Source organism: Erythrolamprus reginae, chromosome 2, assembly GCF_031021105.1.
Source record: "Erythrolamprus reginae isolate rEryReg1 chromosome 2, rEryReg1.hap1, whole genome shotgun sequence".
In the NCBI taxonomy this organism is placed as follows: domain Eukaryota; kingdom Metazoa; phylum Chordata; class Lepidosauria; order Squamata; family Dipsadidae; genus Erythrolamprus; species Erythrolamprus reginae.
In genome coordinates this window covers 172,142,995-172,402,157 of record NC_091951.1, presented here as the reverse complement: position 1 = coordinate 172,402,157, position 259,163 = coordinate 172,142,995, and the positions used below count along the sequence as shown (strand labels likewise).

The window sequence follows — 259,163 nt, the reverse complement described above, 5'->3', positions numbered from 1 at the left end:
TGCCCAGAGTGAAGCGAGTGTTTCTTTTCTCTGGGTACTGGCAGAGGTTTATTCCCTCTCCAAGCAGCCAGAGAAAGGAAAATGCTTTGTTCACTCTGGACTGCCAAAGCCTCCTTAAGCGCCACCGAAAGGGTCCTCTGACAGCCCAGAAAGGCCCAAGATGGCCGGGATTAAAGGGAATGGCAGGAAACTGGCTGGGCCTTCATGCCATTCTCAAATTTCCTGGGAAATTTTTCCAGGCTTGGGTTCTTAAGTACAAAATGGTTCTTAAGAAGAGGCAAAAAAAGAACACCCGGTTCTTATCTAGAAAAGTTCTTAAGTAGAGGCGTTCTTAAGTACATGTACCACTGTATTTCCATTTAGGCCAGGGGTCTCAAACTCGCAGCTCGCAGGCCAACTGTGGCCCTTGGGACAATAGTTTACGGCCCCCACCTCAATATCAAAGTTTAATGTTAGTGCGGCCTGAGTTTGATACAAATGGCACTTTTCAGTGTTGTGTGCAGAGCTGAATCAACCTACCAAATACAGTAATGTACATTATTAAGTGAATCTATTTTACATTTTTTACCAAGATTATTAAGTTTCATCCATTGATTTTGCTTGTCAGGTGTCCCTAGGAAGATTCAAATGGCAATTGTGACTGGGTTACTGCAATGTGTTTGTGTATACGCACACACACCGATTGAAAAGTGCCCAAATTTTGATCAGGTGACCATAGGGACACACCAGTAGTTTTAAGTGTGAGGGCCAGTCACAAATCACATTTTTTCAGCACTATTGTTACTTTTGAACAGTTGTAAATTGTTTTAAGTTGACCACATATTTCTAATGGGAATTCATCAAAAGGTTCTAGCGCTTTAGTTCAGCTGCTATTAGTAGTGTGCTGAATTCAAAGCATTAAATGTAATTGCTTAAAAACTTGATAATTAGTCTGCTCAATTGTTCATGCTTCTTTCTTTTCTAGTTTAGTATCTACATAGAGATATTGCCCTTTCATCATTTTCCTATAGTTTCAGTTGTTCATAGTGAAAATCAATTGTAGAGAATGTTGGCCGGAGTAAGGATGGGAGCTCACCCCCATTGTGTGGCACTCGGGTCTTGAACCCAAGCTGCTAGCTTTCTAGCTGACAAGATCAACATTTTAACTGCTGAACCACCACCACTGCCCCACTTTAAAGAGTGGTGATCAGCTATTTCTAAGATCAATTTTTCTGTGTTAGATATAAATCGGCAAATATATGTATATCTCTGTTCATACATTTACTAAACTCTTATGTTCCATGATGAGCTGGTGCAATGTTCAGCAGAGTGTTTCTGGGGAATAAAACTGTTACGCCCTGAAGGCTTATTCTGTGTATTGCTTCTCCGCTATCTTGTTTTGGTACTAAAGGTAACAAACATAAGCACCTTCTTCAGTATTTAAACAGTGAATAAAATAAGTGATTTAATTTTTGGCTCCTAACTTTCTGTACCTGAAGTTTCAATCGGACACTTGCAAAGAATTTGGGTCCTAGCACAACAGAAACAAGGCTCATTTTTTTCCCTGTTGGTGTATTTACTAATATTAGCCAAAAACATTTAAAATGTAACTGATTCATTCTGCATCCCATTCTACAACTTTTGAGTCTCGCCTCTATTCGTGTGTACAAATACTTGAAAATTCCTGGATATGAGGCCAATGACACCATCAATACTTTTAGGAATGTAGGATTTATAAAATAAATTTATAAAATTTGATTGCAAAAATCTCCTTAGCTTTCTACAGCATATTTTTAAGCGGTTTAAATATTTTATCTTCTATTTTGCCATTATCTCCTGATGTAGTATCTCTGAAGATCAACAGAGAAAAGACCCAAAGTTATTTTTTATTTTAAAGGCAGCTGGACTTCCTAATTTAAATCAGAAAGTCCAGCTGCCTTTAAAATGAAAAACACCTTTTGAGCAACCATGACCAGGATGAATGAGAAGCTCCAGATAAAAGATTTCACCACAACTGGATAGGGTACAATAAAGTCAAATCTTTATTAAAAAGTCATAATACAAAGTATCTTGAGGTAAATACATACAAGTGCATACAAAACAATTCCATGCTAACTCCGCCTCCAAGTATTGCCATCTCGTATGAATACTGTCTGAAAAAAGAATCCAATTTTTCAGAATTCTTATGGCTCTAAAATACTGATTTCTTTTGAACATTTTTGCTGCTTGTATCAAGTTAAAGGTAAGATTTTGGGTAGCTTTCCTGTTTCACAGCTATTTTTCTAAAAAAAAACAGCCTTATCCAAGGGAAGGATAAGAACTACAACTGAGACATCTGGATAGCATGATTTACATTTTTGGTCTTCTAAAAGTAGAACATTTGGACTATGTCTTCCATTCCGTTTGTCACCAGATGTAGAAAAAAAAGTTACTGATTTTAGAACATTGTAAAGGCATTTTGTATGGTATACATGAGATTGCAAATGTCCTGTGGCAAGAGGAAACTGCATACATCTGCATACCTTTGCAAATCCCAGTTTATGTATAGCATTCTAAAAAGAAGGGGGAGCTTCCAACCTACTACAGTATAATATAATGAACATACAAAGCTAAAGGTGAACTGAAGTATCTCATTCCTTTTTGAGGGGAAGGGGAACCTGATAGGTTTTCACAGAGATCAATAATGAAAATTTTAAAAATGTATGGATTATCTGGTTTGCATTTGATATTCTTACATTATTATCCTTTCCCAGTCTATGTTCACATGAAATAAGGCAAGGTGATGGTTTATGTACTGTAGAAGGAAAGAATTTTGGTATGGCTTGATTTTAAACTGATGAGGGACAGGGGTAGGATTGTATATTCCTTAAATCCCAGCTTTTTACAGGATATATTGAGATTGGGGGGAGGTGGGCTAACCATTTTTATTTAGATTCTGCTCCACAGAGTTAGCCATCAGCCTTCCCCAAAATCCTGCCTCCAGAAATATTGGGACTTCCACCCCATAAATTCTGATAACCAACAGGAAATGAAGCTAGGAAACATCAGATTGCAATAGACCACAAGATACGGTTACATATTCCTTATGTTACATATTCCTGAGCCAAAAAATCTACTACCCATTAATCAGATATTAATACTGGGTGACAACTTTTACTCTGTGCTAAAACCAGAGTAACTCCTAGCTGGCAATCCCACCACATAAGAAGGGAAGAAAGGAATTTTGCTCTTCTTTTTAATCAGCGGTTCCTTTCTTTGCTTATTTATCAGATGGGGTATGGCAGCTAGGGACTGCAGCGAAAGCCTTTGGGCCTGAGATCGAAGACTTAAAAGTTTAAGAAAGAAACTGGCTGCAAATCTTGCTTAACGGGATACGCCAATTGCAAGGAAATAGGAGTATCCCGTGGCAAGCTGCCAAGACTGGATTCCCATTTTGGGAGGTGGGCATGCTGGCCATTTAATCACACAAAGGAGATCCCAAAAAGAGGGAATTCACTTACCCAAGGTCAAAACAGCAAAATGGTGATTAACCGCAGAGTCTGAGAGCAAGAAAGCTTCAGCTGTTACTCTGCTTAAAGTTAGTACCTGGCTCGTCTACTAACTTGGTTAAGTCAACTAAATTCTAAAAAGCATGGGGGGAAAAAGTTGCCAAAGAGTTCTCTACAAGGCATTCTTTTCTATATGGTACCTCCTCGTTTTCAAGTTGGCTTGCATATCCTGTTGGCCCGACCCCACTTTCTATAAAATTTACCTGAACGCAAGTCTAGGTAAAGAAAGGCATGGAAAACATAATTTACTTACTCTAGGCTCCGTACAATTTGTTCAGGAAAGGTTGAAAACCATGATGGGGAACACCACAGGTGGCCTTCATCAGCCGAGTTCAGCTCCACCACACATATGCGTGCACCTCTAGCCAGCCAGCTGATCATCGGATCTGCCGCGCATGCGTGGAGGTGAGTCATGTGTGTTGGGGCTGTGTGCGCTTGTGGCATGTGGAGGAGAGCACATAGGGGCAAGTAGCATGTGGTGGGCCTGCACATACATGCACAGGGGGCAGGAGCAAATGCAGGGGCAGGGCGCATGCAGGGCCCGCGCTTGCCTATGAGTGAGCAAGGTGCATATGGGGTGCATGCCTGCGGGAGCAAGGTTCATGCATAGGGGCACACATCGCATTTTGTGGGTTTGGGTGCGCCTGCATTAGGCGCTCGGTCTGGAAAAAGTTAGCCATCAGTGGACTAAAACATTTGCACCCTAAATACTTCTTTGGACTGTGTGATATCATCTTGGAAAAGGCACAAGCTGTAGAAGGCCCTGCAACGAGCACAGAGGAGCGGGGGAAATGCCGCTGAAGTTAACAAATACCATGGATGAAATTTTCCCTTCCACGTGTGCAATATTGCTCAACAGAAGCATCAAACTAAGGCACGTCGGTATCGTATGCTCGCCAAAACAAAGGTTGCGGCTCAGATTTCTTCTGCAGTAAATAGCAAGGCACTGAAGGATAAAAATAATGTAGGGGCCAAAAAGGTCTTATTGCCCAGTGGACAGAAAGCTTTTCACAGGAGCAGGTTGAGGTACAGCATTTCAGTACCGAACTCTGGTGAAGAGGAAAGCATACATACAATTTTGGTCCATTAACCCTGAGCCAAAGAATAACACAAGGCAAACTCATAACCAAGCATTACTAGCAGGACCACAGTATAACAGAATCATCTCTACCTTTTTCTTCCAAAACCAGTCCCTCTCTTGCTGATCTCCAGAGGTGGACCACAACTCCTATAATCCCCCTTTCATTAAGTCCTTGACTAGAGATTGTAGAAGATCATGTCCAGTCCCTCTGGAGAACATCCAAACAAGAGAGCTGTTCTAAAAATAATAATAATACTCAAAACACATGATGTCGATAGCAAACACAACAGCTTACATAACTTTTCCAGGTTACTCAGCATTTCACCAATATTTTAGGTGAATCCAGTAGAGAAGACAGAGTTCAAGTAATGTTTATCTCACAGAAAAGTGGCATCAAAGCAGCTCACTGAACCGAGAGCAGTACATCAAAGACATACAGATTTAACAGCCTGGATGAGCAAAAATAATTGTGTCAATGGAGTCCAAATCCTTTCAATGATGCCACCTAAAGACAACTACTTCTCAGTCTAAGAGTTAGAACACCAACACTTTCCAGCCGGGATAGGAGAAGGAGCATCCAAAATACAGAGAGTCACAGCATTCATCAAGTACCCAGTCAAAGACCACTTCCCTGTTGTTGGAACTAATTGTCACTCTGAATTTGAAGTTCCCTCCATTATTATTGCAGGGCCCTAAATTCACAGTTTCCATGTCGAAGGTTACAGCTGACCCTGAAGTCACTGCCGGCAACTGGTTGGTCATCTCTTTTCCATTGACAAAAACAGCTCCTGCAATAGATAAGAAGTGCTGGTGAGCCTACCCAGTCACAGAAGAGTTTTCCCATTTCCCATAGAAATCTTCAGAAAACTTCTGAGCTTTCTGAATTCACCTTCTGTAAGCTATGCTGGCTGGAGAATTCTGGGAATTGAAGTCCACAGGTCTTAAAGCTGCCAAGTTTGAAGACCTCTGCAGTAGCAGAACATTCTCATCAGTTGGACTCCTTACCAAAAAGTTATTAATAGTTAAACCTCCCAAGAAAGGCCATTTTATAAAAGTGCCTATTGCCCCCAAAATAGTTAGGACTCCCACACTATTCCACCGTGTCTGACACACACATCAGTAGCACTCATTTGCCATACTAGCAGCAAGAAAAAAAGGGGAAATTATTTTCTCAGTTCACAATTATTATTTACAAGTGGTATAGCAAATCTTTAAAAAAAATTGTTGTAAAGGTTGCCTAATTGTTTGGGGTCAAGGGCTACACTCTCAGTTCAGAAGCTTAATGACATAAAACCTAGAATTTAGTGGTCTTCATGCGTTTATGATGATGTTAAGAGGAAATCGTGTTATCGAAGAACATGATGGATGGACACCATCAAAGCTGACGCCAGCCAGAGCATAGAAAAACTCCAAGAAATTTTATTTTATTTATTTATTTTATTACTTAGATTTGTATGCCGCCCCTCTCCGAAGACTCGGGGCGGCTCACAACATGTAGAAACAAATCATAAGCAATCAGGCAAATTTAAAATATTTAAATATTTAAAAACCCCATATACTAACAGTCATACACACAGACATACCATGCATAAATTAAACGTGCCCAGGGGGAGATGTTTCAGTTCCCCCATGCCTGACGGCAAAGGTGGGTTTTAAGGAGTTTACGGAAGGCAGGAAGAGTAGGGGCAGTTCTAATCTCCGGGGGGAGTTGGTTCCAGAGGGCCGGGGCCGCCACAGAGAAGGCTCTTCCCCTGGGGCCCGCCAACCGACATTGTTTAGTTGACGGGACCCGGAGAAGGCCCACTCTGTGGGACCTAATCGGTCGCTGGGATTCGTGCGGCAGGAGGCGGTCTCGGAGATATTCTGGTCCGATGCCATGAAGGGCTTTAAAGGTCATAACCAACACTTTGAATTGTGACCGGAAATTGATCGGCAGCCAATGCAGACTGCGGAGTGATGGTGAAACATGGGCATACCTAGGTAGGCCCATGACTGCTCTCGCAGCTGCATTTTGCACGATCTGAAGTTTCCGAACACTTTTCAAAGGTAGCCCCATGTAGAGAGCATTACAGTAGTCGAACCTCGAGGTGATGAGGGCATGAGTGACTGTGAGCAATGAGTCCCGGTCCAGATAGGGCCGCAACTGGTGCACCAGGCGAACCTGGGCAAACGCCCCCCTCGCCACAGCTGAAAGATGTTGTTCTAATGTGAGCTGTGGATCGAGGAGGACGCCCAAGTTGCGGACCCTCTCTGAGGGGGTCAACAATTCCCCCCCCAGGGTGATGGACGGACAGATGGGATTGTCCTTGGGAGGCAGAACCCACAGCCACTCCGTCTTATCCGGGTTGAGCTTGAGTCTGTTGACACCCATCCAGGCCCCAACAGCCTCCAGGCACCGGCACATCACTTCCACCGCTTCGTTGACTGGGCATGGGGTGGAGATGTAAAGCTGTGCAAAATAGTGCAAGGTCAGAAGATATAGAGATTCTATGTATAGTTTGCCCAGTTGTACAGTGGCAGATAGGAAAGCATTCCAAAGGGTAAATATCATTGTTCAGAGAATCATTGGTTGCCCTCTTTGGAAGAGCTTCCAAAACATTCTTAAAGATCCATCTCATCTTGCACACTCTTCTTTTTGAACTATTACCATCTGGCAGACGGTACAGGATAATAAAAACAAGGAAAAATAGAGCAATAACCATATTGAATTCTACGGTATAGTGCAATATCAGGTTTTCAATTCCAGAATGTAAAAGATGTATGCTTGTGTTTTTATTTGTATAGTTATAATGTACACTGGAGATGGCATTTAATTTCGTTGTACCATGTGCAATGGCAATAAATTAAAGTAAACTTTGCTGGCAGACCTGGGACCATTGAGCACTGGCATCCTGCTCTGTCCGATGATATGAGTGTATGATTGTGATACAATGAATGTTGATGCCTGTTTTTAATAATCTTGGGGTTTTAGAATCAGATTTTATGTTTGGGCTTCTTATATGTTGCATTTTGTATTTATTCTTGTTTTGTAAGCCACCCTGAGTCTACAGAGAATGGGGGCATAGAAATCCAAACAAACAAATAAATGAATAAATAAACAAACTAAACTACCTGGTCAAACATGAGTTGGAAATTAAAAGCCTGTTACAACATGGACATCCATGTCTTGATATACCTCTTTCCCAAGATACTGCTTTTTTGCACACCTTCCTTGGGAAATCACATTTATTACTTTCCATCACCTATTTAGGATTCCTCCGTGCCATACCACAATCATTCTGTATACAGTAGGTCTTAAAACAACAATGCACTAGGACACAGTGAAGATTGCAAGTGAGAAGGTTGGCCAAATCAGATCTTTTTGCAACTCACCATTGGTACTAATGCACACAGCTCTATCCCGTTGCAAAGAATCATAGCCATTCAGCTGCTCAACACAAACGCCAATACTATCTTTCCTGTCCTGCTGGCCAACTGTTTCAATTCTGTGAAAAGAAAGAAGGGAGAAAAAACAGTTATATTTAGGAAAAAAATGTTAATATAAACCACGTCCTTGATTAATGCAATGTAATTCAGCTCTCTCCCATCTGGTGTTTCTCAATATATACGGAAATCCAAAGCCTACCATCCCAAAATATGTCGGTATTCAACGCTCACAACGCTTACCAGCTTTGGGAAAGCTACTCTAGTAGATGAGATCATTTCAATTTGCCTCAATTTATCTTTCTTAAATATTGAAAATTTCTAGGATTGGGAAAACCTGCCACCCTCATGTTTTGCATATGGGAAGGCCTTCATTGGATCAGTGGCCTCTAGCTAAAATGATACAAGAGCAAATGATAATGAAAATCTCTGCCAGTTATGCTGCATAACATACCTGATGCTCTGAATAATATAGCTAGATGAACGATCTAATCTATTATCTAGCTATTTGCCATACAGTTATTTTTTCCTATCATATTGAGAGAAGTAACATTCTGCCCGTCAGCATTAATTAAGAGATGTTTGCCACCGTGTCACAGTTTGTTGCTTTTCCTTCTCAATAGAACTGTTTTTTATCTTTAAATCATTCCTTTGAAAAACAGTTCAGTTTTCTCTACAGGGTACCACTTTCAGACTAAACACTCCTCCATTTATTTATTTATGAACAGGTGTCCCACTTTTTCATTATTTAAACAAGCTCAAAGTGTGCAATAGGGTTGATATTCCTGGAGGGGTCTGTAATATGGTAAATAATTTAGCTTTACTAGATAAATGGTCAAAGCAATGGAAACTGTAGTTTAATGTTTCCAAATGTAAAATAATGCACTTGGGGAAAAGGAATCCTCAATCTGAGTATTGCATTGGCAGTTCTGTGTTAGCAAAAACTTCAGAAGAGAAGGATTTAGGGGTAGTGATTTCTGACAGTCTCAAAATGGGTGAGCAGTGTGGTCGGGCGGTAGGAAAAGCAAGTAGGATGCTTGGCTGCATAGCTAGAGGTATAACAAGCAGGAAGAGGGAGATTGTGATCCCCTTATATAGAGTGCTGGTGAGACCACATTTGGAGTACTGTGTTCAGTTCTGGAGACCTCACCTACAAAAAGATATTGACAAAATTGAACGGGTCCAAAGACGAGCTACAAGAATGGTGGAAGGTCTTAAGTATAAAACATATCAGGAAAGACTTAATGAACTCAATCTGTATAGTCTGGAGGACAGAAGGAAAAGGGGGGACATGATCGAAACATTTAAATACGTTAAAGGGTTAAATAAGGTTCAGGAGGGAAGCGTTTTTAATAGGAAAGTGAACACAAGAACAAGGGGACACAATCTGAAGTTAGTTGGGGGAAAGATCAAAGGCAACATGAGAAAATATTATTTTACTGAAAGAGTAGTAGATCCTTGGAACAAACTTCCAGCAGACATGGTTGGTAAATCCATAGTAACTGAATTTAAACATGCCTGGGAAAAACATATATCCATTGTAAGATAAAATACAGGAAATAGTATAAGGGCAGACTAGATGGACCATGAGGTCTTTTTCTGCCGTCAGTCTTCTATGTTTCTATGTAGTTTTCATTAGCATTTATTGTCAGAATCTCCAGAACAGATAATGCGTTCAGATGTTATATTTAATAATGTTAGCCGTCGGAAGTATCTAGAAAACTGCTATGTGAGAAGAAATTTCAAACAAATTGATGTCATGGCATGGCCTAAACGGCAGAATATACACAACTTAACACAAGGAAAAACAGGAAAGGCTATCTTTCAAGTTTCATTTAACCATTTGGAATCTATGGTTATGACTACGAGGAAATCCTGAGACATAGTCCTTAATTTATGGTCGCAATTGAGCCCAAAATTTCTACTGCTAAGCAAGAGAGTTATCAAGTGAGTTTTGCCCCATCTTACGATCTTTCTGGCCACTGTTGTTAAGCGAATCACTGCAGCTGTTAAGTGAGTAACACGGTTGTTTGGTAAATTTGGCTTCCCCATTGACTTTGCCTAGCAGAAGTTTGCAAAAGGTGATCACATAGCCCCAGGATTCTGTAACCGTCATAAATACATGTCAGTTGCCCAGCATCCACATTTTGATCACAACTATAAGGATATCTCAACAATTATGTGAAAAACAATCATAAGAGGCCCTGTAACTTGAAATGGTCACTAACTGAATTGTTGTAAGTCGGATAAGGGGAGTGGCCAAGGCCGCGATGCTACAGAGTTCCCCGCACTCTGCTGGGGACCCTGATATCTACGCAGTCAAGAGACCTGGTTCAGTCAGAACTGGATTAGAACCACCCTGTAGGGGTAGGGGAAAAGAGAAGCACCTGCTGGTAAGTTAGGGGCAGCAAACCTCCAGGGATCGAGCTCTGTTCTCTCGGACTGCAGGAACGAAAAATGATGTTGTGTTGTCCTAGCTGCGGCAGCCACAAACAGCAGGATTAAATTAGAAAGAATGGAGTCAACTGGGAAGAGGATTCTAAAGCTAAGTGTTGGAGAGTGTGAAGAAAACAGAAGCTGGTGAGTGATTTTGACGAAAGAAAATATTAGAAAAGTACTTTAACAGTTAAAGGGGGGGGGGAGGAGACAGGAAATTAAAGAATGGCTACATAGCAAATGGAGACCATGGAGTAAAAAAAACTTTAAAAGAACTGTAAGTAATACCTAAGGAGTGAGGAGCTTTGCTTTAAAAAAGCTGGTGGAGATACAAGAAATATAGAAAATAATAACTCGAAGAGAATATCTTGGAAATTAGAACTGAATCAAAAAACTGAAAAGGTAGGGAAGGAAGATCTAATACAGAATGGCATCTATTAGGCAGATAATCAGGAAGACTGTGAATTAGCAGCTGGACGGAATAAGATACTGACTTTGAATGATTGATAAAATGTACTACTACTATGCATTTTATTTTAATATTTTAAGGCATATGCATATTAATTTGTATGTGATGTAGAAGAGAAAAATAAAAAAAATGGGGGGGGAAAGAATTGTTGTAAGTCGAGGGCTACCTGTATTAAGTAGCAATCATAAAATGTGAGATAATCTTGTTTTCTAAGAAAAGGAAGTCAAACAGAAAAAGGAGCAAGAACTAAAAATTTATTCCCTCTTTTTCAAGTTACAAGGGAATATTATCTGCCCTGTATGACATAAGAAATCTAAAAGTAATGAACCTTTAAGTGGCCTGCTTCTCCTGGCCAATATATTTGTATAAGTGTAATTAGGTGCTCCCCTCCCCACATTAAAATATTCTTATCTTAATATTTAAAAGAGGCAGGATAGAATATTTCTCCCAAAAGAGAAGAGGAGAAAAATCTTAACAAAGGAAGAAAGCAAGAAGAAGCTAAGCTTTAGGAATTGAGATTTTGTATCCATTCAGAAAGTCTGGCCCAATCTGTTCATAAACAGAGACTCCAAATAAGCAACACAAGAAGGCAAGCCAAAACTGACAAGATTAGCTCAAACAAAACACCTAGTATTTCCATTTCCCCTTTTGCCTATAGAGCCAGCCATGACCTGTACATGACCCCATGGGAATCTGGCCACAGCCATTAAAATACTGAAGGATATATTCCTGCACAGGAACAAGCATCTCAATCACAAAGCCCGAAAGAATGTAAAAAACCCCACCTACTCTCAAGCCCATTTTGTCAATCATCTCAGAAACATGCTGCTCTTGCTGAAGTTTCTGGCTACCAAATAAACAAAGACCTTCTTTTCTGCATCCTGCCCCCATTTTATTTCCAGTGTCTTTCTCCTGGACCAGATTTTTCTTCCAACGTGTGTGTGTGAATCTAGGTTTATTTTAGAAGCCATAGAAACATAGAAACATAGAAGACTGACAGCAGAAAAAGACCTCATGGTCCATCTAGTCTGCCCTTATACTATTTCCTGTATTTCATCTTACAATGGATATATGTTTATCCCAGGCATGTTTAAATTCAGTTACTGTGGATTTACCAACCACGTCTGCTGGAAGTTTGTTCCAAGGATCTACCACTCTTTCAGTGAAATAATATTTTCTCACGTTGCTTTTGATCTTTCCCCCAACTAACTTCAGATTGTGACCCCTTGTTCTTGTGTTCACTTTCCTATTAAAAACACTTCCCTCCTGAACCTTATTTAACCCTTTGACATATTTAGATGTTTCGATCATGTCCTCCCTTTTCCTTCTGTCCTCCAGACTATACAGATTGAGTTCATGAAGTCTTTCCTGATACGTTTTAGGCTTAAGACCTTCCACCATTCTTGTAGCCCGTCTTTGGACCCATTCAATTTTGTCAATATCTTTTTGTAGCTGAGGTCTCCAGAACTGAACACAGTATTCCAAATGTGGTCTCACCAGCGCTCTATATAAGGGGAACACAATCTCCCTCTTCCTGCTTGTTATACCTCTAGCTATGCAGCCAAGCATCCTACTTGCTTTTCCTACCGCCCAACCACACTGCTCACCCATTTTGAGACTGTCAGAAATCACTACCCCTAAATCCTTCTCTTCTGAAGTTTTTGCTAACACAGAACTGCCAATGCAATACTCAGATTGAGGATTCCTTTTCCCCATCACATTTATATAACAGTTTGTGCTTAAAACGAAGCAGATACAGCACATGTGCCAGCAAAAACTTAAGCACACTTATTTCAGAAACAGGGAAACGTTTTGAAAAAACACACCTCCCCATGTTTTTAAGGAGTAGAGGTTGGGCAGCAATGAGTTAATTCTTCCCCTCAATTTTGAGTAGACTTCAAAACAGGAACCATATTGTCCTGCTGGTATTTTGGCCAGTATTTAGTATTCTTCAGGAAGAGACTCAGCTGAAGGCTAAGGTTACAAAATAGGAGGGGGGAGGGAGGAGGAATCTCTTACATCTGGAAACAATCCATAAGAGGTTACTTGTAAAAAAAGAAAAAAAGAAAAAGCTGAGATTTACAATCTCCAGTTGTTTCGTCCTTAATTATACGTTGCTTGCTGGTACATTTTTCAAAAAGGCTGTTTTTTAAATTAAGCTGTTTTAACCATGGACTTCAATATAGTATGGTGTGGAAATTTTGCTTTTTGTCATGTTCCCCCCTTTTGATGTTACATTTAGTTCTTATTACAACTCTAGCTGGTAAGAACATAAGAAATCCATTGTGAGAACAAACCTCTAGGCGAGCGTTTCATGTCCAAAAGGAGCTGATTAGATGTCTCTGGGAGGTATCCAAGCAGAGCATGAAACTAATGGTTACCAACTGTGACCCTGGCATCTTTATTAGATGGATGACTGCAGTTCATGGAAATGCCATTTGGTATATGGATTAACTTAATGCTCCAATCCAGCAATTTCTTGCAGATATAGAAGCTCAAAATAGAATGTTTTGCAAGTTTACAAGCAAGCCCAGACCCTGGATAAAACGGCAATGGGAAAGCAAACCATATATATGTATATGCGTTAGTTATTTATTGAAGTTAGATATTGCTTGTTTCCCAGCAACACAGGTACCTTACACAGTATTCGGAAGGAGGAAGGGAACTCCAGACTTGTCTGAAGTTGAACCACGATTTAATGCACTCTCTGAAATACAGAATACAACATCCTATACGAAGCTGAGTTTGAACAGGACACATAGGCTGGGAATGTCACAATCTTCTGTTCGATGCTGTCCAGATATGCAGGCAAGGACTGTCCCAACCCTTTTTTCTTTTTTTTTTTGGGGGGGGGGGGGATGAAGAGACTAAAATGACAACTCTTAATGGGCTGATCAAGTACATCACAAAAGTTGGACTAGGCTTCAAGCGCACAGCACTGCACAGAAAGTATGCAGCTGTCCTTTGGGGATGGTTGCATAGCCATTCTTTTCATACATCACCAAATGTTAACATTTCCCGCTTCAATGTGTCTTGCCTCCCTCCTGCCTCCCAGCAGGAAGTCAGAGCCAATCAGAAAGCAAGGCGTTCACTTCCACATAACACGCAGCCCTCTGCAACCTCCACTTACCCATCAACTCCTTCGGAGGATAGCTATATGGCAGTGGCTATGGGCAGTTGGGGCCCACTAAATCAGCCCTTAAACATTTCTTTCTTATTGAAATGTCAAAGCAGTTACAACACGCTTCATCGTTTCGATTATTTACTGAGCCGCGCTACAGATCATTTATCCCATTTTCAAAGTTTAAGAATTATTTTGTATGATTTGTGTGAACTTTCTTAATCAAAAGAACTTCCATTACTAGAAATAAAAAACAAACCCAAATATCAAAACAGATATGTGCATCTTTCTTTCAGGAATCTGCATTTACAGTATAGCCATGATGTACAGTACTTCAAAAAATTAAGTAAAATCAATTTCTCTCTCTCTCTCACACACACACACACACACACACACACACTATCGTGCAGCACAAATAACTAGAGCCACAAAGGAAGAGTTCAAGCTAACTCTTCTATTGTATTCTGTCTATAATATAGGAATCTCCCCAGAAATTGTCTTCCCTTGGGAACAGATAAGGTTTCATAGAGGTTGGAATAGGGCAGCCCTGGATCTCTTGTGGTTGCAAAATGATTAAAGACTAACTCCCCACTTGATTCCTCCTGCTTGCCTGGCTGGGCATTTTCCAACATCTATACAGAAAATGTTGTTGATGTCTTGTAGAAACAAACTATATAAACCAATCAAAACCAAATCATCCAATACGAATATGTCCAATAGTCAAAGAAAGCCTTAATAATCCCAACTCAAGCTTTGAAAGACAAAACCTTAGGCTAAAAGGTTAGGATTCCTCCAACCTTTTAAAATGGCAGTTTAAAGTGTTTTCCAGTTTCTAAAAGCAATTGAAGAGCCTTCTCTGTGGGGGGCCCTGCCCTCTTGAATCAGCTCCCCCCCCCAGAGATTCACACTGCTTCCACTCTCCTCGCCTTCCATAAAAGTTTAAAGACCTATCTGTGCCACCAGGCTTGGGGCCATTAGAACCTAGTCCCCTGGCCGACGAGTGTAGTACCCTGTTTCCCTGAAAATAAATCACCCCCGAAAGTAAGACATAGGAGAGGTTTCGTAGAATTGCCTAATATAAGTCACCCGCAAAAGTAAGACATAGGAGAGGTTTTGTAGCATTGCCTAATATAAGGCATCCCCCAAAAGTAAGACGTAGGAGACGTTCCATTTCGCAGCATTCCCGAACAGAACATATATAACATTGCTGTCCATAAATTGCATCCCAAAACGCTGCATCAATCAGATTTAAAACACATCCAACACTGCAGTAGTACATAATGGTACGGTAGTAGTAAGAAATTCTTGATAGGATTCACAGTTTGTCTGGTTATGCTGGTTTATGATGACAACTACTGTACAGTATATAATAAATGTTCATTTTTTTTGTACAGCAATAAATGTGAATTCTTCTTTATTGAAAAAAAATAAGACATCCACTGAAAATAAGACGTAGCACATCTTCGGGAGCAAAAATTAATATAAGACGCTGTCTTATATTCGGGGAAACAGGGTATGTCTTGTTGTGTGAATGGGAATGAATGAATTTAAATGTTATTAGAGATTTAAAAAGTTTTTAGTTATATTAATTGGATTTTTTTAGATATCTATATTGCATATTGTTTTGATATGTTGTGAGCCGCCCCGAGTCCTTGGAGAGGGGCGACATACAAGTCCAATAAATAAATAAAATAAAATAAATTCCCCTTATATCATTACAAAGGAGGTTCAATTGATTGATCCTTCTCTTCCAATAAGGCCCACAAAAAACCCCCAAAATGGCTGCCTCGATTCCTGCTATATGCTTAGGTTATGACAAAATCTGCCATTTTCCACAACTCTCTTGCATTTCCCTTTGATATCCCCCCCCCCCCGGCCTCACCAAATTTTGAAATGAAAATCTGACCCGTTGGCTTCCCTAGAGAATTTCCTTCTTCAGCTGAGTATTGAGTTGACTGTTTCTCTGGAGTTTGACAAAGGCTATTGCTTCCTTTGTTTTCATAGACACATCCTGTCAACCCCAGCACAAAAGAAGAGCGGAGCAGCCCTTGAGGAGAAAGATAATCAGGTCCACAGGGACAAAAAGGAGGAGGAGGAGGAGGAGAAAGCCTGGCCAGGGAAATCTAGAGAATTCAAGGACGGACATTCCTCTTTGCTGGAAAACAAAGTTTGAGTTTTGGGGCAAAGCCCAAGGCCAAGGAACAGAGAACGCCAACATTTAAGACCAAAGGATGGATCAGCTTGGAACAATCTGGCTCCCTAAACCTAAACGTCCAGTAACCGAAGCCTATCTTTGCTCCACAAAGAAACAGGAAATGCACTTCACTTGAAGTAGGATTGTTTTGATTTCAAGTGATTAAAGGCTCCCCCAAAAGTAGAAGGGCCCACCTAGGATGGGAGAAACTGGTCACCCTCCAGATGCTGCTGGACTCCCAGTGGCTGTTGGATGGCTGCTAGGACTTGTAACTCAGCCAAAGCTGGAAATGTACTGGTTTTCCAGTCTATTTGAAAGACAAGGAGTCCAATTCATATGACTCAGAAAGCCAGCTCATTTTCTCCCAAAAAAGAGAAAGCGTTACTGTATCTGAGTGGTCAAACAGTTCACTCGTACTGCAGCTGTGGCATATTGATCACTATGTTTACCTCCATTTTAAAATAAGAAATCCAGCATTTTGTAGGTAGTTTCTTTGAAGTGGAAAAATAAATTTAATCAAGGTATCCGGTAGATTTTTTTAAAAAAATTAGCTTTAAAAAGTCATCCAGTTTTATATGCCCTGGATGGAAGGACCTGGATACCTCTAAGCCAGGAGTTTTCAAATCTGGTAACCTTTGACATTTGTGGACTCAATTCTTCAGCCAGCCATGCCATGCTGGCATGGAGCACTCCAGACACCCCGTTTTGGGGCTTGTAGGCCTCCTGGGCTACTCCAGAGACTCTGTTTTGGGCCTGGAAGGCCTCCTGGACCACTCCAGAGGCCCCATTTTGGGCCTGGAAGGCCTCCTGAGCCACTCCGGAGACTATGTTTTGGGCCTGGAAAACCTCCTGGGCCAATCAGGAGGCCCCATTTTGGGCCTGGAAGGCTTCCTGGGCCACTCCAGAGGCTGTTTTGGGCCTAAAAGGCCTCCTCGGCCAATCAGGAGGCCAAATATGGTGGGGGAAGGGGGATGTCCTGCCTATGCCCTAATTTTGCTAGCAGAGGCACTTCAGGCTGGTCCTTTGCTATTTCCAGATCAGCCCTGCAGGCCTGATCTAGGCATCCTGCAGGCTGAATGCGGCCCACAGGTCTTGAGTTTGACACCCCTGGTCTAGCTCAACAAAGGAAGGGATCAAAGGAGGAGCCACGGTGGCGCAGTGCTTAAGAATGCGGTACTGCAGAATACTTCTGCAAGCTGCCTGTAATTCGGCAGTTCAAATCTCACCAGGTTCAAGGCTGAATCAGCCTTCCATCCTTCTGAGGTGGGTAAAATGAGGACCCAGATTGTTGGGAGTGATAGGTTGATTCTTTAAACCGTTTAGAGAGGGCTATAAAAGCACTGTGAAGCGGTATATGAGTCTAAATGCTATTGCTATCAATGCCATCAAATTCAGTTTGGGAAGATACAACCCGATGGATCGATGGATCCTTCTTTTCTTACCGGAATGTCAGCGTCTGACCACAACAATAAGTTGGAGCCTTGGAATACAGCACTCCACCCGCTTGCGAATCGTTTCGAAGGGCTATGTTCCTTCGGCTGCTCAAGCTGTAGCCCTCAACACCTGGAGTCCATTCTAAGGGAAGAAGAACCAACAGTAATGCAGAGGCCGAAGCCTAGTTTGGATAAACTACAAAATGTAACATTACTCCACAGGCACAGCCTTTTCAGAAAACATTGTGTGCTCTCCGCAAAAGTTGAGGTGGTCCTCAACTTACAACAGTTCATTTAGCGACCGTTCAAACTTACAACGGCACTGTGCCTTATGACCGTTTTTCACACTTAGGACCTTTGCAGCATCCCCATGGTTACGTGATTTGCATCTGGATGATTGACAACTGATTTACATTTATGAGGGTACAGGGCCCCAGAGTTGTGTGTGATCACCTTTTGTGACCTTCTGACAAGCATAGTCAGTGGGGGAAACCAGATTCTTACTAATTTAAGAACTGCATGGATTCCTTTCACAAACGAGGGTGAGAAAAGTCGTAAAAATGGAGCAAAGTTGCTTAACAAATTTCTCACTTAACAATGTACATTTTGGGCTCAACTGTAGTGGTCAAGACAGCAGTCCTCAACTTACAGTTATTCGTTTAGTGACCACTCAAAGTTACAATATCACTGAAAACAGTGACCTATGATGGTTTTTCATCCTTACTACCATTGCAGGATCCCCGTCAGTATTGGGTTGCTACCGGTACGGATAAGGATGTCACACCATTAGTGAAAATTTAGCTGCATGAACAGCTTTGGGTGACTGGCGTGCATGCGGGTGCACTCCAGCAAGATCTTGCTTCTGTACATGTGCAGGAAGAAAAATCTCGCGAGAGGACGAACATGACGTGAGATTTCGGTGTTTTTTTTCTTCCGCACGTGCGCAGAAGCAAAAAACCACCGAAATTTCATGGTGCGCACATCCCCTCGTGAGATTTTGCATGCACAGAAGCAAGATCTCGTGCCAGTCACCCAAAGATGTGCATGCTGCGCAACGGTAGCACAGGTAGCGGCAACCCCCATCTGATCCCCATGGTCATGTGATCAACATTCAGACACTTGAGAACTGGCATCATTTATTTATTTATTTATTTATTTATTTATTTATTTATTTATTACTTGGATTTGTATGCCGCCCCTCTCCGAAGACTCGGGGCGGCTCACAACATGTAAAAGACAAATCATAAGTAATCAACAATTTAAAATTTTAAAGATTTAAAAAACCCCACAAACTAACAGACTCACACACAAGCATACCATATATAAATTCAACGTGCCCAAGGGGGGGGGGATGTTTCAATTCCCCCATGCCTGACGGCAAAGGTGGGTTTTAAGAAGTTTGCGGAAGGCAGGAAGAGTAGGGGCAGTTCTAATCTCCGGGGGGAGTTGGTTCCAGAGGGCCGGTGCCGCCACAGAGAAGGCTCTTCCCCTGGGGCCCGCCAACCGACATTGCTTAGTTGACGGGACCCGGAGAAGGCCCACTCTGTGGGACCTAATTGGTCGCTGGGATTCGTGCGGCAGGAGGCGGTCTCGGAGATATTCTGGTCCAGTGCCATGAAGGGCTTTAAAGGTCATAACCAACACTTTGAATTGTGACCGGAAACTGATCGGCAGCCAGTGCAGACTGCGGAGTGATGGTGAAACATGGGCATACCTGGGTAAGCCCATGACTGCTCTCGCAGCTGCATTCTGCACGATCTGGAGTTTCCGAACACTTTTCAAAGGTAGCCCCATGTAGAGAGCATTACAGTAGTAATTTAACTTATTTAAATGTTTCGATCATGTCCCCCCTTTCCCTTCTGTCCTCTGATTTCATTGTGCTCTGAATTTAAAAATACACCAATATTCCACAAAGTTAAACATTTGTGTGGCAACCTTGTTTATTCCTTTCCCTAATAGTATCAAACTGAATATAAACCTCACAGCTTATGGATTGTAATTTTAGTAATATGGATGATGCATAATTGATAGACTGGATTTTATCATGGATGTTATCTGTTATTTATCATTTTATCCTACAACTTTTGATTGTGTATTCACTAAGTGTTTTTACTTGTTTTGGTCTATGACTGTAATAATAAATTTGGTTTGGTGTAATAAACAGCCTTGGCATCAAACAAGGGTCCCTGACTATGAAAAGTGACCATACAGAGCAAACTACATGATAGCAATAGGCTAGATTTACAGGGCAGGGAAAGAAGACGAAGCAAGAGCGAAATATGTTTTATTGCAGAATAAAATGATGAAATGCATACCATGAGGCACCAACGTGGAACACCCAGTCTGAGGAACACTCCACGGGCTCCATTCCTGGCGGCCGTCTCCCCGCGCGCAAACCTTGAACTGATAATCAACGTTGGGGTCAATGTGTAACACCGTGAATTCTGTGTCTGAACCAACATACACATCTTCAAAATGGCAGGTGGTGCTCTTGCGATACTGAAGCCTGTAGTCTTGCGGGATGAAGTCCTCATCAACCTAAGCAAAGATAAATTACATTATCGCATATTTTAAAACTCTTCCTTCTTTTAAACATTGGTTTTAAACTAACTTGTGCTCTGAAAGGCGAAGGCTCGAAGCCCCCCAGTATTTGGGGATTAGGAGCACACTGTGGGAATTATCAGGGAGTGCAATAGACACAATTGCAGAGTTACTGTTGTGGGGTGAGTGGCTAGACACAAAATATATTTCTCAGTCTTACACCAGCCAGATATGCCAAAATCCTGAGAATTCCAATCCCAACATATCTGGAAAAGTGATATAAATATAAAGAGGCAGGAACAATCCCATGGAATCCATTTCACAATGTGCCAGCTATTAAATTAGGAACATTTTTTAAAAAAAAGCTATCTCAAGCAGAAATCAATAAGCCAAATAATAACCACTATCCATTGTATTATCTATCTATCTATCTATCTATCTATCTATCTATCTATCTATCTATCTATCTATCTATCTATCTATTAAATTTGTATGCCGCCCCTCTCCGCAGACTATCTGCATGCTGTTCTCAAGGAAAAGGTTTTCATGTGATGGTAAATATCCCAAATCTCTACCGCCTATAGTCCTCAACTTACAACAGTTCACTTAATGACCCTTCACAGTTACAGCACTGAAAAAAGTGACTCATGACCATTTGCACACTTACAACAACATCCCCATTGTCATGCGATCAAAATTCAAATGCTTGGCAACTGGTTCATGTTTATGACATTTGCAGTGTCCCAGGGTCATGTGATCACATTTTGCAACCTTTGCACAACCAAAGTCTATGGGGAAGCAAGTTAACAAACCTTGTTGCTTAACTTAACAAATGCAGTGATTCACTTAATAAACGTGACAAGAAAGGTGGTGAAATGGGACAAAATTCACTTAACAGTTGTATCACTTAGCAACATAAATTTTGGGCTGAAATGAGGTCGTAAGTAGAGGGCTACCTGTAGTGTGTTTCTGCCTATCGCAAAATCATCACCAGGCTATTGGGTGCACAACGCAGAAGAAAAAGCTTAGGTCAGTGCTGGTGAACCAAAAAAGGGTGCTGAAAGTGTCTGTGCGTGCGCTATTGCACATGCTTGAGTGCTCACACCCATAATTCAATGCTACCCCACCACCATGCATGTGGGACTGATCTCTCCCCGCTCCCCCATTTCCCGACTTTCGGTGGCCCTGGTAGGTCTGTTTTTTGCCCTCTCCCGCCTCCCAGAGGCCCTCCAGAGGCCAAAAGCGCCCTCCCAGAGCCTCCAGGTGAACCAAAAATTACACACATGTGCTGGAGCTGAACTACAGCAACAGTACACATGTCAGCAGATACAGCTCCGCGTGCCATAGGTTCGCCATCACTGGCCTAGGTGGTATCTGATGCTGAAAAGGCTGTTAACTCACCTTGCACCACCGTACTAAGATACCTCCAGGCTTTTCGATCAGTTCTTCTATTTGTATCGGAGGTCGAGATGCTACTGTTCCATGGCTGAAGATGTAGCTTTTCATTATTGTAAAAAAGGAGTCATCCCATTGAGCAGATAAGCTAGCCACATCAACCAGCGATGGCACTTCGGGTAAACTAAAGAGAGAAAAATCATCAATATACATAGCAGGTAAGTTTTCATTTAACAGTAAGTCTGTTTTCATTCAGAACCTTTAACAATGTTTGGAACTCTTGATTTATTTATTTTTTTTAAATGTCTTAGTTTAATTTCTCCAGCCACTCCAATCCATATGTTACCTTCTTTATTTTTATCACAAAAAGAAGCACATCAAAACAGGTATTAAACATTAGGGCTATGGATTTCTGTTCACAGAGGATGAAGGCAGGGTTCTGGTGTTGCCTCTTCTGTACCCATAGCTCTGCACCTCGTGTTTTCCAAATAGAAAAATATAAACTTGAAAGGTGGTGAAGATGGAGTGTAAGAAACTCTGGATTGATTAAGTTTCTCACCAAGGAAATATTCAGAAAATTCATTGGGCTGGTTTAATTAATGTCTGTCCCACCGTGAAGAAATTCCCCCCCCCCCTAAAATAATAATTTACTTTAGTTAAATTTATTGTCATGGCACTTGGTACAATGAAATTAAATGTCATATCCAGTGTACATTATAACTGTAAAAATAAAAACACAAACATACATCCTTTACATTCTGTATTATTGAAAACCCAATATTGCACTATACCAGTGATGGCGAACCTATGGCACGGGTGCCACAGGTGGCACACAGAGCCATATCTGCTGCACGTGAGCCATTACCCTAGCTCAGCTCCAACATGCATGTGCTTGCCAGCCAGCTGATTTTTGGCTTGCCTGGAGGGTCTGGGAGGGAATTTTAAGCTTCTGGAGAGTCTCCCGGGGGGGGGGGGGGGAGCATTTTTGCCTCTGGAACCAGAGAAGGCTGAAAACGGGCCCATCGGGCCCACCAGAGTTTGGGAAATGGGTTGTTTTGGGCCTCCAGGGGAGCAGGGGAGGCCGTTTTTGCCATCCCCAGGCATTGAATTATGGGTGTGGGCACTCACGCATGCATGATAGCACATGCACATAGGTTTTTGGCACACGAAGAAAAAAAGGTTCACCATCACTGCACTATACCATAGAATTCAATATGTTTACTCCCCTGGGATAGAAGCTGTTTTTCAGCCTATTTGTCCTTCTTTTTATTATTCCGTACCATCAGCCAGATGGTAATAGTTCAACACACACACCCCTCATCTCCAGGATGAGATGGATGTTTAAGAATGTTTTGAACTTTTTTAAAGCAGTGGGAGCTATAAAGTTCTTCCAAAGAGGGGAGAGGGTAACCAATGATCCTCTAGGCAATGACATTAACCCTCTGGAGTGCTGTCCTATCTGCCACTGTGCCACTGGGAAACTATAGATAAGTGAAGCAAGTTAAAATACTCTAAGGTCACCGGCAGTTTTTCATTCAGTTGTTGTTTTCTGAGAAGTCTCAGGTAGTATAATTTCTGCTGGGCCCTTTTGACCAGTGCTGCAAGGTGAGGGCATTATAATAATCTCACTATCCAAAGCATCCTAGTTGTCTTGGTTACCACCCTTTTGAAAGGAAAGCTTTTCAATTTAAGTCAATCGCCTTTTGAATAGTTGCCAGATAACGCTATCTGAAGGTTAGAAGTTGCTATTGTAAGCATCCATTCTGCTACCTGAATAGATCAGGTAGTCTAAACTGTACCTTAGAAACAGCAATTCTGCGTCATTCTCATAAACTACCCTAAGTGGGCCTCTACAACCCAAGGTTACTTCTGTCAGCCACCGACTGTGAAAATCCAGCCCCAGTGCACCAGTGTGCCTTCCGTCCCCTGTCCAATTGTCTCTCCTTATCTCATTTATCTTTTCTTCCTTTCAAATTTGTCCACCTATACTTTTATATCTTTTCTTCTATTCGTTTCTTTAGTTATATTACTACACATCTATTCTCCTCAATGTGTATTATGTATTGGACTAAATAAATAAATAAATAAATAAAATCTGTGGCTCTTACCTGTCCAGCTGAATATGCAAAGCCTTTTTTGTAAAACTGCACAGCTTGTCGTTGTTGTCCCTTGTAATTCCACAAATGGCATTTTCACCTGTAATGCAATAGCAGGAGATTATTACTAAGAAGGGCGTCACAGCCAAGGACAATTGTTCCACAGATTTCTGTGGCATTCACTTCTCCTCTGCAGACATTTCACCCGAAATGTATATTATGGCCACCTCAACAGCACACGAGGTCCAAACGCTATGGATCATTAGATAAATTCTGACCACAGTGGAGAAATTTCTTGACAGAACAAACAACTAGTGGAACGCCTTGCCTTTAGAAGTGGTGAGTGAACTGGAGGCTTTTAAGAAGATATTGGACATTGAACGGTGTAGGACAGGGATGTCAAACTCAATTTCATTGAGGGACGCATCAGGGTTGTGTTTGATTTTGGGGGACTGGGGTGAGTGTGGCCAGGGTGGGCATGACCCTCTTGATGTCACCCATGTCGGGGGCACCTGTGGCAGCCTGGGTGCTCTGCCACTGAAAACGGGCTTCCGAGTTCCGTTTTCTGCTGTGACGGCCTCCTGCAACCTTCTGCCAGCGAAAATGGTGCTTGGGAGGGCTGAGTGCATCCCTTGCCACTCTATTTTCAGCTGCAATGGCCTCCTGCAACCCTCTGCCAGCCAAAAGGAAACTCAGGCAGGCCATGTACAGCCCCCCCAAGCTCCATTTTTGCTTGGCATTGTAGGTCAATCCTTCACTGTTTCCAGGGTGGCCTGGAATTAACTTAACGGACATGTTGCTAACTTAACAACTTCAGTGATTCACTTAATAGCTGTGACATGAAATGTCATAAAATGGGGCAAAACTCTTTAACAAATGTTTTGCTTAGCAACAAAAATTGGGGGCTCAACTGTGCTCGTAAGTCGAGGACGATCGGTTTGATATATTGACTTATCCAAAAGGTGATGCCTATGGTTTCCTTATTTGAATTAAAGTGAGAATTACGGTTAATTAAAGGCTGCTTGGTTGTCTGGATTACATTGCGAAAGAAAAAGGGCATGGTGAAAGCAAAACAAAAACCAAGGAACTCCAAAATACTTTTGTTCCCGAGTACGGATTGTTAAATAAAGCTGTAACAATTCAACTGAAGTCGCACATACATTGACACATCTATTTTAGAAAGGTCCCCTTTAAACTCTGATGTGTCTGAGTTCCTACAGAAAAGGCAGGATATAAACTGCTCCTCTGTTTTACTCTCAACCTCCTTTGGTATTTGAAAGGCTTTCGTGTCACATGTGTCATTTGTGGTAAGGAGATCCTTTCAAGGATAACACCACTGATATAATGGGTTGAAAACAATCCATTTTAAAGTAAATAAACAAACAACCATCTTCGCTTTTACAGAAAACACAATTTAAGAAGGATGGTTGTTATGTTTTAGATTTATTAATGGTTCAATTCCTACAAAACAATTAAAGTATTCAGACGAAAAGAGAGGTGAGGTATAAGTCAATAAACAAACACAATGGGTAAAATCCATCTTCCAATGGAGGAGAATATATGAAGTTCAGGGTTGAGCTATGGAGTCCCGAGAGCACCTAAGACTTCACAAAATCAGTCTTTTTTGCCCATACAAAAACTTCCAGTGTTTATTTGATCATCTAGGACCAGAAAACCACCACTAAGCTTCACTGAGTTCATTCTTGGACAAGAAGAAGCAAATATTTAGCAGATTTGATGTTGCAGTTCTAATTTTAAGTATCTTCAATCAAATCATTTCACCATTACCAAATTGCAAGATTGAAGAAAAAGCAACATGCTAGTTCTCATCTCTGCAATAGCATTGCTATGCAAGATATGTGATTCAATCTCCTTACACTCAGTATTCCCTACCCTTCGCCCCTGAGGTTAGGTGAAGGAAGAAATGAACAGGAAAATGCTGACTAGGATGGCATCACAGCTTGTTTAATTAAGTATCGTTGTGGTCTTGCAGAAGAAGGCCCAGGAACAGCTATGACAAGCAGTTGCAAGACTGCTGACAGCTCTGAGTTACATATTCCATCCTTGTCTCAGTTCTGTTAATTCAGGTTCTTGCAATCTTATTCAACAGCCAAAACAATTCAATAGACATCTTTAATTTGTTTGGGGGATTAAGATATCCCAGCTCCGAATTCCAAATATATTGATAGCTGTGATAATTTCCTGCACGTCTAGCAAGTTGGTCTGAAACTTACTTCACTGAATTAAAATGAATATATTGGTAGAAGAGTAGGGATTCACCCATTACGTGATGCTATAATAGGATTTAGACTTTATATTGCTTCACAGTGCTTTACCACATTCTCTGAGCAGTTTACAATGTCAGCATATTGCCCCCAACAATCTGGGTCCTCATTTTACCGACCTTGGAAGGATGAAAGGCTCAGTCAACCTTAAGCCCCAACAGGATCGAACTCCTGTCTGTCGGCAGAGTTAGCTTGCTATACTGCGTTCTAACCACTGCACCAACAAAGTTCAGTAAAAGGCTTTATTGAGATTTTATTTATTTAAACCAAAATACTATAGCCTGTAAAACCTCAATGTGTATACATATTCTCAGACATTACGTTTTTACAACAAACCAATGTAAACCAGCCAATGTGTATATAGATGGGAACAGAAAAGACGGGGAGATGCATCAAGAGCTCTTAATCAACAATAGAAACATCACCTGCAATTTATTCCTGTTCAATGGCTCATGAATGTGTTTTAAATGCATGTTCATTCTATGCATAATTACCATTTAGTTTAGTTTAGTTTTATTAGATTTGTATATCGCCCCTCTCCAAAGACTCGGGGCGGCTCACAACAACAGCAATACAATATACAAAGTACAAATCCAATATAAATTAAAAGCAATTTAAAACCCCTAAATATTAAAAAACGATCATTACTACACAATCATACCATTCTCATATATTAGTCAGAAAAAGGTGGTGCTGAGGGGACAAGATAGTTATTCCCCCCATGCCTGGCGACATAGATAGGTCTTCAACATCTTGCGGAAGGCGGGAAGAGTAGGGGCAGTTCGAATCTCTGAGGGGAGTTGATTCCAGAGAGCCGGGGCTGCCACAGAGAAGGCTCTTCCCCTGGGTCCCGCCAAACGGCATTGTTTAGTCGACGGGACCCAGAGAAGGCCAACTCTGTGGGACCTGATTGGCCGCTGGGATTCGTGCAGCAGAAGGCGGTCCCAGAGGTATTCTGGTCTGATGCCATATAGGGCTTTATAGGTCATTACCAGAATTGTGACTGGAAACTGATCGGCAACCAGTGCAGGCTGCGGAGTGTTGGCGAAACATGGGCAGATCTTGGAAGCCCCACAATAGCTTGTTTGATTTATGCTCTGCTTTTCCTACAAAAACTCAAATTGGCAAACACAGTGGTACCTCTACTTACGAACTTAATTCGCTCCATGATCAGGTTCTTAAGTAGAAAATTTTGTAAGAAGAAGCAATTTTTCCCATAGGAATCAATGTAAAAGCAAATAATGCATGCTACTGGGGAAACCACAGGAAACCACCCTGTTTCCTCCCAGGAGATTCCTAGAGGGGCCCCATGGAAGCTTCTCCCCACCTTTTCCGGCCCTGTTTCCTCCCGGGAGATTCCTAGAAAGACCCCACAGAGGCTTCTCCCTGCCTTTTCTGGTTACAGTTTCAGAGGCTCGGGTTTGTAAGTGGAAAATGGTTCTTGAGAACAGGCAAAAAAATCTTGAACAACCGGTTCTTATCTAGAAAAGTTTGTAAGTAGAAGCGTTCTTAGGTAGAGGTACCACTGTATAAGCCATCTTGTTTTCCAAGTAAGTCTTAACCATATCTCTTCACATGTAGAAGTGTTATGCAGATAGGATTAATTTAGACTTCTAGGCACACATGAAATATTTTTGGCAGACAGATGTAACTATTAAATACTATAGTTTCAGGGACCATTAGGTTGATAGAAATCCTCTATGGTCCCCAAAGAAACTGTTTTAAAAACAGATTCTCCTACCTTCCTGGACAAGTTCATTGGCTGTCCCAACTCCTTGTTCTATGAGCTTCTGGCACTCATCCAAGGGCTTGATACTTTCCTGCTCTATGTTGTCTACTTCCTGGAGCAAGGAGGCCAACCTTTCATCCAGCAACTTCTTCAAGGTGCCTTTTAAGTCACTGAAATGTTGTTCCAGCACTTCCCGGGTTTGTGCAGCACTGTTTTGGATCTGAAAGGAGACAAAGAAATCCTTAAGGCCTTGAAGGGGAATGGCTCAAAGAAGGTTCTTCCCACACTGAATTTGCTAGCAAGAAGGCTTCTCGGCCTGCTTGGTCTGTGTCAATCAACCACTGAATGTCAGGTGAATTAAAACGTATCTTCGACGGAATGAGTTTGCTTCACCAAACCATGGCCCCATAAAGTACTGAACTGAAGAAAATCAGGTCCATTCAAAAAATCAGCAGCCTCACAAAAGTCTAAATTCTTTTTACTGTTTCCTCTCACTGCCTCCTTGTTTATCACATTAAAATATTCACGATTATAGCAGTAAGCTTTTCATAGGAAATCTCTTTAACAGCCCTGCTCTAAGCCATCCTTTTCAAGTAATAAAGTTTGGATTCACATTTTAAGCTAGAACCAAATGAACCACTTTTCAGGTACGCGTGGTGCGTGAATTCAGCCATAAAATTAAGGTCCTTTGGATGTATGCAATTTGCTCTAGCCAAAATATATTTGGGACTGCCAAATATGCCAAATTTTAATTTGCATAGTTTTAATATTCTAATGACTTTTTATCTTTTTATATCTGTAAACCACCCAGAATTGCCTTATAGGGGAGATGGGCAGCATACAAATTTAATAAATCTCTCAAATTTGAAACAGAATAAACACAAAGGAAGAAATAGTTGGGCATGATACATCCTCATCCATTCCACACAGGACCAATTGCATCCCCCAAATTTTCTCTGCTAGAGTCATGTGTCATAGCAGGTAATTTTAGCATTCCAGATGTTGTTGAACATTGCAACTCCCAACATTTATTTATTTATTTAACTAGATTTGTATGCTGCCCCTCTCCGAAGACTCGGGGCGGCTCACAACAATAATAAAAGCAACATCCTTCAACACCGGCTAGGGTTGTTTTAAGACACAGTTTAACAACTTCTGCAGTGCTATGTTTTAAGCCAGGAGTCTCCAAATATGGCAATTTCAAGACTTAGGGACTTCAAATCCCAGAATTCCCCAGCCAACAAGTTTCTTAAAATTTCAAAGTTTGGCGACCTCCGCTTTAAGCTATAAATCAGTTTATAAATCAGGACAGCTGTGACCTGCATCGCAAAACCCTCTCCGAATAAATCACATTTTACCCTGGCATGAGGCCCGATTCGAGATGTTTCTTTTCTCAATATAAACTCAAGTAGAAACCAGATAATGCAGATTAGCTGGCAGCAGGAAATGAATCCCAAGAAGAATTCTTTAATTTCAAACCATGTATTTTTGAAGTAATTTTTCACTGTTGTTTGGAAAACATCTTCCAGAAAGTATTTTTACCCTGGAGTCAGTGCCAGGTCCCCACATGCTTCTTTATATCCAGTCTACCAAAGCCATGTTCTCATGACATATAAACCACAGGAATGAGTTATTATGCATAGCTCATTGACCAGAGTTAGCCTTGAACTCAGTACAGCTGCAACTTCAGGTGAAATCAGAACTGAAACCTCCAAGAAAGCAATGCCTTGGAAGTCCAGCTTCTGCAAATCCTAAAAAGGAGCCATTTTAAAATTCATATTAACCTTCAAGTCTAATTAATGGATCACACTCAGCTGGGAACAGGGAGCGAAAGATGGTGGTCCAGTATCAGCCTTCAATTCTTTTTCTGTGGTGTAGCATTTGATGCCAAAACAATCTTAAAAAGTAAGGGGACAGAGAGTTCATAGTGTAAGACTAAGCTGAAGCTACCATACCTAAAGATGAACCAGACACAGAAGCAGAGTGTACGCCAGGAATCAAGATGAAGGTAAAAAGCGGTTAGATAAGAAGGAACAAATCCATTAAGGAAACAAAGGAAAAATATCACCTGAACCAGACCAAAGAAATTGGGCCTGAGCATGAAGGGAAACCCGCTCCCCAAATCCCATCAACAGCTACCAGACTTGAAAATCAAGGCAAGTGGAGCTGCCAATCTTGAGAATCAACCAAGTGAGCACTTTTGGGGGGATAAAAGGCATCCTGAAGCCAACCCACTCTTAGAGTCATCTCTGGAATCTGGATCCCAGCTTGGTGGCTAATACCCTTCTGGCTAATACCTAGTTGAGAAGGACACAGGTAAGTGTATATGTATGCATGGCAGAAAGAGCAAATGTACATTGCAACCAGTCAAAGTTTTGATGTTATTTTAAATTCACTAGATCTTCTTATATTAAAAAAGGATGTTTGATTTATTTATTAATAACTTACTGCTTACTATTAATAAGATGATAGGCTGATAAGTCAATAAGCTGTTTATTATTTAAGAATAGTTTACATTTTGATAGTGATTTATTAATAATTTACTACTTACTTTTAATAAGATGATGGACTGATAAGTCAATAAGCTGATTATTTTGACCGTAGGAGCCAATTAAATAGATCATAGTAAATGAAGCATTATTAATATTGTTAAAATACCTCTTGGTTATCTTTCGTACTAACTAATAGAATTGCTAATTAATATTATATTGCTGACTCGACTTTACCCGGTCTTGCTTCTCTACTTCTCCACACTTTGAGAACACTCAGGGTTAAATTGAAAGTGATTTGAGTGTGGCTGTTGACCCCGCGAGTGTGTGAGTGAATGACCCTAAACCAAACCTAGGAGTATGTGTAACAATAACACATATTATCTGAAAACGAGTCAGTTTTAATTCCTTTCCTCCCCACAGCCATTTATCTATGGACCTGATATAACTTAGTGAGAAAAGGCCATAATGCAGAAAGAAAATAGATTAAGCTGTTTTTCTTACCATTTGGAACTTCGGCAGCAGGTTGTGTTGCTATCACAAAATGCCTACAAGGATGAATGATTCCAACTGCAAAGTTTTCTCCCCATTGAACTGTTCTGGACACATTAACTAGAATGTTCTACATTACAGCATCTTGACTTATGGTTGTCATTTTATCTGAGCAGTCATCCATCATTCCCCTCAACCTCAAAGAATGCTAGAGTAGGAGGGTCCAACCTTGGCAACTTTAAAACTTGTGGACTTCAACTCCCAGAATTTTCCTGCCAACTATCCTATTGTGGCTGGGGAATTCTGGGACTTGAAGTCCATAAGTATTAAGTATTAGGTCAAGAGGTGGATTTGGGTTACCAAACATGGAACTATATTACCACGCCTCAATTGCAAATTTACTGAAAGAATGGATAACACTTAAAAATTCTAGAATATTAACACTCAAAGGTTATGACCTTCAATCCGGGTGGCACAAGTTTTTGATGGCAGACACAGGTAAAATTCCAACATACTTCAGATCACACTACATTCGAAAAACCTTAATTAACACCTGGCACTTTATTTAAAAAAAACCATTACCTCTGTATCCCAAAATGGATATCCCCAACAGAAGCAATTATATACCCGAATGCATTAACCCCTGACAAAATTATAACATACGACCAACTGTTAAACGAAAATAATGATCTAATCTCTAAACAAAAACTCATGGAAAAAAGTATTGAAGTGGATTGGTTACACTACCTACAAATTAAATCAAAATATAATGAAGATAAGAACAAATTAGGCTTTCAAAAAAACAATCTTCTTGACATGATAATTTTTGGTCCACAAAAAAAACAAATATCAAATACTGTATATACAATATCCTCCTTCAACACGATACTGTTGAAGAAATAGTTAAAGGAACTATGATAGCGTGGTCACAAAATTTTGGGTACACAATTTATTTAAATGAATGGGAAAAAATATAGACTGTTAACTATAAACTAATGATGGCAACTTCATATAAGGAAAATCATTACAAAATGTTCTACAGATGGCACTTGCCACCTGCTAGACTTGCGAAAATGTATCCAGACCTATCACCACTATGTTGGAAGTGCAGGGAAAAACCAGGTACATACTACCACATCTGGTGGAAATGTGAAGCCACCCAAAAATATTGGTATAAAATCAAAACTATGCTAGAACAAATTACTTCCCAGATCATCCATGCAAAACCCAAACTATTTTTATTAGGAATCATAAGACAAAACTTTAGTAAAGAAAACAGATATATTATAATTCACATTATTACAGCCGCAAGGATTTTATATGCACAATTCTGGAAACAAGAAAAAAACCCAACCGTTCTATCACTTTTGATTAAAATAATGGAATGTGCAGAAATGTCCAAGCTAACAATGGAACTGCAAAACAGGGATGAGACAGATTTCTACAAAGCATGGGACAAATGGTACCTCTGGTTAAAAAAAAGGAATTACTTAAAAATTATTCATCAAGAAAAGTATCCAACAAAAACAACTTGAAAAACTAGCAACCTACATCACAAATCATAACATCAAATTGAAACGACAAACTGTAAACATCGATTGACACGAACCGAACTTTAAATTACAAAGAAAACAAACCCTTAAACCACTGATACGTATTGGCACTAATAATTACATCAAAAATATATGGATAAAACTTTAGGGAAATTTACACCACCTATGTGCTCAAACCACAGGCCCCAAAGCATGAAAGCCCCAGTTCTAACGCTGGCCTTCTCTTCTTACCACTCCCCTCCAATTTCCTATCCTCCTTCCCCTTATATCTCTTTTCCCTTCTTCCCCAACCCCCTACCTTTCTTCTTTTCTCCCTCTCCTACGTGTACTACATACCGGTAAGTAAATTGTAAATGTTAGAATGTATATTATATATATCCCTTTTGCTTTTCTGTACCCTGTTTTAATAATAAAAATTTAAAAAAAAGTATTAAAGTAGCCAAGGTTGGACATCCCTGGCCTAAGAAGATCTATGTGGGGTTCTGGATAATAGGGGGGGAGGACACACTGGGTTGTACATAAGTGTCCTTTAACCTGGAAAGTTTTCATGTATCTAATTTTTTTTAAAATTGAAGAAACCTAAAACAAAATCAGAGAGTGTACAGAAGTACAAAGATGGGGTATGTTGGCACCATAAGGTTTAGTCCAATTCTTAAAATTCTGATTAGAAGGAAATAATCATGAATTATTACAAGAAGGAAAAGGCTTATCATAATGAAAAGCTGAGCAAAACCAGACGGAAGCGGCTCCTTGATCTCTTTAAGTACCAACAAACAACCCAGGATACATTACATTGGTCGTTATGCAAAACTGACTTCCTCCTTATGTCACACTTGTAGGATTTTGTAGTCCCTCTGCACTTAGTTTTGTTCTTTCAAGTCTCCATGACTCAAAGAAGGAAGTACTGTAGATGCCTCTGTACGTTAAAAAAAAAAAGAAACCAAAGCCGCAGAGATGGCAGGAAAGATGAAATCATTAAGTTCTCATTTTTTTTAAAAGTTATTTGATGTCTTGAATGTGAGACTATGAAATGGGTGCTGGGCAGGGTGGATATTAGAACCCTGGAGAACCATTAGAACTAGAACACTGGTGACTTATGGTAGATCTCGATAACATGAATATGATTATTCACACTGTGGTGGATAAATAGAGCAACACATAGAAAAAGCTATAGTGGTATGGACATGCATAATAGTGGCATGCTGTGGGAGTGGGAGAGAAAAATATAGCTAGGTTTCCTTTCTAATTTCTATCAATCCCTGTCCCATTGCTGCAAAACATCAGCAGAAGACATTATGGAGCAAGTTGTGATTGGAGCAAGTATGAGGATGTAGGAATTAGTTGCAATGAACTGGGCTACAATGCAGAGATAGGACCAAAGTTAATGGAGAAAGAGCAACCAAAGTTATGCTAACAACTGATAAGAATCTTATTGATCTACAACAACAACAACATCATCCAAAAATACATGTTCAGATATATATTCTTCATAGGGGGCATGGTGGTCTCTTCATAGGTGACAAGATTATGATTAAAAACAGATTGCCAATTGGCATCATAGATGAAACTCTTTGTAAGCAACCAAAATTGAGACGGGTCACATTTATAAACATTCTAACAACCTCAAATTCATTCATATTTTTCAACTTCCACTGACTGCAAGTGATTAGCACTTAATTACAAAATTTTAAAAAACATCCTGACATGTCACACAATTGATTAAAACTATTCTTAATTATTAACGGAGGATACACATGAAGTACCAGTGGGGGTTTTTTGTGGGTTTTTGCATTTAATGCTAAGACAAAATATACTGCTCAAAAAAAATAAAGGGAACACTCAAAGAACACATCCTATATCTGAATGAATGAAATATTCTCATTTAATACTTTGTTCTGTACAAAGTTGAATGTGCACAACAGCATGTGAAATTGATTGTCAACCAGTGTTGCTTCCTAAGTGGACAGTTTGATTTCACAGAAGTTTGATTTACTTGGAGTTATATTGTGTTGTTTAAGTGTTCCCTTTATTTTTTTGAGCAACCTTATATGTTCAGCCTTTAAACTGAAAATACAGAATTTCAACTAGCCTCAACTCCAACCTTGATCAATCAGTTGGTAGAATTATAGAAGATAAAAGTCCTATGACTCAAGACTGACTCCTGGCGATTTCATAAATGCATCTATCTAATTTTCTGGAAGTAGTACAGAAATTATTTGTTTCCAATGTCCTCTGATTTTAACTTCTGACCTATCTGTAGCCTTGAAATTCCTGAGTAGTTTTCCATCCAAGGAGAAACCAGTCTGATGGAAAATATGACACTCATTTTTCTTCTGTTCAAATTAGGAGGATATGCTCACACCATACTGAAATGTAAATAGAGCCTTATTATTGAAATGTAGACAGGGATATATAGGTGGTTCTCAACTTATGACCACAACTGAGCTCCAAACGTCTGTTGCTAACCAGGGCAGTTAAGTTACTTTTGCTTCATTTAAAACCTTTCTTGCCACAGTTGTTAAGTGAATGGCTACTGTTATTCAGCTAATAACACTGTTAAGTGAATCTGGTTTCCTCTATTGGCAGTGCTTGCCAGAAGTTTGCAAAAGGTGATCATATGACCTTGGGACACTGCAACTGTCATAAACACCACACAGTTGCCAAATATCTGGATTTTGATCACATGACTATGGGGATGCTGTAATGGTTGTAAGTGAAAAACAGTCATGTCACTTTTGTCAGTGCCCTTATAACTTTGAATGGTATTAAATGAAGTGTAATATACACTGCGCAAAAAAATAAAGGGAACACTTAAACAACAGAATATAACTCCAAGTAAATCAAACTTCTGTAAAATCAAACTGTCCACTTAGGAAGCAACACTGATTGACAATCAATTTCACATGCTGTTGTGCAAATGAAATATTTGTGCAAATGAAATAGTTGTGCAAATGAAATATTCAATGAGAATATTTCATTCATTCAGATCTAGCATGTGTTTTCCTTTATTTTTTTTGAGCAGTGTATACCGTATGTCTATATGCATAATTTTGTATTTATTTATTTTGTCATGTTTATGTAGTATATGTTGGAGGTGGAGGCTCTTTGAGAGCTATATGCAATGAAATTTCATTTTAATGTGTGCCGAGTAGCGTACAAAGTGACAATAAAGTGATTCTGAGTATAAATTACTATAAGAAACTTTTACAGTGACAGGAAGCAGATGGGGAATGCCATAAAGGTTAAGGCTATCTGCAGGTACCATATGCATTCTGATACTGAGCTTGAAATAAAAGTAACTGCCCTTCTATAATAGTGATGCCGAACCTATGGTACACGTGCCACAGGTGGCACATAGAAACATAGAAGATTGACAGCAGAAAAAGACCTCATGGTCCATCTAGTCTGCCCTTATTCCTGTGTTTTATCTTAGGATGGATATATGTTTATCCCAGGCATGTTTAAATTCAGTTACTGTGGATTTACCAACCACCTCTGCTGGAAGTTTGTTCCAAGGATCTACTACTCTTTCAGTAAAATAATATTTTCTCATGTTGCTTTTGATCTTTCCCCCAACTAACTTCAGATTGTGTCCCCTTGTTCTTGTGTTCACTTTCCTATTAAAACACTTCCCTCCTGAACCTTATTTAACCCTTTAATATATTTAAATGTTTCGATCATGTCCCCCCTTTTCCTTCTGTCCTCCAGACTATACAGATTGAGTTCATTAAGTCTTTCCTGATACGTTTTATGCTTAGGACCTTCCACCATTCTTGTAGCCTGTCTTTGGACCTGTTCAATTTTGTCAATATCTTTTTGTAGGTGAGGTCTCCAGAACAGAACATAATATTCCAAATGTGGTCTCACCAGCGCTCTATATAAGGGGATCACAATCTCCCTCTTCCTGCTTGTTATACCTCTAGCTATGCAGCCAAGCATCCTACTTGCTTTTCCTACCGCCCGACCATACTGCTCACCCATTTTGAGACTGTCAGAAACCACTACCCCTAAATCCTTCTCTTCTGAAGTTTTTACTAGCACAGAACTGCCAATACAATACTCAGGAGTATTGGAGGCATATCTGAGAGAACGGGAGCAGTTGCCCTACACCAGCCCCGACATGCATGTGCATGCTGGCCAGCTGATTTTTGGCCCTTTTTTTGGCCCTTTTTGCTCTCCACAGGCTTCAGGAATGCCTCCTGAAACCTGGGGACTGTGAAAAATGGCCCAACCAGATGTTCACTTGTTTGCTCACCCCAAGCCTCCTTTTAGCTGTCAGAGGTCTTCAGGAATTTCTTCAGCTTTGGACAGTTGCAATCAGGCCTCCTACACCTCAGCTCAATTTTTCTGCAGCCGTGAAGGCTTTCCTGAAGGGCTCTGCAGACGATAACAGAACTCCGGATCGATCCATATCTCTGTTATCGGCCACAGAGCCCTTGAGGAAAGCCTTGCTGCAGAAGAAATGGGCCAAGATGTGCGAGGTCTGGCTGCAACTATCTGAAGGTAAATAGTAGGGCAGCTCCACTTCCAATTCGTTTCCGAACCTGAATGGGATATGTACTTGAATCTCTCTGGTCCTAGTGTTGACCCATGAACCAAACAATTATTCAGTTTACAGAGTACTGTATTGAATAAGCTTAAATCGGTTGAGTTCATATACAACGTTCTTAGCCATAAATGACAGTTTAAAAACTCACGGAGCAGGGTTCACATAACCTTTTCCATAGGTTAGATTAAAAAGTTTGGAAAGAGATGGTCAACCTAATAACAGACAGATTTTCGAAAAGAAGATCATTGGGCTGAAACTCATGCCATGTAAAATGTCTGTGATTAAAACAACATGTAATTGAAAGAAATGTAAAACTTGCACTTTAGTGATTGAAAAATGTGTGTGTGTGTGTGTGGTTTGTGTGTGTGTTTCCCAGACAACTCATATGCAATTTGGGTTTTTAGTGGAATACAAACTATAATATGAGTCAGCAGTGTGATGCAATTATTTTTTTTAAAGCATTATGTAGTCCTAGAAGCACTGGTTGAGGAAATAATAATTCCACTGTGTTCCATGTTAATTAGGCTGCATTTAGAACACTGGGCACAACATTTAAGGACAGCGAGAGCTGGAATGCATTCAAAGTAAAGAGATCAAGCTGCTGAGTGCCTGGAAAAGCTCTAAGGGAAACAATGGAAATAGCTAAATATATTTATTTCATAAATGAGAAGAAGATGGGGGGAAATTGTAGCAATTTATAAAAATCAAAAGATCATCACAAAAGACAGAGCTGAGTCAAAAAAGAAGCTGTGGTGGGTATAAAAAGTATAGGAAAGCAGATTTCAGTTCTCTCAAATAAGAGGTGGGTCAACCTATTTTCCAAAGCCGCTGAAGGGAAGACAAGAAACAACAGATGGAAACTAATCCAAGAGAGGCCCAACCTGGTCCCTTCCAACTCTGAAGACCTCCATGGAATATGCTATCCTCTTCAACTTCCCTATTCCATTCCATTCAATTATAAATGCATGCGTGCACATGCATGCAGAAGATCATGATGTGAACCGGTGGTGAAAGTAAGTGGAACCCACCCTTGCACCTCCGCAGTTGGTATCATCAAAATATGGAGACTGGTATCTTACATGGAAAATGGATAATTTGAGCAAAGAAATATTATACATATTTTCATAGTTCAAAACCAATCATAAGTAACACAACAATATAGGCCAGTGATGGCGAACCTATGGCGCGGGTGCCACAGGTGGCACACAGAGCCAAATCTGCTGGCACGAAAGCTGTTGCCCTAGATTAGCTCCAATGTGCGTATTTGTGCCAGCCAGCTGATTTTTGGCTCGCACAGAGGCTCTGGGAGGGCGTTTTTGGCTTCCAGAGAGCCTCCAGGGGGATGGGGGAGGGCATTTTTACCCTCGCTCAAGGGAAACCTTTGGAGCCTGGGGATGGGGCGAAACACAAGCCTACTGGGCCCAGTAGAAGTTGGGAAACAGGCCATTTCCAGCTTCCGGAGGGCCTCCGGGGGGCAGGGGAAGCTGTTTTTGCCCTCCCTAGGCATTGAATTGTGGGCATGGGCACTTGCGCATGCACAATAGTGCACACCAAATCTCTTTCGGCACCTGAGGAAAAAAAGGTTCGCCATCACTGATATAGGCTAACCCTTGACCATTGTTGGGTTCCTTAGTACTGCCACAATGCGCACAGGTAGTATAAATACTGATGTGCACGCAGCCCCAGGTGACCAGCGGATGCATGCGACCCAGCGAGATTTTGCTTCTGGACATACGCAGGAAGCAATGTGTGAGGCTTCGGAAATTTTTGGCGTCCACGCATACATGGGAGGAAAAAATTGCTAAAAACTCATGTGCGTGTGAATTGTCTCACGTGATTTTGCTTCCTGCGCATGCGCAGAAGCAAAACCTCGCTGGAATGCGAGAGCTGCTGCTGGCTGGGGAACAGAGTTCCCATCAGGGAGGATTCCAAACAGGGCTGCACATTCGGAGTTTCTCTGGCTGGTGCATGGCAGTGCTGAGGTGGGGGGGGGGGATGGAGAGAGCTGCTGCCACCCGTTCTAGGGCTGGCAGCAACTCTCTCCATTCCCCTCCACCTCGGCTCTGAACGCACGGCCATGCCCTCGCCCCATCCGGGTCCCTCTACGTATCCATCTCCGCTGAACTACCCGTGTTCACCCACCCAAAAGGAGTCCGCCCTCCGATCTCTTCCGAGCACCCGCTCTTTCCTGCACGAGGGTATGTGGAGAGTGAAAAGCGCTTCCCCTCTACTTGCATTCTGTTACCAGCTCTGGACGACCCCCCCACCCAAAACCAACAAGACACTGCTAACTGAGTCCGGGGGTGGGGGTGAAGAGCAGTATTAAGCATGCAGACAGAGGGGAAGAGCTTTTCACGCTCCCAGCTCATTTGCTGCAGAAAGTGGGTGCTTGGAAGTTCTTGGAGGGCGGGCTCCTTTTGGGTGGGTGATCAATGTCGGGTCACATAATTATTTTATTATTATTTTATTTTATTTATTTATTTATTTATTTTATCTATTTTATTTACTTTATTTACTTTATTTATTTATGTATTTATTTTTATTTATTCATTCATTCATTCATTCGATTTCTTTTATGCCGCCCTTCTCCTTGGACCCAGGATGGCTTACAACATGTTAGCAATAGCACTTTTTAACAGAGCCAGCATATTTGCCCCCACAATCCGGGTCCTCCTTTTACCCACCTCGGAAGGATGGAAGGCTGAGTCAACCTTGAGCCAGTGATGAGATCTGAACCACTGACCTGCAGATCTAGCAGTCAGCTTCAGTGGCCTGCAGTACTGCACTCTACCCAATTCAGCGTGGAAGCTACCTAGGGACCCATTTGGAGGGACATGGGTAGGGTAAGTCCTGCCTAATTCGGCTGCGTTTTTTTTCCTTTCCAGACAAAGCAAGCAGTCCATGTGGCAAGAGCTGCTGAAGTTTGTGCAGAGTTGCTTAGCGCCTGGCAGTGGCAGTTCTCACACTGCCGCTTCCCTGGCAGCTGCGGTAAGTGGTAAGAGGTGCGCTTGGCCAGGAATGCTCTCTTAGAAGAAGTCCAAAGCACCAACATTTGCCAGCACGTACGACCACCCTAGAAGCTTCCTGGAGCGCAAGGCTGACAGGAGGATGAGGAGCCGCTGCGTTCGCGTTAGCAAAGTTTGGTGCAGGACACTTTCCAAGCCCAAAACTGGCTAGGTGGCACATGTGTAAGAATAGAATAGAATAGAACAGAGTTTTATTGGCCAAGTGTGATTGGTTACACAAGGAATTTGTCTTGGTGCATATGCTCTCAGCGTACATAAAATAAAAAGATACATTTGTCAAGAATCATGTGGTACAACACTTAATGATTGTCATAGGAATAAGCAATGAAGAAACAATCAATATTAATAAAAATCTTAGCATACAAGCAACAAGTTACAGTCATACAGTCCTAAGTGGGAGGAAAAGGATGATAGAAATGATGAGAAAAACTAGTAGAAATAGAAGTGCAGATTTAGTAAAAAGTCTGACAGTGTTGAAGGAATTATTTGTTTAAATGGCGTTCAGGAAAAAACTGTTCTTGTGTCTAGTTGTCTTAGTGTGCAGTGCTCTGTAGTGACGATTTGAGGGTAGGAGTTGAAACAGTTTGTGTCCAGGATGCGAGAGGTCAGTAAGTGGTGCATATGTGGGAAAATGCACATGCGCAGGGAGTCATGCATGCATGTATAGGTGGGACATGCATTGCATTAGGATAGTAGTAGTTTGTATAAACATAAGTAAAAAGTTAATGATAAAAGAGGACAATAGGCACAGTTGAGTGCTTATTCACGCCCCTTACAGACCTCTTAGAAATGGGGTGAAGTTTGGGGAAGAAACCACAAAGTCAGGTAATGCATTCCAGGCATTGATCACTCTATTGCTGAAGTCGTATTTTCTGCAGTCGGGTTTAGAACAGTTTATATTTCGTTTGAATCTATTACGTGTTTGTATCGCAGCGGTTGAAGGTGAAGTAGTCACTAACAGGAGGGATATTTTGGTGGATGATTTTATGAACCACATTTAGATCAAATCGGGGGCGACTAAGTTGTAAATTGTCTAATCCTAATATTGTGGGTGCCGGCACGCGCCATGTGTTATCGAGGGCGGGCGCGTGCACACACACACACACTTTTGGCCCGCAACCAGAAAAAGGTTTGCCATGCCCACTTTATCTACTTCGCTAAAGGGGGGACGCCTTGCCATTCTGGACATCTTTTTGCAAAGGGAGCTGCCGCGCTTTGCAAACTCAAAACAGGGAGGCCGCTATTTCCAGCTCAGATGAGACCGATGCCTGCCTACGAAGAGCGTACATTCCTCTGGTTCCCCCCCCCCCCACATCCGCTCTCCTCCACACACCCATCGCCGCAAGACAGGGCTCTCTCTCCAGGCGAGCGCCGGCTGAATCACGCCCCGCATCTCGTTACCTGCTGGCGAGCCAGGTGCAGTCCTTTGAGGCGCTGCTGCAGTTCCCGGCGGTAGGTACGCGCCGCCTCGATGCTCTCGTGCGCTTCCTGCAACAACGCCTCCGGCTCCGGCTCCATTTCCACCTCCGAGGGATAACCCACCACCGCCAGTCAGCAGCCAGAGCGGCAGGCCCTCCGCTCAAGCCGAGCCCACTATTGGCAGTAGCTTCACAACCGGAAGCGAAGAACATCCGGGCATTTCAATCGTGTGCAAGAGACAGGAACGGGGGCGGGGCCTCCGAGGTTTCCCGCTCGTGCTGTGAATCCCGTCTTTTAATATACAGTACAATAGATATACTGTTTTAATATACTGTATAATATTATATACTATATATATAATAAATATATTATTTTTCGGAATTCTCACCGACTCCAATTACTTGGCTCGGAAGAATGAAAGAAGATTAAAACTCAGAGCTGTTTTCTTGACTGGTTTTAACCGAAGCGACGTGGTTAATTATATCAAAAAGGACTTTAACACCCACCCACCCCCAAATTATGATAGATGAGCAGATGCGTGTTAAAAAGTATACGGTCGTCATTCCCAGAAGCTATTTCAGGAGTCAGTTATTTAACTTAATAGATGCTGTTCCTCACTGGGACTTGCACCATCCACCAACCCATTTATAGAGGCAATCGTGTTGTAGTACCATGGGGAAGGATGCTAGGGACAATATAAATCACTAGCTTCTTATAATTTCTGTAAATAGAAATCTATGAATAGCTTTTTCAGCTAGCCAACATGATTCCCAAGTGATAAATTGTGTGCTGTGAGGTCCTGATCTGAACTATGCTGGTTCATACTCTAGTTACATGCTATTGAAGAGATGAAACAAAAAATGTTTAAAAGTTCGTATATTTTTGTAGTTATTTACCAAGCGCATCTATTTATTTATTTAGTTAGTTAGTTAGTTATTTAGTTATTTATTTATTTATTTAATTGGATTTGTATACCAGCCCTCTCCAAGGACTTGGGGTGGCTCACAACATATACAAAGAGACAGTAGTAAAATCAATCAAATTAATATACATAAAAACAATCTTTAAAAATCTAACTTTAAAAACTTCCATTAACATTCATTCAACATAATGCAGCATAATACAACAAATAGAAAATACATATAAGAAAAGGGAAAGGGTACTTGACGAACTATATATTCAAAGTGTTGGTTATGACCTATAAAGCCCTTCATGGCACCGGACCAGAATATCTTCGGGACCGCCTCCTGCCGCACGAATCCCAGCGACCGGTTAGGTCCCACAGAGTTGGCCTTCTCCGGGTCCCGTCGACTAAACAATGTCGTCTGGCGGGACCCAGGGGAAGAGCCTTCTCTGTGGGGGCCCCGACCCTCTGGAACCAGCTCCCCCCTGAGATTAGGATTGCCCCCACCCTCCCTGCCTTTCGTAAACTCCTTAAGACCCACCTTTGCCGTCAGGCATGGGGGAACTAAAACACCTCCCCCTTGCCCATGTTGTTTGTTGATTGATTGACTGTGTGCCTGTTTTTTATATATACTGTTTTTTATGAGATTATTAATTTCAATTGGAACTGGATGGGTGGGCATTGGATTTGGTATTGTGTACTGTACTGTTTTTTATTATTGTTGTGAGCCGCCCCGAGTTTGCGGAGAGGGGCGGCATATAAATCCAATAAACCTAACCTAACCTAACCTTACTATATATATTGATCTTTCCTTTTTTCTATTTATTTTTTCCAATTTCCATCTAAATTTAAGTTATTTTTTAAACCTCTCTCATATTCATTAACACTTAATTTTGGTTCTCCTTTTTTCCATCCAGTTATATAATTTGTCCCAGGTTTCAAAATAGTCTATATCCAATTTGCCCTTCATCTAAAGTACATTAAAGTAATCAATAGAATAGAATAGAATTCTTTATTGGCCAAGTGTGATTGGACACACAAGGAATTTGTTTTTGGTCCATATGCTCTCAGTGTACATAAAAGAAAAGATACATTTGTATAGAATAGAATAGAATAGAATAGAATATATTGGCCAAGGGTGATTGGACACTCAAGGAATTTGTCTTGGTGCAACTAAGGTAAGGGAGGTAAGGAAAATTGCTAGGAAGATTTAGTAAACTGGCCTACATAGAGCCTTCATGGAATACTAGTTCACTATCCTTCAGATATTCTTCCAATGCCCTTTTTCTTCTTCAACTATTTGGTGTACTTGCAATATTCCATGCCCACCTATGTTTCTTGATAAATAGAATCTGTCAACATTGCTATGTAGATGAAGAATAGAAAAGAGACATGGCAAAGGCTAAGTGCAGGAAAGATTTGGAAACCAGCCTTAAACAAAAAAAACATATCAGAATAATCACCATATCAATCTTTCAAGTAAGTGTGATTCCACCAACCAATCAAATCACTAAAACAGTCACCCAATCTATTTGCTACATTCAAACCAAATCTCCACCCCCAACACTATATATAAGGAAGAAATGGCAGTTACAAACATTCCATATTTACAGCAACACGAAGCTTAAAACTTCAGCCTGATGATGGTGAATGTGATTTCACCGAAACATCGCATAGACATGCAAAATATTACACAGGGCAAAACCCGAACTCAGAACAATCTACATACATATACCCGTGAAAATCTACGAAAACAAATATATATATATATAATGTTTTTAGCTGGAATTTTTTAAAATCAAGGGAGACTAGGATGGTCCCATTTCGGCCTTGTTCTGGCCTCATCAGCTAGCCACACCCTTTCCTTTACTGGGATTTGATCTGGTGAACTCTGCCTTGTAAAGCAGAGAACTAGCAGTTAGAGCTATCAGATCAGAACCCTTCCAGCTCTGTACCAGGGAGGGGGTATATGTTTTTTTATGTCGGATCACCCTGGTATATTTTTAAGGAACGTCACAGCTCCTTTTTTGCCTCTAGGCCCAACCCAGGACCACTACAAGGCAGTTAATATATTTTATAGCCGACAACTATATTCTGTATGTGTTAAATGTTTTTAGCTGGAATTTTTTAAAATTAAGGGAGACTAGGATGGTCCCATTTCGGCCTTGTTCTGGCCTCATCAGCTAGCCACACCCTTTCCTTTACTGGGATTCGATCTGGTGAACTCTGCCTTGTAAAGCAGAGAACTAGCAGTTAGAGCTATCAGATCAGAACCCTTCCAGCTCTGTACCAGGGAGGGGGTATATGTATACACACATACACATACACATACACATACATACATATACATACATACACACATATATACATACATACATACATATATACATATACATATATATACAGCATTGAGAAGACGGCAAAAGCCAGCAAATGCCATCTCTGCAAAACAGTGAAGAAACAGTGGACCAATAAGTTAGTTGTTACAAGAATATGGCACACATTACAAACAATGGCATAAGATAGTAGCAACAATGGTACTTTGGAATAATGTTAAAAAATGCCACTTGACAAAGTGCTCTGGGACTTCAGAAATCTAACAGACAAGCACTTGCCAAATAATACCCCTGAATTAACAAGTGTTGATAAGAGAGACAAAAATGTCTGGATAGTGGACATTGCAATATTTAGAGACAGAATACAAAACAATGTACAGTAGTCCCTCGCTATACCGCGCTTCACCTACTGCAGCTTCACTTCATCGCGGGTTTTCAAGAAATATTAATGAGAAAAATCATTCACGGATCTTCACTGGTTCGCGGGTTTCTGAGGAAGTCGATCGGCAGATTTAAACAGCCCGCGGAACTCAATCGGCAGGGTTTTTTAAAAAAAAAATATCTAAAATTTTAAATACTGTATTTAAATACTGTATCTAAAATAAATACTGTGTGGGAAGGGTTGATAAACACTTAAAACAATGAAAACTTACCAAACAATTACAATATAAATACTTAAATAAGTACTATCAGTCGATAAATTCCCCATCGCGGATTTCACCTATCGCGGTCGGGTCTGGAACGTAACACCAGCGATAGGTGAGGGGCTACTGTATGTGGGGGGGGGACCCCATAAAAACATAAAGACTTGCAAGCAAAAAAGCCAAAATAATACAGTATTACTAATAATTGCTGTGCCGTGGAAGCAATCCCAAAACAACTGGAGCACTACTTTAACACTATTGGCATTGACAAAATCACTAGCAGTCAATTACAGAAGGCATTTTTACTTGGAACAGCTTACATCCTGCAACAATACCTCTAATACCATCTGCCTATCCCTGGCCTTTGGGAAGGGCTTGATAGGTGATAAAAATACCAAATCCAGTCTAAACATCTAACTGTGCAACCAATTGTAATAACAAGTAGCTGAACTGGAGAAGATTACAAAATATCAAGATCTAAAAATCAATGTTGAAAGATTACGATATAAAATGCCTGTGGTAGTCTCAGTGGTTAGTACGCTGAGCACCATACCAAAGTCTTAAACAGCATTTAGAAAATCTGTCAATTAGAAAAGGTATTCAGGTTGAATTTATCTATCTACTATGCTGATACTAAATCCTAAATTCATGGTAATAAGTTGATGTGTATTGTGGGAAGTACACCCCAGAGGACAGTGCCAGAAACCTCACAATACCAGAAACCTCAGAATAAAGTGCCAAAAGACTCAAGCCAGCTCTTCCCCTTTTCAGAAAACCAAGAAGAAGCAGCTGAAAAGAAAATGACTGTGGTAATGACTGTTACAGAAGTAGGAAAAGTAACAGAAATACTTAGATAAGGAGAATCAGGCCAAAAATAAAGTCTCCAAGGTAAACCAAAACTTGTTCTTCCTGACAGGATTAACCCTTAGGACAATTAACCCAGAAAAACAGGAAAACAAAACCCAGGGCAATCAGAAATGCAACAAAACCCATCAAGTTGCAGGGGCTTCAAGGGGGGATTAAACATAAAAGTGAGATTCATATTCCCAAACTACTTGCAACCCAGGTAAGATAGATCTGTGTCACTTTTTGCTTCTTCCTAAAATAATTCCACTTTCTGGCAGCTGGCTTCTTCATCCATTTCTTCTCAGCCTCTGTGGTGTGTCCCAGCTGGGAACCAACAGGGCAAATTTCTTCCAGCAGTATGAAGGCCAACACCAGCTAAAGAACAGGCAGCTGTGATTTGACATTGTTGCACATTTAATAATAATAAATTTACTATCAGTCAATTGCAAAAGGCAGCTTTACTTGGAACAGCTTATATCCTGCGATCATACTTCTAACACCATCAAACATCTGCCTATGCCAGGTCTTTGGGAAAGGTAGGATAGGTGGGAAAAATTAAATCTGAACATCTGGCTGACTGCAATAAAGGTCCCTCCTCTGATTCTTATACATAACTGACATATTATGGTCTGAAGTCACCCAGTTTCTGTGGCTGAGAATGAACCTGTCTCCACCGCTATTACCCTATGCTGTTTTTAATGCACGCCTGTATTGAATTCAGTGAAATAATACAATTTCACAGCAGTTTTGAAATCTCTGAGGGCCATACCAAGGCTCTGGAAGCTTTTCAGGAACATTTACAAGAGTTTACATTAGTTTTTCTACATAATAAAAAAATGGGTTTCTCTCTAGAAATTTATCCTAATTGAAAACAATGAATTAGAATTAAATTTTCTAGTGGAATTCTTTACCGGCCAAATGTGAGTAGCCGCACAAGGAATTTGTCATTTCTGTGCATAAGCTCTCAGGGTACATACAACTGTATGCAGTCCTTGTAACAATACATTCATCCAACACTTAGTGATAGTTGTGGATACTAATAAGCAATCAGCATAAATACTAGGATACTAATATAAATTTAATTAGCATTCTAGTAGATAGAATTCCTTTTTGGCCAAGTGTGATTGGACACAGAAGAAATTTGTCTTCGGTGCACAGTTTTCCCCCGAACGCCATCACTCTACACTGTCAGACTTTCTACTATATCTGCACTTCTATTCTACTTTTTTTCCTCATCATTCCTATCACCCATTTCCTCCCATGTTGACTGTATGACTGTAACTTGTTCCTTATATCCTAAGATTTTTATTAATATTGCTTCTTCATTGCTTATTTGACCCCTATGACAATCATTAAGTGTCGTACCACATGATTCTTGACAAATGTATATTTTATTTTATGTACGCTGAGAGCATATGCACCAAGACAAATTCCTTGTGTGTCCAATCACACTTGGCCAATAAAAATCTATCTATAAGCTCCAAGTGTACATAAAGGAAAAGATGCATTTGTCAAGAATCGTAAGGTACAACACTTAATGATTGTCCTACTGTATGAATGATTTGTTTGAATTAAATGAAATAAAACAATGAATTAAAAGCAACGGGAGAATACAGTGCAAACAAGCGTAGTGCAATGCACCCACTTCTAACATTGTTAGTGAAAGAACTAAGTAACGGCCACCAGGAGACGAATTCAGCTCAAAAGGGCCTTAAACTACTTCAGGCCCGAAAACAAAGCAGTCTCTTCTCCCCGCCCACCCTACCTCCCAACAAAGCCGCGAGGAGCGTTCCTCTCATTGGCTTACTGGTTCACGTGACCTAGATGACAGCAACGCGCGGGTCTCGGGCCCAGCTCTCCTGTCACGTGCTTCCCGAGAGCGCACGTCCCTCCCCCTCCCAGCGTCGCGGCGCTCCAAATCCCTCCCACTCCCCCCCCCGCCAATCCCGCCCGCCTCTCGCGCGGTCTTTTCTGGTTTGCCCGATTGTATTTCTCGCGCGGGAATTTCCGATTCGGTTGTTCTTCCCGCTGAATGGCGGATAGGAGCCGGCGGGGGCGAGGGCGGCTTGCTTGCAGGGAAGATGGCCGTGTTCGCGGCCGCTACTGCTTCGCCGACTGACGGGGCTGCTCAGGTAAAGCGCTAAGGAAGAGCGAGGGAAGACTCCGATCTCCCTGCTTCGGCTGGCCCGAGCGCGGAAGGGAAAGAAGGTTGGGGTGCAGAAATCTCTTTGTATGGTAAAACCGGCTTTAATCTTTAGACACCTTCTTGCCTCCCCCTTAATATATACATGCAACATCTGGATTTTAATGGGTTCTATTCTACTCCGTTCTTTAAGTACATATGATTTTTAAGGGGTTATTAATGTATTTTATCTTAATAATTAATAATAATTTATTAGACTTGTATGCCGCCCCTCTCCGAAGACTCTGGTTTTTTATTGTTATTATATTTTTTATTGTTTCTAGTTATTGTAATTATTGTGAGCCGCCCAGAGTCCTATTGGAATTGGGCGGCATATAAATGTCACAAATAAATAAATAAATAAATAGGTGCGGAATGAAATTCTCTTTTTTTCTTATTTTTAGCCTGTGGATTTCATGTTGTCTCCTTTAGCAAAGACACACTTGGGTTTTTGCGATCCCTCCCAAAACTCAATGATCTTTGGCAGCTGAGCTTGGGACATTGCAGTTTAGAGAGGAAATGTCAAACTCTACTGTTTTTCTGCTAGCTTTCTAGGGCAGTGTTTCCCAACCGTGGCAACTTAAAGATATCTGGACTTCAACTCCCAGAATTCCCCAGCCAACGAATGCTGGCTGAGGAATTCTGGGAGTTGAAGTCCAGATATCTTCAAGTTGCCAAGGTTGGGAAACACTGTTCTAGGGAACTCTTTCTGCATTATTGTCTTTGGAGATTCTCTAGTCATCTGAGTCATGGTTGTCCCAAAGGTGCATCCCCCCCCCCCCAAGAAGCAACTGGACTTTCTGGTCTTTCTGCATCTGTCATTCCCAACCAGGAGGGCTCAAGAAGGGCCATGGGTGGTGGCTTTGTGGAATTCAAAGATTGTAGTTCCTCTTTTTTAGATTTTTAATATTGGACAAGAAATACCCTACAAAGTTAAACTAGTTTACAGTTGTCACAGTTTCTTCACAAAGCATATTTTTTATTCCTATATCTTCTCTTCTATTCTTTCTTAGATATATTTTACTATGAGTACATGTATATTCTCTATTATCATCATTGTGTATTTTACTATGTGTATACCCACTAAAACCCTCATTGTGTATTGGACAAAATCAATCAATAAAATAAATAAGCATAGAAATTGTATTCAGGCTTATCTGATGCTTGGTAATGATAGAATATAATGGAATGGAATTCTTTATTGGCCAAGTGTGATTGGACACTCAAGAAATTTGTCTTTGGTGCATATGCTGTCAGGGTACATAAAAGAAAAGATGTATTGATTGATTGATTGATTGATTGATTGGATTTATATGCCACCCCTCTCCGAGGACAAGGGGTGGATTATAACATATAAAAAAGAAAACAATACAATATAGTAGCCTAAATCCAATTAATTTAAAACTAAATACTGTATAATCCCCAATTTTATTAAAAAAACAACCGTACCCACTTAGACAACAACCATATTCTTTGTCAGACTCATGAGGTACAACACTTAATGATTGTCATAGGGGTCAAATAAACAATCAGGAAGCAGTATTAATAAAAATCTTAAGGATACAAGCAACAAGTCACAGTCACATAGTCATTTGTTGGAGGAGATAAGTGATAGGAAGTTGGAGGAGATAGGTGATAGAAAAGACTAATAGTAATGGAGCCTTAGTGTTATTTTGACAGTGTTGAGGGATTTATTTGTTTAGCGGAGTAGTGGCGTTTGGGGGGGAAACTGTACCCACTTAGACAACAACCATATTCTTTGTCAGACTCATGAGGTACAACACTTAATGATTGTCATAGGGGTCAAATAAACAATCAGGAAGCAGTATTAATAAAAATCTTAAGGATACAAGCAACAAGTCACAGTCACATAGTCATTTGTTGGAGGAGATAGGTGATAGGTGTTGGAGGAGATAGGTGATAGAAAAGACTAATAGTAATGGAGCTGGGAACTACAGGGATTCATTCAACAATGGCAAAAAAGGTCAGCGAATCATAAATCACTTAATAATTGCCGTGCTTAGCAATGGGAAACCTGATACCAATCGTCATTGTAAGTCGAGGACTGCCTGTACTTATTTATCTTTTGTATTACAGCAGATTGCTTTCCTAATTCTTTTTCAGGAGTTAAGAAGAACAAAGTAGCCATGCTTATTTAAACAAAAGTACAGTATAGATATGAGCCACTGCATCTGTCATTCCAGCTGTAATAAACAATCAGGAAGCAGTATTAATAAAAATCTTAAGGATACAAGCAACAAGTCACAGTCACATAGTCCAGGGGTCGACAAAGTTGTTCAGAATCTAGGAGCCAGCCAAAAAATTTAGGAGCCAGAATTTTTTTTAAGCAAACTTGGTTTTTAATTTAACAAAAAAAACATTACAAACGTTATAAACAACATTTTACTTTTAAAGATAATAAATATTATATTTTGATATTTTAGATTTTAGGCAACATTCTAGTGTTTTTCACTTTGCGTTTTGTGGCCATGAACATGCCTTGTGATTTTAGAGCTGAAGTACCAGTGGTCCACAGCCTTGGCAGGATCAAACGCCTTCACAGATGGCCCATTCATGGTGATCATAAACAAGTCACTTAAACTTTCTTCTTGCATCCTTGATCTGAATTTATTTTTGACCATGTTCATCAAACTAAATCCTCTTTCACAACATGAGGTTGAGACAGGGAGCACCGCTACAATCGACAACAGGTTTCCCAGAACTGGAAATCTCTCGGTGTTGGAGAGTGCCAAATCCAGAAGCTCACACAGTTTCTTTCCTTTTCCAAGGACCTTAAACTCATACCACTCATTGAGGAGTGAGTGAATGCATTGGTCATCACTTTCAGGTGGAGATAGCTGTTTACGAAAATGATGAGCCAATGCAGTAATCTCAACCACACCGTAGTCTTGCAATGTTGTTCCTGCTGGCCAGGCAAAGGTGTCAAACACTGCGGTGGATCTTTCAATATTTATATCACTTAGAAATCGCACTGTCAAGTATTTAACTGCATGATTAATTAAATTAGCTTTTTCCTGCTGAATTGATGCAGCTACAGTGTTGCTCAGTCCATGTAGCTGTACATTTTGAAACAGTCCTTGAAGAGATGTTCCTGAGACAAATCTGGCCTCATGTTGTTTTGGTGCATCTCTAAGTGAATTGATTGTTGAAATTGTGCTTTTCACATGCAACTCAATTGTGCTTAAAAAAAGCTCTTCCCATTGAAATATAAGTGACAAGTTTTTAAGAATTTCCAGATAGTCCAGTAGAAAATGGAGCATGTGAACAAATTTAAAATCTGTGAGCTTTCTCAGTAAACCATGGGCAGCTGCAGAGGCACTGTCTTTTTCCGCAGCCACACTTTCTAGGTGGATTGTCACGCATTTCCAGTCTTTGACAAGTGCAGACAGAGCACCGACTTTGCTTGCTACCCATCTGACATTATGCAAGTATTGGAATTTCAGAATTGTAAGCTGCAGGTTTTCTGCTACTTGCTTCAGCTGTCGCATTCTCTTAGGTGAGTATTGATAAAATTGGTAGAGTTTCTTTAAAATAGAGTCAAGGTCATCAATTAATTTAGCTTGTTTTACTGAACTTAATACACTTAAGTTCAATCGGTGTGCAACACAGTGAATGCCAATTAAATGACTGATGTTTTGGCGTATTTTCTGCACCAAGCCATTTTCGGTCCCAATCATGCTGGCAGCACCATCTGTACCAATGGCAATCAAGTGACTTGAAGAAAGCCAGCCTACAAGACCAAGTGTTCTAAGTTCTTCTGTGAGCGCTTCTAAATATCCATCTGCAGTAGCCATTTCAAGAGGAGAAACAGAAAGAAATACTTCTTTGACCCTGTTGTCCTTGATGTACCTGACATACAGAATCAGTTGTTCAACCCCTGCTTTGTCAGTTGAGCCATCTAGCATCAAGCTGACATATTTTGCCTCTTTGAGCTCACTGATTAGGTTTTTCCTGATTATTTCTGCAATATGGGAAATTAATTCTTTGCATCTTTTATCGTTTGCATATTCCTGTCGCACAGCACTCCCTAATTTCTCCGTCAACTCTAGCAACCCTTCAAAATCTGTGAAAGGTCTGTTGTTTTTGGCAATATAATAGGCCACATTAAATAGAATGGTCATATGTTTAAACATGTCTTCATCCATTTTCCTTATACAAGCAGCCAATGGAGTAGCTTCTGGAGCCAATGCTGCATGTGTAGCCTCCACACAATTTAGATGCTGGAGAGACTTTGCGTGCTTTTTGAAGGTTTCAAGTTTAAAGGGTCCTGAAAATCCTTTTACGATCCTAGATGCTTGGTCAGCAATGCCAGGGAAGGAAGCACAAATCTCGCATATAGCTATACCAGTTGTATGGTCAAATTTAAGCCATGCGAGTTCTTTACACCACTCTTGCCTAAATCTCCTGGGTCCAGCAGTTTGACAACGGCTTGTTGATGGGGACTCCTCTGCTGGTGGGTCTTCTCTTGTTTCTTCAGTTACCTGTTGCCCGGCACTTTCTACCTGTTGCACTGCGCTTTCAAGAGAGGTCTTTGTAAAGAACTGTGTCATTTTCAGTTGCTTTTCATTTTCTGGTATTCTCTCTGTTGCTCTGCGCTTCATTTTTTTCCTGAACCCAGAAAAGAAAAAAAAATGTGCACTTTGCTCTGCTATGCCAATTATAACTTACACATGAACTCTTTACCCTTCTTTGTCCGAGTGGACGAGGCAGTACTCCGGCTTCGTTCTCCTGGCGGCACCCGACTTTGTTCTTCCAGCAGCACTCCGCAGTCCGCCATATAGTACTGGTAATGGGATACACTGTGAATATACTGCCATATAGTAACCATATAATTACAGCATATACTGTGTATATACTGCTATACCCTACTTACAAAAAGATTTAGCAATGTAGGAAACTCCATTCAGTGGTGGTCCAGCAGGATAGGGTCTCTCAGCACTTCTAGAGAAGATTAAAAATCAATCTGCCTTATTATCCATGTATTTTATTTTCTAACCATAAGAAGTTTCAAATCCTTTTTTGTAGGAACAACACTTTTCTAAATCAATGAAACAACATACTCACCTACTCAGCGGTGAGCTGCGATGTCCAGCGACGTCTTGCAAGATTCCCTGCACGTCCTGGTTCAGCTCCGGGAGGTGAATGAATGAACTGCCTGCGATGCGCGCTCACAGAAGCCGCGCATGCGCAGTAGGGTGCAGAGGCTGCGGTCGCAATCTTTCCGGCGCTTATCTGCTCTGGAAAGATGACGTCAGTGCAGGGGGCAGGGAACAGCTGCGGTCATGCGCGCTAGGCGCGCATGACCGTTCCACACAGTGCTTAAAGGGAACCTGTCACCTGCAAAAATCATGTTAAAGTGGGTGCAGTAGCGTGTTAGTGATGCGCTATGCATCACTAACACGCTAGTCCTAGGAAAATCCGTGCAGTAGATCCCCCCAAAACAGTACTGCGGCCTCATTGAACGCGGCCGGGGAGGGGGGATGGTGGGGCACACACTGTATGTACATATAGACCCCCTCACACACGGCGTCTCCCCGGGGAGCACGGCCTTTGTATGTACTTACACAGGTAGCGGGAGATGAGAACGGGCCCCCGGCCACAGCGATCCTTCCCCCGTAACCCAACTCTCCCTGTCCAGTCCCGGAGCATAAGGGGGGCGGAGCAAAGTGGGGAAGGCGGCCTGAGCGATACTGTCCCTGCTTCCTCCGATTGGATGACTCCGTGCAGGAGGTGGGATTGGATTGAGAGTAATATTTTTTCTTCTCAACTCCTCAAGCACCAGGCAACATTTTCTAGGCGCCAGACAACATTTTCTAGGCGCCACTGGCGACCAGGCGCCTGGGTTTGTCGATCCCAGACATAGTCATTTGTTGGAGGAGATAGGTGATAGGTGTTGGAGGAGATAGGTGATAGAAAAGACTAATAGTAATTGAGCCTTAGTGTTATTTTGACAGTGTTGAGGGATTTATTTGTTTAGCGGAGTAGTGGCGTTTGGGGGGGGAAACTGTTCTTGTGTCGAATTGTCTTGGTGTGCAATGCTCTGTAGCAAAGTTTTGAGGGTAGGAGTTGAAAGAATTTGTGTCCAGGATGTGAGGGGTCAGTAAATATTTCCACAGTCTCTTTTTGACTTGTGCAGTACAGTGATCCCCCGTTTATTGCGTCCCCAACCATTGCGAACAGGGTACTTCGCTATTTTTCAACCCGGAAGTCAAAAATACCATCTACGCATGCGTGCCGGGCACGCATGCGTAGATGGCAGCGGCTTCCCTGGGTCTTCCCCCTCTTGCTGGCGTCAGCGAGGAGTTTCCCCACCGCCCACGCAAACTCCTCGCTGCCGCTCGCCCGCCCTTCGCCTGCCCACGCCGTTCGCTCCCCCCTCTTGCTGTCGGGAGGGCGAGAAGCCCTCCCCAGCACCCGCTCGCCCGCCCTTCGCCCTGGCGGAGAAATTCCAGCCCCCACCTGGTCCCGCCCGCGGCTCGGCTTCCCTGGCTGCTGCTCCGGTCGCCCGATCGTCTCCTGTCTCCCGTGCCGATGTTCCCTGCCAAGCCTGGCTCGGATTCCCTGGCTGCTTGGCGGGGGGGGGGGGGGGGGCTCGGCCGAAAGGAGCTGGAGACGCAGAGCTGAACACACCCCTTCATCCCCAAAGGCCGGCCTTTTTGTCTGGGAGGGAAGATGACGTGCCGGTGGCACAGGGGCGAGGGGCGGGAGGCAAATCGCTGCGTCTCCAGCCCCTTTTGGCCGAGCCCCCCCCCCCCTCCGGCCAAGCAGCAAGGGAAGCCGAACTGGGCTTGGCGGGGAACATCGGCACGGGAGGCAGCTTCTGCCGGACATGGGCAATGGGCGGGACAGAGAAGCGGGGAGAATCAGGAGGCTCATTTGGCAGCTGGGGGCTGCCTGGCTTTGTTGTTTTGGCTGCAGCGGGTGCCAGGCAGCCTCCAGCCGCCAAAGGAACCTCCTGATTCTTCCCGCTTCTCTGTCCCGCCCATTGCCCGTGTCCGGCAGAAGCTGCTGCCTTATTGCTCTTTGCCGGCGGGATGCAAAGTGCTGGGGTGGGAGGGTGTCCTGACAGCCCCCCCACCCATATGCTTCGCCTCCCGCCGGGCAAGAGCGCTCGGGTGGCAACTTCTTCTAGATACGGGCGATGTCCACGCTCTCTCTCGGCGCTTTCGAGCCGAGTCCGTGAGCGAGTTCGCTCCCGGACTCGGCTCGAAGGCGGCGAGAGACAGCGCCAAGGAACGGGCCTGTCCACGCTGTCTCTCGGCGCTTTCGAGCCGAGTCCGTGAGCGAGTTCGCTCCCGGACTCGGCTCGAAAGCGCCGAGAGACAGCGCCAAGGAACGGGCCTGTCCACGCTGTCTCTCGGCGCTTTCGAGCCGAGTCCGTGAGCGAGTTCGCTCCCGGACTCAGCACGAAAGCCCCGAGAGACAGCGCCAAGGAACGGGCCTGTCCACGCTGTCTCTCGGCGCTTTCCAGCTGAGTCGGGGAGCGAGTTCGCTCCCGGACTCAGCACGAAAGCCCCGAGAGACAGCGCCAAGGAACGGGCCTGTCCACGCTGTCTCTCGGCGCTTTCCAGCTGAGTCGGGGAGCGAGTTCGCTCCCGGACTCAGCACGAAAGCCCCGAGAGACAGCGCCAAGGAACGGGCCTGTCCACGCTGTCTCTCGGCGCTTTCCAGCTGAGTCGGGGAGCGAGTTCGCTCCCGGACTCGGCACGAAAGCCCCGAGAGACAGCGCCAAGGAACGGGCCTGTCCACGCTGTCTCTCGGCGCTTTCCAGCTGAGTCGGGGAGCGAGTTCGCTCCCGGACTCGGCACGAAAGCCCCGAGAGACAGCGCCAAGGAACGGGCCTGTCCACGCTGTCTCTCGGCGCTTTCCAGCTGAGTCGGGGAGCGAGTTCGCTCCCGGACTCGGCACGAAAGCCCCGAGAGACAGCGCCAAGGAACGGGCCTGTCCACGCTGTCTCTCGGCGCTTTCCAGCTGAGTCGGGGAGCGAGTTCGCTCCCGGACTCAGCACGAAAGCGCCGAGAGACAGCGCCCCCCGGACCCCCAACCCGGGTTTGGGGGGCTGCTAGGAAGCCCCCCATGCCGGCGGCAAACAGCCGCGCCGCCCCCAATCTTCGGCTCCTCGCTAGCGCTGTGGGAGTAAAAACACCGTCTGCACATGCGCAGACGGTGTTTTTACTTCCGCATCGCTACTTCGCGAAAACCCGCTCGTTGCGGGGGCTCCTGGAACGGAACCCTCGCAACGAGCGGGGGATCACTGGTATACTGATCCTCAATGGAAGGCATGTTGGCAGCAGTAATTGTTTTTTTCTGCATTATTCATTCATTCCGCAGTATTGATTCCAGTAGAACCTTGTACTGTATTTCCTAAAATAAAGGTAAAGGTTCCCCTTGCACATACATGCTAGTCATTCCTATTTAAGGGCATTTTCTTGGCCTGCTTCATTGATTTTATTTTATTTAAGTCAACCTTGGCCATCAATGCAATGACAGATGTAGTGGCTCATATCTATACTGTACTTTTGTTTAAATAAGCATGGCTACTTTGTTCTTCTTAACTCCTGAAAAAGGAATTAGGAAAGCAATCTGCTGTAATACAAAAGATAAATAAGTACAGGCAGTCCTCGACTTACAATGACGATTGGTATCAGGTTTCCCATTGCTAAGCACGGCAATTATTAAGTGATTTATGATTCGCTGACCTTTTTTGCCATTGTTGAATGAATCCCTGTAGTTCCCAGCTTCTCCCACTGGCTTTGCTTGTCAGGTATCAGCTGGGAAGGTCACCAGCAACTGGTGTAAATACATGCCAATTGCCAAATACTCAAATTTTGATCATGACTCTGTAGATGCTGTGACAGTAGTAAATGTGGGGACCAGCTGTAAGTCACTTTTTTCAGTGCTGTTGTAAATTTGAAAGAGTCACTAAACCAGTGTTTCCCAACCTTGGCCACTTGAAGATATCTGGACTTCAACTCCCAGAATTCCCCAGCCAGCGAATGCTGGCTGGGGAATTCTGGGAATTGAAGTCCAGATATCTTCAAGTGGCCAAGGTTGGGAAACAGTGCGCTAAACAAAAGTCAAGGATTATTTATACTATATATCTGTTCAGCTTTCTCTTGATTTTTGTGCACTGGTGTTAATAACTCAGCTGGAAGTTGGTCTAAGTTCTCTAAATTAAAGCCTGGATTTGTTGTCTGTTAAGAAGAAGACATGTCTGAAATAAATAATGTGTGTTTTTAAGTTTATTTATTATTATTTATTTATTTATTTCATTTGACTTCTATGCCGCCCAATCCCATAGGACTCAGGGTGGCTCATGATAATAATATAAACACAAAAACAATAAAAGGAAGTCAAATATTCAAACTAAAACTATAAAACCCTGATTAAAAACTCATAATTAAACAATGTGCATGCATACCAGTCATACGATTTGATAATTGTTAATTCATGGCCCCCAGGCCTGCCGGCAAAGCCAGGTCTTTGTGGCCTTACGGAAGGCCAGTAGGGTGGGTGCAATACAGACATCTGGGGCAGGGGAGAAGTTGATTCCTTATTTGTTTGTTTGTTTATTTATTTATTTAGTCAAACAATTATAGGGTGGTAATTTGTACAAATAAAACATTTGATAAGTCATCATAAAAGGTAACGATAAAAGACAATAGGGCAGGGACGGTAGGCACGAAGGTGCGCTTATGCATGTCCCTTACAGACCTCTTAGAAAGGGGGAGAGGTCGATTGTAGATAGTCTAAGGTTAAAGGTAGAAACCACAGAGTCAGGTAGTGCATTCCAAGCATTGATTACTCTGTTGCTGAAGTCGTATTTTTTGCAGTCTAGTTTGGAGCGGTTGACATTTAGTTTAAATCGATTTCATGCTCGTGTGTTGTTGCGGTTGAAGGTGAAGTAGTCATTAACAGGTAGACCGTTTTGGTATATGATTTTATGAACTACAGTGGTACCTCGAGATACGAGTTTAATTCGTTCCGGACCTGGGCTCTGAAGTCGAGCAGCTCTTATCTCGAACGACTTTTCCCCATAGGAATTAATGTAAATAATTTTAATTGGTTCCAGCCCTCAAAAAACTCACAAAGTTAGTCTAAATTATGCAGAAAGACATGTTTTTAATGAAGAAATGTACATGTACATATAAATGAATAATGAAGTTTCTTTCACTTAACTTGTAAACTTTCTTAAACTTTTAAATTTACATATGTTCAACTTCTCTGCCACCCAATCCTGTAGGACAGAGGTCCCCAACCCTTTTTGCACCAGGGACCGGCTTTAAGCGATCAAGAGAGGAATGGGTGAATGAATGGACGGAGGGTGGGAAGGAAGGAAGGAAAGAGGGAAGGGACAGGAACAGAGGAAGGAAGCAAGGAAACTTATGAAAGGGGAGAGTAAGAGAGGAATGAGTGAAGGGAGGGAGGGAGGGAAGAAGGTGGGAAAGAGAAAGAAAAGAAGAAATAGAGGAAGGGAAGGTAAAAGAGAGAAAGAAAAAGAGCAAGAAAGAAAGCTGCAAGCCCCCCCCCCCCCGAGCCCCCCAGGCCGGCTGCAACCTTTTAAAACACGCGCGCCGCTTCGCAGCTGTCTCCTGAAGCCGAACGCGGAAGTTAGCGTTTGGCTTCAGGAGACAGCTCCTTGGCGCTTGTATCTCGAATTTGGGCTTGTAAGTAGAACAAAAATATCTCTCCCCTCCCAGCTCTTATCTCGAGTTGCTCTTAAGTAGAGCAGCTCTTATGTCGGGGTTCCACTGTATAGTTAAGTCGGAACGGAGACGACAAAGTTGTATATTGTCTAATCGAAGAATTTCAAGTCTGGCGGAGTAAGGTGTTTTGTTGTGAGAAGAGGAGTGAAGAATTCTTCTTGTGAAATATTTCTGGACTCTCTCAATTGTGTTGATGTCAGATATACAATGTGGGTTCCATACAGGTGAGCTGTATTCTAGGACTGGCCTGACAAATGTTTTGTAAAGCTCTTGTTAGCAGTTCAATATTACCAGAGAAGAAGCTGCGAAGGATTAGGTTAGCAACTCTTAAAGCCATAGAGCGGCAGAAAGATGTTATGTTTGCTGTCCCCGAATGTTTTAAAACAACATGCGCAACACTGAAAAATAATGTCATGCGTTTATGAGTGATATATTGAAAAAACTTTAAAAAATAATTCCAAAGTGAATATCTCCTTGATAAGATATTCATTTTATTGTACTTATACCTATGCTCTTTCTTTACAGTCATGTACAAAACGGAAGGAAGACAACTTTTCCATTAAAGCAATTACCAACTATTTTTCGCCATTGGGGAAAAATGTTGAGAGTGTATTGTCACCCCCAAAGTCTAATAATATAAAGGATTATTTTAAAAAAACTTTTATAAATGAGAATGCTCCTTCACCTCTCCCGGAGCAGGAAAGCAAAGCAAGCTCAATATCACTGGAAAGTTCTTCAGAGCTTCCATCAAAACTTAAGCGAAGAAGAAAACGGAATAACTTAAATAATAAATTAAAAACTGATAAAACACTTGAGCCAGAGCCTTTGGTGGAATTAAATAAGGATAATGATAAAGAGACGGCCAATCCACAAAAAGAGAACTGTAAGGCTAGTCACAATGATATTGTGTTCATTAACCTCACAAATGGGGAGCAGACATTAAATGTTTGTAGTGAAGGCTATGTCAGTAAAGTTAGCTATAAGAACGAGGAAAGAAAAACTAAAATAGAAGGAAATGTAGTAAAAAGCAAATCAAAAAAATTAAAAAGAAAAAAGCCTAAGAATGACATAGATTTGTTTGAAAATTCTATCACTGAGACACAGACAAAGGATTCACATAAAGAAACTAATAAACAAATTGCGTCTGTCACTAAATCAGAAAATAAAACTGTAGAGCTTCCTCTGGATCCTGAGGCTAGAGCACAAATGACACCATACAATACTGTCAATGTATCATTTGAAGACTTCTTAAAAAGCCAAGGAGAAAGCTTCGAACAGAGTCCAAGAAAACAGACACCTGATGATTATGTTGCCTCTGACAAAACAGATGTTGATCAAGATACTCAAGAGTTACCATTTAAGAAAGTGACAGTCCTCGCCCAAATTCATTCTGTCCCTCCAAAATCTCTCCGGTCCAAGAAAATCGCCTCTATTTTTATAAACCAAAAAAGCAAATCCAAAGTAAAAAAGAGTCCCGCTTCCTCAGAAGTGGAATATATTGAACAGGTGACTCAAAAAAGAAAGTCAAATGTGGTGATTACGGAGGAGGAGTTAGAACTGGCAGTATTAGAAAGTGCAGGTTCAGAGACTCTGAAATCAAAATGCACTGCAGAAGAACGATACCAGTTTATGAAAGCTTTTAGGCAACCAGGAGCAGATGTAGTAAAAAATGGAGCTAAAAGGGGACCTAGTAAGCAGAAAGAAATTGAAGAAAAACCATCGAGCCACAAAGTAGAAGGGGAAGAATGTGATGATGAATCTAACCCCAAACCTGCAAATAATGCATTGATAGCTTATGGTAGTGGCGCTGCCCATGACATTGTCGAAAAATGTGATCACACCAAAATAAGAAATAAATCCAAAAAGCGGAAGGGCATAGAGGAAGCAAAAGAGGAGGATTTCAATATTAATGATAACCAGAACAAAAATGCTCGTGGCCCAATTAATAGGACAACACCAATTGAGAAAGAATTTTCTCAAAAAGGTATGGGATTGAAAAGACATCGTCGGCAAAAGAGAAGCCAGAGCACCCCGGAAAAAGCCATGGTTCCACAGGCTATCACTCAAAATCCACCAGATGCTTTCCCTCTGCAGACCTCTACTCCTAAAACAGACCGATCCTTTAAAACTGACTTGTATACGGCTGAAGTCATAACTGAGCCCTTTGATTCAAACAGCCCAATAAGGTAAGGTTATTTTTATATATTTTGAGTGTAAAAGTAATGATTGTTACATAATTTTGTCTGGAAATAGAAACTTATCAGGGTTTCAAAACTTTCTAAAGTTTCATTTTTTTTAAAAAAAAAAGTTTAACATTATGGGGTCGGGTTTTTTGTTTGTTTATACAGGATGAGGTTCACCCGAATTAATACCTCAGACAGATTTACGCAGCAGAATGTAAAGGTATGATAAATCTGAATGAAAGTAGCCCTTGAAGAAACATTGTAAAAAATTTAAGGTCAGATAGCTGGATTTAAAGTGTGAAAATGATCTTTGAATGACGTATGGCATTGGGCCAGAATACATCTGGAACCGCCTTATATCGCACGAATCCCAGCGGCCGATAAGGTCCCACAGAGTTGGCCTTCTCCGGGTCCCGTCGACCAAACAATGTTGTTTGGTGGGCCCCAGGGGAAGAGCCTTCTCTGTGGCGACCCCGGCCCTCTGGAATCAACTCCCCCCAGATATTAGAACGGCCCCCACCCTCCTTGTCTTTCGCAAATTACTCAAGACCCACCTTTGTTGCCAGACATGGGGGAGTTAGGATATTCCTTCCCCATGGCCATTACAAGTTATGTATGGTATGTTTGTGTGTATGTTTGGTTTTTATAATAAGGGTTTTTAGTTGTTTTATTAAATTGGATTGTTACATGTTGGTTTTTTTATCATTGTTGTTAGCTGCCCCGAGTCTGCGGAGAGGGGCGGCATACAAATCCAATAAATACTGTAAATACAAATAAATAAATGAAAATTAAGCCTCTTAAGGCCATGAAAAATGTAAGGTTTGCACAGGCCTATTTTCACACTTCATGGAAAATATATACACTTAAGCTAGGGTTGCCACTCTTATGATCATGTAATTTAAATTTTCAGTTACCTGCATTATCTTGTGGTCAAATAAAATATTTAGATAATGATTGGGCACAGTAGCGAAATCAAATTTGAGGCATTTACTGATCTTGCTGTATTTAGAGATTTTGCAAATGAGTATGCTGGCTCATACTGGCACCTTCAGTAGAATGCTTGGAATATACTTGGTTGATTGATTGATTGATTGGTTTGGTTTGGTTTGGTTTGATTTGATTTGATTTGTATGCCACCCCTCTCCGTACTTGTATCCGTACTTGTATCCGAGTCTCCGGAGAGGGGCGGCATACAAATCCAATCAATCAATAAATCAGTCAATCAATCAATAAATAAATATGTGTGCATTGTACATATTTGTTATATCTCGCTGATTATTTTCCTAATTTACACCATATCAGAGGTCTACTTAATATGTGGTATTAATACTGTTCATTATGTTCAGAGGTATCTTATAGGAAGGGAAAACATGGTTTGGAAAGGGTGCATGTATTTCAGCTCACAGTTATTTTTCATTTTTGTGGTAGATGAATTCAACTTCTAGAAATATTTTCAAAGCAAAGAAATTGGTTGAGAAAGCAAAGGTTGTACGACATAATCGAATATCAAGAACCATGGAAGAAACATCCGATATATCTTTAAGGCGTTCTTCTAGACAACAGGCTCTTGCTGAAAAGAAACATTCAAGAAAAATAGAAGTAAGTCTGTTGACATCACTGATTTATGCAGTTCTAATTTTGCTGTTGAGATTAACTGGAATGTTTCCTGTTGAGTTTGAAATAACTTAATAAACTTGCTTTATTTTACATGTTCATTTTACATTCATTTTAAAGTTTAATTATAGCAAAAAATGCAATAGAAACTTTATAACCAGCCCAAGTGTTTTCTAAATTATAATGGGTAGATTTGGACAGCACAATAACATGAAAACATGCCATATATCCCCTGCCCTTTTTATTGTGTTACTGTAAATCTTGATACAATACATTATTTCAATACAGTATTCTTGCATTCTTAATATTCTATTATTTAACTACCTTAGAACAGTGTTTCCCAACCTTGGCAACTTGAAGATATTTGGACTTCAACTCCCAGAATTCCCCAGCCAGCATTTGCTGGCTGGGGAATTCTGGGAGTTGAAGTCCAAATATCTTCAAGTTGCCAAGGTTGGGAAACACCGCCTTAGAACATTTAACTTGGAGAAGAAGAAAGTAAACTGGATATTCTATCAATATTAGTTACAGTTTAGGACAGTGATGGCGAACCTTTTTTTCCTCAGGTGCCGAAAGAGCATGCATGTGAGCTATTGCGCATGCGCAAGTGCCCACACCCGTAATTCAATGCCAGGGGAGGGCAAAAAAAGCTTCCCCCATGGTCTGGAGGCCCTCTGGAGGCTGGAAACAGCCTGTTTCCCAACTTCCCTCAAGCCAGGGGAGGGTAAAAACACCCTCCCCCATCCCCCAAGAGGCTCTGGAAGCCAAAAATGCCCTCCCAGAGCCTCTGTGTGAGGCAAAAATCAGCTGGCTGGCACACATATGTTGCAGCTGAGCTAGGGCAACAGCTCGTGCGCCTGATATGGCTCCACGTGCCACCTGTGGCACCCGTGCCGTAGGTTCACCATCACTCATGTAGGATCTTAATGTTACCAGCATTATGATTATTTAGCTTTTTTATTCAGATATAATATTGGAAATAAGGAGAAGGAGGAAGAACACCTATTAAGATGTTTGTTCTGTAAGGAAAGTTTAGATTTTAAGCTTATTCTTAGATGTTTGCTCTTACTTAGTGGCTTCTTTCCATAAGTGGCAGTTAGAAACCAGCTGTCCATTGTTTTTGACTTAATGTGTCATTTGCAGGGGCCTTCTTTATTCCTCTAACCAGGGAGCATTCCTTTCTTTTATTGTAGATTTGTTATGGGGCTAGCATCTATTACTTATGCCTAGAACTGCTTGAAGAGGACATAATAAAAGCAAGCCACATTAAGGAAGGAACTGATGGATGTATGCCGATATGTTCATGATAAACCATGCTTGTAATGATTTGCCACATTTATTTATATATGCCAGGGTGTCACGGTGGTTAGAATGCAGTATTGCAAGTTAATTCAGTTCACTGCCAGGAGTTTGAGCCTGACCAGGCTCAAGGTTGGCTCAGCCTTCCATCCTTCCAAGGTTGGTAAAATGAGGATCCAGATTGTTGGGGGAAATATTCTGACTCTGTAAACCACTTAGAGACAGCTGTAAAGAACTGTAGAGCAGTATATTGGCCATGGAGTATTATGTTCCCTGAGCTCCAAGGACTTACTAACATTGCATGAAATATAAAGGCATATTAATTTACCCGATAATTTATGCATTTAGGGTTAGGAAATTTTGACAAGTTATTGGGAAAAAAGCAAGAGAGCAAGAGAAAAAGCAAGAGAAAAAAGCTAATTGATGAAGTATACACCTACACACCACCAACAGGCAATCAAAGATTCCTCCAATATTTGAGTAATAATAATAATTTGTTAATATTTATTTGTTTTTATGCAGAACTCCCACGCTCTGGATTCAGGCACTGTTTCAGATTACATAGAAATTCCCAAAAAACTCAAAAGTGTAAATGATGTATTGGGGAAAAAGACCAAATTTGGGAAGGCAACTAAGAAGTCAAATGGTAATAAATGTTACTTATTTACAATATGTTTAGTGGCTACATAGAGACCAGCAGAGATCTGTGATCATAAACCCAGTCCCTTTGTAATTGTGCAAACAACAGGCATAAATTTTTCTGGTTAGGATAGGAACAACCATGAAAGACAGGAAAGTGTTTTTTAATAAACAATGTTTTGTCAATTTAGCCTGATCCAGTGGAAGCTAATATATAATAAATGACCGCTTTATCACTAATATTTCTCACTTTTAAACATGGAAGTTAAGTTGTCAAAAATTGTGGTGAAAAGAAAATATAAAGGCGGTAATGAATCACCACATCTTAATACATTTGGGCCAGATTTTAAAAAAGAAAAATTAGAGGAATCTTTGTCATTCTGTTAGATTGTACAATAGTAAAATAGAGCCGGGGTGGCGCAGCAGGTAGAGTGCTATACTGCAGGCCACAGAAGCTGACTGTAGATCTGCAGGTCAGTGGTTCAAATCTCATCACCGGCTCAGGGTTGACTCAGCCTTCCATCCTTCCAAGGTGGGTAAAATGAGGACCCGGATTGTGGGGGCAATAGGCTGGCTCTGTTAAAAAGTGCTATTGCTAACATGTTGTAAGCCGCCCTGAGTCTAAGGAGAAGGGGGGCGTAAAAATTGAATGAATGAATGAACAAATAAATAAATAAATAGTGCCTGGAAAGATTCATAAAAATGAATGATTTGTGAAGAAGTTTTTATTTCTCTTATGTTGTTTCATTACTAGAGTAAGACTAAAATGTTGACATTACATAATTTTATACTAATTTAGCAATATGGTTTTTTTTTAAAGGGAAGGAGAAAATGTCTTTGGTAGTTAGGAAAAAACATAAAAAATCTACAGATGAAGCCGTTATTTTGATCAACTCCAGGTGAGTCCATTATCACTGCATGGAATGATGATATAACTATGGGAGTTACTCTATCTTTAAATTAAATTGGAAAATTGCATTTTGCTAGTATTTATCTGTTGAGCAAGAAGTCTCTTGGTTCAAAAATTTGTAACTTCAGTTACTGCTCAGAGAGACATTTGATAGAAGCATGTTTCCAAATCATGTTTAACTTGGAAAAAGGATGTGTTGGTATGGTATGCAAAAACTGATCAGGTGACCTGCAAGTCATAAATTTGAGTCAGTTGTCAACCATCTGACCTTTGATCATGTGACCATGGGGAATGCTCCAATAGTTAAAATGGGCACAAGTCACCTTTTTAAAGTGTCTTTAACTGGTCTGAACCGGTTTGGTCTGGTCTGAACCGGTTTGGTCTGGTCTGAACTGGTTGGAACTGGTCTGGTCTGGTCTGAACCAGTCGGAACTGGTCTAAACCGGTTTGGTCTGGTGTGAACTGGTCTGAACTGGTCTGAACCGGTTTGGTCTGAACCAGTCGGAATTGGTCTGAAACCGGTTTGGTCTGGTCTGAACTGGTCTGAACCGGTTTGGTCTGGTCTGAAACCGGTTTGGTCTGGTCTGAACCGGTTTGGTCTGGTCTGAACCGGTTGGAACCGGTTTGGTCTGGTCTGAACTGGTCGGAACCGGTCTGGTCTGGTCTGAACCGGTCGGAACTGGTCTGAACCGGTTTGGTCTGGTCTGAACTGGTTGGAACCGGTTTGGTCTGGTCTGAACTGGTTGGAACTGGTCTGGTCTGGTCTGAACCAGTCGGAACTGGTCTGAACCGGTTTGGTCTGGTCGGAACCGGTTTGGTCTGGTCGGAACTGGTCTGAACCTGTTTGGTCTGGTCTGAACCGGTTTCGTCTGGTCTGAACTGGTTGGAACCGGTTTGGTCTGGTCTGAACTGGTCTGAACCGGTTTGGTCTGGTCTGAACTGGTTGGAACCGGTTTGGTCAGACCAGATCAAACCGACCAGTTCAGACCAGACCAAACCGGTTCCAACCAGTTCAGACCAGACCAAACCGACCAGTTCAGACCAGACCAAACCGGTTCCAACCAGTTCAGACCAGACCAAACCGGTTCAGGCCAGTTCAGACTAGACCAAACCGGTTCACACCAGTTCAAACCAGACCAAACCGGTTCAGACCAGTTCAGACCAGACCAAACCGGTTCAGACCAGTTCAGACCAGACTAAACCGGTTCAGATCAGTTCAGACCAGACCAAACCGGTTCCAACCAGGTCAGACTGGTCTGGTCTGAACTGGTTGGAACCGGTTTGGTCTGGTCTGAACTGGTCTGAACCGGTTTGGTCTGGTCTGAACTGGTCTGAACCGGTTTGGTCTGGTCTGAATCGGTTTGGTCTGGTCTGAACTGGTTGGAACCGGTTTGGTTTGGTCTGGTCTGAACTGGTCTGAACCGGTTTGGTCTATTCCTTCCCCCTAGGCTTCTACAATTTATGCATGGTACGTTTGTATGTATGATTGGTTTTAAAATAAGGGTTTTTAGCTACTTTAGTATTGGATTGTCGCATGTTGTTTTTACCACTGTTGTTAGCCGCCTCGAGTCTATGGAGAGGGGCGGCATACAAATCCAATGAAATGAAATGAAATGAAATTGGATAAGTTGAACGGTAAATTGCCCATTCATCTCTGAAAACCCTGGCCTGTAAGCCCATAGCTCCATTTAAATTGGTCTCCCATTCTTGCAGAAAACAAGTAATTTAATTAATTCGACTTCTATGCCGTCCACTCCCAAATGGGATTCAGGGCGGCTTACAACAGTAAATAGTGCAAACAATAAACAAAGTCAAAAATTAGTAATAAGAACAGTAAAAACCCAATAAATCGTAATGAACTATCCAATCAAACCCACATATATGCAGAACCAGTTACAAATCGGACATGATAAGATGTTATATTCATGATCCCCAGGCTTGCTGGCAAAACCAGGTAGATCAACAAACTGCAGATTTCTCAGAAAATGATCTAACAGTATTTATTTATTTATTTATTTATTTGTTGGACTTGTATGCCGCCCCTCTCCGAAGACTCGGGGCGGCTCACAACATGTAAAAACAGTCACAACAATCCAATTAATTAAAATTTAACGATTTAAGAAAAGAAACCCCATATGATAACAGACACACACACAAGCATACCATGCATAAATTGACGTGCCCAGGGGAGATGTTTAGTTTCCCCATGCCTGACGACAAAGGTGGGTTTTGAGGAGTTTTCGGAAGGCAGGAAGAGCAGGGGCAGTTCTAATCTCTGGGGGGAGCTGGTTCCAGAGAGCCGGTGCCGCCACAGAGAAGGCTCTTCCCCTGGGACCCGCCAACCGGCATTGTTTGGTTGACGGGACCCGGAGAAGGCCCACTCTGTGGGACCTAATCGGTCGCTGGGATTCGTGCGGCAGGAGGCGGTCTCGGAGATATTCTGGTCCGATGCCATGAAGGGCTTTAAAGGTCATAACCAACACTTTGAATTGTGACCGGAAATTGATCGGCAGCCAATGCAGACTGCGGAGTGTTGGTGAAACATGGGCGTACCTAGGTAAGCCCATGACTGCTCTCGCAGCTGCATTCTGCACGATCTGAAGTTTCCGAACACTTTTCAAAGGTAGCCCCATGTAGAGAGCATTACAGTAGTCGAACCTCGAGGTGATGAGGGCATGAGTGACTGTGAGCAATGAGTCCCGGTCCAGATAGGGCCGCAACTGGTGCACCAGGCGAACCTGGGCAAACGCCCCCCTCGCCACAGCTGAGAGATGGTTTTCTAATGTGAGCTGTGGATCGAGGAGGACGCCCAAGTTGCGGACCCTCTCTGAGGGGGTCAATAATTCCCCCCCCAGGGTGATGGACGGACAGATGGGATTGTCCTTGGGAGGCAGAACCCACAGCCACTCCGTCTTATCCGGGTTGAGTTTGAGTCTGTTGACACCCATCCAGGCCCCGACAGCCTCCAGGCACCGGCACATCACTTCCACCGCTTCATTGACTGGGCATGGGGTGGAGATGTAAAGCTGGGTATCATCGGCATATTGATGATACCTCACCCCATGTCCTTGGATGATCTCTCCCAGCGGTTTCATGTAGATGTTAAATAGCAAGGGGGAGAGGACCGACCCCTGAGGCACTCCACAGGGGAGAGACCTCGGAGCCGACCTCTGACCCCCCACTAACACCGACTGCGACCGGCCAGAGAGGTAGGAGGAGAACCACTGAAGAACAGTGCCTCCCACCCCCAACCCCTGCAACCGGCGCAGAAGGATACCATGGTCGATGGTATCGAAAGCCGCTGAGAGATCGAGGAGCACCAGGACAGAGGATAAACCCCTGTCCCGGGCCCGCCAGAGATCATCCATCAACACGACCAAAGCGGTTTCCGTGCTGTAACCGGGCCTGAAGCCTGACTGTCGGGGACCTAGATAATCAGCTTCTTCCAAGGACCGTTGGAGCTGGAGCGCTACCACCTTCTCGACAACCTTCCCCATAAAGGGAAGGTTGGAGACTGGACGATAGTTGTTAAGTACGGCTGGGTCCAGGGAGGGCCTCTTGAGGAGGGGGCGCACAAGCGCTTCCTGACAGTAGTGTCCTTTTTCTTTAAATAATGATCCATCTATTTCAACATGCGTCAAGAATATTTTTTTAATATGCAACTGCCAAAGTGTATTAAGATTTAGAAGAGTAGTCCCCAACATTTCCAGCTTTGTGAACTGGGAGGACTTTGCACACTTGCCTGCTGCCTGGTTTTCAAGGGGCCACGGTCCAGCACCAGACTGCGGACCAAGGGTTGAGGATCTCTGAATTAGAATACCAGGGGCACCCCCATGGGAGTTATGAAACTCATAGCTTATCCATATTTGGCACCCAATTCATGGTGATTGAAGTCTCCCAGGTTTAAAAGTCCAAAGCCTCCCAGGTCTGGAAACCTAAATAGTCCGATAGGGTATTTCAGAAAGAACAGGTATCAGACAGCAGGCTGGTCAAAATGACACAGTTGAAAGGGACCTTCGAGGTCATCTCATTGAATCCTCTGCTCAAGCAGGAGATCCTAAACAATTCCAGACAAGTGGCTGACCATAGGATACTGGAGACAGTTGTAAATGCAGGTGCATTGGTAAGCACCTGAAATGCGAACACATGACCGGCGTTTGGTCCATCACAACTTCAGTCATAAGTACCCTTTGAGGATATTGTTATAATTTTGAATGGTCACTAAAGGAGCAATTATAAATTGAGGACTAACTCAATTTACCAATGGCCTACTTGATAAACATGAGGACTACTTGGCTTCATGTTTGCCTTGCAAACAGGGAACATTTGAAACTCCCTTTTGGTTATACATTGCAGGTTGGGGAGGTCATTTTTTTGCTTTCAAAAAAGCCTTTTTTCCCCTTTGATCTCATTGAATATTCTTAGTAAGCTGCTTCAGGTCTTTTCAAAAAGCAAAGTAGTAACCAGTTGCTGTGTACTGAAGTTATTTTTGGTTGTCATTTTCCTTAGTGGAGATGAATCTGAAAATTCGCAAGATTGTACAGAGTTCAAAGCAAAACGTGAATTTTTAATGAGCGGTTTGCCAGAATCTTTAAAGAAAAAGATTGCTAAAAAAGCAGCGATGTTGGAGGCATATTCTGCAGCTCATTCCTGTTTTCAAAAAGTGATCCATATTCAGCAGAAGGACGATGGTGAGTGCTGATCTTTTGAAGTTTCTGTAATAAATATTAAGTTATTGAGTGTTTTCATTTTAAGGATGGTTTATTGACACATTTAGTACATTAAATATTCTTATTTGATTATATATATATATATATATATTATATATTGATTATATAGAGCCGGGGTGGTGCAGCAGGTAGACTGCTGTACTGCAGGCCACTGAAGCTGACTGTAGATCTGTAGGTCAGTGGTTCAAATCTCATCACCGGCTCAAGGTTGACTCAGCCTTCCATCCTTCCGAGGTGGGTAAAATGAGGACTTGGATTGTTGACAGCAATATGCTGGCTCTGTTAAAAAGTGCTATTGCTAACATGTTGTAAGCCGCCCTAAGTCTAGGAGAAGGGCAGCATAAAAATTGAATAAATAAATAAATAAATAAATAAATAAATAAATAAATAAATGAATAAATGAATGAATGAATATTTTTGTGCGTGTTTATGGAAGGATTAACAGCAGAATCTTAGTACTTTGAAGGAATAAGACTCCAGATATTAAGGAAAGATAGCCAAAGAAGAGACTAGAAATATAAAAGTACTATGTGTGTAGTAATGTTGCATCTGTGTCATTGGGCAAGTCAACCAATGAGTTTTCGCTTAGAGAACGTAATAGTCATGTGTTTATTTTGTGGTTAAGTTCATTTCATTAGAGTGAGTCTTTTTATACAATATTGATTTATGCAGTATCGTGTCTAGCTTTCTCCCGAGACACTTGTTAATTATCAACAAATGTGTTGCAAAGGATTGAATATTGTCCCATCATTCAATTTTCCTATACTTCCTTTTCATGAATAACTTTCTAAAATTTGTTAATTGAATTTTTATTCTTTTGCAGGATGCTTGATGTGGAGATTAGCACCACCGTCTTGTCCCTTCTTTACTAAACTTAAGGACATAAATTCTGAAGTAACTGATGTTAGAAAACATACTCTTTCACTGGGTGAACTCTCAGTTTTAACTACGCAACTTAATAGCAATGATTCTGCAGTTGTGGTGGTTAGTAATTTATGATCGTTTTATAACCATTTTGAGTAAACATTGTGACACTTAAACACAAAATAGAGAACCAGAATTTTCATTGCTGTTTGCAAATTACATGCTGGTGCCACTGTCTGATTACTCCCACTTTGCTTCTCCCAGGGGTGAGAACAGTTTTCATAACCATAGGAATTCAGCAATAAAGTTTAATGACCTTTGATTTTCCAGGAAGCATAAGATAAGTTAGTCCCCGTCGTTAGGTTCTTACTTGATATAATTTATTTATTTTACATTTTAGAAATGTCTTAATAGGGTTTAAGGGAGTTTTGGTAGCAGTATATATGTGATTTTACTGACATAAAAGAACAATATTATACAGAATGGTTTACATATTTACTTAATTAAGATAAAATAACCTTCATGTCATTTATCTGTATACACAACAGCACACATTAAAATGAAATTCCAATGCCCCACTCACAAAAGAAGGAATGCCATCCACTGAACAATGTCACCACCCCAAAGATACCAACAATAATATTATAACAGCAGCAGCATCAAAAATTTAATTTATACATTGCCTAACTGCAGTATTTTGGGCAGCTTACAATTGCTAAAATATTTAAAAACAAAGAACAGTATAAAAAAAAAAAGAACAGCATAAGACCAAAGCTATAAAAAAAAAATATGGAGGAAGGAAAATATCAGTCATTTCTCTCCAAAGGATTACATTTAATCCAGAATTATTAATCAAAATTCACAGGAATCATGACATAAAATTGTGTATGAATAATGCACGTGAACAAATTGTGTGTGATAATTTTAAATATTGAAGTGAATTTTATTACAACATAGTTTCTAGAGAATATTGTGTCCTTATCAAGCAATTGTTAATTACCAGAAATATTCAGTATGCAAGTAATATATGTTTTCTTTTATTTGCAGCCATCTGGGTGGCGACCGGTACTTTCCAAAATGCAGAGGGATGTTTTGTTGGAAGAGATTCAATATTTCAATGCTCAGTTTCCAGTGAAACTAATTTTTGATCTGCTTTTGAAAAAACAAGCTCCTCCTGAAAACAACAAACAAGGTTGGCAGTATGTCTAACTAAAGTTATTGTGTAGATAATGCAAAATCTATTGGTTTACTGAGAAGTAAAATCATTGAAGGAAATATATTTTCCAGAAAAATGATATTAGTATGCCCTGAAGAATTCACCTAATTCGGAATAGATTCATTTTGAAAGCACAGGTAGCTGAAAGAGAATGCTAGAATATGCACAGAACTATACAATATTTATGACTATAGTCCTATATATTGGATATATTAAATACTGATGCTAGGGACGCACAGAGATATAACATCTGGGGTTTTTTTCCTCCCTATAACCAGTAAATAAATTTGAATCCGTTAATTCTGAAGCAATCACAGTTGAAGTGCAGAAAGAAGGCAAAAGGAAACGAAAATCTGAAGATCGCAAATGCAAAAGAAAGAACCGGAAGGAAAAATCAGAGGTTGAATTCTCAAAAAGGTCTTCCCAGATACCAGGTACGAAACCGACTGGTGCAGAAAATAGCCTCCTAATAGATATTGATATATTGAAAGAATCTGAGATGAGAATAACAGAAGATTCTCAGTCTGGACCTAAAAACCCCTGTCTTTCTAGTTGTGAGCTGCTCCGAGTCTTTGGAGATGAGCGGCATACAAATCTAATTATTATTATTATTAATATTAATAATAATAATAATAATAATAATAATAATAATAAAATGTCTTTATTCTGAATGCTTTATGATAGAGGCATCAAAGAAAAGTCCTGCATCTGGCCTGCGGGGTGCTTAAATCTGGCCCGCGTGGCCACCCTGGAAACACTGAAAGACCCGCCCATTGTGCCTCTGCCAACAAAAATGGAGCTCACGGCCCTCCCAGGCTCCATTTTCAGCCGCAGGCCCCTGCCAAGCTCCATTTTCACTGGTAGAGGGCTGCAGGAGGTCGTCATGGCCGAAAATGGGAGGGGGAGAGAGGGCTAGCGAAACAAACTAATGGGGATGCTGCAGTGGTCATAAGAGTTTTAAAAAACGGTCCTACGTCACTAAAAGAATGGTTGTAAATCGAGGACTAGCTTCATTATTGAATAAGCTTCATTATTGAATAGATTGATTAGACCGAAATTGAATAATGCACTGCATGCTCCAGAGAATTGTAATGGGAAAGTATAAAATGAACAGTAAACTGTTGAACATTGATAATTAAGCATCAATTCCGAGACATTCCTTCTGCTACAGCAGTATAATGTTGAATCCATGATGCTGCCACTTTAATTATTTTATTTTGTTATAAATCTTAAGCAATTTTAAATTGCGGTATCTCAGTTAATCTATGCTTTCAATAATTTATGAATGTAGATTAATCAAACTTGTCCTTTTCTCTGAAAACCTCTTGTTAATTTTCTCAATTTCTTATTGAAAGAAGCAAATTGCTATCCGTATCATGGATCTGGTTTGTTTAAAGCGATCATTAAAATTAACTGCAGTTTTAGATTCAGATTATTAAACTTCAGTTAATTGAAGACAGAACAAAACCTCAAACAGTGTTGCTTGGTGTAATGAACCGGGGTGGCGCAGGAGGTAGAATGCTGTACTGCAGGCCACTGAAGCTGACTGTAGATCTGAAGGTCAGCGGTTCAAATCTCATCACCGGCTCAAGGTTGACTCAGCCTTCCATCCTTCCGAGGTGGGTAAAATGAGAACCCGGATTGTGCTGGCTCTGTTAAAAAGTGCTATTGCTAACATGTTGTAAGCCGCCCTGAGTCTAAGGAGAAGGGCGGCATAAAAATTGAATAAATAAATAAATAAATGTCAGAAAGCACGTACTTGTTACAGCAACAATATATTAACTTCAGCGATTAGAATTCAAACCTTTATTTGAGCTAGATAACTTCTAGGTTTTGATGTAATAAACGCCTGAGGCATCTTAAAAAGAATAACTTTATTTTCTCATCTACAGATTTTGCAAGTGAAGATACGCTATGGACTGAAAAATACCAGCCACAACACTCCAGTGAACTTATAGGCAACATCGAAGCAATTAAAAAGCTACATAGGTCAGAAACAACTTTTTAAAAATATATATATAAATGATTGTCAGTCCTTCGAGGTGGTCCAGAGAAGAAACCAATATCACGAGTACTAACACTAGTTTTACTTTCTGTGGCCATAATTGTCAATAATTTGTCAAACTCTTGCAAGTCTGACAGTCCATCTCTCTCCACTTGCCTTTCCTTTTCGAGGAGAGGATCCTCTTGAGACTCTGCCATTCTTCCATTTCTTCTTTGGACAGAAGTTGGTATTCAGAGCATTGTCCTGGCTATGCTTCTTTCTCCTCCCGCCTCAAGGATAGTCTCCCAAGCAATTACAATTGTTGTTATACCTGTTCTCTCACTGCGTTATCTATCTATCTATCTATCTATCTATCTATCTATCTATCTATCTATCTATCTATCTATCTATCTATCTATCTATCTATCTATCTATCTTATCTATCCATCCATCCATCCATCCATCCATCCATCTATCTATCTATCTATCTATCTCCATCACCCATACACTCATTTAGCAACATAAAGGGTTTGTCATATGAATATATAAGTGGTCTTCAACTTACGACCACAATTGAGCCCAAAATTTATGTTGCCAAGTGAAAAATTTAAGAACTGAATTTTGCTCCATTTTACGACTTTTCTGTCCCCGCCAAAAACATTAAAACAGCACCGAGTTTGCATGTACTTATTTAATGCAAACACCACTCCTAATAAACTTTTTAACAGTGACTATGCACACACCAATCTACAAGCACTCCTTTTTGGCAAGCCATCAGCTACTCAATAACCTTCATTAATATCAGTTCAAACAGTTTTAAAGCCAAGAGGAGCAATTAGGTCTTGATCTCTTACATAGCTTCAGAGAGTTGTCAAAATGAGACAGAACTAGAGGTCGTACTTGATAACCGAAACAGCAGCAGAGGAAACAAAGCAGAAGTCTTTCAGACCAGGAGCAAACTATGATCAGACGGGTTTCACAAATGTTGTTCTCTGCAGCTTGTTAGCTGCCTCTGATGTATTTAAGGAGACTAGGGGAGTGGCCCGTTAGCCTCCAATCTTGCTCCCAAGGAGACCTCCTCTAGAGTAACGGTTCCTGTCTCTTAGCAGCTCTGCGGGCTCTGGCATCAAGAAGAGCAGAAGACTCTTCTCCCTCATCGCTGCTGGAGGTTCCAAAGACCTCTGGCACCGAGTCCTTGCCATCCTCCCCACTATCTGATTCGGGTGCCAGCTGCACAGACCGCTGGTGCACCACCACGTCAGTCTCCTCTTGAGCAGGATCCGCTATCACCTGCACAGGCTGCTGGCAGGCCACAAAATTTTCTTGCCACATTTGTTAAGTCAATCCCTGCAGTTGTCTAAATTAATAACATGTCTGTTAAATGAATCTGGTTTCCCCATTGGCTTTGCTTGTCAGAAGTTTGTACAAATTGCACACTTCCAGGGGAAAGAGAAGGGTAAATGCTGGCATGGATGCCAGAAAAAAGGAATTTTTATGCATATGATCTGGGAATGTGCAGAAATACAGAAATTCTGGAAGGTAGTCCAGAATGAAATTAATAAAATGTTAAACATCAACTGGATAATTACAAAAGAAACAGCTATCTTAATTAAATATAGGGAACTAGGAGAATCTAAAGAAATTAAAACTGTAGCATTGGAAAGTGATCAAGCGGTGATAGTATTAGGATGGAAAGACTACAAAATGGACACTACAGAATTGGTACTGGTACATGGTGGATCACATACACTTTGAAATTATGGAAATAAGATTAAATAATTTTGATGAGAATAAACTAGAGAAGCTGATGGTGCGATGGAACAAGGTAAAAGATTATATGTTAAGTAGAATCTGTGATGTAAATACGAAAAATAAATTACAATCACTCTTTTAGTAAAAATCATTCAAGATAGAGCCAAGGATCAATAGACAAATAACTTAAAAGTCTTTGAATCCTCCTATAGGGGTGGTGGGGGTGACGGGGTGTGTGTGTTGTTTGGTGATGGGCACATGCACTGTGCACTGTTATATGTTTGTTTTTTGTAAACCTATAAAATCAATAAAATTTATTTTTTTTAAAAAAAAGAAGTTTGCAAAAAGAAATCCTATGACCCTGGGACACTACAAATGTCATCAATACGAGTCAGGTGCCCAAAGCTCTGAATTTTGATCAGTTGAACACGGGGATGCTGCAGTGGTCATAAGGGTGGCAAATGGTCATAAGTCAAATTTTCCAGTGCTGCTGTAACTTTGAATGGTCCCTAAACAAACTTTCGTATGTTGAAGACTACCTGTATTATTGCTAGTGATAATGTAGTGTTTTCTTTATTTTTATTAGGTGGCTTTGTGAATGGAAAAGAAAAGCCAGTTGGGAAGAAAAGAGAACACAAAGGGAAAAGAAGAATGGCAGCAAGGATGGTAAATTGGAATCTTTCCCCATTGTTTAAAACAAAATGTATCGAGCTTACTATAATGGTTAATGTGAGCAATGAGCCGGGGTGGCGCAGCAGGTAGAGTGCTGTACTGCAGGCCACTGAAGCTGACTTGTAGATCTGAAGGTCAGCAGTTCAAATCTCATCCTTCCATCCTTGCGAGGGGGGTAAAATGAAGACCCGGATTGTGGGGGCAATAGCCTAGCTCTGTTTTAAAAAGTGCTATTGCTAACATGTTGTAAGCCTCCCTGAGTCTAAGGAGAAGGGCGGCATAAAAATCGAATGAATGAATAAATGAATAAATAAATGAATAAATAAATAAATAAATGTCAAGGGCCGAGTAGGGGTATGCGCTTCGTGTAAAAGATTAATGATTACTTTGATCTATGCTTTGGTTTGTTTGTTTTTTTCTCTCCTACCTTTTGTTTTTCTCATGGAATGCCATTATCCATATTCATTTAATTTTAGATCATATGGATAAGGAGTCCAAAAATTAAAAATCGGTTCAGGTTTACATGCGCAAGTTTTAAAGGCTGGTTTTATTCTGTAACTGAACAGATTCCTCGGAGCATCTGGACTTCATAGACGACACATCGGTCAGCGATGAAGAGAACACTTTGTGCAACACCATGTTGCTCATTGGACCCCCGGGGATAGGGAAGACGGCAGCCGTCTACGCTTGTGCACAAGAGCTCGGCTTCAAGGTCTGTGCTCGTGGTAAATAGAATGGAGGTGAAGTTATTGTGTTATGAACTTATCTGTTCTTTACCATTACCTTGCAGATATTTGAAGTGAACGCTTCTTGCCAGCGCAGCGGGAGGCAGATTCTCTCACAATTAAAAGAAGCCACTCAGTCTCACCAGGTGAACAAACAAGGGGTACATGCTCACAAGCCGTGCTTCTTTAACCATTACAGCAGCACTAAATCTCCAAGTAAGATATTTCTTCTTCTTTTTTTGCACAGTCATTAAAAAGAAAAGGATGGGGCAATTACAATTGTCATTTGACATAGTGTAAAATAACTTTACATTATAGATGTATATTTACAGAGGGATAATTTCAATCTTACCTGATCAATTACCTTTTATCTCTGTTGCATACACGGTCTTATCAGCATCTAAAGAGCACTGCCTGAACTTTCCCTGTAATCATAATCTACCAGCACTTTATGGTTAAAGGGTGTTTCCTTTACCTGTTTGGGCTTGATCTATATTGTGTCTACAGTAACAGTAATACCACATACAGGGATGATAAAATACCTTTCCCAACATCATTTAGCTCAGTGTTTCTCAACCTTAACAACTTTAAGAGGCGTGGACTTCAACTCCCAGAATTCCGAGAGCTGAAGTCCAGATCTCTTAAAGTTGCCAAGATAGAGACACATTGATTTAGCCAAAAGTTAATGGCAGAAGAGGATAGAGAATTTCTGGTTATTATTTATAAATAACTCAAGGCAGTGAATATACCCTAGACCCCTTCGTCCTCCAACAACAGCCCTGTAAGGTGATGTGTGAGACAGGGACTGCCCCAAATCACCCAGTTAGCTTTCATGACTAAGGCAAGGCTTGAACTTACACTCTCCTGGTTTCTAGCCCAATGCCTTAATCATTAGATCACTCTGCTATCAACACATGTAGAGTCATGTTAAATATCATTAAACTGAGCAGAGAGCCAGTTTGGTGTGGTAGTTATAGGCACTAGGATCAATTAGAAACCAAGTTCTAATTCTGCTTTAATGATGAAACCAGCTGAGTGACTCTTAGCCCTTGGAAGGAGAAGGCACTGGCAAAATAGTTATGAAAATCTTGCCCAAAAACCTTCAGGCGCTTTTGCCAGGAATCTGACTTGAAAGCACAACCTCCCTTCTCCCCTGCTCACTGAACAAACAAACAAAACCTGCAAACATCACCATCCTTGAGCTACATTTAATTTCAACAAAAATTACAACTAATTCAGCTTAGCCCCATGTACCTCTTAGGATGGGACCAGAATATCTCCGGGATCGCCTTCTGCTGCACAAATCCCAGCGACCGATTAGGTCCCACAGAGTGGGCCTTCTCCGGGTCCCATCGACTAAACAATGTCGTCTGGCGGGTCCCAGGGGAAGAGCCTTCTCTGTGGCGGCCCCGACTCTCTGGAACCAGCTCCCCCCAGAGATTAGAACTGCTGCCACCCTCCTTGCCTTCCGTAAACTCCTTAAAACTCACCTCTGCCGTCAGGCATGGGGGAATTGAGGCATTCCCCCCCCCTCCCCCAGGCCTATACAATTTATGTATGGTATGTCTGGTTTAATAATGGGTTTTTTTAATTTTTTAAATTTATTAGATTTGTTGTGAATTGTTTTATTATATGTTGTGAGCCGTCCCGAGTCTACGGAGAGGGGCGGCATACAAATCTAATAAATAAATAAATGTGGCCTACAGCATGTTTCCCAAAGGCCAAAAGCAGCCTGCTTTGAACCTGTTTTGAGATAAATTCCTTTGAAAATAGTAGATTTATACTAAGGAAAAAAGTTCTCCTTATAATATAGAAGTTAATGTTTTCATGTTGTAAGTTTATGTATACATTTGCTGTTGTAGAAAAACAGTCTCCCAGAAAAGAGTGGTCCCCAAGGAAGTTTTCAGTTTCACCCAGGAAAGTTGGATTAAAACAAGGCTTAATGCCCCAGACGTTAGACAACTATTTTAAATTATCTTCCAAACTGAAGAACCGAGAAGGAAAAGTACCAAGGAGCAATAAAGGTAAACTTTACCATATGATAAGATACTCAGTACATTCATTCATTCATTCATTCATTCATTCATTCATTCATTCATTCATTCATTCATTCATTTATTGGATTTATATGCCGCCCCTCTCCAAAGACTCTGAAGACATATAGTACTGAGAGTGCTAATTTGTCTTCTAAAAATTGAATCCATGGTGCAATTAGATGCATCAAGCGATCAGTTAGCTGCTATAGATGCCGAGAACCTCTAACACGTAATCTTTGGGAAATATGAGCACTTTGTCCTTTTTTAAAAAAAAACCCCAGAATTTGAAGCCTTGTAGATGTTGTGTATAATTTGCTGTGTAGGGAGCTGCACTTAAAAATCAGACCGGAAACTGTTCTACCTCTCTTAAGTTGGCAACAGAAAATTCCTGACACCCCTACTTGATGCACAAAAAAAGCATCAAGACTGAAGTTACAAATATATTTTTTAAAATTATGGCTAAAACCGTAGATGAATTCTCACCTGATATAGCAAGATGTCAGTGAGAGTGCCAAAATCTTGCAAGATCTGGCAGCCTTCATATCTCAGGTGAAATTCCAACTTTTTTTCCCCAACTCAATGCCAGTGTCCCTGCAAGATTGCATATTGCTGTGTCTGCCTCCTCTCTTTGATTGAACAATTCCCCTTAAAGGGATCCAGAAAGCAGACTCTCTCTGTCGTAGTTCCTGTCTTTGGGAACAATACTCCTCAGAGATCTATTTGATCATATCCCCATAGTGTTCTGGAAATTATCATTTTTGGGGTAATATCATCTTTCGGCTGTGCCGAGGAGGGCGTTTGCCCAGGTTCGCCCGGTGCACCAGTTGCGGCCCTATTTGGACAGGGAGTCATTGCTCACAGTCACTAATGCCCTCATCACCTCGAGGTTCGGTTACTGCAACGCTCTCTACATGGGGCTACCTTTGAAAAGTGTTCGGAAACTTCAGATCGTGCAGAACGCAGCCGCGAGAGCCATCGTGGGGCTTCCAAGATTCGCTCACGTTTCTACAACACTCCATGGCCTGCATTGGCTGCCGATCAGTTTCCGGTCACAATTCAAAGTGTTGGTCATGACCTTTAAAGCCCTACATGGCATTGGACCAGATTACCTCCGGAACCGCCTGCTACCACACAAATCCCAGTGACCGATAAGGTCCCACAGAGTTGGCCTTCTCCGGGTACCATCGACTAAACAATGTCGTTTGGCGGGCCCCAGGGGAAGAGCCTTCTCTGTGGCGGCCCCGGCCCTCTGGAAGCAACTCCCCCCCAGAGATTAGAACTGCCCCCACCCTCCCTGTCTTTCATAAACTACTCAAGACTCATTTATACCGCCAGGCATGGGGGAGTTAAGATATTCCTTCCCCCTAGGCCATTACAAGTTATGCATGGTATGTTTGTGTGTATGTTTGGTTTTATAATAAGGGGTTTTAGTTGTTTTATTAATTGGATTGTTACATGCTGTTTTTATCATTGTTGTTAGCCGCCCCGAGTCTACGGAGAGGGGCGGCATACAAATCCAGTAAATAAATAAATAAGATATACTTGTAAAATGTTTATAGCTGTCTGGATGCACGGATTATTATTATTATTTTGTAATTGCTGTTCCATTTTTAATTGTAAGCTGCTGAAAGTCACCATGCCCCTGAAAGTAATTAAATGAATAAACATTTGTCTTGCTTTACGAGTTACTGTATTTTTCGGAGTATAGGACACTCCGGACTATAAGATGCACCTAGCTTTTGGGGAGGAAAACAAGGGGGGGGGGGAAATCTGCTTCTGCCTCCCAGCAATTTGCCTCCTTAAAGCAAATAGCCTAGTAAGCATCAGCACAGCCTGATTTAGCATGAGCAGCTGATTGGCAGTTGGATTTGCCTCCACAATACTGCTTGTCAGCTGTTCCAGACTGCGGGGATCCTTGCCATCAGTGCCCATCACCGCTGCTGCCTATTGCTATTTCCGCAAGCCCCATTTTCAGCCCATATGTCCCACCCCGTCGTCTATCCCCACCACCTGGAATGGGCTGAAAATGGGGCACGTGGAGGTGGTGATAGGTAGCAACAGTGATGGGTGGCGACAGCAGCAATGTGCAGTGACGGCGGTGATCCCTGCAGCCTGGAACAGCTGATCAACAGTATTCCGGGAGGCCGATCCAACAGCCAATCAGCTGCTCAGGCTAAATCAAGTGGTGCTGAAGCTGATCAGGTGTTTGCTGCAAGGGGACAATTGCTGGGAGGCATAGGCTGAAGGTGGGTGTGGCTTTGGCAACATTCACTCTAAAAAGAGGTGCAGACATTTTCACCCACTTTTTGAGGGGGGAGTGCATCTTACACACTGAAAAATGTAGTGCATTTCCTGCTGTTGGCCTGTATGAGGTGCAACGTGCCAAATACCCCTGCTGCCATTTGATTTCTTCAGCTGATGTATGTTGTTCATTTTTGAACAAGTAGTCCTCAATCACAATTGAGCCCAAAATCCCTGTTGCTAAATGAAACACATTTTAGGTGTGAGATTTGCCCCATTTTACCACTTTTCTTGCCACAGATATTTAAGTTAATAACATGGTTGTTAAGTAAATCTGGCTCGTCAGAAGGTTTTGAAAGGTGATCACATAACTCAGGACACTTAACTATGGAAATGCTGCAGTGGTCGTAAGTGTGAGAAACAGTCCTAAGTCACTTTTCTCAGGGTTGTTGTAACTGAATGGTCACTAAGCAAACTGTTGTAAGTCGAGGACGACCTGTATTTTATTTTCAGCTAATCTAATTATCCACAACTGTATTATATGTCATAGTAAAATTAAGTTTTAAAAGCAAGGGAGCCATAACTTTTTTGACATGTTTTGAAGAATTTTTTACATCCCAGTATTGCATTAGTATAAGGAATAAATCTTTCTGATACAAATCTGATTGTACTTTTTTTCTTCACACAGAAAATAAGAAAAGCTTAACTGAAAAAACCCCAGAGTTAAAACCAGGAAAGGGGGGAAATAAGGAAGAAGAATCCAGCAATAAATGTGCAACTTCTCTTATTCTTTTTGAAGAGGTAACATTAAATGCAGATCCTATTCTCTCTACTACTATCCAGAATAAAGGGGAAAGGACAAAGTCTGTCTCTATTTTTTTAAATTAATTAATTGCTAAATATATGACCGCCCAACTTTCACATGGTGGCTTACAACGTATTTAATGATTAATACAATGATTAATATAATTTTTATGTTTATTACTTCCGAATGTAGATTCCACTCAATTTTTGTTCTTTCCAATAAATAGAATCCTGGTTATTCTAAATAATACGCTGTTTGATTTACCATTGCACTTGACTAACTTTTCAGGTGCTATATTTAATTGAAAATACTAATTTTGTTTACTCCCAAATTACAGTAGGTACCTTTCTACTTTTCGAATCAACCCAGATCCATAAAATCTTGTATAAAATTAAGATAACACAGATAGTTCTTGATTCACGACTACAACTGAGCCCAAAGTTTATGTTGCTAAGTGAGACATTTGTTAAATTAATTTTGGCCCATTTTACTACCTTTCCTGCCACCGTTGTTAAGTGAACCACTGCATTTACTAAGTTAATATCCTGGCTTCCCTACTGACGTTTGTTGCAAGGTTACAAAAGGTGATCACATGACCCCAGGACACTGCGACTGTCATAAATATGAATCAGTTGCCAAGCATCTGAATTTTGATCACGTGACCATGGGGATGATACATTGTGAAAATGGTCATAAATCACTCTTTTCAATGCCATCGTAACTTAAAGTTGTGACAAGACTGTTGTGAGTTGGGGACTGCCTGTTAGAAACATGTTTTACTTCTCCTAGGTTGATATAATATTTGATGAAGACACTGGATTTCTAAACGCAGTAAAGACCTTCATGAGCACTACCAAGAGACCTGTCATTCTAACCACCAATGGTAGGAAAATGTTATTTCTGTAATTCTTCAGCTGGCTGGCTGCTTTAATCTTACATTAAATATCCATTTTTGAAGACACTATTATGAGATTTAATTAATATTATTTGAAATCTTTTAACTTCAAGAGGACAGTTCCAACAATGAGCTGCCTAGCTACTGTTTTGTGCATTGAAAGAATATTATGGGTCCTTAGGGCAACAGTTTTCTTTCATCAATAAATTTTCAGGCCTAGTGCATAAATTAGGAATCGGCCATGGAGCGACTGTGGGAGCCAGAACATAAATTTGGCCTTCTCCCATAGCAGTTTTCAGGCTCTCAAAATTACATTTTAAAAAATCACTATAGCATTTGCAAAATGTTACCTCATGTTGCAATTTCCTCATGAGATGTTTTGAGATTTTGGACAAGAGAGCCAGAATCCCATCAGGGACCATTGGATGATCTTTGCAGCTTTTGCCCATTTATCTGTGGATTGTTTTTTTCCCCCCTTTGTCTATTTTTATTTGAGTGCCAAAAGAATCTTTGAAGAACAGATTTCTGATAAGGCACCATCGTTTTTATGGACATTAACTTCTAAGTTAAAGAATTAATTCAGTTCCTTTATTTATTTAGGACTCCACTAGCTTAATATTGCATAGTGAACCTTTATTAATCAACAGATATCTTCTCAAATAATTTCGTCTAAGAAAAATCAAGAGTTGTTGGCAGTAAGAAACTTGTCACTATGACACGTTTTGTGATTGCAAAATGAAATCTAATTTTCTAATAATAATAATAATAATAATAATGTTTGTTGTCCAGAGCAATAGCTTGTAAATGCAGTTTTCAAAAAACTAAAGTCAGGGCAGGCTTAGGGACACCGGATATTTGCCCTGAATTTATCCCTGTATTGACCCTACTAATGTATTCATGGGGTATGCGTGAGAACCAGTGACAAACATCCTATGTTCTTTATTGAGGGACGGCAATCCCCCAGATAGTATTGATTATCAATTATTTCCCCCTTAAAAATAGTACAAAATTCTGAGAGTGCAATACTACCGTAGGTACAGTTCTAGAGGACTTAATCAGGACCAAAACAGAAATGTTAATGTTCTTGAAAGCTGGTTCAGGGAAATAAGCAGTTTGCTGTAGGCTAAATTGACTCTTCAATAATTTCTAATCCATTTTAAATTGATCAGCAAACTGATCTCTTCCTCTGTATCATGAGTCTTAAATGGTCTGTACCCGAAGTGGTACTGTATGGCTAAACAGATAAAGATGGGTATTTTCTTTTTGTATGTTTGGCCAAGTAAGGAAAATTTGAGTGAAAAGGTTGTATATGAAGAACATATTTACTCTGGTAAATGTGCGCTCAAATGGCCTGAGATTTCTATGTATCCTATTTTACCATAGGATACCAATAGCACTTATAGTGCTTTCCAGCCCTTTCTAAGTGGTTTACAGAGTTAGCATATCGGCCCCAACAATCTGGGTCCTCATTTTAATGACCTTGGAAGGATGGAAGGCCAAGTCAAGATCACGGCTCACATGACATAGACAAATGGCTATTACATTATTAACCAGTTATGGCAATGAGCCTTACGCTTTTCCCATTTATTGGGTGCTTGTATTCTTAGTACATTAATAAAGTTCTGTGCTCTCAAACATGCTGAATATTTCTACATAACCACTATAAAGGGGATTTTTTAAATACAGTACTGGCTTTCAAAAAAAAATTCCTATCTGCATTATAAAAAAACAAAAATAATTCCATATGAAAAAATGGTAAAAGCCTTTATTGTGAATCTTTTGTGTAGATCCATTGTTCAGTGAAACGTTTGATGGCTGCTTTGAGCAAATCACTTTCAGGGTACCTTCTTTGGTAAGTTTTTCAATCCTGGAATTCCAGAAATGTTCATTTTAGCTTCTTAGTATGATAAACCTGCATCAGGTAAAACTGTAATTGCAATTTAACGTAACCATTTTATGACAGTTCCCAGGAAATATCATCAATTTAATTAATGTGCAGAAAGACATCATAGATTATTTTTGCAGATAGTCCCCGACTTACGACCATAGTTGAGCCCAAAATTTCTATTGCTAATCAAGACAGTTTTGCCCCATTTTATGACCTTTTTTGACACAGCTATTAAATGAATCACTGCAGTTTTCAGGTACTAACCTGATTGTTAAGTGAATCTGGTTACCCCATTGACTTTGCTTGTCGGACGGTCATAAGAGGGGATCACATGACCCAGGGACACTGCAACCATCATAAATACATGCCAGTTGCCAAATTTTGGTCACACGACTACAGGAAGGTTGCAATGGTCGTAGGTATAAAAAACAATAATGTCACTTTCAGTGCTGTTATTAACTTCAATTGGTTATAAGTTGAGGACTTATTAGTATTTCTGTATTACTAAGGCATACCCTTCCTCAGAAATCTGAATTCTCCAAAGTAGGGTAGAATAATAGGTTTAAAATAGGAAGGTCAAAGGTGCAGTTATTAAATCCTCTGTCCTTTCCTGTGCCACACCCCACAAGACTTTTCCCATTCTAATACTTATTTTATTTATTTATTTATTAATCAGATTTGTATGCCGCCCCTCTCCGCAAACTCGGGGCGGCTCACAGCAGTAATAGTACAATGTAAACAAATCTAATATTTAAGTTTAAGTTAATTTAAAACCCTAATTTAAAAACCAATCATACATGCTAGCATACCATGCATAAATTTTATAAGCCTAGGGGGAGGGAAAGTATCAATTCCCCCATGCCTGACGACAGAGGTGGGTTTTAAGGAGCTTACGAAAAGCAAGAAGGGTGGGGGCAACTCTGATATCCGGGGGGAGTTGGTTCCAAAGGGTCGGGGCCGCCACAAAGAAGGCTCTTCCCCTGGGTCCCGCCAAACAACATTGTTTAGTTGACAGGACCCGGAGAAGGCCAACTCTGTGGGACCTAACTGGTCGCTGGGATTTGTGCGGCCGAAGGCGGTCCCGGAGATATCCTGGTCCGGTGCCATGAAGGGCTTTATAGGTCATAACCAACACTTTGAATTGTGACCGGAAACTGATCGGCAACCAATGCAGACTACGGAGTGTTGGTGGAGCGCCCATGATAGCTCTCGCAGCTGCATTCTGCACAATCTGAAGTTTCCGAACACTTTTCAAACGTAGCCCCATGTAGAGAGCATTACAATAGTCGAGCCTCGAGGTGATGAGGGCATGAGTGACTGTGAGCAGTGCCAATTATATTTTCCCTACAAGATTTCTCTACTGTGCATTGGCTTTCTCACATCATATCCTTTCATATTTTCTGTTGCATTTTCCTCTGACGTTTCTTCATTTTTGGGACAAAGAGCTCTAATCTTCCAGCTTTTCACACTGTTAGGCTTTATTTTTAAAGTTGGTACTACAGAATTGCACAATAAACTAATACGATAGATATAAAATAAAGACAGAGGTTACATTACAGAAGATATTTATTAGGTGGCCCTCAGCTTACTGGTTAAAACAAAAACAAAAACAAAACCCCTAATACTCCACTGCTTTAAAAGTCTTTCTGGGTTGGTTTTCCAGATGAAAGCCAGCTTTTGTGCTATGAAATTTGTATTTATCTGCATTGTAATATTCAGCATTCTACATATTATTAATGTTCCAATTTTTCATTATAATTCTATCTATTGCATAAGGATTTAAAAACACCGCATTTTGTAACAAGATTGTTAATTATAGAAACGTGGAAATGAACATCAAACATCACTTTCCAATTGGCTTAATATCTATTTTTAACAACACAGGCAAATAAATATAATTTGTAGTCTTGGGATAGAGCATTCTTTCATGTATTTACTAAAGGCAAGTGTTGTCAATCTTTTCATCTGTTTGTATTTAGATAAATGTGGCTAGCTATCTGCAAGTTCTGTGTTTGGCTGAGAATTTAAGAACCGATATCAGAGACTTTACTGCCTTGTTAACTGTGAACAACTGTGACATCAGGCAGAGTATTCTATACTTACAGTTTTGGGTCCAGAGCGGTGGTGGTTACTTGAAAGAAAAAGGTATGGCAGTCTATCATAATTACACCTCATTTAAAACTGAATGGAACTTAAGTCTTTTGCTTTGCCTAGACCAGATTAAGTGAAGAGGAATTATCTTGGTCTGCATATGAAATATACTATAGTTAAAAGTACTTTTAACATTATTATATTATTTATTATCTTGTGGGGGCCACAATACTAGCTGCCCTTGGGCCATGGGATGGACACACGTGGTTTTATGTTTAAACACATAGTATCAAATTCCAATACAAAGTGAAGTTATGGTGGCACAGTGGTTTTCAGTATTGCAGGCTAGTTCTGCTGACCACCAGCAGTTTGATTCTCACTGGCTCAACATTGACTCAGCCTTCCATCCTTCCAAGGTCAGTAAAATGGGGACCCATGTTGGTAGGGACAATATGCTGACCCTGTAAACTGCTTACAGAGGGCTGAAAAGCACTGTAAAGTGGTATGCAAGTCTAAGAGCTATTGCTATATATAAGACACAAGTTACTATGTTGGCCTCTAAACAGATTATGACAAAAAGCAAAGCTCAGGGAATAGAATGAGGTTTGTAAAAACATGACAGTGTAAATATGGGATGGAACACAGATGAAATCCAGTAGGTTCTGACAAGTTCTGGAGAACCGTTGGACATTTTGGAGAGCCGCTAGTGGAAATTTTGAGTAGTTTTGAGAACTGGCTAGCCCCAGACTGGGGGGAGAGTGGAGATTTTGCAATATCCTTTCCCTGCCATGCCCACCAAGCCACACCATGTCCACAGAACGGGTAGTAAAAAAAAAAAAATGGATTTCACCACTGGGATGGAATTACTAATATATAACCAAACCGGAAGAATAGAATTCTAGCCAATGGCCATTTGTAGCAATAAATCTGAGGGCCGGATTATTCCTTGTGTGGATTGGTTGAATGTACTATCTGATTACAATTCTAGTAGTAATTTGGTGGTAGAGATAGAATTTCATTTGTAGCCATCCCATAAAGCCTGCAAACCACCCAGCCCCCTCCAGTTCCTTCAGGATCTGTCCCCAGAAAGTTTTCCAAAATCAAGAAGTCAAAACACATCTTTTACTGAGCTCTGAGATACTTGTGATCCCATAGTTAGGTGAGGTCAGATATACCCGTGTTTCTAGAATTTGAAATAAATTGGTGGTCTTTTGCTGCGCTCAGTATTGAAGTACAAAACTCTTTTGTACAGGAAACAGGACAGAAACCAATGTGCAACAGAACGTTTCCATCAACAAATCAACGGGCTCAAATTCAAAGCAACCTATTCTTGAGAATATTCAAAAATGTAGTACTGGCTGCACTGAAAATCTTCTTGGACTTAAGAACATATTTTTGCCTTCGGAAGATTTGTTCTCATTTCTTAAGGTACATTTACTAAAACATTTTAACAAGAAATGAACCTTCAGTGAAATGTTGCAAAGGTGGATGTTGCTAGGCCCATCCATTTGGTCTCCTGTGTCCTCAGATTTATTTTTCCTCAGCTGTATTACATGATTAGTGAACAAGAGAGCCTCACTGGACTTAGGGCTTTTTAAAGAAAGCTGTTACATGAGTCACGACAGTTGTTAAGGTAGTAAAATGATTCTTACGTGAGTCTGGCTTCTCTATTGATTTTGCTTGTCAGAAGGTCGCAAAAGGGGATTACATGACCCCAAGACATTGCGACTGCCTCATAAATGTGAGTCAATTGCCAAGGGTTCAAATTTTGATCACATGACTGTTCTGTCGGGCTCTCTGGTAGACTCCTCCCAAAAATTCACAGGGACAAATTTCAGACACACACACGTTTGAAAATTCAAAACAATGTTCTTTATAATGAAAATTCACTTAAACCAAGCCCTCTTTTGGTATAGCAAAGAGCATTCATCTCCAACCAAACTGGTAATTTGTACAAGTCCCTTATCAGTTCTGTGATACTTAGCTTGCAGCTGTGAGGCAATTCACAGTCCTTCTTTCACAAAGTGAAACACACTTTGCTCTGGTTTAGTTTCAAAGCGGGGAAAAATCAGCACACAAAAGGTCAAAGTCAGTAAAGCAGTCACAAAACACAAGGATCAGATAATCCTCCACAATGGCCAAACCCACAGGCTGCTATTTATAGCAGCCTCACTAATTACCACAGTCCCACCCAACCACAGGTGGCCTCATTTTCTTTGATAATAATCTCTCAGTTATTGTTGCCTATGCATCGCTCTCCCCATGCGTGGCTGTATCATTAACTCTTGTTCTGAATCCAAGGAGGAGCTAGATAATTGATCTCCTTCTGAGCTGACTGCCACACTGTCCTCCCTGTCACTCATGTCTTCTTGGTCAGAGGAGCCTTCATCAGCAGATTCCACCAGGGGCAAAACAGGCCTGCAGCATGTAGATGTCTCCCCCACATCCACAGTCCTTGGGGCAGGAGCTGGGCCAGAGCTAACCACAACACATGACCATGGAGATTCTGCAACAATCGTTTTTAAGACAGAAGTTATAACAAACTTAATTTTACAGAGTTAAGCAACCACATTTGAAAATTACTTTTTAAAAGCACAAAATGTCCTTTTCCAACAGATTTCGTGTATCTGATTTTATTAACTATTTATGGCATGATGTAAAACCTTTACAATCAAATCTCCTTTTTATTAATGATAATGTAGTAATGATTTCTCTACAGCGTAAAATCAGAACGAAAGAAGATTGGAATAAACTGATACACCTGCTCACAGAATTCCAGATGAGGAATACAGACTTTACTTACAGCAACCTTGAAATCATCTCATCGTTGCCTCTTAATATAATTCCAGAAGCAATTGAAACAGCCAGTCCTGCGTGTAGCTTTATTGCAGAAAAGGCTTCAAGTAGTACGTGCATTGAGATTGACTGCTTAGAGGGAGCCCCTCCTGTGAAAAAGGCTAAACAATCAAAATGTCCGAAAAAACTGACTGCATTGGATGATAGTGATTTATTTGAAAGTGGGTTAAATTACTCTGGGTTTGTTACATTGTCACCTGACAGAAGCACTTCATACTTAGAAGAAACAGGCCCCGCAGAACCTATGAATGTTGGCACAGGTTCACCAAAGGATGGGACATCTATCCGTGCAAAAGATTCAGTATTGGTATCCCAGTGTTTAAATTCCTTAACTGAATACCTGGACAATATTTCTTTCTTGGATTGTCATTTCTCTGAACCCACTCAGGCATCAAAGCAGGCCGGTAAATATGGAGATTTTATTTGGACTAAGGGGAAGATAAAAAACGGTCTCTCTGACGAATTTAGTGTGGAGTACACTGACTGGTGGAGTTCTCAAAGCACTAACGAACTGAAAGCAACAATGGAGGCACTAAGTTTTAACAAATGCTCTAAGAACATTTCAAAAATCATGGAAAGTTGCTTGAACTCTAATAAAACTCTTGGGAAGAATGAATTTGAAGGACTCGCTCTCCATGTTTCAAAGGAACGAGTTGATTTATACTTTGGCCAGTCAGCAGCAGATTCCAGGTAAAGTCAAAACCTTTTCCTAGGTTTTACAGTATGAAATGGGGAAAAAGAGCGTCGTTAGCATATAAAGCAGAAGCCCTAAAAAGAACAGAACTTATATTATTTTGATTAAGGCCTGGATATTAATTTATCTTGCTGACTTTGAAACTGAAGACAACGAAGGCAGAGCCTGTCACATCGTCACATTAATTTATAAGGTGGAATAAGAATAGTTTTATCAACAGAATTATTGTAGAAGTAAATGTCTTTAATAGGGGAGAAAATTTACTAAAAGAATAGTAGATGCTTGGAACAAACTTCCAGCAGACGTGGTTGGTAAATCCACAGTAACTGAATTTAAACAGATATTCAGATAAACTGAATTTAAAAGATAAAATACAGGAAATAGTATAAGGGCAGACTAGATGGGCCATGAGGTCTTTTTCTGCCGTCAATCTTCTATGTTTCTAAAAACTTTATACTCATCCAAGCCGCTGCTCTTTATATTATGCCTAACTTAAAGGGACGTGGTGGCTCAGTGCCCAAGACGCTGAGCTTGCCGATGAGAAAGGTCGGTAGTTTGGCTCCTATTACATGTCCCAGCTTCTGCCAGCCTAGCAGTTCGAAAGTACATTAAAAAATGCAAGTAGAAAAATAGGGACCATCTTTGGTGGGAGGGTAACAGGGTTCAGTGGACCTTTGGCATTTAGTCATGCCGGGCATATGACCAAGGAGACGTCTTCAGATAGCGCTGGCTCTTCAGCTTTGAAACGGAGATGAACACCGTCCCCTAGAGTCAGGAACAATTCGCCCATGCGAGGGGAACCTTTACCTTTTAATTTAACTTAAGGGTTTAGAAGTAGTAAAATGAGAATAGAAGATTTAGCGTTATTCATTTGTATGTCTTTTACATCTAATATTCAGTTTTATTCTCTGCTTATTACATGATTCCTGAGACTTTCATTTTTAAAAAAGGATACTTCAGCTTTCTTAAACATTACAAGGAAAAAATTAGAAAACTTAAGATGTTAATTCAGCAATCTGCTGAATCACTTCTAAAAATATACTATGTACTTTCTTTTTTTTACAGTGTTCATTATAATTCACAGAAGAGGATAGAATTAATTAAAAATGTGTTTTCCAGTACACCTTTAAGTCTTAATAGCAAACAAGCCAGTGTTACGGAATATCTGCCGATTCTCCGCAACATTTGTAAATCAGAGAAACAGAAACAACAGGGGAAGACAAAAAGGAGGTAAATTCAAAAGGATTACTTTCTGGTGAGGTCTAATACCACGCATGTATGTATCTGAGTTACAGACAAAATATAAAATTATAAAGTAATCTGGTTTAAAATGATCAAGAAGTTTTCATCTTGATACTGAAACTAAACTATTATTTCTCCTCCCCTCCCACCCCCAAACAGATTTCTCCACTACCTGGAAGGAATTCATCTTCCCAAAGAAATTTTGAACAGCCTGGCAGCTGACTTTCCTTTAAAAAGTGGCCAAGAATAACATTGTAAATAGAAATGTATATTCAAAAGACGATTATATTTTTAATCTATTTATGAAGGATGCAGATATTCCAACTAGTTCCGTGATGGTGAACCTACAGCATGCGTGACACAGGGGGCATGCAGAAACCTCTCTGTAAGTATGCGAGCAGTTGCCCAGCTCAGCCCCATTGCGCATACCTCCCGCCTGTCAGATGATTTTCGGGTACCCATCGCACATGTGCGGAGGGCGGGCCATATCTCCAGGCTGTGGGGGCTGTCCTTGAGCCTCTGGGAGGGCGAAAACAGCCTCCCCCCCAGGCTCCAGAGAGGGTGGTGGAATGCGAGGAGGATCACATGGACATCTGCGGGGCTGGGGCACACAGGGATGTCATGCCCGGATTGCATTATGGGTGCCAGGGCATGCTTTTGGCACACAGTGAGAAAAAGGTTAGCCATCACTGAACAAGTTACTTCCAGGTCACCCTTTAATTTGTATAAACAATAGATCAATTCAAATGGATACTTTAAAAAAAAGCTTTAAGCTTATCAGTACAATCAGATGATTGACTTGAAAAAGATATGGCTTTCTAGTGTTAGTAAACATCTGAGTACCAGAAAGCCACATCTTTTTCAAGTCAATCAGTTGATGTAGTGTTAAACTTTTAAAAAGCATCTATTTGAATTGACTTAACAGATCCAGATTAGCCAAATGTTAACAGGTGTCACTCAGCAATTTACCCTACTTTAGATTGAAGGGGTTGGTGTGTTCGGTGCATCTGCAAACAGGCAGACCTGTAGATTTGTCTCTAGCAGGCAAAGCCTATAAGGGAAAACAGTGAATTTTGTAAATCCCATTGTTATATTAACAGCTCTTTGCAGCTTTCTGCATTTCTGTACATCTTTTTATACTATTTTATTATTGTACCGACACTTGTTTTTTTAAGAGTTTCTATCCCTGCAATAAAGTGAAATATCTGGAAGGAAGGGTGTAACTTTTTATACAGTGATTTTGTGATGTAAAAATGCAAACTTTGGGCTCCCCTACTCATTTCTCCATAGATAATTCCCATGTTCCTTGTACTACTTTTAATCCTAATAATGAAGGTTGTTCAGATCAGAATAAAAGAAAGTATTATTTACTTCGTAACTCGTGATGTCGATTGCATGTCAGTTGACCAAGTGGGGAAATAATGATTAAAATCATTGTTATGTTTTTTAGAAAAACAACTCTTGGTAACAAGAGGTAAATCACTTAACATCTTCTACCAATCATACAATATGACTGGAACATTTGGTAGGTTATTTATTACTTGTCGCTGATCCAAAATATGTTATTTATATAATTCTTTCATCTTGAATGTGTTCAATTCTCATCTAAAATTAGAGAATGTTAAGATAGATTCCCCAGAACAGGAAATAATTTTGACACTAACACCTGAAGATTATTTCAACTTTTGTAATGTTACATCCAATGTCACAGATCTATTGTACAATCCATAAGTCGCATAATCGTGAATTTATTTGATTCTTAAATCATTTCATCGGTGTCCAATACCAGAAGTTCGTAAAAAGCTATTGCCTGCAATAGTGAATCACATAGTTCCTCCTCTCTTTTCCATGAATTACCTGACACTATATGCATATGCTTGGCAACTACACTGTTTGCAAAGCTCACACGGGATGTTTGTGTAGTAGAGTCCAACAGAAACTGTTTTACAAGGTCCACTCCACTAATTCGTGACTCTCCCATCATCAGCCCAAAATATCTGCCTACAACGTTCCGGCCGATGCTGAGTACTTGAGGTTGTCCATCCTCTCCAAAATGTTTTTGCAATAATGCATAAAGTACAGCTTCCATTACACGAAGATGCAACGTTACTGGAAACAAGCCGGCATTTGAGAGAGGAAGTCCAATTTTTTCCAAAACATAAAAGTCTGCTTCAGGAATCTTGGATATTATAGTAGACACCTGAAACAAACAAGTATAAATCAGTTTTATCAAACTCAAATTATGCCCCACAGATCCTAAAATATGCATTGGTTATACAGTGGTACCTCATGATACGAACCCCTCGTCTTACTAACAACCCGAGATACGAACCCGGGGTTCAGAAAAATTTTGCCTCTTCTTACGAACTTGTTTCTTCTTACGAACCTGCCGCCGCCGCCGAGAAGCCCCGCCACACTGCTGTCGCTTTTTGAAACAGCCAGGGGGCTTCAGAGCGTCCTCCAGAACCCTAACGCCAAACTCGAACTTCCCGGTTCGGCGTTCGGGAGGCCTCCGAGAAGCCCCCCGGCTGTTTTAAAAGGTGACAGCCGGGCGGCGGGGCTTCCCAGTGGCCTCCCAAACGCCGAACCCGGAAGTTCGGCACAAGTTCGGGTTCGGGAGGCCGCTGGGAAGCCCCGCCGCCCGGCTGTCACCTTCTAAAACAGCCGGGGGGCTTCCCAGCAGCCTCCTAAACCCGAACTTCTGGGTTCGGCGTTTGGGAGGCCACTGAGAAGCCCCCCGGCTGTTTTAAAAGATGATAGCCGGGCGGCGGGGCTTCCCAGCGGCCTCCTGAACCCAAACTTGTGCCGAACTTCGGGGTTCGGGAGGCCGCCGAGAAGCCCCGCCGCCCAGCTGTCACCTTTTAAAACAGCCGGGGGGCTTCTCGGCGGCCTCCCAAACGCCGAACGTTCGGGTTTGGCGTTCGGCGTTCGGGAGGCTGCTGGGAAGCCCTCCGGCTATTTTAGAAGGTGACAGCCGGCGGCGGCGTTTTTTTTCCTTGTTCCACGGATTAATTGACTTTACATTGTTTTCTATGGGAAACAATGTTTCCTCTTACGAACTTTTCGTCTTACGAACCTCCCCCAGGAATCAATTAGATTCGTAAGACGAGGTATTACTGTATTAATCTAGAAATGTATGTAAAAGCAGTTTTGATTGAGTAATGCAAATTCATAGGTACAGAATGGATTGGGTCCTTCAAAAACGTCCTCTAGAGTAGTGTTTCCCAACCATGGCAACTTGAAGAGATCTGGACTTCAACTTCCAGAATTCCCCAGCCCTTCACTGCACTGGAGGCTACTTTTATGCATGTCCCTGCAAAAAGGTAATGAGCATTCTAGAACAGATTCCCAACCCCCAGGCCAATGATGGCAAACCTATGGCAAGGGTGCCACAGGTGGCACACGGAGCCACATTTGCTGGCACGTGAGCCGTTGCCCTAGTTCAGCTCCAACGTGCATGTGTGTGCCGGCCAGCTGATTTTTGGCTCGCACAGAGGCTCTGGAGGGTATTTTTGGCTTCCAGGGAGCCTGGGGGTGGGGTGGGGAGAATGTTTTTACCCTCCTCCGGCTCCAGGGAAGCCTTTGGAGCCAGGGGAGGGTGAAACACAAACCTACTGGGCCCACCAGAAGTTGGGAAACAAGCCGTTTCTGGCCCCCCGAGGGCCGGGGGGGGCAAAACCTTTTGCCTTTTCTGGGCATTGAATTATGGGTGGGCACTCGTGCCCACACAATAGTGTTTGTGCACAGTCTTTCGGCACCCAAAGAAAAAAAGGTTTGCCATCACTACCCTCGGCCGTGGCCTAGTACTGGGCCGAGAAAGCGGCCAGCAAGTGGGCACAAATTTCTATTTGCACAAGCAAGTATGCGTGCAAAACTGCCTCCTCTCCCCTGCCACTCGTTCTGTAGAGCCAGAAAGGTTGGGGACCACTGCTCTAGACCAAAGGTGGGCGATGGGGGGGGAAAAACCCTGGCAATATAGTCCCATGTATAATACATGCCCATGGAATTATTAGAACTACAGGTAGTTCTTGATGTACAACCACAATGGAGGCCAATTATTTTGTTGCTAAGCAAGATGGTTGTTAAGTGAGTTCTGCTCCATTTTCCAACCTTTCTTGCCACAGTTAAGAGAATCTTTGCAGTGATTATCAGAGGCCAATTCTATAAGACTGTGGGTGGCTATGACTGACATCGTGAGTTCATATGTGTGACATACAGGCCTCCCAGCTGCTGTAAAGGTGTAACACTTCAAGAAGGAAAAAGGGTATCCCACCAAGGCAAGATAAGATGGCTTACTGTATCAAAGTACGTTGCTGGCGTGAATGTATCTTCCTTAGGTCTGTAGTTTTGCAAATGCCAGTCGTGCACAACCAAATCTCGGCTAACATGAGCCCATGAAATCTTTTGCACGCCAAGAACAATAGATACAATACTGTTAGCAGTCTGAATGGGAAAATGAAAAAAAGAGTTATTGGCATGAAAACCTGCCAAGGTTTTCTGGTGCAAGTAAAAGTACAAGAAGTCCACAATTGAGCCCAAAATTTCTGTTGCTAAGCCAGAGTTTTTTTAAGCAAGATTTGTCCCATTTTACAATTTTTCTTGCCATGAGGGTTAAGTGAATCACTGCAGTTGTTAAGCTAGAAACACAGCTGTAAAGCAATGCTAGCTTCCCCAATGACTTTGCTTATCAGAAGGTCGTATAAGATGATCGATCACGTGTACCCTGGGACACTGCAAGCCGTCATAAACACATGTCCAAATTTTGCTCACATGAGGGTGGGAATGTTACAATAGTCATAAATGTGGAAAAACACTTTCCTAAGCCACTTTTTTGCTGCCATTGTAACTTCAAACAGTTATTAAAGGAAAGGTTGTAAGTCGAGGACTATCTGCATTTCTTTTCCTCCACTTACTAGAGAACAAGAAATTGCTACAGAACTTAGGTAGAAGAATTCTTGGAACAGCATGCATTTATTTGGATTTTTAAAAAATACAAAGCAAAGGCAGGATGGTTATTAATCTTCAAGGCATATGAATCCCTGTGATGGTCATCAATCATAAACTCAGGTGGTTGAGAACTTCCAATGCCTTAAAATCAAGTGTACCAAGACAAATTCCTTGTGTGTCCAATCACACTTGGCCAATAAAATTCTATTCTATTCTATTCTATTTATTTAGCCATACTACTTTGCACACCACTTGATATAGCACCCCCTAACCCTGTCCACTCCCAAGCTGCAAGTATCACTCCTACAGTCCCCAACCTGAAGGACTAGCTGCAAATCAGGAGACAAGATCCAGTACTGTACGTTTGAGGAATTTTTGCAACAGTTGGCTTATATATCAAATAAGGTATTTCTGAAACTGACATGTAAATATTTATTAAGGCAGAAGGATCTGCTGAAAAGACCTAAAAACAGTCATATTTTTGTAAACAGGTCAGTCAAAAATTCCCTAAATAAATACATTTATTAAAGTACTCTTAATTATTCTAAAATAGCTGTGTCCCTATCATTTCATATAATTTTGCCAAACACTCTACTAAGATGCAAAAGGCCATATTAAGGTAAGGAAGGCAGAGTAACTTCTAATTTAGATTTTTTTTTTCTTAACCTTCATACCTTTAATTGAAGACTACTGTAAATCTGATATGCATTCTGGTAATTTTTGATTTACAATTTCAAGCATTTAGCAGTGTTAGGAGTTATTTTACCAGCAGGCAAGGAAAACTGGCAATGTTAAGTAGAACTTGCTAAGGAGAGCGCTTGAGAATCCTCCTTGCAAAATAAATGGTTTTGGCTTTCAGCATCTGTCAAGGAATTTAAAACTTTCTTAATAAGCCCTTCTACCCTAACATTTTTTAAATGTGTTCATTTGTTATTTAAAGGCTTCCTACTCACCACTGTGAATTACAGAGCTTTTCTTATCACGCTGAACCCCTTTTCAGTTACCAACCTACCTCAAAATGCAAAATAATTCACAAATGATTTTTGCAACAGTCAAGTCTGTTTGAGTCTCCACTGTTCTCTCCCCATGGAAATAAAGTCATACTACTACAATGATTAATGTTCAATTATTAAACTTTGGAATACTGTGTTCAGTTCTGGAGACCTCACCTACAAAAAGATATTGACAAAATTGAACGGGTCCAAAGACGGGCTACAAGAATGGTGGAAGGTCTTAAGTATAAAACGTATCAGGAAAGACTTCATGAACTCAATCTGTATAGTCTGGAGGACAGAAGGAAAAGGGGGGACATGATCGAAACATTTAAATATATTAAAGGGTTAAATAAGGTCCAGGAGGGAAGTGTTTTTAATAGGAAAGTGAACACAAGAACAAGGGGACACAATCTGAGGTTAGTTGGGGGAAAGATCAAAAGCAACATGAGAAAATATTATTTTACTGAAAGAGTAGTAGATCCTTGGAACAAACTTCCAGCAGACGTGGTAGATAAATCCACAGTAACTGAATTTAAACTTGCCTGGGATAAACATATATCCATCCTAAGATAAAATACAGAAAATAGTATAAGGGCAGACTAGATGGATCATGGGGTCTTTTTCTGCCGTCAGACTTCTATGTTTCTATGTTTCTATGGAAAGGCAGCTACATTTAAAGAGCAGCTCTCAATTACACAAAAATAATCTCTAAATTAGGTTGTGGGGGAAACACCAAAACCTGTTAAAAAAATCGTACCTTCAACCTGTTTTTTTCAATTGGAGGACTGATGTATTTCCTAGCAGAAATAGAATTATATGTTTTTTTCTCTTCTTTTTCTAGAGGGGTGAGAATAAAGTTGCATACTTTGACTGCTGTTTTATACTGAAAAGAAGGTACTTGCAGTAAACTTTGTAATTCCTGAAAGGGCCCATGGTTGTTTCTATACTCCATTATATTAAGAGACTTTTTCCCTCGCAATAATTTAACTGCAGAAAGTTCTTCTTCAGATGCTGAATTGAGGAACTGCAAAATGACAGATTGTTGTTCAGAAGAAAACAAGGCATCTATTGCATCTTTTGCTTCAGTTCCTGGTGGAGAAATCTGTTTCCTGGCACATGTAGTTTTCTTATAATACCGAAGACCTTGAGATAAAGGAAGAAGAACCTGAAGGAAGCATCTCCTTCCTGAAAATTAAGAGTAGATTTCAATCATTCCACTAGAATCAGTAACAACATTAGTCCAAGCATTTACTGATGAAGCCAGTTTCCTACCCTGTTTCCCCGATAGTAAGACACCCCCGATTGTAAGACGTATCGGGGGTTTCAGGGGGGTCGGCTAATATAAGCCGTACCCCGAAAGTAAGACATATGTCTTACTTTCGGGGAAACACGGGGGTATTGCCGGGGGGGGGAGCCCGATGACGTCGCTTGCAAGCTCCCTGCGCACCCCTCGCCTTCGCCTCGCTGCGGCGCCACCGCCTCTTCCCCGGCTTGGCAAAGCGAAGGATGGCGCTGGTCCGAAGCGAGCCGAGCGGGCGGCGGCTTGCAGCGAAGGCGCTCGTCCCAGCAACCGAGTCTTGCCGAGGCTCGGCTGCAAGCGGCCAGCGAGGCCGACCAGCTCCGAGGCGAGCGGCCAGAGCTGCGCCCTCCTTCGCCCGCCTCCTTTCCAGCAGGCAGGTGGGGCTGCCCAACTGCGCAGAGCGGCTCCTCCCCTCCAGACACACGCTTCCCCGACACGCGTCTGTGGCTCCACGCGTGCACGCCGCTTGGAGCCCTGAGGTTGAACTTGGAAAAGGGCTCACGAGGCTCCTGTCCTGCGGCTGCCCTTCTGGACTCTGGGGAGATGCCTTCGGGAACGCGACCCTTTCAATTTTTTTCCAATGTAAGACATACCCCGAAAGTGAGACGTAGTGGGGCTTTTGGGGGTAAAAAGAAAGTAAGACACTGTCTTACTTTCGGGGAAACACGGTAGTTAGATCTACTAAAAAGGCTAAGGCGCTTTTCTCAGTTCATACTGAGAAGAATACTTTGCTCCCAGGTAATGAATATATTTGGTTTGAGAGATTCACATAATATGCTATGTGCACATGTGCTTCAAATCATACTTTGCCCTTTAATTTAGATCTCTGCTCAGCTGTATGCTCAAAATACCTCAAAATGAATGCAAATGTAAAAGTTAACAGTGTAAGTGATCGGGATGGTTTTGGGGGAACATTTATCCATCCTTACTGATCCTATGAAGGAACAAGAATTTTACAAGCCTCTAGCTTCTTCCCAGCATGAGTGAATGTACCAGAGAAAAACTACTCTAGCAATTTGCTCCATTCTCATTGCTAATTTTTTTTTTAAAATCCTGCCTAACATCTGGTTGGAGAGAGTCTGGTGCCTCGCCCACTAAAGTCTAGAGACCAAATACATTGACTTTCTCCAAGGGTGTCCTCTGGTTGTGATGGATTACAAATTGTTTCCTGATTGCTTATTTGTACAATCATTAAGTGTTGTACCCAGTGGTACAACTAGCTACTAGCCGGAATGCTAAATTGTGCTTGCCACCGTGGCTCAGAAGTGCTTGGGGGGCCAGCACGATTTTGCTTCTGCACCTGTGGAGGTAGCAAGACCTGTGTTTTGGCATGTGCAGAAGCAAATAAAACCTCGCCAAAACACGGGCGCACCTGCGGCTCTGTGCACAATTTTGCTACCTCCACAGGTGCAGAAGCAAAATTGCGCTGGCCCCCTAAGCACTTACGAGCCATGGCGGCGAGCACAATTTAGCGTTCCAGCTAGTAGGCCACCGCTGATTCTTGACATGTATATTTTATTTTATGTACATTGAGAGTATATGCACCAATGACAAATTCCTTGTGTGACCAGTCACACATGGCCAATAAAGAATTCTATTCTATTCTATATAATAATAATAATAATAATAATAATAATAATAATAATAATAATAATAATAATAAGATTTGTATGCCGCCCCTCTCCAAAGACTCAGGGCGGTTCACAACATAATAGCAATACAATATAAATACAAATCTAATGTTAAAAACCTTAAAAAACTAATTTAAAATACATTGTTATAAAAACTTATCTGCTACACAATCATACACACTCATTGTTTCCTGCCTGTTTATTTGTACCCTGTGACAATCATTAAGTGTTGTACCTCATGATTCTTGACAAATGTATATTTGTCAATAGTCTTCGGAGAGGGGGGGGCATACAAATCTAACAAAGTGTCCAATCACACTTGGCCGATAAAGAATTCTATTTCTATTCCAAATAACAGCAATACAATATAAATACAAATCGACGCGGTAAGTTGAAAAAAACAACCTGGGAGATCTCCATTTCTTTCCTGGGCTCGCTGTATATCTTACAAGCGTTCCATTAAGAGGGGAAGGTGCTAATCCCGCTGCCTGCGTGCAAATGCACGACCGGTGTCACCACCACTCTTGTCTATCTAACCCAGCGGTAGGCAAAATTGGCTCTTCTATGATTTCTGGACTTCAACTCCCAGAATTCTTGAGGCAATCATGCTAGCTCAGGAATTCTGGGAGTTGAAGTCCACATTTCATAGAAGAGCCAACTTTGCCCGGATCTAATCAATATTACTTAAGAGTTCTCAGGCGGCAGCAAAGGACAAAATGTTTTCTTTTCTGATCGCTGAGGCTTGGTGACACTCGCTTTATAAGGCGAGCCCTCTGCAAAAAAAAACCCCGTCCCTCCGCCAGCGACGCCTGCAAAAACGGCCGCTCGAAGGGCAGCCGCTTCCCCGACGCCGCCTCCTTACCGCCCCAGAAGAGTCCGGGAAGGCGCTTCAGACTCATCCTCGTCTCCTTCTAACCGGTGCTACGCGTTTTTTCTTCCTCCGCCCCCCGCCCCCCCCCCCCCCCGTATCCTGTTTGCCTGGTTCCCCAAAAATAAAATACCGGCTCCACTGAAAGTTCGCTTGGATAGTTCCGGCCCCAGCGGGGAAAGGCTTCGGTAATCTCTCTTTCTCTTGTCAGATTGTATGAGGAAGGGGCTACGCAAATCCCTCGAAAGAGGGGCTTCGGAGCAAAGGCTCTGCGGAAAGCAACTCTTCCCGTCCCCCAGTCCTTAAATGGCTGGGAAACAAGGAGCCGAGATGGCCCGGAGTAACTTGAGAAACCTGACTAAAGACACGGTCCCTTGGACCAGAACTGGCTGAGGAATTCTGGGAGTTGAAGTCCACAAGTCTTAAAACCGCCAAGGTTGGAGACCCCTGCCTTGGACAATGTAACAAGAGGATGTGTTTTTCTTTTGTCCTTCCACACCTTATCTTATCTTTCTGAGGACTGGAACTTGTCTACTTTATTCCTACATTTGTATACTGCTCAAAAATATAAAGGTAACATTCAAATAACACATCCTATATTGGAATGAATGAAATATTATCATTGAGTACTTGGAAGTTATATTCTGTTGTTTAAGTGTTCCCTTTATTTTTTTGGAGCAGTGTATAAAGCTTTTTCCCCTCAGGCTGGGTCTTCACATCTTTGCTGAAACAATGCCTGTGTCTGCTAAGTCCTATTGCTAAAAAGGGCAATTGTAATGTTTGTGACTCCCTGGTGTGTTTCCCACTTAAGCCCTGCAAGCCTGCCTGCAAGTAATAAATTATAGGCTTCAAAGGCCATTTGCCCAGCATCAAATATATATTAAAATGCAATGTGATCTAACAAAAGGGAAAGGGAATAATATAAGGATAAAGTTGCAAAGTGAACAAAATACATAAAACAAGCATATAATAAAGGTGACCCCCCACCTTTTTCCTACAACAGAGACAATTTTATTTGTTTGTATACCAACTTTATTATTTTACAAATAAGGTGGCAAACATAACCAACACATCTTCCTTTTCCTATTTTCCCAACAACCTGGTAAATTGGCTTGAGCCGAGAGAAAGCGACTAGCCCAAAGTCACCCAACTGCCTTCCATGGCTCAGACAGGACTTGAACTCAGGATATCCCATTTTCTAGTCTGGTGCCTTCACTCCTAAACCAAACTGGCCCTCTTACTTTATTTTATTATATATATTTTTATATAATACAATATGAAACCTCCAGCTAATGTTAATTAAATAATATAAATACCTGAAAATGCTTAAAAACATCAATGTTCACAAAACTTCAATATTCATATGCTTTTAATTCAACATTAGTCTAACATATAACAAACCTACCAACTATAAATCATAACCACATAATTAAGAATCCAGAATAATTATCAAATCAAATCAAATCGGATCTAATCCTAAAATCCCAAAATAAAAAGTTGATTTGTTTTCTCTTCTTCCAATTCCTGATTCCGTACTGCACATGCTCCAAATAACTCTCTCTTGTCTTCAAAGAGAAATGTACAGAATACCCTATTTATGCATATGCCCAATTGACTGAGATGCCAGCTTCCAAAAATCCCCACTCTGCAGCCATGTGAAATCTGTCATACATGCAGAGGGCAGCAGGTTGAGGAACTCTGATTCAGAAGGTATTTAAAAGTGAAAAGCATACACACACAAGCCATCTTTAGTTGGTACTGTGAATAAGGAAGAGGATAGAAAATTGAAATTGTGAGTTCTTGGCTGAAAGGTACAACAATAATTTCTAAAGTGTCTGGGAATCATGGATTTCAGTTTTTTGAGGAGCCAAAGTATCTTAATCTATAGGAATATTTATAGCTACCCTATTTCCCCGATAGTAAGACACCCCCGATTGTAAGACGTATCAGGGGTTTCAGGGGGGTCGGCTAATATAAGCCGTACCCCGAAAGTAAGACATATGTCTTACTTTCGGGGAAACACGGGGGTATTGCCGCCTCCCTCTCATCTAGCTGCGCACCGCCTCCTGCCCACGTCCGCACCATCCCCCTCTCCATACGTTGCCGCGTCTGCCACCTCCCTCTGATCTTAACGAGCGCCGCCTCCTGCCCACTTCCGCGCCGCCCCCCTCCTTTTATGTCACCGCGTCTAAATGTTAATTTTATGGTTAAAACAAAAAAATCGACAATTTTTTTCCAATATAAGACATACCCCGAAAGTAAGACATAGTGGGGCTTTTGGGGATAAAAAGAAAGTAAGACACTGTCTTACTTTCGGGGAAACACGGTATGTTGCAAATGCCTGTATGTTTTGAGGTTTTGTTTCGTTTGTTTTTTTGGAAAGTTATCCTTGTTCTACCTCACATCTTAAGTGAAATAGAATGGATGTTGTCATACTAAAATAATAGGAATCCATGATTTGTCCCCTGGGAAGGAACTTCCTCCATGTCACATTTTCCCTAGAAGCAGCAGTAAAAAAAATGAAGTGTCTTGATAAACAGTTGCAGCTGGAAAATCAATTATTTTCTCCCTGTGCTGCCTTTTAGCTGCATCTATAAATATTCCAAGATGAACCACACAATAGAAAAGTAAATTATTTGTATTCAGGTAGACCTCAACTTACAATCACAATTGAGTCCAATTTTTCTGTTGAATCTGCAAACTTGACAAATGTTTTTCTTACTGTAAAGTGTCCAGCCTGAACTACAAATATCCTCTTCTATCAGCATTTACCGTACTTAAGAAACTGCGAGTTCTAATTCTGGCTTAGTGAGTGACCTGGCTAGTCCCTTTCTCTCAGATCTAAAAAGGAGGCATTGGCAAATCACTTAGAGATACAGAACAGCAGAGCTGAAAGGGACCTTGTATATCATCTAATCCAACCCCCTGCTCAAGCAGGAGACCCTACCTATACCATTTCTGATCACTTCTGAAAAACTTGCCAAGAAAATGTCTATAGAGATTCTCAATCATCCAGATCATGATTGTCCCAAAGGTGTGGTTTTTTTCAACAGACAACTGGAATTTGTTTTTTCTTTCTTTGAAGACATTCCGCTTCTCTAACCAGAGCATACAAAACATTTGCTAGACCAATTCTTGAATACAGCTCATCTGTCTGGAACCCACACTGCATATTGGATATCAATACAACTGAGAGAGTCCAAATATATTTCACAAGAATAGTCCTCCACTCCTCTGCTCACAACAGAATACTGTACCTTAATCTACCAAATTTGAAATTTTGGTCTTAGATAGACTAGAACTTCTTCGTCTTTGATCTGACTTAAATTTAGTTCATAAAATCATCTACCACAATGTTCTACCTGTCAATGATTTCTTCAGCTTCAACTGCAACAATACATGAGCATGATTCACACTTAATGTAAACCGTTGCAAACTCAACTGCAGAAAATACGAATTCATCAACAGAGTGAACAAAGCCTGGAATGCACTACCTGATTCTGTGGTTTCCTCCCCAAACCCCCAAAACTTTAACCTTAAGACTTTCTATAATCGACCTCACCCCATTCCTAAGAGGTCCCATAAGAGGCATGCATAAGCGCAGCATCATGCCTACCGTCCCTGTCCTACTGTCCTATTGCCTAATTTACCTGTGCCTACTTTGCTAGTGTTTATGTTTATACCAATACCTTGTACATGTTTGACAAATAAATACATAAATAATAAAATAAAATAAAATAAAATAAGCAGGCATGTCTTCAAAGAAAGAAAAACCAGAAAATCCAGTTGCCTGTTTAAAAAAAAACAACTACATTTGTCACTTGCCAGGAAAACTTGACTGCAGAAAATATGACTTCAGCAATAGTGATCAATGCCTGGAACTTACAAACTGACTGTGTTGTTTCTTCCCCAAACTCCAAGATCTTCAATCTTAAATTATCTACTGTTGACCTCTCCCATTTTCTAAGAGGTCTGTAAGGGGTGTGCATAAGCGCACTCTTGTGCCCACTATTGTCCCTGTCCTGTCCTATTACCCTTTATATCACTTCTTTATAGTTTGTTATGTTAATACAAACTATAATTCTATACGTGTATGACAAATAAACAAACAAACAACTAACTAACTAACTAACTAACTAACTAACTAACTAACTAACTAACTAACTAACTAACTAGATAAATAGATAAATAAATAGATAAATAAATTGCAGGGATCAAACCAGGGAATCAAGGAGTCACTGCTTGCAATGCCTGCCTGCCTGCTGGCATTGCAAGCAGGCAGGCAGGCAAGATCCTTTTCTTCCATTTAGGAGGCAACAATAGTTTTATGCGATATTAAACGAACACGCCAAACAGCATAGCGGGAGGAGAAGGCGGAAGAGTAACGCGACTCCGGGTCATTTTGGTTCTGCTTGGAGCCAGCCGCGGGGGCTTCCGCCTGAGCCGCCGGTTTTTGTTTTGTTTCTTGCCCCGCTCCTCCCTTCTACCGAGCGGGCGTGAGCATCGTGGGTTGAATAAGCCCCGGGCCCTCATCGGCGGAGGAGACTGCCATGGCTTCTGCTGCCCAGGAGCCGAAGCCCGTGTGGCTGACGGCGGAGGACCTGCAGTGCTCCATCTGCCTGGATCTGCTCAGCCACCCGGCCACGGTGGAGTGCGGCCACAGCTTCTGTCTGGGCTGTCTCCAGGATTGGTTGCCGGAGGGCAAGAGCAAAAACCGCGAATGTCCCATCTGTAAACACCGGCTGGGCCGCAAGTTGCCCGAGCGCGCCGTCTTGCTGAACTCCATCCTGGAAAAGTATAACAGCCAAACCTCCAGCGATCCGCTTCCCACGGGAACCACGCATCTGGCGGAGCTGGCCTTCCCAGATGGGGCGAGGGACAAGCGGGACCTCTCCCTTGCCAGCCGCGGGTTTCAGGTGAGTCTTGGTGGGTCTGACATCGGGATCTAGCCGTGATTCTTCCGGGGGGCGGGGGCGGGATTGACCAGCAGTTTTCTGTCAATGTTATTCTGAGCTTCTAGACAAGCCCATCTCGCCCTTCCATTTGCAGTATGAAATGCAGATTTAAATTGGTTTGGAAAGAGTTATAACGTTTGTGACCCATATTAATTAATTAATTAATTAATTAATCAATCAATCAGTTAATTAATTAATCAATTCATTAATTAATTAGTATGACACCCATCTCCCTAGAGACTCTAGGCGGCTTTCAACCACAAATTAAAACAACAACCTCCTCATCCCCATCCTCATCCTCATCATCTATATTATTATTATTATTATTATTATTATTATTATTATTATTATTATTATTATTATTATTTAAATTTGTATGCCGCCCCTCTCCGAAGACTCAGGGCAGCATACAAATAATTGTGTTAGGAACAGGCAAAACCTCTAAAAAAACAATTTAAATCCAGCCGTTGATATTTTAATTTTCTAGGTGTACGTATATGTGTGCGTATGTATAAGTATACAGCAATTTACTCTGTGGAAACAGCTTGCCGTTGAAAGATTGGACATTTTTGGATAAAGGAAGGGTTACTCCTAGGATTAGCCATCTTGTGAGACTTGGAGCCATAATATTTGTCTAAACCAGTGGTTCTCAATCTGGGGGTCAGGATCCCTTTGGGGATCAAACGACCGTTTCACAGGGGTCGCCTAAGACCATGGGAAAAGACAAATTTCCCCTGGTGTTAGGAACTAAAGTTTCTATTCTGGTGCCTTGGTACATATTTTTAGTATCCGACCAATAAGGTGTTTACAGTGGGGGTGTCCTTCTGACTTTTCTGCCAATCAGCATAAAGCTCTATTGGGAGAATTGGCACTAGACTTATGGTTGTGGATCACCACAACATGAGGAACTGTATTAAGGGGTCGCAGTATTAGATAGGTTGAGAACCACTGGTCTAAACTCTAAAACAGTGGTCACCAATGTTTTGGAACTTGGGGACCACTAAATTCATAATTTTAAATCCCAAGGACCACTAATATGAATTTAAAAAAAAGATAAATAGTATTTAGTGCAATATAAAAATGCAAATATTTTTGCTGCAGACCAAAAAATTTTCACGGACCACCAGTGATCCACAGACCATTGATTGGTGACCTCTGCTCTAAAGCTTAAGCCTAAATCTAAGTAGCCTTTCCTAGCCTTTATCTTTCAGGGTGGAAATTTGCTTCTATCCTATCTAGCTATCCTACTTCTGCAAAGTCAGTTTGTGATTCCTTGAATGTGACCTAGAGGCAAACCTACACCTCCTGGGACTGCTCTGGATATCCCTTTCAGGGCTTAAATTTGAACCTGGGATCTTTTTCATTAAAATCCCTGAAATATGTTTGAAAGCCTTCTTCCTTGGTAAACAAATAATCAAAAAGCAAATAATTGGTTTCTCCCATCTGGCTTCTGTTTTTGAACCAGCTACTTTTTCCCAACTTTTAAAAATTGTTTATGTCTTTTTTCATGGCATTGAATGTATCAGTTGTCAAAACTGTATTTGATTTGGCCCCGTTTAAAGAGACTTTTATTTATGATGCAATTAAGTATTTAGCTTTGAGGGATTCAAATACTTTAGCTGGATATACGCATGAAAATTGTGCCGTGTGCCTTGTTTTCTTAAAAGTTATATTTGATTTATATACCCAGAATCAGTAGAACATTTTCAGCATTTTTGCCATAAGTCCTTACATCCTGCAACACTTGTGCAACAATTTCTGCAGTGTCTGTACTAGAATAGAAGGCAAATTATTTTTTAATGAGATAGTGGATCATCACCTGATCTGTTATAATCAAGGGTTAGTGGCAGAGGGTCACTGGCACAAAGCCCTGCATCAGGTGTGGAGTAGCCAGGGGTAGGCTGCTGCTCGGACTGGGGAGGGGGGGAAACGCAGTGGGGAGCTCCACCCCAGAGCACCCAATCTTCACTGAAAAATGTTGAAAGGAAATGCAGGGCGTCCTGCATAAGCCACAGCCACAATGTGGTAGTAAAAAATTTGGTAGCCTTTCACTGGGAGTAGCTATGATAAACTATTTCTCACTGTGTCAGGGTAGTGAGTACGTAAATCCACAGCCCTTAAAGCAGGGCAAAAAAAGCAAAGGATTTTTCAGGCTGAGTTCTGCTGTCTGGTTGCAATTAATCCACTCTGAACTTTTCAATGAGAGATTTTTTAGGATTAGATATACCCATCTGCAGCATGGTGAATATGGATGGCTACATTGACCAGCTGTTGGCTGAAATGCTAACATGCGAGCCACACCAGTGATGTTCAGAACATAGGCTTGACTACTGTAATGCTCTCTACATAGAGCTACCTTTGAAAAGTGTTCGGAAACTTCAGATCATGCAGAATGCAGCTGCGAGAGCAATCATGGGCTTTCCCAAATATGCCCATGTTACACCAACACTCCGCAGTCTGCATTGGTTGCTGATCAGTTTCCGGTCACAATTCAAAGTGTTGGTTATGACCTATAAAGCCCTTCATGGCACCAGACCAGATTATCTCAGGGACCGCCTTCTGCTGCATGAATCCCAGTGACCAGTTAGGTCCCACAGAGTGGGTCTTCTCCAGATCCTGTCAACTAAACAATGTCGCTTGGCGGGACCCAGGGGAAGAGCCTTCTCTATGGTGGCCCCGGCCCTCTGGAACCAACTCCCCCCAGAGATTAGAATTGCCCCCACCCTCCTTGCCTTTCGTAAGCTGCTTAAAACCCACCTCTGCTGCCAGGCAGGGGGAAATTGAGATACTCTTTCCCCCTAGGCCTTTACAATTTTATGCATGGTATATCTGTATGTATGTTTGGTTTTTATAATAATGGGTTTTTAACTGTTTTTAGTATTGGATTATTATTATATGCTGTTTTATTATTGCTGTTAGCCGCCCCGAGTCTCTGGAGTAGGGCGGCATACAAATCCAATAAATAAAATAAATAAAATAAATAAATATTGGATGAGCCCCAGGAGCAATCAAGCCACTGTTTGTTTATTTAGCATATGGCAAATACTGTACATGGACTTATAGTAGTTCAAATGTTAATATCAAACATTGGATCATGTTTGAGGAGGCGAACTAACATCATATTCCATCAAGCCACTGCTTCTGAGGAAATACTGGCCTTCTGCACCTCCATGTACAGTATGTCTTCAGGCATATGCAGTAGGTAATAGTGAACTACCTGTGGGGTTGGCAGATGGATGTCTATCAAGGCCACCTGTTCAATGTAGACCCAAGAATAGTGAGTTGACTGGAAGGGTGTGCATCCTGAGATCTACCAGAAATTCACAGAAGAAATTCAGGCTCTCAGAGGAGTCAGATTCCTGCTGACATTAGATTAGATTTATTGGATTTATATGCCGCCCCTCTCCGCAGACTCGGGGCGGCTCGCAACAATGGCAAAAACAGTACATAGTAACAAATCTAACATTTAGCAATCTAAATTACAGTTTTAAGTTAAAAAGTCCAGAAACGCAACCCCAATATATATATATAAAAAACAAGCACACAATCAATCATAGACCAAAACTACATGGGCAAGGGGGAGATGTTTCAATTCCCCCATGCCTGACGGCAGAGGTGGGTTTTAAGGAGTTAAAGGCATTAAAGGTTCCCTTCCAGAAAAACAGCCCTGATGGCACTAAGAAGTTATTCATATCTTGTGCTTCATCACAAGCAGGAGGCTGTCTTGCAAAGCAGAGGGATCAGTAGATAAGGCATTATCTACCCTCAGTATCCAGGAGATGTTTGAGAAATGCACCCAGGCAGGCTCAGGCTAGTAGTTGAAAGAGTGCAGACACTCTGGCTGGAGATTGCCCAGTACTGTATTTATTTCTCTCTCTCTTTCTGTTACTAGGTTGCTCTTTTTGGCATTCACTGAACTGCTTTATCTGCATTTCCTGGAAGAACAGTCATTTTTAAAAAAAAGCCATCTACTTTCACTTTCCAGAAGCAACGTAGGAGACAGGGATTCTAGCTGAAGCCACTTACTTTTGCTCTTGGCTGATCTCCGAAAACTCAGCAAGGGCTGGGTCTAATTAGTACAAGGGTAGGAAAGGGTTGCAGCAGACTAGGAATTGAAACCATGTCTGGAAGAAGAATGTGCCCAGAAACGACATAGATGTGATTGTGAAGTCAGTAAGAACTGAGTTTGAGTCAACCTTGGAGTTTGATCCAAACAAAAGTACTACCGTATTTTCCGGATTATAAAACACACCTTTTTAAAAATATATATTTTTTATTAGTTTTCAAAATAAAAGACATAACAAAACAAACAAACATTAAATTGACATGACACTACATTTAACATAAAAAGGAGCTACAATTGCTCCGCTCAGCATAGAAGTCTTCTTAATACAGAAAGAGAAAACTAATTGTAGTTTAGATCAATACAGAAAAGTAAACATATCAATAAAATATCTCTATCTTCCTTTAAATAGCATAGAATAATGTATACTTTTAAAAAGCCACATCAGTTTTAACAGTACTGTATCTGTAAAAGTATAATCTGAAACGTAACACTGTCCTGTTTTAGTATTATGATAAGGCAGCTGAGTTAAACCCTGACTTAGTCATGTTTGGAGTAGATCTATTTAAATAATTGGGAGGAGTTAATGTGATAACAGTTAAGAAAACTTTCTGGGATTAACATACTGCCATAATGTACATTTCTCCATTTCTTTACTATTTCTGTGGGTCAGGCACACATTGACAGAAATACCCAGCAAACAGTGTACAGTATATCATCTGTACTGTTTGCAGTGAGGCAAATTGCTGTGAGGCAGAGGCAGATTTTTCTCCATTGTTTCCTTCTCCCAAAACTAAGGTGTATCTTACACTCTGGTGCATCTTATATTTAGAAAAATACAATACAGTGATCCCTCGATTTTTGCGGATTCAAACTTCGCGAAACGGCTATACCACGGTTTTTCAAAAAATATTAATTAAAAAATACTCCGCGGTTTTTTTTCTATACCACGTTTTTTCCCATCCGATGACGTCATCACCAAGAGTCACTTCTCTCTCTCTTTCTCTCTTTCCTGTCATTCTCTGCTTCAATCATTTTCTCATTTCTCTTTTTTCTCCCCTTTTTTCTATCATTTCTCTCTCTCTCTCTACCTTCCACTCTCCCCCCTCTTGCTCTCTCTCTCTCTCTCTCTGTGAGAACGCCTGCCCCGCCTCTCCTGCAGCCCCCTCGCTGATAGCTGGGATGAAAGCACTCTCAGCTAAGGGACTGTGAGAGGGGCGGGGCGGGCATTCTGAAAGCGCTCAGAGCGGCTAGCGGCCGAATGAGGAGGATAAGAAGCTGTAGCCGCCAGCGCTGCTGCAGCAGGACCCGTGTCCCAAGAAAGCCGGTGAGAGGGGTGGATCGGGCGGGTGGGGGGTAGCGGCGAGGGGGCCGGAGGCGCTGGGGGGGGGGCGGCCGACATTCAAAACAATCTTTGCTGGCCTCCGCACTTTCGTCGCTCCCCACCCCCAACTTCAAGCCCGGTTCTTTCGTGGCCTTGGAAAAGGGTGCGTGGGGATAGTTTTTGGCTGTCCGTAGCCAAAAATGGTGTTTTTACTTCCGCATCTCTACTTCGCGGAAAGGAACGCAACCCCGCGAAAATCGAGGGATCACTGTACTTACTTTTAAGCAGTAATGCCAATGCTGGATTGTGTGAGGAGCTGGTTTGGCTCTCAAAATGTTGAAGATCGCTATTGGGATTGTAAAAGGGAAAAATTAAATGTTGGAAATGTTCAGATTTCTGTACAGAGGTCTTTCGTCAGCAACAGTCTCTTTTCCGATCTTAGGATTATATGTTTCAAACCAGAAGCTCTGTTTCAGAAGCCTTCAGTTTTATGAAAAAGTGCATTTATCATCAAGAGGAAATGGTGCTAAGGATCATTGAAGAAGAATGCAAAGGGGCTCAACAAATAACTGACTCCACTGTCACGCAGCTCAATGGAAAAATTCATAACATTTTGGATTTCCAAAATAAATCTGAAGAAGTGATGATGGTAACTAATCACATTAATGGTACTATAAAGATCTATTGTATTTATTAATATATCCTATTTTTATGGCTGCTCATCTTACAAAATTGTAAATATATTTAAAACACTGAAAGTCCTAGAACTATTTCTGAACAAATGAGTAGGGGTGGGATGCTGATTTGCTTTGTGGGACCTTCCATTGCAGAGTAGGTTGATTTTTAGTTATTAAATTTGATGATCCTAAAAATATAATTTGGAAGACATTCTGATTGTTATTAATGGAGAGACATATCATGATTTCAAACAACAGATACCTGTATGCATAGAAGTATATAGTTATACAGTGGTACCTCTACTTAAGAATGCCTCTACTTAAGGACTTTTCTAGATAAGAACAAGGTGTTTAAGATTTTTTTGCCTATTCTTAAGAACCATTTTCTACTTAAGAACCTGAGCCCGGAAAAAATCCCCAGGAAATTTGAGAGGGCCAGTTTCCTGCCATTCCTCCTGGGTTTCTCTCTCTGGAGCAGTGTATGGGAGGTGTGTGCTCCACCTCGCCGCCTCAGAGTCCCTCTTTTTTTTTTTAAGCCTTAAAGTTTTGGATTTTTTTGATTCCCCTCACTTCACCTTCTTCTTTCAGCAGTGACTCTCCTCCTCCTCTTCTTCCTCCTCCTCCCCTCCACCCAAATACCAAACTTTTATTTCTTTCCTAATGGGCTTGCACGCATTATTTGCTTTTACATTGATTCCTATGTGAAAAATTGCTTCTTACTTTTAAAATTGCTTACAAACTTTTCTACTTAAGAACCTGGTCATGGAACAAATTACGGTAAGTTCTTAAGCAGAAGTACCACTGTACTACAGTATTGGGTTGACTCCTCAGTATAGTATTCTAGGGGTGTTTTTTTCCTCCAGCCCTACCCAGAATTCTGAATCACAGGGTGTTAGTAGCGCTGCTTCTCCCCCCCCCCCTGTCTCCTTAGTATATGCAACAAATAAAGGCCTACATGGCTTAGGACCAGATTACTTACGGCAGTGTTTCCCAACCTTGGCAACTTGAAGATATTTGGACTTCAACTCCCAGAATTCCCCAACCAGCGAATTCTGGGAGTTGAAGTCCAAATATCTTCAAGTTGCCAAGGTTGGGAAACACTGACTTACGTATCCCAGCGGCCAATCAAATCCCACAGAGTCGGCCTTCTCCATATCCTGTCAGCCAAGCAATGTCGTCTGGTGGGGCCTCCTGTCCTTTGGAGCCAACTCCCCCCAGAGATTTGCACCGCTCCCACTCCTGGCTTTTCAAAAGGTTATGAAAATGCAGCTTTGCTGGCAGGCCTGGGACTATTGATCATTGATACTCTGCTCCAGATGATGACATGATTGTATTTGGAATTAATCAGGTTGAATAGTTTTAAATTGTTCAGGGATTTGTCTTGGTTTAATACTTGGGTTTTTTAAATTTTGTACTTTGTATTGATTTTATTATGTAAGCCACCCTGAGTCCCTTTGGAGAAGGGACTAGAAATCCAAGCAAGCAAGCAAGCAAGCAAGCAAGCAAGCAAGCAAGCAAGCAAGCAAGCAAGCAAGCAAGCAAGCAAGCAAGCAAGCAAGCAAGCAAGCAAGCACATACATACATACATACATACATACATACATAAATACATACATACATACATACATACAGTACAGTAGTACCTCATGATATGAACCCCTCGTCATACGAACTTTTCGAGATACAAACCCGGGGTTCGGAAAATTTTTGCCCCTTCTTTCGAACTTTTTTTGCCTTACGAACCCACCGCCCAAATGCCGAACCTGGAAGTTTGGCAAAAGTTCGGGTTCGGCATTCGGGTTCAGGAGGCCGCCGAGAAGCATTGCTGCCCGGCTGTCTCCTTTGCAGAAGAGCCACGGAGCTGTCAGCCGGTCGGGAGGCTCAAACGGAGGTGGGGAATCCCAATAGGGAATTCCATGGGCAGAGCTTTGATGTCACAAAGACGTCCTTCCTGGAGTTCACGTTTTGACTGGCCAGGAAGGACGTCTTCGTGACGTCAAAGCTCCGTCCATGGAATTCCCTATAGGGATTCCCCACCTCTGTTTGAGCCTCCCGACCGGCCGACAGCTCCGCAGCTCTTCTGCAAAGGAGACAGCTGGGCGGCGATGCTTCTTGGCTGCCTCCCGAACCAGAATGCCAAACCCGAACTTTTGCCGAACTTCCGGGTTCGGCATTCGGGAGAACGCTGAGAAGCGCCCGTCTGGTTCAAAAGGTGACAACTGGGCGGCAGCACCGAGCGGAGCGCTGTTTGTGTGATTTTTTTTTTTGCTTGCACGCATTAATTGATTTTACATTGTTTCCTATGGGAAACATTGTTTCGTCTTACGAACTTTTCACCTTACGAACCTCCTCCCGGAACCAATTAAGTTTGTAAGACGAGGTATCACTAAAATCTCCTTTTCTCCACGCTGCAAGTATTGACTTATGGCAATTCAGGCAGTCCAAATTGCTGTCGTTAGGTGAATCCCCTGTGGTCATTAGGTGTGATGTCATATGATCATATTTTTCACTTCCTGCCGGGTTCCCCACTGACTTGTTAGAAGCCAGCAAAGAAGGTTAGAAAATGACAATTAGGTGATTGCAGAATGCTGAACTTGTGATCACATATGATGGTATGTGAGAACGACCTTGGGAGATTTGTACTATCAAACTTCAAGACTAATATCAGCCTTCCCAGATAGATCAAACGAGAAAGCGTGATCAGGGGATGTAGTTCTACTTTATTCTGAGACTACTTTAGCAGACATTTTTAGAAGTAACTCCATAATAAAGCCCACTGCAGTGATCAAGATCAGTTTCAATTGTCAGGAACACCAACCAACTGAGGGAGTTGGTACATTACCTGCCAAAAGTTTACAACACTCATAATCTGCAAACCCAACATTCCAGGAGTACTCCCAAATTGCCAGGAGACTGAGTCTTGGCTTCAATGTTCACTGGGTGACTTGGGCCAGTCACTCTCTCTTTCTCTCTCAACCCATAACCGATGGATCAACACTTGGTCTAAGAAAACAAAAATAAAACCCACAAGACTCTGTGCTTGCAGGGAAATACTGGGGAAGGTGGGGGGGGAGTTATATTATTCAGATTCTGGTTACAGAATTGATAGAAATACTTATTGAAATGTTGCTGGTGCCTTGCTTAATTCTTGATTATTATTATTTTTAATTGTTAGGAAACATCATCCATTCAGGAAGCTTATATTGGCGATCCCATTCAGAAGATGAGCAATATTGTCGGTGCTGTTGAAGAGTTAAAGAGACAGGTGGAAGCAGCCATTTTGAGGAATTTCCCAGTGTCGCCATCGCAAAGTTGGTGGAATTTTGTTTGGTTTTTAAAAAAATAATTTTTATTGAAGTATTTATATTAAAAACAAAACATAAAAACATTGAAAACATACAATATGACATACAAAAAGAAAGAAAGAAAAAAGAACAGAAAAAAAGAAAAAAGATAAGAAAAAGAGTTCATCAATTAATTAATCAGTTTTTACATATCTGTTAAACACAACAGTTATTTCAACGGCTAGTATGAACGGTAACATAAAAATAATAATTTTGGTTATTTAATTAATTTACATATTTGTTACACTTTCAACCACCTACGATCAATCAAAGGTACAATAATACATTTCATCTACAGTGGTACCTCGAGATACGAGTTTAATTCGTTCCAGACCTGGGCTCTTAAGTCGAGCAGCTCTTATCTCGAACGACTTTTCCCCATAGGAATTAATGTAAATAATTTTAATTGGTTCCAGCCCTCAAAAAACTCACAAAGTTAGTCTAAATTATGCAGAAAGACATGTTTTTAATGAAGAAATGTACATGTACATATAAATGAATAATGAAGTTTCTTTCACTTAACTTGTAAACTTTCTTAAACTTTTAAATTTACATATGTTCAACTTCTCTGCCACCCAATCCTGTAGGACAGAGGTCCCCAACCCTTTTTGCACCAGGGACCGGCTTTAAGCGATCAAGAGAGGAATGGGTGAATGAATGGACGGAGGGTGGGAAGGAAGGAAGGAAAGAGGGAAGGGACAGGAACAGAGGAAGGAAGGAAGGAAACTTATGAAAGGGGAGAGTAAGAGAGGAATGAGTGAAGGGAGGGAGGGAGGGAAGAAGGTGGGAAGGAGAAAGAAAAGAAGAAATAGAGGAAGGGAAGGTAAAAGAGAGAAAGAAAAAGAGCAAGAAAGAAAGAAAGAAAGAAAGAAAGAAAGGGGGAAGGGACAGGAACAGAGGAAGGAAGCAAGGAAACTTATGAAAGGGGAGAGTAAGAGAGGAATGAGTGAAGGGAGGGAGGGAGGGAAGAAGGTGGGAAGGAGAAAGAAAAGAAGAAATAGAGGAAGGGAAGGTAAAAGAGAGAAAGAAAAAGAGCAAGAAAGAAAGCTGCAAGCACCCCCCCGAGCCCCCCAGGCCGGCTGCAACCTTTTAAAACATGCGCGCCGCTTCGCAGCTGTCTCCTGAAGCCGAACGCGGAAGTTAGCGTTTGGCTTCAGGAGACAGCTCCTTGGCGCTTGTATCTCGAATTTGGGCTTGTAAGTAGAACAAAAATATCTCTCCCCTCCCAGCTCTTATCTCGAGTTGCTCTTAAGTAGAGCAGCTCTTATGTCGGGGTTCCACTGTATATCAAATTATTCGTTGGCGGAATTTTGATTGCCTTCTTACATTAAGAGTAATCACGTGATGACTTTACAAAGCTTTGAATATGACTAAGGAAATAAAACCACTACGGTCTGGCATAGTCTACAGAGAGGGACGGCATATAAACTAATAAATTAAATTAAATTAACCATCACTGCTTTATATCCATAATTATTACCTTTAGTTTAACAGACCTTACCCATTAGGCACTTTTTATAAGTATGTGGAACTCACTGGCAATATGGGCAAGGAATCACTTTGGTACAGTTTTCGCTTCTCTTTATAGTCGAGTTGATTATCACTGTAGATTGTCTATGGAGATTCTGAGTCCTTGAGGTCGTGTTTGTCCCAAAAGTGCTTTTATTTTTTCAAGAGGTAAGTGAACTTTTTGGATTTTCTTTGAAGATGTTTTGCTTTTCATCCAAGGAGCTGAAGAACTTTGACTGGATGGTAAGGAATGGAAGGATTGATTATTCCTTGCAGACAGTTGGTCATTTGCATCCTTTCAGCGAGTCGAGTTGTTAAGGTCAGAAACATCTCCAAAGAAAAAACAGAAAGTCCATATGCCCCTTGAAAAAGGCCAGCCCAGGTTTGATCCAGGCAGGGGTGGCCGCTACTGCTGCTACCGGCGTGCTGTGCATGCAGCTTCACATCTCCGGCGTGTGCACGCACACATCTGAGCGAGATTTTGCTTCTGCGCATGCACAGGAAGCAAAATCTCATGAGGCGACAGATTTTGGCAAATTTTTTGCTTCCGCGCATGCGCAGAAGCAAAGAATCGCCAAAATCTCTCTCGCATGCGCCTCCCTTTGCGAGATTTTGCTTTTTGCCCATGTGCAGAAGCAAATCCAATTTTACTACTGGAGCAGGGTCGTCATCTGTACCGGTAGGAACCCGATACTGGTTTCATCCAATTGCCAGCTCTAGATTTTAGTTTTATTTATTTTTATAATAAACTTTATTAATTTTTCATAAAAATTGACAAACATACATACAAACATTTAACATAAAGTAGGGGTTGCAATTTCCCCTCTTGTCATAGAAGTCAATTTTTTTAACAGAAAAAGAATACATTGTTAATGCCTTAAGTCAACATATTAATTTAAATTAAAAGAAGAATTTTGCTAAAACCTTACAATAAACAAATTTCATACAAGGAAAAGAAAAAAAAGGAAAAACTAAATCATTTTAGTATATATATAATTCTCACATGGCTTTTACATTTTTTTTTCTTCTTATTTATCCATATGTACACCTTATTCGAAATAATATAAAATTCTGATTCCTCCTGATTATTTAACCGTCTTGTCATCATATCCATCTCTGCGCAGTACCTCTTCTTCTTTGGGAGTATTTTCTCCTTTCCAATTTTGCGCATAAACTATCCTGGCTGCGGTCAAAATGTGAATTACTAAATAAAGAATATCTTTCTTATATTACCAGCTCTAGATTTTATACTAGGCCCATGGAGGTCCTGCCCTATATACTCAGTTTGGGGAATTCTGATTAGACAAATCATCTGTGACCCGTCCGCGGAGATCGGGTTCCGCTCCAGTGCAAGAATGAAAGAGCTCACCGCGTCTGCTGGGATTCCTCCGGTTCCTGCTTTCCTGATGAATCATGAGGAGGTCGGGGTCCGCTCCTTGCACTGGAGTGAACCCCGATCTCCTACCAAGAGCGGCTGAGCACAGAAACCACGCAAACACTTCAGGGCAGTGACTGTGGTACACCGTGTTGCCGTAAAGCAAACAATTAGGGGTCTGTAGAGTGGGTCTGGGTGTTTAGGTCAAGCCAGGTTCTGGGTCTTTACAATATTGGGGAGAACTGAGTTAATTATATTAGTCCGGCCCTCTAAAACCATCCCAATTTCTCATGCGGCCCCAGGGCAAAATTAATTGCCCAGCCCTGCCTTAAGCAATAGTAGCTATATATCCGAATCCCCCCCCCCTTTTTAGGTAGAATAAGTGGCTCTGGATGCTATTGAATCACAACTCCCCTCATTCCTTGCTATTGGCTATGAATAATGGCTGTTGTTCTTATGCAACCTGTGGACAGCTATTAGCTCCTTCATTCAGTTTGAGTTGAAAACGTATGGGTGGTTCCATTTCCTGTCAAAATGGACTTTCTCTGAAATGAAAGGCTGATCAAAGTGATATTGGAACCTCCTAAAATGGATCAGGGGGTTCTCCTTCTTAAACTCAACAGTGAAGCTCAAATGTAATAGCAATAGCACTTAGATTTATATACCGCTTCACAGTGCTTTTACAGCCCTCTCTAAGCAGTTTACAGTCTCAGCATATTTCCCCCCAATAATCTGGATCTTCATTTTACTGACCTCAGAAGGATGGAAGGATGGAAGGATGGAAGGATGGAAGGATGAGTCAATCTTGAGCTTGGTGAGATTCGATCTGCCAAATTGTAGTCAGCCAGCAGTCAGCAAAAGTAATCTGCAGTTCTGCACTCTAATCACTGTGCCATCACAGCTCTGGTGTTCTGCCATGCCAATTTCTAATCTCAGTGTCTAACAGCCTGGATTTTTATTTATTTTTTACTGTGTAGAGCCTTCTCCAGGAACCAGTAACAACAGTGAAGCTGCAGCTGATGGAACAAAAGAAACATTCCTTTCCAGTGATTCCTGTAGGTAGTTTATTAACTTTAATTGATTTTTGGAGAGATCATAGTCATTATTCCACTAGGACAGTGATGGTGAACCTATGGCACAGGAGCCACAGGTGGCATGTGGAGCTATATCTGCTGGCATGTGAGCTATTGTCTTAGCTCTGCTCCTACATGCATGTGTGTTCCAGCTAGCTGATTTTTGACTCACACAGAGGCTCTGGGAGGGTATTTTTGGCATCCAGAGAGCCTTCAGAGGGATGGGCGAGCCTCAGGCTTATACTGTCCAGGGCTTTTATCATATCTCTTTGTCTGGCTCTGTCACTTATCACTCTAAACCAAGGGTGTCAAACTTGTGGTCCACAGCCCGGATGCATCATGTGCTGGCCACGCCCATTTCTGGTTTAGAAAGGGGGGGAGTTGCAATATTTCATGTAATGAAGTGTTGTCATGAGTTTGACACCCCTGCTCTAAACAATCTTCCAGTTGTGATACCCTGGAACCCATCACTGGATTCCCTTGTTGGGACCTGCACAACTGATCTCCCAGTCGGCATGGATGAAAAAGCATCATTTAGATCAGTGATGTCAAACCTATGACACTGGTGTCACAGGTGACATGCCATATCATTTATAGTTACAGTATAAGCAGGGGTGGGCTGCTGCCCAGACAGGAGGGAACGCAGTGGGGTAGCAAAAATGGAGCTCCACCCCAGAGCACCCAATTTGCACTGAAAGATATTGAAAGAAAATGCAGGGCGTTCTGCATAAGCCACGCTCACAATACGGTAGTAAAAATTTTAGTAGCCCTTCACTGGTGATAAGCCAGATCTCTGGTCTAGACTACACTAGACTAGAATGCTGCTAGTTCACTTCCTCCCACGGAGCACGCACACACATGGAAAAAAATTCCAACCCGCTTCCCAAAAAATTCCAAAATAATTCCAAAAAATAAAGATGGCTGCGTCCACAGACCAGCATTGATTGAACTGATTCCGTGACGTCATTTTGACGTCACCAGCAGGTTGCTACCAGTTCAGGCAAACTGGTCCAAACCAGGAAGAAACCAACTCTGGTCTAGACCCTCTGAAAGTTGCACTAGAAGACCTTACCCTTGCGCAGTCCAAGGCATCTTAAAATTCCACAATAATTCCCGCAAAATTTTGGGAGGCTCCAAAAAATGCATGTCTTCCAGAGAGTCTAGAGAAGAGAGTCCAGAGAGGAAGTCCAGAGAGGCCTCTTTTGTCCAGGATGGTATGTCTGTCTGTCTGTCTGTCCATCTGACATACAAACAGTCAAGTTAGGCATTTTCTGAATTTTTGGATACACCAGATCCAAAAAGTTCACCATCACTGATCTAGATTATTCCTGCTTAGGAAAAGGCAAAAAAGTTGTTTTTAATTTTCGAAGGCTGCCTCTGGGATCCATGTGATACCTACCCTGTTTCCCCAAAAATAAGATGTACCCTGAAAGTAAGGCATGTCAGAGGTTTTGCAGAATTTGCTAATATAAGGCACCCCCCGAAAATAAGGCGTAGTCAAGTTTACATACGGTACGGTGGAAAAACATACGGTACCATTCAAAGATGTTCATAGTGGTACCGTAATAATGTGGCGTCCCCTGCTGGCCCCTTCCATCGCTTTGTACCGTACCTTTGCTGTCTCACCACCATTACAGTCTCCACTACAGTGCGTAGACTGTAGTTCCTCTGGTGGCCGGAAGCTGCAATAGCGGGAGTATACTGTTGTACCATATAAGTGCCGTCATTTTTGTGTGTGGGTGCCATACTGACAGGTACTGTACCGTAATCAGTGTACCGTACGGTAAACTTTCTTTGGGGGTGTCAGCTTTTCTGCCTGTGAATTTGTCTTATTTGAGAAATATAAGGCACCCTCTGAAAATAAGACATAACACAACTTTTGGAGCAAAAATTAATATAAGACAATGTCTTATTTTCGGGGAAACACGGTAGTGCTGTTCTTAGAAATTAAAATGATACTAGAGATGAGCGCTTAGCAGGAGCAGGATGTCAGCTTCCTATTTATTTTTATTGTAATTAAATTAAAATAACATCCGGGGGGGGGGAGAGGATTCTCACTTATGCCAAGATCAATGATCGCGGGTAGCGTGTTGTCTACCTCTATTTAAGTTAATATAAGTTGCAAAATAATTTTTTTTGAATGATTTTTACAGTCCCAAGGAATGATTCTATGCAGGAAGCAAACAGCCCTTCATCCTCAGCGCCATCTCCTACGGACAGAGAATTGCCGATGATTTCAAGTAGATTTTCTCAGTGTAAGTATGCACATTGCTGCACAGACAAGAGAGTGCAAACGTTTCCTTTCAAAAATAATTTGAAAACCAGGTGTTGAACCCTTGGAACAGGTCTTTTATGTTCCATTTAAGAGCGCAGCATTTATTTTGCTTTCTTTAGAAGTAACACTATATAGTGTTTATTAAACAAATGTACGAGTGTTAAGAAAACAAAATGAGGTTAGTTTCCAGAGGTCTTGGGCAATAAATTTGTTTGGTTACAAAGCACAGTGTTTCCCAACCTTGGCAACTTGAAAAGATCTGGACTTCATCTCCCAGAATTCCCCAGCCAGCATTTCCCATTCCCTTAGCAACCATTTCGATCATTACTCACCATGTTTATTTATTAAAGTTTATTTAAAAAAATATTTATTAAAGTCGGATGAAAGTTTGGCAATGACATATGACATCATTGGGCGGGAAAAACCGTGGTATAGGGAAAAAACCCGCAAAGTATTTTTTAATTAATATTTTTTTTAAAACCGTGATATAGACTTTTCGCAAAGTTCGAACCCGTGAAAATCGAGGGAACACTATATGTCTAATATGATCAGGCAGTTTTAATCTCCTATAAACTAGTTTAATGCATGTTGGGTTATTATATTTATTTTTTGACTTGGCCCAATTTGGTCAATCAATCAACCAACCAACCAACCAATAAATTTCAACTCACTGGTCAAAGCAAGCTGCATTATCCAGACTCATTGGCATTTAAGGCAAAAAGGTTGCAGGTAAAGAAGATGGGTTTTGAACTATGAACTTATCTACTTGATTTAAGGCTCCTAGAGATCTGTATGTTTTTAATTTTACTTCACTTAGGGATGTCCGTTGTTACATTTGATGATGAAAGAGCTGGTTGCCGTCTTGAACTCACAGGCAATAAAAGGAAAGTGAGAGTGTCTGGTAGTTGCAAAGAATATGAAAATTCCACCAAGAGATTCCGCAGCAGTCAGGTGCTGGGTTCTCCGGGTTTCTCAGAAGGCTACCATTACTGGGAAATAAACACCAAGGAATCTTCTCACTGGGCCATTGGTGTTGCCAGTGGGGACATTGGCAAAAACGACCGGCTAGGGGGAAATGAATTATCCTGGTGCATAGAATGCAATATGCAACGTATCTCAGCACGGCACAATGGACAAGAAACCAAAATTGACGAAGATAAGCCTTCGCGGGTTGGCGTTTTCCTTGACTTTCCAACAAAAAGTTTGTCTTTTTATTCTCTCACTGATAAAGAAACATGCTTGCACAAGTTTGAAATCAGTGCAGCAAATCCACTTTACCCTGCTTTTTGGATTTTTGGTTTAAGTGTTGGTGATAGTTTAACGATAAATGATATTAATCGGAATTAACTTCATGCCACAATTGTATATTGTCTTAATAAGCATTTGCCTTCTAAAGACTCTTTAAGATTCTGATGTTTTGCTGTTTGAATTATGAAGTATCTCATCTTCTCCTGCTTTCTGAATGGAATGAGCATGTTGGAAGCTTGCACTGTCATTGGATGGAGGTTAGAAGGTGCAGAGTTTCAAAAGAAGGTTTGTGTTTGGGATGCATAAATATTGTCGTCTATCATAATCCCTGCATAGCCAGTTACACATTGTCCTTGACCTACAATAGTTCATTCAGCATCTATTTGAAATTATGGCAGTGCTCAGCAGAGGATTTACGACTGGTACCCAAAGTTATGGCCATAGCACCCCTATGGTCATGTGATCATGATCTGGTAGGGAATCCATTTGAGCTAATGACCACTTGCCAAACATCTTGTGATCATGTGTTTGCTGTATGCAACTTTCCCTACCAGCTTCCCCACAAAATCCATGGGGAAACCAGCAGGAAATGTTAAAAGTCATTGGAGTAAGTGTCCCCATCCATGCTTCCTCTCCAACCCCTCGAATGTGCCATTGGAGCCACTTGCACATCTCTATGAACCCTTCCTGACCTATGCTCCAGGTCCATGCACTCTCTTTGACCCACATGGCACTTCTTGCACATCCACCCCAAACTGTGTTGCACCACTATGGACTGCCCCCAACCTAAGCCACAACCTGCACACCCTTCCTGTCATTGAATTCCATATCCTTTCTGACCTTCGCCACCTCGCACACTCCCCAATCTACCTGCCTCTTGCATAGAGTAGACTGCAACACTTGCAGATGGATTAATAGTTGGCTGACCAACCGCACCCAACAAGTTGTCCTCAATGGTTCCAAATCCACATGGAGGAACGTAGGCAGTGGGGAATCACAGGGTTCTGTCCTGGGCCCTGTGCTCTTCAACATTTTCATCAACGACTTGGACGAGGGAATAGAAGGGCAACTGATCAAATTCGCAGACGACACCAAGCTGGCGGGGGTAGCCAATACCCTAGAGGACAGGCTAAAATTACAGAAAGACCTAGACAGACTAAGACAGTGGACCCATACCAACAAAATGATGTTTAACATCGACAAGAGCAAAGTCCTTCACCTAGGCAGAAAAAACCCTGGACACACATACAACCTGAGAGAAACCCCTCTTAGCAGTAGCGACTGTGAAAGAGACCTCGGAGTCTTGGTGGACAATCAACTAAACATGAGCCAACAATGTGCAGCAGCAGCAGCTAAAAAAGCCAACACAATCCAAAGCTGCATCAACAGGGGAATACACTCCAAGACCAGGGAAGTCTTAATACCACTCTACTACGCTCTGGTCCGACCACACCTGGAGTACTGTATTCAGTTCTGGTCACCACACTTCAAAAGAGACATTGAAACTTTGGAAAAGAGCAACCAAGATGATTAAGAGACTGAAAACCAAAACTTACGAAGAGAGACTGAGGGAACTGGGCATGGATAGCCTAGAGAAAAGGAGGGCCAGAGCGGACATGATAGCAGTCTACACGTTTAGGAGGGGATGTCACAGAGAGGAGGGGATCACTTTATTCTCCAGGGCACCAGAGGGCCGGAGGAGGAACAACGGCTGGAAGCTGACCAAGGAGAGATTCAACATGGAGATAAGGAGGAACTTCCTGACGGTCAGAGCGATCAACCAATGGAACAACCTACCAGCGGACGTTGTGAACTCCAACACTCTGGACATTTTTAAGAGAAGATTGAACTGCCACTTGACTGGTGTGCTATAGGGTTCCTGCTTGGGCAGGGGGTTGAACTTGATGGCCTTCATGGTCCCTTTCAACTCTAACAATCAATCAATCAATCAACAAACAAACAAACAAACAACTACCCATCCTATATTGCATCTCATACATCCTCTCGCCGACCCTGCACTTTTGACAAACTCTGTACATCCTTCTTAATGCTGCAAGCTCACACATCCTACTTGATCAGCACTCTCCCATTCTTCCCAACCAGCATCGCACCTTCCTGAATGTTTCTCATGCCTCATACCTGTTCACTTGACCCCCACTAGATCTCTGCATGCTCTTATTCAATACCCTGTGACCCCCACACCTTTTCCAGGCTGGCATCTCCCTTCCCCCCTTGCACTCGCTCTATCCTGCACAGCACTTCTTACATCTCCCCTCCCTCCCTTATCCAGAAAAAAACACTTATTTGCCTGCTGGCCTTGGGTTTGTAACTTCCTGCCACATTCCCTACTGACTTTGGCCAAGTGTGCCATCTGATGAAAATCAAAATAGAAGCATTATGATTTTAAAAAAAACCAATGGTGGGGGGACATTAAGCAGATGTAGAACTATATGTTTGCAAATGAATATAATTCAGAGTCAATTATTTCAGAGTATAGGAAGAGTTATTAAGCTACTTTTAAAATAAATGGACCCCTAACTTGATAACAATGACAAAAAAAATTTAAGAAAGTAAAAACAACAAATTTGTAGAACCCTCACATGTGGTATTTTATTCAGTGTTATAACTCATGTATCTATTTTAGAAGAATAGAGATGGATGTGAATATGTCCCTTGTATAGTATTTTTTCAATGTAGCCAGCTCACATATTTTTGCTTGATCAGTAAAGTTATTTGGTTAGGATTTATTTGTATATGTTTTTAAATTTATATGTTTAATAACCATGTTCCAGCAATAAAACCTGGGTTCTGTATACCGTGTGATAATGTGGTTTGTTTTATTTTGGCTTAGTTAAGTTGCATGAATATCATACTGTGGTTTGTAAATCATAGTATAATATTTTACTTTGTTTTCTGAAACCAACAAACTGGGATTAGCAATATGCATGATTTGGAAATTCAACTAGATGTCACATGTGATCAGTGGAGGGCTCCTTCCAGTACAGCTAATTGTGCACAGCTCCTCGGCTCTGGTGCATGAATGTAGGATTGAGCGCAATTTTGCTTCCCGCAAAATCTTGCACAGGGATGCATACGCGTGCATGTTTCAGTGAGGATTTTTGCTTCTCCGCATGCGCAGAATCCAAAAACCTCGCCGTAACGTGCAAGCCCATTCAAGATTTTGCTTCCCGCATAGGTGCGGGAAACAAAATTGTGATCGATCCCGCATTTGTGCACCAGAGCAGTGGAGCCACATGTAATTAGCCATACCGGCAGGAGCCCACCACTGCATGTGATGAATGTGACAGCTATCAATTACCTATTTGTGAAAAGCAAATTTAAAGGATTCATTTTTAAAGAACTGCGCTGGTCATCGGTTAATTGGGGTCCACTATGCCCCTAAATGGAAGCTGTCCAAAATATAAAACAGTATCGGGGATTTAAAAAGGTTCCCCTTAATAGCTTGATGGCAGCTTGAGTACATAAAATGATGAAGAATATAAAAATTATGGAATCTTTCAAATAGAGACTCTTTTAAATCCTTGATAAAAGTGATCACTTATACGAGAAAGGAATGCCATTCATAAGAAAATGTCTCAAATAATGTTTTCAACACCAAGTCTCCAAGAATTGATAAAATTATGTAGAAACATTAGAACTGATTAAATTACCCACCAGACTGTCTTAAGTTCCCGTTCTCTTTATCAGCTTCCTTGCAAAATTGAGAAACTACAGACATGCAGCAACAAACTCTTGACAAAAATAGGATTAGGAAAATTTCACTATCTTCTACACTACAGCAAATGTAATCTTGTACCAAAGAGAACAAATGTAATCAACCAAATATGTAAACACTAACCTTGTGAAAGAAATAAGGTATGATGTGACACATTGTAAAACATATAATGTGACACGTTGTAAAACAACAGAGAAACATTTTGTATAAAGTTCTGAGCTAGGTTTTACTTGGAGCTAGGCTTGATTTAAGACTCCTGTCCCAAGAATGAGATTCTCTTATTTCTGCAGAAATAAACAGCTGAAAGTTACCTTTCTTGCTTCAGCATGCCTTATTGGTTATTAATGATGAGAAAAGGAATCCTCAATCTGAGTATTGTATTGGCAGTTCTGTGTTAGCAAAAACTTCAGAAGATAAGGATTTAGGGGTAGTGATTTCTGACAGTCTCAAAATGGGTGAACAGTGCAGTCAGGCGGTAGGGAAAGCAAGTAGGATGCTTGGCCGCATAGCTAGAGGTATAACAAGCAGGAAGAGGGAGATTATGATCCCGCTATATAGAGTGCTGGTGAGACCACATTTGGAATACTGTGTTCAGTTCTGGAGACCTCACCTACAAAAAGATATTGACAAAATTGAACGGGTCCAAAGACGGGCTGCAAGAATTGTGGAATGTCTTAAGCATAAAACGTATCAGGAAAGACTTAATGAACTCAATCTGTATAGTCTGGAGGACAGAAGGAAAAGGGAAGACATGATTGAAACATTTAAATATGTTAAAGGGTTAAATAAGGTCCAGGAGGGAAGTGTTTTTAATAGGAAAGTGAACACAAGAACAAGGGGACACTATCTGAAGTTAGTTGGGGGAAAGATCAAAAGCAACGTGAGAAAATATTATTTTACTGAAAGAGTAGTAGATCCTTGGAACAAACTTCCAGCAGACGTGGTTGGTAAATCCACAGTAACTGAATCTAAACATGCCTGGGATAAACATATATCCATCCTAAGATAAAATACAGAAAATAGTATAAGGGCAGACTAGATGGACTATGAGGTCTTTTTCTGCCATCAGTCTTCTATGTTTCTAAAACAGAACCCAGCTGAAGCTTAGGCTAACTCTCCAAAGCCCAATCTTGCAATTGTTGCTGGTATTTTTGCATTTAATCTTAATTGTTTTAATGGCTTAAAATGATTTAATGATTTAAAAGAGTTTGTTAAAAACTGTTTTGATGCCTGCAACAGAATATGGACTCACACAGGGATGCTTCCAATTCAAGAAAGTTATTGAACAAGCATGAGCAGAATTAAAACAAAAACATAAATGAGTTCTATAACAGAAGGAATGAATAAAACTTGCTCTTCTACTCTTAGGCAGCTATTCTGAGAGCAAGACGCCTAATAATCAGTGAAAGGACTTTTGTAACCTGGTTTTAATGCTCTTCTAGAATAGAATAGAATTCTTTATTGGCCAAGTGTGATTGGATACACAAGGAATTTGTCTTGGTGCATATGCTCTCAGCATACATAAAAGAAAAAGATAGATTTGTCGAGAATCATTTGGTACAACACTTAACGATTGTCATGGGGTCAAATAAGCAATGAAGAAAGAATCAATATTAATAAAAATCTTAGGATACAAACCACAAGTTCTAGAAGCCGATTCCCCCCTTTTTTGGAATCCATCAATCTCATTTGATTTTTTTTAACAAACTTTTTTGTAATTAAAGTCAATTCAGATGGGGTTCCCAGAAGGCCAGAGGATAAGACCCTATGGGTAATATCTTGCTCCCTGCTTTAAATTCCATCTGAAATAGACAACAAGCTGTCCAAAAGTTATTGACTTTTTTTGACTAAGCTTGAAACTGAACAAGACTTGGTATTCAGTATGCTGTGCTAATCTGTGTTGATCTTAATTCTGAGATCTGGCCATGTTTTGGCATCCTGATACTTTGAGACTAGGATGAAGCTGCCATACCTAAAAATTAAGCAGACACTTAATAAGCAGGACAAAATCCAGGAAGAAAATCCCTTAAGGAGATATGAGAAGATCCCATCAACCGCTACCAGAATTATCAAGTAAGATTTCTCATTCATCCAGACAGAATTGTCTGGAAATTGAATCATAGCACCTGGACTTCTTTAGTTTCCCTGTTGGCTTGAAACATTTTGCTGCTTATCCAAGTAGCTTCTTCAGCAGATGACCTTTAGCGGCAGTTTACTACCATCCAAGCTAATAGCAATTGATTCTCACAATTTCCATTATTATTATTTGTATATGTTTTTATCTTTAGCACTTTGCCATTTTAGCAGATGTTAAGCTTACACACATTTAATTTCCAGGATCTCCTCCTGAGCTCTTAAAAATGGAAGTTTCTCCTCTCCACATCACCAAATTTCAAAATACTGTAAATAGGTCAATCCAGATTGGTAAACGTAGGGGACATTCTTCCATTAAGTGACCTGACTTTTATCAAGAACTCATTCAAGGCCTACAGATCTGCCATCAGGATTGCAATATGATTGATATGATCAAAGACAGACCAAAAAAAAAAAGAAAAAGAAAGACGACCGTATGGCCAGCTCTCCAGCATTCCATTTTTCCCAGTCAGTTGAATGCAGGTGTGTATTGTCACCCTAAATACTTGCATGTTACTCTGGTATTACCCAAGCAGCAGATATCCTATCTTCCATATTAACCTTTCCAGGCTTCATGCTGTGTGCTGAATTTTTACAAAAGAATCCAGACAAAATGTTTGGGCAAAAAGAATAGAAAAGTTTTATTCTGTTTTGTATTCAAACAAATGTTTTTGGCCAAAAGCATGGCAACTCGCAGAAGAAATGACACCCTACAAAAATGAGATGCTGGTTAATATATCCTAATTACAAAAATACCCTCCTATTCCTTCATCAGCTATTCTGATGGTTACAAACTACAAAACCATTCCTTTCTATAGTGTTACATTTTTATCTAAAGCTATACATTTCTGCTGAGTTTAAAGAAACAGGAGTTATCTTCAAAAGGAGATAGCATTCAAACATTGTTCAGCTACATTTCCACTTGTAACTATTGCTTGGGCCTCTCAAGGCTACAACATGTTCACACATTCTAACAAAAACAAAATCTCAGCATTTTTAAAAATCGAATTGAAATCCATCCCAATTTAGTTTACAGAAACAAAATTTAAAACTCTTTTAGGTTCTGCTTTCAATGCTCTGGGACAGCGGTTCAAACTTGGCAACTTTAAGACCTGTGGACTTCAACTCCCAGAATTCTCCAGCCAGCAACAGCTCCCAATTCTGGGAGTTGAAGTCCACAGGTCTTAAAGTTCCCACGTTTGGGGACCCCTGCTCTGGGGAATCCAGAGCATGATCCAGACCCCTGCTCTGGGGAATCCAGAGCATGGTCTTTCGGTGACTGAAGGATGCCAATGCATTTTGGTATTATTTTCTTTAAAAAAATTAAAGTTAATTACATATCATTATCATTTTATCCTACAACTTTTGATTGTGTATTCACTGAGTGTTTTTATTTGCTTTGGACTATGACTGTAATAATACATTTTGAACTTTGAACTACATAACATTACATTATAGAAGAAGAAGAAAAATCCCAAGGCGCTGCTTTGCTCCTAAACGCTTGTTTTAAAAAAAATAAAACTCGAGTCTAGATTAGAATATGCCTGAGTGACATTTCCGGTTTCGTCCCCATCGGACTGCCTCCCCGATTCGTACGTTCGGGAAACGCCGGGTGGCTCCTGCCGAGCGTTCATTAGAGCCACCCGGAAGCGAGAGCGAGAGCAACAGAGCTTTCCCTGCCGTTGAAGGGTTCCAAATCAGCTCCGGAAGTTGAAATCCGCCCGTCCCTTCTAGCCTCCCCCGTCTGTGGTCGGCGGAGGGAAAAGGTTGCGAACGAGTGGTCGGAAGGGCCGGCCGCGGGAGGGAGGGAACAAGCAAGCAAGCGCCGGCTGTTGGAGGCGGGGGCGGCACGAGCGGGGCGAGCGTAGTAGGCCGTGGTTTTCTGCCCCCCCCCCCGGCCTTGGCCGAAGCCCTGATGTGAGAGCCGGATCGCCGGAGGCAGAGCACGATGAAGAAGGACGTGAGGATCCTGCTGGTGGGAGAACGTGAGTGAATGAAGGGAAGGAGGGAGGGAGGGAGCGGCTGGGAAGGTCAGCATGGAAGGCGGTGCGGGGGAATGCAAGGGGATCGGGCCGGAGAGATGGGAAGCCGGCTCGCCTCGTTGAATGAAGCAGGGGAAGGCGGGCGGGGGGGGGTTGCGCTGGCTTGAGCTTGGCAGAGTCCCGACGTTGGCGAAGGCAAGATTCACACGTGGGTCTTGTTTTAACGCCTCCCTTTCGACTGGGACGGAGGAGGTGTTGTGTGGGAAGGGGGGACTTTCGGGTGGACTTTGCCGAAAAAGGTGGCTGGAGAGAAGGAGAAAAAGTGTTTGGAGCGGAGAAAGCAGGAGAGGGAAAGGACAGCCGGGCAGGGTATTAGAAAGCAAGAAGAAAACAGAGGATTAAGGGTTGCAGTAATGGGATTTTATAGGACCTTGGGGGAGTGGGGGGGAGAACAGGCTGAAGAATAACAATAGCATTTAGACTTATGATATTGTATTATATTGTTGTATTATATTTGTTATAAGCCGTCCTGAGTCCCATGGGATCTTTATTGGCCAAGTGTGATTGGACACACAAGGAATTTGTCTTGGTGCATGTGCATAAAAGAAAAAGATACATTTGTCAAGTATCATGTGATACAACACTTAATGATTGTCATAGGGGTCAACTAAGCAATGAAGAAGCAATCAATATTAATAAAAAACTTAGGATACAAGCAACAAGTTACAGTCATACAGTTCTAAGTGGGAGGAAAAGGATGATATATACACACACACACACACATATACACATACAGTATATATATACCACTTCAAAGTGCTTATACAGCCCTCTCTAAGTGATTTAGAGAGTCCGCATATTGCTCCCCCAAAGAAGAGGGGATCTAGTTTTAGGAAATGCAGAAATTTGACAATGGGTGCGTTTCAGAACAGGGCAGGCAAAGAGGCAGAGCAAAACTGAAGGGATAAAAGGAATATTCTGCAAATGTGTTTTTATCTCAGTGGGAAAACAGAACTCTTTGGGTATAATGTTGAAGTTGGCTCTAAAATACCCTATTGGGACACCTGCTGAGGAGGGCATACCTACCCTAGGTAATCTCATCCCAACTCTATTTCGATGGGCACCCAGAGACGGTTTCATATTTAATTTAATTTATTTATTTATTTATTTTTAATGTTTGGATCTGTATTCATTGGAGGGACAGATTGGGATGTAGAAAGGGGCAATTGAATTTAGTTTAGTTTAGTTTAGTTTAATCAGATTTGTATGCCGCCCCTCTCCGCAGACTCGGGGCGGCTCACAGCAATAACAATACAATGTAAAACAAATCTAATATTTAAGTTAATTTAAAAAACACCACAAATTAAAACCAATCATACATACTAGCGTACCATGCATAAATTTTATAAGCCTAGGGGGAGGGAACATGTCAATTCCCCCATGCCTGACGACAGAGGTGGGTTTTAAGGAGCTTACGAAAGGCTAGGAGGGTGGGGGAAACTCTGATATCTGGGGGGAGTTGGTTCCAAAGGGTCAGGGCTGCCACAGAGAAGGCTCTTCCCCTGGGTCCCGCCAAACGACATTGTTTAGTTGACGGGACCCGGAGAAGGCCAACTCTGTGGGACCTCACTGGTCGCTGGGATTCGTGCGGCAGAAGGCGGTCCCGGAGATATTCTGGTCCGGTGCCATGAAGGGCTTTATAGGTCATAACCAACACTTTGAATTGTGACCGGAAACTGATCGGCAACCAATGCAGAATTTAATATTTACACCTGGAAAAAAAAGGTGCTTCGCTTTCCATCTTTTGTCAGGGCCACCTCACATTGTTTGTTTTTATTTATTTATTTATTTTATTAATTAGATTTCTATGGCGCCCTTCTCCTCAGATTCAAACTTATATTTTGGATCAAAGCGGTTGTCTTTTTTATGCAGGAGCAAGTTGCTGTCACAAGGGCACCAGCTGTCCTCCCTCAAAATAAGACTCACAAAGTTTCTTCGGTCCCAACCCCTCACTAAAAAAAAAAATCAGCTGCTCACTGTAGGATACATACTCTTGCTAGTCTTTCATTGATTATTTAAACATAACCTTACTGGAGATCTGGGACTAAGGCTTTTTGACTCGTTTTAGTTCTAAATATGGATTTCGGAACAGGGTTTTGGACAAGTATGTCCAGAGTACTGTATGCTCCCTCAGCAGATGTCCTAATAATGTATTTTACAGCAAAATGCAATTCTGTGTTCCACCGAGATAAAAATATATTTGCTGAAAGTATGCTCCTACAGAAGTAATGTAAACTGACAAGGCACCTCTAGAAATATATTAGATTCCAGATCTTTTGACTTATAAATTGTTCAATCCCTGACTACTGGTCATTCTGTTTGTTGCCTATGGAAGTTATAGACCAAAATATCTGGCACTCACATGGCACAATTAATTCAGATCTAGTTACTTACTAAATAGACTACTCCATGTCTTTGATAATTATAATCTGTCTTCTGGCATACGTGTTATGCTTGGCTATTAAGTGTTCTGTACCGCATATGGAATACAAACTGTTAGGTCCATAATTTAAATATGTGGCATGCTACTTATAGGTTGAAGTCTTTGTGAATGCATATTCATTACAGAATGAGCAGCAACCTAATTTGCGTAACAAGTTGGAGAAGATTTATTTTCTGATGAGTGTGTCATGAAATGTGCTTTTTTGGGTTGTATATTAAAGAAAAATAATGGGTGAATAGTGTCAGAAAATAGATGACTGGATGCTACCGTAATTCTATGTAAAGATACCAAGATTGCTCTGAATGTTAATGACTCTGATATCTTGTGAGTCCAGCAATTATGAATTATTGGTGAAATTTGATTGAGGGATTAATTGATTAAAATAGTTTTGATTGATTTGCTATATTTAGAATATTCAAGAATTGAGAGTTTGGACTTTTCCTTAAAGCTCTGTTTGTGCCTTGATGAGATTTTAGGTGGGAATTGAGAATACTAATTCTGTTGTGGTTGTTTTCTCTTTTTACCCTTCATTTTTTCTTTTAAATTACTTAGAAGGCTGTTGCATATGTACCTGCCAGACACTGTAAAATATTTATAAATCAGAAGGAGTTCCAATGTTTTCTTCTCAAGAGAGCAACCTGGCGCATTTCAGAGATTTTGATCTCGTACAATTATATATATTTTTGTTGCTAGTCACTATAGGGAGACTGATGGGAGATAAAATCCAAAACCTCCAGAGGGCATTAGGTTATTTATTTGGGTATGCACAGTCTTACACTGAGAATGTACACATTAGTTCATTTGTGTCTAGTTTGAATTTCCAGGTCAATGGTGTTAAAAATAATCTGTGAGAATTGGAGAGTGCAATTTATCTTCTTGGAAGACTTAAATAAAGAAAGAGTTGTTCAAAGAGATTATTATCCTGTCTCCTGACTTGTTGGTTGGTTGTGTGACCTTGAAAAATGTTTTCTAAAAGCAAGCATTGGGATTTGCATCATAAAGCCGTAGGTAAGGTAGCATTTTGAACTACCGTACTTGACTTTTCATTTTATGCAGATTGCAAACAACTTTTAAAATCAGAAAATCCTATCATGGTCAGCCTGCTGATAATAAAGTACAATTTGAGACAAAGTGTGTTGATCAAAACATATCTTCTCATACAGTTCTGTTGATTAGACCAGCGTTTTCCAACCTTGGCCACTTGAAGATATTTGGACTTCCACTCCCAGAATTCCCCAGCCAGCATTTGCTGGCTGGGGAATTCTGGGAGTTGAAGTCCAAATATCTTCAAGAGGTCAAGGTTGGGAAACACTGGATTAGACAATAGACTATATTGCTGTCAGAATAAGCACAAAGAAGTTGAATTTAAAACCATCTGAACGTAGGCTGTACATTCTCAATGTTAGTGTAATTCTCAAGAACTCTGGGTGGGTGTTTGCATGTGCTTGCCTTAGAGTCAATGTTGACTCCCGGTGATTGTCTGGACAGATTCCTGCAGTTTACTTGGCAAGGTTGCAGAAATAGTTTGCTATTGCTTTCTTCTTAAGGGCTGAAAAAGAATGACCGTCCCAAGACCATCCAGCTGATATTGTATCTAAATTGGGATTAGAATTCACGTTCTCCTGGGTTCTGTCCCAGTGACTTAACCACAACGCCAAACTGGCTCTCAGAGGGAGTTTTAGCTGCTGGGAACAGCACTGTCAGAAATGCTTCATGTTAGTACACATGCTTCATACATGTGACAAGACCGTTGTTGCTCAGAAGATTGGTCTGAGACCAAAATCTTCAAGCTGTGCTTTGATTTATCTAGTGACTGTTGAAATCGGGAGTCTAAATTTAGAAAATAGAATTCTTATTTAGGGAAATGATGTTTGCCAGGAACAAAAAACTCTAAAGCATTCTTTGACAGGGGTGGGTTCATACATGCTTTTCTTTAGAATGTATTGTTTAATTTTTACCGTATAGCCTGAAAATAATATTTTTTAAAAATGTGCATGCAGACATTGTTATGGAACTGTGTCCTCTTAGAGCCAAGTTGGTTTCATAACTTTTCATAGGATAGTTCAATTCTAGAAAAAATGGATTTGCTTCACTGCAATTGACAGAAACATTGATGTAATTTTTTTTATAATCCTCATAATACTGTATGTAGTGCATATTACAGTGTTCCCTCGATTTTCGCGGGGGATGCATTCCGAGACTGCCCGCGAAAGTCGAATTTCCATGAAATAGAGATGCAGAAGTAAATACACCATTTTTGGCTATGAACAGTATCACAAGCCATACCTTAACACTTTAAACCACTAAATGACCATTTCCCATTCCCTTAACATCCATTTATCCATTCTCTTAACATCCCATTCCCTTAACATCCATACTAAACAAATAATTCCCTCAACACTGTCAGACTTTCTACTAAATCTGCACTTCTATTCTACTAGTTTTTCTCATCATTCCTATCACCCATTTCCTCCCACGTTGACTGTATGACTGTAACTTGTTGCTTGTATCCTAAGATTTATATTAATATTGCTTCTTCATTGCTTATTTGACCCCTATGACAATCATTAAGTGTTGTACCACATGATTCTTGACAAGATATCTTTTTCTTTTATGTACACTGAGAGCATATGCACCAAGACAAATTCCTTGTGTGTTCAATCACACTTCGCCAATAAAATTCTATTCTATTCTATTTACTCACCATTATTACTAGTAAGTAATAATAAGACACTTCTTGATCCTGATATTTATAAACATTTATTAACAATAATTATTTTTTTTGTTATTTATTTGCAAAAATTATTAGTTTGGCGATGACGTATGATGTCACCCAGCGGGGAAAAACGTGGTATACGAAAAAAAATCTCGAAGTATTTTTTTAATTAATATTTTTTGAAAAACCGTGGTATATGCTATTTGCGAAGTTCGGACCCTTGAAAATCGAGGGAACACTATATTACACATATTATACATCTCCTCCCAAGTCCATTCATGTCAAGATCAGTTTTGTATTTATGAGACTGACAATTCTGGAAATATTTTGAGCTGAAATTGTTTTGGAATGTTTCCAGAATGACCAGAACTGCATTGGAATGTGTAGAGGTTGTTTTTTAAAATTTGAAATACTTTGCACATCACTAATTTAAATGTTCCTGTGTGCATTCACAGCCATATTCCATACATTCAGTATAAAATCGAAGCATAGCAGTGAAGGATTCCACATTAAGAGATACAGTGTAGAGATACAGATCTGTATAGTCTGCTACTATACAGATAGTCCTCGATTTACAGCAATTCATTTAGTGACCATTCAGCATCCGATGACCACGTGACCAAACCTCAGACGCTTGGCAACTCACTCATATTTATGATTGTTGCTGTGTCCCAAATCATGTGATCAACTTTTGTACCCTTTTGACAAGCAAAATCAAAGGGGAAGTCAGATTTTCTTAACAACTATGTTTCTAATTTATCAACTGCAGTAAGTCACTTAACAAGTGTGGCCAGGAAGGGTTGTGCAATGAGGTAAATAAAACTCACTTAACAAATATTTAAACAACAGAAATATGGGACTCAATTGTGGTTGTAAGTTAAGGACCACCTGCGATTGTCAGTGTTTTAGGATTCAGGCATGAAAGATACTAGAAATATACCTATTGTTAAACTATATTTTTAGCTGTGTGCTATGACACATTTGAAGTATTTGAAGTTTAATTGTGTGGGCAACTCATGTTTTTTGAAAACAGAATGAGGACATGAGCTACTTTCTGGAAATACTGTGCTTCAATTTTAGTAGCATTACCACCAGTTTAATATTTTAGAAAGCTAAAATGTCTCAATGTAAACTTTTCCTTTGGACATTTTTAATAACTTTTATTAAATCTGTGAAGCATGGAAACCTAAATAACACCCTGCATAAATTTATCTTTCTGGGTATTTGGCTTGAACCTGAACAAGTGCATTAGTACCATAGAAAAATATTCTTTGGTGATATTGAAGTTGTTTGGATTGATATGTGCTGGTAGTTGCACCCATGGCTACAGATGTATACGTGAATGTATCTGTAAATTTACATTTCTAAAGGAATTGTATAATTTTTATTTGATGAAAATGCTTGGCTGAACTTTACAAATCCTTAATTTTTTAAATATACCAAGTTTGTGCCCATTTATATTTGTTGATTACAGGTAAATTTATTGGGTAAATTTAAAGCAAAAATGATGTGTCTGGTGATAGCAGAACAAATGCTAACAGAACATTGAATGCTCTCTCTCCTTTTGCAGTTCCCTCAAATTTGTTGTTATGTATGGGCTTTCATATACAGTGTTCCCTCGATTTTCGCGGGTTCAAACTTCGCGGAACGTCTATACCAGTGTTTTTCAACCGGTGTGCCGCGGCACACTAGTGTGCTGCGAGACATGGTCAGGTGTGCCGCGAGGCGGTTCGCCCCCCCACTATTGCCCCCCCCACCGCCGCCGCTATTGGCACCCTCCCACGGGAGGCCGGCAAAGGTTGCTTTGAAAGTCGGCCCCCTCGCGCCCATGGCTTCTCGTCGCTTCCCCAAAGCACCGTCGCTTCCCCGAAAGCGCGCTCCTCATCTCTCTGCCAGCCCGCGGGGGGGGGGGGGGCGGGGAGGCGCCGGCAGCAGAAGGGAAGGGAGCCGCGGCCTCCCCTGCCTCCCCACGGTGCCTCCGACCCCCTCGGCCTTTCGGCGCTGCCCCCCGCCCGCCCCCTCTCCTCCTCCGCTGTCTCCTGCCTTTCGGCGTGGCTCCTCCCGCACCCAGAACGCAGGAGACAAAAAATGGCCCAACTCTCGTTCTCTCTCCGTTCTCAGCGGAGGCCAGCGAAGGTAATATTCAATGTCGGGAGCGCGCGGGCGGTTGCGCGCGCTCCCTACCCCCCTGCTAGCCGCTCGGAATATTCAAAATAAGAAAAACCTTCGCCGGTGAAGGTTTTTCTTATTTTGAATATTCCGAGCGGCTAGCAGTGGGGTAGGGAGCACGCGCAACCGCCCGCGCGCTCCCGGCATTGAATATCACCTTCGCTGACCTCCGCTGAGAAGAACGGAGAGAGAACGAGAGTGAGTGACAGCAACAGACAGCAAGATAGAGAGAAAGTGAGAAAGAGAGAGAGAGAAAGGGGGGAGAGAAAGAAATAGCAAGAGAGAGAACAAGAGAGAGAAAGAGTGTGAGAAAGAAAACAAGAGAGAGAGAGAAAGCAAGAGAGAGAGAGAAAACAAGAAAGTGAGAAAAAGAGAGAAAGAGGGAGGGAGAGAGAAATAGAGAGAGAGAAAGAACAAGAGAGAGAGAAAGAAAATAAGAGAGAACAAGAGAGAGAGAGAGAAAAAATAAGAGAAAAAGAGATAGCAAGAGAGAGAGAAAGCAAGAGAGACAGATAGGGAGAGGAAAGGAGAGAGAGAAATGAGAACAAAAAGGGGAGAAAAAAGGAGAAATGATTGAGGCAGAGAATGAGAGGAGAGAGAAACAAAAGAGAGAGAGAGGGGTGATTCTTGAAGCATATGGTAAAAAGCACCCAAATAATAAGAAATGCCCCCCAGCCCACACCTCTTTTTGAAAAGAATAAAAGAGAAAAAACCCCAGCCCTCAACTGGTTTTGGAAATGGTTCCAGTGTGTATACACACACGCACACACATAAGGGGGGGAGAGAGACAGGGATGGAAAAAGAGGAGAAGTGAGAGGGAAAAGGAATGAGGGAAAAAGGGAGGAAGAGAGAGAAATGACAAACATGAGAGAGAAAAGGGGGAAAGACAGGAGAAGTACCCAGAAATGAGATATAAATTTGAGTAGGGATGATTGATGATTGACTGTATTTATAAGGGGATGTTACATGGGATTGTATATACGAGGGGGTTATGTATGTATGTATGTATGTATGTATGTATGTATGTATGTATGTATTTATTTATTTATTTATTTATTTAATTTGTGTCATTTTGGTTGGTGGTGTGCCCCAGGATTTTGTAAATGTAAAAAATGTGCCGCGGCTCAAAAAAGGTTGAAAATCACTGGTCTATACCAGTGATTTTCAACCTTTTTTGAGCTGCGGCACATTTTTTACATATACAAAATCATGGGGCACATTGAGCGGGGGGGGGAGTGGGGGGCTAAAAAAAGTTTGGACAAAAAAATTCTCATTCTCTCTCTCTCTCTTCCTCCCTTTCGCTCTATTTCTCTCCCTCCTTCTCTCTCTTCCTTCCTCTCTCTCTCCATCCCTCTTTCTTTCTCTCTTCCTTCCTCTCTTTTTTGCTCTATCTCTCCCTCCTTCCCTGCCTTTCTTTCTCTCTCTCTCTCTTGCTTTCTTTCTCTCTCTCTATTGTTTTCTCTCTCTCTCTTTCTTTCTCTCTCTCTTTCTTTCTTTCTGAGCTTCGCGGCACACCTGACCATGTCTCGCAGCACACTAGTGTGCCCCGGCACACTGGTTGAAAAACACTGGTCTATACCACGGTTTTCAAAAATATTAATTAAAAAATACTTTGCGGTTTCCCCCCCTATACCACGGTTTTCCCCGCCCGATGAAGTCATATGTCATTGCCTTTAAGAAACATTTTTTAAAATAAACTTTAATAAATAAACATGGTGAGTAATAATCTAAATGGTTGCTAGGGGAATGGGAAATTGTAATTTAGGGGTTTAAAGTGTTAAGGGAAGGCTTGGGATACTGTTCATAGCCAAATATAGTGTATTTACTTCCACATCTCTACTTCGTGGAAATTTGACTTTCGCGGACGGTCTCGGAACGCATCCCCCGCGGAAATCGAGGGAACACTGTACTACACATGAAGATGTGTCTTTATGTGCAGTAAATAGGAATCAAAATTCTGTTTTTCCACAAAGCAGTTCCCTTGATTTTATTATTTATTTATTTATTTATATTTATTTATGTGTCAAACAATTATAGGGTGATAATTTGTACATATAAAACATTAGATAAGCAATGATAAAAAGTAGACAATAGGACAGGGACGGTAGGCACAATGGTGCACTTATGCACGCCCCTTACAGACCTCTTAGAAAAGAGGAGAGATCAATTGTAGCTAGTCTAAGGTTAAAGGTTTTGGGGTTAGGAGTAGAAACCACAGAATCAGGTAGTGCATTCCAGGCGTTGATTACTCTGTTGCTGAAGTCGTATTTTTTGCAGTCAAGTTTGGAGCGGTTGACATTTAGTTTAAATCGATTTCGTGCTCATGTGTTGTTGCGGTTGAAAGTGAAGTAGTTGTTAACAGGTAGGACATTTTGGTATATGATTTTATGAACTATAATTAAGTCGGAATGGAGACGACGGAGTTGTAAGTTGTCTAAACCAAGAATTTCAAGTCTGGTGGAGTAAGGTATTTTGTTGTGAGAAGAGGAATGAAGGACTCTTCTTGTGAAATATTTCTGGAATTGTGTTGATGTCAGATATGCAATGTGGGTTCCATACAGGCGAGCTGTATTCTAGGATTGGTCTGACAAATGTTTTGTAAGCTCTTGTTAGCAGTTCAAAATTACCAGAGAAGAAGCTGTGAAGAATTAGGTTAACAACTCTTAAAGCCTTTTTGGCAATGTTGTTGCAGTGGGTTCTAGGACTTAGGTCATTGGATATGAATACACCAAGGTCTTTGACAGATTGAGGGTTATCAATAAGTTCAATTCCTCCAAGTTTATATTTAGTATTCTGATTCTTTTTACCAATGTGTAAGACAGAGCATTTAGTGGTGGAGATTTGAAGTTGCCAGGTTTTAGACCATTCTGCTACGTGGTCAAAGACTTTTTGAAGGGTAGCAGCATTGTCGGTGGTATCAAATAGTTTGACATCATCTGCAAAGAGAACGCAATTGCTAGTGATGCAATCGCAAAGATCGTTTATGTATAGTATGAATAGTGTGGGTCCTAAAACACTACCTTGAGGGACACTACTGTTAATAGGAGCAGGAAGAGAAGTGGCACTTCCTATTTTGACCACTTGTTGTTTGTTAGATAGGAATGCTGTTAACCAATTGTGTAGTAGTCCAGAGATGCCGTAGGATTTGAGTTTCAGAAGAAGTTTGTCGTGGACAACTGAGTCAAAGGCTTTGCAAAAGTCGATATAGATTGCATCAATTGGATTACAGTACCTTGGTCAAGTTGAGTGGTCCAAATGTTTTTACATTGTAAGAGTTGTAGATTACAGGATAATTTTTTTCTGAAACCAAATTGTTTATTGGAAAGTAGGTTATTAGCTTCAAGGTGGAGTGTAATGTTGATGTTTTAGTCTTATGCCATACAAAGTCAATATTAAAATAGAGATGGCTACTTGCTGGGTTTTTAATGGTTGATTTTGATTGATATATGAAGGATATTTTTAAAAAGAAAGGAAAATTATTCCAATCCAGTCCTCACAGGCAAAAAGACATGCTCTTGGATAGTAAAAAGTAAGCTTGCATTGCCAAGCTCAGTCAAGATATTATTATCATTATTGATTTTTTATGCCAGTTATATACAAATCAAACATGAAAAAAGATAACCATATCTCTTAAGGAAATACATATATGCCCATTTGCAAGAAGATTCAGTGATGTACCAGTTTTAAGGGTATTAATAGAACTTTTATTTCTGATAGCAAGATTCAACAAGGCCTAACTTTAGGAAACTCACAGAGTCATTTGAATTTCCTGGGCCAACAGTCATTTTGCATGAAGTCATTATGCACATTCAGTTCTTCCTGTCAGACAAAGACTTTAAAAGGCTTTTAAAAATAAATCTTCCGAAGCTGCAGCATCAAAAGTTTCCTTGGCTCAGACAGAAGTAGGTTACGGTAGTTTTCTCCTATTCTTTCTTACTTAAATGTGTCTCATTCTGTTTCATTGAAATGACAGTTTTTGCTTTAAATGACAATATCACACGATATCTACCAGTTGTTTCATAGTTATACACAGATAGTCCTTGACTTACAACCACAATTGAGCCCAAAATTTATCTTACTAAGTGAAACATTTGTTAAGTGAGTTTTGCCTTATTTTACCACCTTTCTTGCCACAGTTGTTAAGTGAACCACTGCAGTTATTATCTGGTTGTTACATGAATCTGGTTTACCGGCTTACATTTGTTTCAAGGTTACAAAAGGTGATCACATGACCCCAGGGCATTGCAATTGTCATAAATATTGTTAACGTATGAGCAGAGTAATCCTTTTTTTACCAAGGTTGTGCATACACAGAAACATTTAGATTGAGATTAGTTGTGAATAACTACTCAGCCACACACAGATATACTAACTTGAATTAAAGTTTACTTTGAGAAATAACATATTCAGATAAACAATCTAAAGTTATATACATAATAAATCAGAATAACAATCCAAATATTACCAATTACCTAGTCTTTCTTACCAGCTGTCTTTGTCATAATCAGTAAACAAAGATATTAAGCCTGAACACATTTTAGCTTTAATATATAACTACAATACAGAGAGATTGCAGAGAAAATGCAGAGCAAACCTAACGGTGAGTAGCCAGACAAAGAGGAACCAAGAGGGTGACTCAGAGAAAGAAGCTATGAACTGTAGTTCCCTCTTGTGGCAGTCTGCAACACTTCAGATAAACGGACATAGCTTAGTTATAATGCATATTGTTGCTTTACGTATTGCCATTATATAACATTATGGGCAGAGTCCTAACAAATATGAGTCGGTTGCCAAGCATCTGAATTTTGATCATGTGACTGTGGGGATGTTGCAATGGTCATAAGTGTGAAAAATGGTCATGTCACTTTTTCAGTGCCATTATAGCTTCAAACAGTCATTAAACTGCAGGGACTGCCTGTAGTGAGAATTCTGGGCCATTATTTGGGGTGTTTCTTCTGACATTTCTTTATTCTCAAACTCTTTATAATAAATACAGTTTGCTTTTCATTCAAAAACAATACTGCTATAAATCTAATCCAGGGGTGAAAAGCTCTCAGTTCGAGCAGTCCAGTCGATCGTTGGAGAGCTGGACACGAAGGCCGTGTAAGGATCCACCCACCCACCTGGATGTTGCCATTTGGGTTCTTTTACTCTCTGCGCATGCGCATAGCATTCTGTGTGTGTGCAGAAGGTAAAAGAATCCAAATGGTGGATCGTGGGCGGAGCCATGTGCTGCCTTCACAACCAGCTCTCCAACGAATGATTGGCCCTCCAAAACCTAGAGCATTTTACTCCTGATGTAACCCCTGTTTCCACACCAAGCCTTTAATCTAGTCAGATTTTGTTAAAAAATAAAAGGGGAGCATAATCACAAAAGGTAGACCAAATCCATTTTGGAATTACGTATGACTGGACCCTTTGACTAGATCATTTGATCTGATTATGATGTTCCCCAGATATTCTAACCCAGTGTTTTTCAACCAGTGTGCCGCGAGACATGGTCAGGTGTGCCGCGAAGCTCAGAGAGAGAAAGAAAACAAGAGAAAGAGAGAGAGAAAGAAAGAGCAAGAGAGAGAAAGAAAACAAGAGAGAAAGAAAGAAAGAAAGAGAGAAAAAGAACAAGAGAGAAAGAAAGCAAGAGAGAGAGCAAGAGAGAGAAAGAAAGAAAGCAAGAGAGAGAGAGAGGGAGGGAAGGTGGGAGAGAGAAAGACATAGAGGGAAGCATAGTTCCCTCTAAGCTGAGCAGTGAACAATCGCTCACTTAAAAATCATCATCAACTCAGAGTTTTCCAAACCTGCCCAGAAGCCGAGAGGGAAATGTTATTATTATTTCTGTGCCGCCCAGTCCCGAAGGGACTGCCGCTCAGACACTATACTTTTCCGCCCACCCCCAAAAAAATTTAGAGAGAACACTGGAGGGAAGTAGGGAGGGAGAGAGAAAGAGAGCAAAAAAGAGGAAAGAAGGAAGAGAGAAAGAGGGATGGAGAGAGAGAGAGAGAAAAAAAGGGAGAGAGAAATACTGTAGAGCGAAAGGGAGGAAGAGAGAATTTTTTTGTCCAAACTTTTTTTAGCGCCCCCCCCGCTCAATGTGCCCCATGGTTTTGTAAATGTAAAAAATGTGCCGCGGCTCAAAAAAGGTTGAAAATCACTGTTCTAACCAATCTACACCTGACCTACTTAAGCATGTTGTAGAAAGAAAGTCACAATCAATTGCTATCCTGGTATATAGTGATCTAGTAGTCTTCAAAAGCATTGATCAGTGCAGTACTTTGCCAAGGTCTCGTTTGTTAAATTGAACTCCAGAATTCTTTATTATGAGGATGTTGAACTTTTAATCTTTGGAAAGACATTCTTGTATATCAGGGATTGCCAAACCTCCAGTCCATGGACCAGTACCAGCCTGTGTCCTGTTAAAGAATCAAGCTGCCCCAGCAAGTGAAGCTTCATCTACGTACGTGTGGGATCTAGGTAGCATGCAAAACCATATTCTTTTCCCCCTCTAGTCAATGGAAAAATTGCTTTCCACAGAATTGGTCCCTAGCACCAAAAAGGTTGGGGACTACAGTACTGCTGTGTATTCATGCAAGGGTATTTTTTTCCTATTAGCTGACCTATATTAAGATTGTCTTTTTAAAAAGTGAGAAAGTTTTGTAGTACTCACCATATTGATTGTACTTGCCTTACTTTTATATTTGTCATTTCAAAGAACCATGACTATTTTTCTTTTAATAAGGGTTTGTCTACAGTTTTATTGCTGGTTAGCAATACTATTGCTGATAGTAACTTTGACACTATCCCTCACCCCCCCCCCCCCCGGCCAAGAATTACCTATGGAATTTCTTCAGAAATGTTCATCTTCTCAATTTCACAGCCAGAGTTGGGAAGACATCACTTATCATGTCTCTTGTCAGTGAAGAATTTTCTGAAGAGGTAAGTTTTCATGACACTCGATTTTTAAAAAATCCTTGTGAAATTAAATTTCAGTTTGCTGGACTTCAGCGTAACAGATTACACAGGGGTGGATTCTAACTTACCTTGCTGGCAGTTCGCTTCCTTCCATGCGATGTAGCCATGCTGCGTGGGTGCTTTGCACATGCATATGCACAGTACCAATTTTTTTTAAACAGTCAAAAATAAGTTGGTGATGCATGCATAACAACTCAGCTTCGGCGTATGTGCAGAATAAAAATACTGGAAAAAAATCCCCCTCCCCCCCAAAAAAATATCTAAGAAACTGCAACAAAAAAAGAGATGATGGTGCCCACAGATCGGCACCAACCGAACTACTTCCGTGACATCAATATGATGTCACCAGCGGTTTGCTACTAGTTCAGCCGAACTGGTCCAAACCACAAGGAACCCACCTCTGAGATTACACATACAGTGGACAGCATTCTGCTGTGAGTTACATTTGCTAATGATGTTTGATGCAAATTAGAGTACATCATTGCCATCATCTGTAAAGGGTATCTTTACATATATTGTATAATTGTAAGTTATATAAAATCACAATAATTGCACACTTGTCAATATACCAGATAGATGTTCATTATAAACAGATATGCATCCTCTGGTTAACCTATTCATGTTTTACTATACAGTGGTACCTCTACTTAAGAACGCCTCTACTTTAGAACTTTTCTAGATAAGAACCGGGTGTTCAAGATTTTTTTGCCTCTTCTTAAGAACCATTTTCTTCTTAAGAACCCGAGCGGGAAAGATTTCCCAGGAAATTTGAGAGCGGCATGAAGGCCCGGCCAGTTTCCTGCCATTTCCTCTTTAATCCCGACCATCTCGGGCTTTTCGGGGCTGCCAGAGGAGCCTTTCGGTGGCGCTTAAGGAGGCTTTGGCAGTCCAGAGTGAGCGAAGCATTTTCCTTTCTTTGGGCACTTGGAGAGGGAATAAACCTCTGCCAGCGCCCAGAGAAAAGAAACGCTCCCTTTGCTCTGGGCAGCCGAGGAGTCACCACAGCGAAGGAAAGGTGCCGGCTACAAAGCGAGCGAGCGAGAGGAGAGGGGAGCCCTTCAGCATGGGAAGGAAGAGGCAGCAGGTAGCAGCAGTCAGTGTATGGGAGGCAGCCTCACACCCGGTATATGGGAGGTGCGTGCTCCTCCTCGCCGCCTCAGAGTCCCTCTTTTTTTTTTTTTTAAGCCTTAAAGTTTGGAATTTTTTTGATTCCCCTCACCTTCCTCCTTTGGCAGCAACTCTCCTCCTCCTCTACTTTCTCCTCCTCCTCCCACCCAAATTCTGAACTTTTATTCTTTTCCTAATGGGTTTGCACGCATTATTTGCTTTTACATTGATTCCTATGGGAAAAATTGCTTCTCCTTACAAACTTTTCTACTTAAGAAACTAGTCACAGAGTTCTTAAATAGAGGTACCACTGTATTTTTAATAGAAATACACAAACTCCTAAATCATAAGCTTAGAGTCATATTAGACACTAAGTATTTGCTTCTAAAACTACTGTATATATTTTATGCTCTTTTCTTCTAGATACACAAATGAGTGACTCCTTTATAAGCTTTCAAAAATGTGTGAAATTATGTAATGAAATTTGCAAATTTAACATGTGAAAGTTATTTAATATATTAACCATTAGGATATATTGCTGCCATTTCTATTCGTGGTTGATATTATGAGTGACAAGTTTCTCACAGTATAATAATATGTTTTCGATCATTAGCGTGCAAGATTTTATTGCCATAATTTCCATTAGACTAAAATATGCCAGTATATGACACTGACTACTGTGATGAATGATTTGGTAAAAATCATTGAATGTCTGAGAATGGAACGGAAAGCTCTAAGAGTTCCATTGTTATCCATTATGTTCTGTGAAAAATCAATGATAAGGTATATAATGTTCTAGCTGTATGCTATCATTTCTTATCAAACCTTATTCGTCATGGGATTCATTGCTTAGAAAGCTGCGTAGCAGAAGTACAGTGGTACCTCGGCATACGAACCCCTCGTCATACGAACTTTTCGAGATACGAACCGGGGGTTTAAGATTTCTTTGCCTCGTCTTAAAAACCGTTTCCGTCTTACAAACCTGAGCCTGGGTCCATGGGCTCTCTTACTGTGCCTGCGCTCTCCTACCGCAAATGAGCTATCTGACTGCCGAAGGGATTTCCCTGCCTTGTTACTGTCACCGCCGGGATTTCCCATTTGCTTGCATGGGAATTCCCCGCCAGAATTCCCCGTCCCCTTTTGCTTGCCCCTGAGGCTTGCCCCCTGAGCTTTTGGGGGAGCTGCCCCATTTCCTGGCTACTTTCCCCTCTAGCCCTCCGCTTCCTCTGCTCCCCGCATCCGCCCCATCCTGCTGCCAAAATCCCCCCTAGCCTGCTGCTTCCTTCACCCCATCTCACTACTAAAATCGCCAGTCCAAAGCTTCCTAACTTGCCCCAAATCTCTCCAAAAATCGCTCCCCCAAAAGCTTTGTATCTTGCCCCAAATCTCTCCAAAAATCGCTCCCCCAAAAGCTTTGTATCTTGCCCCAAATCTCTCCAAAAATTGCTCCCCCAAAAGCTTCATATCTTGCCCCAAATCTCTCCAAAAATCGCTCCCCCAAAAGCTTTGTATCTTGCCCCAAATCTCTCCAAAAATCGCTCCCCCAAAAGCTTTGTATCTTGCCCCAAATCTCTCCAAAAATCGCTCCCCCAAAAGCTTTGTATCTTGCCCCAAATCTCTCCAAAAATCGCTCCCCCAAAAGCTTTGTATCTTGCCCCAAATCTCTCCAAAAATTGCTCCCCCAAAAGCTTCATATCTTGCCCCAAATCTCTCCAAAAATCGCTCCCCCAAAAGCTTTGTATCTTGCCCCAAATCTCTCCAAAAATCGCTCCCCCAAAAGCTTCCTAAGCCACCCCAAATCACTTCCAAAGCTTTTGGGGAAGTGATTTTTGGAGAGATTTGGGGCAAGATGGGAAGCATTTGGGGGAGCGATTTTTGGAGAGATTTGGGACAAGATACAAAGCTTTTGGGGGAGCGATTTTTGGAGAGATTTGGGACAAGATACAAAGCTTTTGGGGGAGCGATTTTTGGAGAGATTTGGGGCAAGATATGAAGCTTTTGGGGGAGCAATTTTTAGAGAGATTTGGGGCAAGATACGAAGCTTTTGGGGGAGCGATTTGGGGCGGCGTTAGCCTTTGTTAGGACCTCCATTCCTCACTTCTCCTTGCTGTCTGTCTCCACTCCGTTAGCCTTCACTTTGTCCGCCTGCCGCCTTAAAGTTTGGATTTTCCTAATGGGTTTGCACACATTATTTGCTTTTACATTGATTCCTATAGGAAACAATGTTTTGTCTTACGAATTTTTCACCTTACGAACCTCGTTTCGGAACCAATTAAGTTCGTAAGACAAGGTATTACTGTACTTGGAATTGTTAGAAATAGCAATTTATGTAGCAGTCATAAAATGACTTTGGAACAAACTGGATTGTTTATGTGCAATGTTGAATTTCCTTAATAGAGATTGGCGAAATCAAATAAGGTGCACTTAGTAAAAGTTTGTTTTACTTAACTGGGTTTGTAGTTTCCTGCTTTAGGGGAGGAGTGCATCATAGGTAATTGCTGAGTTTCCCTTATTACAGGTTACAAATTTTTCAATTTATGTAATAATTGAGCATTTAACTAAGATTTCTGCTTTTCATACACCAAGGTTCCTCCACGAGCTGAAGAAATCACTATCCCAGCTGATGTTACCCCTGAAAGAGTGCCAACCCATATAGTGGATTATTCAGGTAATGCCTCTGTTTTTATAAATTAAAAAAGAGACATACAGTGGAACCCCGACATAAGAGCTGCTCTACTTAAGAGCAACTCGAGATAAGAGCTGGGAGGGGAGAGATGTTTTTGTTCTACTTACAAGCCCAAATTCGAGATACAAGCGCCAAGGAGCTGTCTCCTGAAGCCAAACGCTAACTTCCGCGTTCGGCTTCAGGAGACAGCTGCGAAGCGGCGCGCGTGTTTTAAAAGGTTGCAGCCGGCCTGGGGGGCTCGGGGGGGTGCTTGCAGCTTTCTTTCTTGCTCTTTTTCTTTCTCTCTTTTACCTTCCCTTCCTCTATTTCTTCTTTTCTTTCTCCTTCCCACCTTCTTCCCTCCCTCCCTCCCTTCACTCATTCCTCTCTTACTTTCCCCTTTCATAAGTTTCCTTGCTTCCTTCCTCTGTTCCTGTCCCTTCCCCCTTTCTTTCTTTCTTGCTTTCTTTCTTTCTTTCTTTCTTTCTTGCTCTTTTTCTTTCTCTCTTTTACCTTCCCTTCCTCTATTTCTTCTTTTCTTTCTCCTTCCCACCTTCTTCCCTCCCTCCCTCCCTTCACTCATTCCTCTCTTACTCTCCCCTTTCATAAGTTTCCTTGCTTCCTTCCTCTGTTCCTGTCCCTTCCCCCTTTCTTTCTTTCTTTCTTTCTTGCTTTCTTTCTTGCTCTTTTTCTTTCTCTCTTTTACCTTCCCTTCCTCTATTTCTTCTTTTCTTTCTCCTTCCCACCTTCTTCCCTCCCTCCCTCCCTTCACTCATTCCTCTCTTACTCTCCCCTTTCATAAGTTTCCTTGCTTCCTTCCTCTGTTCCTGTCCCTTCCCTCTTTCCTTCCTTCCTTCCCACCCTCCGTCCATTCATTCACCCATTCCTCTCTTGATCGCTTAAAGCCGGTCCCTGGTGCAAAAAGGGTTGGGGACCTCTGTCCTACAGGATTGGGTGGCAGAGAAGTTGAACATATGTAAATTTAAAAGTTTAAGAAAGTTTACAAGTTAAGTGAAAGAAACTTCATTATTCATTTATATGTACATGTACATTTCTTCATTAAAAACATGTCTTTCTGCATAATTTAGACTAACTTTGTGAGTTTTTTGAGGGCTGGAACCAATTAAAATTATTTACATTAATTCCTATGGGGAAAAGTCGTTCGAGATAAGAGCTGCTCGACTTAAGAGCCCAGGTCCGGAACGAATTAAACTCGTATCTCGAGGTACCACTGTACATTAAGGTTTGGCTGCTCTGGGAATGGAGGCACCAAAGAACAATTCATCAGGTGTATAAAGGAAGAATATAGGCAGTAGCGTATAGAGCTCCAAGGTTATGTATTGAAAATCCTCTCTTCCACCCAACTGATAGTGCTTCTCTGTCTTTAGAACTTATGCATCTAATAATCAAGATTTTTTTGAAAAATAGTCTCTTTGCTCCTATCTTATTCTCACAAATCCATCAATAATAGTTTAGTCCTTTATAAAATAATGAATTGGGTTATAAAAACTACTTCTGTTAAAATGGAACCATTTCCTCTGACATGTTCCCAAGGGACCCAGTATTCTCTGGCAGCTTGATAGATGTCAGGAAACATATTAAATGGGGATTTTTTTTAAGATAGGAAGATAATGGAGAAGATGCATGACAGCTAAATTATGAAATAAGTATATAATGGCCAGGTGCCAGCCTGTCATCTGTTTGTAACTATAAAGAACTACCATAGGTATTTAGGGATCTGGTGCAGGTAATTTAGGTTCCACTCAATGTAAAGCAAATCTGGAATTGCCTGTTATAATAATCTGCATCCAAATGAGCAGCAGGTAGAGTGCAGTACTGTAGGCCACTAAATCTGACTGTAGGTCAGTGGTTCAAATTCCATCACTGGCTCAAGGTTGACTCAGCCTTCCATCCTTCCGAGGTGGGTAAAATGAGGACCCGGATTGTGGGGGCAATATGCTGGCTCTGTTAAAAAGTGCTATTGCTAACATGTTGTAACCCACCCTGAGTCTAAGTAGAAGGGCGGCATAAAACAAACAAACAAACAAATAAACAAATAAATAAATAAAATATATAATTGAAAGTGGTGCTTCGTACATTTTGTTGAATATTGATTGATAAATATTCTTTTCTTTTTAGTCTGGAGAAACATCCACATTAATATCAATATATCCATTTAGGATACTACTTGGCATGAAGACAAATCCTTCTAGCTTGTTTCTTTAATCTTATATATGTGCATTGCCATACAACATACTAATGCACTTCAGGATTATTCTTGAAAACTGAGATACTGAATTGAAAATTGGAAAGTATACAGGTTGTCCTTGACTTAGTAACCATTTGTTTAGTGGCCATTCGAAGTTACAAAGCCACTGGAAAAAGTGACTTATGGCTGGTTTTCATACTTATGGCTGTTGCAGCATCTCCATAGTCGCATGATTAAAATTCAGACACTTGACACTTGGCAGCTAGCATGTATTTATGACAGTTGCACTGTCCTGAGGTCATGCGATCACCATTTTTAACCATCCCAGCCGACTTCCAATAAGCAAAGTCAATGGGAGAAGCTGGAAGAGTCAATGGGAGAAGCACATCTTTACCAAACGTCCGTTTCTTAGAAATGACCTTGTATTTTTTTTCCATTAAATTCATTTATAAGATGTAGCGAATGTAGAAAGTTCCCATTTGTCAAATTATGTTTAAGATAAGAGGCAAGAAAATAACTTGGTGGAAATTCATTTGTTACCCTCACTCTGATAATACTTTGTTGTGACACTTAGTTATAAAACCTTGGTTTTACGCAGCTTGATTTAACAGATTTTTCATATAGCATACAACATTTTAATTCAGACTTCACCCCAATTTAGCAGACAGTCTAACCTCATTTAGTAGACAAATCCTCTAGATCTAAATTCAGTGCAGACATAACTTACCTTATTACATAATTTTGATTGTTGTGTTACATTACATTATGCAAATGATACACATTGAAATATGGTGGACATTCACATTTAACAAATACTACCTCCTCTTCCTCAGGATTTTAGTGTATTCCCCTTTTTTAAATTTCCCATTTTATCTAACTTTATTTGCGAGACTGGAAAATAAATAATTGATCAAGGATTGTCTTACATTGCACAATCAAAAGAATAACATATGACTTTATTTTCCCAATACATTGAACCCGCATGTTTAAGTGATCTTTGTTTTCTCTGGCTTTAGAATGCTAGTGTTTGTGTAGTTAAAATGAGACCAGCCAAACAAGGATTTCCTAGCTGGCTTTTAATAGGTTGATAGAAAGTATAAAGTACATGTGGAATAGCATATCGTATGGCTTGGGAATATGTTTGGTGACAGAAATTTAGAATACTATGTGGAAATTGATTTATTATATATCCCAACTTGTGGGCAAATGCTTAGAGCAAGGTGTAATGGAACATCTTGAAAATCAATTGGTAACAATGAATATAGCATATATCACCAATATTTTATTGCCGATTTTGTGTGATTTTAATCTATGGCAACTTATCTGTGGTTTTATGTATATGAATTTCAAAAGCAATTGCCAAGTGAGTGACTAAACAGTGGTGCAAACTGCTTTGAATAAAATAGAATAGAATTTTATTGGCCAAGTGTGATTGGACACACAAGGAATTTGTCTAGCAGTTCTGAGATGCATCTACCTACAGTTGATACAGTACACTGCAACCTGTAGAATTAGGGGTTGTTTTAGCAAATGAGGGTGCAGAAATTGCTAAAAACATTAAAATACCATATGCATTTGAATAGAGAAAAAGCACATTTTAATGCCGTATTCTTGTTTAACTTCTTCGCAAATACTTCAAAGTGCAAAATGAAAAAGATGTTATGCTTGAGATAATGCCTTTCAACCAAAAATCTGATTCAAGACTGGAAAACATTTTGTCTTTTAACTATTTAAGTGTACTAACTGGCATTTATTTGATCATTTAGATCAGGGGTATCAAATTCTAGGTCCAGAGGCCAAATCTGGCCTGGGGGGTGCTTAGATCTGCCCCGTGGGGCCCTCCCAAGCTCCGTTTTCCCTGGCAGAGGGCTTCAGGAGTCTGTCGCAGCTGAAAACACAGCTTGAGAGCCTGTTTTCCCTAGCTGAGCACATGGGCCACCACAGGCATCCCTAGCAAGAGTGACATTGAACTAGCCATGCCCACCCTGGGGCCCCAAGGTCAAACAAAACCCTGATGCAGCCCTCAATGAAATTGAGTTTGACACCCCTAGATCAATAATAATTGTGACATTCTATTCCATGTAGAATATGAACAGAGCGATGAACAGCTCCATCATGAAATATCTCAGGTGAGTGGAATGTGTCTTCTGTCCTGAAATAGTTGTGATTTACCTGTTCTGTGTAACTTGGTTCCCCGGTGAATTTCTTTCCAAGAGAAAAGCCAGAATCATTCCGATTATTATGAAATTATTGTGTGATAAATTGTACCCCCTTTCCTTACACATGTGTACTGGGTTTACTACCAAACTTACCCAATGCCCACCTCACCTACCCTTATACGTGAACTACTTAAAGTACCCTTATAGTGAAATAGTCACAGCAAGCAGGATTGATTGATCCTGAGTGCTGAAGGGAAAAAATCAGACAGGAACCAGATTCTGGGCCCAGAAAACCAAATGGTTTATATTTACCTTGTCTCAACTGTAGTATAGCTGACATGCTAACTAGTAAGACAGGATAAATAAGGAGAAGACCTTCCAGATGGGATTATCAAAAGCATTCCCGTATCATGCTGTAATTTACACGAGGTCTGCCTTTTTCTTTGTTGTTTTTAAAATATAGTAGATCAAAGATATATATGCTCTGATTCTGTTTTTGCCCAAGGCTATTCTGCTGGGAGCCCAGTGTACACAGGTTTTTGTTTGTGTGCAGGCTTAATACATTTACGTTGCATCTTCAAAGTGATTTGGTTGCTTTAAGTGAGCCAGGTTTCGACACCTGGCAAATCATCATTTAAAAGACATGATTTATCTGAGTACAGATGTAGGAATGAGGAAAGCCTGTGCCATGATGAATTTATCCTCGGGCTATAAAACATTCTCACTCTCCATTCTTCCCATTAGACTGTCAGTTGAAATGTCTTAACTGGAGTGGTTCTTTAGTATAATATATCCTTGCAGCTGTGTGGTTGTCAAGAACAGGCCCAGGTTTTCAAAGTCCTTCATGCCAGAATGATGGGAAACCTAAGCAAAAACATTTCCAATAAATTTATTTTGGAATTTTTACACAGTCATCAATTTTAAATTCCTAACCCTGGGATTATGACAACAATTCATCAAAAATATACAGTAGAACCTAAAAACACAAATACAAACCAAGTTAAGTTACCTGAACAAACTTGCAGTGCAGCTATATATCTACGATGGGTGCAACTAACATCCCAGCAACTGGGGGAACACCCAAGTCTTCGTGACCTTCCAGAACACCTGGACTGTTGGGATATTTCTAATCTTGAAGAAATTATTATGCATGACAGGCACTACAATATAATGGTATGTCTCCTAGGTCCCATCAGATGACATTTTATCAGATTGGGTGGGGAAACTGAAATCTTTGGGGAGGTGCAATTCCGCAAATAATTTAATTCTGTGCCATGCAAGGCTTTGATGGCAATAACCACATTGAATTATATCCAGAATTGTATTGGGGCCCAGTGTAGCACTCACAATAGCAGGGTAGCACAGAAATAACGCAAACTGTATCCAATGCACTCAGAATTGGATATTCTGCTGCATATGAATCAGTTGAAACTTCTGGACATTTTTCAAGGATATCACTGCAGAATATATTGCAGTAATCCAATTGGGAAGTGACTAAGGCATGAGTGATCATAGGCAGCCTTTCTTGGACTAGAATGGGTGGACATGATGATTTAAAAATAAACTAATGGGTCTTTGTCTTGATTTGATGAATAATGAGCAGACTTCCTCTTATGGATTGAAATTTTTCAATCTAACCTCCGAACACTGATCCCATGGAACAATGAAAGAATAAGATAGGGAAAAGATGAGAAGAAATATCCTTTGCACAAGCAGAACAAGTTTCTGGTGAAATAATAGGCTACTTTTTTCACATGCTGAAACTTTTATTGATAAATTTTGGTGGGAAACTCAGTTAATTTGTTTGTAAGTATAGTTCATTTTGAAGCATATGATTCCACATCTTTGCAAATCCATTTATGATTTTTCTAATCTTCACCAAGCAAACACCAAACAAAATCCACCAAATTACATTCAAGTGTCAATTTTTTAAAATAGATGTATGCTTTTGTATTTTTATTCTTTATGCTCACAGTACAAAACCTACAAGAAAATTGCTGGTTCACAATTTTAACATCTCATATTTGTTGAATATCAGAAGGAACTATCAAGTGGCCTTTCATAATGTCTTAAGATATTTGCTAGGAAAACCTTATACAGTTATAAACCATTTGCTTTTTCTTTGTCCCAGGCAAATGTAATTTGCATAGTATATGCGGTTAACAACAAGAATTCAATTGATAAGGTATGAGGAAAGCACTTTTTATTTTGTCCAGATATTAATATAACATGCTTCTTGACCTTGAATATGTTTGCTTTCAAATGTTAAGATTGCCATTTTGAAAGATATGGTGATTTTGTCTTTTCTTAATTTTCTATCAATCCAAATGGATCTTTTAAAGTTTATTCCTAAAAGGTGTGGTAGAATTGCTTTGTTTTCTTGATAGACAAAGTGTGGCCCTTTCACTTGTAATCATCTAATGAAAGGGCACATTTTGCTGTTGTTTAAATTTAACATATTTAATGATCCAGATGAGAAAACTAAGAATGTCATCTGTAAAATAATTCAAATAAACTTTAAATGCCATGGTATACAATTTTTTTAAAAATTGAGAAGAACGGAATATATGCGGCTTTTGGTTAAATTGTGGAGTCTTGATGCTCTCTGAGTTTGGTTATTTGTTTTCAGGCATTTCATTGCCCTATTAGGTAACATCATCAATGCCAGTGTGAGGATTTCTCCCTGTGTGAGGATTTCTCCAAATTACACAGTAATTTGCCCCGCTAGTGTCGATGGTGATATAGTTCCTTGATTAGGTGTTGTTTTCTGCTTGATTGTCTGAGTGTCTTTATTAATCCCTGCTCATCTGGATATTGGCTGCTGGAGAATAATATGTCCTGTTTTTATTTCTCCTTCTCTTTTTGTTGTCTCTTAAATGGTATATATTTTCTTTCTATGTGTTTATTAATGGCTGATTGTCTGAATTCCCTAGAATTTTTGAACTTGGCTTAACACCAGCAAACCAGAGAAACAAGCAGAAAACAATCAAGGAACTATCAAGGAGAAAACCACATTCCCACCAGCACTGGCAGAGGAAGCTAATGTATATACCAGTGATGGCTAATCTTTTTGTTATTGCGTGCCAAAAGCGCACATGCGCGCGACAGCATACCTACAGGCCTGCACTTATAATGCAATGCGTGCATGAGCCCTGCCACACACCCTGCCCATGTGCACGCATGACCCTCCCCTGCACATGTGCCCTCCTCCCCTCACCCATTTTTGGCTTCTAGGTTGGTGCAGGAGGCTTTCCGGATCCAAAAAGGGGCATAGTGCCCCCATGCCCAATTTTGGGCCTGAAAGGTCTCCTGCACCAACCTGGAAGTGGGGATGCAGTGCAAGGCCCCAAAATTTTATTTATTAGATTTGTATGCCGCCCCTCTCCGTAGACTTGGGGTGACTCACAGCAACAATAAAACAATGTACAACAAATCTAATAATTTAAAAACACTAAAAACCCCATTATTAAAAGCAAACATACACACAACCATACCATGCATAAACTGTATAGGCCTGGGAGAGATGTCTCAATTCCCCCATGCCTGATGGCAGAGGTGGGTTTTAAGGAGTTTGCGAAACACAAGGAGGGTGGGGGCAGTTCTAATCTCCCGTGGGAGCTGGTTCCAGAGGGTCGGGGCCACCACAGAGAAGGCTCTTCCCCTGGTGTGAGTGCTCCCCTTTGTGTGCGTGTTCCCCAAAGGTGCACCCCCCACCACGGCAGAGAACTGAAGACCAGCTGGCTGGCTGGAGCCTTGCATGTATGTGCAGTGGAGCTGGGCTGGGCCGACGGCTGGCATGCCCCCGAGAGAGCTCTGCATGCCACCTGTGGCACACGTTCCATAGGTCCACCATCACAGGTGTATATACCGTAAATAGGGAGCAAATCCCACACTCACTGGCACTGATGATGTTACCTACTTGGGCAATAAAACATCTGCAGCAAACAACCGAGTTTAGAGAGCACCAAGAGCTCCACAGTAGTTTTAGTTTTTCTGATGCAATCTTGTGATATTTCTTTTAGAATGACATCAGTAATATTAATGCTGATACATTAATATTTATGTAGGGAAATAGTTTGAATTCACTAGATATTGCATGAAAATTATACTAGAATCTGAAAAAGACCCACTATTTAGAAAGTTGCACTCGTTTTGAGGTATGGGGTAGAAAAATTGTTTGTGATATTGATGGATATTTTTGAGGAAAATGTGCAGTTCCTACAAAGCAGATTATTTGTATAAGTATTTTTTTGCATGCAATTATGCTGAATGGAGTTCTTGTTCTATTTTGACCCCCTACATTTGACACTGGAATTTATCATTTCACAATTATCAGTGAAGGAAAGCAAACTTAATTTTTGTATATCTGCCATTAGGATTACCTTGCATTGCCTGTTTGTTACATTACCCTTACATTCTTCTTCAAATGTATTTTAAACATTCAGAAATGTAATAGCAAAATAGAAATGTATAGTGAAATGTATAATGTAATCTAGCTTTTTAAAGTGAATATTGCTTTGTTGCTTTAGGTAACAAGCCGATGGATCCCTCTCATCAATGAAAGAACAGATAAAGATAGCAGGTGCACATTAAGATCTTTTTAAATTTAATAGTGAAAAATGAAAAAATATTATTGAGACTCCAATTATAATTACATTTTAAAGTTATTTATAAACTCACGGTTTATTTCCTGACGTTTTCATTAGTTTGCTTGTTACGTCACTGTTGGGAAACGCTTAGATTTCTGAAATTGATGTTTAAAAAATAATTGTATTTATGTTACGTTAAATTTATATCTAGCTTTTCATCTAGGAGTTCAAAGTAGTGTACCTACGGTCAGTGTTCCCTCTAATTATTTTGGGGGGTGGGCAGAAAAGTATAGTGTCTGAGCGGCAGTCCCTTTGGGACTGGGCGGCACTGAAATAATAAACAAACAAACAAACAAACAAACAAACAAACAAACAAAAAACCCACCCTGTTTTGCCTCAGAGAATTTCAAAATAAAATACTGTACTGTGTGTCTATAACAGTGAGCTCATAATAGGGCAACTCTATCAATATCAAAATGCCACTTAAATAGTTGAGCTAGTTTCAAACTAGATTTTGATTTTCTTTCTCTCTTCCTTACTCCCATTCTTTTTCTTTCTCTTTTCCTTCCTCTCTTTTTTCTATCTGTTTCTCTCTCTTCCTCTCTTCCTCTCTCTCTCCTTCCCTCTCACTCTTTCCCTCTCAGCTTCTGGGCAGGTTTGGAAAACTCTGAGTTGATGATGATTTTTAAGTGAGCGATTGCTCACTGCTCAGCTTAGAGGGAACTATGCCTACGGTAGCATTCTCCTGTAATATTCCTGTGACTGCTGTGAAGTTGAGTGGATTAAGAAAGAATGACCCAGAGTTATCCAGTGAGCTTCCATGGCTATGGAAGGACTTTAATTCAGCTCTGCAGTCTAGTCCAACAGCACTAATAATCATTATGCTCCATTGGCTGTGATAGTTTGCACATGGTTTGAAAACAGTAAGGTAATTTGGGTAATTTGGTGAATATATGTATGTGGTCTAATCCAGGTAATAATTCTAAACTTAAATAAATGTAAGCTATTGGTATTAGATGCTGAAGTTACATTTGAAACGTAACTGAAAACCTGGCATTGTTTTGTACGGTATAAGGTGTTTACAGTCATAGACACACCCCGGCCCTTCAGGGAAGCCAGAATTCCTTGTTGTGCTGAATTGTGATTTTCATGTAAGGGAGAACCACTCCTCATATTTTAATGAACAAAGATATTGTGCATAATTAACTGAAATTAACATAATTTTAATCCTAGCCATGCTTGTCTATTGGAATGTATTCCTTGCTGTGGTAGCGAAAGATCATACATAGTCTTCAAACCAGCCATATGTAACTGATTTGTTACTTAAAACTATTATTTGCAATGTTTGTTTGTTGGCCATCTTATCTTATCACAGGGTAACTCCTGGCAGCTTACAGTATTAAAAGGATAAAACTTCACGTGGTTGATTTGAGAAATGTTCCCATCCCTTCAGAAATTATCTTCCCAATATAATATTGGGACTAGAATTTGAATACCAATTTGAACAGCAAATAATAGTTTTTCTTGCTGTATGTTTATGAGCTATCTAATATTGTTTTAATTTTTCAGTCGTGAGAACTTCTAATTTTTTCCCCCCAGGCTTCCGCTTATATTGGTTGGAAACAAGTCAGACCTGGTTGAGTACAGTAGCATGGAAACCATTCTTCCCATCATGAACCAGTACACAGAGATTGAAACCTGTGTAGAGGTACTGAAAAAAAATGTTTGTGGATATTCATAATTACTTCACAGAAATCAGAATTCTATTTTTAAATTAAATAAATCTAGGATTGCAGTAGTAGAGGGAAGCACACGCTGTACCAATTGGGGGAATAAAGGACTTTGGGAAGTTGTGCTTCTTCTAACCCAGAAAATACCAAGAGAACAGCTTGGCTTTGGCTACAGGTAGTCCTCAACTTATAACAGTTCATTTAGCGACTGTGAAAATTTAAAACAGCACTGAAAAAAATGACTTATGGCCATTTTTCACAGTTCCGACGTTTGCAGCATCCTGGTGATTATATGATCAAAATCCAGATGCTTGGCAACTGGTTCGTACTTAATGACCGTTGCTGTGTCCCAAGGTCATGTGATCCCCTTTTCAACCTTCTGACAAGCAAAGTCAGTAGGGAAGCCAGATTCACTTCACAACCGGATTACTAACTAATCAACTGCAATGATTCTCTTAACAATGTGATGAGAAAGGTTGTAAAATGGGGAAACACTTAACAAATGTGTCACTTAACAACAGAAATTTCTGGCTCAATTGTGATCGTAAGCCGAGGAGTACCTGTATTTTTTTATTTTATTTTAATTTAATTTAATTTAATTTAATTTAATTTAAATTTATTTAATTTAAATTTATTTATTTTATTTTATTTTATTTTATTTATTTATTTATTTGTTGGATTTGTATGTCGCCTCTCTCCGTGGACTCGGGGCGGCTAACAACAGTGACAAAAACAGAATGTAAAAATCCAATACTAAAAACAGCTAAAAAACCTTGTTATAAAACCAACCATACGTACAAACATACCATGCATAAATTGTAGAAGCCTAAGGGGAAAGATTATCTTAGTTCCCCCATGTCTGACGGCACAGGTGGGTTTTGAGAAGCTTACGAAAGGCAAGGAGGGTGGGGGCTATTCTACTATTCTAATATCTGCGGGGAGTTGGTTCCAGAGGGCCGGGGCTGCCACAGAGAAGGCTCTTCCCCTAGGCCCCGCCAACCGACATTGTATTGATCAGAAAAAGGAGCAGGTACAGAGAGCTCCTCTTCTCCAGAATGAGTGCTGCTTTGGCTGGTCGTTTTTTTCATGGAGTATTGAATTGTGGAGAAGGACATTCTGCTTTCTGTACAAATGAGTTGAGTTTTAGCTTTTTATCATAGCCACAGCAAAAAAAGAAATCCGTTCACAACGGAATACAAATACCATTTTTACTGATCATTCCTTTTTTAAAAAATGTCATTCTAAGAAGACCAGCAGTTTTTTAAAAACGATGTAAGCTGCTTTGGGGAAGAGTATTTAATTTGGAAATTAGATTAAAATATAATTCAAGGAAATAGTGATGTAACTGTTTTTACTGCCCAGGCATATGGAAATCATTTCCCATTTTAATTAATTTCAACGATTTGCATCTAAAAATAAAATTGAAGCAGCTAAAAATACAAAATAAAACTGATGCATATGATAAAATGAGGTCAAGATAACAGTAGGCTTCAGAGCTAAAACTTTAAACGCTAAATGAGATAAATTCTGATCTGACATTATACAAAAAAAATCTTCCATCGTGACACTATTCCATATGCAGAATATGCAAATGCTTGAATGAATAGACTTTTAATTCAATAGCTATATATTAAGCCTTTTTCTTCCATATTGTGGTAAAGGTTTCAAAACTGTTCTTAATTTTTTTTCTAGTGTTCAGCAAAGAATTTGAAGAACATATCTGAATTGTTTTATTATGCACAGAAAGCAGTTTTACACCCTACGGGGCCCCTCTATTGTCCAGAGGAAAAAGAGGTATATTGATACTTTTCTGCTATAAAATCTATCTCTTTCAATAACTCCCAGATTTTAAAAGTTAGAAGAGACGCTCAGTACATTTGGCCCCTAAGATATCCTAGCTATTTATTTCAATCATATTTCATTTTTTCATTGTTCCAGCCATGACCAGTATACAAACTTTTAGGAGGAAAGATTAAGAATCAGATCTTTGTACCTTTTTCCCTCCTTAAAATTTGTTAGTAGATTGCATAATATTGTTTGCACCAAACGACGCTCAGCCAATCTGTCTGCAGTTGTGGGAATCATTAGTCAACATTTTGGAAAATAATCAGATTTAGAAGGACTGATCTACAACCTATGAACAAAAATGTCTGTGGGTGTTTTGGAAGAGATAAGAAAGTAGCATGTTTGAGGATATTGATTTAGATTTGATTGAGTCTTGTGAAAACTGAAGTTTTTAGCTTGCAACAAACTATAGTGGGGAAATAAAATGCAGTAATCCCCATTCCTTGGTTCACTTAAATCCGTAGATGAAACCTGCCTGTATAAAAGCCTTAACTCGGATCTTCCGAATTTCTGATCAAGATAATGATGGCACCCTGAATGATGCAGAACTCAACTTCTTTCAGGTATTTTTTCATTTTCTGTTTTGTTTCTGAACTGTTCATTAAATCTCAAGGGAAAAACCTTGGTTGAAATCACTGCTGACATTTTAATGCTTTGCTCAGGCAAGGCCAGGGTACTATGCTCACTATAGATGACTTTAATTATGGTGGTAAGGGGGCAGGAAAAGTAGCTGCAGAAACAAAGGCTGAAAATATTGCAAGATTTCTGCTATCATCATCTCCTTTCAGAGAGATGGGAGCAGTGAGCCACTTGTCTCACTGTTGCAGTGACTCTGGGCAGTATACAGAATGATAAAAAGTTTTTCTTTTTAAAGTAACACAGAAGGATTAAAATTAAGGTTAAATAAGAACTAAAAAGCAAGAGAACAGGCAATATTGGGGTAGGGATCATCTCTATCTATCCCATCAGCCACCGCCAGCATAGAATGCACTTATGGAGGTTCTGACCAACCAGCCAAACCAATTTTTAAAGCTCTTCCAAAAATCCAGGAGGGTGGGGGCTGACTTCACCTCCAGTGGAGAATATACCAAAGGGTGGGGACATTTATGGCTGAACTTCTTTTTTTAATTCTTCCTAAATTGTTGTGAGCCGCCCCGAGTCTACGGAGAGGGGCGGCATACAAATCTAATAAATAATAATAATAATAATAATAATAATAATAATAATAATAATAATAATAATGAAAAGCAGGGGGAAATAGCACTACACTCCACCATCTCCATTTTTTGCGCAGAGAGATAGAAGAATAAGATGCCAGAATATAGCCACTATGTATTACCAACAGCGCTATGGATTCTGTATTTAGAACTCTCTTGCAAAAAAAGTGGTGATCTATCTTCTGAGTTGGACAGGTGCTACTAGTTTCTGCTTGACCACCTGGGTGGCTGAGAGGCCGCAGCATGCTTCTTCTGCACATCTAACCACAGGGCTGTTATCTTACTCTGCTACTTGTGTGAAACTGGGAGTCTAACATGAGACATGGAAGCTGTTTACAGTGCACTGAACCTTTGCCAATGAATATTGATTTCAAATATTTCTGCTCCCTTTAGAGAATTTGCTTTAACACACCACTGGCATCCCAAGCATTGGAAGATGTAAAGAATGTAGTAAGGAAAAATCTAAGTGATGGAGTTGTTGACAATGGATTAACATTGAAGGGTGAGGATTACATTCTTTTTCATTATTATATTAAATATGGGAATGGGATCTGCAGATAAATCTGGAAACTATAGCCAAAACCACGACTTGATCTCTATTCATGAACTTGGAAGGTGACAACTGCATGGATTTAAATGTGCCATGCTTGTACTTTGGTCTTTCTGGATAGACTAGTAGTTTGGATATGGAATTGGTTAGGCAGCTTATTAACTCGTTTTATGTGTAAATCAGAGTCCATAGGTTCTAGGTACATATTTGTTAAGCTTGAAACAATTGGGTCTGTTGATTTGCCTGCATCTGGAAGTGGGCTGGAGGGGTAGTGGTAGAAGGGTTATACTTTTGCACTGAATCTGGAATGTGCAGTTTTCTAGACTCACAGGGGAAAAATGATGTGGAGTATGCTTTTGTCTGCCAATAATACTCATTGGTATCTCTTAAAAACACATTTTCTTTGGTTCACGTGCAGATTCTTAAGGAGATGTTTACAGAAATGATAGCTGGGCCCACATGCTTTGAATCACTTTTTTCTAGAGGGCTGCCCAGTTTTACGGAAGCTTGATGCTTTCATAGCATTTGGTAGGATCTTATTCAAAAGATACACTTGGATACCTGGAGCATATTTGTTGTGTTTTCAATTCTAACTTCTTTCCCTGGCCTGTGTTCTAGATTGCCAATTAAACAATTGTCTTTTCAGGCTTTCTTTTTCTCCACACGTTATTCATCCAGCGAGGGAGGCACGAAACAACTTGGACAGTATTGCGGCGCTTTGGATATGACGATGATCTAGAGCTCACACCAGAGTATTTATTTCCCCTGTATGTATTGATCGGTTTTTAAAACTTGGTTTAGATTGAGTTGGTGTTACTGACCTAATTTAAAATCTGTGTTTCACTGCAGAAAATCAAGTACAGTGATACCTCGTCTTACAAACGCCTCGTCATACAAACTTTTCGAGATACAAACCCAGGGTTTAAGATTTTTTTGCCTCTTCTTACAAACTATTTTCACCTTACAAACCCACCACTGCCGCTGGGATACCCCGCCTCCAGACTTCCGTTGCCAGCGAAGCACCCGTTTTTGTGCTGCTGGGATTCCCCTGAGGCTCCCCTCCATGGGAAACCCCACTTCTGGACTTCCATGTTTTTGTGATGCTGCAGGGGAATCCCAGCAGCTCAAAAATGGGCGCTTCGTTGGCAACGGAAGTCCGGAGGTGGGGTTTCCCAGTGAGGGGAGCCTAAGTGAAATCGCAGCATCGTAAAAACACAGAGGTCCGGAGGTGGGGTTTCGAGGACTTCAGTGTTTTTGTGATGCTGGGAAACCCCACTCGTTTTTGCGATGCTGGGATTCCCCTGCTGGGATTCCCCTGCAGCATTGCAAAAACACAGAAGTCTGGAGGTGGGGTTTCCCATGAAGGGGAGCCTCAGGGGCATCCCAGCAGTGCAAAAACGGGCGCTTCGGCTGGCAAAAGGGGTGAATTTTGGGCTTGCACGCATTAATTGCTTTTCCACTGATTTCTATGGGAAACATTGTTTCGTCTTACAAACTTTTCACCTTAAGAACCTCATCCCGGAACCAATTAAGTTTGTAAGACAAGGTATCACTGTACTTTCTAGAACAGTGATGGCGAACCTTTTTTACCTCGGGTGTCAAAAACACAAGTGTGCCCTCCAGAGACTGAAAATGCCCTCCCACAGCCTCCGCATGAGACAAAAATCAGCTGGCCAGCGTTCACATGTGCACTGGAGCTGAATTAGGGCAACAGCTCAGGTGCTGGCAGATATGGCTCCGTGTGCCACCTGTGGCATGTGTGCCATAGGTTCGCCATCATGGTTCTAGAACATGAACGTCTGTTGACTTGACCAAATAATATAACTCAGTGTTATTTTCCATTGTGTCCAAGTAGCTTTGGGTTGTTTCTACCCAATATAGCAACACATATAATGCTGAATTGGATCTATTTTTAAGAATATTGCTCATAGCATGAAGTTATTCCAATCTATTCATCAAGAGGAAATATTTAGTTAGTGTCTTTACATTTTGAAACCAGTATGAGATGATTAGAAGGTTATTGGGGAATTATGGCAGTTCTGGAGAATTGGAAGTAAATTTGAACACTTACATAGCACTGGATTTTAAAGAAAATATGACAGTAATTTTTTACAAGATATGATCATTAGATCATTCTGATCCCAATTGTTCAGGACTACCTCTATTACATTCAGAATTTGAATATTGTTCATCTCAATAGTAACTCTTAGAGAACAACTGCAGAAAGAGTAGCTGTGCTTATCTCTTGCTTATGGGCTTTGTAGGATCATCCGATTAGCCGTTGAAGATAGGAATAGTGGGCTTGTGGTCTGTCAGTCTGTCTGTCTATCTCTGTATGCATGTACAGTATGTATGTATTTATTCAACATATGCTACCCATCTTACTTGGAGGTGACTTCAGGTGGCCTACAGTCATTAAAAAAAACCCCACGTTAAAACATTAATGCAGTTAATAGTAACATTAAATTAGTTTAAAATTGACAAAGAGGAAAAAGTAAGCAAGATGCACGATGGAAGGTGGAGTTTTTACCTTAGTCCATTAACCACTTCCATTGTGACTTGCCCCCCAATTGCAAGACTCACTCTGGGCATACTTCTTTTTCAAAGATCTTACTTTCTCTCCAATCAGGTTAAAAATACCTTCTGACTGCACGACAGAGTTAAACCATCACGCATACTTGTTTCTTCAAAGCATGTTTGATAAGCATGATTTGGTAAGATTTTAATCTGATTTTGGGATTGTTTTGTATAGATGAACACATGATCAATTGAGTGATTGGATATTTTTTTTGTAACCGGCTTCAGACTGAACATTCCTGGCAATACACAACAAAGCAAGCACTATATATATATAGAAAGCACATTCATTTTTTATATATATATATATATATATATATATATATATATATATATATATATATATATATGTCACATGTTTTTTTTGCTGAATTTGAAAATTAAGGGAGACTAGGATAGATCTATTTCGGCCTTATTTTGGCCTCATCAGCTAGCCATACCCACTGGGATTTGAACCTGCAACCTTTGCCTTGTAAGGCAGAGAATTATCCTCTAGGCTACAGTATCCAATCCCTTCAGCTCTGCACCAGGGAAGGGTTACATATTTTTGTGTCGAATCACCCTGGTTATTGAAGGAACCTCACAGCTCCTTATTTGCTCTCGGCCCAACCCAGGGCCATTTCCAAGGCAGTTAATTTTATTGATAGCCGACAATTCTATCTGTATGTGTCACATGTTTTTTTGCTGAATTTGAAAATTAAGGGAGACTAGGATAGATCTATTTCGGCCTTATTTTGGCCTCATCAGCTAGCCATACCCACTGGGATTTGAACCTGCAACCTTTGCCTTGTAAGTAATATATATATATATATTACAACTACCACATTTTTCGGAGTATAAGACGCACCCTTTTACCCCCCAAAAGAGGGTGAAAACTTGGGTGCATCTTATACACCGAATATAGGCCCATCCAGCCACCCCCACCCTTTGGCCTCTGCCTCCTAGCAATTTACCTCCTTGCAGCAAACAGTGCATAGCCTGATTTAGCAAAAGCAAGCAATTATCAGCCTCCAGACCTACAGCAGAAGCCAGGTGCTAGAACTGAAAGTGAAACTAGCTGCAAGGAGGCAAATTGCTGGGAGGTGGACTGCTGGCAATGTTGGATTGCTGAAACTGCAAGGAGGTAAGTTAGTAACTGTAAATGTCTGTAAAATGTTCAAATTATTAGACTTATTTTTTAAAGACTGCTTTATTATTGTTCTAGACAACTTAACAAAATGAAGAAGCTTTTTAAAATAAATGCTTGATCTGAAGAGGCCCTGTGCTATTGTATCTTCTTTTAAATAGCAGAGAATACTTCCAGAAAGCCACATCAGTTTTAAAGATCTGTAAAAGTATAATCAGAAATGTAACAGTGTCCTGTTTTAGTATTAAAATAAGGCAGCTAAGTTAAACCCTGACTTAGTCATGTTTGGAGCAGATCCATTTAAATAATTGGGAGGAGTTAGTGTGACTACCTTTAAGAAAACTTTCTGGCATTAGTATACTGCCATGATGTACATTTCTCAAATTCTTTGCTAGTTCTATGGGTCACAGTGCACAGAAATATACAGCAAACATCTGTACTGTTTGCTGGGTGATAGAGGCCTTTTTTCCTTGTTTTCCTGCTTCAAAACTAAGGTGCGTCTTATACTCCGAAAAATGCAGTATTCGACACACCCTTAAAATGAATGCCCATAAACAATTAAATAGAGTTGAAAGCACTGGTGGAATATAGCTGTTTTAACTGCTTTATGAAACACCTGGAGAAACAGTGCTTCCTCAGTGTCTGAGAATAGTGAATTCCAAAACATGGAGCCATAGAAGGAGAGGCTTGCCATCTAGCCCCCACCCCAGTTACTTTCTGAATATATTTTTCAAATATTATCTTTGATGTTGAAGGCACTTGAGATGATTAAAGTACATTAAATATTTTACTTGTTTTGTTGTGCACTGTATTTTAGGATTTGCCAATCAAGTGACTGTGTTGCATAAAAATACAGTTTTTGTGGGTCCTTTGTTCTGTCTGGGCCTGGTTATTTTCTTGCAGATGTTTCATTACCTAGCTAGGTAACATCATCAGTGTTAGAAGGGAGTGGGATTTGCTCTCTGTTTATCGTTTTCTTTCTCAGAAGTTCTTAATCAAAGCCATCGTAGGCACGACTAAGTGAAGCATAGAAAAGCTATGTCAGTTGTCTTACTAAACAAACCTAACTGGCTATAAATAAATATAAATCTGTTTTCAGGATCGAGACTGTGCTTTGTCTCCTGAAGAACTCAAGGATTTGTTCAAAATCTTCCCTTACATGCCATGGGGACCAGATGTCAACAGCACTGTTTGTACAAATGAAAGGGGTTGGATAACATATCAGGGATTTCTTTCTCAGTGGACGTAAGTGTAGCATTTAAATTAGAGTTTACCCACAACTTGTTTAGAAACAGCTATTCTTTTAATGGTAGAAAGTGAAAAATGAACTGCTTTAAAAGATAGTTTATGTGATTGGCACTACTAATATGTGGCTGTTTCTTTGGATGTGACTATTTCTAGTTGCAAATACATTATTATATTATTGAAAACTCCCAGCACTCTTAAGAACAAACACATTTGAAAAAGAAATGAAGCCAAAATGCTCTTTCTCATATACTATGATTTAATCAGGAAGGAAGTGTAATAATCATATGATCGTAACCCAGACACTTTTCACAAGTTAATTCTGCATTGAATTAAAAGCCAATTGCTATCTTTGAAATTTCATTAAGACCAGCTTAATAAGGATTGCCGTACTTGTTTCACACAAGCAGGTTGCCCAAGAGAACTATTACTATGACTAGAAATAGACTACTTGATCTTTCTTTCTCCTATCCATTCCACTATCTTGCCTTTTTAATACAGTGGTACCTCAGTTCTGGAACGCCTTGGTTTTCGTACATTTCGGATACCAAACAAAATTTTCCGCAAAAATTTGCTTCGGTATCCGAACAAAAATTCAGATACTGAACAGAAAATTTTGTTTACTATCCAAAATGTGCGACCAGGGCAGCTTTGCAAAGCAGCTGCCACAAGATCTGAGGGGACGGGGTGAGAAGGAATGGGAGTCAGGATCTGACACGCCCCTCCTGGCCGCCCTCTTAACAGCCTCCCAGTCTCTACCATATAACTGCTCCAAGCTGCAGGAAAGGTAGGGCTGGCTGCAATACTGGCAGTTTCGGGGGGCTCCTTTCCTCAGAGGTTTAGTTTGTTACCTCCAGGCAGCTGCCCCAACTTTTTCCCAGCGGCGGCGGCTCCGGCGGCTTCCCTTTGAGGAGCAGCATCAGCGTCGGAACGTCACGCGGTTCAGTTCATTACCTCCATGCAGCTGCCCCAACTTTTTCCTTCCTGGTGGTGGTGGCTCCGGCGGCTTCCCTTCATCGTGTGACGTTCCTGACGCTGCTGCTGCTCCTCAAAGGGAAGCCACCGGAGCCGCCACCGCCGGGAAGGAAAAAGTTGGGGCAGCTGCCTGGAGGTAATGAACTGAACCGCTGAGGAAAGGAACCCCCCAAAGCTGCCGGTATTGCAGCTAGCCCTACCCTTCCTGCAGCTTGGAGCAGTTAGATGGTAGAGACTGGTAGGCTGTTAAGAGGGCGGCCAGGAGGGGTGTGCCAGATTCCGACTCCCATTCCCTCTCACCCTGTCCCCTCAGATCTTTATCCCATAGGAAATAGAGGAAATACTATAGATTTAATTGGTTCCCAGCAAGTCAATGGGCTGGGAATCAATTAAATCCATTTCCATTATTTCCTATGGGATAAATTAATTCGGTCCTCGACCAAATCGGTTCTTGACCACACTTCCGGAACGAATTGTGGTCGAGAACCGAGGTACCACTGTATATAACATACAAACTGATAAATGTAAAGCATACCTTAACATTATAAAACCTTGAGCTGTAATTCAGTATTGTTTAACTGCACCTCTTTATTTATGTGGTAGGTGAGAAGTAGTATATAAGCACTGATACAAATATTGCTAATTTTGCTTCCTGCTGCCTTAAAAGCTTAAATTTTTTTTCCAGGGTTTTCAAATAGGGAAGATGCGAATTCCAGTGCATGAGTACATATATAAAATAGTCCTGGATTTGTACTGCAAAGTGTCCTTAAGGCAGGAGTCCCCAACCTCCAGGCTGTGGCCTTTTTGGAACTGGACCACACAAGCAGTGGGCAAATGCGTGTGCGAGCACAGCTCCACTTGCACAATCAGGAGGTGCTTGAAGCTCCATTTGTGCAGGCGCACGCACACAGCATGAAGCTCTTTTTGTGCAAGAGTCAGGCCTGTGCGCCTACTGCTTGCGCAAATGGAGTTGTGCGCATTTACATGCATGCCTGCCACTTGCCTGGAACTATCCTCTTTCTTACCACACATCCACACACACATTCTCCCCCAGTCTGCCAAGCCAGAAAGGTTGGGGGCTGCTATCCTAAGGCTACAACAAATGCTGAGAACTTGGGAAACATAGTTGTTTTCTCTTATAGACTAACTACATACTTGGATGTACAGCGCTGCCTCGAATATCTGGGCTATTTAGGATATTCAATATTGACTGAACAGGAATCCCAGGCCTCAGCAATTACAGGTACTGGCTTTCAGTTTTCCCAACTTAAGTTTCCTAAAGTAAAGCATTGGGATTTTAAGGAATATGTCTCAATGTTTGTCCATTTTTCTTTTAAAGTAACCAGAGACAAAAAGATTGACCTTCAAAAAAAGCAGACTCAGAGGAATGTGTTCAGATGTAATCTAATCGGGTTGAAAGGTTGTGGGAAAACTGGAATTCTCAACGCTCTGCTTGGAAGAAATCTCCTGGTAAAACCCTTCTTCTGTTTTTCTCTAAAACAATGTGTTAGAGTTGGGACAGAATTGCCCGTTGACAGCACTTGGTTACTGCTTTTACAATATGTTCTTAAAATGGTTCTTTTCATCCACTATTTCTTTTTATTTGTGATCCAACAATTTTGAAGGAGGACAGCAGCACAAAATTACCGTAATTATGGGTCCTTTGGAGCCCAAAGGAAATGTACTGCTAAGTTAGTTGTGTACCAGTATTTAATGTTCTGGCAATACTGCTTTGCTCTACAAGTCCAGAGTGCAGTATTTGCTGATCATATTTCTACATTGCTCATCTCACCTAAGTGACTCTGGGCAGTATACAAATGAAAACCGTGAAAAGTGACACACCGTAGTTAAAAACTGGTTAAAAACAAAGTTTAAAAGTTTAGAGGTAACGGAGGTTAAAAGGTAGAGGGAATGCCCTCAAGTGACCATTCACATCCACAGTGGTATGTTATTCTTACACCATACAAATTGCCAAAACCAGGTATGGTTGATGGTTTTCCAGAAGGCTGGAATATAGTGGGAGCTTACCTCACTTTTGGGGGAAAGATGTTTCATGGGACAGGCACAACAGCACAAAAGACCCTTTTCCTAGATCCCAAAATTCTTTAGTTGAAGAGGTCCACAGCAACCCCACCCTGACTGATTGAGTAGGACAGATTGATGAAATAGTCTTCAGGTTTCTGGCGCTGTGGTGTGTGCGAATATCAGCTGGCCAGTGTGCATGTATGTGCCGGAAACCCAAAGACCAGGTGATCAGCTTGCATGCACTCACCAGAAATCAGAAGAGCAGCTGGTGACAGCACACACGCCCATAGAGAGTGCTCTGCATGCCACCTCTGACACAAGTGCCATAGGTTCACCATCACCGATCCAAATGGATGTATGAAATACACTTTATTAGAAAACTGTGTTTTCTTACAATTTTCTTCCTTTGTGGTTTCAGAAGCAGAAACATATACATCCAGAGCACAAATCCTACTATGCAATTAATACTGTTTATGTGTATGGGCAAGAGAAATATTTATTGGTAAGTTATCCTTATAATAACATATAAATTTGACTTTTCCCCTTTTATGAGTACTAATGATATTGCATTTTAATAATATACATGCCCCCCTTCTCCAGTTTTCCATTGTTAATCTTTAAAAGCATGTTTGGGATGCACAATTAACTATTGTGAACCTTCTTGCTACAATGTGAGATTATTACAAACAGCTGTCTCTCATAGTAAGATACATATCCTTTTCATGACAAGATTTTTCTAGGGCACTTCGTAACAGTCTAAGCTTTAATTTTTTTTAAAAAAAATATTGAAATACAATTTGTAAATATTAAAAAATAGAGCAGGCTAGCAAATATTCATAAAAATGGATCTATATTGTAACAAACAAGATTCATAATTTGAAATATTAGATTGGGGGCCTGTTATACACATACCATCTGAACTCATTTTTGAGCTTGCCAGATCATTTCTGTCTGCTGTATATCCTAACTTGAGGTTGGAGCTGGCACATCCTTGCTCTTTTTGTTTGGGTTAATAATATGTCTTTGGAGACTATTAAATGAATGGTACATTGCTTGAACAGTGTATGTACTAGCAATAAAATGCTGAGAAGCCTGTATTTGCAATATTGTGCATACACAGATATAATCCAGTGGGGGCAAAAATCCAGTACCAGTTTGGGTCTTTAGATTTTTTTAATAAAGCGTCTATTATGTCCCGCAGAATAAATTTGGAAATGCCTAAAAGGCTGCAGTGAGTACAAAAAGGCAAATTTGATACAGTGTTTGTAACTTTTACAGTGTCTGACATTGCTTTTCTTTCTCTTTTCAGTTACATAATGTTTATGAATCTGATTTCTTATGTGATGCTGAAATCATCTGTGATGTAGTCTGCCTAGTGTATGATATCAGCAATCCCAAATCATTTGAATATTGTGCCAGAATATTCAAGGTTTGTATCCACATGGAAAATAATTGTATCATAGAATCATTGGTTTCAGAGGAGCTGTATAGGCTATTGAATTCACCCCAGTCAGTATAAGAATCCACATTAAATTGCATTAAAACATCCTAACAAGTGGATTTATTTATTAGATCTAAGGATCTTTGAAAAACAACTACCTTTCTGAGAAATTAATTCTGATAGTTAAAATTGTGTAGATCTTTTAAACATCTGGGGAAAAATTGGACATATCTGCAGAGAAAACCATCAGTCTACTTATTCCATTTTGGTTCAAGGTAGTTGACATTATTAGGACATGGCTATTTCTATTTGCTCAGGATTTTAATATTAATATTATTTTTATTTATTAATCAAATATAGCTGGCTGCCCATCACACAAGAAGTGACTGGGTGACATACAACAATATGTACATCTGTATAATTTAGTCCATGTGGGATGGTACTTAAAATGAATGAAGGTGAATATACATGTCCCAGGATAAAGTTTCAGGATCCAAAGTAGCTCAGTCATCAAGACCAGAGGTTTTGTCTTCTGAGTTTTCAGACTTTTACTGGAGCCCATCCCCAGGGAATTCTCTCTGGCAGAGTGTGTTAGCTGTGTTAGCTGTTGCTTATTGCTTATTGAATTTCAGTTAAACAAGGAAACTTAATTCCAATTTTTCTGTGGATTAAGGAGGAGCTACTTTCCGCTACGCATGTTCTATTAGGCTTCCATTTCTAATCTACTCTGCTTGAGAGAAGTTCCCACATGATGGGCTATATCAAAAACTTGAAAAACAAAACCTCTGGTCCCAGTGACTGACCCAGATTGGATCTTGGTACTTAAAACATTAGTCATATAGTCCACAGGTGTCAAACTCGCCACGTCACATTGCCATCGTGTGACATATGACTTTTTATCTCTTTGCAGAGCTGGGGGTCAGGTATGGCCTGCTTATGACACACCCAGCCTGCAGGCCGCCAGTTTGACACCCCTGATTTAGACTATGAATGTGTTAAGTTCCATATCTGGCTGATTAACACCAAGACAATTTTTTTTCACACACTGGATTACTTACTTCACAAAATGGCTGTGAATCTATAGTAGGAAAAAACCATGATAACCATAGGGGGTATACGTGAGCTGTATGAAAGAAGGATGACATATACATTTTAAAAAACCTAGATTGCACCCTGAAGATATGGCAGATTGCTGAATTCACTCTGCAGATTTTAAACCTGTGTATTTTATTGAAGCTGGTGTTTAACTTTTATTTCATTTTTATTTTAAATGCCTAGCAACACTTCATGGACAGCAGGACACCTTGCTTGGTGATAGCTGCCAAGTCAGACCTACACGAAGTTCGGCAGGAATACAGCACTTCTCCAGCTGACTTCTGCAAAAAACACAAAATGCCTCCACCCCAAGCCTTTACTTGTAACACCGTGGATGCACCAAGTAAAGATATCTTTGTTAAACTAACAACAATGGCCATGTATCCGTATGTATCCAAAACACCTTTATCTTCATACTGCATGGATCATGACAGTGTTGCATGCTCTGGTTGCCATAAGGATGGAACTCTGTGCCCCAGTGAAATTGTGTTTAGCAGCAGAGGGAGATGTTAGTGATGGATATAAATAAATATCAATAAAGGGAAATGACCCCAAATTGGCAGAGAAGTATAAGTACCTGTTTAAAGAAAAAATAAATTATTATGCCCAAGATTTGGCACATAATCTTTTGACAGAGAATCTTTGAAGACTGGGACAAATTTGAATTAGTTTAAAGAACATGGGGTTCGATTCTCACCACATATGCATGTATTGCATTGCTCGTTACCATTACTCATCCATTAATACAAAATTGTGAGTCTGTCCCAAAAAGATTGGAGCCTCATATGCGGAAACAAAATGTAAACACAGTTTTGTCTAGTCTTTTTAAAATGCATCAGCACTAAATTATTTATCTTTCTAAATGGATAAGAAATGAATCTTTAGGTTTATGTATAAATTAGGATCATTTTGTTCTCATCAGCTTATTTCTCAGCATGCTTTTTATTCGATCTGTGCCCATTTCCTTAATAAGCCTGTTTTACATAAGATCCAAGATCCAAAGGATCGTGAAATTAGTTCTATATTGTCACTAGGTCTTTGGCTTGAGGAATAGCTCTCTCCTCAGATGTCAAAGTAGGGCAATGTGCAAAATGTTTCACCTCAGAGGGTTCTGACCTTAGAACAGGCCCATAATGGAGATAGACCACATCTGGACCACTTGTGGAAGAACTTGTTTTAAGGTTGAACATTGCATGACGGAACATTTTGCAGATCCTAATGACAAAAATGCTTGCATATATAAAATTGTTTGCTGTTGTTTTGGAAATGTGGCATTATGCTTCTATTCTATTCTAAGCAAAATAACAAACACAAAATCTGAAAAATTGTCCATCAGTCAGTTACATTTTGAAATAGGGATGATGAACGATAGTAGCTTGATTCTAGGGGATAATTCTTACTTGAATTGTAAATGGATTAATTTCCCTTGATGACAATTAATCAGCCTTCTCTTTCATCTCAGGGAGTTTTAGCAAAGATTGCTTCTGCTTTGAATGATTCCGCTTACTTTTTTGAACTTCAGGCCCTAACAGACAACAAAGAAAAATAACCCCTCTAAATTACATTTGAATTTAGCATTCTCTTAAAATGAAAGGTACAAATATTCTGATGAAAAGACTTGCTGCCATCAGCTTCAGAACAAGGTAGAATAGGTAAACTATGTGTTACTTGATTAGAGCTTCTTAGCAATCAACTTTATAGATACTTTTTAATGCACTTAGTTAGGAAAACCTGTATAAAATAAGGACATTTACCTCACAGTCTCATGTGTTTAAAAGTACCTCATAATTTACTAAAAAATGAGGGAAGTAAAGATCCTTCCCCCCCCCCAAGGCGTCATTACCCTAAAGCAAACTGCATCAATGCTAAAATGGAAAGCTTTAATTTTCCTTTGAACTGTGCACCTCTCCTTTCTTTCTAGTCACCCAGGGAAGAACCGCTAGATGATTAGTCTCTTGCTTATTTGTCTCTCTCAAAAATACATGGCTGCTGGTAAAATTTTGAACAATCGGTGTTTTCGCGCATTTGTAGAGAATTGTCAAGCTCGAGACGTATGACCTTGAATGGTTGCTATTACTCACTGAGCATCTCACTCTGTTGCCAAGCAAGCCCACTCTGCAGTATATGCATTTGACAGGACAAATCTTTCCTGCGGGATTCGATTTAGACGTCCTTCAGGTGGCAGATTCAGAACTGTGCCATAGCGGATACTAAGTGCATCCTAAGGCCCCACAATGTATATACAGTGATACCTTGTCTTACAAACTTAATTAGTTCCGGGACAAGGTTCTTAAGGTGAAAAGTTTATAAGACGAAACAATATTTCCCATAGGAATCAATGGAAAAGCGATTAATGCGTGCAAGCCCAAAATTCACCCCTTTTGCCGGCCAAAGCGCCCGTTTTTGCGCTGGTGGGATTCCCCTCAGGTTCCCCTCCATAGGAAACCCCACCTCTGGACTTCTGTGTTTTTGCGATGCTGCAGGGGAATCCCAGCAGGGGAATCCCAGCATCGAAAAAACAAGTGCTTCGCTGTCAACGGAAGTCCGGAGGTGGGGTTTCCCATGGAGAGGAGCCTCAGGGGAATCCCAGCAGCGCAAAGACGGGTGCTTCGCTGGCAACGGAAGTCTGGAGGCAGGTCATCCCAGCGGCGGCAGTGGGTTTGTAAGGTGAAAATAGTTTGTAAGAAGAGGCAAAAAAATCTTAAACCCCAGGTTTGCATCTCGAAAAGTTTGTATGACGAGGCGTTTGTAAGATGAGGTATCACTGTATATATATATCCCCAGTATCTATGGTTCTGCTGGAATATAAGCTTCCTAGTTGTTTCTGCAAAGACAAAGTCTATGCAAAGCAACCTCTATTCCAGGCGTCCCCTTCACCACTACTGGGGAAAAAAACCAAAAAACCAAATGGCAAAAGAGTTTGCTCTTATAGCCAGGAATTGGAAATACGTTGCCATTTAAATATTGGCTTTTCTGTTTGTAGCTCTCTCATAAATAGCTATTGACCTAAATTCTCCTTTAAAAATAAAATAAAATCAAAACACCGCCATCTTTCTGTACCCAATTAGACCGCAGGGAAGCATCTTGAAGGTGCAAGGATCGGTGTGCTGCTGGGTGGGAGGCTTTCAGTTGTTCAGCGAAGGTAAAGGTGCTTCTTCTATTCCTTGGAGAGTCCAATTTTGGAGTTGCGCGGGAGGGTGGTGGTGGAAGACATTTAAATTCGGGAAATTCTGCTCTTCTTAATTTCTGTTTGCCAACCTGGGATATTTTAAATATTTGGAGAAATCTAAGCAATGGCGTATTTAACTTTCTTCCCTTGATTCTCTTAAGCATGTGTGTGTGTGTTGGTTGGGATGTCAGAGGTAAGGGTAGCTGTTGCTTAATGACTTTCAGTTAAAGAAGGAAACTGAATCCTAATTTTACCAGGGATTAAGGAGGAGCTGCTTTCTGCTAGGCAGATTCTGTTAGGGGTCCGTTCTAAGCCCAATGTGGGTGATTAACGGATTGGGTTTGTTTGCGGGGTTTTCCCTTATGGGGACGCCAGTGTATCAGCGCAGTCCCTTAAAATACAGTACGCTCCTCCTGGAAATTAGCTCAGCTTGACTCTACCCTTGCCTCGCTTCCTGACCCCCTACTCCCACCCGAAATGTTCCCAGTTCCTATTTCTCTTGGTTTTGGCTCAGATTTCTTCATGGTTTCTGCCCGAGGTCTCAACTCCTGTCCTTCTGTGTGTTTTCGCAGCCATGCCCGGTTACGCTGTATGTGCACCTGCAACAGGTGTACATTTTGCATCTGTCAGAACCTCCTCAACTCAGACTTGCTGCAATCTGTAAAGAACAAACTCTTCACCGCAGTTCTTAACAGGTCTTTGATTTTATTTACTAGGTACCAGCTGTGCTTGGAAATTACATGAATGAAACCCATTGCTGAACTTTTGTAAACTGACAGACCTGTCACACCATATCCATTAAGCAGCCAAATGTCCTGCCAGTTATTGATTGACTTGCTACAGATGATGTATGACTTACAAATAGCACAAAAAAGTAAAATTTTTAAAAATTACGAGAAAAAAATCCTAAACCCCAGTAATAGAAGCTATTAACACAGCAAGGAAAATCTCGTAACTAATAATTGCCTACTGCTATATCATCCAGCCCTAAGGGCTTTCCAACATAACCAGGTCCACTTCTCTGACCCCCCACAATGTTGGTACAGTACTGGCTTGGGCTTGGTTGGAGCATCTTCCAAAGCAGGTGGGCACCAACATAAAAGGTGAGCCCCTGGCCCTTAAGGACTTCAGAGAGACCTTACCTACGAGAAGCTACTGGGTGGACAGAGATGGCCGAGAAAAGATATTTCTCTTTGTAAATAGTATTTTTTCTATTCTGTTCAAGGTAACAAACCTTGAAGAATATCAGTGTGATTACTTGGCATCAGTTATAGGAATTGAGTTGGCTTGGGAAAGCAATTCAGAAGTAATGGCCCGGAGAGTCTTCATCAACTTATATTTTTCTTACCGACTCTGAGAAAGGAGTCAAACCTTATTTCTCCATCCATAAAATCAACATGTCAGTGAGTCGACACTCGTCTCTGAAACCATGGTTTTGTCTCTTACCCGACAATCAATTTGGGAGGGGAGGATGCACACACACCCAATGACAAACATCCTAAATATTAGTTACATTTACTTCCAGCATTCGGAACGTATACCATTTGGTCCTTATAAATGGATATGATGTGATAAGATCTGTGGCATTTTAACAACTAAATCAACCCTCTTTAACAAAATGCTACTCATTTTAAGAATGCACAAATGATTCTCTGCTCAGGATATTCCACTGGTTTGGAAAGAAAATTTAAGATAAAGAATTATCTAATAAAAAATGTTCCTTCTCGCAAGCAGTACCACATCTCATTAATGCCGCATTGCAAATTCTTTAAATGTTTTCATACAGACAAAAATAGGTTTAACGGACTCTTTGCATGGTCGCATTTGAGGCACATTGGCCTAAAGAATGAATGAGAGTTCAAATCAAATTCCTTTTCAGTGATACTGCAGTTCCTTCTATGGCAGCATTATTATTTTACGTCCTTTGATTATGCATTTTGATATATAAAGTTGGAATACATGAATGTTTGCTCTACTATTTCAGTGTGTGGAGGAATATAAAAGCATTATATCCCTGAAATAAGAAAAATGCAAGAAAATATATAATCATAGGTAAAATGGCTGGAAGGAATTATGCCATATTAATAAAAATCCATTTCTACCCATCTTCATTGGATTAGAATTATGGTAAAAAAGAAGTGTCTGTTTTAAATACCATCTGCCATTGAAGATGATACCCACTCATTTTTTGAATGTGACATAGAATAGTAATTTAATATCTATCTTAGAGCATCCAAATCAGAAAAAAGATCACCTACTACTACTTACCTACTACAGACAAAATCAACCAACTACTTCTTGCAAGCATCAGTGACAATATCTTCCACAGTTGGTTCCCTGCAACTGGTGTTTGTAGGCATACTCCCCCTAATCTGATGTTGGCCCTCAAGAAGCCCATCCTCCATTAATCTATTCATTCTCTTTGAAAACCATCCAAGTTAGTGAGCATTCACTACTATGGGCTGTGGGAAGGAGTACTTCTTTATGTCTCTCCTAAATCATCTTCCAGTCAGTTTTGCAGCTAACCTCTGATCTTGGTCTCCTAAGACCAAGCTACAATATGCTGTCTTTACGCAATATATGATTTTATATACCGTGATCACATACTTTTCAGTCTTGGTTATCATTTTTATAAGCTAAAAGAACTCCAAATATGTTACTCTTAGCTCATAAGAAAGGTATTGTAGCTTGTTGATCATTATGGCAAGCATTCAGAGTTTACCTGATGTTACTGTGCCATAGATTTATCTTAGGACACGGTGTTGATAGTTTTATTTTATTCTCTTTCTTAATGTTCCCTCACATGGACTTTGCATTTTTCATAGCTGAAACATATTAAGCCAGCAATTTCATTGAAATATCCTTTATAACCTTCAGATCTTCTTCCTAATATATTAAAGCCCATCAGTGTTGTGCTGTCGTACGCATTACTTTTCACGTACTTAAAGTTACCCTCTGTTTGCCATTTAATTGACCATTCAATCACTTCAAACAGATTCTTTTTCTGATCCAGTTTTGAGACACTGCAATAGTACCTGTCCAAATGGTTTAAGTGATATTTTTTATGTTAAATAAACTCCCCCAAAGCCTTCTGAGATCAATCAGACAGTTAACCGCTAAGCTCCTTGTTTTTCAATTGAACTTAGAACCAACAATAATTGGGGAAAGAGAGATCGGTTTTGTGTCCTTATTGTCAAATCAGATTAAGTGAAATATCCAAATGGCCATTCTAATTGTCTCTAAACAGAATAGAACAGAACAGAATAGAATTCAATTCTTTATTGGCCAAGTGTGATTGGACACCCAAAGAATTTATCTTAGGTGTATGTGCTCTCAGTGTACATAAGGAGAATAAAATACATTCATCAAGAATAAAAAGATATAGCAATAGTCAAACTTAGTGATAGTCAAGGTTACTGATAAGCTGTCAAATCATACTATAAAATAAATAAGAACAATATAATTGAAAGATACAAACAACTTGGTTATAGTAATAAGTCTTAAAGAGATAGATACTAGTAAGGAAGAGAAGAATAATAGTAATGCAGTATAGATACAAAGGACTAATTTAAATAGTGTAAGACACTCAACCAATCAAATAAAATTAGTCACTGGGAGATCTTACTCTTGACCAGCCTTTCAGATGCCTTTTTGGGGGGAGCATTGCCTTCCAAACATATCAAATCTAGTAATCTGGTACACACTGAAGAAATTATAGTTCTGTCTTTATTGAATATTTGTTTTGAAGATTAATTCACAATCGACCTGAAGCTTAGACTTGAGGGCTGACTGGTTCCCTTATAGTGGTAGAAATTATCTTTATCCAAAATGTCTTGCAGAAGTCTGCAGCTATAGGTGAAATAATATCATGATTAGCCATCAGCCCATTCTGTTGTGTCACAGAAACATTGCCTTCCTCTGCTATCTCTAAAATATTTCCTGCCTGGTCCTTTTAAAAGCAAATGAAATTTCGTGCTAACTTATGGATTTCTGATTTAGAAGGAAGACATTTAGATTCACTTGTTATGGTGGCACTTGGTCATATGATCTGTAATGTTCCATCAAATGAAGGATGCAATCTATTCTATTTCTCTCTCCATCCATTAGCATAATTCTGTAGTATGATTGATCTTCGCCTCTCTCTTTCTTTCTTTCCTCTGAACTCTGAGTTCTCAGAATTTTTAAAAATAATTTTAAGATTATTTTGATTTAAAAAATGATATTCCATCATAAATGTTGCTTAGTGCTGCATCTCATTTAGTTTGAAGATGGTTGTTAGAAGAGAGTTTTGTAAGAAATTCTTTCTTGTCTTCCTTGAAACATTTACCTAACCAAGCTTAGAGGAATGCCATTTTTTCCAGGTCAACTGGAAAACAAAATTGTTAGCTGTCTCAGCAGGACATATTCAATCTTTCGATCCATTAGAACAGTTTTACACTGCTTGGAAGATACAACGCCTATTTTTTCCACATGTGATAGCCTACTTTTGTACACAACTGAATGGATTATGGATGGATGGAGGAGGTCAAACAGTCAAAAATGCAGTAGTAGTATCAATCTCTTTGGAACTGAACTAGCTATAACCTGCATTTATTTTTATCCATTTCCCTCCAGATTGCCCACAATTCAGTGGATATAACACAATTCTTATTAGGCATTTTTTGTTGTGGAGGGTTATGTTAGTTTCACTAACAGAATGAAGTTCTATACATCTCTTCTCAAAAGTCCCAATAAGAATAGGAGAGCCCAGTTGTCTTTTGAATGCCATACAATTGAAGCTTGAATGAGTGAGAATCGTTTATGTTTTAAAAATGTATTCAGATAAAGAAAATCCATTCTACTAGATGTAGCCTTATTTTTAAAAAGGGATTTATTGACCTTTAGTCTAGAAATCTAATCAGATGTTATATTCACTTGAAACAGAAAATGATAAGAGACTATTAGTAAATTTCCTATTATTGTGTGACAATTAAAGGTAAAAAAAAAATAAAACTTTTAACCATGGGCTTTAGCTCCATGGGTCTTCCAGTTGAGGCAGGTAGATCTATCATTATAAAGTTAGGATTTCATTTATTGTGAAAGTGAGAGACACAAATTGTTGATTTGAACTGGCCAGGATTTTTTCTTCTACAGGTTTCAAAAGAAGTGGGGTTGTATGTAAAGCAGTATATACCGCACAGAGTTTAGGGAAAGAGAACATTTGACCATGCTGGATTATTTTGATTTAATTTGTTTTTTCCTCTAGGTCTTCGTTTTCATTTCTCTGGCTGGCACTTACACTCCTCTTGCTGCATTCCTGTGCATCTTTTTAAAAAATATTACATTTCTAAGTATATTTTCTAATTCATTGTGTGCTTTCAAACCATTGGCTTGGCGTTTGCTTTTTGCTATTTGCATGTGCCATGAATGGTAAAGACTGATTTACTATTTTTGCCTCTGCCTCATCATCTTAAAAAGAAAGAAAGCTTGTACCTCTCATAGAGTTTTCAAAAATTCAATGAGAATATCCCAAAGGTGCTTTTTCAAAAGGCAACTGGGCTTTCTTTGTTTTTCCTTGAAGATGTTTTGCCTCTCTTTCCAACAGCTTCTTCAGTTCTTGGATGAGAAGCAAAATGTCTTCCAGGAAGTCCAGTTGCCTTTTGAAAAAACACCTTTGGGACAACCATGAACTGGATGACTGAGAATCTCCATTAGACATTTAATGTATATACTTTACTGTTGAAGTCCCCAAATATTTGAGCTAGCTGGAGTGAAGAGTTTGAGAACATGTCATGGGGATGCTTACAAAGTCGTTATTTGTTATCTTGCCTTTTGGGAGGGTGGGACACTCAAGGGGGCATATATTATCTTTTCCTATTTTTCCACATTGAAATAGAGCAGTACCCCAAATAGAGCAGTACGCTAAAGGTAAATTTTGATGAGTGAGGGCAGATTTAAAGCTGTGTCTTACTAATGACAGCCCATACTATTGCACCAACATTAAGTCACCTAGCTGCCCTAGAGAGCATAACGAAGGCCACAGCACCCATTAATCTTTTCTACGCAGGCTGACCCTCCTCCAAAAAAAGTAGTTAAATAGTGGATGTAGCCATCCACAATTTTTAATTTCTGTGAATTATTTTGCTGCCTGTATGAAACCCAGCTTTTCTCTCTTGGAAATAAAAATGGCGGCCAAAGTTGGAGGTTTGTTGGAGTATGCTTGCTTCCATTTAATTTTTTTAAACATTAAAATAATATTTAAAACCTAAAATACAGTCATGGGAAAGAGAGCCTGAGAGGTCTTTGGGTAAACATCATCCTGCAAGTTTAGGAGCCCAGACCTTTAGCGAGTTATGTTGTTGGATCAGTTTGAAAAAGGGACTCTCCATTGGACAGTATTCTGAGCATCTGAATTTGTCATATTCAAAATTTATTATTTATTTATTTATTAATCAGATTTGTATGCCGCCCCTCTCTGCAGACTCGGGGCGGCTCACAGCAATAATAATACAATGTAAACAAATCCAATATTTAAATTTAAGTTAATTTAAAACCCCAATTTAAAAACCAATCATACATACTAACATACCATGCATAAATTTTATAAGCCTAGGGGGAGGGAAAGTCTCAATTCCCCCATGCCTGACGACAGAGGTGGGTTTTAAGGAGCTTACAAAAGGCAAGGAGGGTGGGGGCAACTCTGATATCTGGGGGAAGTTGGTTCCAAAGGTTCGGGGCCGCCACAGAGAAGACTCTTCCCCTGGGTCCTGCCAAACAACATTGTTTAGTTGACGGGACCCGGAGAAGGCCAACTCTGTGGGATCTAACTGGTCGCTGGGATTCGTGCGGCAGAAGACGGTCCCGGAGATATTCTGGCCCGGTGCCATGAAGGGCTTTATAGGTCATAACCAACACTTTGAATTGTGGCCGGAAACTGATCAGCAACCAATGCAGACTGCGGAGTGTTGGTGTGACATGGGCGTATTTAGGGAAGCCCATGATTGCTCTCGCAGCTGCATTCTGCACGATCTGAAGTTTCCGAACACTTTTCAAAGGTAGCCCCATGTAGAGAGCATTACAATAGTCGAGCCCCGAGGTGATGAGGGCATGAGTGACTGTGAGCAGTGACTCCTGGTCCAAATAGGGCCGCAACTGGTGCACCAGGCGAACCTGGGCAAACGCCCCCCTCACCACAGCTGAAAGATGTTTCTCTAATGTGAGCTGTGGATCGAGGAGGACGCCCAAGTTGCGGACCCTCTCTGAGGGGGTTAGTGATTCCCCCCCAGGGTAATGGACGGACAGATGGAATTGTCCTTGGGAGGCAAAACCCACAGCCACTCTGTCTTATTAGGGTTGAACTTGAGTCTGTTGACACCCATCCAGACCCCAACAGCCTCCACGCACCGGCACATCACTTCCACTGCTTCGCTGACTGGACAAAATACAGTTTTTGGTAAACAAAATACAAGTTTTAATTTGAGTTCATGGAAATGAACGCAATAAATAATTGAGAGGGAGAAAAAGCTAATTGCATAATATTGGAATTACCCACACACAGAGACGCTGGAAAAGTATACTGGTTTTTTCCCATACAATTTGTCCTGTGTAGTTTTGTAGAGAATTCATCCAGCATCAGAGGCATTCCAGATCCACATGTGCCTTGTCATTGTTGTGTGCATTGGTATATCTTTCCTACCATGTTCCTGATGTTTCTTTGATGTCCCCTTAATCATGGGATTAGCCTTTATGTGCTATTTACTCTGCTGGGCTCCAGATTAGGTGTGCCTTTTTGTTTGTAAGGGAAGCCAGAGGCAAATGAGTGGGAGGCAACAAGACTATTCTACCTGTATTTGTAAATGGTATATGTAAGCCAACATGTACCCAGTCTTCATAGGTGGTAGGTTTTGGCCAAAAAGGATCTACCGGTATGTGTAAGTTCCTGTTAATTCAGCAGGTAAAGGTTGCAAATGCATAGATTTTAAAAACAAAAACAAAACAGCATTGTCTAAAGACGGTTTCAGCACTGATTAGCCACTAACTAAAACACATTACTTTATGATTGGTACTATCAGATAGGATGCCAACATATTTTCATTTTAAGTGAATGAAAGATAAAATATAGTACTAGCATTCCAGCTGCAGCTGATTATACTAGGAGGAAGGTGACACTGATTTTGACATTTGATGGCAGATCTCTTAATATTTAGAATTCTCCAATGCCGGGATTCAGGAGTCCTGTTGCAATTTTTGCTAATTTCAAATTTGTGACAATGGGATAAGAATTCAACAGTACTGTATACCAAACAAATATGTGTCTTGCTTCTATGTGATCTTTCTTCTACTTCTAGGAACTGTGCAAATTTAATAGTTCCTCTTTATTAATTTTTTGAACCAATATGGAATTGGTTTATAACTTGTCAATTTCTTCTTTTGAGCCCAGTCATCATAATGTTGAAATAATAGATGGCTAAGAATGAATGTGATGAAAAGAGAGGCAGCAAATACACTTTTTGCTTTTGAAGCCAATTCAAACAAGGTTTTCTACTTGATTATGTGTGCACCTTTTATGTTTTAGCACACAAACATACACACTATTGTTCTCTCTAGATGAATTGCATTCCCAGCAGTCTCCTCATACATTAATTTCAAAAACTGGTTCTGAAATAAAGAACTTTATTTATGAAACTGTATTTATTGGCACATAGTGAATTTTAACTTATTTTCTGTACTTCGTATATAAATATCTGAAGGTGATTATCCAAAGTGTGAGGAGATCTACAGAATTAGGACTCATGAGCTCTGTCTGAGGCAAATATGAAGGGATGTCTTCTCCTGGAATTCCCTTTTTTTCTGCATGTTAGAGAAGATGAGCTTAGAAATGCCAGCTTCTGCTTTGATTGACCGGGCTGACAAACTGAGTTTAATTGCAGGGGGGGGGGGGGGGAAATGTCGTGGCTTGCTTTTTTTAAAAAGATTGGCTTGTTCAAAATGAGTCATTGTTTATTTTAAACACGGTTTACAGTTTAGTAAATTAGAGTTAAATTACGAGTGGAGGGAAACCTTTCACCATTGTAACCTACTGTTCTGCATGAAGAGAAGAAGAAGAAAAATGATGAAAAGAGCAGGATCTGGAAGTGGGGTAGCCTTTTGGAGTCTCTAAATCACAAGTATGCAAATATATTTTTGAACTTGAAATAATTACTTCCCATCTAATAGCAACCTGAACATAATTAATTGATAGGGCACCCATAGGCATTTTTTACTTTAGTCTGTGTACTTTGCTATAAAAAATAGTGGGATTCTCCTACTCCCAGCATTGAGTATAATATTGGAGGGAAATATCTTTGCCTCCTTAATATTTATTTATTTATTCATTGGATTTGTATGCCGCCCCTCTCCGGAGACTCGGGGCGGCTAACAGCAACAATAAAGCAGTGTACAATAGTACTCTGATGTTAGAAACAATTAAAAACCCATTAATATAAAAAACCAAACATACATACATACATACCATGCATAGAATTGTAAAGGCCTAGGGGGAAGAGGGTCTCAATTCCCCCATGCCTGACGGCAGAGGTGGGTTTTAAGCAGCTTACGAAAGGCAAGGAGGGTGGGGGCAATTCTAATATTTGGGGGGGAGTTGGTTCCAGAGGGCCGGGGCCGCCACAGAGAAGGCTCTTCCCCTGGGTCCCGCCAAGCGACATTCTTTAGTTGACAGGACCCGGAGAAGATCCACTCTGTGGGACCTAACCGGTTGCTGGTTAAGTTAAGCCATAGTCAGATCCCAGATAGTTTTTATGAGGAATTCCCTTGTTTTGAATGCAGGTATGGTCAAAAACTTCAATTGGAATACCCCTTCCCCATAGGCTTTTACATTAATCAGCTACTGTGCAGGAATTTGCTAATCATATAACATTTTATTGCCACTATCCAGTGTTGCAATAGACCTGTTCTTCAAAATTGCATGTCTACAAAAATGTACAGTAATTCAAAAACAAAGCAAAGTAGAAGAAGAATTCTGGAAAGAAGGGGGAGGGGGTTCTCTCACTTGGGATAGAAAAAGGAGAAACTTTGACAAGAGATTTATATTTTGGGGGGACTTGTCACTAATTCCCATGCTTCTTTATTAACCTGCACCTTACGGACAAGCCTTTCTGATTAAAGACAGATATTGAAACTGATTGTAAGCCATGTTGATGTGTAACTTCCTGTTCTGAGCCATGCTGTGAACTGCCATCTGTGTGCATGTGTGTAAAAAGGTTGAGAGCCCACATAGATGAGTTGGGTGCCTTGCTGTTGTCAGATGAGGAGAGCAGTATTGTTCACCAAGTACATGCCGTCAGCTCGATAGAGGATTCCATCTTCATGGGGTCATCCCTTGATCCACAGTTATTGGAAGACAGGTAACTCTTTATGGAGAAGAAATCCAGTAAATGACTTGCTGTGAGAGATTGGAAAGAACTAACCTATCAGCATCTATTGCCTGTTTCAGATCACATCCCTTAAGAACCAATTTTTTGCAATTAACTGCAGATAGTTTTGCACCTGCTAGCTTCGCTGATTGCTAGCAATAAACAAGCAAGGCCATTGAATATGCAAAATGTGTTGTTGCCTGGATGTCTGAAAAGGAACACTCACTCTGGCCTGATAAACTGGACTATGCTATTTGTCTCGGATTTTCTCTAATTATGGTTTTGTCCCAGTCTTGTTTACAGCTGGATCTCAAAAGTTTTCATGCTCAGTTCAGATGATAGGAGACGAGCTAGAGGCAAATAGCCTTGAAAGAGTATTATTTTTTTAAAAGTTTTTTTTCCTTGTTAAAATAAAAGTTCCTCTCATAATAATCAGGTTATATTTCTTTCAGGGATAGTTCTCAATTCTGGTTCTTCCTATATGTGCTGCCATTTTGTGCATGGCCGATTCAGTAATTTTTAACCCTCATAAGTGGACGGTAGATATTTTCACGATCTTTGGTAATAATATATTACAGTAGTTCTTTAAAGTATACTTTGGAATCTGCTCTTCTGAAGGGAATGGTGTATTCTTTTGTAAGTTTCCCATTATTTCTGATTTAGTTTTAAAAGTGCCTAGGGCAGGGAAATCTTTCTTGTGTTCTATTCTGTAATGCAGTCCTATATCAATTCTGTAATACTCAATTGAGAATCACTGTGCCTTGAACTAAGGTCATTGCAAAAACTCCTTGCTGATAGCTTTTTATCTGTTGCATTATGGCTAGCTGTGTTTTTCATGAAAGCTAACTGAGCATGCTCAAAACTGGCATGCTGGCGGGCTTGGATCATTGGTTTTGGTTAATTTTTGCTATTTTGATCTTAAATTTATGCATTTTTTTTTCATCCTCCATACACTATTCTGTTGCATTTTGGTTTCACCTGTTTAATATCTGTGTTTCATTAACTATTTGGTGTGCCTAACAGTTTTATTGTGTGGTGATGTTCAAGATTATTTTCGGTAGTTAGGCCTTCTGCCTTTGGATAGGAACACCACAGGAAAGAAGCTAGTACTATAAAATCGCTTAGGTAATTAATCTTAAGATGAAAATGCTGATTAGTAAGCAACACAGCGTATATTAAGATTTCCTTGTTGGGTGATGTGATTTCAATATATTGACCACCCAACTCCATTGGACTCTGGATGATGCATAGAACTAAAGCTTTAAATACATATAAAAACAGCTCTTGGATCATTAAGTTACATTTAAGTAATCTATATTTAGATGATTCTAGAATAGCGGCCCCCAACCTTTTGGACACCAGAGACCGGTTCTGTGGGGAATGTTTCTTCCGTGGACCAGAGGAGATGTGCTTTTGCATGCTGTCTGCATCCCATGGATGGAGCTTAGCTTGTTTACGTGGCCTGCTTGCTGGCATGCCACGGACCATGGGTTGGGGACCCCTGTTCTAGAACAGCCATTCCTTGATTAACTTGTTAGTCTTTTTACAACTACAAGTTAACAAGCTGTGTACCGCCCAATGCCCAAGTCTTCAGAAAAGCATAAAAGCAATTAGCTTAATATTGCCGGATAAGCCTAAAAGTGATCTATTTACTTTATGTTGCTGTGAAAAGTACCGTAAATGGAATTACAGATCGGTCAAATTGACCTGTTAGCTGAGTTGAAATATAACCCTTCTTTTCTGAGTAGACAGAGCAAAACATTCACTTCCCTACGTTACATCAAAAACATTTAGTTTACAAATGCCTTAAAAGAGTCCATAGCAGATCTCTGAAAGTGAGCTTGTTGCTTGCATATAATATAATCTCAATATTTATCTTTTTTTTAAAAAAAAAATATTCTTTGTATTTCAGGCACGTGACACAGGCAGACCTCAAGAGCTCTACCTTTTGGCTTCGAGCAAGTTTTGGTGCTACAGTCTTTGCTGTTTTGGGCTTCGCCATGTACAGAGCAATATTAAAACAGCGGTGATCTGGAGGAAAGCATGTTTTTTTTGAGGGGGAGGGGCTTATTCAAAGTGAGGGGGGAATCTTTTATGTACATTCTAAAATCTGCTAGAAATATTTATATATGCAAAGTACTTTATTATTTGTAATTCATGGATAAGATTATTTTAAATAATAGTTCTAAACTTGCAGTATTGCATAGGGTGTGGAAAAGAGAATTTGCATTACAGTGGCTACTCTTGGCTACACTTGTAAAAGCCAAAAGGGATTTATTGTAAAATAATTTGTATATATACATATAAATATATATATATATATATTCAGGCAGGGAGGTCTAAATGTCCCCAGAATTTATTAGAAATAAATTCCATTCATAAATGTTTCAAATGGAGTGAAACAATTGCAAGTAGGATTTGTTGTCGGCAGTATCAGTTCAGAATCAGCGTTCATGTACTTATTTATTTCATTGGCATCAAAGGTTCTTGCTGGATACACCAGGTTCGAGGACTGACTTTTTTTAAAAAACAAATCCCTTTAATAACTCAACTTTTCCTGTAGCCACTGCTCATACGTTACAGGAATCTTCTTCTGTGGCAGATTTGATTGAGCTGATAATTCCTTGTGTAGTTAAATGTGCCTCAGTTCAAGAAAAGAGAGAGAAAGACGGTATCCCTTTGGTTAAATGAAAATGAAGTATCATCAATGAAACGCAGCATCATCCGACACCATGTGCCATTCTGCGCATCTCTCACCTTCCACTTGACGTTTTATAGCCTTTTCCAGTCCGATGGGCAATGTATTATAATTGTTTATAATTCACCAGAAGTCTGTATTTCATTCCCTTACTTTGGAAAGTCATTTCATGACAAGTTCCGTGCGGGAGTGGAATTGAAGTAGAAACATCCCGTGTTTTACCCCTTCTTGGTCATAAATAAATTGCATGGTTTGTACTGCATCTTGTATTTGGCCGGAATGTCCTGTAGGTGGCATTTTTAAATCTACCAAGAAGGTTTACTAAATGGAAGTTCCTCCTGTCCAACCTATTTTCCTCATCAATGGCCTTTTCTGGTATTTCAATAAATAACTGTACCGTGCTATGTTTCGAATGCTTGTTCTTGTAGTATTGATCTGTCTTTGTGTTTCATTCCCTGTTTTGCCTCTTGATTTAAATTTCGGCTCAGTTACTAATGTCAGTAGGAGAGCCACTTTCCATCCTTCAATGGATGTCAGCTTAAAAGGGGACTTAAAGCCCTACATGGCATTGGACCAGAATACCTCCGGAACCACCTGCTACCGCACGAATCCCAGCGGCCGATAAGGTCCCACAGAGTTGGCCTTCTCCAGGTCCCGTCGACAAAACAATGTCGTCTGGCGGGCCCCAGGGGAAGAGCCTTCTCTGTGGCGGCCCCGGCCCTCTGGAATCAACTCCCCCCGGAGATTAGAATTGCTCCCACCCTCCTTGTCTTCTGTAAACTACTTAAGACCCACCTATACTGCCAGGCATGGGGGATTTGAGACACCTTTCCCCCAGGCTTATTATAATTTATGTTTGATATGTATGTGCTGTTTGGTTTTTAATTATGATAGGTTTTTTAGGGTTTTTTAATATTAGATTTGTGCCTGTATAATACTGTTTTTATCGTGTTGTGAGCCGCCCCGAGTCTTCGGAGAGGGGCGGCATACAAATCTAATAAATTATTATTATTATTATTATTTTTAAAAAATCCCCAAAGGGTGGAGGTACTTTGACAAGGTAGGATAGACAACAAAGTTTCCTTACAGAATTCCTACTGAAGAAATTACACAAACTAAAGATGAAGTTTTGAACACACTGTGTAAATTGGAAAATAGATTTTTAAGAGGAGCGAGCGATTAGCACTGTATGACATTTAGAACGGAAGAACCTTGCTAAATCAGGCCATCAGCATTCTGGGTCCTACGGTGGCCACCTGGGGCATGGACCTGCCCAAATGGAGAAGAGTGAGGAAAACTCTACTGGCTATGTCCCGTAGGCAAGAATACAAAAATACAGGGGGAAAGGGGCATAAAACATAAAGTTCTGTTCTTACTCTGTGTGTCTCTGTGTTAACAAGTGCTTTCTTCCAACATCTAGTCAACTATTGTCTACTTCACTGATGATAGCAGGTATAATTGTTGCCTTTATGGTAGCAGAGTCTGATCTGCATTTTGCCACCTGTGTTTTTTAATGTGAGATACTGAAGATGGTGTTTAGTATTAGATAGCATTTATATATCAGTCACTGAACATCTCGGACTCAAATAAAATTTGGAGTGAGGGTCATTCAATTCCCTAGTAAACCTGCTACATGTATTATGCTCTTTGAGGATTTTACTGATTTTCTTTTTCACAGAATGCTTCTATATTTGCGTCAGTTGCTATGTTACAAAGGGCAAAATCCAGTATTGTGCAACTAGGCTTCGACACACATATTTTAATGTTGTCTTTCTCTTTTCCTTCCTCCATTTCACTTGGCTCCGTAATGTCTTCCACCCTTCAATATTTAAGGTTCAGAAAATCAGAAGCTGTTTCGTTAATGGAAAACTGGCATTAGAACCGTCTCTCTTGGTCCCCTTCTTCCTTCCTTTACTTAGACACTATCTGCCTCTTGTATTACATCACTGTTTCCATGGAAATATTCCGTAATATGTATGTTTGTCCATGAAACAGACAAGAGAAGAATATTGGACATTGCCGCAAATAATGAGACAATTCAATAGTGGAGGCTCGGTTTAAGAAAACTTGCTAAATATCTTTTTTTGGAAACCTGGGAGAAAAACAGTGGTCTTTAGAAAGATGTGAACCCTTTTCCAATGGCATTTTCTATTTCTTCTTTTTAAAAATCAGCTATTATCCTGCCTCTGCATAACACATTTCTACTGTCCCGTATACTTCATGCTACCTGATTTCACTCTCAGCAAGAAATAAGAAAAGATGTAGATATTGCCATGGTAATACTGTATATGAAAATAGCTTTTTTCAAACGACGAATTGCTAAATCTGGCACTGGCAGATGGGTATGTAGTAGCTGATCAGTACTTAGATGGGAAGTATGAAGACATTGTTTGAATGTCTTTCATAAAGATTCTTCTGTTTGACAGATGTATGGAGGGAAATAATAATAAACAAGGAAAAGAAACAATATACTTTTTACTCAAATCCTCACCAATCTTGGTCAAAGATTGACATGGCATGGATGATACCAGAATTTAGAAAAGAAACGGAAGAGATAGAGATAATGCCTTGGGAAGACCATAACCCACTAAAGGTAATATGGAAAGGGCAGAAGAGAAGAAAGACGTGGATGATGAATAAAGAAATATTAAAAGAAAAATAATATATACAATTGATAAGGAAATGAATATATATTTTTAGAATAAATACAAAAGAGGAAACATCACCCCAAAACTTATGGGATACTGCAAAAGCGTATATAAGAAAAAAGAAAGAAAAAGAAAACAAGAAAAGGGCAATTGGCAAGAAGAACTAAAAGAAATATAATTAGATTTACAAAATGACCCCCAAAACAAAGTAAGACATAAATTAAACTTGGCAATGCAGGTTGACATGGCAAGAAATATTGAAATGGGAAAACAAAATTTATTTGAAAATGCATACAAACCAGGGTGGTGGTTAGCATACAAACTAAAAAATTGCACCCAAACTAAAAAAATGTATGCTCAAGAAAATATAGCAGAAGACAACATTAAACAGTATTTGAATAAGCTGAATTTAATAAAATTAGGAGGAACAAAGAGAGATACTAAATGGAGAAATTACTGTAACAGAATTAACAAAGAAACAAAAATAATAAAAAATACCAGACCCAGATGGACTCCCAGTAGAATTATTGTAGATGAAATACTGTTAGAAATTTTTAACAATGCATTCACAGAAGCCCTGATTACTCTTATTCCAAAAGAAGATTCAGACCCACAACAAATTAAAAATTATAGGCCAATTTCACTATTGAACACATTACAAATTATTTACATCAATAATTGTGGAAAGATTTTAAAAAGTGGGAAACAACAAATGTATACATTTCGATCAAAACCAGGTTTCTTCCTAAGAGGCAGATAAAAAATAATTTGAATAGATTTTAATATTCTAGTATAATAGATATACTAGAATACTATGAGACACGTCTGGATAAACAGGCAGCATTAATATTTTTAGATGCCCAAAAGGTGTTTGACAATTTGAATTGGAAATTTATTTTATTGCAATTGGAATACATGAAATTCAGAGGAAAATTTGTAAAAAATGATAGGGAAAATATATTCAACACATGTTGAATGTTGCTGAAAAATTTAAGATATTAAAAGGAGATAAAGATCCCCTGTATCCCCGGTACTATTTATATTAACTTTAGAAATACTGTTGAACAAAATTAGAAGTGAGAATGAAATAAAAGTTTTGCAAATAAACAAGGAATAGAAAACTCAGACGTTCACAGGCCATTTAGAGTTCATATTAGAACAACCAATACAAACAGGACCTAAATTAATGCAATGAATAGAAAAATAGAATAGAAGTAGCGGGATTAACAACAAATTGAAAACAGTCACTAATGAAAAATCTTACTAAAAAACAGGAGACTGAGTTGGAAGATATATTAGGCATTCAAATAATGAAAAAACCAGAAAAACAAAATAGTCTGGTTAATGCTGTGTTCATCACTTAAGGAAGACAATTACAATAAATTATTAGCACAGATAAAGAAAAATTGGAAAATAATTGTCAATATCAACTAATAAAAATATCAATAAAAATGAATATTTTACCATGGATATTGTTTCTCTTCCAAGTAATAGCTATTAAATTAGATAACTTTTTAAAGGATTTAAATAAAATGATATTAAATTACATCTGACAAGGAAAAAAATCAAGAATCAAAGCATTACAGGATAGCAGGGGCAGAGGAGGATTTGGACTCCTGCATTGGGAGTCATATTACCAAGCATTAATACTTATTTGGATTAAGGATTGGATGGAATTGAGGAATACAAGAACTTTAATATTAGAGGAGCATGGGCTCCAAATTGGGTGATATGCCTTTCTATAGGATGAAAAATACAGACAATATAACTATTTTCAAAGACACCTAATTGGAGATTCACTATTACAAACAAGACTAAAAATAAAGAAAAATCATAGAAAAATCCCAGAATGTCTATCACCTATAGAGATACTTATATAACTAAACACCTTGAATATTGATAAAATTAAAAGATATAAAGATTTATTAAATAGCCAAGGGGAACTGAAAACAAGATAAGAATTAAAAGAACAGGGTACAGACATTGATTGGTGGCCTTATATGCAAATTCAATCGATACAAAACAGACTGGGAACAATATGGGTCTCAAAAAGAAAAATACAAATGAGATAAAATATTATAAAGTATGGAGGATAAATTGATAACTAAATTTTACAACTACCTACTGAGATATAAATTGGAAGAGGAGGTAATTAAAGAATATATAATAATTTGGGATAAAAATTTCCGTTATAGAATTAGATAAATGGGAGAAATGATGGAATAAAAATTATAATCTAACAATGTAGCCTATAAGGAAAACATGTATAAAATATTTTATGGGTTGCACCTCCCACGTGCAAGATTGGCTAGAATGTTCCCCAAACTGCTCAAAAAGGTAACCAAACAGAGGGAACGTATTACTAGATGTGGTGGATGTGTCCCAAAATCAGAACATACCTAACAGATAACCAAATAATCCATAGAAATGAAACCAGAAATATTTTTATTGAGAGAATAGAATAGAATTCTTTATTGGCCAAATGTGATTGGACACAAGGAATGTGTCATTGGTGCATATCTCTCAGTGTATATATATTAAAAAGATACATTTGTCAAGAATCATGAGTACAACACTTAATGTCATAGGGTACAAATAAGCAATCAGGAAACAATATAAATCTTAAGGATACAAGCAACAAGTTACAATCATAGTAATAAGTGGGAGAAGATGGGTGATAGGAACCTGTAACATGTAAGAAAGAAGTACAATATCTTATTATATACATTACAACAGCTGCAAGAATAATATTTGCACAAAATTGGAAAAATAAAAACACATCAGCAGAAGAAAATTTGATTAGAAAAGTTTAAGAGTGCTCAAATGGATAGGCTTACAAAGGAATTACAAGAAAAGAGGAAACTGAAAATTATAAAATATGGGGAAATTGGTATGTTTGGCTAGAAAAGAGGACTAAAAAATGAGAAATTAAATGAAGATGACATTGGAATCAAAAGTTAGAAATAAATGAATGTACTGTATATAGAAAAGATATAGAAGGAATGGTAGAAATAGAGTACATTATTATTCGTTGTATAAAATGATTGATGAATAACATGTATAAAAAGAAAGGAGAAACTAGAGGAAAAAATTGAATAAGAAAAAATGCTTTAATAAAGTAAAAATGTTGATAAGGAAATTGTATATATTTCTGGGTTTTGTTTTTAAAAAATGTTTAATAAAAATTATTTCTAAAAAAGATACTTGTTTTTTCCTATGAGATAACATTGATATTCAGAGGTTTGATTTGCTGCAGCTGTGCAGTCTTCCTCGATTGATTTGACATACAACATCTGGAAAATTAGAGGAGCAAAATAGAAAATGGATGGAGCAGAATTTGAACCACACAAAAAGACAGATCTTAAATAATATCTCGTGTCTTGTCCCAACAACTTTTGGTATCTCCAGTCCCAACAATTCCTCTCAACAGTTTTACTCTCACCATGAGGAACAAACTCACTTTTTCTAAAGAGCCACATTTAATGTTTACAGGTATCCTGTTGTTATATGTATCATTTAGTGTAACTGTAAAAGGGACTTAAAATGTGAATATCCTGTCTTCTGTTCCAACTAGATTGTTATATCCCATTGGATGTTTCTTCACATATTCCGCACATAAAGTTAGGTGGATAAAGTTGAGAAAAGTACCCCATGATTCATGTCCCGTTACTGTACATGCTGAGAAAATAGTCAAGGATATGTCTTCCCCAGGTAGGGGTAACCAAATTCTTTTGGCTACTGTCTTGTTGTGTGCTAGACTCCAGTTAGTGTTTTGAGCCCTTATTTCTGCTTCAGTTTGTCGAATTGGGTTAGATTGTTGTGCCGTTGTCTTCATGAAGCTTCTCTTAATGGCAATTGAGTAACTTTAGTTGTAATGGTGAGGAAAATCTAAATAAATAAATAAATAAATAAAAGTGACATTGGAAAGTGACATTGGTAAAGCATTAGTTACACACCTTATGGGCCCAAGAGATGTATTAGGTGGACCCCAACTGTTCTGGAACATCATCTCTCTCCATATATAAGCAGGGCCTTTAATAATTATCAAGATTTTTTCTCTTTCTCTGCCAAATTTGGAGAGCTGCCATACTCTCTTTCATTGAGGGAACAACTGTTTCTTGCGCTTGTGGACAGGAATTCTGAGACATTCTGTTTGGGATTGGATGTTACACAGCTGGGATTAGAAACAGCTATATCATAGTTTTATGTCTATATAAATGACTGTGTTCTGTGGAGTTGCTGCATAATTGACACATCTTATCCATCATCTCTCCCCCAGGACATCAAGGTTCTGGCTGTTTGCCCAGGTTCTACATAGAGTGATAGCCTGTGGGTACTTGTTGAGACATTCTAGAAGGACAACTGAAGCGCTGGTTGTTTTGTTATCATTTTATGGATTTGTGTGGTTTTTCTAGTTTCAAATTTGTTGTGAGCCGCCCAGAGTTGTTCTGTTTTAAAAATAAAGAAATGGGTAATCGATTGAGTGTCTCCAGATGGTTTGGACTAGGCCTCTTACATACACTTTCTGGCTGTGCTAGCTGGGAATATTGGGAACAGAGATCCCAGCCAACCAGCAAGAACCATCTCTTTCTTACCCCAACTCTGTGATTAGCTACCCTGTTTTCCCCAAAATAAGACATTATCCACTGATCATCTAGGCCCTCGGCAGTCAGGATTCAGACCCAGCTACAGCACGGAAACTGCTTTGGTCACGCTGATGGATGGTCTCTGGCGGGCCCAGGACAAGGGTTTATCCTCTGTCCTGGTGCTTCTTGACCTCTCAGCGGCTTTCAATATCATTGATCATGGTATCCTGCACCGATTGGAGGGTTTGGTAGTGGGAGGCACTGTTTTACGGTGGTTCTCCTACCTCTCTGGTTGGTCGCAGTCCGTGTTAGTGGGGGGGGGGGCAGAGGTCGTCTCCTAGGTCCCTACCTTGTGGGGTTCCTCAGGGGTCGGTTTTCTCCCTTCTGCTGTTTAATATCTACATGAAACCGCTGGGTGAAATCATCCAAGGGCATGGGGTGAGTTACCATCTACGCTGGCAGCACCCAGCTGTACATCTCCACCCCATGTCCACTCAGTGAAGCAGTGGAAGTGACGTGCCGGTGTCTGGAGACTGTCAGGGTCTGGATGGGTGCCAACAGGCTCAGACTCAATCCAGACAAGACGGAGTGGCTGTGTGGGTACTGCCTCCCAAGGACACGTCCATCTGTCCGTCCATCACCCTGGGGGGGGAAATTATTGACTCCCTCAGAGAGGGTTCACAACTTGGTGTCCTCCTCGATCCACAGCTAACTTTAGAACACCATCTTTCAGCTGTGGTGAGGGGGGTGTTTGCCCGGGTTCGCCTGGTGCACCAGTTGCGGCCCTATTTGGACAGGGAGTCTTTGCTCATGGTCACTCATGCCCTTATCACCTTGAGGTTCGACTACTGCAATGCTCTCTACATGGGGCTACTTTTGAAGAGTGTTCGGAAACTTCAACTTGTCCAAAATGCAGCTGCGCGAGCAGTCTTGGGCCTTCCAAGAAATGCCCACATCTCACCATCACTCCGCGGACTGCATTGGCTACTGATCAGTTTCAAAGTGTTGGTTATGACCTATAAAGCCCTACATGGAACAGGACCAGATTATCTCCGAGACCGCCTTCTGCCGCACGAATCCCAGCGACCAGTGAGTTCCCACAGAGTTGGCCTCCTTAGGGTCCCGTCGACCAAACAATGTTGGTTGGCGGGACCTAGGGATAGAGCCTTCTCTGTGGGAGCCCCGGCCCTCTGGAATCAATTCCCCCCAGACATTCACACTGCCTCCTCCCTCCTTGCCTTCCGAAAGAGCTTAAAAACTCATCTTTGCTGCCAGGCTTGGGACTCTTAGATCTTCCCCTGACCACTGAATGCCTTAGTAAAACTGCTGAATGTTTGGTTAATAAGTTAATTGTTTGGTTAATCTTTTCTTTTAATTGTTTTTAAATTGTAGTATTAATTGGATTACATTATTGTTCTATTTTTATATATGCTGTGAGCCGCCCCGAGTCCTCAGAGAGGGGTGGCATACAAATCCAATTAAATAAAGAAATAAATCATAAATCATAAGCCCAATCGGGCTTTTGAGTGCATGGCAATAAGGCCAAGTGCTTATTTCAGGGTTTTAAAAAATATAAGAAAGGGTCTTATTTTCAGGGAAACACAGGTAAATATTTATTATTAATGTGATTTATAAGCCGCCTAGCTCCTTCCGGATTCATAAATATTTGTGGTTACTGTGAGAGAAACAGATGGAGAAAATGTTTTTATGTGTTCTGTCACATACAACCAATCCTTTGGCAGGCAAGAGGAGAGGATACGCATCCCCTGGCTTCTAGTCAAAGTTGAGAATATTCAAGCCCATAGCTGACTAGAAGAACAACACTTCTTTGATTGCCACTGACAGGCGCCCACGACAGCCGGCGTGAACAAAGGTTGCCAGCAGTTTTTTAAAAATAAAATAAAAGTGTAGTAGCAACCGGCTGCCAGCTGAGGGCAGCCTGGTTTCAAAAGCCTCATCCGTGCTTTCAGTTTCTGCCTACTTGTTTCTCCTTTTCCTGATGCTAATTTAAGAGCCATTCTTGTTATCAAGGGCATCAAGGTGGACCTTATAGAAGAGGGTGATTTGCTTGTTTCTGAACAGTCTTGAATTGCACAAAGCAGCATTGAACCTCTAATTTGTTCCCCCACCCAGTCCCCAGTTCATCTCCTTAGAACACAATGGCCCAATCGCACCCCAGCTTGAACTTAAATGTCACTCAGGAGCCATTCCTACCTTCTTCCGTCTTGCTCCTTTGAGTTAGGTCTATCCAGAGCACACAGAGAATGGGTACACTCTGCTGATGATTTTTAAAAAGTTGATCTTTGCACGAGTGTCAAGTTACCTGCATGCACAGTGCATGGCTGACTATCGACATGCTATTTATGTGAATCTATTTACAGATTATATTTGGATACATCCAATCCTGCAAAGGTTGAAATCTCCATTACGGTGGGTCCTAAATTGGGACTCTTACCAATACTGCCTTTTTTTTCTTCCTTCCCCTGTTTTTTGATACTTGCTGGAATCTTCTCACCTCTTAACAAATGTTCAGTTCTAGTGCAATAGAAAAACCTGCAACAGACACCAAGGTCCTAGTGTTCGGATCGACAGCTTATTTGGCTACATTTGAATTGCTGCAGAAGGGAGGGAGGGCCTTTGACTAAAGCAGTCTGTTGTGACATCCTCATTCACATCCTACCAATCGGTGGGCAGGACAGTATTAAAGTATTAATGTCATGCTGCATTAGATGGTTGGTTGCTGTTTCTTTTTTTCTTTTTAGTTGTGCTGCAACCGTTTCTCTCCCCCCCCCATCTATTTGTGCAGCTGCTTTTGCAATTAATGAGGCTATGGAGGAGGAGACGGGGTGGATAATGGGAAATGGGTTTTGAAATTTAATAGAAACAGCGAGTGAGCAAAGGGAGAGAGTTCTTAATAACAAGCTGCCCTTCACAAGGAGAAAAGGCAACTGACAGACTAATCGTTCCATGGGTTGATTAGGGACAAAAAGAAAGAAAGTCAATCAAGATCTGCGTCCCATGAAATATTAGGCAAGGTCCGAATAAAATAGCCAAATATCAAACTCGGGTATTTTGCCTTTCAGCACGATGTGACACAAATAATAAAAGGGAGAAAAAGTAGAAATAGCCAGGTTTTCCAGTATGGAGCATTCCGAAGAATAAAAAAATAAAATAGCCAGGTTTTCCAGTATGGAGCATTCCAAAGATGAAACAGAAGATCAAGGATTTTGCCACTTTAGTTAGAGCAGGGATCCCCAAAAGTCCGGGGCCAACTTGGTATACAGTGATCTCTCGATTAGCGCGGGGGTTACGTTCCAAGACCTCCCGCGCTAATCGATTTCCGCGTTATAGTGGTGCGGAAGTAAAAAACACCATCTACGCATGCGCGCCATTTTTTTCATGGCCGCACATGTGCAGATGGTGGAGTTTGCGTGTGGGCGGCGGGGAAGACCAAGGGAAGGTTCCTTCAGCCGCCCAACAGCTGATCTGCTCCGCAGCGCGGAAGCAGCGAGGAGCCGAAGATGGGGTAAAGGCAAAGGGGAAACCCTATCTTCGGCTCCTCGCTGCTGCCGCGCTGCGGAGCGGATCAGGTGTTGGGCGGCTGAAGGAACCTTCCCTTGGTCTTCCCGCCGCCCAGGCAAAGGGGAAACCCCAAGATCGCTTGCCGCTTGCCGCTTGCCGTATTGCAGCTTGGAGCCTTGCTTCGCCTCCTTCGCTGCAATACGGCAAGCGGCAAGCGATCTTGGGGTTTCCCCTTTGCCTGGGCGGCGCTGGGGCCATGTGGAGCCGCTCATCTAGGGGGGTGTGGACCGGCAAGGTGCCCTCCGCTCTCTCTCTTTCTCTCCCTGTTACCGGTGTGGTATAAGAGAGAGAAAGAAAGAGAAAGGAGGGCGACTTGCCAGTCCACGCCCCCCTGGATGAGCGACCCCGCATGGCCCCAGCGCCGGACTCCGCCGTTGCCTCCGCCCTTGTTCGGCTCTGCAGCTGAGAGGCCACGTCCACCCCCTCCTCGGTGTCCTCGGCACCCAGCGTCCCCATGCCGCCTCCACCTCCCGGTAATGCGCCCGACCTCTGCCTCTCTCTTTCTCTCTCATATACCACGCCGGCAACAGGGAGAGAAAGAGAGAGAGAACTAGCGCGGACTTATTTTTTAATTAATATTTTTTGAAAAACCGCGTTGCAGCGTTTCGCGCTAATCGAGACCGTGCTAATCGAGGGATCACTGTATATACTTGGAGCACTGAAAATTGGTCTGTCCCAATAGAAATTCAGACCAAAATCAATACAATCCCTGTCTGAGTTCAATCCATTTGATAATTATCAGGAACTTACTAATATCACAACCTACAATTACTTCTCACTAACAAAAATAACAAACATAATCAAACTAAGCCGTCACAATCCAAATGCCTGCTAGTTCGCAGGTACTACCCCTCCTCTCTCTTTTTTCTTCTCTCTTTTTTCTTCTTTTCTTTCCTTCCTCTTTCCTTTTCTATCCCACCTCCAATCACCTCTTCTTTCCACGTTATTCTTGGACTATTAAATACTACAGCTATAAGATTATCCAAATAAGAATATTGAATACAAAATATTTACATATAGACAAATATTTGGAATGTATATACAATAATATATATAAGCTGCTGTATAAAAATACTGTTTACCCCTCCCCCTTCTCTTTTTTGTATTCCCATCCCCCTTTTCCCTGTTTTCTTTTTTTAATATAATCTAATAAAGTATATTTTTTTAAAAAAGAAAAGAAAATTGGTCTTTCCCAAAACAGCTGCCACTGTCAATTTCCTGGAACAAATGAGGATAGTCCTATTCAAGCCTCTTTACTATTAGGAGTGCTGAGCTCCGGATTACCTTTCGGGAATCTTGTTTTCTTTAGAAATGAAAAAAGAAATGGTAACGATTTGAAATATCCCCACCCAAATGGCATATTGGAAATTGCAGAAAAAACAATGACTGCCAACCTGCCTTCCATTGAGGACCTGTATACTGCATGAGTCAAAAAGAGGGCGGGTAAACTATTCCCTGACCCATCGCATGCTGGACATAAATTGTTTCAAATCCTACCCTCAGAACAACGCTATAGAGTACTGCACACAACAATACATAAGAACATTTCCCCTCAAACACCATCACTCTGCTAAAGAAATAATTCCCTCACCACTGTCAAACTATTCACTAAGGCTGCATTACTATTACTGTTAGTTTTTCTCATCATTCCTATCGCCCATCTCCTCCCACTTAGGGCTGTATGACTATAACTTGTTGCTTGTATCCTTACAACATATATTAATATTGATTGTTTCCTGATTGCTTATTTGTACTCTATGACACTCATTAAGTGTGGTACCTCATGATTCTTGACAAATGTATCTTTTCTTTCATGTACATTGAGAGCATATGCACCAAAGACAAATTCCTTGTGTGTCCAATCACACTTGGCCAATAAAGAATTCTATCCTATCCTATTCTATTATTGTCCTTCCACAAGACTGGAAGGCTTGGAAAACACATTTGTAACTATGCCCAAGCCTACAACTCTTACAAAACACCTAATCTTGCTATACAGGTAGTCTTCAACTTATAATCAGAATTTTTGTTTCTAAATAAGACACTTGTTAAGTGAGTCATGTCCAATTTTAATCATCTTTTTGTCAGGGTTTATTTATTTATTTTATTTATTTATTGGATTTGTATTTATTTATTTTATTTTTATTATTTGGATTTGTATGCCGCCCCTCTCCGTGGACTCGGGGCGGCTAACAACAGTGATAAAAACGATACGTAGCAATCCAATAATAAAACAACTAAAAAACCCTTATTATAAAAACCAGACATACGTACTGACATACCACGCATAAACTGTAGAGGCCCAGGGGGAAAGAATATCTCCGTTCCCCCATGCTTGACGGCAGAGGTGGGTTTTAAGGAGCTTACGAAAGGCAAGGAGGGTGGGGGCAATTCTGATCTCTGGGGGGAGTTGGTTCCAGAGGGCCGGGGCCACCACAGAGAAGGCTCTTCCCCTGGGTCCCGCCAAACGACATTGTTTAGTTGACGGAACCTGGAGAAGGTCCATTCTGTGGGACCTAATCGGTCGCTGGGATTCATGCGGCAGAAGGCGGTCCCGGAGATAATCTGGTCCGGTGCCATGAAGGGCTTTGTAGGTCATAACCAACACTTTGAATTGTGACCAGAAACTGATCGGCAACCATTGCAGACTGCGGAGTGTTGGTGTGACATGGGCATACCTAGGGAAGCCCATGATTGCTCTCGCAGCTGCATTCTGCACGATCTGAGGTTTCCGAACACTTTTCAAAGGTAGCTCCAGGTAGAGAGCGTTGCAGTAGTCGAACCTCGAGGTGATGAGGGCGTGAGTGACTGTGAGCAGTGACTCCCGGTCCAGATAGGGCTGCAACTAGTGCACCAGGCAAACCTGGGCAAACGCCCCCCTCGCCACAGCTGAAAGATGGTTCTCTAATGTGAGCTGTGGATCGAGGAGGACGCCCAAGTTGCGGACCCTCTCTTAGGGTTGCTAAGTGAATCAATGCAAGTAAGTGAATTGGATGGGTGTTAAGCAAATCAAGCTTGTCCCATATACTGCTTGTCAGCAGCTGGTTGGGAAAGCAAATTGTGATCATATGACTGGAATACTGCAATTATTGTAAGTATAAGCTAGTGCATGAGTTTTGACTGTGGGGTGCTGCAAGTGTGAGGACCAATCATAAGTTACATTTTTTTCAGTGTGGTTTAACTTCAAATGGTTGCTAAGTAAATCATTATTTATAGACTACTGTATGTGCATATTCAATCAATAATTGAAACTTGCTACAGATTCAAAAAATAAATAGTCCAAACGTGCTTCAGGTTTGATCAATATATACATAAATAGCTTGTTGGCTAGCATCATCTCAGAATGGAGTTCCTCTTTATTAGTACCTTTCTACAATTCCATTATTTGCCTCACATGGGCTTAGTTCATCCCAGTTTCTAGAGATCCCATTAATACAGGAGTTTATTATTTTACTAAGAGACCATAACTTGTTCCTTCACCCCAGAGTAATTTGGTGTAGCCTATGATTTCCATCCCCCCTTTTTTTTGCACTGAGCTGCCTCCAACCAAGCAAGTTAGCAAGCCATCTTAAAGCTATTGCAGACTCCTTTTTATCATATTTTTTCATCTTTTCCTAATGTCCAACCTGCAGGTGGATCACAACTCAAAGCCAAGATCAGATGGAGCCAATCAAAATAGCACATTTTGGAACAGAAGCAATTCTAATGTGCCAAATGAACTGGAAGGGTGAGAATTGTCTACTTGAGAACAAATGTTCGAAGACGTTTTCAATATATATATTCTGGAGAATCTGCTTTCAGGACATCACAGAATAGGTTTTCTTCTGTCGAGCTCTCTGGTAGAATTCAGACACACACACGTTTGAAACTTCAAAACAATGTTCTTTATAATGAAAAGTCACTTAAACCAAGCCCTCTTTTGGTATAGCAAAGAGCACTCGTCTCCAAACAAACTGGTAATTTGTACAAGTCCCTTATCAGTTCTGTGATACTTAGCTTGCAGCTGTGAGGCAATTCACAGTCCTTCTTTCACAAAGTGAAACACACTTTGCTCTGGTTTAGTTTCAAAGTGGGGAAAAATCAGCACACAAAAAGTCAAAGTCAGTAAAGCAGTCACGAAACACAACGATCAGATAATCCTCCACATTGGCCAAACCCACAGGCTGCTATTTATAGCAGCCTCACTAATGACCTCAGCCTCACCCAACCACAGGTGGCCTCATTTTCTTTGATAATAATCTCTCAGTTGTTGTTGCCTATGCATCGCTCTCCGCATGCGTGGCTGTATCATTAACTCTTGTTCTGAATCCAAGGAGGAGCTAGATAATTGATCTCCTTCTGAGCTGTCTGCCACACTCTCCTCCTCCCTGTCACTCATGTCTTCTTGGTCAGAGGAGCCTTCATCAGCAGATTCCACCAGGGGAAAAACAGGCCTGCAGCATGTGGATGTCTCCCCCACATCCACAGTCCTTGGGGGGGGGGAGCTGGGCCAGAGCTAACCACAACAGGTTTACCCCTCTGTTTTGAACAGCAGTTGGATTTGCAAAGATTAGTAAATCTTTGGTATGAAATAATTGCTTTTCCCCAGCCGCTGTCTACAACCTGAACTTTCTACGATGAAGTCTGTTAGATTCACATGTAAATGAAAAGGCAAGTCACGGGAACAGTTCAGCATCTTTATTGTCTATTACAGTGATTTTCAACCTTTTTTGAGCCGCGGCACAATTTTTACATTTACAAAACCATGGGGCACATCAGGCGGGCGGGCGGGAGTAAAAAAAGTTTGGACAAAAAAATTATCTTTCTCTTCCTCCCTTTCACTCTATTTCCCTCTCCCTCCCTCTTTCTCTCCCTTTCTTTTTTCTCTCTCTCCATCCCTCTCTCTCTTCCTTCCTTCCTCTTTTTTGCTCTTTCTCTCTCTCCATCCCTTTCTCTCTCACACCTTCCCTCCCTCTCTCTCTCTCTCTTTCTTTCTCTCTTGCTCTCTCTCTCATTCTCTTTCTTTTTCTCTCTCTTGCTTTCTTTCTCTCTCTGAGCTTCGCGGCACACCTGACCATGTCTCACGGCACACTAGTGTGCCACGGCACACTGGTTGAAAAACACTGGTCTATTAGCTAGAATTAATACGGACTGAAGTTAGGCTGCAGGGAAGCCGCTTTTAAGGGCTTCCCTGAAGCTTGCTAGCGATTGACACGAGTTCAATTCTCCTGCCGCTAGATTAGCCAGTCAGCAGCAGCTATGCAAATTCCTACTACATACGTCCGTATGTAACAAGGTTCTTGAGGACAACCATCTTGGAGTGGAGCAGAAGGTGGTGGCTTGCTTACCGCTTGGCAAAGCGAGACCAGATGGTACTACTATCCCAGTTAGGCCTGCACAAAGCAGTTTGACCTCTCTGAACCATAAAGGCTTGGGGGACTGCTTGATGAACAAAACTGGATTAGATCGATGTGTTGGCGTGAAAAGAAACAATTGTCAATAGTGTAGCCATCTCTCTTAGGCTTTCAAATCTATTTCAAGGATGAAGGGAAGGGAGGAAAAAAAATGAGAAACTGAAAAGGCTCTTATGAAAACTATGGACAACAATTCAGGTGGAAGCTGAAGCTGAGACAAAGAAATAGTTCCTTTTCTCAGCTATTTTTGTTGCTCTGCAGCTTGGGTGATTCTAGCGTGGTCCTTCAGCTTTTGAGATGCTCTTCTGTGCTGTAAGCCATCACGACAAACATTTACCAAGATTTTTTTTAAAGGAAACATCATTTACCCTGAGCTCTTGTTCTGCTGCCACTTTTATACAAATGCAATATATTAGTTTTGTTTTGTGTGTATGGGAGGGGGTTGTCTAAATGTTTGGCATTCCAGAAGAAATAAAACAAAGGGAATTCCTATCTGCAGCCCACTTCTTGGTTATCCTTTGCTGATGCTGGATGTTCCCTAATATTGAAAAAGTCAAAAATTAGGATTCAGCAGAGATGATGGGGCTGTGTATTCAAGCCTCCAGAAGTTGTGAATGCTCCAAGACTGAAAGTTTTAAAGAAGATGTTGGATAACCATTTGTCTGAAGTGGTGTAGGGCTTCTTGCTTAAGCAGGGGGTTGGACTAAAAGACCTCCAAGGTCCCTTCCAACTCTGTTGTTGTTGTTGTTGTTATTGTTGTTACTCCCTATTGAAGATCTCTTCCTACATCAGATCCCTCTAATTATTTTCCATTGCTTGCCAGAGAAAAAAACAGAGAAAGAGGAAATAATACTGCTCTCCTGGTTTGGCTGCCCATTTTTTTATTTTTTTATTTTTATTTTGTCATGGTGGTTATTAGAGGTATGTGTAGTCTGATAGTTCTTTTGACTTCGAGCAAGGAGATGATATAGAGGTCATCAGCAGTGTTACAGCCAGAGAATAGAGTTTGCCAGTCAACAGTTGAGAGACAGGCATGTATAAATTCATAGTTGCTTTTTTAAAAGTTGTACTTAGGTATCCCATTATTAAGGTGATTCTTCCAACAGTGTAGATTGAGGCTGAAGTCTATCATGATGTGGTCACTTTTGGAAAAGTGTTCTTTCATTTGTAGTCAATAAATTGCACTTTTGCTGTTGCAGAATATGAGGTCAAGGCAGTTGTTGAGTTTAGTATTGTTCGTTACTAGTTGGTGGAATCCTAGATTGGTAACAGCATTGTATAGGTTGTATGGATGGGTTCAGTCATGCATTCATTTAGGGTCCGATTAATGAGAGATAGATTGAGGTCTCTGTTCTGTCGGGCTCTCTGGTTGAATCCTCCCAAAAATTCACAGGTACAAATTTCAGACACACACACATTTGAAAATTCAAAACAATGTTCTTTATAATGAAAATTTACTTAAACTAAGCCCTCTTTTGGTAGAGCAAAGAGCATTTGTCTCCAACCAAACTGGTAATTTGTACAAGTCCCTTATCAGTTCTGTGATACTTAGCTTGCAGCTGTGAGGCAATTCACAGTCCTTCTTCTTTCACAAAGTGAAACACACTTTGCTTTGGTTTAGTTTGAAAGCAGGGAAAAATCAGCACACAAAAAGTCAAAGTCAGTAAAGTAGTCACGAAACACAATGATCAGATAATCCTCCACAATGGCCAAACCCACAGGCTGCTATTTATAGCAGCCTCACTAATTACCACAGCCCCACCCAACCACAGGTGGCCTCATTTTCTTTGATAATAATCTCTCAGTTTTGTTGCCTATGCATCACTCTCCTCATGCATGGCTGTATCATTAACTCTTGTTCTGAATCCAAGGAGGAGCTAGATAATTGAACTCCTTCTGAGCTGTCTGCCACACTCTCCTCCTCTCTGTCACTCATGTCTTCTTGGTCAGAGGAGCCTTCATCAGCAGATTCCACCGGGGGCAAAACAGGCCTGCGGCATCTGGATGTCTCCCTCACATCCACAGTCCTTGGGGCAGGAGCTGGGCCAGAGCTAATCACAACAGTCTCCAAGAAATATAAGGGGGTATGGCATTGGGCAGGAGGCTGCCCACGCTAGCACTGAAGTTAATTTGTTTGCGTGTGTGATGTCGTAGTCTGGGGCTCTGTAACAAAGTAGGAAGCGAAGTGTGGTATTTAAGGACAGATCACAATGATGGTTCCAGGAAGGGTGAGATCATGTGTAACTTGGATATTTTTTATTGTAGGTTTAGTATCTTTTTGTAGAATATAGCTACTCTGCCTCCTCTGAGGGATTCACAGTAAGACCAGAAGACAAGGTAGTTTCTTGCTGTGATGATGGAGTCAGGGAGGGATGCGTTTAGAACATCCATTGCTTCTTCTGACCTCTGTGGCCATCTGGTTAATCATTCTTGTCTCCAATCCCTTCTGAAATACTTGACCCTGGCTAGCTCATTGTTCTGCTTGTTGTTCCTTTGTGCAGGCAAAACAATCCAGATCAATTGCCCCTTTGGTTACAGGATTCGCCTTGTAGGATCCTCTCTGTGTGTGTCTTCCAACTACCTCATAAACAGCAAGACACAATGGCTAATTTCTCCTACTGCGTGAGGGCTGTTTGTATTTATTTAATGCTGCAAACAGTTCTCAAAGGGAAATGTGAGAGAGAAGAAGCAGCTTTGGTGGCATTTGTGTTTTCTACTGGAGGATCCTTCATTTCAGGTAGGGGGTCTTCCTCCAAATTCCCTTTCAGAATTCAACATTTATTTTTATTTATTTATTTGTTAAGTATTATTTATTTATTTCTTTATTAAATTTGTATGCCGCCCCTCTCTGTAGCCTCGGGGCGGCTCACAACAGTAATAGAAAAACAATGTACAATACAAATCTAATAATTAAGACTAAAAACCCATAATTTAAGAAAACATACACACAACATACCATATATAAACAGTATAGGCCTGGGGAAGTTATCTCAGTTCCCCCATGCCTGACGGCAGAGGTGGGTTTTAAGGAGCTTACGAAAGGCCAGGGGGGTGGGGGCAGTTCTAATCTCAGGGGGAGATGGTTCCAGAGGGTCGGGGCCACCACAGAGAAGGCTCTTCCCCTGGGCCCCACCAAACGACATTGTTTAGTCGACGGGACCCAGAGAAGGCCAACTCTGTGGGACCTAATTGGTCGCTGGGATTCGTGCGGCAGAAGGCGGTCCCGGAGATATTCTGGTCCGATGCCATGAAGAGCTTTATAGGTCATAACCAACACTTTGAACTGTGACCGGAAATTGATCGGCAACCAATGCAGACAGCAGTATGTATTGGTAATATACATAGATATAACATTGTTTATATACATAGGATGGGTACTGATAAGAGGGAACATTAGGACAGGGGCGGTAGACACGCTGGTGCACTTATACACACCCCTTAAAAATGTTTCTTGGGGGGCAGCTCAAGAAACACAAGCTTTGAAGAAATAGCCAGTGTAGTCTAAGAGTTAAAAAACACCAGGCTAGAGTTAAAAACTAGGAGAAGCAGAGTTATGCCTTAGGCATGAATGCCAGCTGGGTAGCTGATCACTTTCTCTCAGCCTTAAGAAGGTTCTGGCAAGCCACAAGAAAACTATTTGAACTTCTCCCTGTGGTCACCAGGAGTCAGGATTGTCCTAAGGGCGCTTATAAGGGCAATCCCTATGATATCAAAATGTTTTCATATGTAATACTGATTCATATGTCAGTATTGCACCTTCACACAGAAATAAATACCTCAGATCAAGAAATACAGTAAATTCCAACATGTCACCTTAGAAGCAGGGTAGGCAAAATTGGCTCTTTTATGACTTGTGGACTTCAACTCCCAGAATTCCAGAGCCAATCATGGTAGCTCAGGAATTCTGGGAGTTGAAGTCTACATGTCATAGAAGAGCCAACTTTCCCTACCCCTGGTTTAGAATATCCATTCACTGCAGGTGTCCATGTGCAGTAATAAACTTAGACTTTGTTGATTTGAATGTGATCAGAGTAGATGTTCGATGTTGCCATATGTGCACGTATTGGGAAGCGGTGCTGCTCTTCACAAACATTAAATAAGTTTATCCTAACAGATGTGTTAGAGTGGGCCTGGCAATTCCCAGGATCCCCAGCCATGTTGTCAATCCTAATAAACCTGGAGGACATCTGGTTGAAAAAATTGTGTCCCATTATGTGAGGCCTTCTCTCTCTCTGCCACATAGCTGATGAGGCAGCAGCAGGTTTTTATGAGAGCTTCATGAACTATCCTCATGAAAACTGATGGCTGTCCATGTTGACAAATCTCTTATGTCCATGGCACAGCTGGAGATGCCAAGATTCCTGAAAGGTCTGTAAGGGAGTGCATAAGCCCACCATTGTGACTACCATCCCTGTCCTACTGCCTAATTTACCTGTACCTACTTTGCTAATGTTTATGTATATGTATATACCAATATCTACTATCTTGTACATGTTTGACAAATATAAAATATAAAATAATATAAAATAATATAAAATAATGTAAAATAATATAAAATAATGTAAAATAATGTAAAATAATATAAAATAATAAATATAAAATAAATATAAAATATAAAATAATATAAAATATAAAATAATATAAAATATAAAATAATATAAAATATAAAATAATATAAAATATAAAATATAAAATATAAAATATAAAATATAAAATATAAAATATAAAATATAAAATATAAAATATAAAATATAAAATATAAAATATAAAATATAAAATATAAAATATAAAATATAAAATATAAAATATAAAATATAAAATATAAAATATAAAATAATATAAAAAATAAAATAAAACAAAACAAAAGATGGTGAGATAAATCCTGGCCTCAGACAGGCAAACAGTGACTAAAGAGGCCAATGGGGAGAGAGGAATCAACATGGCCTCCAGACCCGCATTATTTCAGTGCTAGTGGGAGTTGCCCTGATTTGTCTCCCTCAGCAACGGCTCTCAAAGTTAGGCATCCCTCTGAACTGGCACAGGACTGAATCATCCATTGCAGAGGATACATAAAAATGTTTCCATCAGGAAGCAGATGAGCTTAGAATGGGCTTCAGACCGTGATTCAGATGGCCTTGCTCAATTGGGTTACTGTAAAGCTTGCTACATGGTACTGGCCTTGAAGGCCCTCTGCAAGCTATCGTTGTTCCAGAACCCACCGGTGCAGAGAGTATTCGAAGTGTCCTATGCTTATGGGACCTCACTGTCCTGCAAGCTGCAAAGAGTATTGTCAATTTAAGGGCTAGTTATCCCCTTTAAAGGTCTTCATGACAAAAGGCCTGGCTCTCTGAGAGACTGCCTCACTCTGGTTATTTTTGTCCCATCTGGTGAGCTGAGTGGGAGCACTCTGGGTCCTATTGATTAAACAGTGCCGTTTTATGAGCTTTCTCTGTTCTGCCACTTGCCCTCTGAAATCACATTTCCCCAAAGATTCATGCAGCTTCCAGTTATGTGATATTTATTATGATTGTTGCCCTCCTAAGCCTTATGATAGGGTAGTTGTGGGGCCATGTTTTGTTATGTGTGTTGATTGTGTATTGTTGTTCCAGGCAGGCAGAGTTGCTTGGTTATTCATATCTTTATAGGGTGTTCTTTATTTATAGGCCACCCAGGGTCATGGCTCATTAAGGAGTCAGGAAGGGACAGAGGGAGGGAGGGAGGGTGGGAGGGAGAGAAAAAAAAGGAAGAGAGAGAGACAGAGAGAGAGAGAGAGAGAAGAAAGAGAAAGAAAGAAAGAAGAGAAAGAAAGAAAGAAGAGAAAGAAAGAAAGAAGGAAAGAAAGAAAGAAAGGATGGAGGGATGGAGGAAGAAAGGGAGGGAAGGAAGGAAGGAAAGAAAGAAAGAAAGAAAGAAGGAAAGAAGGAAAGAAAGAAAGAAAAGAAAAAAAAGAAAGAAAGAAAGAAGGAAGGAAAGAAAGAAGGAAGGAAAGAAGGAAAGAAAGAAAGAAAAGAAAAAAGAAAGAAAGAAAGAAAAAGATTTGAGGTCTGATGTTATCCTAGCAAACCAGATTCAACCTTACTGATTATTGCCTCATAGCCTTTTTTCTCAATCAGAAGAAAAAAGGGTTGGAAAATATTCATACAAAGAGGAAATTGAATGCATAGGTTGTGTCTCCTCTCATCTAACTTTCAACAATTGCAAGGTACAATTGTGAGGTATAATTGAAAGTTGTACCTTTTTAAGAAGAACCACAAATGTAAAGAGCAGAGATGATTTTGCTGATGTTGCTGGGAATTTCTCAGGAAGTCTGAAGGGAACAAGCAAGAATGATACTAATTGCATTGCTTTCTGATGAGAGAAGACAACTGAGATGCTTGCTGCTAAAACAATGCTCTGTGACCCTATGCACTCAGGGATATAATATTTAAAGGCAGATGCTGTTTGCCTTGCTGTTTGTTTAGTCTTCTCATTCTGCCATCTTTCCCCCCAGAATCTTCCCTGAGTTATTATCGGAGTCACCAAAATATCTTTCTTTCATTTCTGCCCGATAGGTGATGTATATGCTGTATGATGACATAGCTCAAAATACTGTATAAGAACATTCAGAATTCCCTCTGAAAGGAGAAAAATTAACACAAACGGAGCCCTGGCATTTCTCTAGAAATATTTCCATCTACTCCACAAGCAAAACAAGGCTTTTGTTACAAATAAACGACACACATTTTGCTGAGGAAGTAAGGCAAGTCCAATTAGGTGATGCCTCCTAGAATTCAAAATCTGAAAAGGAATGCCTTCCCGAAAGCTTGCTGCGGTGGCCTGTCTCCGTTTTTCATAACTGCGATGCACGATGAACATCAAATATATACCAATAACAAGCCAAGGCACACAGTGGTACTGTTGTTTGCTTCAGGCATGTCGTAAGAAAGCCTAGGCACACATCTGTGTGGGCATAGGCAGCCAGTACTCCTGAGAATGCTGCCTTGTACTTTCCTTCTGCCGCGCTGAACAAAAAGATTTGGTGCCGTGTCTTTCGCACGAACATGTTGGAGAGAGAGAGAAAAAACACTTCAAGGAGAATAACCATGTCTTTCATGCACCAATTACAAGTCAAAGCTCTTCTCAGCGGGATTCAACGATATCAAAGTTGGCTCCCTGTCTGGGGAAATCCATGACATAATGCAGAATACTATTAAAGGAGCTGCCTCCCAAAATATTTTAAAGAGGCTCCTTGGTGCTCCCTGAGCTTGGTTGTTTTCTTGCAGAAGTTTCATTACATCGTCAGGATGATCCTCCCTGAAACATTTGCAAGGAAACAACGGAGCTCAGGGAGCACCAAAGGACTCCACAGTTCGACCCTGAGCTGCAATGGTTCTTTTCTAAAGTATATTATTCTAGGATTTAGAACTATCTGAATGAACCACACTGTATCCAGGCAAATGTTCATGTGGTGAGGCCCATCTCAAGAGGGCAGGCAATTGGTCTGAGGTCTACCATTCTCCCCGACCTCAAAGATGTCACAGTGTGCAGTTGGAGTCTCCTTGCACCTGATCCCAAAATACGAGAGCCCTGAACTCTCCTGCAAATCAGAATGGATCAACCTCACACTTGGTGCTGCTGTCAGGCAGAGAAAAGCAGCTGCCCCAATGTTGTGCCCTCTCTCAGAGAAGGAGAAGGAGATGAGAACATAGACTCTGGGTTGCCTGTTTCGTTCAAAAGCTTGGATCAGGGAGGAGGTGGAAACGGAACAAGATCCTTCTGGATTCTGCAACGTAAATCCCTGATCCATAACTCCTAAGCATTGTCTTGTCCATGATGGTGAACCTTTTTCCCCTCGGGTGGCAAAAGCACATGTGTGTTCTCTATCGTGCATGTGTGAGTGCCCACACCCATAATTCAATCCCTTGGAGGGGGAAAACGGCCTCCCCCTTCCACCCGGAGACCCTCCGGAGGCTGGAAATGGCCCATTTCCCAACTTTATTTATTTTATTTATTTATTCAATTTTTATGCCGCCCTTCTCCTTAGACTCAGGGCGGCTTACAACATGTTAGCAATAGCACTTTTTAACAGAACCAGCATATTGCCCCCACAATCCGGGTCCTCATTTTACCCACCTCGGAAGGATGGAAGGCTGAGTCAACCTTGAGCCAGTGATGAGATTTGAACCGCTGACCTTCAGATCTACAAGTCAGCTTCAGTGGCCTGCATTACAGCACTCTACTTGCTGCGCCACCACGGCTCATCTGGTGGGCTTGGTAGGTCCTTTTTTAAAAAAACCAAAAACACCCTCCATCCCCCCCGAGGCCCTCTGGAAGCCAAAAATGTCCTCCCAGAGTCCTGTGCAAGCTGAAAATGAGCTGAGCTAGGGCAACGGCTTGCGTGCCCGCAGATATGGCTCCACATGCCACCTGTGGCATCTGTGTCATAGGTTGCCCATCACTGGTCTATTCTAAGCCCTTCAAATGACCATTTCCCAATAATCTCTGTAGAACAGATTTCACGGTGCTCTCTACCTTGGCTGTATAACACGATCCTCTTTCTTAATCCTTGGTTCTCTGCAGGGCAAAAGGGTATAAGGTTGCCATATGAATTGGGCTTATGTTAGAGCCGTACTTAGCTCGGTTCTTACAACCTGCTTAGCTGAGTCAGTGGTGATTGGTGGGGGTAGTTAGTACATCAGGAAGGGCTCAGCTGACCCAATTCAATTAACTCTCGACAAGTTAATTTTATTTGAAAAACAATTCAGTGTAGCTGGTTTGCGGTGAGGGCATCGAAACCTCATCAAAACCCCCAGAAGGGAAGACCTATAGAACAGCTAAAAAAGCAAGTCTTTCCATTTATAATACTTAACTATCAAAATCTGGATACATAGAACATATACAGTAGTACCTCTAGTTATGAACTTAATTCGTTCTCTGACTGAGTTCGTAAGGAGAAAAGTTCGTAAGAAGAAGCTATTTTTCCCATAAGGATTAATGTAAAAGCAAATAATGCGTACAAACCCATCCCAAAACTCACTCCTTTTGCCTTATTACTATGTTTAAAACAAAAATAGTACACCTGTACATACACAGAAATCCATAACAATACATAAGAATTTTTTAAAAAGTAACAAAAAGTTTTAAGTTACCTTGTAAGATGTGACGGCTGGAGGACTAGGTACTTGAGCGATGGGAGGTGGGAGGTGGATGGGTTATGGTGACAAAAAGAAAATGGATCAATGACTCTGTCACCTGATGCGCTCTTAGAGACTCGCTCATGGGTCACGCGTAATGGAGGGAGCCAGGAAATTTTTCCGGGCTCAGGGTTCATAAGTGGAAAATGGTTTGTGAGAAGAGGCAAAAAAATCTTTAACACTCGGTTCGTATCTAGAAAAGTTCATAAGTATAGGTGTTCGTAGGTAGAGGTACCACTATAATTCAAAAACACAGACTGTAGGGGACAGACCACATCTATTGCTGCCTGATCAACTGGGAAAGCTGACATCCCTGATAAAAGTGAGTGGTTGGAACACATTAGTGTGAAATACCCCATTGGCAAAACCACAGTAGGGATATTTTAAGAGATGGTACAATATTGTCAGAACCGCATCTTTGCTTGAATGAACTCCCATAAAGCTAGGGTTTTTGTGGCTGTATATAAAATATATTCATGTGTGGGTCGTCCTCAACTTATAAATCACAATTGAGCCCAACATTTCTGTTGCTAAGTGTTGTGGTTGGCTCTGGCCCAGCTCTTGCCCCAGGGAATGGGGAGGTGGATGCAGGGGAAACTTCAACATGTCATAGGCCTGTGTTATTGCCAACAGAATCAGTTCAGAGTTTAGTTTCCTCGGACGAAGAAGAAGGTGGGAGTGACTCAGCAGAGGAGGGCTTGGCACACAGCCAAGGCAGTCAATCTTCCTTATTTTCTATAGCTTCAGATGATGACATTTTGGACCCACGCAAGCGCAGAATTATGCGTAGAAGAGACCAAGTAAGAACATATTACAGGAAATAAGGGAGGCCACCTGTGTTTGGGTGGGGCTCCAGTAATTAGGGCTGCTGCTATAAATAGCAGCATGTGGGTTTGGCTATTGTGGAAGAGTATCTGTTGCAGTTTCATCCGGAATCTTGTGTGCTGGACTTTGTTGCTTTTTCACGCCTTTGAAACCAAAGCAGAGCGGCGTGTATGTGTGTCTCCCTTCGTTGGAAGAAGAAGGGGTGTGAAGTTTCTCCACAGCTGCTGGCTAAGTACTTAATGACTGCTTAAGGGAAATTGTACAGACTACCTGGTTGTTTTGGGAAGAGTGCTCTTTGCAATACAAAAAGTGTGCTTAGTTTATTTTGACTTTTGTGATAAAGAACATTGTTTTGAATTTTCAAACATGTGTTTCTGTTTCTGAAATTTGTACCCTTGAATTTTCGGGAGGCTCCTATCAGAGAGCCCGGCAGAACACTAAGTGAGATATTTGTTAAAGGAATTTTGCCTCATTGTACGACTTTTCTTGCCGCATTTGTTAAGCGAATCGTTGGAATTATTAAATTGGTTGCAAGGTTGTTAAGCAAATCTGGCTTCCCTCTTGTCTTTGTTTGTCAGGAGGTCGCAAAAGGTGATCACATGACCCCAGGAGACTGTAACCATCATAAATATGTGTCAGTTGCCAAACATCTGAATTTTGATCACATAACCATGGGGATGCTGTGTAAAGGTGGCAAAATGGTTGTAAGTCATTTTTTTCAGTGCCATTATATCCTCCAACGGTCACTAAACAAACTGTTGTAAGTAGATGACTACTTGTATATAAGATCCTTTAGGAGGGATAGTTGATATTGAAAATCAAAGAGCAATCTTTTCATTTGTGCTCGTGTTCTTCATGTAATCACTTTGTCCCCTGAGAATAGGTGGACAAGCTATGGCACCACTGAGCTGAGTTAGATCTACTAACTACTTTCCGACTCATTTCAGACAAATATGAAAATTCTCATAAACTGGGCATGCGGGAAGACCAATCAGTGGGAGAGAAGAGTGTTTGGTTTGTCAGAAACTTGGCTTAAGGCAAACCCCCCTCCAAAAGCCCCAAACCACCAACAGATAAATTTTAAAAAGGAAGTAAGGAAAAGAAAGTTTGTTTCAGAGCTGTATAAATAATGAAGAACGGAAGGACTGAAAAGTAGAGAAAAGTATCCTACAGTTTGTTCTGCCGGCGTGTTTCAACCACCCATAATTACAGGGTAATTAGTCCAGGAAGACACACACCACACGATAAAAGGAAAATCCAAAAGTTTTTATAAACAGAAAAACAGAAACAGCTCCCTTTTTAAACGTCAAAGGGATTTTCTGGTACACACAAGGCACAGGTTAAATGCAATCCAATTGCTCACCCAATAACTGGGAAATTGAGTCCAATTCTAAAGTCCAGAGAGTCCACACACAATCTTGAACAGCACAAAAACCACGATCTTGACGAAACAATGAATCAGATAAACTGCCATGAGGCTAAAACTTTTACCTGTAGCACTAATTACAGAAGCCCCACCCAACCACAGTTGGCCTCATTTTCTCTTGTAATAATCCTTCAGTCGTTGTCTCCTATGCATCACTCTACGCATACGTGGATGTGTCATTAATTCTTGTTCAGAATCCAGGGATGATACAGATGATTGATCTCCTGGGTTGTCTGCCAAACTCCCCTCTTCCCTGTCACTCACGCTTCTTTGGTCAGAGGAGACTTCGTCGGCAGATTCCATTGGGAGCAAAACAGGCCTGTGGCATGTGGATGTTTCCCCCACATCCACCTGCACATTCCTTGAGGCAGGAGCTGGGCCAGAGCTAACCACAACACAGTTCAGGGGTCTTTTCAGCCCAGAGACAGAAGAGGATTCTTGGCCATTCTGTACCTACAAAGTAGGACACTAACTATGGACATATCTTTGAAAAAGCTGGTGAAGTACGTTGGCATTCTGAATGTGAAGGGTGCTGCGTAGCGTAACCTATGGTTAAAGTTTCTGGTTAAGAAGCTAAGGTAAAGCTTGCTTTGCAACGAAGAGTCTACTAGCCGGACTTGGATTGCTAATGAGACTTTTGACCTAAAAAATAACAAGATGTGGGCTTAGAAGATCAAGAGAATTCCTAGAGCAGAATTTGATAAGGTATAACAAGAGCAGCAGAAGAAAATGGGGAGTGATCCCCTTTAGGATTCACTAATGGAAGTGCTTCCTTGCTGGAACTTGCTATCATGACTCATGAGTATTCATGAGTCAATTGCTGCAAGAATGAATGTTTGAGCTAACATAGCTTAGCATGGGAAAGCGCTCAAGCAGTAGTGGTATTGGGTTGGAAAGAGTCTATAAAATGGACATTACAGAACTGGTACTGGTACATGGTGGATCATATTCATTTTGAAATCATGGAAATAAGATTAAACAACTTTGATGAAAATAAATTAGAGAAGCTGATGGCACGATGGAATAAGGTGAAAGGTTATATGCTGAGTAGAATCTGTGACGAAAATGTGTAAAATAAACTCCAATCACTCTTTTAATAATAAATAATAATAACAAATGCAAAGTAGAGCTAAGGAAATAATATATATATATAAACTACTAAATATTTGAAACCCCCACAATTGGTGGTGGTGGAATTGTCAGTCGGGTGATGGGCACATGCACTGTGCACCGTTTTATGTTTGTTTTATGTAACTTTATGTGCAAAACCAATAAAAATATATATATATATTTAAAAAACATAGCTTAGCATGGATCCAGAGGTAACCTGGGTTTCTCTCATCCTATTGATGGTCTCATCTTTTTAATCTTCAGTATTTTGGAGTCTGACTAAGTAAAAGGACAATACTTCCCAATACTTGACTCTAAGTAATTCTACAATTATTCTTCCAAATCCTTCCATATGTCTCCTTACCTTTAATGTTTATTGGTGACCAGGGCAAGGGCTGGATTCAGGGGTGGGCTACTAGGCGGAGTGGGGGAACGCCCGTTCTGTTGATGGAAATGGAGTGGGTAGGCTCGCTCCATTGCCATCGGGCGTGCATGTGACGTACACGTGCAGTGTTGTGGTTAGCTCTGGCCCAGGTCCTGCCCCAAGGACTGTGGGGGTGGATGTGGGTGAAACATCCAAATGTCACAGGCCTATTTTGCTGCCGACAGCTTCGGGCAGCGAATTATCCTCTGAAGAAGGGAATGACTGTGAGATGGGACCTTCAGAGAGGGGCCTGGCAGGCAGCCCAGGAAGAAGCCAGTCATCATCTTCCTTATCTTCGATAGACTCTGATGAGGAAGCAGTGATAGACCCACGCATGCGTAGAGCTATGCATAGAAGAGAACAGCTTCGCAGGTATTACAGGAGATATTTATTTATTTATTTATTTATTTATTCATTCATTCATTCACTCATTCATTTATTTATTTATTAGATTTGTGAGATAATAGAGGCCACCTGTGGTTGGGTGGGGTTCAAGTAATTAGGGCTGCTGTTAAATGGGCAGCATGCCGGCCTCGCAGTGTGGAAGATTATCTGATCGTGCTTGTGGAGTTTGCATTGCCATTCCAGATTTTCCCAGGACCTTGTGTTTGGATTTCAGAACTCTGACCAAAAATCATAGTGAGTTTACAACGTCTGAAAAGGAATAGCTGTGACGAATTCACAGTTACTGGTTAATGGACTTAAGTTTGTTGTTTTTGTTTTATTTCACTGCATTCAAGTTGTTTGTTTTTACAAGTGAGCCCTTTGAATTCAAAAGAGGATTTTTCTTCTATTTTTCTTTGGATAAAGAAACTAGTGTTGCCTTATCCTGTATGTGTGTCTGTTTTTGCTACTTTTACATTTAATTGAAGGCTCGTGCTAGGAGCCGGCAGAACATGCACTGGCGTGATTCCGGTAAAAATCACCAGTTTTTTGCTTCCGCGCATGGGTGGAAGCAAATAAACTGGCAATTTTTCCTGCCGGAAAGAGATTTTGGCTGCTGCACATGCGCAGCAGCAGAATCTTGCTGCCATGCCTAGAGCAGTAGCTGGAGCTGGCTGCAAAAGCGGCCTGCCCCAGCTCCGGCCGCGTGGCCTGTTCTTTGATCTCCCGGGCCATAGGAGAGATGCCTGTGGTGCGGGAGAGCACAGAACAGGCCGCGTGCCCAGAATTGGGGCCACCCGGCCTGCTCCCTGTGCCATGGCCTCTGCAGGGAGTGATCCAGGTAAGCAGGGTCGAGGGGCGTGACGGAGTGAGTGAGAGTGAGCAGTATGGCGGATGCTGGCAGCTCTTACCTTGTTTTGCCGGTCATGAGCAACGAGCAACTCTTGTTTCCAATTTCTGTGTGGGGGTTTGCTTCCACGCATGCGCAGAAGCAACCCCCCCCCCCAGAAATTGTGTGCACGTCTTTGTGTGAGATTTGGCTTCTGCGCATGCACAGAAGCCGAATTGTGCGCCAGGCACGGACGTGCACCGGGCGTGCACACAGGGAAACGCTCCCGTGCATTCTGGTAGGGCTGCGATTGGGCCAGTCCTCTGCTCCTTTTGAATGGCAGTGGCCTTCGACATCTAGAAGATATTTCATAATGTCTCTCCCCAGAGGTTGAAATTGGGTCTTCCAGAACAATCTGGCATAAGGAATGGAGAAGAACTGTGAGAAATGAGGGGACCAAAATAACATCCAAAACAACATTTACAGGAAAACAGAACGGAGTCGACCAAAACTGGTAGGAGTTCATATTTGAATTGGCACAGTGATGGTAGGGACAATGAGGACGTACGTTCTTTGCATTGATATGAATGATATGATTTGAAGATTTCAGAGGTGGGTTCCTCCTGGTTCATATCGTTTCTACAAGACCAGTGGTAACTAAGCAGCCTGGGTCGTTACAATTTGACAACAGGATGTTGTATATGGAAGTATTCCTTTTGTCAATCTTGAATCTTTCTGCACTTTATAGAAATGAACCAATCCCCCTCCCCTAAGTGCTTACATTTGTGGAGGGGTTGAGAAAAACATATTTTTCTATTCACAATTTCCACATAAAAGACCCAATTTTGTATGTTTTCATTGTGTTTTTCCTAACTTGTCCTCTTTCTAAACCAATAGAATGGAGGAATTCTTCCTCATGAATGTTATGTACGAGAAAGAAGAAAAGGCATTTTGCAAAGAAACGTACGCACATACAAACATGCAAGCTGAGTAAGAAGTAAAACACTTTTATCCTTAAGTGGTTCTTTCTACAATGAGGGTGCTGCATGTTTTGTTTTGTAGGAGTCACTGCTGGTTCCTTTCACTTACTGAAAGGATCCACCAGAGTATAACACGCACTTTAGTTTTGTGGGAGAAAAATAGGGAAAAGAATCTGCTTACCAGGTGTTCCTCTGGCCAACTTCCTTAGTCTGGTCAGCTTCAGCACATCATTTTATCTCTTGGTTAGGACTTTAAAAACCTTGATTCGTAGAGAGTAACAATGAAAGAGCTTGCAAGCCAGTAAGAGCTGGAAACATTATTAGCACCTGGAAAGAAACATTCGGAGCAAGTAGAGCAATGGAAAAAGCCCTGCAAAAACTTAGGGCTTGGAAAACATTATTTGCAGAGAGTAGTAATAAAAGAGCTTTCAAGGTAAGAGCTAGGAAGATCGTTAGCAGCCAGTTAGGGCTGGGGGAAAAAGAGCTATATCCAGAGTATAAGACGCACCCAAATTATCAGCCTCTTTTAGGGAGGAAAAAGGTGCATCTTATACTCTGAAAAATACGGTAACTGTTTTTTTCTACATAGATATTTTCACCTCTTGAAATAACTCACGAGCATGCGACTATGTACGAGAGAGAAAGAGTGTTAATCAAAGGTGTTACATTATCAGCTCACAATTTTACAAACAATTCCTTGGAATTGGTATTAACAGGAACATTACCCATAAAGATAGAACACGGTGATATTATGGTGTGGCTGTTGGAAATGAGGCTGTTGTAGGAATGATGCCATTTAGATTGTGCTTAGAATCTTGTCCAGCAACAAGTCCCACTAAATTCAGTTGAACTTACTAGAATAGAATAGAATAGAATAGAATAGAATAGAATTTTATTGGCCAAGTGTGATTGGACACACAAGGAATTTGTCTTGGTGCCTATGCTCTCAGTGTACATAAAAGAAAAAAATACATTTGTCAAGAATCATGTGGTACAACATTGTCATAGGGGTCAAATAAGCAATGAAGAAACAATCAATATTAATAAAAATCTTAGGATACAAGCAACAAGTTACAGTCATACAGTCTTACGTGGGAGGAAAAGGATGATAGGAATGATGAGAAAAACTAGTAGAAATAGAAGTGCAGATTTAGTAAAAAGTCTGACATTGTTGAAGGAATTATTTGTTTAGTAGAATGATGGCGTTCGGGAAAAACTGTTCTTGTGTCTAGTTGTCTTGGTGTGCAGTGCTCTGTAGCGACGTTTTGAGGGTAGGAGTTGAAACAGTTTATGTCCAGGATGCGTAAGGATTGTGTAGGATTGTGGCCTTAATCAGTTTTAAATGCAGGATTCTTGATGGATGTACAGATAGGCATAATTCATAGCATCTTTTATTATATATATTTTTTTAAAAACAAGTGGGCTATTCCCTTCCTGGAGACTAATAATTGGACTATCTTTATGTAAGTTCTACTAACATCAGCCAAGGTTAAACTGCATGTAGGAATCTACAAGTACTTAGAAGCTGTAGATCGATAGCTTGCCTTGAATGTTAATTAGCTTGCTTGAAGTGTTTATATTAGATGAGAGATGCACAATTGAAAAATTGTGGCATATAAAAAAAATCCCATTGGTTACAAACCTGAAATAAATAAAAAGTACCATTACTGCAACCATTACTAAGAGTTTTGATTAATAAAATATTCCTGTTGTTAGATGAAAGGAAGGGAAAAAAGGCAGCCAAACAGAAATTGCTAGAAAAAATATACATACTCTTACATTAACAGTGAGCTGGTTTCCAGTTTGTCTGGAGCATAGAATGCTGTTTTAAAATAATAAAACCTTAAATGGCCCAACATTTTTCTGATGAATCTCTTACTTAGTCCTGAAACTTTTTGTTCATTTATCCCCGTCATTTGAAGCTTTTTTTCATTTATTTTAATTTATTTAATATAAGGCTGCATATACATTTATTTTAAGTGTATATTTATCACTTTTCCCAAGACACTGCAGAGAAAACAAAACATGAAAATTGGAAAAACATATGTTGAGCGGTAAATCTTTGTTTAATGTATTTCATGTTTAAACTTATGAACTTATGACTGCAATAGAGCCCAAACTTTATTTTGCTAAGCAAGGCAGTTAAGTGAGTTTTGTCGCATTTTACAACCTTTTTGTCCCAGTTGTTAAGTAAATTCAGCTGACTTTGCCTGTCAGAAGACAGCTGGGAAGATTACAAATGAAGATCACAGACTGTGGAACACAGTAATTTCCATAAATACATGCTGGTTGTCAAGTGCCTTAGTTTGGATCATGTGACCACAAGGATGCTGCAACAATTATAAGTATGAAAAATGGTCATAAGTCGCTTTTTAAAGTGCCACTTTAACTTTAGACTAAACAAACAAATGGTTGTAAGTCGAGGGCTACTATATGCTAAGAAACTGTCAAACACAAAGGAAATCAGGAGATCCAGGCAGTTTAAATGGATATAAAGATTTATTGAAGCGCTCTACAATAATCTGAACTACTAACAGTTGTTGTACATACTCCTGGTCAGTTGGAGGATGATGAAGATATTGAGGACTCGGATTCAGATAGTGTTTATGAATTAGTGGGGGGCCTGGGGTTACAGGTAGTAGAACAGGTGGGAGGCCAGCCACAGGATGGGGCTATGAGTTCAGGATCTAGCAAGGGAGAATCAGACGTTCGCTGGGTTAACCCTAAATTCAGCAGGGCCCAAAAACGTAGAGAACAGGTGTCTGGAAGAAGATATTAAGGAGAGGAATGGGTTAAATATTGTAGTGATGTATTTAGCACGTCAGGGGGTCAGTGGGGAAGAAGGGTGGAGTTTCAACGTTGCCGAAGAGAAATTGAGGTTTTTCTTGCCGCTCCCAAGTAAGCAAAAGTATTCTGTATCGATTAACAGTCAGGGCTGCTGTTTTAGAAATCATGCTGTTAGGAAAATAAATCTTGTTAAGTGGAGAAGGAGAAGGAATGTGAGAAATGCAGTTAAGGGAGATAACGGACCAACAGATAAGTGTGTGTATGAAATGTGTTTGAGTTCCAGAAGAGCAGAGAAATAAATGGAGTTTCTTTATTCATGAAATAATGCATTTAATAAGAGTTATTTGTAATTGCTAAATTTCTACCAGAAACCAGAACAACAGTCAAAACAAATTGGCGGTAGATAAGTTAAGCAAGTTAAGCAAGGGGAACTGTATTTAAACCTTTTGTGTTCGTGAAGGGATTCAGGACTGATGATGCATTTGACACACACACACCTCGGGCTCAACCTAGTGATCCCCCCACAAAAACCTTAAGTTGGACAGGGGCAGAAGTGGGGTGCACATACTTTCACAACTGATTCGCTGAAAATGGGAGCATGCACACAACACCTAAAACAAGGCTTTTTCGTATGGGGGCTGCTGATTGCACGCCTGCTAGCTCAGCCACGGTTAGTAGAATGGGAGAGACACCCAAATCAGTTTGGCTGCAGGACGGGGCGAGCAAGCCAGACAATGAGATATCTAGGACTGGATAGTGGCTGGGCGGGTGAGCAAGTCCAATCAGTGCTTGGAATTACCGGTTTGGGTGAACCAGTCTAAACTGGCAGCAGCTCACCACTGGACAGGGGACCATCTAGTGATATTGCTGTGACTTCTGCTATCTTTCTGATCCATTGTATAGCAGGAAATAATTCTACTGATCAGACTGTAGTGAATATTGCCCATGTCTAAAATATTTTAAAAATTCACAGGGTTGCCTAACTGGTGCATTTTAAATTATCATCTGAATCCCGAATGGTTCAGCTCAGACCAGGTTACCTGCTTGAGGGCAGAGCTACGCTTTTACTGTTTTGCCATTTACTGAGGTCTCTTGTATTTATTTCATTAATTTATTAAATAATCTAAACTGTCCAATAGCCAAATCTCTTTGGCAGGTTTGTTTGTTTGTTTGTTTGCTTGCTTGCTTGCTTATTTATTTATTTGTTTATTTGTTTGTTTATTTATTTATTTATATGCTGCACACTCCAAACGGACTGAGCGGCTAACAATGGAAATAAATACAACAAAAATAAAAGGCGTTAAAATCTAATAATAAAAGTCAACAATATAATAAAACAGTAATAACAGGCTTTGTAAATATTGAATTAAAACATATAGAATAAAATCTAGTGCTGAACTTACAACCATGATTCAGGCCAGAATTTACCTTGCTAAGTGACAAATATGTTAAGTGAGTTTTGTCCCATTTTATGACTTTTCCTGTTGCATTTGTTAAGTGAATCACGGCAGCAGTTAAATTGGTAACATGGTTATTAAGCAAACCTGGCTTCACTCTTTGCTTTTGCTTGTCAAAAGGTTGCAAAAGGGGATCACGTGACCTCAGAATTCTGCAATCGTCATAAATGTGAACCAGTTGCCAAGCGTCCGAATGTAAATCACATGACCCTGGGGATGCTGCAGTGGTCATAAGTGTGAAATATGGTCATAAGTCGCTTTTTCAGTGCTGTGGTTACTAAACGAACTGTCGTAAGTTACATGCAAAAACAAAACACCACACAGTACAAACTGGGTAGAAGCAAGGTGGTCAGTCAAAAAAGAATGATGGGAGAAGAGAGAACAGGGTAGGTCCACAGAAAAAGCTCTTTTCCTCATCATCTTTTTTCTTTCCGTTAAGCGACTTTTAAGTAATGACCTAAGTGGGGATTCCAGAGGTTAGCCTAAAAATATGAGGTTGGTGTGTCTGTTAACCAAGAAGTAATTTTTCTTCAGTTTAGGAGAGACATACAAGTTTGGAAGATTCAGTGGTGAAGAAAAGAAGATGCAGAAGCTGATTTAAGGCATTGAAAAGTTGTCAAAATGATGCAGATTCAGTTTTTATGTCTTCTTAGCTGGCTGACAAATTTACAGTGTGGGGTGGGCACAAATGACCAGGCTCAAATCATCATACTTCAGGCACATTATGTGAAGACCTAGAAGGCTTTAATGCTGGGGAAGGTGGGAGGAAAGAGAAGAACAGGATGACCAGCAGCAAAGCGGATGGACTCCGTTACAATGGTGATGTGAGAAGACTTAAAAAAAACAGGTTAGGGACCGATTGTCTTGAAGAAAAATATATCTATGTGGTCACTAGGTGTCCGAAGCAACTTGATGGCACATAATCAATCACATCTTGAAAACACGGTTCCTCATTTCTTCAGGCACGCAACGTAACACTATGGCAACTTTGAAAAGGGCTGTCCCCAGGCATGGGGGAACTAAGACATCTCCCCCGGGCATATACAATTTATGAATGGTATGTCTGTATGTATGTTTGTTTAGAAAATGGGGTTTTAAAAATATTTTTAAACTGTAATTTAGATTTGTTGTAAATTGTTTCACTTTGTTGTGAGCCGCCCCGAGTCTGCGGAGAGGGGCGGCATACAAATCTAAATAAAAATAAAAAAAGTCTTTCTGCAGCGCACTGGAGTCTGAGCAAATTGGGCAACTAACTTGAGGGGAGAGAGATAAACTAAATAAAACCATATGTTACAGACCAATAAAACAAAGGATGTTTCTGAAATAAACAGATTATCAAGAACTATTAGTGAAGACTCTAAGCAGTTCCTTCCTGAATGGGGATACTTTGCAAATTTCAAAAGTGGAAAAACAATATTTGTTCAGAGGGACTCTATTTATTTATTTATTTATTTGTTTGTTTTGTCAAGTACATATTGGAGGGTGTGTGTGTAAAGATATAATAATATTCATATACATGATACTAGTAAAAAATTTAAAAAGAAACATTAGCACAGGGGACGGAAGGCACGCTGGTGCCCTTATGCACACCCCTTACTGACCTCTTAGGAATCGGGAGAGGTCAACAGTGGATAGTCTAAGGGTAAAGATTTGGGGGTTAAGTGATGATATTATAGAGTCAGAGTTCTGATTTGGGAGGGCTATTCAAATATTCTCAGGAGGGGAAAAATACATCAGCATCCTTTGGAGGGTTCTTATGGAAACATTTATTGGTGTGTGTGTGTATGTGTGTGGGGTAAAGCCCATCCTTTTGGTTCCCAAGCAGTAGTTGAGCTTTCCCTTCTTCACTTGGGCAACGGCAGATGCTGAATCATACAGCGGAAATTTAATTCAGCCCAGAAATATTATCATTCAGGTGTTAAATGGACTTTAATGGTTGGTACCAAAATTAATAGCAAGGTAATAATTGATATTAAAAAAAAGAAACAAATTACTAAGAGGCAGATGTTTAATGCAAACTTGGAATTATACTATGAAGTGATAAGCCTGAAGGTGGAAACATACACACACTTTAATAGCACTTTGCCATCTGTTTTCCTGTGTGAAGCAAGGCAGAGATAAATCAGAATGTGTGTGTGGAAAGAGGGAGGGGGAAGGAGAGGGAGGGGGAGAGAAAGAGACAGATAGACAGAAGACACAGACTGACTTTACAAAAGAAGAGGAACATTATATTGCTATTTTTTCTACCACCAACTTCTCCAAGGAGACTATCTATATATGTAAATTTTGCATTAACACGAGATCAGGAAATTGCAGCATAGGTGGTCCTCAATTTACAACCATAATTGAGCATGAAATTTATGTGGCTAAGCAAGAAATTGTTAAGTGAATTTGGCCCCATTTTAAGGCCTTTTTTGCTACACTTATTAAGTGTAGTTGTTACTAACATTGAAAACTGTGGCTCAGCTGTGGTTGTAAGCGAGCACTACCTGTATTAAAGACTGCCTGCAGTCAGCCAGCTGTTTCTTTATAGCATCTTTATAATTAAAATATTAAAACTACATAGATTTAAGATTTTAAAAAGTAAACCGAGTTAAACTGAAACCAGAATCTACATTCCCCTTCTATTTGTCAGAAAGCCAGGAATGAAGCACATGTTAGTGCTGAATCTTCTGGTTGTTAAGTGAATCTCTATAGCAGGGGTCTCCATCCTTGGCAAATAAGAGCCGGGGTGGTGCAGTGATGCAGCATTGTAGCACTGCAGGCTACTTCAGCTAACTGCCAACTGGGTAAAATGAGGATCCAGATTGTTGGGAGCAATAGGCTGATTCCGTAAATCACTTAGAGAGGGCTGGGCTGTAAAGCACTGTGAAGAGGTATATAAATCTAAATGCTATTGCTAAATGCCAATTTTAAGTCTGGAAGACTTCAACTCCCAGAATTCTCCAGCCAGCAGAGCTCTAGTCCAGTGATGGTGAACCTATGGCATGGGTGCCAGAGGTGGCACGTGGAGCCATATCTGCTGGCACACGAGCCTTTGCCCTAGCTCAGCTCCAATGTGCATATGTGTGCCAACCAGCTGATTTTTGGCTCACAAAGAGGCTCTGGAAGGGTGTTTTTGGCTTCCAGAGAGCCTCCAGGGGGATGGGGGAGGGCATTTTTACCCTCTCCTGGCTCCAGGGAAGCCTTTGGAGCCTGGGGAGGGCAAAACATGAGCCTACTGGTCCCACCAGAAGTTGGGAAACAGGCCATTTCCGGCTTTCAGAGGGGTCTCCAGAAGGCAGGGGAAGCTGTTTTCGCCTTCCCCAGGCATTGAATTATGGGTTTGGGCACTTACGCATGTGTGATAGCACGCATGCACGCTCTTTCGGCACCAGATGAAAAAAAGGTTCGCTATCACTGCTCTAGTCCAGTGTTTCCCAACCTTGGCAACTTGAAGATATCTGGACTTCAACTCCCAGAATTCCCCAGCCAGTGAATGCTGGCTGGGGAATTCTGGGAGTTGAAGTCCAGATATCTTCAAGTTGCCAAGGTTGGGAAACACTGCGTCTAGTCTATAGCACCTTTATAGGATCTGCTGATACCAAGACGAAGCAAAGGCTAATCTTTTTTTTTTAATGTAATTAAAATTTTTGCATGACAGTACAAAAGACAAAACAAACATAGAACATAAAAAAGGGGTTCTATACATCCCCTATCTTTATCAGAAGTTGTTTTTAGAGCTTTATATCCTATATCAAATACTTATGCCTTTACAACATTTCCATTTTTTGTATACCATACTTGTCTATTATTTATATTATTGTGTTCCGTTCACTTTATTGCTTCAGTTTTTGATTATTCTTTCTATTTGCATGTAATTTAGTTTCACATATTGTTTCTTTTTTCTAACCAGTTGTAGAATTTGTCCCATATTATATAAGGCTCTGATTCTTCCTGCCCTTTAGCAAGGCTAATCTTCTATTGAGAAACAACTGCAGGTGGATCAAGGGCATAGTTCCCTCTAAGCTGAGCAGTGAGCAATCGCTCACTTAAAAATCATCATCAACTCAGAGTTTTCCAAACCTGCCCAGAAGCCGAGAGGGAAAGAGTGAGAGGGAAGGAGAGAGAGAGGAAGAGAGAGAAACAGATAGAAAAAAGAGAGGAAGGAAAAGAAAAAGAATGGGAGTAAGGAAGAGAGAAAGAAAATAAAAATCTAGTTTGAAACTAGCTCAACTATTTAAGTGGCATTTTGATATTGATAGAGTTGCCCTATTATGAGCTCACTCTTATAGACACACAGTACAGTATTTTATTTTGAAATTCTCTGAGGCAAAACAGGGTGGGTGTTTTATTTGTTTGTTTGTTTGTTTATTTATTTATTATTTCTGTGCCGCCCAGTCCCGAAGGGACTGCCGCTCAGACACTATACTTTTCCTCCGCCCCCCCCCCCCCCAAATTAGAGGGAACACTGATCAAGGGCCTAAGGTTCCCTGGGCATCGGTTGGCTCATAAAGACGGTGGTGGATTCCATCCGTCCCTTTATAGCTTTCCCGGGCAGCGACAGCAGAGAAGGAAGACAGGCCGGTCCTTCAAGGTCCCCAATTCTGAGGGAAAGCCTCATTTGCATTGATTACAAAGGAACGACGGAGATTACCGAAGGGGAAAAAAAAAGCCGAGCCCTCGGGATTACTCTTGGTGGGTGGAGCCTTCCTCTCCCCCTCCCTCCGCCGCCACCACCTGCAGCCCGAGGATTTCCGAAGGAAAGCTCCCCCCCCTCGCCCATCCGCCGGCTCGCTCGCTCAGGACTATCCACCGCTGGCGCATTGACCACGTGCGCTCCGCAACGCGTCATTCTCCCTATGTAAACAAGGGGGCGGTGCTATGCTAATCAAGATCCCGCGCTTTCTCGAAAGTAATCGGGACTCCCAGTTCGGGTGTCCTCGCTGCGCGTGTGTGGTGGGGGGGAGGGGCGGAGGTGGATCGTGGCGGCCGATTAATAAACTTCCTCACAATAAATCACTCGCCTTCTCTCCCCCTTCCCCCGCCCGGCTTTTAGTGCGCAGTTTCTGAGGGAAGAGAGACGGGAGGCTGCTGGGCCGGCGGCCAAGGAAGGGCGCGTCGGGTCCCGTCCCGTCTCAATTCCGTCCCCTCAGATTCTGAAGGCAACCGATTCTGAGGGAGGATTCTGAGGGAATCCTCCGCCTTGGGTTCGCCCTGAGGGAAAAAATCCCGCCGGCGGCGGCGAAGCAATGCAGCAAACGGCGTTCGTGCGGCCGGTGCCGGCGGCGAGGGCGCGCTTGGCTGGCTCGCTCGCTCTAAGCGCCCCCCTCGGGCTTTGAGGGATGCCAACCCGGGCAACCCACGTGCTGCCGAGAGCCACAGCCGGCTCGGAGCGCGGCTTCTTCGCTGCCTCGTTCGTTGCCTTTGCTGCCTGCTTCGTCCCGGCTGCGAGTGGGTCGTTGTTGTTTTTCCCCCCCTTGTCGAGACTGGAAACCATCGCCGGCTGCTTCGTCTTCCCGCTAAAGCTGGACTTATGGCAACAGCCGGCAACGTCCCGAGATGGTCGCACAGTTACCGGCTCATCGTGAGGAGGTCGAGATTGCCGAGCTGAACAACGCCGGGAGTATCTGGGAAGGAGACCTCTTTTTTTTTTTTTTGCAAGGTCACCGGAGAAGAGAAAGGAGAGAAGGAGCCGGAGCTCTTCTCACCGCTTGCGCACCCTCGCTTCAACTCGGGCTGCCTAGCAGCCGGAGAGGGGAATCCGGCCGCGGCGGCATCCTAAAAAAAGCGGAGGGTTCCCGATCCCGCCGCCATCTGAGGGACAGCCGAACGGAAAGTTGCGCGCCTCTGCAGCGCTTGTAAAACCGCGGCAACAGCAGCAGCAGCAGCAGCAGCTTTTTCTCGGCCGGGAGAAGGATTGGCAACTCTAGGCGGGCGGGCTTAAATCCCGGGATCCCAGGAAATCTCTTGCAGGGTGCAAGAAGTGGGGGATCGGGGAGGGGGGTGAGAGGCGTCCCGCCGATCTTGGGAAGGAACTGCGTCCCCCGCTTCTTCCCGGACAGAAAAAGGGGAGGGATGAAAGCGGCGATGGCTCCGGGGACGCCGCGGAAGAAGAGCGGGGCTCCTTTCCCCGCGTGTTGCGGAGAGACTAAAGCGGCGGAGGCGACGGCGCGGACTCCCTGCCCGAAGGTGCTTTGAAGGCTTCATCTGCTGGGAGTGGAGGGGACGCTGCTGACCGAGTGACAAAAGTTTGGACTAGTCTCCCTGCTGTAGATAGATAGATATTAAAGGGAGCCTCGTATATACAGTATATATATAAAGTCTACGGACCCCTTCCCCGGATCAGCGCCGAGCCAGCCCGATCATGCCCGCGGGGGAGCCCGATCGCGCCGCGCCTCTCGCCCCGCAGGGTTACAGTTCCTGAAGGCGACCTCGCCTCCGCCCCGGGGCTGCGAAGCGGCGATGGAAGCAGGGCGCCGGGACAGCCGCGCGTTGCGGAGGCGGCTTTGAAAGTTGGGCGCGCCCCGTCCCTTTTCTCGGCCTCCCCCCTCGAGAGGGAAGGGGAGGAGAAGGGGAATCCGGCGGCTGAGAGGCCTCGTCTTGCCCCGCTGCCCAGGATGGGAGACGGCTTGCCGGAGCCGGCGCGAGCTGCCAAGCCTTCCCCCGCCGTGGCCGCCTGCTCCGAGGCAGAAGCCATCGAGGTGTTGGAGAGCGCGGAGGAGGAGGGCTTACCCGGCGCCGCGGAGGACGTAAGTGTCCGTGGGGGTCGCTCGCCCCTCCGTGGGCTCTGGGAAAGGAAACGGTGGCAATCCCAGAGTGGAAACTTCCAGGTTGATTTCTTTTTTTAAAAAGAACGAGAGAAAGTCCGGAAGAATCTTTGGGGATTTCCCTGCGAAAGGAGGGAAAGGGTCTGCGGGACCAGAGCTTTTTTAACCGGGGTGGAGGGATTTCTTCCCTCCCCTCCCTTTTTAAATCTCTGGGACACCGAATGATAAATATAACGGCCAGTGGAGTTTCCCCTCTGATGAAAGCATATTTCTCGACCCGGTTCTTCTGAAGATGTTGAACAGCGCAACAGCCATCCTTGGGGATTAGGGAAGTCGAAGTCCTTTTACAACCGGAGGCATCAGTTTAGGAAGAGCTAGTTTTAAAAAGACAGATGGATTTCTTGGTTTTAATTATGAGGCTTAAGAAGCGCTTTTTTAAAAAAATGGAGTGTGTCTTCTCAAATGCTTGTTACTAACAAAAAGCCTAAAATAGGCAGCTAAGTGTTTCTCAAACCAGGCAACTTCTGGATGTGTGGTCTTCAGAGCTACCTGTCAACATTGAATTGCTGAAGATTTATTGGTTGGGGAATACCCATCTGGGCCATAGGAAAATAGATTCTCTCTCTCTCTCTCTCTGTGTATACATACATGCATGCATACATACATACATACATACATACATGCATACATACATACATACATATTCAATTCAGTTCAATTCAATTCAATTCAATTTATTAGATTTGTATGCCGCCCTTCTTCAAAGATTCAGGGTGGCTCACAAATAAATATAAAACAACCATATAGAACAAATCTAACACACACACACACACACACACACACACACACCTTAAAACAGAACTATCATATATATACTGCTCAAAAAAATAAAGGGAACACTCAAAGGACACACCCTAGATCTGAATGAATGAAATATTCTCATTGAATACTTTGTTCTGTACAAAGTTGAATGTGCCAACAGCATGTGAAATTGATTGTCAATCAGTGTTGCTTCCTAAGTGGACAGTTTGATTTCACAGAAGTTTGGTTTTCTTGGAGTTATATTGTGTTGTTTAAGTGTTCCCTTAATTTTTTTGAGTAGTGTATATACACACAGGCACACATACACCTATGTTTTTTCTGTTGAGTCACCTGGTATACTCAAATATGGAAAGGAGGATACTGCTTCCTCTTGCCTTTGAGCTCCAGTCCAGGGGCCATGCAAGCTATAAACCATATTTTCAAACTTACAAAGTACTAATAAAGAAATAAAAGGAGACTAGTATAGATCTATTTCAAGCTATTTAGCTCTCATCAAGAAGACATACCCTTCTAGGATTCATACTTGGGCTGCTTGCCTTATTAAGCAGTGTTTTTACCCTCTAAGCCACAGGTTCTCTTCCCTTATCGCTGAGCCATGTTTTTCTGTGACTTGTAGGATAAAAGCACTGCCTAACAAGGCAAGCAGCCCAAGTTCAAATCCTAGAAGGGTATGGCTAGCTGATGAGAGCTAAATAGCTTGAAATAGATCTATATCAGTATTTCTTTATTTCTTTATCAGTTCTTTTTAAGTACATACTGTATATATATATATACATGTAAATGGTGGTTATAACTCAGCAGCTGAGTTAAAATTGAATGAGCAATTGCAATAAAAAAAGAACAGAATGTCAACACATCTCCATACACTGGGGCCATTTGGGCTTCACTCATGGCTCCTCCTGAGCTGCATAACAGGATGGATGATCTTTGCCCATCCCATCTCTTAGGCTCAGCTACTTGTCTTGCAGAGTTGTTTGGAGGACCAAACAGGTTCCTTAAATTGCTTGCTTAGAGCAGTGTTTCCCAACCTTGGCAACTTGAAGATATTTGGACTTCAAGTCCCAGAATTCTGGGAGTTGAAGTCCAGATATCTTCAAGTTGCCAAGGTTTGGAAACACTGGTTTAGAGAGATTTCATAGAAAACCAGAAAGGTGGATTATTATTATTATTATTATTATTTTATTATTTATTAGATTTGTATACTGCCCCTCTCCGTAGACTTGGTTGGCTTCATTCATCATGAAGATTCATAATTTGGTTTGGTTCTGGAGGGATCTGATATGTGAACCCAACCATAATGATTTATTTAACAAAGCAGGGTTAAAACATGCATACTTTAATGTCATGTGTAAACCCTGATAAATCAGAGTTACTTCCTAAATCAGTGCTGGATAATTGCTGCAGGTTTATCACACATTGCCATTGTGCCTCTCTGGCTGAATGACTGTGTCTTGTTGTATACTCCATTACTGTCCTTATCCTATGATAAGGGAATCATAGCCGAAGAGGAGCGAGCATTCCTCAAAGCCAGAGCTGCAAATGCTGCTATAATGGTGCCCACACAGATGTGTCTGCCCAACATCTGGCAAAACATTTCATGTCCAAATGACCTTAACAGCCACCTGCAGAAACATTGTGGACAGGCCACAACCTATTAGATGTCAAGGTCCTCTTTGAACACGATGGATGAACATCTTCACTGTCCTTCCCTTAACTTACTCTGGGGGATGACATGAGAACATTAATATGTAACATGATGCAGAATTATACGGAACGACGTCCAAAGCAAGTCCTGAATTTTTTAGAATTCTTTTAGTTCTTCACCTTTTCTTTACCGTGGACCCCTTTTAAATACCTTTTGTGGACATAAGCCATGGCCATGTAACCCCAAGACTTAAGTCAAGATTTAAATCATAACATCCCCTGTGATGATATTGCATCCCCTCCTCCCACCAAGGGTCTGCAGACCATAGATTGAGAACTGTTCCATTAGGGAATTCCCAATATAATTGCATCGATTTCACTGCAAGCCATAGATGCACACCGCTATGATGTGTGCAGTGATATCGTGACGCAAACCTCACTCTTTCATACTTGTGTTCTGAGGTCAGTATAGAAACGAAGGAGGTTCGTGTCATGATTTGATCATTTTTATCACTTCCCTCCCCCCAACAGGTATGCCTGAGCTACAGGTCATTCCACTCATCTCTGCCAATTTATTTTCTCCTTAGTTGATATTAACATTGCTTAAAAGAAACGGCTTCTAGAATTTCTGAAAACTGCTTGCCAAAAATAGATTTATCTGAAACCCCACATTCTGTTTAGAATGTGTCCATATGTGTGTTCATTAACTGTGACATTGTGCGTTAAATGTGAACTTCCAATCTTACTAAGCAGCCTAACTTCGTTTTAAGCCTTAATCTCTAAAGATTCTTAAACACAGAGAACCTTATTATTTAACCAAGTACGGCGTCTTTCTTTGTGGCTGCATTTCCCCCCCTTCATCTCCATAACTGTATTCTGGAAGATTTAAAGATGTCCCTCTTCTCTCTTAACCCTTTGTTGTTGCAAGATGAATTGCTAAGAGGTCCCAGGGATAGGCCGGACATATATTTAAGCATCTGTACAATGAATTGCCTTATTCCGAGGAGTAATTCTGTGGATGCTGATACTGGCAGGACTCTAAGGAAGACCTTTTTTCTCTGTATTACCATGTTTCCCCAGAAATAAGACTGTCTTATATTTCTTTAAACACTACAGTAAATGCTTTGGCCTTATTGCCATGCATTCAAAAGCCCGATTGGGCTTATTTATAAGGGGAATACTTAATTTATGGGAAATAGGGTATGCATTTCTGAAAACTGACCACGGGAAAAACAAGCCAAGTGTTTATACACTTGATGATTCCATTCTGCTTCTCCATAGGGCAGTGGTTCTCAACCTGGGGTCTGGACCCCTTTGTGGTCCAGACTGTTTCACAGGAGGTCACCTAAGACCCTGGGAAAAGACAAATTTCCCATGGCGTTAGGCACTAAAGCTTCTATTCTGGTGCCTTGGAACATATTTTTACAATCCGACCAATCAGGCGTTTACAGTGGGGGGGGGGGGGTTTCCCTCTGACCTTCCTGCAAATCAGCTTAAAGCTCTGTTGGGAGAATTGGCACTCGACTTATGGTTGGGGGTCACCACAACATGAGGAACCGTATTAAGGGCTCGCAGCATTAGAAAAGTTGAGAACGACTGCCTTAGGGGAATCCTTGTGAACCTTCCTCTGGTTTCACTCTATGCAGGACGTGCAAAACTCTCCAAGTTCCTCAATAAATTCTTCATACATTTTTAAGAAGTGGGCTACATCAGAAGATTCAATGAATGTTTGTTCTATCTGAATGGGGCACCACTGAAGTACTTTAGAATTGGTCTTTTCTCTCTCTCTTTTTTTCCCTTGGCAAAGTGAAGCTGGTTTGGTATGGGCTATAGGGCAGGGCTGTGAAGTTGGTGAATTCTGAAGGCTCACACAGTTCCCAAACCTGTTCCCTGTAGATTCTAGAGTCTTTAAAAAAAAATCGCAAGTAGTCCGCACTGTAGTAGCATGGAAGCAATAGTCTAAGGCTAAAATGGCTTGGGATAATTAAAAACAACAACAGTCAACTCACCAAAGATCTCCAAACCTTTGGAAAATCTCAGCTCTCCTGTTGAAATTATATAACTGTCCATTTTACATAAGCCCCCGGCCTCAATAGCTAGGTTTCCCACCCAGTTCATGCTCCTCAGATGCATTAAACAGGTAAGATGGATCTTTGGTCTAACAGACATTGTAATACAGATGTTTGGAAGGCATCTCATTAGGAAAAATTGTTTTAGGGAATGGAGTCATCCTGAAGCCCTAAGAGGTCTCTTTGCAAACTAAGAACCTCCCTGCCATTATCTGAAACACTGGGCTGGGTGAGGGAGCACAGCTGAGAAAATAATATGAATGTGTGTGTGTGTAACATATTTTTGCTGAATTTGAAAATGAAGGGAGACTAGGATAGATCTATTTCAACCTTGTTCTGGCCTCATCAGCTAGCTATACCCTCACTGGGATTTGAACTAGCACCCTTTGCCTTGTAAGGCAGAGAATTAACCTCTAGGCTACAGTTTCCAATCCCTTCAGCTTTGTACCAGGGAAGGGTTATATGTTTTTTTTATTTTGAAAAGAAAGACAGAAAAACCAACCTGGCACATTAAACAAAACATAATCCAAATGTTTGTAAGGTGTTTTATTTGAGGGATGATTTTGCAGTTCAAGAAATGTAACATGTCCTGCTATGTGTTCAAGATATCTATACCATAAAGTCAGTCTCCATAAACCTTTTCTGATTTCGGGCCTTCATGCTGATTGGGACATTACAGGAGTTGGATTCTAGCCATCAACACGGGTGTTTGGAGAAGACGAGTTTGTGGTGTAGTCTTAAGGCAAACCTAAGCAGTTTAGTTTTAGGCTTGTATAACTGGTTGGACTGTTTCATAGAAGCAACTTAAGATTTATGGCATCCTCAAAGGGAGGCTGGAGTCTTTGTGAGTAAACCTCAGCAACTTGACAAGTTGCTAGGTTTCCACAAATAGGAATCATGGCGAATGAGAAATGGGCTTAGCTGGGCAGTGCACACACATGCAAAGAAATTCTTGTAGGGAGAAATGAAACCAACGGAGAAACGAATATTTATGGATGCTGCTGACCTAGGGTGAAATAGCACTCCATCAGGTATAATCTGTGTTTCGATAGAATCTCTTGGGCTTGATTTGTTATCTTGAAGAAGCAACACGGTCCTTCATCTTTGAACCCTTTGAAATCTTGGCTGGTGGAACTTTGGAATTCCAGACCCAAGTCTCACTTCCCAAGGGGGGGGGGACCCATGGAATGTAGGAATCCATTACAGGTTTTGGTGAAGATCGTATGAGAATCATCTGCATGACAACACTTTAACCAGTGATGGTGAACCTTTTTTTCCTCGGGTGCCGAAAGGGTGTACACGCATGCTATCTTGCATGCGTGAGTGCCCACATCCAGAATTAAATTAAATTAAATTAAAAATTCACGTAGAGGGTGAACTTTGCTTGTATTTTAAGTTGACCTCTGCTCAGACAGAAAACCCATGTGCTGTTCCTTGCCTACTGCCTAACCATACATCCCATTACTTCCTGCATTACAGAACCCTAGAGAGGGAAGGAACCAAGCTTCAACTTCTACTCCAGCCGGTGGTCCACAGCCACAGTTGCCAAGTCATCAGCCGCCTGCAGAGCAGCCTTTCCTGCCCAGAACACAGGGCAACGCAAGCAAAGGGCAGAAGCATGGCAGAAAGGTAGGTGTAGATCATGCCGTAGATGGAGCTTAGTGTGAAAAAGTCCTGTCTCCAGCCTGGTGGGGGGTTTCGCCCCCCCTCACTAAATGGAAAACACAATTATAAGGGCAAGGGGATTCATGGGGAAGGTTGGGCAAAAGATCCATAACCAGCTGAGTTAAACTATTGTACAGTGGAACAACTTGCCTACAGAAGTTGTGAATGCTCCAACACTGGAAGTTTTTAAGAAGATATTGGATAACCATTTGCCTGAAGTAGTGTAGGGTTTCCTGCTCAAGCAGGAGGTTGGACTAGAAGACCTCCAAGATCCCTTCCAACTCTGTTGTTGTTGTTGTTGTTGTTGTTGTTGTTATTATTATTATTATTATTATTATTATTATTATTATTATTACAATACTCTGGGACTGGCTCTGTTTACAATGTAAGTAAGGCAGGTTCATTTTGGGAAAAGTGTACTGGCCCAAAGTGAGTGTGACAATGATGCATAGCAGTCGCTGAACACTTTCTGCAGAGGTGTGTTCATCTGTGGTCCGAGGGTGATTGGATTACACTCCTGTTCAGCATTTTTCAGGGACAGTGTATTACACAGTCTCGTTGAAACTGCCTCTATTTGTTTCTCATGCAATTTTACCCCCCTCCCCCCAAGAATTTATACAGAGCCATGGTGGTACAGTGATTAGATTGCAATATTGCAAGCTGACTCTGCCCACAACCAGGAGTTTGATCTTGACTATCTCAAAGTTCACTAGGTCTTCTATGCTTCCAAAGTTGGTAAAATAAGGACCCAGATACACTGGTAAACCTCCCAGAGAGTGCTGCAAAGCACTAAGCGATATATAAATCTAAGTGCTATTGCTATACAATAGTTTTGTTGGCGTGATTCATATCCCACAGCTAAATGTCTGTGATGGAGATGGGCAATTTAAAAAATGTAATAAATAAACTCTGGGGTTTTGCAACAAACTTCATAGAGCACCAAGAACCCCATGGTTCAACTATGAGCTATGCATAATCTCTCCTATCAATAAACAAATTGCCATTCATTCAGCTAAATCCATTTTCAGGCTTTACACAACACAACGAACCAGAAGTTAACTATGAGTCAGGTGCGCACAAGTTCTATGCTAAAGTTTGTGGCTGATAGTGTTGTGTGAATGCAGTCTTAAACAAGAATCCAGTCATCCCATACGGGGTGCTGAATATCTAGCATATCCTGTAGGTAGATCCCGAAACATAAGACCGTAAATAAGCTGAGAGTTAGGGGTGAACACATGGAAGCGAGGTTCAAGGATGGATTAAGATAGCTCTACTGAAGTTGATAGGATTTACTCCCTAAGTACAAGTTCGTAGGAGTAAATCTCCCACATTTCTGCTGCTCTTGCTGGCACTTTTATTGATTGGTGTTTTTTATTTATAGAAAGATTTCTTGCTGCACTTCTAATGTGGGTACGTCACTCAAAGTGGCTGATTCTGTGCAGGCAAAAGAACCCACATGTTGCCCATAGGATGGAAGGATTATTCCCATAGTCACACATCGCAGGCTAACATTTCAGAAAGATCACATGAGAGACTAGAGGAATAAACTTCAATTGATAGGAACAAGGGCCACAAAGTATGGACGAGTTGTCATCCTTGTCACCTAGACATTTCTTTCATTTTTTCCCTTCCCCTGTGAAAGCAGCTTTGGGGTTTTTTTCCCCTCTCCCATCCTCAGGGAGCTTGAGAACAACTTTTGAATTCCTTGTGCTGTTTCCAAGCTCACTTTCTTGACTGAGCTGCTACAGGTGTCTACTGCTGCTGTAGCTGCAACCCTTTTGAAACCTCCCTGGCGACTTATATCGCCCGAAGAATCTGCTTTCAGTGGCTTTCACGGGATCTGATTGAAATCTAGGAAGCCAGGAAGGCTGCTGACTTTTAGAGAAATGGCTGCAGGGTCAAAGTGCTTTTTCAAAAGGCAACTGGGCTTTGTTTTTCCTTGAAGACCTTTTGCTTCTCATCCAAGAAGCTTCTTCCATTCTGACTGCATGATGGAGGATGGAAGGATTTATCCACCTATCAGTCAGAATGGAAGACATTACTTGGATGAGAAGTGAAAGTTTTTCCAGGAAGAAAACAGAAAGTCCAGTTGCCTTTTGAGAAAGCACCTTTGGGACAACCATGACCTAGATCAGTGTTTCCCAACCTTGGCAACTTGAAGATAGTTGGACTTCAACTCCTAGAATTCTGGGAGTTGAAGTCCAACTATCTTCAAGTTGCCAAGGTTGGGAAACACTGACCTAGATGACTGAGAGACTCTTCATAGACATTTATTCACACCAGGGGTGAAATCCAGCAGGTTCTGGAGACCTGGTAGCAGAATTTTTGAGTAATTTGGAGAACTGGCAAATACCATCTCTGGCTGGCCACAGAGTGGGGTGGGAATGGAGATTTTGCACTATCCTTCCCCTGCCATGCCCACCAAGCTACACCTCACCGACCAAACCATGCCCACAGAACCAGTAGTTTAAAAAATTGGATTTCACCACTGATTCGTACAGTGTTAGTCCACCTTGTAACTAAATAAACTGCAGGGAATCAACATTCCAGTCATGAGAGACTGTGCAAAATGATCTTCTCCTTTAAAAATATTGAAAGCAAGTTCTCTTTCATCATATTAAGTAAGATCTGATAGAAAATCCAGGGGACAATTATTTGCAAGTCATAGTTTAAGCCTTTAGCTGAGTGAGCAAAATAAGTGACTTTAGACCCTTGCAGTAATCCAGAAAGTTGTATATTTGCCCTATTGCTGGGCTTGGCTAAGATTGTCGTTTAGAGAGCAGTAACATAAAGCATTTAAAAATAAGGCACGAAAGACCCCAGAGCCCAGGGGTGCTTCCAAATTTTTCAAGACACACAATGCATCTTTGAGAGCAAGAAGCTCTCGAAGATGTATTAATTCCCCACCCCCCACCTGTTTGTGAGATCCATTTTGGCCCAGAATTCAGATTTCCCAGGAATATATGGTGATTACAGTAGGATTTTCTACACAGTCCCAGTGGAAGTATCAGATTCCTTAACTCTTGTACCCACCCTTAATATTTAAAGACATTTGACTTGCTGGATTTCTTTCCCAGGGAGTAATCATAAGCCTGGTATTATTACCTGGGAAAGCTGTGTTTAACAATACATGTAATTAGAGAGAAGAAGCTGCATTTAATATTACACAAGAGACCGGAACCAGCCTTTCAGAAACAAACCGGCTTTTAACCCTCCCTAATTATAGCTCCTTGAATGTCTAGCATTTAAAGTGTCTCCAATCTTGTTTTTTTGAATTCCATCTTGCAATCACTGGGCTAGACTCGCTGGGCATGTTCCTTTTCCGCTGCAGCAGAGGTGGGTTCCTCCTGGTTCCTCCTGGTTGTGTAGAACTGGTAATTTCTCTGCGGCCTGGGTCACTATAACTGACAACGACCCAGGCCTGCCACACCCCCCCAATCTGGTTCTCTTGGTGGCACCAAGAACTGGATTGGGGGTGTGGCAGGCCTGAGTCATTGTCAGTTATAGCGAACCCAAGCCGCGGAGTAACTACCAGTTCTGTGTGGCAGCTACCAGTTCTATATGGTAGTTACTTTGAGCGGCATCTTGTCTTTTGCTGCAGCGAATGCTCAAAAGCTTTTTTAAGTCCTGCGCCTGCGCCTTTGCGGTGCATCACTGAATGAACCGGCAGCGGGAGAATCCAGAACCCACCCCTGCACTGCAGAGATGCTAAAAAAACAATGTTAGAGGGTAGGATGAAAACTGCAACACCTGCTAGTGCCGATCCATGACTAAGGAAAAAAATAATAAAAAAGTTCTTGGAGTTTTTGACAGGTCCTTGCTGGCCAAAAATCATCCGGTGTGTGAAGGTTTGGTAGCAAATTAAAGATTGCCTTCCATTAAAGGCTGTCAAAGGCCCAGCCACAGAGGCTGGTTGAACCTGAGGGCAGATGGATTCTGTGGGAGAGACCCAGAGGATGTTCTGTTGGTAGCGGCATCGTTTGATTAGCATTCTGCTTCAGTCTCTCTTTTTTGTTCCTGGCAAAAAGAAGAGATTGCAGCCTGTTTTTGCAGGTGCTTTCCTCCTTGCCTCTTTCCTAATATCTTGCCATAAAGGACAGAGTTGCTTTTCCCATCAGAGGGATTTCACTGTTGAATCAAATGCTTTTCATTATTAGAAAGAAGGGAAACACAGTGGTACCTCTACTTAAGAACTTAATTTGTTCCATGACCAGGTTCTTAAGTAGAAAAGTTTGTAGGAAGAAGCAATTATTCCCATAGGAATCAATGTAAAAGCAAATAATGCGTGCAAACCCATCAGGAAAGAAATAAAAGCTCAGAATTTGGGTGGGAGGAGGAGGAAGAAGAGGGGGAGGAGGACAGTCGCTGCCGAAGGAAGAAGGTGAGGTGAGGGGAATCAAAAAAATCCAAAACTTTAAGACTTAAAAAAAAAAAGAGGGACTCTGAGGCGGCGAGGAGAAGCATGTGCCTCCCATACACCCGGCGTGAGGCTGCCTCCCATACACTGCGCCAGAGAGAGAAACCCAGGGGGAATGGCAAGAAACTGACCGGGCCTTCGTGCTGCTCTCAAATTTCCTGGGAAATTTTTCTGGACTCGGGTTCTTAAGTAGAAAATGGTTCTTCAGAAGAGGCAAAAAAATCTTGAACACCTGGTTCTTATCTAGAAAAGTTCTTAAGTAGAGGTATTCTTAGGTAGAGGTACCACTGTATATAGATAGCCATCGAATTACAGCAGTTATTTGAAGTTACAACAGCCCTGAAAAAACTGACTTATGACCATTTTCCCTTACTTACTACCATTGTAGCATCCCCAAGGTCACATGATTGATAAATGGTTCATACTCTGTGAATCTTGCAGTGTCCGGGGGGGTGAGGGTGGCTACCTGATAATCTTTTGCAACCTTCAGACAATCAGAGTAAATGGTGGAAGCCAGAGCCACTTAAACAGCCACGTTACTAATGTAATAACTGCAGCGATTCACAAAACAAACTGTGGCAAGGAAAGTCGTAAAATGGAGAAAAGCTCACTTAACAAATTTCTCACTTAGCGACATAAATTTTGGGCTCAACTGCAGTTTGTAAGTTGAGGACCTCCTGTATTCTGGATGCGAATGAGCCTTGCCCTGTGAGTGTCCGGATGAGAGCTCCAAGACAGAAATTTGATGGGCTGTTGGACAACCTTGGGATGTGTGAAACAAACAAACAAACTAGCTAGTAGTGACAGATCCTTTTTTCACACTTGGAACTTGGGCTGTAAAAGTGAGATTGCCCTTCATGAGTTCCAACTGGAGCGCTGGATGACAGAGTTAAATTGGAGCAGTCGTCCCTCTCTCGCTCCTTTCGTGCTGTATTTGCAGCCCCGGCTTATGTGATCTGACTTTCCCAGAGGCTCAGGATGATGAATTCATTTATTCTATTATAGTCAGCAATCAGATCATGCCAGAGGTCCATTATTGTTTATCCATTATTGATAAACATCTGACCTTCTGTTACTCTTCAGACAACCAGTTCGTGTGAGCAGCGCAGCTCAGCTCAGCAGGAATTAAGTCCCATGAGGCTTCGATATGACCCTGTTTCGGCTTCTGATTTGGGTCAGACGGGTGGGACTTGCCCGTCTCTCTGCTCTCTGCCGAAGCCCTTTTCAGGCTGATGTATTGCAAAGTGGCATTTGCAAGGTGGAAGAAAAGGGGCCAAGCCTTTCCCAGGCGCTTTAATACCTGCTTGATAGATTCTACATGGCAGCCAGCATTAGCATCCATATGTTTTAATGGAAAGTAGCAGTTTTCTTGCACTTGCACTTGGAGCCTCCTTCCATGCATGTGAAATGTTGACAGGTCATGTCCTCCAAGCCCTCAAATGATGTTCGGTTTATAAGTTGGGCAGTTATAAGTTTAGTTTATAAACTGGAAGAGCCAATCCGGTCTAGTGGTTAAGGCAGCAGGCTAGAAACCAAGAGACTGTGAGTTCTAGCTCTACTTAAGCCTTGAAAGTAAGCTGGGTGACTTTGGACCAGCCCCACTCTCTCGGTCCAATCCATCCTACAGGGCTGTTGTAAGGGAAATAGAAGGGAGAAGCAGTACTAGGTATGATTGCTACCTTGAATTATAATAATATATAATAATAATAATAATAATAATAATAATAATAATAATAATAATAATGGAAGGATACAAATAAGTAATATGCATTTGGCTCTTTATAGGTTTGTACCAGTGAGCCAGTTTTTAATAGCAAAAATAAATGGAGACTGGGAAGTGTCAGAGTAGCAAACTGTCCCCATCAAAATACATCTTCAGCAAAACTGTGACTGATGTAGGAAACTTCCCCTCCATCGGTTCATTCTGGAAGGAAATGATGGACATGTGAGTGGAATTATATTACATAGGCCCTCAGGTTGAAGGTTGATATTTAAAGATGGTTCTAGGATAGCAAAAGCAGTGATCTATGTAGAAAGCATTAAAGTACCTTCCAAAGTTCCTCAGAATTTCAAGAGAATGCAGCTCGAAGGAGAGGTTTTAGAAGCTGTGTCTCAACATACCTGAAAGATCCTATGGTCTGTGTGTGTGTTTGTGTATGTGTGTTTGTGTGTGAGGGAGAGAGGGAGGGAGGGAGAGAAAGAGAGGGGGGGGAGAGAAGCACTGATGCAGTTTGTCAAAGTGGTATCCAATTGTATTAACGCTTATGAAATACAGGTAAAGTGGTACCTCTACCTAAGAACGCCTCTACTTATGAACTTTTCTAGATAAGAACCGGGTGTTCAAGATTGTTTTGCCTCTTCTCAAGAACCATTTTCCACTTACAAACCCGAGCCTATGAAACTGTAACTGGAAAAGGCAGGGAGAAGCCTCCATGGGGCCTCGGTAGGAATCTCCTCGGAGGAAATAGGGCCGGAAAAGGCAGGGAGAAGCCTCCGTGGGGCCTCGCTAAGAATCTCCTGGGAGGAAACAGGGCCAGAAAAGGCAGGGAGAAGCCTCCGTGGGGCCTCGCTAGGAATCTCCTGGGAGGAAACAGGGCTGGAAAAGGCAGGGAGAAGCCTCCGTGGGGCCTCGCTAGGAATCTCCTGGGAGGAAATAGGGCCGGAAAAGGCAGGGAGAAGCCTCCATGGGGCCTCGCTAGGAATCTCCTGGGAGAAAACAGGGCCGGAAAAAGCAGGGAGAAGCCTCCGTGGGGCCTCGCTAGGAATCTCCTGGGAGGAAATAGGGCCGGAAAAGGCAGGGAGAAGCCTCCATGGGGTCTCGCTAGGAATCTCCTGGGAGGAAACAGAGCCAGAAAAGGCAGGGAGAAGCCTCCGTGGGGCCTCTCTAGGAATCTCCTGGGAGGAAACAGGGCCGGAAAAGGCAGGGAGAAGCCTCCATGGGGCCTCTCTAGGAATCTCCTGGGAGGAAATGGCCAGAAAAGGCAGGGAGAAGCCTCCGTGGGGCCTCGCTAGGAATCTCCTGGGAGGAAACAGGGCCGGGAAAGGCAGGGAGAAGCCTCCTTGGGGCCTCGCTAGGAATCTTCTGGGAGGAAACAGGGCCAGAAAAGGCAGGGAGAAGCCTCTATGGGGCCTTGCTAGGAACCTCCTGGGAGGAAACAGGGCCTCCACCCTCCCTGTAGTTTCCCCAATCGCACACGTTATTTGCAACATTTTCTGTGGGAGTCATTAAATGAACCCCTTTCCTTCAATGCATGTGTTTTGCCAGAAAACAGAAGTAAATGTCGGAAATCAAATAAAATGGCGATAATGTAACCATGGGGTGCTACATACATACAGCCATAAATTCAAACCAGTTGCCAAGCAGCCAAAATGCGACCACATGTTTATGGGGTGGGGGAGGGGGCTACAGCCATTGGAACTTTGGAACCAGGTCATCAGTAGATCTGAGGAGGTCCATGGTAACTTTGAAGAGTTGCTAAGCATAGACATTTTCCCACCAGCCCTATATTTGGGCATTTTCACCAACGACAATAGGGCCTCGTGGCCAAATGTAGTGGTGACAGACAGTAATGACGCAGCAGCTTATGAAGCCCTATCAGGAAAGTTTTCCAATAGAAGCTGAGCTGTAATATTGCAACCTTGTCTGACAGCTTTTGGAATCCCATTAAAGAGAACTGAGAGTGAACAGTAAATCACTGGAAAGATTTACAGCGACAAGTGGAAATTTTATATAATTGAATATTCACTTAGGGAAGAGCTTGTACCGTTGTTAATGTGTAAACTCTGGATTCTCCAACTGCTTTTTGAAGCAGCCCAACCGCGTGTAGCAGATTTGACTGGCAGATGTTGTGTGATCTTCTTGTTAGTGTGGCATCTGCTGGTCTTTCTCATTTGCAATACAAGTTCTTATTGCTATTCCTCCTGCAATCAACAACGTAGTACTTTAATTATCACCTCCTGAGTCCACGCAAACATGTAAAAATTGACGAGTTGTATGCTCGTGCTAGGAAAGAAAAAGTAAAGAATTGAAAAATGGAAGTGTGAGGTTCCCTCCAGAGCCCTGGAAATGTCGCAGGACTAAGAGAAGAACGTACAAGAATGGAAAAGAAAAGAACTTGCGTTTTCCCCTAACGCAGGTAGCCCTTGCTTTATGACCTACAACCATTCAAATAGCATTCAACAAGAGGCTCATGTCCGGTGAGCATACTTGCAATTGTGATCAGGATTCAAGAGCTTGGCAATCAGATCCCAATTATGACAGCCACAGGCCCCTGGGTGCCATGAACGTCAGTTGTGACCTTCACTGCCAGCTTCCAACAAGCAGTGGAAAAAGCTGGCAGGGAGTCTCAAACGATGATCACGTGACGGTATGATTAATGACCCTACGGGATTCGCTCAATGACATCAACCAGAACTATCTCAACTGGTATTAGAAATCAGCCCAGTCACAGCACATTGTGCTAGATGGGCATGTCATTTAGTGATGGAGTCGCCAGTCCCCATATTACTATCATTAAGTGAGGGTTACCTATACCTATGGAGTTGCCAGTCTTAATTAATGTCAACAAGTGGGGACTGTCTATACCAGTGATGGCGAATTTATGGAATGCGTGCTGGAAGTTGCATGCAGAGCTATCTCTCCGGGCAAGCTAGCCATCGACCATTGCTCTTCTGGTTTCTGATGCTCCCGCGCATGTGCACCAGGGAACTGCTCTTCTGGTTTCCAGCACTCCCCTGTGAATGCGCGTGCTCCCATTTTGGGTGCTGAAAAGTTTCGCCAACACTTATTTATTTATTTATTTATTAAATTTGTATGCCGCCCCTCTCCGCAGACTCGGGGTGGCTCACAACAGCAACAGAAAAACAGTGTAAAATACAAATTCAATAATTAGAAAGCTAAAAACCCATAATTTAAAAAACATTCACACAACATACCATACATAAACAGTATAGGCCTGGGGAAGATGTTTCAATTCCCCCATGCCTGACAACAGAGGTGGGTCTTAAGGAGTTTGCGAAAGGCAAGGAGGGTGGGGGCTGTTCTAATCTCAGGGGGGAGCTGGATCCAGAGGGTCGGGGCCACCACAGAGAAGGCTCTTCCCCCGGGACCCGCCAAACGACATTGTTTGGTCGATGGGACCCAGAGAAGGCCAACTCTGTGGGACCTAATCGGTCGCTGGAATTCGTGCGGCAGAAGGCGGTCCCGGAGATATTCTGGTCCGATGCCATGAAGGGCTTTATAGGTCAAGACCAACACTTTGAATTGTGACCGGAAATTGATCGGCAACCAATTGATCGGCTTATCTATACTTCTGGATCTTTGCACCTCGAGGTTGAAAGATTCTGAAATATACACCTGAGTGCTGCTGCCTCCTCTTGTGGGGTCTGACCTGTAGAACATCTAGGAAGAGGATGTTCATTGCCCCACACTTCTGAGAGGTGAAGAGAGTCGAAAACAGAACATTTGTCGCTGTATTATAGATCACGTAAGCTGATGAGAATTGTCAGATTGCAGGGGGATAGATAGGAATAAGTAAGCAAGCAAGGAAGCAAATTAATAATGATCTTTGTCACGATGCCCCTAGTGAAAGAAATGAAACTCTCTGCAATATATAAACAAATTATTTTTGAAAAATCAGTAAAGCTGTACTGAAATCAACTCTCTGCAGAATACTCTGCAAATGAAAGCCATGCTCTACCAAAAGTAAAAACCTCTGAATGTGGCTGTGGAGGGGTTTGGGTGTGTGCGGTTTGGGGTGGAAATCATTCTCTGAGAATGAGGGATATCGCCTGTACATCCTCGTCACCCGCCCCAGATTAGACTAAAATAAGCAGATCTTCCCTTTCCTATATTCCCCATGTCGTATTTTGTTCCTTTCAAGCAGAGTTCTGACGCGCATTGCATTTCCTTGTTCTTACATTTCCTTCCCCTTTCTCTTTTTTTTTTCTTTCCTTCATGCCTTGCCTCTAACTCCTCAGCACTGGAAAGCTCTCTTTGATCAGGTAGGTGAACATCTTGGAAATGTTTCTTTTAATATATGTTGTTAAACCCGTCTCTCCATCAGCGAGGTCCTATGATGTATGGCCTTTTGTGCGGTTGGCCCAACTGCTTGGATTTGTAGTTATGTCCTGGGTTCTTCCTTTACTCTCTACTTCATTGTGTTTTGCGTGTCGCTTTAATGCAGGGGTCCCCAAAGTTGGCAACTTTAAGGCTTGTGGATTTCAACTTCCAGAATTCTGGACACTGAAAAAAGTGACTGATGACTGTTTTGCACACTTATGACCTTTGTAGCACCCCTACGATCATGCAATCAATATTCAGATGCTTGGCAAGTAACTCATACTTATGACCGTTGTTGTATGCCAAGGTCATGTGATCACCTTTTGTAACTTTTGACAAGCAAAGCCAATGGGAAAGAGAGATTCACTTAACAGCCCTGCTACTAATTAACAATTGTGGGGATTCATTTAACAACTGTTAACTGTTGTTGTGAGCCGCCCTGAGTCTTCGGAGGGGGCGGCATACAAATCTAATAAATAAATAAACAAACAAACAAACAAACAAACAAACTGTGGCAAGAATGGTCGTAAAAAGGGGCAAAACTCACTTAACAAATGTCTCACTTAACAACAGAAATTTTGGGTTCAATAATAATTGTAAGTTAAGGGCTACTCGTATTATGGTCCCGCACAAGACAAGAACCCTATAATGACAAGCCATGGTTATGTCATAAGCAGGTGGAGCTTGTGACCTGTTCGGAAAGCAGAGTTTTAGAAAGAAGATGCCGGTCAGAGTCTGGAAATTTGGCAGCCTCTGGGACACCATTTTGAGATGAGTTGAGATGATTCAGGGCCTTTTAGCCTCAATAATAACAAACGTCTTTACAACAGGATGTCACAACCAATTTGATAGGGTGGCTTATTAATACATCAGTAGCCCTTAAATGTATTTTTGCTGATTAACTGCAGCAGAGGTTGTTGATACTTCGGGTTTTTAATAGTAACACACTATAGTTTATATATTTCTCTGGAATATCTGATGCCAACAAGATCTTGACAAAATTGAACGGGACCAAAGACGGGCTACAAGAATGATGGAAGGTCTTAAGCATAAAATGTATCAGGAAAGATTTAATGAACTCAATCTGTATAGTCTGGAGGACAGCAGGAAAAGGGGGGACATGATCGAAACATTTAAATATGTTAAAGGGTTAAATAAGGTTCAGGAGAGAAGTGTTTTTAATAGGAAAGTGAATACAAGAACAAGGGAACACAATCTGAAGTTAGTTGGGGGAAAGATCAAAAGCAACATGAGAAAATATAATTTTACTGAAAGAGTAGTAGATCCTTGGAACAAACTTCCAGCAGACGTGGTTGGTAAATCCACAGTAACTGAATTTAAACATGCCTGGGATAAACATATATCCATCCTAAGATAAAATACAGGAAATAGTATAAGGGCAGACTAGATGGATCATGAGGTCTTTTTCTGCCGTCAGTCTTCTATGTTTCTATGTTTCTATTTTTGCTGTGCACAGGTAAGCTACAAATTGGCCTTTAGAATGGATGGAACAAGCTCTTCTGCTGTGTTTAAGGGCACCATCCAGTGGTTTTGCCCTGTGGCTTGTATATTCCTTGTTTGCATTTATAGATGGGTGGTACTTACAGAATGCTATGTTTTTACCATGGAGTTGAAACCCCCTTCTAACTAATAACACAATGCATATGGTGCTTATGAATCTTTTAACGCTGACATGTAAAAATGCCCACGTGGGAAAAAGTAGTGTTTAAGGTATAATTTCTCTCCAGACCCATAGAAGCACCTCAATAAATATTTAGAAGAAACACAAAACATGTGTATTCTTACACAAAGTTTAGCCACAGACTCACTTGTACCTAAACAAATCAGTATTTCTTTCTGCCGGTGAGCTATTGTTACTTTATTGGACTTGCTGAAAGGCAGTGTCCATCTATAGATTTTGGGGTAATTTACTTGGTTTCTGCAAGTGGCTGAACCCAGAAACGCCTATTGAAGCAGGCTGAGTAGGCCAAGAGATGGCTAATTATCCTCCGTTAAGTAAATCTTGCTGCCAGTAGTGATGAGTGTCTGTTTATAACCTGGTAAGCTGAGCTCTATATTTAGCCCATAAATCTGGTCAGAGCAATTTTCTTCATGGTGTGCTCTATATATCTGCTGAGGGCTTGGGAAGGATCAGGCCGTCACATTATGGAATGGCCTCTGACCTGTCATGGTGGGATGAATTATTCCCATTTTTTTCAGATACCGGCATTCTTATATAGGAACATTAAGGAAAATACCTTTTCCCTGCTTGGAAACCAGATATGGGGAATGATGGACCCTTTATGGCTGGTGGACTTCAGCTCCCAGAATTCCTGAGCCAGCCATGCTGGCTCAGGAATTCTGGGAGTTGAAGTCTTCAAGTCATAGTGGGGCCATCATTTCTCCACCCGTTATAAATAGTTGCTTCATAAGAGAAGGATATTCTTTGCTTTTCCTTGCTCCTCTTAGGATTGAGGTGAGTGGGTGGGTTGCGGTTTCTCTTGTTTGAAAAGCTCTAATGAAGAATGTTTACTTTGTGTGTGGAACTTCCCAGATTTGACCCTGGGTCTCCTGAGGCAGGCTGGAGATGGCTTCTATCTAAAATCCCGAAGAACCATTGACTGATGTAGTAAATCAAGGTGGCCACGTGGACAAAGGTTCTGCTTGTGGCAACACCTTGTAGAACATGAGTGTTTTGGGGGTAAAAACATAAGTGGACTTGAATCTGGTAAATATTTGGACCTGGGAAATCTTAGTTTAGACTAGATTAGAAGAAGGAAGAAAACTACATAGATGTGTCAGTAGGAGTTGACGTGAGTCCACTTGAGAGAGACTTTAAAAATCAATTTTAAGTGGACGAATAGTCTAGTTGGGCAAATGTGACCAACAATCCAGTGAATCCCTTTCTCCGTTCAAAGGTAACGCCTGCATGTTTCCTGTTTCTACCATTGGTATTTCACAATTATAAAGATACGTTATATGTTTCATTTGTGGCCAAAGGTAAAGCCATCTCAGTTGGAAAGACAACAAAGTATTAATCTGAATTGTCCAGCATAAACCCTAATGTGGCTGTCTTGTTTGTCACTGGCTAAAATACTGAAATTGGAAATTGATCTTGCTTGCTGCTGAACAGTCTGGATACTCTCTGCATTGAAATCTCTTTCTCTGTTGATCTTGGTGTTAGGAGAGAATCTTTGCTTTTGGCAACATTGGTAAATTGAGGTTCTTATTCACCTAAAGTGGGCAAGAGGGTGAGCAATAATAATAATAATAATAATAGAAGGCACAATATTGTGTTGTCAAAGGAGAGGCTAATACAAATGAGCCACTAACCTCATCTTAACAACTATAAAGACTTGGTTAGAATGGGCAAAAAGTTAATTGAAGTCTCAAAACAATTAACTCCCTTAAGACAGGGCCCATGCTAAAATTTAATCTGTCTCTGGGGCACAATTAAGACAGCACATATCATAAAAATTAAATTTGTAGAAAACTTTATTGCCTATGGGCAAACCACATTTCTTTCTAGATTCTAGAAACCAAGTCTGAAAGCCAGCTAGGGTTTATTTGCATTGCAAAATATTTCTTTGTTATAATGTATTCTTCCATCTGGGGCGTTTGCAAGCAAATTTTAATAAGCCTTTATTTATTCCATTGCTACGACACTAGTATAGTTTCATGCCAACTAAGTGTGGCCACATATGTTATTTCAACGTTTATCTTTACACAACCTGGTGGAATTGGCTAGTTAAAATGAGACTAACAATTACCTAGTAAATTGCATGACTAAAAAGAAATTTGAGCCTAATGTTAAATTATGCAGTATTAACTGCTGAGCCGAGGTGGTACAGTGGGTAGAGTGCAGTACTGTAGGCCACTAAAGCTGACTGCTAGATCTGCAGGTCAACAGTTCAAATCTCATCACCGGCTCAAGGTTGACTCAGCCTTCCATCCTTCCGAGGTGGGTAAAATGAGGACCTGGATTGTGGGGGCAATAGGCTGGTTCTGTTAAAAAATGTTATTGCTAACATGTATCTTTATGCCACCTAGAGTCTAAGGAGAAGGGAGGCATAAAAATTGAATGAATAAATAAATAAATAAATAATCTAGGCAATTAAATCCAGTGTTCCTGGAATCAAGTAGAAGTATGCAAGGAGGTATAACTGAAAATAAGCCATGGGACTCAGACATTTAAACAAACCACAATCAGCACAATAGTTCACCAAAGGAGCTGGCTCTTAGAGAGAAAGTCCTTTTCATTAAAAAGGGTATGCTGGCAATCGGAGAAGCATCATTGAAGAAGTTACTCCATCCGGAGTTAGTTGCTCATCTCATCTAATTTTATCTCGTTATCTTGTCTCCTCTCATTGTGCAGACATTTCAGAGTTGAGGGGCACTCCTTCTAGTTCCACAATGTCCCACCGCCTACTATCAAAAAATAGTGTGCCGGAAAACTCTGATTTATTTATTAATTGGATTTTATGCCGCCCCTCTCCAAGGACTTTTGTACAATGTGCTGGCACATATGAAAAGTTCATTATTGTAGGAGAAGGAGTGGCAAAATCTGGTGGCTGTCCACAAGTCTTAAAAGAGGGATCAGCCTAGAATTCCTACATAGTCACAAGTGGACTAAATCGAATCCCCCTCCCTGAATTATTTCCTAACTCCAAACAGGTGTTAACCATTAGTTGAGAAGATTCCTGTGCATAGGCATGATTAGCAACAGTTTAATTAGACCTTCCTGTATGGCCCTGGTACTTCTCACATAGAAGCTATATAGTATAAGCTATTTGGTCACAATATCTGAACCAACCTCTAACTTAATAATAAATCAAGAAAACCAACACATTAATCCACTAATCCAGTAGGAAGTAGTGTTTAATGACCCTGTTTTTATTCTTCCTTCCCCCTCCCCTCTCAGGTTCATCTGCTTAATGGAAGGTAATAAGAGTAATAAAAATGCAATTGTCCTTTTGGGTTATTTGTCACGGCAGGCAAGGGATAAGCAAGCTGCAGGTAGATTAACTGTTCCTCTGCCTAAGATGTTCTATTCCTTTTCAACAGAGGAAATGTAACTTGTAATACCAGTGAGTCAAAGTAGTCTTTTCCACATGTGGTACCTTCTGGCAACTCCATCTCTTTTCCATCAGATACACCCCCCCCCACTTGAGGTACCGAGTGTCAAATGTGGCTCCATACTTGGCAGAGCATGCCCTGAATTACTGATCTGTGCAACTTTCTCCTCAATTATACACCAACTACCTCCATTTTTATGACCCCCCATAATCTCTGTTGTGATTCAGTCTGAGGCTCCTCAGGGAACGGCTGGAACTCTGCCGGCTCCATGCTCAGAGGGGGAGGATGAGGACCAGGCAGACGGGGAAGAGGAATGTCAGGATGAGGAGGAGGGGGAACAGCCTGAGAACCCCGGGGGGGGGAGCTCTCCCCAGCGAGTAGCCTGGAGTCATTAGATGAGAATGCACAAGCCATCATAGATATGCGGCAGAGAAGGGCAGCACAAAGAAGGGGACAATTAGCCAGGTATTTCCATCCCTAATAGGCAACAGCTGGGTTTGGGTGTGGTTCTCCTCAGAAAGGTTGAAAAGGCAGGCCCACCCTTCCTGTATTGTGGAGAGTTATCTTTTGGGAGTCCTGTGACCTTGCTTCGATCATTGGCATCTCTGATTCTGGCTTGTGGCCTCGAAGGCTGAAAACTTGGGGGAGGCGTGGGTTTTATTATCTACAGTGGTGTGTGTGCCAGCAAGAAGCCTGTTGTATTGTCTGGCCGTCGTGACTCTTCTGTGAAGCTTCACAGCACTCCAGTTTGTAAGAACAGTTTTTGTTATCTGTTTTTGTTTTCAAAGATATAAAATGACTTTTCTTTTTACCAGAGTGTCTGGCTACTCTTTTTAGTTGGTGTCGGCGTCTGGGGGAACCCAGACAGAACAATCTCTTAATTCGGGATCAGGGTGAATGGATGGAGCTGAGCTATTACTCTCCAGATTCCTTTCCTGATGCCACACACAGTTCAAATTGTACCACAACCATGAATCTATGAAATGCAACACATGCATGAAGAGGGTGAAGTTACAGCATGGCCAGATTGGAATTGCAGGACCTTGGATAGCACCGGGCAGGCAATCAAGCTTTCCTCCTCCTTGTGCCAGGCTGTCGCTCTGAAGTCCAGAGCCTTAACAATAATATTATGAAAAATGGAAGAGGGGCTGAAGTGGGGAGTATTGGTGAACTTACAAGAGAAGAAGCAGGGACAGTGGATATGGATGCAAAAAACCAGGGGTCCATAACTTAGTAGTTTCAAGTTTCAAGTTTTATTGGATTTATATGCCACCCCTCTCCGAAAACTCGGGGCGGCTAACAACAATCATAAACAATATACAATAATAATCCAATACTAAAAGCGAATTAAAACCCCTTAATATATAAAACCAAACATACATACAAACATACCATGCATACAATTGTAACAGCCTAGGGGGAGAAGAAGTCTTAATTCCCCCATGCCTGACGGCAGAGGTGGGTTTTAAGTAGCTTACGAAAGGCAAGGAGGGTGGGGGCAATTCTAATCTCTGGGGGGAGTTGGTTCCAGAGGGCCGGGGCCACCACAGAGAAGGCTCTTCCCCTGGGTCCCGCCAAGCGACATTGTTTAGTTGACGGGACCTGGAGAAGACCCACTCTGTGGGACCTAACTGGCCGCTGGGATTCGTGCGACAGAAGGCGGTCCCTGAGATAATCTGGTCCGGTGCCATGAAGGGCTTTATAGGTCATAACCAACACTTTGAATTGTGACTGGAAACTGGTCGGCAACCAATGCAGACTGCGGAGTGTTGGTGTGACATGGGCATATTTAGGGAAGCCCATGATTGCTCTCGCAGCTGCATTCTGCACGATCTGAAGTTTCCGAACACTTTTCAAAGGTAGCCCCATGTAGAGAGCGTTACAGTAGTCGAGCCTCGAGGTGATGAGGGTAACTTTAAGACTGGTGGACTTCCACTCCCAGAATTCGCCAGCCTGCCTGTGGACTTCAACTTCAACTTAGCTGAAGAATTCTGGGAGTTAAAGTGATTATATACTGGTATCAGATGATTTAATACTGGATTTGCCAGTATTCTTGTAACAAGTTTAAACGTTGTTGGCAGACAAGCAATTGGGCGATAATTGTTTGGTTCTGTGCCCTTTTCTGGATCTTTCATTATCAAGTATGTTCGACCACCTGTTAACCATTCTTTGCTTGTTGCATTTTGAAGCATTTTATCAAATTGAGTGGCCATGCCAAGTACACTCCAGTTCTTGACTTTCTTTGCTTGTTTTGCAACCATATCAGTTATCGTTGTTGTTATCATCACCATCATCATTATCATCATCATCATCCATGATTCCAAATTAATTAATTAATGTTTTGTATTTGTTATTGACCATGGTGAGTTGGCTTCAGGGAGCTAGCTGTGGCGAGTTGGCCGATTCCAGTTTATGCCTGTTCGTGGTATATTGACTGGAGGAAGGCAGCTTAAGTACGCAGCTTTGTGTAATTCATCTGTTTGCTACTCCTCGGGGCTGGTAAAAGTTTCAAGGGCTTTTCTCATTAAAAATATATACACCTGCTTTTTTCCCCACCTCTGAAACACCGAGAAATAAATCTCACAAGAAGGACTGCCAGGAAAGAGCAGAAACAATTTTAGGAGTGTGTGGCACTGAAATAAACCACACTCCAAGTATTAACTTCTGTGTTGTCTTTATTCCCCAGCGCTGCCTTACGTGCAAAGATAGAGGTTTGTGCGTTTCTCAGAAGCACATAATGTACTGACAGTGTACTGACAATCCAGCCAAATATGCCAAGATATTTCTCTCTCTTTCCCTCCCCCCCCCAGAGTTAGTGCGTAGGCTGTTTCTAATGCATTGCTCAGATCGCCACCTCCACCTCCATTCAAGCAAGATTATACTTTAAAACTTAAGCATAGCTTGGAGGAGGGGAGGAAAGGCTCAGCATCTTTCGGGCCGGAGTATTGTTATGCAAGGCAGCTGTGTGTTTACTGTGTCATTCCTCCTGGCTGCCCTATTGTCCAGGAGAGAATCCAGTCTCTATAGGAACATTGCCAGCTGGCTGGCTGGGTTTAAACAAGGTTCTTCTTTTCTTTGATGGCTGTTACCTCTGGGGGCAATAAACTGTCCTGGGATTTGTAAAAAATATTCTGATTTCACCCTAACAAGCCCATGCTGGGCTAGCAAGATTTCCCCGTGGTTGGAAATGAGTCTAGAAAGCCTTTGTTTTATTTATAGCCCTGCCTTTCCCTGCTATGCGCAATCTATTAAGATCTATGCCTATATTTGCTGTATTACTGTGGTCAATTAGAGGGGGCAGCCTGCAGCTAATTCACGTAGCTGCAATTTCAGCTCTTTCTCTATGGAGGAGATTAATTCAGGCCTCCAGCCAATGTCACCTGCCCTTTACCTGAAGTCTGCAGCATGGAAGGGAAAATGGAAGCAAAAGAAAGAAATATTCTTTCCGCTCATTTTTCGCTCTGCCAGAGGTCCTTTTAGCCCAATGCATCCTGCAGTGTCAGTGGAGGAAAAAGTTATTCGCTCTATGCTTTCAGTGGAGGAAAAAGTTACTCCATGGTGGTGCAGTGGTTAGAATGCAGGATAGCAGGCTAACTCTGTCCACTGTCAGCAGTTCGATCCTGACCAGCTTAAGGTTGACTCAGCTTTCCGTCCTTCTGAGGATAGTAAAATGAGGACTCGGATTGTTGTGGGTAATAGGCTGACTCTGTCAACTGCTTAGAGAGGACTGTAAAAGTACTGTGAAGCGGTATATAAGTCTAAGTGCCATTACTATTGTTACTCATTCTGTACTTTCAAGGAGCAAAAGACAGACCATTTCTTTCTTCCTGGAATTGAATTCAATCTTAAGACAGGGGTCATGATTTGTGATTTGTGGGCCCATATCTTTTTTTAAAAAAAATTCTGGTAAACAAGATTTGGGGAGGATTTGGGCTTGAACCCCTTCTCACACTTATTTATTTATTTATTTTGGTGATCTGGCAAAATAAATGTGCCTACATATTCTAGCTTTCTTCTTGAGCCCCTGGGATTTATAGTTTAACACAGAAGTTTTCAAACTTGGCAAGTTTAAGACTTGTGGACTTGTAGACTTCAACTCCCATAATTCTCTAGCCAGCATACCATAGCTGTCTGGAGAATTCTGGGAGTTGAAGTCCACAAGTCTTAAACTGCCCAAGTTTGAAGATCTCTGGCACATTCACAGAGTAAAGGATTGGGGAA

General features: G+C 41.1%; 7 protein-coding genes across 11 annotated transcripts in view; 4 read left to right on the top strand and 3 right to left on the bottom strand.

Moving 5' to 3' along the window:
• Positions 1 to 1,998: 1,998 nt before the first annotated feature.
• CRLF3 (cytokine receptor like factor 3) lies at positions 1,999 to 41,458 on the bottom strand. The gene is made up of 8 exons (XM_070740443.1): positions 41,241 to 41,458; positions 27,743 to 27,950; positions 23,729 to 23,816; positions 21,627 to 21,804; positions 20,000 to 20,222; positions 17,694 to 17,826; positions 7,981 to 8,093; positions 1,999 to 5,396 (listed from the first exon to the last, which is right to left on the bottom strand). The coding sequence occupies exons 1-8, from the start codon at positions 41,355 to 41,357 to the stop codon at positions 5,143 to 5,145; spliced, it is 1,314 nt and encodes a 437-aa protein (XP_070596544.1). The 5' UTR covers positions 41,358 to 41,458; the 3' UTR covers positions 1,999 to 5,142.
• A 6,523-nt stretch (positions 41,459 to 47,981) lies between these two features.
• On the top strand, positions 47,982 to 93,611 carry ATAD5 (ATPase family AAA domain containing 5). Its single transcript, XM_070740440.1, has 23 exons — positions 47,982 to 48,120; positions 59,423 to 61,083; positions 61,246 to 61,300; positions 62,509 to 62,679; positions 64,516 to 64,639; positions 65,453 to 65,531; positions 70,052 to 70,233; positions 71,096 to 71,256; positions 72,184 to 72,328; positions 72,631 to 72,786; positions 74,245 to 74,341; positions 76,675 to 76,754; positions 77,327 to 77,472; positions 77,551 to 77,701; positions 79,348 to 79,509; positions 82,451 to 82,563; positions 83,357 to 83,450; positions 85,250 to 85,314; positions 87,330 to 87,495; positions 88,694 to 88,869; positions 90,161 to 90,987; positions 92,057 to 92,221; positions 92,393 to 93,611. The coding sequence occupies exons 1-23, from the start codon at positions 48,070 to 48,072 to the stop codon at positions 92,481 to 92,483; spliced, it is 5,118 nt and encodes a 1,705-aa protein (XP_070596541.1). The 5' UTR covers positions 47,982 to 48,069; the 3' UTR covers positions 92,484 to 93,611.
• Positions 48,571 to 54,041, bottom strand: LOC139163246 (zinc finger protein 862-like). The gene is made up of 3 exons (XM_070744199.1): positions 53,065 to 54,041; positions 50,644 to 52,799; positions 48,571 to 48,662 (listed from the first exon to the last, which is right to left on the bottom strand). Exons 2-3 carry the CDS (start codon positions 52,790 to 52,792, stop codon positions 48,571 to 48,573), a joined length of 2,241 nt encoding a protein of 746 aa, XP_070600300.1. The 5' UTR covers positions 52,793 to 52,799; positions 53,065 to 54,041.
• A 295-nt stretch (positions 93,612 to 93,906) lies between the features above and the next one.
• Positions 93,907 to 102,248, bottom strand: TEFM (transcription elongation factor, mitochondrial). 2 transcript variants are annotated; one of them, XM_070740442.1, is made up of 4 exons: positions 102,108 to 102,248; positions 98,933 to 99,360; positions 96,530 to 96,676; positions 93,907 to 94,433 (listed from the first exon to the last, which is right to left on the bottom strand). In XM_070740442.1, exons 2-4 carry the CDS (start codon positions 99,125 to 99,127, stop codon positions 93,993 to 93,995), a joined length of 783 nt encoding a protein of 260 aa, XP_070596543.1. In that variant the 5' UTR covers positions 99,128 to 99,360; positions 102,108 to 102,248; the 3' UTR covers positions 93,907 to 93,992. The 2 variants fall into 2 exon arrangements, with proteins under 2 accessions (XP_070596543.1, XP_070596542.1); XM_070740441.1 differs by lacking the exon at positions 102,108 to 102,248 and adding an exon at positions 101,969 to 102,057.
• Positions 102,249 to 106,471: 4,223 nt separating this feature from the next.
• RNF135 (ring finger protein 135) lies at positions 106,472 to 126,630 on the top strand. Its single transcript, XM_070736000.1, has 6 exons — positions 106,472 to 106,890; positions 112,759 to 112,965; positions 116,169 to 116,304; positions 120,199 to 120,276; positions 122,448 to 122,549; positions 123,387 to 126,630. The coding sequence occupies exons 1-6, from the start codon at positions 106,525 to 106,527 to the stop codon at positions 123,914 to 123,916; spliced, it is 1,419 nt and encodes a 472-aa protein (XP_070592101.1). The 5' UTR covers positions 106,472 to 106,524; the 3' UTR covers positions 123,917 to 126,630.
• A 4,674-nt stretch (positions 126,631 to 131,304) lies between these two features.
• On the top strand, positions 131,305 to 190,173 carry RHOT1 (ras homolog family member T1). Of its 4 annotated transcripts, none has more exons than XM_070740439.1 (21): positions 131,305 to 131,671; positions 145,928 to 145,986; positions 149,716 to 149,797; positions 154,089 to 154,132; positions 156,294 to 156,347; positions 158,692 to 158,744; positions 160,351 to 160,459; positions 162,174 to 162,275; positions 162,791 to 162,889; positions 163,937 to 164,045; positions 164,740 to 164,860; positions 166,723 to 166,807; positions 168,896 to 169,041; positions 171,159 to 171,259; positions 171,356 to 171,486; positions 172,460 to 172,543; positions 173,351 to 173,470; positions 174,761 to 174,963; positions 178,319 to 178,462; positions 187,985 to 188,128; positions 190,050 to 190,173. In XM_070740439.1, exons 1-21 carry the CDS (start codon positions 131,635 to 131,637, stop codon positions 190,165 to 190,167), a joined length of 2,145 nt encoding a protein of 714 aa, XP_070596540.1. In that variant the 5' UTR covers positions 131,305 to 131,634; the 3' UTR covers positions 190,168 to 190,173. The 4 variants fall into 4 exon arrangements, with proteins under 4 accessions (XP_070596540.1, XP_070596538.1, XP_070596537.1 ...); XM_070740437.1 differs by lacking the exon at positions 187,985 to 188,128 and adding an exon at positions 177,646 to 177,719 and having other exon boundaries at positions 178,319 to 178,441; XM_070740436.1 differs by lacking the exon at positions 187,985 to 188,128 and having other exon boundaries at positions 178,319 to 178,441.
• A 42,793-nt stretch (positions 190,174 to 232,966) lies between these two features.
• Positions 232,967 to 259,163, top strand: part of RHBDL3 (rhomboid like 3) — a 163,596-nt gene continuing 137,399 nt past the window's right edge. Inside the window, exons 1-3 of the mRNA XM_070735999.1 lie at positions 232,967 to 233,170; positions 239,203 to 239,352; positions 249,785 to 249,808. Coding sequence (XP_070592100.1) covers positions 233,039 to 233,170; positions 239,203 to 239,352; positions 249,785 to 249,808 — 306 coding nt within the window. The 5' untranslated portion in view covers positions 232,967 to 233,038. The remainder of the gene's footprint in view (positions 233,171 to 239,202; positions 239,353 to 249,784; positions 249,809 to 259,163) is intronic.

What these genes read in the sequence shown, in the direction of transcription:
- CRLF3 (XM_070740443.1), bottom strand. Translation starts at nt 41,357, where the DNA reads ATGGAGCCGGAGCCGGAGGCGTTGTTGCAGGAAGCGCACGAGAGCATC. An exon ending in TGCACCTGGCTCGCCAGCAG is followed by an intron (nt 27,951 to 41,240) that starts GTAACGAGATGC and finishes GTCTCCTTTCAG; the next exon opens with ATCCAAAACAGTGCTGCACA. An exon ending in TTCCACGTTGGTGCCTCATG is followed by an intron (nt 17,827 to 19,999) that starts GTATGCATTTCA and finishes TTCTTCCCTTAG; the next exon opens with AATGGACTCCAGGTGTTGAG.
- ATAD5 (XM_070740440.1), top strand. Translation starts at nt 48,070, where the DNA reads ATGGCCGTGTTCGCGGCCGCTACTGCTTCGCCGACTGACGGGGCTGCT. An exon ending in GGCAACTAAGAAGTCAAATG is followed by an intron (nt 64,640 to 65,452) that starts GTAATAAATGTT and finishes TTTTTTTTAAAG; the next exon opens with GGAAGGAGAAAATGTCTTTG. An exon ending in CTCTTATTCTTTTTGAAGAG is followed by an intron (nt 82,564 to 83,356) that starts GTAACATTAAAT and finishes TACTTCTCCTAG; the next exon opens with GTTGATATAATATTTGATGA.
- LOC139163246 (XM_070744199.1), bottom strand. Translation starts at nt 52,792, where the DNA reads ATGAAGCGCAGAGCAACAGAGAGAATACCAGAAAATGAAAAGCAACTG. An exon ending in TCATGGCCACAAAACGCAAA is followed by an intron (nt 48,663 to 50,643) that starts GTGAAAAACACT and finishes CAATGTCCCAAG; the next exon opens with CTCAGCTGCCAAAGATCATT.
- TEFM (XM_070740441.1), bottom strand. Translation starts at nt 102,005, where the DNA reads ATGAGTCTGAAGCGCCTTCCCGGACTCTTCTGGGGCG. An exon ending in TCCCGGACTCTTCTGGGGCG is followed by an intron (nt 99,361 to 101,968) that starts GTAAGGAGGCGG and finishes CTTAATTTTCAG; the next exon opens with GAAGGAGATGCTTCCTTCAG. An exon ending in CAGCAACGTACTTTGATACA is followed by an intron (nt 94,434 to 96,529) that starts GTAAGCCATCTT and finishes TGTTTGTTTCAG; the next exon opens with GTGTCTACTATAATATCCAA.
- RNF135 (XM_070736000.1), top strand. Translation starts at nt 106,525, where the DNA reads ATGGCTTCTGCTGCCCAGGAGCCGAAGCCCGTGTGGCTGACGGCGGAG. An exon ending in TTGCCAGCCGCGGGTTTCAG is followed by an intron (nt 106,891 to 112,758) that starts GTGAGTCTTGGT and finishes TTCCGATCTTAG; the next exon opens with GATTATATGTTTCAAACCAG. An exon ending in ATTCCTTTCCAGTGATTCCT is followed by an intron (nt 120,277 to 122,447) that starts GTAGGTAGTTTA and finishes TGATTTTTACAG; the next exon opens with TCCCAAGGAATGATTCTATG.
- RHOT1 (XM_070740439.1), top strand. Translation starts at nt 131,635, where the DNA reads ATGAAGAAGGACGTGAGGATCCTGCTGGTGGGAGAAC. An exon ending in CAATGGATTAACATTGAAGG is followed by an intron (nt 164,046 to 164,739) that starts GTGAGGATTACA and finishes TTGTCTTTTCAG; the next exon opens with GCTTTCTTTTTCTCCACACG. An exon ending in GGCAAGAGAAATATTTATTG is followed by an intron (nt 172,544 to 173,350) that starts GTAAGTTATCCT and finishes TTCTCTTTTCAG; the next exon opens with TTACATAATGTTTATGAATC.